The 288,358-nt window shown below is 35.0% G+C and overlaps 1 pseudogene; it reads right to left on the bottom strand.

Annotated features, from left to right (window-relative positions):
• Positions 1-283,894: 283,894 nt before the first annotated feature.
• LOC149252876 (purine permease 3 pseudogene) lies at positions 283,895-285,384 on the bottom strand (annotated as a pseudogene).
• Positions 285,385-288,358: the final 2,974 nt, after the last annotated feature.

The following is a 288,358-nucleotide window of genomic DNA, read 5'->3' as shown; positions in this document are numbered from 1 at the left end:
GTCAAATAATCAATGCATACAATTATGTACCTTTTCTTCCCTAATGGTGGATCAATGGGCCAAATAATAATAATAATAATAATAATAATAATAATAATAATAATAATATCACTAGGCTTAATAATATATTTAATAATAATATTAATGATGTTAGTGACTCTGTTTTCAATTCCGATAGTTGTCATAATAATAGGATTGGTAATAAGACTCTAAGTTTGGATAATATTGGTTGTTCTAATTTTTTTCCTCTTCTAGTAATAGGGTTGTCAATCTCTTTATATTTTCTTTTGATCCCCTTGCCTTTAGTCTTTTGGAGAAAGGTTTAAATTTTTCTCTTGCTCCTAGAAAGATCCCGGTCGATGATATCATCTGTGACATTAAAAATGGTATTAGAGACTCACCGGACGTCACTAAAGATATCATTCGTCAACACTGTGTGGTTGTCCTTAGAAAGGTAAAGCCCTCCAAGAATAACATCAACAAAACTGAGTTTGATGTTCTCAAATCGTTAAACGATAATAAGAATATTGTTGTTCTCAAAGCCGACAAAGGTGGTGCTATGGTTATCATTCATAAAGATTATTACTGTTGGAAGATGTTGTACCACCTCCATAATAGCAGGAGCTACATGAAACTCAACAAGGATCCTCTGAAGAATATTTCCAAAAGTGATCCAAATGGATCCAAGAACACTCTCTAAGTCCGGAAAACTCGAAAAATCATGCCAAAGACCAAAGAAAACCACATGAGAAAACCTTTTAGAATGCGGAAAAACACTATTGGGAGGCAAAAAATAGAGAAAACAGTGAAAATATAGAGTATCGGAGGTAGAACAAGGTAACACATAGTAGTCGTTAGATCTAGCCAATCAACGGTCTAGATCTGAGCGGCGATGGCAATCGGCGGTGGCCTTCGGCAGATATCAGTGGATTCCACATAAGACTTGCGACGGTGATCGACAGAGACCTCATAGGAGATGCGATGGTGACTGGCAAGGTCAACGAGTATTGTCGATCAAGCACGCAAATTGACGGCCCACGTTGCATCACAAAATCACAATCGGCAAATACAAAGGAGCGAGGGTTTATGTACATATGTACATATGCATATATGCGATCCGATGGACCAAACCCGATAACATTATAAGCCATAATATATGGATCTTGAGATCCATCAAACACCATTTTTAATGTATTTTCGCAGTTTCGTTTGTTAAACGAAATGCAAAGGAGAAAGCGTCGATGCGATAAGTCGGACCCGAAAGGGTACCTTAAGGTTATTACGTATAGGTTTAAGTCCAGAGGAGAGCCATTTCTAATGCATTTTCGTAGTTTTTAATGTATTTCCAAAATACAAAGGGACGGGCCATTTCGATATGCGATGGCAACTTATAAGCGGACCCGATAGGAGAATAAGGTGGATTTAAGGTCTTTTGAAGTTCGATACATAGAGTTTTGGTGGATTTTCTCAGTTTCAAATACATTTCACTGTGCTAAACAGACTTTGGTTATTTCAGGAGTTCCAGAGGCCCAAGGCACTCTTACGTTACAGAATAGGTAGCCACCTCCCCTTTAGGCATTATGCAATGATTGTATAACACTGGAAGAGGGATTCAAAGCGAACAGAGGCTAGGGAGACTGAGAACCAAGAACTTGAAACGAACAGGTAGTGCAATTTTGGCTTTAAAAGCCACAGACAGAGAGAAAAGAGGGGAGGCAATATTGCAAGCAAATGCCAAGATAGAGTTAGCACAGAGACAGAGAGCATTGAGAGAGTCTGTGTACTCAGAGAGTCTTGAAAGGTTCAAGCAAAGCTCTTGTTGTTGCATCTGTTGTGTGTGAGGCTCAAATTGAGCTCACTGTTGTAAAAACTCTGCTTGAAGACATAATAGGGAGGCCACCACTGAAGGCTGGGCCAGGAGATGTATCCAAGGAGTATTGGGTGAACTCCTTATTAAATTTTTTGTGTTATGTGTTGTCTATTATGTTTTGTTTACTACTTCATTGTCTGTGTATTCCAAAATCTTATTGATCCATCGCATAAAATAACATAGGCACATCCAAGCACATGAGTCTGTAATACCTTATTAATTGTCTTAGATCTCATTATTAGATCAAGTGGAACCTAAGCTTTAGGTTTACTAAGGTTAGACAAGCTTGTGTTGGATTGGCGAATGATAACTAGGTCAAAGCTCAAATTACGAGAAGGAGAACTGGTTGAAACTAACCCAGAAATTGGTAGAGTCTATCCTAGGAGGAAAATGGCAAAAGAAAATCCCTTGGAATTAGACTCTTAGTTCATGGACAGTTTCATGACCATGAGAGCCATGGTAGAAGAAATGTATAGAGAATTTAAGAAAGGTCGAAGTGAAGATTCTTCAACTTCCAAGCAAGACAAAGGAATATAAGAATCTCTTATAGATGCCCATTCTAAAGGTAAAGGGAAAGGAAAAGACTCTCCTCTATCCACACCTCCTGATAGCCCTGAAAATAAAAAGATGAGAACATCTTTGATTAAATTAGATGTTAAATTTGATTTTCCAATATATGATGGAGAATTAGATGCAGAGAAGCTAGATAACTGGATCAGTCAGATTGATGTGTATTGTAGGGTGCAGAATATTGATTTAGACAGGAGTAAAATTCAGCTGGCCAACCTACGCCATGGAGGAACTGCCTTGGTATGGTGGGAAGGCAGGACACAAGCTCACTTGAAGAAGCATGTTAAAATTCTTTCTGTCTGGAGTGAATTTGTTTCTGCAATTAAAAAACAATTATATCCACTAGCTTATATACAGCAAGCTATGATGAGTTGGCAAACTCTTCACCAATTAAAAGGGAAAAGTGTACAAAGCTACACCCAAGAATTTATAAAAGGAGCTTTGATTCTAGGCATTTCCTTAGACTCACCTGAAACTTTGCTGAAGTATATAGGTGGTCTACATAGCTATTTTAGGCACACCATTCTCATGTTTAACCCTACTAGCATAGATGAGGTATCTATTCAGGCTACACATCTAGAGGCTAGAGGCAAGAATGTGAACCCAGAGATTGGGGGATCATCAAAACCCACTGCAAGCAAGAACAAGGAAAAAAGGAAGCAGAAATGGAAAGAGAGGAAGGAAAATGTTGTACAAAAGGCCAAACCTTCATGCACTCACTGCAAGAAGGATGGACATGATGATGAACATTGTTGGTCTTTGCATCTGGAGCTGAAACCCAAGAAGTTCGATGGCAAGAAGAAGAAGACTGTTGTGGCTATAGAAAAATATTTGAGGTTAGACTCAGGTGATGAAACAACAATCACAGCCACAGGTATAAAAGGTAAAAATTCTGAAGCATATACTAGTAATTCTTCCCAAACTATTGATAGTGAAGAAAATAAGAGGAAAAGACATGAGATTTTTCACATTAGAGTTATTTCCAAGCATCAAAAGATTGATACTTTGTTTGATAGTGGCTCACAAGTAAACTTAATTTCTAAAGCAATTGTAAAGAAATTGGGACTACTAACCACACCTCACAAGAAGCCATATCCATTAGGTTGGGTATGTGATAAGAAAAACTACAAGTGACTAGACAATGTAAACTTAGGTTTTCTTTTGGGTCAGCATTTGTAGATGAGGTCGAGTTAGATATCATTCCCTTGGATATATGTGGAATTGTTCTAGGAAGTCCTTAATTGTATGATAGAGAAGCCATTTTCTATAGAGCTGAAAATAAGTATCAACTCGTTAAAGATGGAATCGAATATATTGTAAGAGCTCATAAACTCAAGAATAATTATACTCTCATAAACTCAGGGCAAATGAAAAGAATTGTAAATTCATGCAAGCAATTTTTACTGATGGTTGTAAAGGAAAAGAAACCTAATAAAACCAATGTATTTGAAAGTTGTGATGCTAAACAACAAGCTGATTTAGAAAAAATTGTTTCAGAATATGATATCTTATTTCAAGAACCAAAAGGTATGCCACTCAAAAGGGAAATTGTACATGATATTAATTTGTAGCAAGATGCTCCATTTCCTAACATCAGAATGTACAGGTTATCCGATTTAGAGAATGTAGAAATCAAGAAGTAGGTACAAGAGCTGCTTGAGAAAGGGTTCATAAGACCAAGCACATCACCATGCAGATCTCCAATCGTGTTGGTGAGGAAGAAAGATGATTTGTGGAGGATGTGCATTGATTACCGAGCATGAATAAAATAATGATCAAGAATCGTTATCCCCTTCCTTGCATTTGATGATCTATTGGATCAGTTGAAGGAAGTTGTTTACTTTTCCAAGTTGGACCTATGTAGTGGTTACCATCAGGTCAGAGTAGTAGAGCAAGATGCATGGAAGATTGCTTTCAAAGCAAATCAAGGGCTGTATGAATGGCTAGTTATGCCTTTTGGCTTAACTAAGGATCCTGCCACTTTCATGAGAGTTATGAATGATGTACTCAGGCCTTTTATTGATGATTTTGTAATTGTATATCTCGATGACATTATTGTATTCAACAAAACATGGGAATAACATTTAAATCATGTAAAGCAGACTCTAGATGTGTTGAATTAAGAAAATATCTATGTTAAATGATCAAAATGTGAATTTGGTAAAACATATTTGAATTATTTGGGTCATATTGTAGGGGGTGATGAATTTAAGATAGATCCCTCTAAGGTTGTAGTCATTGTAAACTGGCCTACACCCAAGTCTGCTACAGAAGTTAGAAACTTCCTAGGAGCAGCACAGTATTGGAGAAAGTTTATTGCTAACTTTTCCTTAATTGCAGCTCCCTTACATGATTTAATAGGATTGAACAAGGTGTTTCAGTGGGGAGGCAAACAACAGAAAGCCTTCGACACCTTAAAAGAAAAAATTAGTACAACACCAGTACTAGCATTACCAAATCTTCAACAACCATTTGATATCGAAATAGATGCCCATGACTATGCCATGGGAGCAATGTTGATACAACATGGTAAAACCATATGCTACCATTATAAAACTTTTAATTCTGCAGTAGTTAATTATCCTACATATGATAAAGAATTGTATGCATTAGTCAGGAGTGTGAAGAAGTGGAAACATTACTTAATGGGCAGAGAAACAATTATACATACTGATCATCAGCCACTTCAATACTTGCACTCAAAACTAAATTGCAGCAATCAAGATACTATAGGTGGATGGGTTTCCTACAGCAGTTTCATTTAATCATCAGATATAAAAAGGGCATACACAATAAAGTTACAGATATGTTGTCCAGACCAATCATAAATGCATCTACTATACTTAAGCATAACTCAGTAATGCATGAAATCTATATTGAACAATATGCTCAAGATATAGACTTTAAAGATGTATATGCAGCTTTAAATAATGGAAAAAAGGTAGAAGAATTGGATTACTATGTTAAGGACCAACTCTTGTATCATTTGGGAAAGCTATGCATTCCACAAACAGAAAGAGCTAACATAATTAGGGAGGCACATACCTCTCTGATATCAGGTCACTTTGGGGTAAGTAAAGCAGTTGCATAGCTACAAAGATACTGCTATTGGCCAAGAATGCACTCCACTAACAGTCCCTTCCTGTCCTTGGGAAAGTGTTTCCATGGACTTTGTTGGGGGATTGCTAAAATATAGAAAGGCACATGACTATTTATATGTTATTATGGATAGGTTCAGCAAAATGTGTATTTTAATACCTTGTAATAAACAGATTACAACTGAAAAAACAATGAATTTGTTCTTTCAACATGTCTAGGTGCATTTTGGGTTACCCACTTCCATAGTATCTGATCGAGACTCCAGATTTGTTGGGAAGTTCTAGTCAAGTCTATGGGAATTAATGGACACAAAAATGAAGAAAATCACAGCCTTTCATCCACAAATAGATGGCCAAACAGAAGTAGTCAACAGGACAGTGATCCAATTGCTCAGGGGTTATTGCAACAAGCATCCCAAGCTTTGGGATGAACAATTTTATTATGTGTAGCATGCTTACAACCATGCTAAACATTCTTCTACACAGAGATCTCCTTTTGAGACCTGTTTTGATTTTATACCAAGGTCTCCCTTGGATTTTGTCTTTGAAAAAGACATAGCAGTTGTTGGACACAGTGATGTGGACAAAGCAACCAGGTTCGTCAAACAGATCCAAGAAATTCACCAGGGAGTGAAAGAAAAGCTGGAAAGGAGCCAAGCCAAGTACAAGGCAAGGCATGATAAACACCGGGTGGAGCACAGCTTCCAAGTTGGTGATCAAGTCTAGCTGTATATCAGCAAGGACAGAATGCAAGGTGAAGGAAAGAAGCTAAAGCCAATAAGGTATGGGCCTTTTAAGGTACTTGAGAAAATTGGTGAGAACACTTTCCACCTTGATTTGCCAGCATACATTCACATCTATTCTGTGGTAAATGCAGAAAATTTAAGACTGTTTGAACCTTCATTAATTGAAGATCCTAAAGAGAAAAGTCAATTGCCTTCCATTGATGATCTGTTGCCTGAATACCTCAATGAGTTGCAAGAAGATACATTTCTGGATAGGAAGGTGAGGACTACGCACAGAGGGGATGAGGAGTACCTTAGAACTGAACTCAAAGGTTCCAAACCTAGTAGCGCCAAATGGATAGAGATTGGGCAAGTGAGGCGGCTGTATCCTCACTTAAGCGATGCTTGAAAACCAACTTTTGGTGGTTCAAAAGCATTTTTCAGTGGGAAGGAGTGATCCAAATGGATCCAATAACACTCTCTAAGTCTTGAAAACTCAAAAAATCATGCCAAAGACCAAAGAAAACTGCATGAGAAAACCTTTCAGAATGTGGAAAAACACTATTGGGAGGCAAAAACTAGAGAAAATAGTGAAAAGATAGAGTATCGAAGGCGGAACAAGGTAATGCATAGTAGCAGTCAGATCTAGCCGATCAACGATCCAAATCTGAGTGGTGGATTGCAATTAGTGGTGGCCTTTGGCGGAATCCACATAAGACTTGCGATGGAAATCAACGAAGACCTCATAGGAGATGCAATGGCGACTGGTGGGGTCAATGAGGACTGTCGATCAAGCATGGAGATCGACGACCCACGTTGCATCTCCAAATTGCAATCGGCAAATACAAAGGAGTGAGGGTTTATGTACATATGCTTATATGCAATCCGATGGACCGGAGCCAATAACATTATAAGCCATAATATATGGATCTTGAGATCTGTCAAACACCACTTTTAATGTATTTTTGCAGTTTCGTTTGTTAAATGAAATGCGAAGGAGAAAGCGTTGATGTGATAAGCTGAACCTGAAAGGGTATCTTAAGGCTATTACATATAGTTTCAAGTCCGGAGGAGAGCCATTTCTAATGCATTTTTGCAGTTTTTAATGTATTTCCAAAATACAAAGGGACGGGCCATTTCGATATGCGATGGTGACTTACAGGCGGACCCAATAGGAGAATAAGGTGGATTTAAGGACTTTTGAAGTCCGATACATAGATTTTTGGTGGATTTTCTCAGTTTCAAATACATTTCACTGTGTTAAATAGAGAGTGGCTATTTCAGGAGTTCCAGAGGCTCGAGGCACTCTTACGTTACAGAATAGGTGGCCACCTCCCCTTTAGGCATTATGCAATGATTGTATAATGCTAGAAGATGGATTTGAAGTGAAAAGAGGCCAGGGAGACTGAGAGTCGAGAACCTGAAACAAACAGGAAGTGTAGTTTTGGCTTTAAAAGCCACAGATAAAGAGCAAAGAGGGGAGGCAGTATTGCAAGCAAATGCCGAGACAGAGTTAGCACAGAGACAAAGAGCATTGAGAGAGTCTGTGTACTCAGAGAGCCTTGAGAGGTTCAAGCAAAGCTCTTGTTGCTACATCTGTTGTGTGTGAGGCTCAAATTGAGCTCACTGTTGTAAAAAATCTGCTTGAAGACATAATAGAGAGGCCACCACTGAAGGCTAGACCAAGAGATGTAGCCCGGGAGTGTTAGGTGAACTCCTTATTAAATTTGTTGTGTTATGTGTTGTCTATTATGTTTTGTTTACTACTTCATTGTCTATGCATTTCGCAATCTTATCCATCCATTGCATAAAATAACATAGGCACACCCAAGCACATGAGTTTGTAATACCTTATTAATTGTCTTAGATCTCATTATCAGATCAAAAAGTGTGTCACTTGCTATAAAGGCTAGTAGCTCAGTCAACACGTTCAGTCATAATCTTATTGAAAGTTGCCCTCTTACCCCCAAAATCTATGGTCTGCCAAAGATTCATAAGGAATGGGCCCTTCTAAGACCCATTGTCAACACAATAGGAGGGCCAACTTATCTTCTTGCTAAATATTTAGCCCAGAAGCTTAAGCCCCTTGTTGGCCATACATAATCCTTCGTCAAGGACTCTGCATCGTTTGTTAATGATTTAAATAGTTTCAAGCTTGATCCAGATGATAAGCTTGTGAGCTTCGATGTGGTATCTCCCTACACTAATATCCTTATCAAAAAAGCCATAGAAGTCATCAAGCATATCACAGATCCTAATACGACTTATTTAGTTGGTATTTGTCTTACTTCTACTTTATTTTCATTTGATGGGGAATTCTATGAGCAAACTTGCGGTGTCGCCATGGGTTCCCCCCTCTCCCCTGTGGTAGCTATTCTATTCATGGATGATTTTGAATCAAAGGCGTTAGACTCTTCTCATCTTCTGCCTAAGTTATGGAAGAGGTTTTTGGATGACACTTGTGTCATCTGGTCCCATGTTAAAGAAAAGTTGGAACTGTTTTTCCTCCATATTAACAATCAATCTAGTTCTATAAAGTTCACCATGGAATTTGAATGTAATGGTAGTCTTCCCTTCCTTGATGTCCTCCTGTCAAGGAATGATGATGGCTCTTTCTCTCATTAGGTATATCGTAAGAAAACTCATACGGAACAATATCTTCATGCTAATTTTCATCATTTCCCAGCTCAAAAGCTTGTTGTTCTCAACACCTTAGCGACTAGAGCTTTAAGAGTTTCTGATGAGAACCATCTCAAGGAAGAGAAATCACATCTCCTACGTGTTTTCTTTCATAATGGGTATAGCAGACACCAATGTACTAAGGCTTTCCTCAGAGCTGAAAAAGGTCCTAGTGTTAAGAAAGATACCAAGGATCAATTTTCTGGTGTTCATATTCCTTTTATCCAAGGGACCACTAACAAGATTACAAGGATCCTAAGGAAGCATAAGGTGGCTTCAACCTTTCGGCTTTTAAATACCATCCGGAGCTCCCTTAGATCTGTAAAAGACCTAGTGGACCCCAAGAATATGAAGGGTGTTTATGTTATCCCATGCTCTTGTGGGACTCCCTACATTGGTGAGACTAGTCGCTCGATTAATTAAAGGATTCATGAGCATGCTATTGACATCAAGCATGGCAGGACCCACTCCTCTGCTTTGGCGGAGCATGCAGATAAATCTAAGCATCACATCTGCATTGAGGAGGCCCAAGTCATTTCTAAGGTTAGTCATTTCCATCATCGTAAATTGAGGGAGGCCCTAGAAATTGAGAAAAGACCCAATAATTTGAATAGAGATGATGGTTGGAATATAAGTAGAAGTTGGGTCCCTATCTTGTCCTCCTAGTTTTTTAGGCTTCTTTTTGGGATTTATTTTGTTTGTTTGTTTATCTATGTAGGTATTGGCATCCTTTTTATAGTATTTGTTGTTGATTTATTCTTCATTAGAGTTTATTTTCTTGATCCTTCATGTTTTTTTTATGTATTTTATCATCTTATTCGTTCTTAACTCCTTTTAGTATTTTTGTTATTCGTTTAATGGGCCTAAGCCCCATATTTTATTGTTGACCCCGTTTTATTTATTGATTTTTTTTTTCTTTGGATATATGTGTGTGTGTGTGTTTTTATGTTTCTATTTATTTATTTTTATATCTATATATATAGATATATATATATATATATATATATATATATATATATATATATATATATATATATATATATATATATATATATATATATATATATATATATATATATTGACTTGTGTATATTTTTCTTTTATTTTATTTATTTTTCCATTATTAATTTTTAATTTACTTTATTTTATTTCCATTAGTTATTTTATTTATCAAATAATCTTGTCTCGATTAGGGTCTTCCCTCGTTTTTATAATTTTTGAATCCCCTCCTTTAAAGTTTGACTTTGATTATTTATTTATTTATTTATTTTAAATATTATTTCTCAAAAACTAGTTGTTTAATATAGCAGTTACTTATTAATATTTGTTTTTAATAAATTAATAAACTAATATCACAGTTTAAATATTCTTTTTCAAGAACTAGTAATATTTGGTTTTAATAAATTAATTTAAATATTGTTTTTCAAAAACTAGCCGTTTAATATAGCCGTTACATATTAATATTTTAATAAATTAATATACTCATATCATTATTTAAAGATTATCTTTCAAAAACTAGTAATATTTGGTTTTAATAAATTAATTTAAATATTATTTTTCAAAAACTAGCCATTTAATATATACATTACCTATTAATATTTTTAATAAATTAATGAAATAATATCATTATTTAAATATATTTTTTCAAAAACTAGCCGTTTAATATAGCTGTTAATAATATTTGTTTTTAATATATTAGTAAATTAATATTATAATTTAAACATTATTGTTCAATTATAGCCATTACTTGAAATTATGTCTCTACATTGCTCTCTATTTAAGCCTTTGCCATGGTCTGCCTCTTCATCTGGTCCTCATGATGAACCACACTTGTTGGTTCGAAACGCGTCGGACAAAAAATTTTCTCATGTGATTTCTACCCAAAGACTTTGTTTAATTCATTATGGATCATAGAAGCTTGAATACAGAAATACAATAGTTATATATTACTTTCAAGGGATAGTTTAATGAGTGGCTTTTCATTATTAAGTACTTTTCTTATTGGGAAGTCACAAGGTCAAATCTCTTTGATGCGCTTGAGCTTAGGCTTTTGATGAATCTGTGTCGACCATTCAATGACCCCAGCCATGATTTCCTTTATATATATATATATATATATATATATATAGATGATCATATAATCAATTCATATAGCCATTTAATTTTTTATATTAATTATTCTCTTTATTATTATTACTAGCATAGATCCATTTTAACTTTAAATCTATCAAGCATCAAGAGGGATCAAATATCTTTTCACTTTAAAAAAAGTTTGCATGTCAAGAAATTTGATCCTTCTTGGCAGATCTCGAATTAAGATGGATTTATGTTGGTTTAATTATTAATTATAATTATAATTATAAATATTAATTTTATGTTTTTTATTTTATTTTTACCAAGTCAAAATGTTAAAGATTACAACATCTCTACCACACTGGGCTCAAATGTTACATAGGAGTTAAGCTTACTTATGAACCTCAAATATAAAGGAATTTTTTAATAAAAATTGAATTGGGTGAGGCAGATTTTATAAAATATAATAGCCACAGGATGGGAGAGAATATTAATTATACTAACTAAAATGTAATGTTATTACATTTTACTCAATATTTCCCCTCACCCGTGTTAATTTTATAGTTGAGTTTGAACCTTCCATGACTAGAAAAACATTATATGCCTCTACGGCTTGAGCTCAAATCCTTTGAATTTGTTATTATCTTTTATTACCTTAATGAAATATCCATAATTTTAATTTAATTATCAATAATTATTAGGTGGATTGTATGGATTTAACTTTCATGGAATATTTTAACATATTCTTAGTATTATTTACATATCAATGGTTGAGATTTACCTCAAAAGTAATTATGTATTTTCTACCCTTTTAATTAAGTTGATAAATTTAAAAAAAATGTTATATGAACAAGTGTCATATCAAATGAATTATGTTTTATGAGCATGTGGTCTTTATAAGTAGTGGTATTTGCCCATGATATTGTAACAAGTCATATTTAGATAGGAATATTGTAAAATGAGAGTGAATTTGCATTGTTAAGAATTTTGTTACATGCTTTTTCAAATGTATATATATGTAATTTATTTATTAATTCTTTTTATAATTGATAATAATAATAATTTAAGTTAAAGTTATTATGATTTTTTTAAATTTAGCAATGTGACATGTATCATTAAGTATCTTGATGCTGATCATGGATTGATGCCTATTGGGGTTTATCAATCATTTAATTTAATGGTTGAGCTAGTTATTATTATTTGATTTAATGTTTTATATTACACATCACTACAACATCTCCCCCATATTTGTGATACTCTGTAATTTATATGATTATTATGATGATGGGGGTAGTTAACATATATTGAAATCAACTTCTGATTAATATAATTATATAATTTTCATAATTAAATAACGATTATCATTCATTGAGATAAAATTTGGTTGAAATTTATAGTTTAGGTAATTATTTGGAATTCTTTAGCATTTTAGTTTAAAAAACATTAAGAAAACCATTCCAAGATCCTTGTAAATTTGTGTCTTTAAAAGGTGAAGAAGGTTTGTAGTGTGACAAATCTTTTTAAAATGAGATTTAATATAGATGTTTTCATCTTCAATGTCTTAGTATTGTAAAGATGAAAAACTATTTTATCCATGATGTTTTGGGAACTATTTCAAACAAAATTTGATTATAGAACTCATGAAAATTTGTTTTTATTTTAATAACGCATATTTTCTTTTTTATTCTAGTCATAATAGAGAGATAATTCCAATATTCTATGTTATAGTTGATCACCTCCATATGATATCTTAATTTTATGTGCCACTAGTGTTTTTCCTTAAATTTTGATGTAAAATATGTTTAATGTTATCCATATTCTATGAAATGATCTCTTCCTTTATTCAACAATTATTTAACCAAGACTAGACATCCTTGTGTTATCTTGGATTTCGTTAAAGGTGGTTGTGGCCAATGTGTGAAGCAATTTTAGAAATCCTCTTTTTTTCCCATAAAATTTAACTTGTTCTTATGCGTTAGGTATTTGATCATAGCCATGCTCTTAATGGAGGAAAGACTCACTCATAAGGAATATTTCTTTTAATCTTGAGATTATAGATTATAAATTTATTTTGGATCTGTTATATCTTTCTCCAAGATTCTCTGAATATATTTCATCCCCAAACTTCACATCTATATAAAAAATATGAGTAACATGAGTCTTAAAGAGGATATTTTTTAATCCCATTTCTAAATATTTTTTAATTTACAATTATTTTCAAGTTTGTAATAGAAAAAAAATATGAAAGACAAAGTAAAGAAAGTGAGATGCAACTCTCAAATGAGGCACTACTCATGCTAGAGAGGTTTCCCACACACTTTTTCTCACATTCAACATGGCGACATTTGAACACATAATTGAATTACAAGGTAGTTTAGTAGTTTGAACAAATTCCTGAATAATAGGATATGAAATTTAAATAAGAGAATCAATCTCAATGAAAACATAACAAAACCTAAATAATTTTCCAAATTTTCTCTATTATTATGTCAACATGCCCCCTTAGTGGAGAAATGGATTAATTATTTAGCTTGGATCACATTCATCTGAAGTCTTGTTTTTCCTTTCTTTTAGTGTTACATGATGGCACACCCTAAACCTTGTGATATGGATTATCCTAATATGGAAGTGCATGCTTACTCAGTGCATTTTTCCAATCACTGCTTCTAGTGTCAAGCATCTGAGTACACAATTATTTCCACACAAACAAGGTTTTATCTACTTCAATATGCTCCTTGTGAGTCACCCCATCAGGGTCCATTCTCCTGGTTGTTGAGGATGTATAATATGATTTGTTTTCTCATCCATAGGTTACTTTAGATATTTGAGATGAGAAAATTTTAGATGATGATTGCCTTGGATAAGAATTGTTAGCTCCCCTAAACAAACTCTAATGTCCTTTCTATCTCTACTACACTTTTAATCATGTGTTTCCTTGGTCATCATCTAGATATTCAAAAATAGGTTATTGACCGAATTTGTTATGCCCTTCCTCGTGATTAAATAACATCTCTTCAATTACAAGATCATGTCAAGCAAACTATAGTTCCTGATACTCATGGTCATCAATGAAACCATTTTGTTTATCAAAGAATTCTTCTAACACAAAAATACTATTTGACCCAAAAACACTTGCAAATGGACTCTTGAAAAATGGATCATCTAAAGGGTCAATGTCAAATATACTTGAGAAAATATTTATCCTACTCATGGAACCAAATGGGTTTGAAAGGAACACATATCCCAATATCCTATTCGAGACAACCTTTTACCACACTATCAAAATGAATTCAATACCACTTGAATTTAACACCACTTGAATGATTCCAAATAAAGCATGGAAATTTATTTCCAAACTAAAATTTCCAAGAAATTTAATTATGATGGGGATTAGTCCAAAGTGAATTTAATAATCCACCTTTTCAAGTCAAACTTTCAAATCTTTAACAACAACCAATATTTTTATTCACCTGAGTTCCACTAACATGAACACTGACATCAATTTATTTTATGCAAATTACCATCACTATTTAGCTTGTCGAGTGCAAAGCTCCAATGATTTGCAACCAATCTAAAATTTCCCTTAATAAAATATGTAACACACACGGGCTTCATACTTCTGATTGTGACACATACATTGATGAAATAGTTATATTTAACATAGCAAGAGTAATTTTCATGCTTGAAGATTATGATATCAATTTGCACACTCCAATAGCAAATAAGAGAACGACCCACTTTTTGTACTTGTTGAAATTATATAGCACGTGTAGTAGAATATAATTTTATGATCTAATAATTACTTCTTAATGTTTTTGAAATGATTTTTCTCATGGCACTAATATCATTGAACAATTATATACAAAAATATCAATAGTGAGTGTAGTGGAAATGATAAAGATCACTGAAATAAAACCATGCACAATAGAAACAATTTTTTACAATATTTTCTTGAAGAGAAATTGTCTTTCAATATAATGATTTACAAATCAAAAATTTGTCTAGAAATATATGCTAATAATACAAGTCAAATACTAATCAAACTTGTTCGAACTGTTGTGTAGTCAATGATGGTCAAACCAATAAAAATTAGAAGTCAAGGCATTCAATGATGGTCAAAGTTGTCCATGCATTCGATAATTTATTCAATCCCTCACATGTGTGGTTGTGGTCAAATTCAAACTATGCTCAACTATCTCCACATGTGGTTGAGGTCAAATAAGTCAAACAATGGCTATAAGGATCACACGTGCAATCTAGTTAAACTTGATAAAGTTGTGGTCAACTCAGTTGGTCAAATCAGTCAACCTCCTCACATGTGTGGTGTCTTAAAGAAAGATAAAAATGATAAAGATAATTTGTAGTAACATATTTCTCTTTGGCCAAATTTCTCCTGCACTAGAAAAGATTCAATTAGTTTGATATGTTGATGATTTCCTCTCACGTGCTTATCTATTTATATAAAACTCTAATGTTGAGTGGAGACTCATCAAGGTGCACCTCAACACCATAAATGTCTTCACTAATGGAGCCTACATCATAGCTCAACATTAGACTCCAATCAATAAATAATTCAAACCTTCTCTATAAAAAATAGATCACCCCATCCTAGAGTACAATGTGAGCATCATGGGCTAATTTCCCCTAGACAAATCAGCATGGTACCATGGGAGAAATTTTACTTCCCCCGGGACATTCAATACTGTCCAAATCAGCATGGACCCATGGGTGAATGTATCACTCTCCCCTAGTTAAATTAGCATGAAACCATGGGAGAATGTTTTCCCAGTGCTATTAAACCATCAACACTCCCTCTCAATGAGGGAGACAATTTTCATCATGCCAAGATTACCTTAGAAGTATAAAAAATCCCCCCTAGGCAGAGGCTTTGTGATAATTTCAACAATTTGTTCATTTGTGGATATGTATTGGAGCTTCATTTCTCCCTTCTACGCCATATCTCAGATGAAGTGATATTTTATCTCATTGTTCTTCAACCTATCATGAAATATTGTATTCTTCAAAATATTTACACAAATTTGATTATCATAATATATTAAGGTCTTCTCTAGCACCTGATCAAATATCCCTACAAGAAAATTTGGAAGTCACACTAATTCCTGACTTGTGGCACTAGCTGTGATATACTCTTCTTTTACTTTATTGAGTGCAAAAGAAGTTTGATTCCTGCTAAACAAGGATATCATAATTGATCCCAAGTTGAAGTAGCATCTCAAGGTGATATTTATATCCATTTCATTCCCAACCCATTTACAATTAACATACCTCTATAGCCTCACTTCACCATATGAGACATATCTCAAACCATATCCAACTGTACCATGTAGGTACATCAACATGTGCTTCACTGCAACCCAATATGCATGCTTAGACTCAACCATATACTAGCTCAGGGCATTCACAACAAAGAAAATATTTTTCTTGCTATTAGCCAAGCACATCAAGAATACAATCAACTACCTATACATAGTGGGATCCACCTAATCTGAATTTAAAGCATAATCACTTGGATAATTTAGATTGGTAAGCATAGATGTAGCCATAGACTTGAAATCCATCATACCAAATTTCCTCAAGATCTGAGCTATGTTATTCCCTTGCCCAAGGAAGATCTCCCCAAGTCTCTAGCACACCTCCAATCCTAAGGAACAATGCATCAAGCCAAGATCCTTCATATAAAACTACAAATCCAAGTCCCTCTTACACCAAAAAATGAGACTCTTTTCCCTAGTGAGGAATAGATCATCAACATACAACACCAAGATCAAAGGATCACAATCAACAACCATGAGGTAAAGGTTAGGATTTGCATTACTCTTGGTGAAGCCAAGACTCGACAAGTTTCCATCAATTTTGGAATACCATGCCTTGGGTTCCTACTCGAGTCTATATAAATCCTTCTTCAATTTGCAAACATGTAACTCCTTCCCATGTATCAAAAATCCCTAAGGTTTCTCTATGTACACCTCCTTCTCAATTGTACCATTGAGGATAATGATCATTACATCTATTTTTTGTAACCTCCAACCCATAATTGAAGCAAGAGAAGAAATAGTCCTGATGGAAGTGTACTTGATAACTGGAAAAATTGTCACCTCATATTCCTCTCCCTCTTTCCAAGAGAACCATCTCACCACAAACCTCACTTTTTACTTCTTGATGTTGCCATATGGTACATGCTTGATCTTATAAATCCACTTGTAATTCACTATTGACTTCCCCTCTAGTATCAATTATCTCCCACACATCCTTCCTCATAATGGACTAATATTCCTCCATCATGGCATCCTTCCAAAGTTGTCAGATTTCTACATACTCCTCATAACTGAAAGGCTCAAAATCAATGATGTGGCTCATCAATGGCATATAACACGAGATTTTTTTTTTGTTTTTTACTCTCCCTAAAGGTACAGTTGGTATCTACATGTCTCTCTACATATTGCAAAGTGTCATGAGGTTAGGTCAACCTCTTCCTAGTCTTTGTAACATCTCTAACAATTCACTAGCTTTGTTGGCTCTACTGACTCCTCCTGATAGTCTGAAGGATGAACTATAACAAACCTAGGTTAAATTTTCATGTAATAAATGTAATAAAGGAAAAATAAGGCCAAGGTCATGGGACATGTATTCTAAGTTGAATGTTAGGAAAAACACTATAGTGGGCACCAATTTTTGTATATTTATGGCTATGAAAATTGGGAAAGGCATTGGCAAAGGTAAAGAGACAATAATTGGCATTTATTTATGAAAATGAAGGAAAATAAAAGAAAAGGAAGGTGAAGAGACACAAATTTTCATGCAAGGGAAATTAGAATAAAGATGAAAGAAAATGAAGAAAAAGTAGACAACAATAATAACACAACATCATAGACATAGTTGACAACCTTTTTTGTCAATTTTGGCTTGGATCAGTTTTGAGAGAGAGAGAGGGAGCTCTGAGAGGAGAAATAAAGCAAGCAACAAAGACAAACAAAGGAAACCAAAGTAAGGAAAAGGACAAGTAAAAGAAAGTGAAGGAAAACAAGGAGAAGGTTGGATCAACAACTTCAGCAAGGGAATTTTGCAGGTAATAGGTTGCACGTGTATTTTCCCAGGTAAGTTGAGAATCCATAGTACATGAATTTGTTTATTTGGTTCATTTGCTATAATTGGCATGGGTTTTTCCTAGTTTGACAGTGGTTTAAGGCTTTCCTTACCATTTTTTGGATAGCCATGGTGTGATGGGATTCATTCTCGGTTGAACTTTGGATTGTTGGAAGGTTTTGGAACCAGGTGAGGTGGTCTCAATCAAATTCCCAAGGGTTAGGGGTGGAGATGATTTTCTCTAAGAAGCCCTTGACAGGTGGGCAGAGACACTGAGATTTCTCAATGTATGGTAAAGAAAATTTGAGGCATCCAAACTCAGTTTAGTTTTGTGATTTTGGGACTACTTTAGGTGAGATGACAATAGCTTAAGGGTGGAGGTGGTTTAATCTATGAATTCATTGGTTGTTATGTCTTTATTTATCCCATCAGATCCCACATTCATGCTTGGAATATGTCATGGGGGTGATTGGCTGAAAGAAATATTTCGCTCATCCCAATCTATGGTCATATGGTATGTGGAAGTCCTCGACTTGGATGGATTTTTCATAAGTTAATAGAAGCTCTTTTCCTATTGTGATCTATCAGCACTTGTACTTGTTATTGTGTTGATTTGATGGTTTTTTTTCATGGTTAATATTACGGTTATGTGCTAGCTATATGCGTGGATCTATGATGTGTTATAGCTATGGCTCGTGTTCATGTTTGATAAGTATTTGAATGGTTGATAAATGAAAGGGATAACAAGTGTTGTTGTAACTACTTGTGAGGGAATTAAACCTTCTTGGTGACTCTTAGATAAAGTTAAAATATTTATAATTAAATATTCATTCATGACCTGTAGCTTACATGTCTACCATATGTTTAATGAAATGTATTTCATGTTCTAGATTGTATAGGTCAAGGTCTTTCTTCAAGTTTTAATGTTTGGCATTGTCATCACTTTAATTATAATTCTAGAAAATTACAGGAAGTTCTGGGCAATGGTCTAGAGGCTAGCCTAATAAAATAGCTTAGATATCAGAAACACATGAAAAGAACTAGAGGATTTGGTTCATAATCACATGGAAGTAGGATTTTGCATGCGGTATGGGGCCTCATAAACACACTCTTTCCTTGTTGTGCATGTGCTTGGGTTTAGGCTTGTGAAAATGCATGTCTAGCTTAGAATTTGGTCATCAAAGGTTGTGGAATAACTTTTGGGTGTCTAGTACCCTTGAGGATTATCATAATTTTTTTAATTGTAGGCCACACTTCCATAATTGGAGCTTCGAGGTTGGGTCATGTCATAGTAGCACTCAATCTCTCATTTACCAGAGTAGCTTGTAAAAGTGGGTGAATATTGGGTGGGGTGTTACAAAGTGGCATCAGAGTGGGTTTCATTCTCTTTGGGTGATATTTGATACCACATATTGGTATCAAAGCTTACATGTTCAAACAATTGGATTGGATGGGCTAGATATGGTTGTAATGCATGCATGTGAGTTATATGCATGAATTGCAATAGCCATAGTTGTTATGTATATAGTCGATGTTACAATTGACTTTTCATGCATGATGTCAATAGGTTGATAATTTGGTTTCATTATATATATATATATATCGTGCTAATTTGGATTGATTTGTGCAGACAAGATAGCCTCCCCTGAACTTCACTAAGGTATCATTTTCATTATGTCTATAGTTTGTTTATCTAACATGGTATGTTTGTAGGAAGAAGAATATCATAGATGATGAGAATAATTGTGGATTACATCTCATGTGACTCTCCTTATAGATCAGCTAAGAAGTAAGGAGATGAGTAGTCTCTTGATATAATATATACACTAAAATGTTTGAAGGAAGAAATCAAAAGTTGCAAGGAAAATAATGACAAGATAATTGAGTCATAGGAAAGGATTTCCAGAGCTGAGGAAAAGCAAGTTGAGGTTAATGCAGTGATCCTTTAGAGCTTATTAGATTTGTAGAGACAAGTACAACCACTAATCAATCATGGATAAGAGGAAAGGACTAATGGGGCATATGGCAGAAAGTCTTGATCACGATATAGGTTGGACAAGGCTGACACAATCAGAGGTGGAATATGGTTGGATACACCTAATTGAGGTAGTTCTTATGGGTTCTATTCTAGTTCTAGTCTATAGAGACATCATTTTCATCACCTCCATCACCCTTATAGGAGGAGTGAGAGGGGATACTTTCTAGATGAGTTCAATAAATCCTAGCCTCCTACATTTGATGGAGATATGAAGAGACCAAAAGATGCAGAAGCATGGCTACTTGGGATGAAGAAGTTCTTCAAATTGCATGATTATACAAAGAATATGAAAGTCAAGATAACTATTTTCAGTCTCAAGGGGAAAGAAAATATTTGGTGGGAAGACATGAAGCGTGTTAGAGGCATCAAGGTAGAAGCATTGGGTTGGCATGAGTTTAAAATACTCTTAAGAAAGAAGTAATTTTTTGAGAGATACTATGATGAAAAGGCTAAGGAATTCTATGAGTTAAAGATGTGATCTATGACAGATGAAGAGTATACAACCAAGTTTCTAAAATTGTTGAGATATGTTCCTTACCTTAAGGATGAGAAGACAAATGTTCAAAGTTTCGTCATTGGTGTTGGTGAAAAATTGTAAGAGATAAAGACCCTAGGTTCAATTGTAGGGGCCAACGAAAGGTCCATTTTTGTCCAGTGTAACGTCAACATTTTCAACTTACTCTGAAGAAGTAAGGTGTCTCACCCGAGGTATCCCAAGACTTGAGTAGGATAGGGACTAGAACCAAACATCGAGGGGTGTTATGCAACAATTATCATCCACATATATTTAGGGAATCACATTATCAGACATGCAGGCGCAAAGTATGACTTGCAACACATCCAAAGAGATAGGTAACACTCACATTCATGCATAAGAAAATTTTAAAAGGACCATATAAACCAACACATTCATAAGCATAGAAAAGTCCCACAACTTCTTTCCATTAAACATAAAGGATCATTACATCTTGGCACTCTGGCCCTTCAGGTAGAATTAGAAGAATCATCATACAATTTGGCTCAGAAAGAGAAGAACTAAGAACAAAATGAATTTCAATAAACCCAATGACAACATCTCGGAATATGATCTTCACCTCCTCTCTGTTGTCTTCTCCTTTGTTTCTTATAAACTTTGCTCACCTGAATTTCTAGTCATTCCCTCAAATACTACACACTTTCCTGTTTAACAACTTTTGTAATTTTGCAGAAACAACTCTATCTCTCCTCGATAACGTTTGTGAACACTGCTACACTTTCATTTTCCCATACTTTCCACTTTCCAACTTCAATGTCTAACAAATCTTGGAAAATTTTCTCTCTTTTCCTCTATGGTTTCTTGCAAAACTACCTTTCAGTCAGACGTGGTCAAAATGTGTCGAAATTCCATCCTCGAAAATGAATGAGCCAACAGGACCCAACCACAATCAATTGACTCATCCCTGATTCAATCCTTGGTTGATGTTGTTTCTTCTTGTTGTTGTTGTGGGGCTCTTGCGTGTGTTTCTTCTTGCTGAACTTTTCCTTCGCATGTTTCAAGTTATACTTCAAACAAAGGATCCAAATCTAGGATAGATTGGATGTCTTTAGTCTTGAATTGGGTGTATTCAAAGATTGTCGACTACTAGGAATCCAACAAAGTAGAAAATTTCTCAAGAAATGCTATGGTAAGTTCAAATATCAGTTGTGCGGGACGGTTAGTCATGATGGAATTCTATTGCGTCTTCGTTTAACTGCTAAGCTGCCACAATTTCTGAAAATGGTTTTGTACTGGGGGTTTGAGGTCACACAGTAAAGCCTTGGTGGCTCTAGAGTCATGTTCAATTAGTATCATACTTAGTATAAAAAGTATTGTCATGTGTTTTCTTTCGGCACTTGGAGGTGGTTTGGAATGAAGGTGACATAGTGGTTCCCATAGAAGATAACCCCACCAAAATTTGGATGTCACTAGCATGTATTAGTTACTCTTAGTCGAGCCATAGGGATCCTGTAACACGCTCCTCCAACATTTACCCAATTTAACTAGTCTGCTTAGGGTGAACATGTGATGAGAGGCTACTACTATGTGATTAAAATATCCATGTTTAGTTAAGGAAGTGGAATTGACAAAACCAAACCAATCTGACCTTCCACACATGCCATAGGAACTTCAGGAGCCAACCAACCCTTCCAAGTGACCAAACCTGGAGAAAACTTGACATTTCCTTGATATGGACCCCCAACCACTCGCATGACAAGCCATGCATGCGACTGAGGACTTCCAATCACTCCCAAAACAAGGAATGCCAACGACTAGATGTTTTTAGCCAGTTCTAAGCCAGAAACCCTGGATCATGTGTCACTTTTTCAGCGCCAAGACTCAGGCGACTTCCCAGAACTTCATGAAACTTTAAGAAATGATAAATAAGATTGGAATAAGGCTACTAATGCAACCATTGGTACAAGTACATGATCTGACCCCTACTAGCCATGACAAACATTTCATCAAACATGTCACACATATGTAATCTACAGGTCATAACAACATATCAGAGAATAAGGGTCTCATACTTATCTGAGATTCGTAAAGAAACATTGTTTCTCTATCAAAATATTTAAATTATCATTTATTAGGTCATATATTCATTGTAAATTCATTTTCAAATCAAAACATGATGAGAGCCATACATCATAAAACATACTCATAACCAGCATATAACCAAGAGAAATAACAAGGGTATAACAAATATAAGAATCATATATAAACCAATATATTTACACATGAAATAACAAGGGGAAATATATCTTATTAATTAATGCATAAGCAAATCAAGTCTAGGAATTCCACGAACCACCCGACCATAGATTGGATGAACCAAATCTTTCTTTAGCTAATCACCCTTTTTCCATATTCCAAGCATGAATATGGGACTCACAAAAAAACCAATCCAATTTTCCTTAGGGTTTATTGCAATCCCCACCGGATCACTAGGACCTGTTGTAGCTTCTACAACACCCTCAAACATTTTGGCTTACACTCAATTTCAAAGCCTTCCTTGGTCTTGCACATTATTTTCATAAACACTGAAACTCATTTCATGTACTTTCTTAAAGTATTTTTCTCCCCCTTATCAGTTGGGTAAATTGTCGCATTTTTGCATGAATGACTACCACACAATGTGTAGATATTTTTTTTGGTGGTTTCAAGGGACTATCTTTTTGTATATGATTTATTCTAACCATGTAAAAATTTTTCATACTCATTCGAGGAGTTTAAAGCACTTTCACATAGGTGTCGTCACAGTCGTCGCAAAGTGTATCTTATGTGTCACACTTGTCGTAATTGGTCATAAAGTTGTCGCAAGGAGGGAAATGCATTGTTCATGTGTCTTGGGTGATATATTTTGTTTTTTCATCAAGAATTCTATGTGTGAGATCACAGTCAAAGTCTTATCGTTGTTCACATCAGTCTAACTGGTCTTACACTTAGCCATTTATGAGAAGTATTCTTGACCAAGAAACTTGGATTCACCTAACCTCCGTGAATTGCACACTGTGAAGTTTTAGTCCTCTAGTTGTGACGTTTCCCCTTGGCACTACACAATGTGCAGTTCTTGTCTCCCAGGATTGCTTCACTATGCATTTTCTATGTTGAAGCTCTGGCCTTCACTACGAACTATGCAATAGCAAGCCTCAGACTCATTCCTAGATCCTCTAAACTGCATAGTTGCACAATATCCCAACCTCCTGAAACTTCACAATGTCCTCTCAACACCTATCCCCTCATCCTATCCCACTGACTCTCAGAAATACTCATTTTCTTCCCTCAGTCCTATTAGAACTATGCACTACGTAGTCTTAGGGCTCAAGCCTCAACCCTGGATGCTTTAAATGCATAGTGCACAATCATTGAGCCCTCTCTCCTAGCCTGTCACCTAGTTCTAACTTAGTTAATGGATCAAAATGCATTATCTTAGACTAGGTCATTTTCACACTAATGTAGTCTCGTCATGAGGGAATTGTAGATGCAGGTACTCTATAATACCATGGAAAGATGATGAAGAAGGAAATGAATGATGGAAGGATGATGAAAGACACACTTGTAGCTGAAAACACAAGCCAATCAATCAAGAAAAGTGAAGAGACACTAGTTTGTGACCACCATTCAAGACTTGAGATCATTAAAGATTCCTTATCACCAAACCATGCAGAGGTGAAAAGAAAAGAATTCTCAAAAATACATTTAGCACTCAACAACAATAGTGTATTGACATTTCTACATCATCAAGTAGTCCATGTAAACGGTGTCATGTCATGTTATGTCATGAGTGGTAACATGTCATACCTTGTGGCCAATGATGTAACATATGTTTCAAAAATGTATTGTAAAGCGAAAGTCCAAAGGACATGTGTGGAATATGAAGAGTCATGTAAAGTTGAAAAGTCATAAGAAGTCAAACAGTCTGAGGATAGATGAAGAGTCACAAGGAAGGTGAAGCATCATCTACTCATTGCTATGTATACTCCCTCATTGTAATAACAAAGGACTTTTCACCTTAGCTCCTCCTACAAAGCATTAGAGAGATAGGCAAGTTCTATTGGGGAGAAAGGAGTGGCTCTAATGCTCCACTACTAGAACTAGTGATGTTCATTGTCTACATGTGTCTTGGAATTTTTACTTAACAATAGAAGCCTTCATGTCTAGCACATTATTCATGCATGGACTATGAATTTTTGTAAGATTATTCTACAGATGCTTGTACTTCATGTTTGCTTGCACATGTGCTAAGAGAGTTGAACTATTTTAGTTTTTTTAGTACTTATCTTATTGAGAATGTGCTCTAATGATTGTTATTATTGTCCCATCCTTTTGGACTACTCTGAAGGATATTAAACAAATTTTTCCTATTTTTTCGTTGTAATGACTATCACATACTTTGTGAACTATTCCAGTAGATGTTAGACATATCCTTCTAGTTCATGTGTGTCTATTATTGGGTGGTACTACTACCTCTCTCTTAGAGGCTCACTTTCCTCCCCTAGAAGAACCTTGACACATTTACAACTAAACACTCATGAGGCACACCTTCTTCCTTTCCGAAGGAACCATTGCATCCCTCTCTCTTGCAGCCATGGAAAATATTTAAGAGTGATCCAAGATCTTTTACTTATAGATGCATCAGAATTACATGTAGCAAAGCTTATTAACCATGGAGCTTAAAATCACATAAAACAATGCGGAAATAACAATATAAGCATGAAACCATGACACAAATATTTGATTACATAGTTCATCCAAATTTGGACTGCGTCCCCAAGCCCTGCTCAATAGTGGGGAGGCCTTCATTAATTAAGTGGCATAAAAAGATATAAAAGTAAAAGTGACATTTATTTACAATCCTTATACCTCCAAAATGGATGATGGATGAATAATGGAGAGCCCAACTTCAGAAATAGATAGTACCATTGAAATCCTAGAGAAAAATCATGCAGAATCGCCTATCCGAACACCCAATTCAGATAAATGAAGCTTCTGCGCCCTCTCAAAACCTCCCTGTTTCTCAAGGCAAGGTTTCGTCCTGCTGCTAGGTTGAGATAATGTTGTACACAATGGTTTCTAAACTTCTATGCTAGTATCCCCATTTTTATTGTGCAGACAATCCATTATATATGTTGGTTTCTAACTCCTTAACCCCGATAGTTCCAAAAAATGACAAGTATAGCAGGCAGACGGTTTCCATACCAAGAAGCTCAGACCTAGAATAGTATGTAGGTAATAACCTATTTAAACATAGAAAAACCTTCATAACCTCTTAAAAACACATTACCTTAACTTGACAACTTTAACAAAAAGAATTGACGTTTAAATTGATGGACAGACCCATGCCTTTACATTAGGAAATGCATGAAAGTCGATCAAATGATGATTGATCTATGATACTAGGTGAACCTGATAGCAATTATCAACTGCAATAAATAATATATATCGGATCTGATAGAATCATCACAAATCACAGACAACAAAGCAAGGGGTGTCTTACGGTTTATGACCATGTTGTGTGAGATATGCGTTTGTGATATCACAATTGCAACCTAGACTACCGAGGCACAACTGTAATGCCTTCCCTTTGCGGTGTACGATTGTGATCATTGCATCGAACTCTGGATTTCCTCTGAGGTTGATTCTTTACCGCCGACTCGTCTCCGGTATGTGACTACAATATCACAAATTGCAACCCGGTAGTGTTGGAGCCAATTTCCTTAATTATTGACCTCTTCCTTCTATAGTCTGTGAAATGTGGAGCTAATGGCAGCCTCCCTCTTGGCGCTTCCCCATTCTCTGAGAGTTTTGCCACGTTATCTTCTCCTGCCACCTATCCAAGTCAAACCTAAACTTTGACTTTCTCTAACTTCTTCATATGAGCTCATATTTGAGTGTCATTCACATCATTAGAATCAGGATGATGAGTACTTATATCGAATGCTATGTTTATCCAGATTCTACCACTATGAGTTTTGAGCCTTTTTACCACACCACTGGTACTTTTTAAAGATCCACTTGGATCAATCCTCTCCACTAAGAGATTTTGGACTACCAAAATCCTTCTCAGTCAATTGGAAAGTGAGGAAATTTCTCCCTCAATTTTTCTTTCTCCATCCATCAAAATTTACTCAGATGCATTCCTTTGAATCCAACACGAATGTACTCCACATCTCCCCATCGTGAAGTTCTAGTTTTCTTGTTGAATATGATATCTTTGGGAAACTTGTCTAGATACTCTGGTAAAAAATCATCCACTGTATGAAACTGTGCAACCTCTTCGGTATCCATAACCATTGAAGGTTCATAAAGCTTCAGGTTCTCAACATTCACTATTGAGTACATTTGCATATAAGAGGGAAAGTCAAGATGAAAAGCATGGTCTCCAATCTTTGCCAATATGATGAAGGGACCATATCGAATGGGTCTCAATGTATTCCCTTTTCCCTTCATTCTATCCTTATTGATGTGGAGCCATACCTTGTCCCCAACTTTAAACTGATGGTCAACTTGATACTTATCATGCTGAGCTTTATATTGAACCTGACTCTTCTCCAACTACTCATGTACTACCTGATGAATGACTTGTATCTGCTTAATAAACTTCTGTGCTTTTTCCCTATCATCTTTTCCATTTCCATCCTCATATTTACCAAAGACCATGTCTAAGGGATCCCTTGGTAGATAACCAAAACATGTCTCGAATGGTGAGCTTTGTGTGGATGAATGTGTTGCTCGATTGTATGCATGCTACACACAAGGAAGTTGTTCATTCCACAACTTGGGATGTTTTCCACAATAGCCTCGTAACAAGTGTACCACAGTGCAGTTAACAACCTCTATCTTCCCATCGGTCTGTTGATGAAATGTCATACTTATTTTCAGCTTAGTGTTCATCATTCTCCACAAGTTGGTCCAGAAATCTCTAAGAAATTGAGAGTCTCACTGTGACAAAATAGATGTGGGCAACCCAAAATGGACCCAGACATGCTGAAAGAAAAGATAAGCAGTTTTCTTAGCAATGACTTGCTTTTTACAAGGCATTAAAATACACATTTTACTAAAATGATCAATGATGACATACAAATAGTCATGACCTTTCCTAGACATAGGAAAACCACCTACAAAATCCATGGACACACTTTCCCATGGTTGACTCAGAATAGGAAGTGGTGTGTAGAGCCCAAGTTTTCTATTAGAGGGCTTTGAAACAGAACACAACACACAACCCTTTACAAAATGAGTCACAATGTTTTTCATATGAGGCCAAAAACAAAACCTCTGTAAATGACATAAAGTTTTTTCAACCCCAAAATGACCAGACACAAGAGATGTATGAGCCGCTCAAATTACACGTACCCTTTCATCAATGGGTATACACAGTTTTCCTATGTGATACAATAGTTTTCCCTAAAAATAATAATTCTCCGCCTATGATGCACAAGTAATTTATGCATAAATTTATTTAAAATCATTATCGCTAGCATATTGTTCGGCATAACTTTCTAATGATAAAGAAGCATTTTTCAAAACTACAGATGCAGAAATAGGCGGGCGAGAAAGCATATATGTTACTTTGTTGCTGCTACCTTTCTTGTATTTTATTACCAAATGAAACTGTTTGAGGAATCCCATCCATCTGAAATGGTGGGCTTGTTGAAGCTTGGTCTATGCGTGAAGGTATTGCAAGGGCTGATAATCCATATGGACGATGGTCTCCTTGTCGATCAGGTAGTCTTTCCACTTCTTTACACTCTGAACCAAGGCATACAACTCCCTGTCATATGTTGGATAATTCACAACACCCTGGGGGAAAGTCTCTGAATGGTAACATACAGGCTTCCTTTTTTGCATCAATACAACCCCCATGCCATATCCACTGGAATTTATCTCAATCCCAAAATGTTGTTGAAGGTCTAGTAAGGATAGCACTGGTGTTGTGTTGATCTTCTCTTTCAGCATGTCGAAGGATTTCTACTACTTTCTTACCCATTGAAAGGCCTGATTCACACTTGTCAATGTGTGTAAGGGGGTTGTGATAACAAAGAAGTTTGCAATTAACCTTCTACAATACTGTACCATAGCCAAAAAGCTTCGGATCTCTGTAACATTTGTGGGCTCAGGCCACTTCATAATCACATCTACTTTAGAGGGATATATTTTCAATTACACATTACCGACTATGTGACCTAAATAAACTAGAGAGGTCTTCCCAAACTCACACTTTGATAGTTTCACATACAATTTTTAATTTTTTAGAACATCGAGCACTTTCTTCACATGAAATACATGTTCATCCCATGTCATCCTATAAACAAGAATATCGTCCAAATATACAAGCACAAAATTATCAAGAAAATGCATAAAAATATCATTCATTACCCTCATAAACGTGGTCAAAGCATTGCATAGTCCAAATGGAATCACCATCCATTCGAACAACCCCTGCTTGGTTTACAATGTAGTCTTGCAAATGTCTTATTCTGCAACTCTAACCTGGCGATATCCACTACACAAATCCAGTTTTTTAAAATAGACAACATTTTTCAACTGATCTAATAATTCATCAATGCGAGGGAGAGGGTATTGATTCTTCAATGTAATTTTTTTAGTGACCTATAGTCTATGCACATTCCCCATGTGTCATCCTTCTTTGGCACCAACATCATCAGTGAGCCGCACTGAGAAGAACTCAATCTAATGACCTCTTGATTTAGCAATTTCTGCACCTATTTCTTGATCTCTTCCATCTTGATAGAAGCCATCCTATACATGCCAATACTCGGTAAAGGATAATCCTGTTGTAAATGGATCTCATGTTGGATTTCCTGTTTTTGGGGAAATCCTCTCGGTTCCTAAAACAATCCATAATAGTCATAAATAATTTCTAACAATTCTTTCTTATGATTAGGATCACAACCTTTGAAAGCATCAACCATCTCAACCTATTTCACTCTCACCACCATGAGCATGCACCCTTTTCTAGAATTAACCAGTCATTTAATCTATCCTACACTTACAAGCCTAGCACCAACTTTTGTATGATGAAATCTCACTATATATTCTACCCCATCCTTCACAAGGTGGTATTTATTTTCATGTTGAAAGAAGACTACTTTTCTGTCATATAGATATGAACTTCCCAAGATCATTCCACAGATATCCAAAGGTACAACATCTAACTCTACCTCATAAAATAATTTGGAAGCAATAAAAAATCTGGCCCTACAGTGCTTGGTTACTTGTAACTTTTCGTTATCTCTTACCGAACCAAATAGGTATGGACTGGGATGAGGCTTAGTTTCGAGGCCTAACTTTAAACTAACAACTCTAGGATTAAGTTTACTTGGGAACCTAAATTGAACAGAGTTTCCACCTTTATGTGTTTTATAATAACCCTAATGTGAACTAATTCAATTCTCTTTCATTCATTACTTACAGGCTCATTCAAAGAACTAGTAATTGCAATTGAATCAAAATTATTATTAACAAAAAGAGTACCTATTTTGCCCAGGTTTGCGAAAAATGTCTTGTCACTGGAGTCTGATCGAAGGTCATGTTGTGTTGTTTCCACTATATTTTGCTTCCCCTTTCCATTGAATCTCTTTGGTATCAACTCCAGATGTAGCTTCCAACAGTGGTCCTCATCATGACCTTCTCTCTTCCAATGCGTGCGAGATGGTGTTTCTCTATTCTCTTTCTTGGCTGCGATGGTCTTCTTATCCTTCCCCCTGCCTTTCTTCTGGAATTTACCATGTTGAGGCTTGAACGATGTTTTCTTGGCTTGATCATCTCTGTAATTATTTCCTCGGCTTTCAAGATAAATGGAATTTACGCTGGCCACATCAATCATAGTAGGCTTGAACAATAACAATGAGTGTCTTATGTAACTATGTAAGACACCAACATACTTAGTTATAGTCTTGGGAAAATCTAATGACATGCCTAAATTCAATGCTTGTTAATAAAATTCTTCAGTGAAGCTTTGAAAATTTTGGCCTTTACTTGGCATTAGATATTTCCATTCCATTAGTGCCTTTTTTTGATAACCCAAAGGGTAAAATTGGTCTTTCAATGCATAAATAAAATTGGACCGAGAGGAAAGAAGGTTACCTAATTTTTTTTTGCCCTTCTGCAAATTTCTCTCCCACCAAATGAGAGCAGTGCCACTCAGCCGAAGAGATGCTAACTAGACCTTTGCCTCCTCTTCTCCGATCTGCTAAATCAACCATTAAACCTCTATATGTCGTATCCAATTGTTAAGTTTTTCTGCACTACACTCTCCATTATACATGGGCAAGTCAAACTTTAATATAGCTTCAAGAATGGTTTCTTAGATGTAGGTTTGGAATCTCGATTATAGTGATGAGAACTATCACTTGAAGAAGGAGAGGGTGGAGGATCTTCTCCACCACCTTCATGATTTACCGATCTATTGCCATCGAAATCTTTCTTCTCGTGCCTAATTTCCTTCTCATACTCTGAAAACAACTTGTCCACATTCTCTACCATATTGTAGAATACCTTGCAGTAATTATGTTCCTCTTCCCAACGAGCTTCTTCATCAACCATGTTTCTTATTTGTTGTGCACGTCCTGCTTTGGGATCAAAGTACTTAAGCTTTCCTTCACCTTTTTTTAGCTTGTTCCGAGTTAGCATATACTCATGAAATTCGCATCGCCAAATACCTTCTCTAATACGAAACTTGATCCAAGATATTTTACTTATAGATGCATCAGAATTACATGTAACAAAGCTTATTAACCATGGAACTTAAAAGCACATAAAATAATGAGGAAATAACAAGATGGGCATGAAACCATGACACAAATATTTGATTACAGAGTTCATCCAATTTGGACTACATCTCTGAGCCCTAATCAATAGCGGGGAGGCCTTCATTCATTAAGTGGCATAAAAACAGATAAAAGTACAAGCAACATCCATTTACAATCCTTATACCTCCAAGTTGGAGGATGGATGAAGAATGGAGAGCTCAACTTCAGAAACATATAGTACAACTGAAATCATGGCAAAAAAAAGTGTAGAATCACCTATCCGAACACCCAATTCAGAGAAATGAAGCTTTTTCATCCTCTTAGAACCTCCCTGCTACTCAAGGCAAGGTTTGGGCTTGCTTCCAGGTTGGGTTACTATTGTACACAATAGTTTCTGAACTTCTATGCCAATCTCCCCTTTTTATTGTGTAGATAATCCATTATATATGATGGTGTCTAACTCCTCAACCCTGGCAGTCTCAACAAATGACAAGTATAGCAGGTAGGTGGTTTCCATACCAAGAATCTCAGACCTAGAATAGTCTATGGGTAATAACCTATTTAAACATAGAAAAACCTTCATAACCTCTTAACCGCATATTACATTAACCCGACAACTTTAACATTGATAGTCAACGTTTAAATTGGTGGACAGACTCGTTCCTTTACATTAAGCAATGCGCAAAAGGAGATAAAACGATGAGCAATTTGTGATAATAGGAGGACCCGACGACAATTATCAATTGCAATACATAATATATATTAGATAAGATAGAATCATCACAAATCACAATCGGTGGAGCCAGGGGTGTCTTAAGGTTTATGAACACGGCGTGTGCGATATGCAATTGCGATATCCAAATCGCAACCCTGATTACCAGCAGTTAATTCTATAACTTCCCTTTGTGATGTGTGATTGCAATCATCACATCGCACTTCAGCTTTGCTCTGGGGCTGATTATTTACCACTAACCTGGCTCTGATCTGTGATTATGATATTCCAAATCGCAACACAGTAGTGTTGGGGCCAATTTCCTCAACCGCGGACCTCTTCCTTTTGTGATTTGCGAAACGCAGGGCCAATGGCAGTTCCCATTCACTAAGAGCTCTGCGACATCATCTTCTCCTACGACCTGTCCAAGTCAAACCTAAACTTTGACTTTCTCTAAGTTCTTCACATGAGCTTAGATTTGAGTGTCGTTTGCATTGTTAGAATAAGGATGATGAGTACTTCAATCCGATGCTAATTTTATCTAGATTCTACCACTTTGAATTTTGAGCCTTTTTACCATGTCACTGGTACTTTTTAAAGATCCACCTAGATCAAAGAGCTTGGAAGCCAAGCCTTTATTGTTGATCAATGGTTGTCATTGATGTCAACCCAAGCAGCACTAAGGGCTACCCTGATCTTGCATGGGAATTTTGACTTGAAAACTTACTCTATTATGAGTCAAGGATCTTCCAGATGTATTCTGCTCGTTGAGATGTTTTTGTTGATATATGGCACACCAAGTAATTCTTCATGGTTTGAGAGATATTCATGTTTGAAGTTAGTAACCCCGGTTAGTGGGCTAAAACCCTATGGAGTGTGGCATGGCACTCATAATTGGTTGTCGTCATTGAATATTCAATAATTAAAAATAAAAAATTGCTCCTAAAATCCCTCCAATTTTCACTTGTTGAGGACCCTCTCAACTCAAGACATTCATATAAATAATGACCCTCATATCCTCCTCTAGTGGGGATTTTGGGTCTTCATACATGTCATCGTGGAATTGTTGCTATAACTTTGTTTGTGTGAAGCTTCAGAAGCTAAAATTAAAACCCATTTGAACCGAAATCTTGATGAACCTCATGACCGAATTTAAAATCTTGGTTCGCTATATTTTCGGATATATGATTTGATGAATTTAGGGTTTTATTAGACTCCTGAATTCCATGTAAAACAAGCGACGTTGGGAAAATCGCCATAAATTTCTCTCTGAGAATTGGATTCAAATTTCATAAGTAGTAACAAAAAGCAAATGGAATTTAGTTTGTTGAGTAGCATTTTGAGGACCTAAGGTCGCAATAGTGACATGTGTCACTTTGTACAATTTCGCTCTACGTAATTAGTCTATAATCAGGACATCATGGGAGATTGGGCATAACTCTTTCTTGAAGATCCAAAGGACATGGACATCATGGGAGATTGGGCATAACTCTTTCTTGAAGATCCAAAGGACAAAATTTCAGACCCTGGAGATCCGAAATTACGTAGATACAATAGATTCAATATCGAGCTCCTAAAGGGAAAGAAAAAACATGCATTCAAGGTTCACTACAGTAAGGAACACACATCAACAGTCAAGGGTAAGTATCCTACAACAGGTATGTATGATTAATGTTTACATTTGAATTTTTAGTATCATCTCTAACATATGTTTTTGCATGACAATGTAAGTATATACAATGTCTCGGTTATATCTCTATGTCTCTATATGTCACAATTAGTTTTTCAGATGTCCTATTCTCGATACTACACATTTTATGCTACATATTCTTGATGCTACACCATTTTTCTAAATCTATATGATGTTGTAAGTTCATGTTACTTGTATTGTTATAGTTGATGGAATGGTCTATGTTGTTGTACCTAGAACTTGGGTCCATCACAAGTCTAGGGTCCATCATCAGTTTTTATTGTATATCTTTAGGTCAATTTTAGATATAGTCTTGCATAGAGTCCAGGCCTATATCAAGGGTGGGAGTCTTTGTCTATACCAAAGGACAAAATTTTAGACCCTGGAGATCCGAAATTACATAGATACAATAGATTCAATATAGAGATCCTAAAAGGCAAGAAAAGACATGCATTCGAGGATCACTGCAGTAAGGACCACACATCAACGGTCAAGGGTAAGCATCCTACAACAAGGTATGTATGATTAATGTTTACATTTGAATTTTGAGTATCATATCTAACATATGTTTTTTGCATGACAAAGTAAGTATATATAGTGTCTCGATTATATCTCTATGTCTCTATATGTCACAATTAGTTTTTCGGATGTCCTATTATTGATACTACACATTTTATGCTACATATTATTAATGCTACACCAGTTTTCTAAATCTATATGATGTTGTAAGTTCATGTTACTTGTATTGTCATAGTTGATGGAATGGTCTCTGTCATTGTACTTAGAACTTGAGTCCCTCACAAGTCTAGGGTTTGTCATCAATGTTTATTGTATATATCTTTAGGTCAATTTTGGATATAGTTTTACATAGAGTCCAGGCCTATATCAAGAGTGGGAGTCTTTGTTTGCTGCTACAACAAGTCAACAACAAAAGTGACAAGCACACTTCAGGTACACATTGTAATTTTAATTTTTGTTTATTCATTATTATGCACTTACATGTGTTTTGTAGTCAGAGGTAAGTTCAAGGGTATTTTATTTTGTTTTGGGATTAGTTTTGCCAGGAAAATTTTGCATGCAAGTAGAAGAAGATTTAAGTACAACTTCAAGCAAGAATTGAAGAATAGAAGTACCAAATCAAAGGAAACATTGTAGTGGGACATCCTTTGAAGACATGAAAACAACCCGTATATTGTTAAGAAGTATCAAGGCAAAGAGTCATCGTTGTAAAGTTGTAAAAGAGTCATTTGTAAAAGTCATCATTGTAAAATTGTAAAAGAGTCATTTGTAAAAGTGTCATCATTGTAAATATTGTAAAAGAGTCATTTGTGAAAGATTCATTCTGCCTAGAGTCGAAGAGGCAGTGCTGGGAGGTATATGAGTCACTGCTGGGATGTTGTCATGGTTGGGTTGTAGGTCATAAAGTGATTGGGTATTTGGTAAAGTACACAAAAATCATTGTACATCTTATTGTATCGTGGATTGTTGTCCCTGTTTTGGGAATCCATAGCCTTGTCTTATTTTAGTCATTATAGGGTGGCAGAGAGGTGCTAGGTAGGTGTATGAATTCGCCTACAGGTTTGGGTCTATGAACACTTCAGGGTGGTAGGGTGGTGCTAGGGCGAGTTGTGATTCGCTAAGGTGTTGGGGCATCCATTTAGTTGATTACTAAAGAAACCAGGGCATTGGGGCATCCTTCCAGTGGGAGTTGGAGAAGAATGATTTTCTAGGATTCTAGGAAGTTGTTGCTTTCATTTTAGTTGGGGCTGAAGATTAGAGAATTTATTAGAAAAGTGTTCAGTGGTTTTTGACCCGAAGGGGGTTTTCCAACTAAAATTATTGTGTCTACTATGTTCTTTTATTTACTGTTATTACTACATAAACATGAATAATAATTGAATATTAGCTAATGCTCTGAAAATATTTAAAAGTGCTAATTGCTAAGGAACACTTATTCACCCCCTCTCTTAGTATTTTCAACACTTATACTGTATGGGACTCTTACACGAAACGGTGTGAGGTCTAATTTGGATTTCATATTGGGGAGATCCCATGAATGTTGGTGGTTCCAACACCATCAACATTTTTGGTTCTAGAAGGAGGGCCGCCAAATGTTTAAGGCTCATAACCCCACCAACCCCAATCTTACTTCCTCTAGTCAAGGTAGTAACATTCCTAGCAACTACCCTATGCACATTCCTGAAGTTGGTAATTCTTTTGAGCTTGGAGCTACAGAACCTTATGAAGAGTCTTACGATTAGATCTGGGCCACCTGCCCCATCACCCAATTCTTTTTTAGAGTTATTGGATCGATGTCTAGAATAGAAACTCTTCCATATTTTCCGAAGAAGAAGCAAACCACCCCTACTAGGATAGTGGTGTCAAAAGTTGAAGAGTTGGTTCTTACCACCCTTGAATAGTCAGCAGACTCTAAATAAAATGTAGAAAAGCTAGAAAAAACTCCAACCTTCAACGATGGTGATGGTGATAATGTAGTGCGCTTAGATGATGCTTTCCATGAGTTGGGGGGAGAAGAATAAGAAGAAGAAGAAGGCTAGTCAAATTATGAAGAAGAAGGCAAATAAAAAAATGAAGAAATGGTAGAAAAATATTTGGATTGGATGTCTCGGGGCCAACTTGCTTTACCAGGTGTGTTACACAATATTCTAAGGCATCCAACAAATATCTTAACAAAGTACAACCCTGATAAAATAGTAAAGGCAAGGATCATTTAGACAACTTCTACCTACATATGAAAACACTTGAGGTATGTTATGATGATGTTGCATGTAGAATTTTTCTGTGTACCTTAGATGGCAGAGAAATTGTACGGTATCATAGTCTTCCTCTGAATTCCATCTAGAACTAAAGGGGGTTTAAGAAAATTTTCCTTGAGAAATTTGTTGATGATAAGACCCCTGCCATGTTGTTGAAAGAACTCGGAAATTTCAAGATGGAGCATAAGGAAAAAGTGAAAGATTTCAATCAAAGGTTTAACCATATTCTCAATAAGTTCCCAACAAACCCTAAACATCATGACTCCATCACCATCGATTATTACACTTCTTCCCTAGCAAATAGCATTCTGTAGTTTGTAAAGAGAACCGTGAAACAAACTTTAACATAAACATATGAAGAGGAAATCGCAATTGAGCTGTACATGAACATAGATCATGCACAGAGTTGTACATGCACTTAGAGAGCACACCCCGGATGAGCATGCATCAGCTGCACACTTTGAGGAATGGGTGATTGTGTCATATGTACGAAGACATCCAACCGCCTTGGATGATGCTATAGAGGATTATCCCAAAGCCACAAGCTCGAGTGTTAAGTTCTTGATAGCAAAAAACGAGCGCATGACTAAGGAGTTGTAATCAACCAAGTAGAGAGAGGAGCAATCAACATGATTTGCCAGAGCAGAGATGAAGGACATACTTGCTAAAGTATCGACTCTTGAAACAATCATGGAGAGACTATATGACAGGTTCATCCCCGTGCACAAGGAAGTTGTCGACCTACATGGTCATCAACAACACTGCACCAAGATAGTGTGAACGCTCAGAGATATACATACCTCAATTGATCATGTATAGACATGAACAATGAGGTACAGGGGAGCCTCAATTCACTTGCACAAGATGATGAACCCACAGGTAGAGTTGGACAAAGCACGGATCCAGAGTCTGATCCAGAATTATGAGGAACTCCCACCGCTCATTACTAGTGTGGAGGCTTCGTATGGACGGTTTTACAGGAGTTTGGATGTTGCAGTGAGAAAGTATGGCACCCCGTCGATTGGTACGCTCACCAAGGCCCAAGAGAAGAACTAAGTCAGACTGGATCTCGATGCGTACTTTGATCAGTTGATTCTCACGGCCACCAGCGCATATTTGCATGTTAGCACATATAACATGCAGTCGTACATCATTGGTCTGACCTTGCTCAGGTGTAAGTTGTGCATGTTATAGGACGACTTGGACATAGGTTCCAAATTAGTATACCTAAAAGCAATGGAGGCAAGAGTTCGTTTCCATATAGACATCATCAAAGAGTATGTGGACACCATTGCGCACTACCAAGCATGGCATTAGTTCGTCGTTGAAGATCACGGAGAGGAGGTTGATGAGCTGGTATTTCCACAGTCGTCTAATTCTTAGTGTTGTCTTGTCTGGCTGACTCAAGCCAATTTTTTCCCACATGGGTATATGTGGAAAATGTATCATTTTTGTAAAGATTATGTAAATTGAAATTCCAAGTGTCAAGGGTCACCCCACTCTTTGTTATAAATAGAACCTCATAACTCATAAAACATGCTTTTGGGAGCTAAGCTTTTGCTAGGAATTACTTAGAGAGGGCTTGGAGAGTATTATGATGAGCCTTGGCTTCTCCATAATGCAGAGAAAGTATGTCTCTTTGGAGGATCAGGTGGTGTTGACTGTAACATTCCACTATTGGGACTAGTGGATGTCATGGTTGTATGTATGGATGGAACTTTCACTTTATATAATATAATAGAGTCAACATGTTTCATGCATTTGTTTTTATTGTAGTTCGACTATTCTGGTTACTTTAGTAATGTATATCATTTTACTTACGCATTGATGTATGGACTATTCTGTATGTGATTATATGAATCTTATTGTAGCATGTTGTTGGTATAACTAATCACTTTAGATTGTCGACTATTTGACTTTCCCGTTTGTGATGCCATTCATCTCATGTGTTCCTTTTAGGTTGCATACTATTACAGGCTTCTAAGGCACACACTTATTTTCCTTACAAGGATATCTTACTTACCTCTGCGCGCTATTGTAGTCAAGGCATAGCTTTACTACCCACTGTTGGGACTCCTACTCCAAACGGTTTATGGTCTAGTTGGGACTTCTCACCAGGGAGATCCCCTTACATGTTGATGGGTTCAGTACTGTCAACATGTATGGTGCTAGAAGGAGGGCCAGATGAAAAGCTGAGTCACCAAAGTCTATTTTGAATCTTCACACATCTATTATTTCTTAGTTTACACTTTGTCCTCCGAGATGTATATCTTATGGAGATGACTTTGAAATCTTAGAGGAGTTCTGGAATCTCTTGTCACAGAACACATATTGAGGTGAAGGCAGAATGACTTCGTAGAGGCATAGTCTTTCCCTTGCCAATATATGTGACAACCTCGAAACCTGTGAGTATTATGTGATCTGCACGATGTTCACATTCACGCTTCATGGGCACCCATTGCAATGGCTTGTCACACTGCCTGAAAAATATATTCACTCATTTGGTCACTTTTTTATAGGTTTATTTGATTCTTTCCATAAATTTGACCGTCAATTACTTATTAAAAAAGTTATCGAATTATGGAAATCCCCTCATGAATCCTTGGCTCAATTCTGGGATCGCTTTCGTAATCTCACATTTCAGTTCCTAGAAGATGAATTTGATTTGAAATTTCTCAATAAAATATTTCAATATCTTCTTCATGTTTATGAAAATGGACAAGTGCTAGAATCATTTCAATCAACCCCAGCATACCTCAGTGTTAGAGCCTATAAATCCAAGGTGGACAGGGTTGTTGTCACAAGTGACTACCCGTCCTCATCTCATCAAACATCTCTGGCCCCACCGTGTAAGGCAAGACAACTATTGAACTATCACATCCTCCCACCCCACATTCTCTTGATCTTTGCACAAATTTGGCTAGCAAGACTATTGGTTGTCACATGGAATTGTTTCCTCAACCTCCATTCCCACATTCTGTTGATCCTCTGGATTGTACCTTTTTGTGTTCTCCTGTTCCGAACTCCACACTTATTGTTCATGAGGATTAATTTGTTGACAGAATTGGTGTGGAGAAACGAACATGCACTATCATTTATGATGAGTATGTGTAGGAATATAAAGAAGAACTCGTGGTGAAGGATGACCTCCTTCTATCCACACCTCATCCACTTTTCCCTGAAATATTTGGTGATTATTCTATCATTGATCTTTTGTGTGAGAATACATTCCTGGGTGCATCTAATTCCAATCATTCATAGAATACATTGGATGTCAGTCTGTCATTGCATAGTGGAGAGAACACATTTGTGTTGGCAAATCCACTCAATATTTCATTTGTCATCTTCAGAAAAGAAGAGGGTGAAAATTCCTAGTTCTCATGAACCTCTTTGTACAATCCATTAGATCATGAGGATGTTGATGAACATATCGAATTTTCTAATCATGGTTGTTGTGATCCATTTTATCCTTCACCGATCACGATGTTGCTTAATTCACTTTCAATCTTTCTAAGCCACCCGTCTACGATGATCTACATGTTGATGAAGTATAAGCCCCACAAGTTGTCGAGGCACTTCAGCCCGAGCTAATGGTTATGTCAGGTCCTCAATGTCTTGAAGTCAATTCCACTCCAGATCAGAAATCTATTGAAACACCCAATGCTCCTCATCACTCTCCTATTTACATTGAAGATCAATCTAGTTCACAGAATTCACATCCTCCACCTGAATCACATGATCCCATCACTCATGCTTTGAAGGAAACATACACAATGAGAACTCTTTCTAAACGTAAGTTAGCTTTCTTTCTCATGCTTTCTTGTTTGTCATGATCAAAAGATTGTGCATGTTTCTCCTCTGTGAACAGTGTGATGCATGACCATGATATGCACATAGACTGCTTGTCTTGCGCATTTATTATTTTCTTTTCTGAGGATATTTTGAACTTGGAGCGTGTTGGTATTCACTGTTATATCTTTCTTGTTTGCTGGTTCACACATTTATCATTTTTTTAGACCACGACTTCACCAACATGGGTTAACAATGCACTAATGGCTGCATTGGAAATATCACTTCACTTGAGCCGGCCCATGCACTATTTAGTTTAGGAGTAGGAGTAGTGTTTTCTTTCTTGTTTTTATTTATTTTCATGCTTTGTTTGTTTACTTTGTTCATGTTGTGTGCTTGCTTTTCTTTCTTTCTTTCTTTCATTTACTTCTGTCCTTTGCCTTCTATTTGTTTGCTTGTTTTTCACCCATTGGTTAGGTTCGCATGAAACCGTGTGTGTCTCTCGAGACAAGCAAGGTAAAGTACAAGAGGAATTGTACAACTATCAACACTTGGTTATCTATTGTCCTCTCTCTTTACGAAATAATTTGTTGTCTCCAGTCGATGATACCCTGATGGAAATTATGTTATGCTCAGAGTGACTCTTGGTGAAAACACAATGCTTGCACAAGTACCACCTACTCTAATCAGTTCTTTTAGGTTAACCCTTGTCATCTCAGTCAAGTAGAGTAAGGTGAGGGGGAAAACCTTAACAAGTATTATCATAGGTATATATAAAATAATTCACTCAAGGAACAACCTCTTCTACTCTCAATAACTCTGGATCCCTCTTCCGCCTCTAAAATAAATAAGCGCCTATGCAAAGTTCTTTGAAAAAGGAAAAAAAAAATGAAAAATGAGAAAATGAATAAGGCGTAAGAAGAGAAAGGCTTCTAGCACAGAGAGGTGATGCAAGTAACTCCACCGGGGTACTGACCAAGCTTTCTGGTAGTGGAGCGATGCTTGTGTCCCTGCATGACTCTATCGAGGTACTATCCAGGCCTGCTGGCAGCGAAGAAACACCAGAGATGAAACAAAGACTCTGACATATTTATTACTTGTGCACTAATATACCCCTCATCCCTAATCAAAACAACTGAATTGACTTTGCATGGCTTGGAATGTGTGTTGATTAATCAAGAGAATGGTAAGGGACTATATCTTTAACTCAAGCTTAGTGTTGAAGCCATTATGATCAAAGAATCGAACAATACTTCCAGAGGAGTTAAACTTGATTTTGACAAACAAGGTCCATATAGAGAGCTAGAGTTCTACCAATGTGTTGCCAATGTCGTAGTGGCTACAACTACCCTCCAAAATTTTTCCTTCGCTTTGTTTTGGAGCCTCCCTCCTTGAAATCATTGCAGCTATCCTGCACTAATCAGGTACTTGTTTTTATTTGATTTCATCTATCATTTAACAACTTGTGTTCACTCACTCATCCTGTCATTCAACCACAAGCACACCTAGGACTTGGTTCCCATCCGGTCGATCATTTGTCAGGAAAAATTGTGCAAACCTGGAGGAAAGCTTGTCTTCCCCTTAGGAATTATGCAGAGCAACCTAGTAGCTGCCCTACACTCAACAATTGCATAGAGCATGCCAGCCAACCTTGCTCTAGAAATTGTGTAGAGTACACCAACCAACACTGCTCTCCAGAAATGCATAGTTGCATTCAACTGACAATGCTCTACAGAATTGCATAGAGCAGGCCAGGCTAGTTGCACTACCCTCTAGGAATGCACAGAATTAGCCCAGCTGCACTGCTCTCCAAAAACGCACAGAGTAGCTCATGCAGTTGCATTATTCTCTGGAACTGCGTAGAATTGGCCAGATGCACTTCTCTCCAAAAATGTGCACAGTAGCCAAAGATCACTTCTTTGGAAAAATGCGCAAAGCTACTCAGCCAGCCAGGGCCACACAACCTAGAAACAACGCATAATTTTTCCCTCAGTTGTTGTTCGTCGCATGTGCTAGTAGGTTGCATGGTTCCCTCCAGCATTGCACAATCCTTCTTTTCTTGTTAGATAACTTTTCACGAAAAGGAGAAAAAGAAAAAAGTGAAAAAGTGTCCCTAGATTTTAGAGATCTATTTTTAGCAGTAAGAGTTACATGCAAAATTATTTCTAGAAACTCCCTGCTAGGTGTTGCTTTTTCCTAGATTTGGGATATACACATCATAAACCCTAATTTCACAAAATATACTTAAATTATGCCTTAGATCTCATTCTTCACATTTGATCTTAGAGCTATGGCATTCCCAAGGCATCTAGGAACCTTCAGCATCATCGGCACAACTTTTCTGGGTAAGTCTTGCTTTTCTTTCATTTTGTCGCTTTTTAGTTTCTAGCTTGTATAAGTGTTCTTTCCTTGATTTTATTGAATGACCACTGGAATTTCAATGTATTTTAGCTTGTAGAAGTGTTGTTTCAAGTTTTGCATTACCTTTCCTTAGTGTCGCATGTATAACACTACTTTTGCACTCACAATTTTCATTTCGGCGACATGCTCCATAAGCTTGGTTTTTCCATTTGATTGATTTATGCACTTGATTGAAATGCATGCATGTCTATTTCACTTAGATCTAGACCAGCTTCACACACGCACTTAGTCCTTCATGTTTTCAGGTTTTCATTAGGCAGATTCGGGCTGGCTTGGCCTGGATCTTGTCTCTCCCAATATGCTCTGCACATTCCTAGCAGTCAAGGCTTTACCTTGCCACTGGGAATTACACAGAGGCTACCCACATTGTCTCCCACCTATGATCTACACAATGCTAGGAGGCAGTGCCTTGCCCTGCCCACTAGAATTGTGTAATGTATAGTTTCAGCTGGCAACCAAACCTGACAATTCTACGCATTGCATAGTTTCAGTCAGTAGTCATCCTCACTAGATTGGGCATTGAGAAATTCTAGCTAGTAGTCAACCTCATCGACAACTCGGACTACACAATGCATAGTTCCAACTGACAGTCTCCCAGTGTCCCAAAGTCAAGGTTGTGCAATTTTTCCGAGCAGTCACTACTTTTTTTCCTGAATGTTTCTCGAGTTGTTTGAGGTTTCTAGCTGACATTGTCTCACCATGAGTGCCTTCTCTATCTCTAGGTAGCACAAATTTTTGAGTAGCTTCTTAGTAGTACAGGTATCATGTTCTCCAAGAGATCTGGATCAAAAGACACAATTGAAAGAAGTATTGGGGATGTGGTTAAACATGGGTATATGATCTTTTCCATGTACACAGAAAGACGCATGTTCATTGAGAAAGAAATCAAGATCACATGGCAATACATCAACACTATTTTCTCAGGTAGCTTTGAGGAGAATCTAGAGGATCAATAGGTCTATGTGAACATCCATAAGTCATGATTGTAGAAGGTTACATGCATGTTTCTTGTGCTCCCATGCACATATGTGATCCACTGGATTGTCTCACACACTGATATTGAGATAATGATATTGAGTAATGTCAGTGGAACAAGGCTTGCTTCCTTTAGGATGGAATATTATCAGCAAATGTATCATTTTCCACTACCAGTAAGCAGGATGGATGCATCGTTCTACACTCCCAACAACAACACGAACACAAGAGACATATTGAAGAATTGGGTAAGGGATCCAACAAAGTTTAGGATGGCACACAACTAGATATATAGGACGAAGACACTCAAGAAGGCATACCAGTTCTTGGTCACCTTCGCATGTGGCTTGTATGGCCAAGGGAGTACATAGACCTTCCCATAAAGTTGGGCTTCTATGTTGGACCAGCTGGAAAGTGAAGTAAAATTGTTCAACTAGTCTCACATGTTAGCTCTCCAGTTGAAATTACATGTATCCAATGCCCGGATACTGCCCAAGGAGCAACAAGCAATATTCTTCATGTCTTCCTACCTACTCGATACAATTTGTGCCCGTCAACAATTTCCTGGCATGGGTTGGGCATGGACACCTTCAAAGAGTGTTGTGAACGTATATTGCAAGTTACTCTTGAACTACAGTTATCGAGGAGTCATGGCGAGAGTATCTGACCATTTCATCGCCCCATTGTACACAATGATCATTAAACAAGATCCACCCTGCATGTCCCAGGAAGCAATGGAGGTGTTACTAAACATTGCAGATTGGTACGCCTCACCCAAGGGCACCTTCATTAGGATTTACAGTGTGGAGAAAGCTCTGCATGTGTTGCCAAGGTTTTCTATGGACAAGTTGGTCATGTAGAAGGTCGCATACCACATCTCGACAGGGCTATCAGTTGGATTTCATAGGAAGAAGAAGGCACCATGGCCTACGCTTCTTGTGTGAATTGGCTTATACGCAATCGAGAGTTTGAAAGAAGTAGATACTGAGGTGGTAGACTTCAGGAAGTTTAAGTTCGACACTAAGAGTTTCAACCCATACAATCCACATGGTTTATGTAGGGACCACTGTGTGAGAGTGTACTATTATTGGATCCACAGGGCATGGCATTGGCTAGAGGAATGCCCATGGAGATAATGTAATAACACCTCTAGGCTTAATTAACCGATCAACATTGCAGTAGAGTGGCTAGCAGTGCTCAAGGAAGCAGCACCATAGGGGGCAGCAACAAAAACAACAACCAGAAGAAAACCTATGTAAGACAAAGGCTAAAGGAAGATTTTTGAAAGCACTAAGACAGAGCAAAGCTACAAGTTTAAGGAAGTCCCACTTGTAGAAAACTTAACTTTGGATATAGATGCAAATAGGTGATAGCACGACATGAGGATAGTGCAAAGAAAGAGAGAGAAGCAAAGACTAGAAGATGTTGAGATGATGTTGCAGGAAGTCCACCAAAAGCTCAAAGAAGAACAAGAGTTGTGCAGAAGAGAAAAGGAAGTGCAACATGAATAGGAACAAGAATAGGAACAAGAGGAAGTACAACGCACATAGATAGTGTACATTGTGTCAATACAAGTTGAAGACTCTGAAGCAGTAGTAGATGAGGAATAGGGTGAACAGACACAGGAATAGGAACTTGCTCCATAGGATGAACCAATAATAGAACAAATGGACATGGATATGGAGCAGCCGGAAAAGGATCAAGATACTGACCTCATGCTAAGAGAAACCGAGGTCACTCCATAGGCCTTACCAACTCCAACAACAAAGCAAGTCCCAAGTGAACAAGGGGATACCATTCTCCTTTAGGACCATCCGAGAATAGAGGTGTACAACATAGCCTTTGATGAGTCACAACACAGAGTTGTACAAGCATGTAGAGCGCGCACCCTGGATGAGCATGCATCACCTTCGCACTTTGCAGAATGGGTGATTGTGTCAGATTTATGAAGACATCCAACCACCTTGGATGATGCTACAAAGACTTATGTTGTAATCACGAGCTGGAGTGTTAAGTTCTTGATAGCATAAAACAAGCACATGGCTAAGGAGTTGCAAGCATCCAGGCAGAGAGAGGAGCAATCAACAGGATCCACCAAAGCATATATGAAGAAGGTCATACTTGCTGAAGTATCGACTCTTGAAACAATCATGCGAAGACTGTATCACATGTTTGTCACCGTGCATAAGGCAGTTGTCCATCTACATGGTCATGATCACCGTTGCACCAAGATAGTGCGAACACTCACAGATATACATACTTGTAACAAACTAAATTTATATAAAAATAAACACAAATAATGTAAAAGACAACAAATTAGATCAATGATTAATTAGTTAGTAATTAATGAAAAGGTATGACCCTAAAGGACGTAACCGTTAGTGAAAGGGTACTTACCTGGATATATCTATATCTATATCTATATCTATATCTATATCTATATATATATATATATATATATATATATATACAACCCTCATTCTCATTTGTGTCATCCTACATCAATTCTTTTATACAATATACAATTACAATTATTATCCTACAATGGATGCCTTTGTCTACGAAGTATTTTGAATATTTGTGTTGTGTATACGACTTTTTTCCATTACATTGATATCAGAGCCACGTTGGCTCATCACCAGGCCTTTGGCTATCAACTTCGTCAACATTATTGTCGTCAAAACTCAAGTGTTTCACTACAACTCGAAGGTTCTCCATTCTTCCAATTTTTCTACTAGGCCTTGGGCCATAATAATAATAATAATAATAAAATAGGAATTATATAAAAACATTATAGATAAAAAAAAGTCAATATAAAAATTAAAAAAAAATTATTACAAAAATAAAATAATATATATATAGATAGATAGGTATAATAAAATTAAAAATATTTATTAAAAAAAAAAGAGACTTACTCCTTAGTCACTCGATCCGTTTTTCGTTGACCTTCCATTGCACAAACTGTGGTTGTCCAACAAAACCCCCGTCACATCTCGGGTTCCTGTCGACCAATGGTTCAAGCTGCCTCTCGGCTCCCTATCCCTACTTGAGCCGTCATTGACCCATAATATCCACCACTGCCAATAGACTGGTGCCACCCTTCCTCATCCACCGCTAATCCCTGTCATGTCCGTTGTAACTTATTGCCAGCTACCTGCGCATTGTATCCAACCACTGTGAATACAGAGTTGGATACAACGCCTCAGCCTTAGCTTGCCACAAATTTTCAAGACAACCTCAACTCTGTTGTCTTCCCGAACGACTGCCTGTCCATCTACTACTCATAAACACTCAACCATACTCCACTGCCACCATCAAACCATCGCTACACGTCCATGCCAACATTACCACTAGACTCCTTGCACCTGTTTACACTCACACCGCCTTCACTGCGCATATGTATGGTTCTATCCGTACAGTCGCAAATTTCGAGAATTAAGAAGTTTGAAAAAAAAGAGGCATCACTTGTCTGCATTGTTCGACCACGACATCACGTTCTTCCATCTAATGTCATTTTGTACAGTCGCCCATGCGTTCTTACAATACTATTGCTCAGTTTAATTAAATATTTATACAAATCATAAACTAAGGTTCCAATAAGACTCTTCATGACTTTTTATATAAAGGTTTTAAAAATAAAAAGGGCATAGGGATAAAGTTAAAATTTTATTAAAAGTTTGAGAGACAACCTCAGGTATTCATGAATTATTAAAACTAATAAAATTAAAAGGGATACTTTTCAAAGTTCAAGTTGATTAAAAGGTTCTGAAGTTCTAAAGTTACAAAATAAAGGTATTACTACTTTTATAAAAAGTTAAGAAAAAGGGGGGCTATATGATAAAAATAAAAAGAATAAAAATTAATTTAATTAATTAAAATTACTTAATTAATTAGATTAAGAAAAAATATTAATTAAATTATTAAAAAGAAGAATAAGAAGAAGGAAATTATATAATACCTTAAGTCATCTTGATAAAACAAATGGGATCAGTCATTGAAAAAAATGATCAAGCTCAATTCTAAAACGACAAAGGAAAAAAGGTTTTCCTATAATGGTCTTTTAGTTAGAGACCACAGAGTAATTACATTAAAAGGAAGTATCCAAGGAAGAGAATTTAATCTCACCATCAACCCAAGCAACGATAAAAATTATATCAACATCAACTTAGCAAATCAACTATTAATTCTAAAGCCAAGCATTGGTGTAAGGAAAAATATTTTTGACCAAAAGGAGTATAAAATTAGTGATCTACAAGTGACAATAGGTCATTATGAATACATATCTCAATTTCATGGTATAATCACAGATAAAAAGACTGACATCATACTCGGTCAACCCTCATTTAAGGATTTGGGTACATTCATGTTAAACATAGAGAAACAAGTTTTGACATTTCCTTATAAAGGGAAGATGGTCATGTTTCGAGACATAACAAGTAAATAAAAATCAATAAAATATTCATTAGAATACCTTAAGGATATCTTAGACTTGATGTTTCAAGATAATGAAAAATCTATATCAAAGAAGTAAAAGGAGCTTCAAGAAGTCATCTGCAACAAAAACAAAGAAATTTCGCGCCTCAGAGATCACTAAGAAAAGCTACTCGAACATGTCAAGAAATATAAAGCATCAGAGAAGGAACTCAAGGAGAGTTTATTAGAACAAAAAGAAGAAAATTTACATTTAAAGAACCTTAAGAAAACATTAGTAGAAAAAATCAAGTGTTTAAAAGACGAGAAGCGTGAAGACCAAATAAAGTTGACTTAGAGAATAAGCAATGCTTACATATCAAAAATCATAATCAAAATATTCTCAAACAGATTAAAAAACTTAAGGACGAAAAGAAATCATTGACAAATAGGCTCAAAGAATGTGTCGTAAAGGAAGCATGAAAATCTCCAGATGTAGTAGTCCAAACTGAAGAAAAAACATCAAGACCACTAATCTCACAGTTCATGCAAATCCAAACCATATTGAAGTAAAAATGTACTTAGAGGTTGTCGTTCAAATAGAGGACACCCCAAATAAATATTCAGTAGTTATGTCAACGACAACAATGCCTAATGGAAATCAAGAAACTTCCATAAAAACGTTTAAGGAAGTTCAAACAAGAAAGATTCCTTATCTACATCTAGATCATAAGAGTAGATGCCTTAATAAATCTACAAACCTATCATGAAGATCATAAACAACAAACTTATGTTCCAAAGAATACTAAAGTGAGCTCAATCCATTCATACGATAACTACTCACCACACAACTCAAAGGGTCAAAAGATTTCCCAGAAGATTAATCTAGGATGGTCTGATCCATTTTCAGTACGACAATTCTATCTATCGCTTAGAACATTGTATCATCTTGTATCAACAAAGATGAAAGCTCAGAAATAAGAAGATATGCCAGTTAAAAGAAGAGAACCAATCCTTCATCAGTAAGCTTTGAGGACAAAACTTTTTGAAGGGGAAGGAAATGTAACAAATTGAATTTATATAAAAATAAGCACAAATAATGTAAAGGACAAAAAATAATATCTATGATTACTTAGTTAGCAATTAATGAAAAGGTATGTCCCTAAAGGACATAACCATTAGTAAAAGGGTACTTACCTGGCTATATATATATATATATATATATATATATATATATATATATATATATATATATATAGGACCCTCATTCTCATTTATATCATTGTAAATCAATTCTTTTATACAATATACAATTACAATTACCATCTTACAATTGATGTCTTTTTCTACGAAGTATTTTAAATATTTCCGCTACGTATACAACTTTTGGTCCTTACAATACTGCAGTTGATCATGTACAGACATGGACAATGAGGTACAAGGGAGCCCCACTTCACTTGCACAAGATGATGAAGCCACAGGTAGAGTTGGACAAAGTACGCATCTAGAGTCTGATTCAAAACTATGAGGAACTCCCACCACTCATCACCAGTGTGGAGGCTTCATATACATAGTTGTATAGGAGTTTGGATGTCGTGGTGAGAAAGTATGGCACCTCGTCGATTGGTACGCTCACCGAGGCCAAAGAGAAGAACCAAGTCAGATTGGAGCTCGATGTGTACTTTGATCAGTTGATGCTCATGGCCACCAACACAGATTTGCAAGAAAACGTAGATAACATGCAGATGTGCATCGAAGGTCTGACCTTGCTCAGGAATAAGCTGTGCATGTTACAAGATGAGTTGGAGGAAGGTTCCAAATCAGTATACCCGGAAACAATGGAGGAAAAAGTTCATTTCCAGATAGACATCATCAAAGAGTACATAGACACCATTGCAAACTACCAAGCATGGTATCAGTTCATCACTGAGGATCACATAGAGGAGGTTGATGAGTTGGTCCTTCCTCAACCACCCAAGTCTTAGTGCTGTCTTGTCTAGCTGACTCAAGCCAATTTCGTCCCACATGGGTATATGTGGAAAATGTATTATTTTTGTAAACTTGATGTAAAGTGAAATTCCAAGTGTCATTAGTTGAATACAAACAATCATATGTAATGTAAATAATTATGTAATGAAGTTGAAGAGTCACAAGGGTAGTCCAAGAGTCACAAAGGGGAATTTCAAGGGTCACCCCACCCTTTGTTATAAATATAACCTGATAACTCATAGAACAGGATTTTGGGAGCCAATATTTTGCTAGGCATTGCTTAAAGAGGGCTTGGAGAGTACTGTGATGAGCCTTGGCTTCTCCACAGTGCAGAGTGAGTACGTCTCTTTGGAGGAGTAGGCAATGTTGACCGTAATGTTATACACTATTGGGGTTAGTGGATGTCATGGTTGTATGTATGGATGGAACTTTCACTTTATATAATATAACAGAGCCAACACATTTCATGCATATGTTTTTATTATAGTCCGACTATCCTGGTTACTTTAGCAATGTATGTAGTTTTACTTACACAGTGATGTATGGACTATTCTGTATGTGATTGTATGAACCTTAATGAAGCATGTTGTTGGTTTAACTCGTCAATTTGGATTATCGACTATTCTTCTTTCTAGTTTAGGATTCCATTCAGCTCGTGTGTTCCTTTCAAGCTACGTACTATTATAGGCTTCTAAGGGATGTACTTCTTTTCCCCCTTCATGTGTTATAACCTCCCCATGCATCTCTCTTAACTTGCTGCAAGGTCACACACTTGCTTCCGACAAGGATTTATTACTTACCTCGACGCACTATCACAGTCAAGGCATAGTTTTATTACCCACTGTTGGGACTCCTAATCCAATGGGTCTGAGATCTAATTGGGACTTCTTACCGGGGAGACCCCCTGACATGTTGATAGGTCCAATGCTGTCAACAGGTACATTAAAGGAAGAAAGAACCAGGTTGCAGATTCTCTCAGTAGGAGAGTGCAGATGAATCATATTCCAATTGTGAGCTCGTTTGGGACAAATTATAGGAGTAGATCTTACATGTAGTGCAACATGATGAGAAGTACCAAAAACTGAAGTAAAGATTACAACAACAGAGTTAAGGTGATAGGGATGAGGAGTATCACCTCACATTAGATGGCTTGGTCAGATTGAAGAGAAAGATTTATGTGTGGGATCGTAGTGATTTGAAGAAGTTTATTTTGAGAGAATTTCATGTCAAGCCATATTCAGGCCACCCAAGATACAAGAAGACTTTGAAAACTATGAAGAAGTTCTACTATTGGCCAAATTTGAAGAAAGAGGTGGTAGATTTTATTGCAAGGTGCTTGGACTATCAGTGGGTGAAAGTTAAATGCAAGCATCTAGTTAGTTTATTACAACCTATTCTGATTCCAAAATGGAAATAGGAGGTCATTTCCATGGACTTCATTACATAATTTCCTAGGACATTAAGGCAACATGATTCCATTATGGTTGTGGTTGATAGGTTGATCAACGTAGCACACTCCATTGCAGTGAAGTCTACTAATTCATCTAGTGAGGTAGCTAAGATCTTTATCAGGGAGATAGTGAGGTTGCAAGGAGTTCCCAAGAATATTATATCAGATAAATATTCCAAGTTCACTTCTAGGTTTTGGAAGGAGTTATTTGTAGGCTTGGGGACATAATTAGCTTTCGGTACAACTTATCTTCCATAGAAAAATGGAAAAACAAAGAAGGTTAATAGGATCCTTGAGGATACGTTAATGATGTATTTCATGCATCAACATAGGAAGTGGGAGGAGTATCATCCAATGATAGAGTTTTCTTACAACAATGGGTATCAAGAATCATTAAAGATGAGTCCATTTTAGGCTCTCTATGGGAAAAGTTGTAATACTCCTATCAGCTAGGGTGATCTAGTGAACATGGTGTTTATTGGACTAGATATATTGGAAAAGATGGAGTAGGAGATGCAGGTTATTAACAGGAAGTTGAAGTGGAAAAGGATAGCCAGAAGAGCTAGGAGGATGGATCAACATAAAACATTCAAGGAGTTTCAGGTTGGGTAGCATGTGTACTTGCACATTTAGCACAAGAGGTGATTCTTGAGGATTGGGTCATGTGCCAAGTTGGCATCTCAATATTGTGGGCCTTTTGAGATCCATGAGAGGATTGGACCAATGGCCTACATACTTGTTTTTCTGCTATCGATCAAATTCCATGATGTTTTCCATGTTTCATTTCTTAAGAGATATGTGCAGAATATTGATCATGTGATTGATTGATCTGTATTGCAGGTGGAACCAGAGGGAGAGTTCCAGCCAGAGCCATCATGCATATTGCAGCATAAACAACTCATTGCTCTCGAACCGAGAAATAGAGGAAGCTAAAGTGAAGTGGAATCACTTTGGCCTCAATGAGGCTACACAGGAGATGGCTGATAAGATGCAAGAATTATATCCTTGTTTAATTGTTGGTTGAAGAAAATGAGTTTTTGCTATATATGTATGTATGTCTGTAAATACTGCATTGAGCTGTGTTTATAAGGATCTAATAAGGAGTATGTTTTGTTGGCCATAATTCACTTATGGTTTATCTTTGGCTATGTATGTATGTCAATGTAAATGTGTTTTATTATGAAGCTCCAATAAGTGATATGCTTGTCATGTTTTCAGCAGTTGTCATTGAAAATACTGCATCAGGTTGTGTTTATAAGGATCCAATAAGAAACATGGTTTTTTGGTCATAAGTGTTATCATATAGTGAGGATGATGTTCCCGCAAGGACGGGTTGTAGCAGCCCCAGGTTGATTCTATATGTAAATAAATTAAACCAAGGTCATGGGACACCTATTTCAAGCTAAATGGAGGGGGAACATTACATTGAGATTCACTTGTGGTTTATAATTCACTATGGAAATTGGAATTGGCATTGGTAAAGGTAAAAGGCAATAAATGGAAATTTAATATAAGAAATAAAGGAAAATAGGAGAAAATTAAGATGAAGAGACAAGAATATGCATGCAAGGGAAAACGAAAGAAAAAGGAATGGAAAGGGAAACAAAAGGAAAGGAAGAAAATTCTATGTTTTTCCTAAATTCGGGTGGACCTCTATTTTGGATAAAAATTGAGGTGGGCCTATATTTTGGATACAAATATTCTTGTTTGTGTGGTGGTGGGATAGGTCACTAGGGATTTCAGAACCCATTGGAATTGTGTTCTCTTATTTGATACTTGCTCTTCCTAAATTTATAATCTTGTGGTGGCCTTATCCTCTACTTCTTTTGTGGGTGATGTTCTTCCACTTATGATCTATTTTGGGAGTTTGGTTAGTGTTTCATAGCTACATTATGCTCTCTACTTTTCAACCTATCACCTAGACTATGGGCTTTGTTTATAGTAGAAGAAAATTTTGCAAGGGTATTCCCCTAGTTCTTAAAATCGTTCCTCCTAGAACCATCCAATGTAGGCTTACTTAGAATAGAAAGGATGAATTAAGGGAAACCTTAATATTCCAATTCAATTTCTTTGAGAATACAGAAAACAACAATGAGGATATTGAAAAGAAAATCAAATGACAAAGACATCATCTATTTAAGGAGCAAGAGAATAGAGATGCAAAAAATACCTAGTTCCTTCTTGGAGAATAGTTATCTTTCCAAAAATTATAAAGCCTCACCCTCCATTCCTTTCCTAATGGAAGAGGAATGAAGAAAACATCTCTAGAGAACAATTACAATAAGAAAGCTTAAAGCAAAGATGGATTTTCTACATAAATTCTTATGATCATGTACGACTATAAACATTTTCACAATCTTTATACATACATTTTCATAATTATTTAGAAAATTAAACCTTCATCATAAATAGTTATAATCATCTAACATTATACAAATATAAAAAAATAACTATCAATAAGAAAACAAAAAATTAATTTCATTTTCAATTTAAAAAAAAATAAAAAATTACTAAAGTATATGTTATCATTTCTATGATTCTAATCTTTTCAAGTCGCTAAAAAATGTGCTTCTCTTTCCTCTAATTTTTCAAATGGAAAATTACACAATTCCCTGTTTATACTCCCTTTCATATCACACTAATACCAAAATAAACTAAAAAGGTATATAATAATAAATGATCAAATATCAGAAAATATGATTTGAATAATGATTATCTGCATATAAAAGTAGTGAAGTATCAAATGATGTTGAATGTAACTATTTGTGTGAGCCCTTTCAATTATATTTTTAAATAATTTTAATTTTTTTGTTGGAAATTTTAATTCTAACTAATTGTTAGGTGTTGTATTTATTTATCTAAGTGTTACAATTGATTAGAGTTTATTTTAATTAGGTTGAGATTTAGTTTAGTTTTACTGTAGTCATTTGTTGTTGATGTTTAGTGTGTAATTTATTTAACTATCAATAATATTGAGACAAGTAGATATCTGCTTTAAGTTTTTCATTCCTTAACATGATATCAGAGCTCAATCTATGTAAGACTCCTTGAGGGAGAAACAAAAAGGGTGAACAAGCATATGTGGAAAAAAAATTCTCCACTGCTTGAAGAAATGTTGTGAAGAAGGTTGGGTGAGTGAGCGATTATGCTGTTGAAAGAAATAATAATAACAATAATAAATCGTGAAGGGACACCATTTCCCACTTAAAAAAAGAAAAAAATTGGAGTGTTTAGCGCATTGGACACAAAGGGCAAAATTGCAATACAATGCCACCTATCTCTGTCGAAAAGTGCAATGAGGAAAAAATGCAATGCCGCCAATCTCCGTCGAGAAGCACAGTGAAAAGTCAAACCATTGAATTACAGGCATGACATCATCTTCGAGCACAAGAAGAAGGTCACATTTTATTATTCCCTGCCTACGGCAAAGTAGGGACTATAACGATTGATAGATGGTTGACCTTTAATTAATCAGTTCTTTGACCAATAATTTTAGTGCCTTACGAAGTTTTAACCAAACTTTCACGTCGTAATTTGGCATCCCTCATATTTTAACCAAAGTCTCCAATTCGACCTCTTATTGGAAACTCCACATGTCCCGAGACAACTTTACATATCCAATTTGTTTTTATCCAAAGTCAGAGAAAACTTTACATATCCAAAAAAAATTATCCAAAGTCCTAAACAACTTTACATATCCAAAAAAATTATCCAAAGTCTAAGGCAACTAATATCTAAAAGAACTTATCCAAAGTATGAAAGGAAGGTACTTTTCATAATAAAATGCCAATTTTTCACGACACTTGTTGCACTTCTCATTATTTATCATCCACACACTTGTTGCACTTCTCATTATTTGTCATCCACACACTTGTTGCACTTCTCATTATTTATCATCCACACATCTTAGTTTCAAGTTTTTTTTTTTTTTTTTTTTAATATCACATTGCCCTCTTTCGCTTTTTCTTCCTGTAGAAATAATTCATTCCTCTTCTTCTTCCTTTGAATGATCTGTGAATTCCCACTTCCTCTTAATGATCTGTGAATTCATTCAGCGAAATGAAGCGGAATGAATTAATTCAATTAATTCATTCAGGGAAATGAATTACTTCATTCACAGGGAGAATATTGTTGCAATCGCTGGCCAGGAGTTCAATTTCCAAAGGGTGAATCTTTGAGAAAGCAATACCTAGCCAAAAGTTGTACAGGAGTTGCCACCAAAAACATGGCTAATTGCCAAAGGGTGAATCTTTCATAAAGCAATAGCTGGCCAAAATTTGTAGCAAAAGATGCCATAGAAAAGCTGGACATAGGCTACAATGTTGCAAAAAGCAAACTAACTAGAGGTGCAAAGCTGCAATCTTGCAGAAAAGCTAGCGAGAGGCGCAAAGATGCATTCTTGTAGAAAGCAATATCTGTAAGAAATATATGTAATAGCTGCCACAAAAGATATGGACAAAGGTTGCAATCTTGCAGAAAACAATAGCTACAAGAAGCTGCCACAGAAAATATGGACAAAGGTTGCAATCTTGCAGAAAACAATAGCTGCATGAAGCTCCCACAAAAAAAAAGAAGTTAGACAGAAGTTGCAATCTTACAGAAAAAAGGGCTAGAATTTTTGGGTAATTTGACAAATTTGAGAATTTCATTTTAAATAAATGTTATACTTCTACGTAAAACTGTATTTTATACAATAATATTGAATTTTCATGAAAGCTGTATTTTCTACAATAATATTGAATTTTCATGAAAATTTGATTTAGAGATTTCTAGATTTGTGATTAGATATTTTTCTTATATTTGTAGTTTGATAAATTTTCCAGGAATCCAATAACATTAAAAGCAACCCTAGTTTTAAATGTCTTTAGTTCAAACTTGCAGAAAAAAGTTGAAACTTGTAGAAAACAATCACAAAATTAATGATGGGGAGATGGATTTTGGAGATTCTGAGAAAAAAAATGAGGGCAGATGGAATTGCATTTAGAATTTTTTGGTTTTAAAATTTTTCCTTACCTTGGAGGCATCCTTTCTAGTTGCTGCAGCACTTCAAGGGATTGAAGCCTCTGGAATTTCCTACGTCTCTGGAATCTTCCAGAATCTTCAAGTTCCTTTATCTTGAATCATCACCAGAGCCATTCATGAGAACAATGGGCCCTAATTATTCATTATGTATTTCATTGTTGTGTATATAAATGAGAGTCCTTGTGATAGCTGCAACACCTTGATCACTAGAAGGGGAATGAGCCTATACTCGCAGAGTCCCAGGGCCAACAGAGTTGTTGTTTTGCTTTACAAATCTTGGCCCCCATTATCTATGCAATGGTCATATGCTTTCCTTCACTGATTTCCACTACAACAATTACCTTCATGGACATGGACCATCATGGGAACTTAAAAATAAAGGCTTGTGATAATGTTCTATATCCCTGGGACTCTTACCTCCAGAAAGCTTGCTACTCCTAGTCCCATAGCTTGTTACTCCTGGTCCCAACGAGTTGTTGCTATGAAAATCCTTGTCCTCATTATCTTCTTTGCAATGGTCAGATGCTTTCCACTGCTACAATGACCATGCCCAACATGGAACCTTATACAAAGATATACTTCTCTCATCATTGTCATCAAATGTGCCATAAATTTTCAAGGTAACGAATTAGGCAACATTCGCCTGCACCAGAATATTTAAAACCATGCCCAACATGGAACTTTATGCCCAACATAGAACCTTATACAAAGATATACTTCTCCCATCGTTGTCATCATACGTGCCAATTTAAATTTCCAAGGTAAGGAATTAGGCAACATTCGCCTGCACCAGAATATTTAAAATACCGTTTATCTTCAAGACATACCCAACTTTCTTTCTCATTTTCCAGTGATGAAGCGAAACTGCTGGAAACTTTGCAACGCAAAGATGATTGGGATTGTTAAGGCTTTATATATGGAAGCCGGAGTAAACAGAAAGCAGGAACTCCACCAATGTCATAGACAAAAGATCATCATGAAAAAATGCTAAGAGATCAACATAATCTATTACAAATCAAGCCAAAATTATGTAGATTAATCTATTTCAAATCAAGTCAAAATTATTTGAATCCACGGGGCTTAATTTGGCTCAGAGCCCTGCCGTGTCTAATTTTCTCAAAATTGTATTAATTGATTATATCAAACATATCTTCAGTGTCATGTAGAGCATGATAGCACACAGTGGCTAGAGTGGCATACCATAGTCATTTCCATATTCACACATCCCATTGACAGGAATGGTAGCTCACTAAATAAACACGTGGTTTCTTTTTCTATTTTTCACTAAACGCGTGGTTTCTTTTTCTATTTTCACTGAATGCGTGGTTATATTTTCAGAGTTTGATGAACACGTGGTTTCCTTTTCTATTTTCACTAAACCGGGGTATATCTGTAGAGTTTTAGAAACACTAGTTCATCTGCATAATCAAGGCAAGGAATAAATATTTGACGACTTACATGCCCTATTATGCTCTATTATTTTATTTTAGCAATGGAAACACTGATTTAGTTTAATGATTTGTTATGAATAATTCTCATTTGGATGAAGACTTCCGCATTTGAGCAATGGAAATATTGAATTAGTTTTGTATATCCAAGTATATTTATATTTGACATATTTGATTGGGTGTGATGCTCTGATCTGGTTTGATTGAATGGACTTAAGGTACCACTCACTATACTGGGCGTCCATTTTGAGAAGGAATTAATGTTTTAGCGTACTCGATGAATTGTTGGTAGACCCACTAGTATCACCTGAATCCCCTGAATGGTGCTATTAAAGAATGGTTCACATGCCAAAACTGCTCTCATATTAAAGAATGACTCACATGCAAAAACTGCTCTCATACCTGAAACCGGTGCATTATGGATTTATAGTAATATATTTTTTAAAAACAAAATTATTATAGTTTTTTAAACATTTAATTGTATATTTATTATTATATGCTAATTAATATTATGAAAAACTGCTCTCATGCCGAAAACGGTCCATGTGGATTTATAATAATATATCTTTTAAAAACAAAATTATTATAGTTTTTTAAACATTTAATTCTATATTTATTATTATATGCTAATTAATATTGTGAAATTATAATGAAAATGAACTATACAAACAACTAAATAGATTCCTGGCATCAATTCTTGTATGACTTTTTACATTGAGTGAAGTGCACGAAGCCTTGCAAGAGGAATTGCAATTGATGAGAGAGAAAAAGATTTTTTAAACATTTAATTCTATATTTATTATTATATGCTAATTAATATTATGAGATTATAATGAAAATGTGGTATAAGTTTGTGCTGTCTATTATCTACACTCATATATTTCAATTGTAGTTTTAGAAATTCATGATGGTAAAAGTTTCAGAAATTCATGATGTATTCATGATGTTATTAGCAGAATTGTTGCAAAATTGTTGTTTGTGTTGTCCATTACCTATTTACCCATATAAACTCTCCGCCTTCACCGTCCTCACTTGACTATGTTTAAGTTTACAATTGAAACAAATTACTACAAAACAAATTAATATATACATAGCTTACTTTACATACCTTACCCATATAAACTCTCTCTCTCACTTGACTATGTTTAAGTTTGCAATTGAAACAAATTACTACGAAACAAATTAATATGTAAATAGCTTACCCATATAAACTCGGCGATTCCTATTTCCAACACTATAGAAAATTTATTGCGCCTGACATGCGTCGGAGATAGCCCCTTATAACGCCGTTTTTTTTTTTTTTTTCCTACAGTCATCTGGGCGCGTGTTATATCTGCCTATCTCCAACGCATGTTAGGGCGTAATAAATTTTCTATAGTGTTGGAAATAGGAATCGCCTATAAACTCTCCGTCTTCACTTGACATGTATAAGATTGCAATTAAAACAAATTACCGGAAGAGACTACCGGCTACATGCAGCGCTTGTTTATAAAGGGAAGCACAGATCATGACAAGTCAACCTAAGGTATTTTTAAAGTTGGCCATCGTATTTTCATGAAGCGCCAGGTGACGACCCATAAAAATAAAAACCAGCACATTTCATTTAGAAGGAAAAGTGGAAAGGTCTCCATTCTTTATTAAAAAAGTCGAATGTCCATTAAAAAAACTACCGAAGGTAATTCATTGTCCATTATTTTTCTTAAGAGCAAAGAGCAAGCACATTTTTCATGTTCATTTTTTTTAAAAAGACCTCATATAATATAGAAAGGGCATCAATTTCCTCTTTCAAGGGACAAAGATTATTTGTTTTATTTGGAAATGAGTTTTTTTTTTTGGTTTTAAGTTTCGAAGCCCTTTTATTTGAAGGGCGTAGTTCCTTTTTAAAAGGAAAGTACAAAGTTTATTTGTTTTCTTCATATTTGGAAATTTCTAAAAGAAATTTTTAAAGAATAAAAAAGGTTTTATTTAAGGAGTTTGTAAAAAATAAAAGACGTTGTAAAAAGTTTTTATGGGTTTTGGGAAAGTATGTTTAGAAATTTTGTTTTTTTGAGAAATTTCAATAAAGATAGAGTAAGAGTTGACAACCAAATTTATTAGGCATTTTTATTGTAGAAAGATAGTATGTTTGTGAGTCATTTTTTTTGTTGAACTACATTTTTTCAGTGCTAAACAAATGGGAAAATCCAAGAGGTTGAGAAGGTCAACGTGACAACATGAAATTGTAGAGATCTTTTTCAAATATTTGAAAATGGAAAGGCAAAAGAATGTTTAGCGTTAAAATGCATAAAATAATGTGTTGATAACAACACTCTTCTCCTCATTGCAAATGCAAAGACAATCAAAGAAGCTTGGGACAACCTAGAGAAGATTTTTTGTGAAAGGTTGAGTAACCAATTTGAAAATGAAGAGTTTGGTGAATCCTATTGTGCTCAGCCACAAGTGGATGATGATTGCAAAGAATTTGCAGAAGCAGGGGAGAAGAGGCACATGGATGCTAATGAATCCTACTATACACAAATGCAAGTGGATGAAGATTTGGTGAATCCAACAACAAATTTTGTTGATGACCATGAAGTTGCCATTGAAGAAGCCAATGATATGATGAATCCAGCGATTCAATTTGTTGATGTTAAATTTGATGAAGACTTGTCGCCTAAAGATGAATGGTTGCAGATGATGCAACAAAAACATGATATTTACATGATGCTATTAAGTGCGAGAATCCCATTTGAGTTTGCAAACCGAGTGGAATAAAACCTCTTTGAAGCAGCTAAAGAAACAAAGATAGAGAAGGTACCACAACAGGAAAAAAACTCTCATTACAAAGTAGAAGGAGCATGACCAATGTAGTTCTCTGTATTTTTTTGAACTTACTATTGATTTCCAATGCGCAGGTAAATAAGTTGATTATGAACCAGAGTTAAATTTCCTTGAATCATGACTAGCAACACCGTGTATAGATGAGTTCAGGTTAAAAGTTGCAGCAATGAACCTTGAACACAACTTGAATGATGAAAACAGCTAGGACCTCAGTCACCGGAAGCGTAACCGCCAAGATCACAGCGCTCAACAGAGAGCTCGCCATGAACGTCACGCCGAAGACGCCAGTGAAATAAAACTGCCCCACGACTGCGCCCCATAGAACAACCATGAAGCAATTATTCTTCCCGAGACGAAATCCCTTGGCGTCACTGTTGAAGGTCTGGAAGCCTCCGTTAATGAGCATGCCCACTATACAGAAAACAGTGGCGGAATGACCATCCCTCGGGGTGCTCTAGCCAATAAGAGAACCGCCATTTTGGGTTTTATTGCAGAAGCTTGGGCAAGTTTTTTCATTATTGGAAAAAATTGTAAGTGTGGCCTCAATTTTGGTCTACATTGTGCCCAGTCCACCACCGGCTTCCAGCTTCTCCTGCTTCTGTAAGTGTACTCTAACGCCCTGCGAAAGACCATTGACGATGTCAATACTATCATGGAATCTGGAGTTAGTTTTAAGGGTTTATAGAAGGAGAATATCCAAGATGGGTAGATCTCCTTGCTACTCAAAAGAAGCGCTCAACTGCGGGGCCTGGACTGCCAAGAAGATATGATTCTGCCTGAATACATTTCACGACGATGTTGGATGGAGAAATTTCCCATAAAAACAGGTGAATCTCAACAGATCTGTATTAATGCCAACATAAATATTTATTGATAGACTAACAATGCGGCGAGAATATGTTTTGCAGGTCTCAATCAGTGTGAATAAAGTTGCAGATTACTTTGGGTGCACTATATTCATGCAACATTAAACGCAGAAACATTTCCCTCAATGAGGAGGAGCTTATTATTCGGCTACATTGTCACCGCTTCAAAACATGTAATATTCAAGAAATTACAAATGATTCAATTCATGGTGTGACCTATTTGTAAACTATTCCATTCCTGAAAATGACTTTGAGCACATCAACTTTGGTATGACAGATGCTAATTTTGTTGAAACAGAAGAGGAACAACAGTCCGATCATTTTACAGGAAATATAGCCACAATAGACGAGATTTTCATTGACGCCGGCGACCTCGACCAAAATGACATACGTCGGCTCACAAAAGGTTCCATGAAGGGATTTTTTTTCCCTTGCAGCAATTGGTGTATAAGATACATAAATTTTATAAAATGAAAATATATTTTGCACCCATTTAAAACATGTCAAAACTTGAATCATCATTTCTAAAGGGAAAGTATGTTTTGAGTGTAGGGTAGTTTGCAACCTGAAAACATGTCCAAACTTACACCGTTTAAGTAATTTGCTTTCCTTCATTATTGTGCCTTTTAACCTTGTTGATATTTGTGCTGAAAGGTTAACATTAAGAAAGAAAATATATTCTGAATGTATATTTAAAAATTAATGTGCACTAATTTAAAAATGCATTTCTTTTTAGCTATCATGTTTTTAACCTTATTGATTTTTGTATAAGAAGGTTAACTTTGTGAATGGGGCTAGTATTGTTAGGTATAATCTTTTGACTATTTTTATATTTTATATATTAAGTTTAAATAGAAAATAAATTCACATATCAATTTAATAAGAAGTGCTAATTAATTATAGTTTAGTTTTTATTAATTATAGTTAATTATAGTCAATGGTAATCAATCAATACTTGTTATAGTTTAGTTTTTATTAGTTGTAGTTAATTATGGTCAATGGTCATTAAGTATAGTTTGATCATATTTAATAATAGTCAATTATGGTTTACTAATCTTACCGAGATATGTTGGTGGTTAATTAGCACAATCACATTAATAAAGTGGTTGATATATACCCATTAGTGTCATTTTCTACTTTTCATATGGCAATTGACATATAGAAAATGACATTTGTGAAAGTATATCAAACGCTTTATTAATGTGGTTATACTAGTTGATACTTGTGCAAAAAAACATTGTGAATGAATATATTTAAAATTAAAGCACTACATTTGAAAAAACATATAACATTTTTTATTATTTTATGTTTTTTTTTGTTACCATATTTTTAACCTTAATGATTTTACAAAAAAGTTTACTTTATGAGTGACACAGATAACTTTCTATATATTAAGTTCGAAATTAATAGGATAGAAGTTGACATATGAATTTGGATATATTACTATCTCAAGGATATAAATTAAATCACATAGATAAATATCAAAACGCTTGCCTCATAACACTTACCTCATGATACATCTCACGTTGTTAAAATAAATAAATAAAATCATAAACCCTAACTAAATTATAACTTTATTATTATTATTATTATTCTTATTATTAATTATAAAATGAATTAATATGTAAGTTAAATATATATATTTAAAAAAGCATAGAACAAGATTTTTTATTATGGAGATTTACCTCCATTTTACCATGGATATTTCTAATTTGTAAATAAACTTTGTTACAATATCATAGCTTATCAATACCACATGCCTAAAAAACTATAACTCACTCCACATAACACTTGTCCTATGACATTTTGTTTTAATTAATCAATTTAATTAAAAGAGTGAAAAGATGATAACGAATTTGGCCATAAATTTTAGAAATTAATTCGTGTATACTATTATAAATATTCATGAATATTCTATGGATATTAAATCTCTACTATTCACACCTAATGGTTATTGATAATTAAATTAGAACCATCAAAGCCTTGTTCCAAAATAAACATGCCTATAGGTGTAATTAATGCTTATAAATTATGAAGTGTGTATTATAAATTCAAATATTTTTTCAAAAATATTTTTTAGATAATTAAAATTTTAATATTATAGGAAAAATATTTACAATAATAGTGATAATGATGTTCTCTTATAAGGTTTTTTTAGTTTAGTTTTTTATATAGACTATGTAGTTAACTTTTTAGAATGTTTTTGAATAAAAAATAATATAAAAAACTTGTAACATTTTGTTATAAATAGGTTGATTTATATTGATTTCATGTAAATTACACTAATCCATATAACATTACGAAAACCTCTTATTATATAAAATGACTTCAAGTTTTTGTGTTGGTGAGTCTTCCTCAAACAAATTCCTTGTGCCAATAACAAGCATTGTCAACATACATAAACACAAACAAGATTAAAGTGAACTTTTATATCATCATAACTATTATTTTTTTAAATGAAAGAATCTTGTCAAATATTTCTTGTTAAATTAGAACGGAATAATAAAATTATATAAACACAAACAAGATTAAAGGGAACTTTTACAATATCATAAGTTTTTTTAAAATACAAGGATTTTGTCAAAATATTTCCTCCTAAATTAGCAAGAAGAATAAAATTGAGTTCGCTAAAGGAAATTAAAATTGAAAAATGAAAATTTATATAAAAAAAATATATGAAAAATCATCAAAAAAACATATATTATTTAGATATAAAAGTTGGGAATAAGATAGATATTTATCTGATGAGAATTTTTTAGAATTCTTGATTTTTGAGATGAAATATCATATTTATTTGTTGTTTTTACCTTTGCCTTCGTTCAACTAGTGGTACTATAAATTCATCAAATTTTCAAGGTATTCTTTTGACATTTAGAATCTTCTTAGTTATAATGTATCAACATTTTTTTTTCAAATGTTGTTTTTCAAAAATTTCGCAAGTTTTGAAAATATCTATTGTTTAATGATGTGTTTTCTTATTTTCAAGATGAGTTGTTTTAGAATGTAAGGCTTCTAAATTATCCACATTGGTAGCCATAGTCTTGACATTTTAAATCCATATCAAGCTTCACCATTAAGAGAGAAAGAATAAGATAATGGATTTGATGAATAAATAACGAAAATGTATCATTGGGATAAAAGATACTTACATTTACCTAGTAAACCACGAAATTGTAAAATATTAAAAAGAGTTTTCTAGTTAATATTAAAATGACAATGTTAAAATTATCATTAAAACTAAAGTTATGATACTTTAGTAAAGATAATTAAAGAATTATTAATGTATTAAATGACATACTATATGTTGCATTAATAGTAAATATTATGTTATATCCTTTAATATGTTAGTAAATGTATTATTATATCATTTATTGTGTTATATTTTATGGGTATATTATATTAGATGATGGTGGCCATTTTAAGAATGAAAGGCTCGGGGATATGTTTGGAGGCTTCTAATGAAGGTAATGGGTCATCCTAGGGTTTTTGCATCATTTATTTTCTAGGTATTTAAACTCTAGAGTTTTGGCCTACTCTATCATTAAAGCCATGGCTCACAATCTAGACACGGTAGTCAATGGGAAGGATGACTCATGGAATTTGTTATTCATCTTTTATATGCATAATTAGTTGGTTAAAATCTAGAGAAAAACAAAAGCTTTTAAGGAGGACCTAGTCTATTAGGTGATGCCTTGAATTCCTAGACATATAGTGACAGATGACAAGCCAATGATCAAGCTAGACATTCTTGATCAATGATAGAGATCATGAGATAAGGTCATCTCACTCCAACCATAAAGGAAATGAAACAAGGATTTATGTACTACAAGTGCTCGAGCCTTTAATATCTATAATTTTGAGTATAGATCATATTGTGAAGTTTAAAGTCCTTAACTCTAGTCAAGTTGTGGAAAGAGTGAGAGAGGTGTTATTAGGGATGGAGCTAAGGTCAAATCATGAAGTGTGCATCTTAGAGACAAATTCAATCCAATATGCATTAATACTTAGAAAAGGAAAAAAATGTATTATATATAGAAAGGATGAGGTGAAACTAGTGCTCAAACTTGATGTATTATGGATAGGGTCGAAGTCTTGATGAACCAACCCTTGATCAACAAGATTATTGAGAAACTGGTAAAAGAAGACTCTCTAATACTTTGGTTTGAAAGAAATATTGTTAAAGATTCTTGGATATTCCCCCTAATATAAGTTGATGGTCAAGGGATGGATAACCTTCAAATTCAATAGAGAATAGGATAATACTATAATATTTAAAAATGCCTAGATGTAGGGGCCTTCCACTTCGGTATTGCACAGTTGGAAGCCGGGCTTTGACCCCCATTGTGAATTAATGAGTATCAAAGATGTTTGGATGCTTCTCCTTTGGATAACACTAGAATTATGGAATGAAGTGGTTTTAAAACTAATTGGAGGTAACATTAGGTGTTTAATTATGGTTGAGGAAAATCTCTAGGAATCCTTTGACAAATGAATGGAGAAAGTGCTCATTAAATTTGATATTATAGATAGGTTGTCAACATAAATTGAATTTTTTAGAGGGGAAACATTACTAATTTAATCATTATACTACTAGAATTGATTCATTAGTTAATGTATCATTGGGAAGACCCTTTGTGGAGGGAGTGTAGCATCTGAAGACCTTAAATGTAGCCTAAGAAGAAGTTGTGGATTAGAAAATGAGATGTCATCAATGATTAGACTCCATTGGATCAAGAAGAACCAAAAGGAAGAATGTCACCCATTGAGGGGGTTGACATCAACCTAGCTCTCCCTAAGTAGAGACAAGAATTCTAACCTAAAAAGAGTGAGTCCCATAAGGAGTCTACTTCAATTGCTGCATATAAAGGCAAGGAGTATCTTTCTTTGGATTCACAAGCTCTATTTTTTTTAATGAAGAGTCCTTATAGCCTAAAGGAGAGGTTTGGGAGGGGAAGCTTCAAATAGTTTTTATACCAAGTGGTCTTTCATTAATGGAATTTAGAGAATTGTCGATTTTTTAATGTGGTTTAAAATGCATCTCTAGAGTTTCAATAAGGGTGGCCATTCAATAATGTTACGGAAGTTGTGGATATTTAAAAAATTAGTTTCTTTATCTCCTACATAATTTTTCTTGTAGGAAATATAGCTTGGAAAATGAAAGAGGAAGGATCAAGGGTGCTTTAGGTTTCATGCATTATAAACTGGATCCAACGGGGACAAAATAATATATCTCCAAAAAAAATAAAAATTGAAGGCCTAAAGGGAGTTAAAGGTACGAAAATAATTGACCATGCAAAGGATACATAGAGTGAAAAAACCTAGGAATTTTTCTACATCATTCTTTCTTTGTCCTTTAATATTAGCAGGTTAGGGGGGTTCCCTACTGAATTTATCCCTCATAATGTTTCTTTCTATGCATAGGTTGGATGTGATTATGTTTCAAGAGGAAATGTGTGAGGGGAATAAATTAATTGAGTTTATTTCCTCCATCTTGAAGGAGAAAACATTTGGTTGTATGAATGCACAAGGATTCTCTAATCATTTAGTAACTAGTTAGAATGATAGATTTGAGGCTACTAATTTTATCTGTATCATTTATAGAATTATGGTTGAAGGAAGGGCTAAGGGCGTAGATGAGCTATTTAAACTTGTGAACTTATATGATCCATATAAAAACTGGGTACATTCTAGAAAAAAATAAAATATCAATGAATCTTGAGTTTTTTATCATAGGAGTTGACTTAAATCTTACTCTGAATTCCGGAGAATACTAGGGTGAGGATGGTAGATCAGATCCACTAGAAAAAAAATTCACTCATGTATTTGATGACTTAATATTCATGGATTTTGAACTAATTAAGGTTTTTTCAACTTGGTGAAATTCCAAATGTAGCAAGTTTGATGTTCTAGAGAAATTGAATCATTTTCTTATTTCTAAGAAGACCCTTGAGGAGATTTGTAGATAGAAATAATTTGGTAGGTTTCGTTGGGAACCATAACCATCTACCTACCCTTTTGTAATTTGAGGTGGAGAATATAAATACCTCATTTCCATTTATGTTTAATCACTCTTCGCTCTTGGAGTAAATCTTTAGACATCTAACTCTAAGCAATTGGATAAAGTATAAAATTTTCAGTAGTAAATCTGCAATGCTTCAATTATCTAACAATTTGATTAGAGTTAAGAAGGTGGCTGCAATTTGGGAAAAGGTAGAAGCAAAAGAATACCAAGAAGACTTATAGGTTGTGGATGCTGTTAGGGTCCTATAATTTATAGTATCAATGATCATTCAGTATTTTCTTTTAGTATTTCAAATTGTAAATAATATAGCTTTCTGCAAATTATTTCCAAAAAACAGAGAGATAGAAAAGTGAAAATAAAAAATGAAATGAGGGTATAAATACAAAAGAAAAAGAAAAAAGTGATAAATGAACCCCATAAAAAATAAATAAACCTGAAAGTGATGCTATTTTAAGTGCCACTATTAGCCTCCTGGATTTGTAAAAGAATAAATAGATTAAATTGTGCGCACCTTGTTTAAAATGACACAATCATTTTTTGCTTGAAGCATACTATTTAATCATGCTCAATTCGTCTTTAATTTATGTCAATTAGGTTAGAAGGAACAAATTAACCAAAGAGTTTAATCTTGGTTAAGATTAGATGGGTAGAAATATGTGAATAATGTTAATCCAATTGTTTAATCTGGATTAATTTAGCTGATTAGATTAGTCTAGTGTTTGAAATAAATAGCCTTTGTCTTTGAGAATAAGAATTGAAAGGGTTTGCATACCCAAATGCACCCACATTCGCTTTTTTAGCATTAGAATAGGCAAATGAGGATTTTTATGTAATATCTCTCAAGTACTCATTTATCCAAAGTTTTCACTTTGGGTTATGTATTATGTGCCGAAACATTTGGCAGGCCCTCATGTGTTAACTCCCCCTGCACTTCACCATCATCCAATCACTCAACACCAACATCCAACGATCCTGGACGTTTTTCGGACCCCCGCAAATGAGCCAAGTTAACGACGGGGAGGGGCAAGGGTCCAAAAAGCAGTTTACTGCCCCCCGACATGGCCCCACTAGGTGAGTTCGGACCCCCACCCCCATAAACTTGATACCACCGCACCCCCCGGTGAAAGTGGTTTTTCCTTCCTGCATATCGTGAATTCCTGCCAACGGTAGCCTCCACGTCCTATCACAACCACCACTCCCATCGCACCACCTCACACATGTCCTGTAATTTTCATCAATGATCCCACTCCACTTTTTCCCTAATCCCCAGCTGCCACATCTAAGATCGTTTCAGCCTCCATTAATATCCTAACCGTTTACCCGCACCATTATAGGGAGTTTAATGCTTAAAGAGACTGTTTATCTAATGGTTAAGACCAGTTTCATTGCTGATAAATACAAAATTTCACACTTCGATCATATTTTATTTCTATCTCTTGTTCAATAGAATTCCTCCCCTTTCCGCAACATTCCTACTGCACGTCATTCATTAATCGCCAGTGATCTTCCCCTCTTAATTTCCCAAATTACTAGACGCACTACGATTTCTATTATTACAGTCTTTGATTCTCATCCTACAAATCACCATGGCACCTAAAACTGCCCCTGTGATCAATCCAATGCTTAATCCCCCTATTGATTTAGACCATATCCCACTTGCAGACCGAGATTATAAAATCATGGAAACTTAGTGCGAATTTGACTTGTTTGAACTGCGTTGTTGGTTCCGAGATAACTTCCTTGACTAATCCAACGAGATACATCTCTGGCAATCTAGACTCCCTCTACTTTCTGTTCCTCAATCCTATCATTTCCCTGAGTTTTTCCTGAGATTCCAAGCCTCTTACCTTGCGAGAAAGAGGGCCATGATTTCCCCAAATGGTGAAATTCTCTTCACCATCATAACCAATAGCATTAATCAAATTCTCCAGTTTCCCTACTACGAATCCCTTTCCCCTTTCTCCATTGAAGCTCTTAGAGAAATCTACCAGAAGTTAACCTTTCCCCACAGAGAAGTTATCTTTGAAATTTTCCTCACTGAAGATTCCCAACTCCCTAAGAAAAATCCCCCATATCCCTCTTCTATGTTCCCTCAAAGCACAAGACACATTATTTCTATTTTGTCTTCCATTCTTGGTTACTACTCAGATGAGTGGGTAGATGAACCTATTCTAAGTTTTCAATCCACTCTTTCTTCAGAAGAAGGACCATCAGTCACCTTTGACTATGGTCACTTATTATCAAATATAATTCATGAACAATTAATTCAGTTTTTGACTAAAGAAATGTTCAGGTACTCATCCATTCTTATGCACATGTTTATATTTTTCCAAGAAGATAAGTTTCCATTCGAAGTGCAAAAACTAGATCAGAAAGGACAACCACAGTTAGCTGTTTTATGGACTTCTTTAGTCAGATAACAGTCACAGGAGTATAGCTTTTCAGAGTTTCTAGATCAATTTGTATTTCCAGCAAATTGTGTGTTGAGTGGCTAGCAAGTTCCAAGGATCAGTGAAGAAATTAAAAAGGTTCTGCAACTTAATGAACATGTTAAAATAGGGGATTAGTACCTTTACCAATCATTTATAGAGATTAGAGTGTGTGGTTCCAAGCTTCCATCATACAAACTACCCAAATACTTGCCCATGAGGATATTTACCTTCGAATACATCAGGCAGATAATTCATTCTGAAAATATTCACTTTGTGGTAGCCAAGAAAAATCCTAGTTCAGGATTAAGACACAAGTAGGACCATTCATCTACAACACTAGAGCAACAGGAGAGGAAATAGACCTCCTGCTAAAACAAATGAACTTCCCTCTCAGATTCACTTGGTATTATGACCCCCTTGGAGTAATTTCCAAGTTGAGAGTAGAACATAAAACTACACCATATGTGTAAACATAGAGGCCTAAAGTTGAAAAGTATATGAACCGGCACACTTGGGTGGAAAATATGTTACAGGAGCTCAAGGAGTAGCTACTTTCAAGGACAACTTCAGAGACTCCACTACCCAAAGAGAAATTAGAAAAGAGAGCAAGGGAGGATGATTCCCCAGTCACCGAAGTATCAGCTAAGGAATTTAAAATATATACTAAGAAGATTAAAGCTGGCTCCGGTTCTAAAATAGAATTTCCATCACTGGATGACACACAAGGCACTATTGTGCTCTCAGGTTTGAAGACTTTCAAGCTGGACAATGGAACTACAAAATCTCCATCATCTTCCTCAGTTACAAAGGATATTCCAGCTATTATCCCTCAAACACCTGAAACTTCTACAAAGTAGAAACGATTGGATATTTTTCAGAGATACAAGGAAATCAAGCAAAGGAATGAGGCCATTCATGAGCACATATCGACTCAATTTAGAAAACAATCCTCTTCCATTTAGCACAGAGTCATTTCAGCATATGATGCAGAGAAGGGAAGAATGCATATGGAATTCTTGCAAGCCCAGGTCCCTCAACCAAAGTGAGTAGAAGACTTCAAACAAACCACTTTTTAATTTGAGGCAAAGGATGTCTATCCTTTGGATCAAATAGATATGCATAGATAGGAAGGTGAGATGGTATATTCGACTTTCACACTGACTGCTATCACTCCCTCAAAGCAATAGCTTACTCTAAATAATGTGCAATCTCAACTCAAATTGGAGAAAGTATCCTCATTGGCCAAAGAAACTAGAATCAAATATTTGGAGGAAATAATAGTCAAAGTAGGCCTCGATTTGGAAAATGCAAAAGCTACAAAAGAAATAATCAGAATGATGAATGATGATATTGCAACATTGAAGATGTTAGCAACCGAAGAGCCCCAGGCTAAAGAAATTGGAGAGACAGAGTTACAAAAGGAAGAAATGCTAACGATGCTAGTAGAGCAAGTTGCTCAGATTAAAGAAATGAAAGCAGAAATGGATAAGTTAATAAAGGAAAAGTGGCAGAATTCACAGCTTGTTGTGGTTCCTCTTGATGTAGTTCCTATTGAATCTCTGCTTCAGACAGGAGTATCCACAACAACTTCTACAACGGGAATGTTTTCCTCAACAGTGATTTGCACCTCAGTGGTGGATGACATAATTAAATTGGCTTAATTTATGGAAAATATGACAGTACAGGGAGAAGAGCTCAAGAAACTGAAACAAGAGATAAAATTTTTGCAAGAGAAGAGTACAAGGTATGAAAATTCTTACTTGACAGAAACACATAAAACTCACACCTTGTCCCAAAGATTACAGAAAATGGAAGAAGACTGTGCCATGGGAAAAACATTGGCACATGTGAAGGAAAACATCTAGAAAACAATTAATGAAGACATGGGAGAAATTTGGCCTTCCATCCAAATAATTTTTGAATAGAAGGAACTTTTTGAAAGGTCAACTGAAGCCATTGAGCAGGTTAGAAAGAAGCTAGGAGACAAACCAAATGAAGCTACTGAGCTGATAAAATTTCTAAATTCCAAGAACAGTCAAGAGCTAGAAGAATTAGAGATTGAAGACAAAACTGAGACAATTTTGGAAGTCAAGAAGGTGCTAACTAAAAGGAACCTGATGAGATAGCTAGAGGAGAAAGGGAAAAACATGAACACATGCATACAAAGATTCTTTGCCAAGTTGGAGCCTCTCTACAAGAAGGGACTTCCAAACCTGTTAGTTATAAATGACAAACTCAGTACATGGCCAGATTATAGTGCACAGATTATGAATAAGGCGAGAGACAGCTCGAAAGTTATAACCGGAAGACTCAACATGACAGGAAGGGCATTTCTAGAAGCACTATCATTTGATCTCGACATCCAATATGCAATTGCGAATTTGTTCATCACCCGGACAACATTTTCCATGTACCGAAGTTGATGAAGTGTACATAAAATTAATGAAGATGCATATCTCAAGTGAACGATGCTAGGATAAACTCCTGTGAATTACTAGAGTAAAAGGTAAATTTATCAGCATGTCTCAACATCACAGCGCATCTAGTTTTTCAACACCAGACAACTAAATATTCCTTCATTTCGGTGCCACCACTTTAGACAGTTCAATTTTCCTCATTTCATTGTAATAAGTTAGCTTAATTCAGTCCTATCATTTTGTAGATACATCCTTGTCATCTTGACAGGATATTTTTGTAATTTAGTTATAAATACTTCAATTGTTGAAGTAGTATAGGTTGGTTTTTGTACGAAGAAACACTATTGTATATCTTTTGCTGAAGCATCAGCTGATTTTCCAAAGTAATACAGAAGCTCTTTCACAGGATTCATGTGTCAAATTGGTGGTGAAGTACATCTATCTATTATATGTGTTTATATCTCTCTGTTTATAGCACATGATTGTTTTCTAAAATCTAAATTATTCAATAGATAAATAAAGGGCAGAATTTGTTTAAATCTACACTCTGCACCTAGCTACGAATAATTTTTATCTTTTCTTATGATCTTTGAATATAGAATGCAGGTAACAATTCTCTATATTTTAAAGTGAACCTTTCTATGTTCTTCTTCTCCATTTCACATAATTTAAAGAATCCAGTCGGTTTGGCTACCTTGCCTTGTGAGATCTATCTATAGATACTCTAGTTAATCAGTATTTTATGTATTAGAATCCATAACCCAATGGAAATCTAAGTTATCAACCAACCATTCAAATACAAATCAAACCCCAAACTTCATAACTATCCTAATATTTGATTAAACAAAGCTAAATCTTACAAAGTGAGCCCTCTCTAAAGGGCTAGATCCCAACTTCCAAAGTTGGTTTGTAGTTACCTTGGTGATTTTCTTCTGAAACCTCAGAAAATTACTGAGTGTTAACATTCTGGCGACCATACTGGGGAATTAAAATAATCCTTTATTCCATCATCATAAGATTATTTCCCTAGTTTCTATATCCTTATTTCATGAAATTTAATGATTAACTCATTGGAAATAAAGGATTAGGGGTTATTTTTCTTTTAAAAACAAAAACAAAAAACATGGCTCCAAAGAGAGTTTATACTTGATTCAATCCTGATCCAGACTGACTGGAATTTCTAGACAACCTCAAAAGAATACTCAGAAGGAGAAGTTTAGATGAAAGCCAGGGAAGCAATAGCCCCCTTTCAAGGGTTAATTCTTTGCCTGAGAATCTTGACTCTATTCACGATATTCAGTCTGACCTTCCTTTCGAGCATAGTCTTTTCAGGAGTAAGTCTGAATCTTTTGTTCATCAGACTGTAGTTGGTGAAGCCATTCTTCAACCATATAAACCAATAAGACCATCTGTTGAACGTGATTTGGATCAACAAGCCCTTTAGGAGTTTAACAAACTCCAAGATATTGTTTCAGCCCTTGATTAAGCTATACATCAAGATTAGATATAACAGTTCATTGAGATCTCTGCTCTCACTATTGCTGCAACTACTTCATCCTCTTAATCAGTTCATCCGACATTAGTTGGCACTTCCTCTTATATAACTTCAACTACTCATCTAGTAGTATCTCAAGTAGTCACCCAATTAATTCCCACAAATCCTATATCTGCTTCTCCCTTAAGACCAAATATCATGGCTGCTCGCTATGCACCTCTGGTTCTACCTGCACAATTGCATAATATGCCCCAAGACTACCAGACTAGGATACCCCAGTTTGATGGTACTATTCCTATGACTGCACAACAGCACATTGACAAGATGAATGACTTCTTTGATCTTCATGAAGTAGATGAGAATGATGTAAAACTAAGGCTTTTTTCTTAGAGCTTAGGTGGAGAAGTCAGAAAGTGGTTCAAAGACCTAGCAGTTGGTAGTATAACTAACCTTGCTGCTTTTCACCAATCTTTCCTAACTAGGTGGGAAATCAAAAAGCGTCCCCTGCAGATCCTTAATGATTTTAAAAAACTTAAGCGAGGTTCCAATGAAACTGTAGAGGAGTATTGTAACATATTCAATAGGGTTTATAATGCAATTCCCATTGCCATTAAACCACCCCTGGGATTGGCCCTAATATATTTACCAGAAGGTTTCGATGTTGATATGGCCTATCAACTAAGAGAAAGAGATCCCTCCACCTTAGATGATATGCAAGAAAACACACTTAAAGTAGAGGCTAATTTATTAGCCAAGAAAGCTAAGTTAAAGTCTAAAAAAATAGTAATGATAAAAGAGGAACCTTCATATTCCATTTCTATTGATTATAAATTAGATAGTCTACTAAGAATAGTAGAAAAATGATGGACAATATCAATATAGTTGATAGGAATCCTCAAAGAGAAAATCAATTTGGGCACATAAGAAATCCAAACTACCAAAGAAATAAACCCTTGAATAAACAAAGAGACCAAAAGGGTCCAGACCAGTAGGTAATACCTCCTTTTCAGGAAAATTATACATATGAGGAGGCTGAAGTAGCTGATGATACAGAGAATACTCAAATAAATCTATTAGGAGTAAATGATAATGACTATATTTTTCTTACTGAGGAAGATCAAGACCTTTTCCTGTTATCCCAAAATGAAATAGAACCTGAAGAAACAGAGGATTACAAGAAAGGCTTTGAGAATGCTATTATGGAAGTTCATAAACAATACAACCTCAGGAGTAGAAAAGTACCTGATACTCCTCCAAAGAAACCAACTGAAACACCTGCCAAAAAGAATGTTGAGATCCTTGAAAGAATCCTGATGTTATAATCCCGAAAAAACCTGACACCGCATCCAAAACAATTCAAACAAATGATCCCTCTACCAGCCAACCAAGAGATATACCCCAAAGAGATGTGGCTGATAAACTAGAAGCTGTCAATTCAAATAAAACACAAACATCATTTAATATAGAAAACAAATTGGAAAAACTCAAAATCCTTATTCCTTTGACATAATTGATGAGTAAAACTCCTTATAGATCCCAAGTAATGAAAGCATTGAGCATAGGAGAAGGCACTGATATAATTAATGTATCATATGATCAACCCAAATTACTATTTGGCCCTGAAGTTGATGGCAAACTTCAAGAGGGATATGTTCCTCCCTTTTATGTTAGTCTAACTATTCATGACAAAATATTACACAATGCTATTCTTGACTCAGGGGATTCACTCAACCTTATGCCGAAAGTAATTATGGAGAAATTGGGGTTAGATATTACCATAAGGTATAAATACCTGTATTCATTTGATTCTAGTCAAGTTAAGTGCCTTGGACTTATAAAATATTTGTGTGTAAATTTAGTCCAAATCCTTGCCAAAAGTGTACTTATGGATATAGTTGTTGTTGATATTCCACCCAAATATGGAATGTTGCTTTCCTATTCATGGGGAGCCAAACTCCAATGAAATTTACAGATGGATATGTCTTATGCAACAATCCATGTCTTTGGTCAGAACATAAGACTCTATATAGAGAAACTAATGAAATTCATGGTCACCACTCAAGATAGGCCTAAAAGTTATCCTATATATTCTGTTCATTCTGATTTGGACTCTTTTATTTTTTACAATGATGTAAGCACACAGGAACAAATTCAAAGCCATAGTACTGATTTTTGTCTCAATGCTGATGGTCAAACCTTAATCATTGACCAGGATAATTCAGAGGAAGTTTTGTGGAATTTGGGTTTTGATGGATCAGTGAGTAAAGAAGGAGTTGGTGTCGACGTGTGGGGTTCTAATTCATATACTCATCACTCAAAAGGTCACTCTTATAAATTAAATTTTCAATGTTCCAATAATGTTGAAAAGTACAAAGCCTTTCTCTTAAGATTACAAGTCTTGAAGAAACTTGGTGCAAAACAAATTGCCATTCATGGAGATTCTCAGCCAATACTGTACCATAGCCAAAACGCTTCGGATCTCTGTAACATTTGTGGGCTCAGGCCACTTCATAATCACATCTACTTTAGAGGGATATATTTTCAATTACCCATTACCGACTATGTGACCTAAATAAACTAGAGAGGTCTTCCCAAACTCACACTTTGATAGTTTCACATACAATTTTTAATTTTTTAGAACATCAAGCACTTTCTTCACATGAAATACATGTTCATCCCATGTCATCCTTTAAACAAGAATATCGTCCAAATATACAAGCACAAAATTATCAAAAAAATGCCTAAAAAGATCATTCATTATCCTCATAAATGTGGTCAAAGCATTGCACAGTCCAAATGGAATCACCATCCATTCAAACAACCCCTGCTTGGTTTACAATGTAGTCTTGCAAATGTCTTATTCTGCAACTCTAACTTGGCGATATCCACTACACAAATCTAGTTTTTTAAAATAGACAACATTTTTCAACTGATCTAATAATTCATCAATGCGAGGGAGAGGGTATTGATTCTTCAATGTAATTTTTTTTAGTGCCATGTAGTCTACGCACATTCCCCATGTGTCATCTTTCTTTGGCACCAACATCATCGGTGAGCCGCACTGAGAAGAACTCAATCTGATGACCTCTTGATTTAGCAAATCCTGCACCTATTTCTTGATCTCTTCCATCTTGATAGAAGCCATCCTATACATGCCAATACTCGGTAAAGGATAATCCTGTTGTAAATGAATCTCATGTTGGATTTCCTATTTTTGGGGAAATCCTCTCGGTTTCTAAAACAATCCATAATAGTCATAAATAATTTCTAACAATTCTTTCTTATGATCAGGATCACAACCTTTGAAAGCATCAACCATCCCAACCTATTTCACTCTCACCACCATGAGCATGCACCCTTTCCTAGAATTAACCAGTCATTTAATCTATCCTACACTTCAAGGCTAGCACCGACTTTTGTATGATGAAATCTCACTATATATTCTACCCCATCCTTCATGAGGTGGTATTTATTTTCATGTTGAAAGAAGACTACCTTTCTGTCATATAGATATGAACTTCCCAAGATGATTCCACAGATATCCAAAAGTACAACATCTAACTCTACCTCATAAACTAATTTGGAAGCAATAACAAATCTGGCCCTACAGTGCTTGGTTACTTGTAACTTTTCGTTATCTCTTACCCAAACAAATAGGTATGGACTGGGATGAGGCTTAGTTTCGAGTCCTAACTTTAAACTAACAACTCTAGGATTAAGTTTACTTGGGAACCTAAATTGAACAGAGTTTCCACCTTTGTGTGTTTATAATAACCCTAATGTGAACTAATTCAATTCTCTTTCATTCATTACTTACAGGCTCATTCAAAGAACTAGTACTTGCAATTGAATCAAAATTATTATTAATAGAAAGAGTACCTATTTCGCCCACATTTGCGAAAAATGTCTTGTCACCGGAGTTTGATTGAAGGTCATGTTGTGTTGTTTCCACTGTATTTTGCTTCCCCTTTCCATTGAATCTCTTTGGTATCAACTCCAGATGTAGCTTCCAACAGTGGTCCTCATCATGACCTTCTCTCTTCCAATGCATGCAAGATGGTGTTTCTCCGTTCTCTTTCTTGGTTGCGATGGTCTTCTTATCCTTCCCCCTGGCTTTCTTCTGGAATTTACCATGTTGAGGCTTGAACGATGTTTTCTTGGCTTGATCATCTCTGTCATTCTTTCCTCGGCTTTCAAGATAAATGGAATTTACGATGGCCACATCAATCATAGTAGGCTTGAACAATAACAATGAGTGTCTTATGTAACTATGTAACACACCAACATACTTAGTTATAGTCTTGGGCAAATCTAATGACATGCCTAAATTCAATGCTTGTTTCTAAAATTGTTTAGTGAAGCTTCGAAAATTTTGGCCTTTACTTGGCATTAGATATTTCCATTCCATTAGTGCCTTTTTTAATAACCCAAAGGGTAAAATTGGTCTTTCAATGCAGGAATAAAATGGGACCGAGAGGAAAGAAGGTTAAATGACTTTTTGTTGCCCTTCTACAACTTTCTCTCCCACCAAACGAGAGCAGTGCCACTCAGCTGAAGTGATGCTAACTAGACCTTTGCCTCCTCTTCTTCGATCTGCTAAATCAACCATTAAACCTCTATATGTCATATCCAATTGTTAAGTTTTTCTGCACTACACTCTCCATTATACATGGGCAAGTCAAACTTTAATCTAGCTTCAAGAATGGTTTCTTAGATGTAGGTTTGGAATCTCGATTATAGTGATGAGAAATATCACTTGAAGAAGGAGAGGGTGGAGGATCTTCTCCACCACCTTCATGATTTACCGATCTATTGCCATCGAAATCTTTCTTCGCGTGCCTAATTTCCTTCTCATACCCTGAAAACAACTTGTCCACATTCTCTACCATATTGTAGAATAGCTTGCAATAATTATGTTCCTCTTCCCAACAAGCTTCTTCATCAACCATGTTTCTTATTTGTTGTGCACGTCCTGCTTTGGGATCAAAGTACTTAAGCTTTCCTTCACCTTTTTGTAGCTTGTTCCAAGTTAGCATATACTCATGAAATTCGCATCGACAAATACCTTCTCTAATACGAAACTTGATCCAAGATATTTTACTTATAGATGCGTCATAATTACATGTAACAAAGCTTATTAACCATGGAACTTAAAAGCACATAAAATAATGAGGAAATAACAAGATGGGCATGAAATCATGACACAAATATTTGATTACAAAGTTCATCCAATTTGGACTACATCTCTGAGCCCTACTCAATAGTGGGGAGGCCTTCATTCATTAAGTGGCATAAAAAGAGATAAAAGTACAAGCAACATTCACTTACAATCCTTATACCTCCAAGTTGGAGGATGGATGAAGAATGAAGAGCTCAACTTCAGAAACATATAGTACAACTGAAATCATGGCAAAAGAAAGTGTAGAATCGCCTATTCGAACACCCAATTCAAAGAAATGAACCTTTTGCGTCCTCTTAGAACCTCCCTGCTACTCAAGGCAAGGTTCTGGCTTGCTTCCAGGTTGGGTTACTATTGTACACAATAGTTTCTGAACTTCTATGCAAATCTCCCCCTTTTATTGTGTAGATAATCCATTATATATGATGGTGGCTAACTCCTCAACCCTGGCAGTTTCAACAAATGTCAAGTATAGCAGGTAGGTGGTTTCCATACCAAGAATCTTGGACCTAGAATAGTCTGTGGGTAATAACCTATTTAAACATAGAAAAAACTTCATAACCTCTTAACCGCATATTACATTAACCTGGCAACTTTAACATAGATAGTGAACGTTTAAATCGGTGGACATACTCGTTCCTTTACATTAAGCGATGCGAAAAAGCAGATAAAACGATGAGAAATTTGTGATAATAGGAGGACCCGACGACAATTATCAACTGCAATACATAATATATATCGGATCCGATAGAATCATCGCAAATCGCAATCGATGGAGCCAGGGGTGTCTTATGGTTTATGAACACGACGTGTGCGATATGCGATTGCGATATCCAAATCGAAACCCTGATTACCAGCAGTTAATTCTATAACTTCCCTTTGTGATGTGTGATTGCAATCATCACATCGCACTTCGGCTTTGCTCTGGGGCTGATTATTTACCACTAACCTGGCTCTGATCTGTGATTGCGATATTGCAAATCGCAACCCAGTAGTGTTGGGGCCGATTTCCTTAACCGCGGACCTCTTCCTTTTGTGATTTGCGAAATGCAGGGCCAATGGCAGCCTGCCACTTGGTGCTTTCCCATTCACTAAGAGCTCTGCCACATCATCTTCTCCTATGACCTGTCTAAGTCAAACCTAAACTTTGACTTTCTCTAAGTTCTTCACATGAGCTCAGATTTGAGTGTCGTTTGCATCGTTAGAATAAGGATGATGAGCACTTCAATCCGATGCTAATTTTATCTAGATTCTACCACTTTGAATTTTGAGCCTTTTTACCATGCCACTGGTAATTTTTAAAGATCCACCTAGATCAAAGAGCTTGGAAGCCAAGCCTTTATTGTTGATCACTGGTTGTCATTGATGTCAACCCAAGCAGCACCAAGGGCTACCCTAATCTTGCATGGGAATTTTGACTTGACAACTTACTCTATTATGAGTCAAGGATCTTCCAGATGTATTCTACCCGTTGAGATGTTTCCATTGATATATGGCACACCAAGTAATTCTTCATGGTTTGAGAGATATTTATGTTTGAAGTTAGTAACCCCGGTTAGTGGGCTAAAACCATATGGAGTGTGGCATGGCACTCATAATTGGTTGTGGTCATTGAATATTCAATAATTAATAATAAAAAAATTCTCCTAAAATCCCTCCAATTTTCACTTGTTGAGGACCCTCTCAACTCAAGACATTCATAAAAATAATGACCCTCATATCCTCCTCTAGTGGGGATTTTGTGTCTTCAAACATGTCATCGTGGAATTGTTGCTATAACTTTGTTTGTGTGAAGCTTTAGAAGATGAAATTAAAACCCATTTGAACCGAAATATTGATGAACCTCATGACCAAATTTAAAATCTTGGTTCGCTATATTTTCGAATATATGATTTGATGAATTTAGGGTTTTATTAGACTCCCGAATTCCATGTAAAACAGGTGACGTTGGGAAAATTGCCATAACTTTCTCTCTGAGAATTGGATTCAAATTTCATAAGTAGTAACAGAAAGCAAATGGAATTTAGTTTGTTGAGTAGCATTTTGAGGACCTAAGGTCGCAACAGTGACATGTGTCACTTTGTACAAGTTCGCTCTACGTAACTAGTCTATAATCAGGACATCATGGGAAATTGGGCATAACTCTTTCTTGAAGATCCAAAGGACAAAATTTCAAACCCTGGAGATCCGAAATTACACAGATACAATAGATTCAATATCGAGCTCCTAAAGGGAAAGAAAAAACATGCATTCAAGGTTCACTATAGTAAGGACCACACATCAACAGTCAAGGGTAAGTATCCTACAACAAGGTATGTATGATTAATGTTTACATTTGAATTTTTAGTATCATCTCTAACATATGTTTTTGCATGACAACGTAAGTATATACAATGTCTCGGTTATATCTCTATGTCTCTATATGTCACAATTAGTTTTTCAGATGTCCTATTCTCGATACTACACATTTTATGCTACATATTCTTGATGCTACACCAATTTTCTAAATCTATATGATGTTGTAAGTTCATGTTACTTGTATTGTTATAGTTGATGGAATGGTCTATGTTGTTGTACCTAGAACTTGGGTCCATCACAAGTCTAGGGTCTGTCATCAGTTTTTATTGTATATCCTTAGGTCAATTTTGGATATAGTCTTGCATAGAGTCCAGGCCTATATCAAGGGTGGGAGTCTTTGTCTATACAAAAGGACAAAATTTTAGACCCTGGAGATCTGAAATTACATAGATACAATAGATTCAATATAGAGCTCCTAAAAGGCAAGAAAAAACATGCATTCGAGGATCACTGCAGTAAGGACCACACATCAACAGTCAAGGGTAAGCATCCTACAACAAGATATGTATGATTAATGTTTACATTTGAATTTTGAGTATCATATCTAACATATGTTTTTTGCATGACAACGTAAGTATATATAGTGTCTCGGTTATATCTTTACGTCTCTATATGTCACAATTAGTTTTTCGGATGTCCTATTATTGATACTACACATTTTATGCTACATATTCTTAATGCTACACCAATTTTCTAAATCTATATGATGTTGTAAGTTCATGTTACTTGTATTGTCATAGTTGATGGAATGGTCTCTATCATTGTACTTAGAACTTGAGTCCATCACAAGTCTAGGGTTTGTCATCAGTGTTTATTGTATATATCTTTAGGTCAATTTTGGATATAGTTTTACATAGAGTCCAGGCCTATATCAAGAGTGGGAGTCTTTGTTTGCTGCTACAACAAGTCAACAACAAAAGTGACAAGCACACTTCAGGTACACATTGTAATTTTAATTTTTGTTTATTCATTATTATGCACTTACCTATGTTTTGTAGTCAAAGGTAAGTTCAAGGGTATTTTGTTTTGTTTTGGGATTAGTTTTGCCAGGAAAATTTTGCATGCAAGTAGAAGAAGATTTAAGTACAACTTCAAGCAAGAATTCAAGATTAGAAGTATCAAATCAAAGGAAGCATTGTAGTGGGACATCCTTTGAAGACATGAAAACCACCCGTATATTGTTAAGAAGTATCAAGGCAAAGAGTCATCATTGTAAAGTTGTAAAAGAGTCATTTGTAAAAGTCATCATTGTAAAATTGTAAAAGAGTAATTTGTAAAAGTGTCATCATTGTAAATATTGTAAAAGAGTCATTTGTGAAAGATTCATTCTGCCTAGAGTCGAAGAGGCAGTGCTGGGAGGTATACGAGTCACTGTTGGGATGTTGTCATAGTTGGGTTGCAGGTCATAAAGTGATTGGGTATTTGGTAAAGTACACAAAAATCATTGTACATCTTATTGTATTGTGGATTGTTGTCCCTGTTTTGGGAATCCATAGCCTTGTCTTATTTTAGTCATTATAGGGTGGCAGAGAGGTGCTAGGTAGGTGTATGAAGTCGCCTACAGGTTTGGGCCTATGAACACTTCAGGGTGGTAGGGTGGTGCTAGGGTGAGTTGTGGCTCGCTAAGGTGTTGGGGCATCCATTTAGTTGATTACTAAAGAAACCAGGGCACTGGGGCATCCTTCCAGTGGGAGCTGGAGAAGAATGATTTTCTAGGATTCTAGGAAGTTGTTGCTTTCATTTCAGTTGGGGCTGAAGATTAAAGAATTTATTAGAAAAGTGTTCAGTGGTTTTTGACCCAAGGGGGTTTTCCAACTAAAATTATTGTGTCTAATATGTTCTTTTATTTACTGTTATTACTGCATAAACATGAATAATAATTGAATATTAGCTAATGCTCTGAAAATATTTAAAAGTGCTAATTGCTAAGGAACACTTATTCACCCCATCTCTCAGTATTTTCAACATTTATATTGTATGGGACTCTTACACGAAACGGTGTGAGGTCTAATTTGGATTTCATATTGGGGAGATCCCCTGAATGTTGGTGGGTCTAACACCATCAACATTTTTGGTTCTATAAGGAGGGTCGTCAAACGTTTATGGCTCATAACCCCACCAACCCCGATCTTACTTCCTCTAGTCAAGGTAGTAACATTCCTAGCAACTATCCTATGCACATTCCTGAAGTTGGTAATTCTTCTGAGCTTGAAGCTACACAACCTTATGAAGACTCTTACGATTAGATCTGGGCCACCTGCCCCATCACCCAATTCTTTTTTAGAGTTATTGGATTGATGTCTAGAATAGAAACTCTTCCATATTTTCTGAAGAAGAACCAAACCACCCCCACTAGGATAGTGGTGTCAAAAGTTGAAGAGTTGTTTCCTACCACCCTTGAATAGTTAGCAGACTCTAAAGAAAATGTAGAAAAACTAGAAAAAACACCAACCTTCAACGATGGTGATGGTGATAATGTAGTGCTCTTAGACGATGCTTTCCATGAGTTGGGGGGAGAAGAATAAGAAAAAGAAGAAAGCTAGTCAAATTATGAAGAAGAAGGCAAATAAAAAAATGAAGAAATGGTAGAAAAATATTTGGATTGGATGTCTCGGGGCCAACTTGCATTACCAGGTGTGTTACACAATATTCCAAGGCATCCAACAAATCTCTTAACAAAGTAAAACCCTGATAAAATAGTAAAGGCAAGGATCATTTAGACAACTTCTACCTACATATGAAAACACTTGAGGTATGCTATGATGATGTTGCATGTAGAATTTTTCTGTGTACCTTAGATGGCAGAGAAATTGTATGGTATCATAGTCTTCCTCTGAATTCCATCTAGAACTGAAGGGGGTTTAAGAAAATTTTCCTTAAGAAATTTGTTGATGATAAGACCCCTGCCATGTTGTTGAAAGAACTCAGAAATTTCAAGATGGAGCACAAGGAAAAAGTGAAAGATTTCAATCAAAGGTTTAACCATATTCTCAATAAGTTCCCAACAAACCCTAAACATCATGACTCTATCACCATCGATTATTACACTTCTTCCCTACCAAATAGCATTCTGTAGTTTGTAAAGAGAACCGTGAAACAAACTTTAACATAAACTTATGAAGAGGAAATTGCAATTGAGCTGTACATGCACATAGATCACGCACAGAGTTGTACATGCACTTAGAGAGCGCACCTCGAATGAGCATGCATCAGCTGCACAATTTGAGGAATGGGTGATTGTGTCATATGTACGAAGACATCCAACCGCCTTGGATGATGCTATAGAGGCTTATCCCAAAGCCAGAAGCTCGAGTGTTAAGTTCTTGATAGCAAAAAACGAGCGCATGACTAAGGAGTTGTAATCAACCAAGTAGAGAGAGGAGCAATCAACATGATTTGCCAGAGCAGAGATGAATGACATACTTGCTAAAGTATCGACTCTTGAAACAATCATGCAGAAACTATATGACAGGTTCATCACCGTGCACAAGGAAGTTGTCGACCTACATGGTCATCAACAGCACTGCACCAAGATAGTGTGAACGCTCACCGATATACATACCTCAATTGATCATGTATAGACATGGAAAATGAGGTACAGGGGAGCCTCAATTCACTTGCACAATATGATGAACCCACAGGTAGAGTTGGACAAAGCACAGATCCAGAGTTTGATCCAGAATTATGAGGAACTCCCACCACTCATTACCAGTGTGGAGGCTTTGTATGGATGGTTTTACAGGAGTTTGGATGTTGTAGTGAGAATGTATGGCACCCCGTCGATTGGTACACTCACCGAGGCCCAAGAGAAGAACCAAGTCAGACTGGAGCTCAATGCGTACTTTGATCAGCTGATTCTCATGGCCACTAGCACATATTTGGATGTCAGCACATATAACATGTAGTCATACATCATTGGTCTGACCTTGCTCATGTCTAAGTTGTGCATGTTATAGGACGACTTGGACATAGGTTCCAAATTAGTATACCTGAAATCAATGGAGGCAAGAGTTCGTTTCCATATAGACATCATCAAAGAGTATGTGGACACCATTGTGCACTACCAAGCATGGCATTAGTTCGTCGTTGAGGATCACGGAGAGGAGGTTGATGAGCTGGTATTTCGACAGCCGTTTGAGTCTTAGTGTTGTCTTGTCTGGCTGACTCAAGCCAATTTCGTCCCACATGGGTATATGTGGAAAATGTATCATTTTTGTAAAGATTATGTAAATTGAAATTCCAAGTGTCATTAGTGGAATACAAACAGTCATATGTAATCTAAAGAGTTATGTAACGAAGATGAAGAGTCATGAGGGTAGTCCAAGAGTCACAAAGGGGAATGTCAAGGGTCACCCCACTCTTTGTTATAAATAGAACCTCATAACTCATAGAACATGCTTTTGGGAGCTAAACTTTTGCTAGGCATTACTTAGAGAGGGCTTGGAGAGTATTATGATGAGCCTTGACTTCTCCATAATGCAGAGAAGGTATGTCTCTTTGGAGGATCAAGTGGTGTTGACTGTAACATTCCACTATTGGGACTAGTGGTTGTCATGGTTGTATGTATGGATGGAACTTTCACTTTATATAATATAATAGAGTCAACATGTTTCATGCATTTGTTTTTATTGTAGTTTGACTATTCTGGTTACTTTAGTAATGTATATCATTTTACTTACGCATTGATGTATGGACTATTCTGTATGTGATTATATGAATCTTATTGAAGCATGTTGTTAGTATAACTAATCACTTTAGATTGTCGACTATTCGGCTTTCCCATTTGTGATGCCATTCATCTCATGTGTTCCTTTTAGGTTGCGTACTATTACAGGCTTCTAAGGCACACACTTATTTTCCTTACAAGGATATCTTGCTTACCTTTGCGCGCTATTGTAGTCAAGGCATAGCTTTACTACCCACTGTTGGGACTCCTACTCCAAACGGTTTATGGTCTAGTTGGGACTTCTCACCAGGGAGATCCCCTTACATGTTGACGGGTTCAGTACTGTCAACATGTATGGCGCTAGAAGGAGGGCCAGATGACAAGCTGAGTCGCCAAAGTCTATTTTGAATCTTCACACATCTATTGTTTCTTAGTTTACACTTTGTCCTCTGAGATGTATATCTTATGGAGATGACTTTGAAATCTTAGAGGAGTTTTGGAATCTCTTGTCACAGAACACATATTGAGGTGAAGGCAGAATGACTTGGTAGAGGCATAGTCTTTCCCTTGCCAATATATGTGACAACCTCAAAATTTGTGAGGATTATGTGATCTGCACGATGTTCACATTCACACTTCATGGGCACCCATTGCAATGGCTTGTCACATTGCCTAAAAAATATATTCACTCATTTCGTCACCTTGTTATAGGTTTATTTGATTCTTTCCATAAGTTTGACCGTCAATTACTTATTAAAAAAATTATCGAATTACGGAAATCCCCTCATGAATCCTTGGTTCAATTCTGGGATCGCTTTCGTAATCTCACATTTCAGTTCCTAGAAGATGAATTTGATTTGAAATTTCTCAATAAAATATTTCAATATCTTCTTCACGTTTATGAAAATGGACAAGTGTTAGAATCATTTGAGTCAACCCCAGCTTACCTCAGTGTTAGAGCCTATAAATCCAAGGTGGACACGGTTGTTGTCACAAGTGACTACCCGTCCTCATCTCATCAAACATCTCTGGCCCCACAGTCTGAGGCAGAACAACTATTGAACTGTCACATCCTCCCACCCCACATTCTCTTGATCTTTGCACAAATTTGGCTAGCAAGACTATTGGTTGTCACATGGAATTGTTTCCTCAACCTCCATTCCCACATTCTGTCGATCCTCTGGATTGTACCTTTTTGTGTTCTCCTGTTCCGAACTCCACACTTGTTGTTCATGAGGATTAAGTTGTTGACGGAATTGGTGTGGAGAAACGAACATGCACAATCATTTATGATGAGTATGTGTGGGAATATAAAGAAGAACTCGTGGTGAAAGATGACCTCCTTCTATCCACACCTCATCCACTTTTCCCTGAAATTTTTGGTGATTATTCTATCATTGATCTTCTGTGTGAGAATACATTCCTGGGTGCATCTAATTCCAATCATTCATAGAATACATTGGATGTTAGTCTGTCATTGCATAGCAGAGAGAACACATCTGTGTTGGCAAATCCACTCAATATTTCATTTGTCATCTTCGGAAAAGAAGAGGGTGAAAATTCCTAGTTCTCATGAACCCCTTTGTACAATCCATTAGATCATGAGGATGTTGATGAACATATCGAATTTTCTAATCGTGGTTGTTGTGATCTCTTTTATCCTTCATCGATCACGATGTCGCTTCATTCACTTTCAATCTTTCTAAGCCACCTGTCTACGATGATCTACATGTTGATGAAGTATAAGCCCCACAAGTTGTCGAGGCACTTCAGCCCAAGCTAATGGTTATGTCAGGTCCTCGCTGTCTTGAAGTCAATTCCACTCCAGATCAGAAATCTATTGAAACACCCAAGGCTCCTCATCACTCTCCTATTTACATTGAAGATCAATCTAGTTCATAGAATTCACATCCTCCACCTGAATCACATGATCCCATCACTCATGCATTGGAGGAATCATACACAATGAGCACTCTTTCTAAACGTAAGTTAGCTTTCTTTCTCATGCTTTCTTGTTTGTCATGATCAAAGGATTGTGCATGTTTGTGCTTTGTGAACAGTGTGATGCATGACCATGATATGCCCATAGACTGCTTGTCTTGCGCATTTATTATTTTCTTTTCTGAGGATATTTTTAAACTTGGAGCATGTTGGTATTCATTGTTATATCTTTCTTGTTTACTGGTTCACACATTTATCATTCTTGTAGACCACGACTTCACCAACATGGGTTAACAATGCACTAATGGCTGCATTGGAAATATCACTTCACTTGAGCCGGCCCATGCACTATTTAGTTTAGGAGTAGGAGTAGTGTTTTCTTTCTTGTTTTTCTTTATTTTCATGCTTTGTTTGTTTACTTTGTTCATGTTGTGTGCTTGCTTTTCTTTCTTTCTTTCTTTCATTTACTTCTTTCCTTTGCCTTTTGTTTGTTTGCTTGTTTTTCACCCATTGGTTAGGTTCGCATGAAACCGTGTGTGTCTCTCAAGACAAGCAAGGTAAAGTACAAGAGGACTTGTACAACTATCAACACTTGGTTATCTATTGTCCTCTCTCTTTACGAAATAATTTGTTGTCTCCAGTCGATGATACCGTGATGGAAATTATGTTATGCTCAGAGTGACTCTTGGTGAAAACACAATGCTTGCACTAGTACCACCTACTCTAATAAGTTCTTTTAGGTTAACCCTTGTCATCTCAGTCAAGTAGAGTAAGGTGAGGGGGAAAACCTTAACAAGTATTATCATAGGTATATATAAAATAATTCACTCAAGGAACGACCTCTTCTACTCTCAATAAGTCTGGATCCCTCTTCCGCCTCTAAAATAAATAAGCGCCTGTGCAAAGTTCTTTGAAAAAGGAAAAAAAAAATGAAAAGTGAGAAAACGAATAAGGCATAAGAAGAGAAAGGCTTCTAGCACAGAGAGGTGATGCAAGTAACTCCACCGGGGTACTGACCAAGCTTTCTGGTAGTGGAGCGATGCTTGTGTCCCTGCATGACTCTGTCGAGGTACTATCTAGGTCTGCTGGCAGCGGAGAAACACCAGAGATGAAACAAAGACTCTGACATATTTATTACTTGTGCACTAATATACCCCTCATCCCTAATCGAAACAACTAAATTAACTTTGCATGGCTTGGAATGTGTGTTGATTAATCAAGAGAATGGTAAGGGACTATATCTTTAACTCAAGCTTAGTGTTGAAGCCATTATGATCAAAGAATCGAACAATACTTCCAGAGGAGTTAAACTTGATTTTCACAAACAAGGTCCATATAGAGAACTAGAGTTCTACCAATGTGTTGCCAATGTTGTAGTGGCTACAACTACCCTCCAAAATTTTTCCTTCGCTTCGTTTTGGAGCCTCCCTCCTTGAAATCATCGCAACTATCCTACACTAATCAGGTACTTGTTTTTATTTGATTTCATCTATCATTTAACAACTTGTGTTCACTCACTCGTCCTGTCAGTCAACCAAAATCACACCTAGCACTTTGTTCACATCCGGTTGATCATTTGTCAGGAAAAACTGTGCATACCTGGAGGAAAGCTTGTCTTCCCCTTAGGAATTATGCAGAGCAGCCTAGTAGCTGCCCTGCACTCAACAATTGCATAGAGCATGCCAGCCAACCTTGCTCTAGAAATTGCGTAGAGCACACCAACCAACACTGCTCTCCAGAAATGCATAGTTGCATTCAACTGAAAATGCTCTATAGAAATGTGTAGAGTAGGCCAGGCTAGTTGCACTTCCCTCTAGAAATGCACAGAATTAGCCCAGCTGCACTGCTCTCAAAAAACGCACAGAGGAGCTCATGTAGTTGCATTATTCTCTGGAACTGTGTAGAATTGGCCACATGCACTTCTCTCCAAAAATGTGCACAGTAGCCCAACATCACTTCTTTGGAAAATTGCGCAGAGCTACTCAGCCAGCCAGGGCCACACAACCTAGAAACAACACATAAGTTTTCCCTCAGTTGTTGTTCGTCGCATGTGCCAGTAGGTTGCATGGTTCCCTCCAGCATTGCACAATCCTTCTTTTCTTGTTAGATAACTTTTTACAAAAAAGTGAAAAAGCGTCCCTAGATTTTAGAGATCTATTTTTAGCAGTAAGAGTTACATGCAAAATTATTTCTAGAAACTCCCTGCGAGGTGTTGCTTTTTCCTAGATTTGGGATATACACATCATAAACCCTAATTTCACGAAATATACTTAAATTATGCCTTAGATCTCATTCTTCACATTTGATCTTAGAGCTATGGCATTCCCAAGGCATCTAGGAACCTTCAGCATCATCAGCACAACTTTTCTGGGTAAGTCTTGCTTTTCATTCCTTTTGTCGCTTTTTAGTTTCTAGCTTGTATAAGTGTTCTTTCCTTGATTGTATTGAATGACCACTGGAATTCAATGTATTTTAGCTTGTAGAAGTGTTGTTTCAAGTTTTGCATTACCTTTCCTTAGTGTCGCATGTATAACACTACTTTTGCACTCACAATTTTCATTTCGGCGACACCCTCCATAAGCTTGGTTTTTCCATTTGATTGATTTATGCACTTGCTTGAATTGCATGCATGTCTATTTCACTTAGATCTGGACCAGCTTCACACACGCACTTAGTCCTTCATGTTTTCAGGTTTTCATTGGGCAGATTTGGGCTGGCTTGGCCTGGATCTTGTCTCTCCCAATATGCTATGCACATTCCTAGCAGTCAAGGATTTACCTTGCCACCGGGAATTACACAGAGGCTACCCACATTGTCTCCCACCTATGATCTACACAATGCTAGGAGGTAGTGCCTTGCCCTGCCCACTGGAATTGTGCAATGTATAGTTTCAGCTGGCAACCAAACCTGACAATTCTACGCATTGCGCAGTTTCAGTCAGTAGTCATCCTCACTAGATTGGGCATTGAGAAATTCTAGCCAGTAGTCAACCTCATCGACAGCTGGGACTACACAATGCACAGCTCCAGCTGACAGTCTCCCAGTGTCCCAAAGTCAAGGTTGTGCAATTTTGCCGAGCAGTCACTAGTTTTTTGCCTAAATGTTTCTCGAGTTGTTTGAGGTTTCTAGCTGACATTGTCTCGCCATGAGTGTCTTCTCTATCTCTAGGTACCACAAATTTTTGAGTAGCTTCTTAGTAGTACAGGTATCATGTTCTCCAAGAGATCTGGATCAAAAGACAATTGAAAGAAGTATTGGGGATGTGGTTGAACATGGGTATCTGATCTTGTCCATGTACACAGAGAGACGCATGTTCATTGAGAAAGAAATCAAGATCACATGGCAAGACATCAACACTATTTTCTCAGGTAGCTTTGAGGAGAATCTAGAGGATCAATAGGGCTATGTGAACATCCATAAGTCATGATTGTAGAAGGTTACATGCATGTTTCCTGTGCTCCCATGCACATATGTGATCCACTGGATTGTCTCACACACTGATCTTGAGATAATGATATTGAGTAGTGTTAGTGGAATAAGGCTTGCTTCCTTTAGGATGGAATATTATCAGGAAATGTATCATTTTCCACTACCAGTAAGCAGGATGGATGCACCATTCTACACTCCGAACAGCAACACGAATACAAGAGACATATTGAAGCATTGGGTAAGGGATCCAACAAAGTTTAGGATGGCACACAACTAGATATATAGGACGAAGACACTCAAGAAGGAATACCAGTTCTTGGTCACCTTTGCATGTGGCTTGTATGGCCAAGGTTGTACATAGACCTTCCCATAAAGTTGGGCTTCTATGTTGGACCAGCCGGCAAGTGAAGTAAAATTGTTCAACTAGTCTCACATGTTAGCTCTCCAGTTGAAATTACATGTATCCAATGCCCGGATACTGCCCAAGGAGCAACAAGAAATATTCTTCATGTCTTCCTACCTGCTCGATACAATTTGTGCCCGTCAACAATTTCTTGGCATGGGTTGGGCATGGACACCTTCAAAGAGTGTTGTGAACGTATATTGCAAGTTACTCTTGAACTACAGTTATCGAGGAGTCATGGCGAGAGTATCTGACCATTTCATCGCCCCATTGTACACAATGATCATTAAACAAGATCCACCCTGCATGTCCCAGGAAGCAATGGAGGTGTTACTGAACATTGTAGATTGGTACGCCTCACCCAAGGGCACCTTCATTAGGATTTATAGTGTGGAGAAAGCTCGTCATGTGTTGCCAAGGTTTTCCATGGACAAGTTGGTCATGTAGGAGGTCGCATACCACATCTCGACAGGGCTATCAGTTGGATTTCATAGGAAGAAGAAGGCACCATGGCCTACTCTTCTTGTGTGAATTGGCTTGTACGCAATCGGGAGTTTGAAAGAAGTAGATACTGAGGTGGTAGACTTCAGGAAGTTTAAGTTCGACACTAAGAGTTTCAACCCATACAATCCACATGGTTTATGTAGGGACCACTGTGTGAGAGTGTACTATTATTGGATCCACAGGGCATGGAATTGGCTAGAGGAATGCCCATGGAGATAATGTAATAACTCCTCTAGGCTTAATGAACTGATCAACATTGCAGTAGAGTGGCTAGCAGTGCTTAAGGAAGCAGCACCATAGGGGGCAGCAACAAAAACAACAACCAGAAGCAAACCTATGTAAGACAAAGGCTAAAGGAATATTTTTGAAAGCACTGAGACAGAGCAAAGCTACAAGTTTAAGGAAGTCCCACTTGTGGAAAACTTAACTTTGGATATAGATGCAAATAAGTGATAGCACGGCATGAGGATAGTGCAAAGAAAGAGAGAGAAGCAAAGACTGGAAGATGTTGAGATGATGTTGCAGGAAGTCCAGCAGAAGCTCAAAGAAGAACAAGAGTTGTGTAGAAGAGAAAAGGAAGTGCAACATGAACAGGAACAAGAATAGGAACAAGAGGAAGTACAAGGCACATAGATAGTGTAAATTGTGTCGATACAAGCTGAAGACTCTGAAGCAGTAGTAGATGAGGAATAGGGTGAGCAGACGTAGGAATAGGAACTTGCTCCATAGGATGAAACAATAATAGAACAAATGGACATGGATATGGAGCAGCCGGAACAGGATCAAGATACTGACCTCATGCTAAGAGAAACCAAGGTCACTCCATAGGCCTTACCAACTCCAACAACAAAGCAAGTCTCGAGTGAACAAGGGGATACCATTCTCCTTTAGGACCATCCGAGAATAGAGGTGTACAACATAGCCTTTGATGAGTCACAACACAGAGTTGTACAAGCATGTAGAGCACGCACCCCGGATGAGCATGCATCACCTTCGCACTTTGCAGAATGGGTGATTGTGTCAAATTTATGAAGACATCCAACCACCTTCGATGATGCTACAAAGACTTATGTTGTAATCACGAGCTGGAGTGTTAAGTTCTTGATAGCATAAAACAAGCACATGGCTAAGGAGTTGCAAGCATCCAGGCAGAGAGAGGAGCAATCAACAGGATCCACCAAAGCAGATATGAAGAAGGTCATACTTGCTGAAGTATCGACTCTTGAAACAATCATGCGAAGACTGTATCACATGTTTGTCACCGTGCATAAGGCAGTTGTCCATCTACATGGTCATGATCACCGTTGCACCAAGATAGTGCGAACACTCACAGATATACATACTTGTAACAAACTAAATTTATATAAAAATAAACACAAATAATGTAAAAGACAACAAATTAGATCAATGATTAATTAGTTAGTAATTAATGAAAAGGTATGACCCTAAAGGACATAACTGTTAGTGAAAGGTACTTACCTGGCTATATATATATATATATATATATATATATATATATATATATATATATATATATATATATATGGAACCCTCATTCTCATTTGTGTCATCCTACATCAATTGTTTTATACAATATACAATTACAATTACTATCCTATAATGGATGCCTTTGTCTACGAAGTATTTTGAATATTTGTGTTGTGTATACGACTTTTTTTCATTACATTGATATGAGAGCCACGTTGGCTGATCACCAAGCCTTTGGCCATCAACTTCGTCAACATTATTGTCGACAAAACTCAAGTGTTTCACTACAACTCGAAGGTTCTCCATTCTTCCAGTTTTTCTACTAGGCCTTGGGCCATAATAATAATAATAATAATAATAATAATAATAAAATAGGAATTATATTAAAAACATTATAGATAAGAAAAGTCAATATAAAAATTAAAAAAAATTATTACAAAAATAAAATTATATATATATATATAGGTATAATAAAATTAAAAGTATTTATTTAAAAAAAAAGACTTACTCCTTAGTCACTCGATCCGTTTTTCGTTGACCTTCCATTGCACAAACTGTGGTTGTCCAACAAAACCCCCGTCACATCTGGGGTTCCTGTAGACCGATGGTTCAAGTTGCCTCTCGGCTCCCTATCCCTACTTGAGCCGTCATTGACCCATAATATCCACCACTGCCAATAGACTGGTGCCACCCTTCCTCATCCAACCATGTCCGTTGTAACTTATTGCCAGCTACCTGCGCATTGTATGCAACCATTGTGAATACAGAGTTGGATACAACGCCTCAGCCTTAGCTTGCCACAAATTTTCAAGACAACCTCAACTCTGTTGTCTTCCCGAACGACTGCCTGTCCATCTACTACTCATAAACACTCAACCATACTCCACTGCCACCATCAAACCATCGCTACACGTCCATGCCAGCATTACCACTAGACTCGCACCTGTTTACATTCACACCACCTTCACTGCGCATATATATGGTTCTATCCGTACAGTCGCAAATTTCGAGAATTAAGAAGTTTGAAAAAAAAGGGGCATCACTTGTCTGCATGGTTCGACCACGACATCACGTCCTTCCATCTAACGTCATTTTGTACAGTCGCCCATGCGTTATTACAATACTATTGCTCAGTTTAATTAAATATTTATACAAATCATAAACTAAGGTTCCAATAAGACCCTTCATGACTTTTTATATAAAGGTTTTAAAAATAAAAAGGGCATAGGGATAAAGTTAAAATTTTATTAAAAGTTTAAGAGCCAACCTTAGGTATTTATGAATTATTAAAACTATTAAAATTAAAAGGGATACTTTTCAACGTTCAAGTTGATTAAAAGGTTCTAAAGTTCTAAAGTTACAAAATAAAGGTATTATTACTTTTATAAAAAGTTAAGAAAAAGGGGGACTATATGATACAAAGAAAAATAATAAAAATTAATTTAATTAATTAAAATTACTTAATTAATTAAATTAGGAAAAAATATTAATTAAATTATTAAAAAGAAGAATAAGAAGGAGGAAATTATATAATACCTTAAGTCATCCCGATAAAATAAATGGGATCCATCATTGAAAAGAATGATCAAGCTCAATTCTAAAATGACAAAGGAAGAAAGGTTTTCCTATAATGGTCTTTCAGTTAGAGACCACATAGTAATTACATTAAAAGGAAGTATCCAAGGAAGAGAATTTAATCTCGCCATCAACTCAAGCAACGATAAAAATTATATCAACATCAACTTAGCAAATCAGCTATTAATTCCAGAGCCAAGCATTGGTGTAAGGAAAAATATTTTTGACCAAAAGGAGTATAAAATTAGTGATCTACAAGTGACAATAGGTCATTATGAATACATATCTCAATTTCATGGTATAATCACGGATAAAAAGACTGACATCATACTCGGCGATCCCTCATTTAAGGATTTGGGCACATTCATGTTAAACATAGAGAAACAAGTTTTAACATTTCCTTATAAAGGGAAGATGGTCATGTTTCGAGACATAACAAGTAAATAAAAATCAATAAAATATTCATTAGAATACCTTAAGGATATCTTGGACTTGATGTTTCAAGATAATGAAAAATCTATATCAAAGAAGTAAAAGGAGCTTCAAGAAGTCATCTGCAGCAAAAACAAAGAAATTTCGCGCCTCAGAGATCACTAAGAAAAGCTACTTGAACAAGTCAAGAAATATAAAGCATCAAAGAAGGAACTCAAGGAGTGTTTATTAGAACAATAAGAAGAAAATTTACATTTAAAGAACCTTAAGAAAGCATTAGTAGAAAAATCAAGTGTTTAAAAGACGAGAAGTGTGAAGACCAAATAAAGTTGACTCAGAGAATGAGGAATGCTTACATATCAAAAATCATAATCAAAATATTCTCAAACAGATTAAAAAACTTAAGGACGAAAAGAAATCATTGACAAATAGGCTCAAAGAATGTGTCGTAAAGGAAGCATGAAAATCTCCAGATGTAGTAGTCCAAACTGAAGAAAAAACATCAAGACCACTAATCTCGCAGTTCATGCAAATCCAAACCATATTGAAGTAAAAACGTACTTAGAGGTTGTCGTTCAAATAGAGGACACCCCAAATAAATATTTAGTAGTTAAGTCAACAACAACAATGCCTGATGGAAATCAAGAAACTTCAATAAAAACGTTTAAGGAAGTTCAAACAAGAAAGATTCCTTATCTACATCTAGATCATAAGAGTAGATGCCTTAATAAATCTACAAACCTATCATGTAGATAATAAACAACAAACTTATGTTCCAAAGAATACTAAAGTGAGCTCAATCCATTCATACGATAACTACTCACCGCACAACTCAAAGGGTCAAAAGATTTCCCAGAAGATTAATCTAGGATGGTTTGATCCATTTCCAGTATGACAATTCTATCTATCGCTTAGAACATCATAGCATCTTGTATCAACAAAGATGAAAGCTTAGAAATAAGAAGATATGCGAGTTAAACGAAGAGAACCAATCCTTCATCAGTAAGGTTTGAGGACAAAACTTTTTGAAGGGGAAGGAAACGTAACAAACCGAATTTATATAAAAATAAACACACATAATGTAAAGGACAAAAAATAATATCTATGATTACTTAGTTAGCAATTAATGATAAGGTATGTTCCTAAAGGACATAACCATTAGTAAAAGGGTACTTATATATATATATATATATATATATATATATATATATATATATATATATATATATATATATATATATATATATATATATCTATATATATATATATATATATATATATATATAGGACCCTCATTCTCATTTATATCATTGTACATCAATTTTTTTATACAATATAGAATTACAATTACCATCCTACAATTGATGTCTTTGTCTACGAAGTATTTTAAATATTTCCGCTACGTATACAACTTTTGGTCCTTACAATACTGCAGTTGATCATGTACAGACATGGACAATGAGGTACAAGGGAGCCCCACTTCACTTGCACAAGATGATGAAGCCACAAGTAGAGTTGGACAAAGTAGGCATCTAAAGTCTGATTCAAAACTATGAGGAACTCCCGCCACTCATCACCAGTGTGGAGGCTTCATATACACAGTTGTATAGGAGTTTGGATGTTGTGGTGAGAAAGTATGGCACCCCATCGATTGGTACACTCACCGAGGCCAAAGAGAAGAACCAAGTCAGATTGGAGCTTGATGTGTACTTTGATCAATTGATGCTCATGGCCACCAACACAGATTTGCAAGACAACGTAGATAACATGCAGATGTGCATCGACGGTCTGACCTTTCTTAGGAATAAGCTGTGCATGTTACAAGATGAGTTGGAGGAAGGTTCCAAATCAGTATACCCAAAAACAATGGAGGCAAAAGTTCATTTACAAATAGACATCATCAAAGAGTATGCGGACACCATTGCACACTACCAAGCATGGCATCAGTTCGTCACTGAGGATCACATAGAGGAGGTTGATGAGTTGGTCTTTCCTCAACCACCCAAGTCTTAGTGTTGTCTTGTCTAGCTGACTCAAGCCAATTTTGTCCCACTTGGGTATATGTGGAAAATGTATTATTTTTGTAAACATGATGTAAAGTAAAATTCCAAGTGTCATTAGTGGAATACAAACAATCATATGTAATGTAAATAATTATGTAATGAAGTTGAAGAGTCACAAGGGTAGTCCAAGAGTCACAAAGGGGAATTTCAAGGGTCACTCCACCCTTTGTTATAAATATAACCTCATAACTCATAGAACAGGATTATGGGAGCCAATATTTTGCTAGGCATTGCTTAAAGAGGGCTTGGAGAGTACTGTGACGAGCCTTGGCTTCTCCACAGTGCAGAGTGAGTACGTCTCTTTGGAGGAGCAGGCAATGTTGACCGCAATGTTATACACTATTGGGGTTAGTGGATGTCATGGTTGTATGTATGGATGGAACTTTCACTTTATATAATATAACAGAGCCAACACATTTCATGCATATGTTTTTATTATAGTTCGACTATCCTGGTTACTTTAGCAATGTATGTAGTTTTACTTACACAGTGATGTATGGACTATTCCGTATGTGATTGTATGAACCTTAATGAAGCATGTTGTTGGTTTAACTCGTCAATTTGGATTATCGACTATTCTTCTTTCTAGTTTAGGATGTCATTCAGCTTGTGTGTTCCTTTCAAGCTACGTACTATTATAGGCTTCTAAGGGATACACTTCTTTTCCCTCTTCATGTGTTATAACCTCCCCATGCATCTCTCTTAACTTGCTGCAAGGTCACACACTTGCTTCCGACAAGGATTTATTACTTACCTCTACGCACTATCACAGTCAAGGCATAGTTTTATTACCCACTATTGGGACTCCTACTCCAATGGGTCTAAGGTCTAATTAGGACTTCTTACTGGGGAGACCCCCTGACATGTTGACAGGTCCAATGCCGTCAACAGGTACATTAAAGGAAAAAAGAACCAGGTTGCAGATTCTCTCAGTAGGAGAGTGCAGATGAATCATATTCCAATTGTGAGCTCATTTGGGACAAATTATAGGAGTAGATCTTACATGTAGTGCAACATGATGAGAAGTACCAAAAACTGAAGCAAAGATTACAACAACAGAGTTGAGGTGATAGGGATGAGGAGTATCACCTCACATTAGATGGCTTGGTCAGATTCAAGAGAAAGATTTATGTGTGGGATCATAGCGATTTGAAGAAGTTTATTTTGAGAGAATTTCATGTCAAGCCATATTTAGGCCACCCAGGATACAAGAAGACTTTGAAAACTATGAAGAAGTTCTACTATTGGCCAAATTTTAAGAAAGAGGTGGTAGATTTTATTGCAAGGTGCTTGGACTATCAGCAGGTGAAAGTTAAATGCAAGCATCTAGTTAGTTTATTACAACCTATTCTGATTCCAAAATGGAAATAGGAGGTCATTTCCATGGACTTCATTACATAATTTCCTAGGACATCAAGGCAACATGATTCCATTATGGTTGTGGTTGATAGGTTGATCAACGTAGCACACTTCATTGCAGTGAAGTCTACTAATTCATCTAGTGAGGTAGATAACATCTTTATCAGGGAGATAGTGAGGTTGCAAGGAGTTCCCAAGAAGATTATATCAGATAAATATTCCAAGTTCACTTCTAGGTTTTGGAAGGAGTTGTTTGTAGGCTTGGGGACATAATTAGCTTTCGATACAACTTATCATCCATAGACAAATGGAAAAACAAAGAAGGTTAATAGGATCCTTGAGGATACGTTAATGATGTATTTCATGCATCAACATAGGAAGTGGGAGGAGTACCATCCAATGATAGAGTTTTCTTACAACAATGGGTATCAAGAATCATTAAAGATGAGTTCATTTTAGGCTCTCTATGGGAAAAGTTGTAATACTCCTATCAGCTAGGGTGATCTAGTGAACATGGTGTTTATTGGACTGGATATGTTGGAAAAGATGGAGCAGGAGATGCAAGTTATTAACAGGAAGTTGAAGTGGAAAAGGATAGCCAGAAGAGCTAGGAGGATGGATCAACATAAAACATTCAAGGAGTTTTAGGTTGGGTATCATGTGTACTTGCACATTTAGCGCAAGAGGTGATCCTTGAGGATTGGGTCATGTGCCAAGTTGGCATCTCAATATTGCGGGCCTTTTGAGATCCATGAGAGGATTGGACCAATGGCCTACATACTTGTTTTTCTGCTATCGATCAAATTCCATGATGTTTTCCATGTTTCATTGCTTAAGAGATATGTGCAGGATATTGATCACGTGATTGATTGATCTGTATTGCAGGTGGAACCAAAGGGAGAGTTCCAGCCAGAGCCATCATGCATATTGCAGCATAAACAACTCATTGCTCTGGAACCGAGAAATAGAGCAAGCTAAAGTGAAGTGGAATCACTTTGGCCTCAATGAAGCTACACGGGAGATGGCTGACAAGATGCAAGCATTATATCCTTGTTTAGTTGTTAGTTGAAGAAAATGAGTTTTTGGTATATATGTATGTATATATGTATGTCTGTAAATACTACATTGAGATGTGTTTATAAGGATCTAATAAGGAGTATGTTTTGTTGGCCATAATTCACTTATGGTTTATCATTGGCTATGTATGTATGTCATTGTAAATGTTGCATTGAGTTTTATTATGAAGCTCCAGTAAGTGATATGTTTGTCATGTTTTCAGCAGTTGTCATTGAAAATACTGCATCGAGTTGTGCTTATAAGGATCTAATAAGAAACATGTTTTTTTGGTCATAAGTATTATCATATAGTGAGGATGATGTTCCCGCAAGGGCGGGTTGTAACATCCCCAGGTTGATTCTATATGTAAATAAATTAAACCAAGGTCATGGGACACCTATTTCAAGCTAAATGGAGGGGGAACATTACATTGAGATTCACTTGTGGTTTATCATTCACTATGGAAATTGGCATTGGCATTGGTAAAGGTAAAAGGCAATAAATGGAAATTTAATATAAGAAATAAAGGAAAATAGGAGAAAATTAAGATGAAGAGACAAGAATATGCATGCAAGGGAAAACGAAAGAAAAAGGAAAGGAAAGGGAAACAAAAGGAAAGGAAGAAAATTCTATGTTTTTCCTAAATTCGGGTGGACCTCTATTTTCGATAAAAATTGAGGTGGGCCTCTACTTTGGATACAAATATTCTTGTTTGTGTGGTGGTGGGATAGGTCACTAGGGATTTCAGAACCCATTGCAATTGTGTTCTCTTATTTGATACTTGCTCTTCCTAAATTTATAATCTTGTGGTGGCCTTATCCTCTACTTCTTTTGTGGGTGATGTTCTTCCACTTATGATCTATTTGGGGAGTTTGGTTAGTATTTCATAGCTACATTATGCTCTCTACTTTTCAACCTATCACCTAGACTATGGGCTTTGTTTATAGTAGAAGAAAATTTTGCAAGGGTATTCCCCTAGTTCTTAAAATCGTTCCTCCTAGAACCACCTAATGTAGGCTTACTTAGAATAGAAAGCATGAATTAAGGGAAACCTTAATATTCCAATTCAATTTCTTTGAGAATACAGAAAACAATAGTGAGGATATTGAGAAGAAAATCAAATGACAAATACATCATCTATTTAAGGAGCAAGAGAATAGAGATGCAAAAAATACCTAGTTCCTTCCTAGAGAATAAATATCTTTCCAAAAATTATAAAGCCTCACCCTACATTCCTTTCCTAATGGAAGAGGAATGAAGAAAAAGTCTCTATAGAAAAATTACAATAAGAAAGCTTAAAGCAAAGATGGATTTTCTACATAAATTCTTATGATCATGTAAGACTATAAACATTCTCACAGTCTTTATACATACATTTTCATAATTATTTAGAAAATTAAACCTTCATCATAAATAGTTATAATCATCTAACATTCTACAAATATAAAAAAATAACTATCAATAAGAAAACAAAAAATTAATTTCATTTTCAATTTAAGAAAAATAAAAAAAAATTACTAAAATATATGTTATCATTTCTATGATTCTAATCTTTTCAAGTCGCTCAAAAATGTGCTTCTCTTTCCTCTAATTTTTCAAATGGAAAATTACACAATTCCCTGTTTATACTCCCTTTCATATCACACTAATACCAAAATAAACTAAAAAGGAATATAATAATAAATGATCAAATATCAGAAAATATGATTTGAATAATGATTATCTGCATATAAAACTAGTGAAGTATCAAATGATGTTGAATGTAACTATTTGAGTGAGCCCTTTCAATTATATTTTTAAATAATTTTAATTTTTTGTTGGAAATTTTAATTCTAACTAATTGTTAGGTGTTGTATTTATTTATCTAAGTGTTACAATTGATTAGAGTTTATTTTAATTAGGTTGAGATTTAGTTTAATTTTACTGTAGTCATTTGTTGTTGATGTTTAGTGTGTAATTTATTTAACTATCGATAATATTGAGACGAGTAGATATCTTCTTTAAGTTTTTCATTCATTAACATGATATCAGAGCTCAATCTATGTAAGACTCCTTGAGGGAGCAACAAAAAGGGTGAACAAGCATATGTGGGAAAAAAATTCTCCACTGCTTGAAGAAATGTTGTGAAGAAGGTTGGGTGAGTGAGCGATTACGCTGTTGAAAGAAATAATAATAATAATAATAAATCGTGAAGGGACACCATTTCCCACTTAAAAAAAGAAAAAAATTGGAGTGTTTAGCACATTGGACACAAAGGACAAAACTGCAATACAACGCCACCTATCTCCGTCGAAAAGTGCACTGAGGAAAAAATGCAATGCCGCCAATCTCCGTCGAGAAGCACAGTGAAAAGTCAAAACATTGAATTACAGGCATGGCATCATCTTGGAGCACAAGAAGAAGGTCACATTTTATTATTCCCTGCCTACGGCAAAGTAGGGACTATAGCGATTGATAGATGGTTGACCTTTAATTAGTCAGTTCTTTGACCAATAATTTTAGTGCCTTACGAAATTTTAACCAAACTTTCGCGTCGTAATTTGGCATCCCTCATATTTTAACCAAAGTCTCCAATTCGACCTCTTATTGGAAACTCCACATGTACCGAGACAACTTTACATATCCAATTTGTCTTAATCCAAAGTCAAAGAAAACTTTACCTATCCAAAAAAATTTATCCAAAGTCCTAAACAACTTTACATATCCAAAAAAATTATCCAAAGTCTAAGGCAACTGATATTTAAAAGAACTTATCCAAAGTATGAAAGGAAGGTACTTTTCATTATCAAATGCCAATTTTTCACGACACTTGTTGCACTTCTCATTATTTATCATCCACACATCTTAGTTTCAAGGTTTTTTTTTTTTTTTTTTTTTTTTTTTTTTTTTATCACATTGCCCTCTTTCGCTTTTTCTTCCTGTAGAAATAATTCATTCCTCTTCTTCTTCCTTTGAATGATCTGTGAATTCCCACTTCCTCTTAATGATCTGTGAATTCATTCAACGAAATGAAGTGGAATGAATTAATTCAATTAATTGATTCAGGGAAATGAATTACTTCATTCACAGGGAGAATATTGTTGCAATAGTTGGCCAGGAGTTCAATTTCCAAAGGGTGAATCTTTGAGAAAGCAATACCTGGCCAAAATTTGTAAAGGAGTTTCCACAGAAAACATGGCTAATTGCCAAAGGGTGAATCTTTCATAAAGCAATAGCTGGCCAAAGGTTGTAGCAGAAGCTGCCATAGAAAAGTTGGACATAGGCTACAATCTTTCAGAAAGTAAACTGACCAGAGGCGTAAAGCTGCAATCTTGCAGAAAAGCTGGCGAGAGGTGCAAAGATGCATTCTTGTAGAAAGCAATATCTGTAAGAAATATATGTAATAGCTGCCAAAAAAGATATGGACAAAGGTTGCAATCTTGCAGAAAACAATAGCTACAGGAAGCTGCCACAAAAAATATGGACAAAGGTTGTAATCTTGCAGAAAACAATAGCTACATGAAGCTGCCACAAAAAAAAAAGTTAGACAGAAGTTGTAATCTTACAGAAAAAATGGCTAGAATTTTTGGTTAATTTGACAAATTTGAGAATTTCATTTTAAATAAATGTTATACTTCTACGTAAAACTATATTTTCTACAATAATATTGAATTTTCATGAAAGCTGTATTCTCTACAATAATATTGAATTTTCATGAAAATTTGATGTAGAGATTTCTAGATTTGAGATTAGATATTTTTCTTATATTTGCAGTTTGATAAACTTTCCAGGAATCCAATAACATTAAAATAAACCCTAGTTTTAGATGTCTTCAGTTGAAACTTGCAGAAAAAAGTTGAAACTTGTAGAAAACAATCACAAAATTAATGATGGGGAGATGGATTTTGGAGATTCTGAGAAAAAAAATGAGGGCAGATGGAATTGCATTTAGAATTTTCTGGTTTTAAAATTTTTCCTTACCTTGGAGGCATCCTTTCTAGTTGCTGCAGCACTTCAAGGGATTGAAGCCTCTGGAATTTCCTAGGTCTCTAGAATCTTCGAGAATCTTCAAGTTCCTTTATCTTGAATCATCACCAGAGCCATTCATGAGCACAATGGGCCCTAATTATTCATTATGTATTTCATTGTTTTGTATATAAATGAGAGTCCCTGTGATAGATGCAACACCTTGATCACTAGAAGCAGAATGAGCCTATACTCGCAGAGTCCCGGGGCCAACAGAGTTGTTGTTTTTCTTTACAAATCTTGGCCCCCATTATCTATGCAATGGTCATATGCTTTCCTTCACTGATTTCCACTACAACAATTACCTTCATTGACATGGACCATCAAGGGAACTTAAAAATAAATGCTTCTGATAATGCTCTATATCCCTGGGACTCTTACCTCCAGAAAGCTTGTTACTCCTAGTCCCATAACTTGTTACTCCTGGTCCCAACAAGTTGTTGCTATGAAAATCCTTGTCCTCATTATCTTCTTTTCAGTGGTCAGATGCTTTCCACTGCTACAATGACCATGCCCAACATGGAACCTTATACAAAGATATACTTCTCTCATCGTTGTCATCAAATGTGCCATAAATTTTCAAGGTAACGAATTAGGCAACATTCGCCTGCACCTGAATATTTAAAACCATGCCCAACATGGAACTTTATGCCCAACATAGAACCTTATACAAAGATATACTTCTCCCATCGTTGAACCTTATACAAAGATATACTTCTCCCATCATTGTCATCATATGTGCCAATTTAAATTTCCAAGGTAAGGAATTAGGCAAAATTTGCCTGCACCAGAATATTTAAAATACTCTCTATCTTCAAGACATACCCAACTTTCTTTCTCATTTTCCAGTGATGAAGCGAAACTGCTGGAAAATTTGCAGCACGAAGATGACTGGGATTGTTAAGGCTTTATATATGGAAGCCGGAGCAAACAGAAAGCAGGAACTCCACCAAACTCATAGACAAAGATCAACATGGAAAAATGCTAAGAGATCAACATAATCTATTTCAAATCAAGCCAAAATTATGCAGATTAATCTATTTCAAATCAAGCCAAAATTATTCGAATCCATGGGGCTTAATTTGGCTCAGAGCCCTGCAGTGTCTAATTTGTCTCAGAACCATATTAATTGATTATATCAAACATATCTTCAGTGTCATGTAGAGCACGATAGCACACAGTGGCTAGAGTGGCATAGTATAGTCATTTCCATATTCACACATCCCATTGACAGGAATGGTAGCTCACTAAATAAACACGTCGTTTCTTTTTCTATTTTTCACTAAACGCGTGGTTTCTTTTTCTATTTTCACTGAACGCGTGGTTATATTTTTAGAGTTTGATGAACACGTGGTTTCCTTTTCTATTTTCACTAAACCGGGGTATATCTGCAGAGTTTTAGAAACACTAGTTCATTTACATAATCAAGGAGAGGAATAAATATTTGACAGCATACATGCCCTATTATGCTCTATTATTTTATTTTAGCAATGGAAACACTAATTTAGTTTAATGATTTGTTATGAATAATTCTCATTTGGATGAAGAATTTCGCATTTGAGCAATGAAAATATTGAATTAGTTTTGTATATCCAAGTATATTTATATTTGACATATTTGATTGTGTGTGATGCTCTGATCTGGTTTGATTGAATGGACTTAAGGTACCACTCACTATACTGGGCGTCCATTTTGAGAAAGAATTAATTTTTTATCGTACTCGATGAATTGTTGGTAGACCCTTAATGAATTGTTGGTAGACCCACTAGTATCACCTAAATCCTTTGAATGGTGCTATTAAAGAATGGCTCACATGCAAAAACTGCCCTCAAAAAGAATAACTCACATGCAAAAACTGCTCCCATACCTGAAACCGATGCATTATGGATTTATAGTAATATATTTAAAAAAACAAAATTATTATAATTTTGTAAACATTTAATTGTATATTTATTATTATATGCTAATTAATATTATGAAATTATAATGAAAATGAACTATACAAACAACTAAATAGATTCTTGGCATCAATTCTTGTATGACTCTTTACATTAAGTGGAGGAAGCCTCGCAAGAGGAATTACAATTGATGAGAGAGATAAAGGTTTTTTAAACATTTAATTCTATATTTATTATTATATGCTAATTAATATTATGAGATTATAATGAAAATGTAGTATAAGTTTGTGCTATCTATTATCTACATTCATATATTTCAATTGTAGTTTTAGAAATTCATGATGGTAAAAGTTTCAGAAATTCATGATGTATTCGTGATGTTATTAGCAGAATTGTTGCAAAATTGTTGTTTATGTTGCACATTACCTATTTACACATATAAACTCTCCGTCTTCACCGTCCTCACTTGACTATGTTTAAGTTTACAATTGAAACAAATTACTACAAAACAAATTAATATATACATAGCTTACATTACATACCTTACCCATATAAACTCTCTCTCTCACTTGACTATGTTGAAGTTTGCAATTCAAATTACTACAAAACAAATTAATATATATAGCTTACCCATATAAAGTCTCTCTTCTCACTTGACTATGTTTAAATTTGCAATTGAAACAAATTACTACGAAACAAGTTAATATGTAAATAGCTTACCTATATAAACTCTCCGTCTTCACTTGACTATGTATAAGATTGCAATTAAAACAAATTATCGAAAGGGACTACCGGCTACATGCAACGCTTGTTTATAAAAGGAAGCACAGATCACGACAAGTCAACCTAAGGTATTTTTAAAGTTCGCCATCGTATTTTCATGAAGCGCCAGGTCACGACCCATAAAAATAAGAACCAGCCCATTTCATTTAGAAGGAAAAGTGGAAAGGTCTCCATTCTTTATTAAAAAATTCGAATGTCCATTAAAAAAACTACCGAAGGTAATTCATTGTCCATTATTTTTGTTAAGAGCAAAGAGCAAGCACATTTTTTATGTTCATTTTTTTTAAAAGACCTCATATAATTTAGAAAGGGCATCAATTTCCTTTTTCAAGGGACAAAGATTATTTGTTTTATTTGGAAATGAGTTTTTTTAGGTTTAAGTTTCGAAGCCCTTTTATTTGAAGGGCGTAGTTCCATTTTAAAACGAAAGTACAAAGTTTATTTGTTTTCTTCATATTTGGAAATTTCTAAAAGAACTTTTTAAAGAATAAAAAAGGTTTTATTTAAGGAGTTTGTAAAAAATAAAAGACGTTGTAAAAAGGTTTTATGGGTTTTGCGAAAGTATTTTTAGAAATGTTGTTTTTTGAGAAATTTCAATAAAGATAGAGTAAGAGTTGAAAACCAAATTTATTAGGCATTTTTATTGTAGGAAGCTAGTATGTTTGCGAGTCGTTTTGCTTGTTGAACTACATTTTTCAGTGCTAAATAAATGGGAAAATCCAAGAGGTTGAGAAGGTTAACGCAACAACATGAAATTGTAGAGATCTTTTTCAAATATTTGGAAATGAAAAGGCAAAAGAATGTTTAGCGTTAAAATGCATAAAAGAATGTGTTGATGACAACATTCTTCTCCTCATTCTAAATGTAAAGACAATCAAAGAAGCTTGGGACAACCTGGAGAAGATTTTTTGTGAAAGGTTGAGTAATCAATTTGAAAATGAAGAGTTTGGTGAATCCTATTGTGCTCAACCACAAGTGGATGACGATTGCAAAGAATTTGCAGAAGCAACAGAGAAGAGGCACGTAGATGCTCATGAATCCCACTATACACAAATGCAAGTGGATGAAGATTTGGTGAATCCAACAACAAATTTTGTTGATGACCATGAAGTTGCCATTGAAGAAAGCCAATGATATGATGAATCCAACAATTCAATTAACTGATGTTAAGTTTGATGAAGACTTGTCGCCTAATGATGAATGGTTGCAGATGATGCAACAAAAACATGATATTCGCATGATGCTATTAAGTGCGAGAATCCCACTTGAGTTTGCAAACAGAGTGGAATAAAACCTCTTTGAAGCAGCTAAAGAAACAAAGATAAAGAAGGTAGCACAACAAGAGAAAACACTCATTACAAGCAGAAGGAGCATGACCAATGTGGTTCTGCATATTTTTTTAAACTTACTATTGATTTCCAGTGTGCAGGTAAATATCTTTTAAACTTATTATTGATTTCCAATATGCAGGTAAATAAGTCGATTATGAACCAGAGTTAAATTTTCTTGAATCATAGCTAGCAACACCGTGTATAGATGATGTCAGCTTAAAAGTTGCAGCAATGAACCTTGAACACAACTTGAATGATGAAAACAGCTAGGACCTCAGTCACCAGAAGCGTAACTGCCAGGATCACAGTGCTCAACAGAGAGCTCGCCATGAACGTCATGCCGAAGACACGAGTGAGATAAAACTGCCCCACCACTGCGCCCCATAGAACAACCATGAAGTAATTATTCTTCCCGAGACGAAATCCCTCGACATCATTGTTGGAGGCCTGGAAACCTCCGTTAATGAGCATGCCCACTATACAGAAAACAGTGGCGGAATGACCATGCGTCGGGGTGCTCTAGCGAAGAAGAGAACCGCCGTTTTGGGTTTTATTGCAGAAGCTTGGGCAAGTTTTTTCATTATTGTAAAAAATTGTAAGTGTGGCCTCAATTTTGGTCTACATTGTGCCCAGTTTACCACCGGCTTCCAGCGTCTCCTGCTTCGGTAAATGTACTCAACGCCCTGCGAAAGACCATGGACGATGCCAATACTATCATGGACTCTGGAGTTGGTTTCAATGTTAGAAAACTAATAAACTTAAACAGCGATTCTGCATGCGGAAAGAACTGAAAAGAATCATTGAAACTTAATTCCCAGGGATACGAATTACCTCCAGCCATTGGTGAAACTGTTGATGCAATTTCCTTCTGAAACACCACGCTCCAGCTGCGCATGCAAAAAGGAAAGAAGACAGCTAATCTGAAGGCACTTCCAAGCTCTGATATCTCGGCTAGATGGTGTAGAACTGAAGGGGATTGAGATATGAGCTTGGGGACCAAACATATGAACATATAGCTAAGCTTCCATCAAGCTTCTAAAGGCTATGTGTTAGAAAAACCACAAATCAAGGTAGAGATCAGATCAAAGTGATGGACCACTTTAGTAGCTCCCAATTATAAATTTAGTAATTGCAGTTGATTTTCTTAACTTAAGGAAACTACTGCAGTTGGTTTCCATAAGTTAAGAAAAGCTGCAATTCCATAAATCAAGGTAGCTTTTGTGTAAAATCAATGGAGCTTAACATTCTCCCACTTGGTCCATACTTCCAAACTTAATGTCTCAACTTAAAAACCATTGATAATCTGTATTAAGTAATAGATACATGAATCATGGCGATAAGTCCTCTTATGACGAGTATTATCTTCCATGTATTACTATGCATTTATTCTTATTATAATTTATGTGGCAACAATTTCTTAATGAATAAACCTTATGTTTATTCTTGGTCCTTCTTAAATGAATTTTCTCAAATCAACTTAAAGTGCACATAAATATGAGAAAAAACATCACAATAATTAAGAATTTCATTAAAATATCATTGTCCATACAATGAAAAACTTCATAATGGAACCAAGTCCCATATTCAATACATGATCCTTGAATTTAAACGGTGGCATGCCCTTAGTCAAAGGATCAACGATCATTAACTCAGTGCTAACGTGCTCAATGACCACTTTCTTTTCTTTAACACGTTCCCTTATAGCTAAATACTTAATGTCGATGTGTTTATTTCGACTCCCATTTTTTTAGCTATAAAAACAGTAGCTGAATTATCACAATATATTCTTAATGGCTTAGAGATAGAATCCATAATTCTAAGCCCAGAAATGAAATTCCTAAGCCATACACCATGAAAAGTAGCCTCAAAACAGGAGACGAACTCGGCTTCCATAGTGGAAGTGGTAATCAAGGTCTTCTTGGCAAATGTATCCTGATGTTGATTTGCGTGAATCAACACATTCAGCAAAGTTAGAATCTGAGTAGCCAGTTACTTCCAAGTTGTCCATCCGTCTATACATATGCATGTAGTCTTTGGTCCCTTGAAGGTACCTCATTAATTTCTTTGCAGCTCTCCAGTGGTCTAAACCTGGATCACTCTGACATCGTCCCAACATTCCCAATGGGAGCTACACTTGGTGAACAATCCTTCATCCGAAATCTCTCTAAAATTTTATTAATATAGGTTTCCTGTGACAGACCCAAGATGCCTCGAAATCTGTCTCTATGGATCTTAATGCCAATGACATAAGATGCCTCACCCATATCCTTCATATCAAAACTTTTAGAGAGGAATTGTTTCACTTCATGTAGCAAACCCTTATCATTGGTTGCTAGCAAAAAGGTCATCCACATATAAAACAAGAAAACAAATTTTACTCCCACTAACCTTCAGGTATATACATTGATCCATATTGTTTTCTACAAAACCAAAAGAAGAAATTACATTAAGGAATTTCAAATACCATTGGCGGGATGCTTGTTTTAAACCATATAATGACTTCTTGAGTTTGCAAACCAATTGCTCACCATGACTAGAGGAGAATCAATGAAGATGTGTTATTAATGAAGAAGTGTTGTCAATCATTAATGACGAAGTGTTATTAATGAAGAAGTGTTAATAACCATCGTCTTTTAGTGCCAGTGTGAACATGCATTGAATCATATGTGACATTGTTTTGTAAATTAATGCAGTAAAGACCATTAGACAAAATACCGTTCCCAACATAATCAGATTTATAGAATAGACTGAAAGATTCTTTTCTGAAAAGTTTAAGGAATATCCAAAAGGTACAAGCCTTGAAACTGAGATCAAGTTTCTAGAAAAACTTGGAACATAAAAGGTCTTTTCTAACTCCAAAACAAAACCACTACTTAAAGCTAAATAACATGTTCCTGTAGCTTCCACATGCACTAGCTTCCTTAGGTTCTACAAACCCTGCAAGGAATTCGAAATGTGAATTGTTGATCCAGAATCAATCCACCATGTGTTAATATTAACATTAACCATATTAGATTCATAACAAACAAACGGGACTACTTCCTCAAGTTCGGGAATGTCAGAACAAATTTCAGAGAAATTTGCAGGTTGTACTACTGCATCAAAATAAAGAATCACATGCTTATGTTGAGGCTTAATAAACTTTCATGTTTTACCAATGTAAAACATGCTAAAAAGAATTGAATCAAATGACATGAAAATTGCATGTGGGCTAAATTTTCAATTCAAACAGATTCAATAAAACTTTATGAACTTTCATGTTTTACCAATGTAAAACATGCTAAAAAGAATTGAATCAAATGACATGAAAATTGCCTGTGGGCTAAATTTTCAATTCAAATAGATTCAATAAAACTTTATGAACTTTCATGTTTTACTAATGTAAAACATGCTAAAAAGAATTGAATCAAATGACATGAAAATTGCCTGTGGGCTAAATTTTCAATTCAAACAGATTCAATAAAACTTTATGATAAAACTTATTAATTCATAACTCCTGTGGGTAGGTTATGAAATTTTATCCTAATTAATCACATAAATATAATAAAAATTCCTGTGGGATAAAATTTATTATATTCAGTGTAATTAATTACAATTTAATGTCTAAATAATCTTTATGTGATCTTGCCAATCAATATATAATTTTATTTAATTAAAGATGTTGTGGCTATTCTCTAATTAATTAAAATCATATGGATCACTAGACATTATTTTGTTGCATAAACAAAACTTAACCAGAGAGAAAAATAATGTTTACTGAAAGGAGTAAGTCAAAATGACATTTTAATAAACTCCATATAACTGTAATATTTTTCCAGCAAAATCAAATTTACATTCCTTAGTATAACTGTCCCATAATTTATTTAAGACTAATTCTTAAATTAATTACAAAATGGGCTCTAAACAATTTGGAAATAAAACTGCAAATTTGAAATATTCAAAGACTAAACTATTTCAAATATTCAAATATTGAAATATTCAAATATTTAAGAATGCATAGACTATTTCTTTTAATTTGCAAACAAAAACTGCAAATTCGAAATATTCAAAACAAAAAACTAAACTCTTATATAGGCTAAAATTGGGGGTAATTTTAACCGTCGGAGTTTGAACATGTGTCAAGTGATGAATCGAAGGTTCTGAACCATATCATAGCCATATCGCAACGACCTTATTAATATCGTAACCATATATTATACGATAAACAAACTTTAATGCCAATCATTAATTATATGATATATATAATGCGTTGCAAAATGCAAGAGGAACATCGGTCGGAGGATTCGACCCGTCGACCTCCTTTCACCACATATGGCAATGCCAATACATCATACGACGGGCTTCATTGCGGCTGCTAGATTCTCAGGAACGGCGACATAGCCGTCAATAAAACGCTGGAGATCTTCCCCATCACAGCCTTAGCCTCTCCCTTTAGAAAATTCTAATGGGCAAAAATAGCTTAAATCTGATAGAATTCAGAGAATCCTGTTTCTAAAATGAAGAAACTAGTACTTAAGTTAATGAACCAGAGGCCAAAAAAAAAATTCAAACGAAAAACACAAACCCTCAAGTTCATTTGAGTAGCCCGCCTCGAAACTCCTCAAAAACACACAGGCCAACAACCGAATACATATGCAGAGCTCTAAAGTGTTTGTAAACCAGAAAGGACGAAAATATAAATTCTGGCCTATAGATATGCATGCAAACAACTAAAAATCAAACAAATTACTCACAAACATCGGGAAAACGAAATTAACCCATTAATGAAACAACTGCAACATTATGTTTTGCATCGGGTTAAATCGGAGGGCTCATCCATGAGCTCAGAACATGTCGATGAATTTGATCAACAAAAACGCGTTGATTCGTAGTGAAAAATTATACCCAAATAAAAAATTAATTTGACTTAACATACGTCCATGTATTCTAAACAGAAGTATCGCACTGCAGAGTAAACACGCAGAATCACGAAATAAATCATGTGTTCAATATAGTCTAGCTTTCGCTCTAAAGCTTCTGCATCTAGCCTTAGATCTGATAAATAAGTAGAATTCAGGGAATTGAATTTCATGGCTTGAATATTACATTTAAAAGAATCAGATGCAGAGCTTATCTAATTTGTAACACGTTCTAGAAATTAAATGCCAGCAATAAAGAGGAATATTAAACAAATTTCTCACCAAAGGCTCCTTTGGAGACAAGGTGACACTGGATTCAATCCAGATTTTGAATGCAGTTCCGGCTTTGGACAGTCGAGCATGGCGCTCCAACCGAAACCCCGCTATTTATAACCATAGAATCCAAAATTCCAGTCATTTCTTCTTTCAAATCAGGCAAAATAATAGAGCAAACGCCGTGACAAAAAAAAGCGCTGATCCTTTTGGAATCCTAACTAAAAGGAAGGGTCAACCATGCTTAACAGGTCACCGAAAGTGATTCGATCACTACCCGCCTTATTCGAATTCAAATCTCGGGTATAAAGCATAATTTCGGTCTCACACAGCCACTAAAATCGCATGAATAATCAATCGGTCTTCCAAAAACATTTCGCCCTATAGCCAAATGCGAGATATATCCAATGCAATTCCATGCGTATGGCAGACCATATCTCGTCAGCATGCTTTGACTACTCTGACAAAATAGACTGATTGTTTCCCAAAATTCATGGCTGATAGGCACGTTCTCTTTATGATGTATGTGCATATCAATATAAGAAAATTGTGTGAAGAAAGTGAAGGTTCGAAACTAACTCCACCATTAAAACAATAAGGGGAGAAGAAGAACAGCAGTGGAGAAAGCATCGAAGCAGCAGAAACAACACCAGCAAAACGACTCTACTGCAAAGTGTGGGAATAAATTCAAGAGAAATTTCTGTGTCGTTCGGAGAGGACGAGGATCGGCTTTCAAGTTTAATCGCTCGATGACCCAAATTTAAAACTTAAAATGCATAAAAGAAATGTAAAGTGCGCACTTAAAGAATGTGGAGTTCGGCGCACTTAAAGACCCAATAAATTTGGCCAACACACAGCAAGGCAGAGGTAAAAGGGCTCCGATACCAACTGTTAGAAAACTAATAAACTTAAACAACGATTCTGCATGCGGAAAGAACTGAAAAGAATCACTGAAACTTAATGCCCAGGGATACGAATTACCTCCAGCCATTGGTGAAACTGTTGATGCAATTTCCTTCTGAAACACCACGCTCCAGCTACGCATGCAAAAAGGAAAGAAGACAGCTAATTTGAAGGCACTTCCAAGCTCTGATATCTCAGCTAGATGGTGTAGAACTGAAGGGGATTGAGATATGAGCTTGGGGACCAAACAGATGAACATATAGCTAAGCTTCCATCAAGCTTCTAAAAGCTATGTGTTAGAAAAACCACAAATCAAGGTAGAGATCAGATCAAAGTGATGGACCACTTTAGTAGCTCCCAATTATAAATTTAGTAATTGCAGTTGATTTTCTTAACTTAAGGAAACTACTGCAGTTGGTTTCCATAAGTTAAGAAAAGCTGCAATTCCATAAATCAAGGTAGCTTTTGTGTAAAATCAATGGAGCTTAACATTCAAAGGTTTATAGAAGAAGAATATCCAAGATGGGTAGATTACCTTGCTACCCAAAAGAAGCGTTCAACTGCGGGGCCTGGACTGCCAAGAAGATATGATTTTGCCTGAATACATTTCACAACGATGCTGAGTGGATAAATCTTCCCATCAAAACAAGTGAATCTCATCATATCTGTGTTAATGCCAACATAAATATTTATTGATAGTGTAACAATGCGGCGAGAATATGTTTTGTAGGTCTCAAGTAGTGTGAATAAAGTTGCAGATTACTTTGAAGTTGAAGTTTACTTTGGGTTCACTATATTCGTGCAACATTAAACGTAGAAACATTTCCCCATTGAGGAAGAGCTTATTATTTGGCTACATTGTCACCAATTCCAAACATATAATATTCAAGAAATTACACATGATTCAATTCATGGTGTGACCTATTTGTAAACTATTACATCCCTGAAAATGACTTTGAGCACATCAAATTTGGTATGACAGATGCTAATTTTGTTGAAACAGAAGTGGAACAACAGTCCGATCATTTTACAGAAAATATAGTCACAATGGACGAGTTTTTCATTGACGCAGGCGACCTCGACCAAAATGACATAGGTCGGCTCACAAAAGGTTCCATGAATTAGAGCAATTGGTGTATGAGATAAATAAAGTTTATAAAATGAAAATATATTTTGCACCAATTTAAAACATGTCAAAACTTGAATCATCATTTCTAAAGGGAAAGTATGTTTTGAGTGTAGGGTAGTTTGCAGCCTCAAAACATGTCCAAACTTACACCATTTCAGTAATTTGCTTTGGTTCATTATTGTGCCCGTTAACCTTGTTGATATTTGTCCGGAAAGGTTAACATTAAGAAAGAAAATATATTCTGAATGTATATTTAAAAATTAATGTGCATTTAAAAATGCATTTCTTTTTAGCTATCATGTTTTTAACCTTATTGATTTTTGTATAAGAAGATTAACTTTGTGAATGGCACTAGTACCATCAGCATACTTTTTTAACTATTTATATATTTTATATATTTTATATGTTAAGTTCAAAATTAATAGAAAAAGTTGATATATTAATTTAGATAGAAGTGTTCATTAATTATAATTATTTTTTGTTAATTATAGTCAATGGTAATCAATCATAACTTGTTATAGTTTAGTTTTTATTAGTTGTAGTTAATTATGGTCAATGGTCATTAAGTATAGCTTGATCATATTTAATCATAGTCAATTATGGTTTACTAATCTTACTCAGACATGTTGGTCATTAATTAGCACAATCACATTAATAAAGTGGTTGATGTACACCCATTAGTGTCATTTTCTACTTTTCATATGGCAATTTACATATGGAAAATGACATTTGTGAAAGTATATCAACCACTTTATTAATGTGGTTGTGCTAGTTGATACTTGTGCAAAAAAATATTATGAATGAATATATTTAAAATTAAAGTACTACATTTGAAAAAACATATAACATTTTTTATCATTTTATGTTATTTTGACCTTATTGATTTTACAAAAAAGTTGACTTTGGGAGTGATATATTAAGTTCGAAATTAATAGGATAGAAGTTGACATATGAATTTGGATATATTACTATCTCAACCATATAGATTAAATCATGCAGATAGACATCAATACAAAATAAGCATCAAAACTCTTGCATCATAACACTTACTTCATGATACATCTCACATTGTTAAAATAAATAAATAAATCATAAAACCTAACTAAATTATAGCTTTATTATTATTATTATTATTATTAATTATAAAATGAAATATGTAAGTTAAATATATATATTTTAAAAAAATAGAACAAGATTTTTTGTTATGAATATTTACTTCCATTTTACCATGGATATTTCTAATTTGTAAATAAACTTTGTTACAATATCATAGCTTATCAATACCACATGCCTAAAAAGCCATAACTCACTCCACATGACACTTATGCGTATGACATTTTGTTTTAATTAATCAATTTAATTAAAAGAGTGAAAAGATCATAACGACTTTGGCCATAAATTTTAGAAATTAATTCGTGTATACTATTATAAATATTCATGAATATTCTATGGAGATTACATATCTACCATTCACGCCTAATACTTATTGATAATTAAATTAGAACCCTCAAAGCCTTATTCCAAAATAAACATGCCTATAAATGTAATTTATGCTTATAAAGTATGAAGTGTGTATTATAATTCAAATATTTTTTAGTTAATTGAAATTTTAATATTATAGGAAAAATATTTACAATAATTATGATAATGATTTTCTCTTATAAGTTTTTTTTTTTTGTTTAGTTTTTTATATAGATTATGTAGTTAACTTTTTAGAATGTTTTTGAATAAAAAATAATATAGAAAACTTGTAACATTTTATTATAGATAGGTTGATTTACATTGATTGCATGTACACTACACTAATCCATATAACATTACCACAACCCCTTATTATATAAAATGGCTTCAAGTCTTTGTGTTTGTGAGCCTTTCTCAAACAAATTCCTTGTGCCAATAACAAGCATTGTCAACATACATAAACACAAACAAGATTAAAAGTAAAACTTTATATCATCATAACTATTATTTTTTTAAAATACAAGAATCTTGTCAAATATTTCTTGCTAAATTAGAAAGGAATAATAAAATTATATAAACACAAACAAGATTAAAGTGAACTTTTACATCATCATAATTTTTTTTTTTAAATACAAGGATCTTGTCAAAATATTTCTTGCTAAATTAGAAAGAAGAATAAAATTGAGTTCACTAAATAAAATTTAAATTGAAAAATGAAAATTGATATAAAAAAGAATATATGAAAAATTATCAGCAAAAACATATATTATTTAGATATAAAAGTTGAGAATAAGATAGCTATCTATTTGATGAGAAGTCTTTAGAATTCTTGATTTTTGAAATGAAATATCATATTTATTGGTTGTTTTTACCTTTATCTTCATTTAACTAGTGGTACTCTAAATTCATCAAATTTTCAAGGCATTTTTTAGACATTTAGAATCTTCTTAGTCATAATGTATCAACAATTTTTTTTTCAAATGTTGTTTTTCCAAAATTTCACAAGTTTTGAAAATATTTATTGTTTAATGATGTATTTTCTTATTTTCAAGGTGAGTTGTTTTAGAATATAAGGCTTCTAAATTATCCACATTGGTAGCCATAGTCGTGATATTTCAAATTCGTATCTATCTTCATCATTAAGAGAGTTAAATAATAAGATAATGGATTTGATAAATAAATAAGGAAAATGTATCATTGGGATAAAAGATACTTACATTTACCAAGTAAACCAAGAAATTGTAAAATACTAAAAAGAGTTGTCTCGTTAATAATAAAATGACAATGTTAAAATTATCATTAAAACTAAAGTTATGATACTTTAGTAAAGATAATTAAAGAATTATTAATGTATTAAATGATATACTATATGTTGCATTAATAGTAAATATTATGTTATATCATTTAATGTGTTAGTAAATATATTATTATAACATTTATTGTGTTATCATTTATGCGTATATTATATTAGATGATGGTGGCCATTTTAAGAATTAAAGACTTGGGGGATATGTTTGGAGGCTTTTAATGAAGGTAATGGGTCATCCTAGGGTTTTTGTATCATTTTCTAGGGATTTAAACTCTAGAGTTTTTTCCTACTCTATCATCAAAGCCATGGCTCACAATATAGACATGATTGTCAATGGGAAGGATGGCTCATGGAATTCTTTATTCATCTTTTAGATGCATAATTGGTTGGTTAAAATCTAGAGAAACACATAATATTTTAAGGAGGACCTAATCTATTAGGTGATGCCTTGAATTCCTAGACATATAGTGCAAGATGGCAAGTCAATGATCAAGCTAGACATTCTATTGATCAATGATAGGGATCATGAGATAAGGTCATCTCACTCCAACCATAAAGGAAATGAAGCAAGGATTGATGTACTACAAGTGTTCGAGCCTTTGATATCTATAATTTTGGGTATAGATCATATTGTAAAGTTTAAAGTCCTTAACTCTAGTCAAGTTGTGGAAAGAGTGAGAGAGGTGTTATTAGGGATGGAGCTAAGGTTAAATCATGAAGTCTGCATCTTAGAGACAAAGTCAATCCAATATGAGTTAACACTTAGAAAAGGAAAAAAATGTATTTTATATAGAAAGGATGAGGTGAAACTAGTGCTCAAACTTGATGTATTGTGGATAGGGTCGAAGTCTTGATGAACCAACCCTTGATCAACAAGATTATTGAGAAACTGGTAAAAGAAGACTCTCTGATACTTTGGTTTGAAATAAAGATTGTTAAAGATTCTTGGATATCCCCCCTAATATAATCTAATGGTCAAGGGATGGTTATCCTTAAAATTCAATAGAACATAGGATAATACTATAATCTTTAAAAATGACTAGTTGTAGGGACCTTCCACTTTGGTACTGTATTGTTGGAAGCTAGGGTTTGACCCCCATTGTGAAATAATGAGTATCCAACATGTCTGGATGCGTCTCCTTGGGATAGCACTAGAATTATGGAATGAAGTGGTTTTAAAACTAATTGGAGGTAACATTAGGTGTTTAATTATGGTTGAGGAAAATCTCTAGGAATCCTTTGACAAATGAATGGAGAAAGTGCTCATTAAATTTGATATTATAGATAGCTTTTCAACGTAAATTGAAATTTTTAGAGAGGAAACATTACTAATTTAATCATTATACTACTAGAATTGATTCATTAGTTAATGTATCATTGGGAAGACCCTTTGTGGAGGGAGTGTAGCATCTGAAGACGTTAAATGTAGCCTAAGAAGAAGTGGTGGATTAGAAAATGAGATGTCATCAATGATTAGACTCCATTGGATCATGAAGAACCAAAAGGAAGAATGTCACCCGTTGAGGGGGTTGACATAAACCTAGCTCTCCCTAAGTAGAGACAAGAATTCTAACCTAAAAAGAGGGAGTCCTATAAGGAGTCTACTTCAATTGGTGCATATAAAGGAAAGGAGTATCTTTCTTTCGATTCACAAGCTCTATTTTTTTTAATGAAGAGTCCTTATAGCCTAAAGGAGAGGTTTGGGAGGGGAAGCTTCAAATAGTTTTTATACCAAGTGGTCTTTCATTAATGGAATTTAGAGAATTATCGATTTTTTAATGTGGTTTAGATTGCATCTCTAGAGTTTCAATAAGGGTGGCCACTCAATAATGTTACAGAAGTTGTGGATATTTAAAAAATTAGCTTTTTTATCTCCTACATAATTTTTCTTGTAGGAAATATAGCTTGGAAAATGAAATAGGACGGATCAAGGGTGCTTTAGGTTTGATGCATTATAAACTGGATCCAATGGGGACAAAAGAATATATCTCCAAAAAAATAAAAATTGAAGGCCTAAAGGGAGTGAAAGGTACGAAAATAATTGACCATGCAAAGGATACATAGAATGAAAAAACCTAGGAATGTTTCTACATCATGATTTCTTTGTCATTTAACATTAGCAGGTTAGGGGGGTTCCCTACTGAATTTATCCCTCATAATGTTTCTTTCTATGCATAGGTTGGATGTGATTATGTTTCAAGAGGAAATGCATGAGGGGAATAAATAAATTGAGTTTCTTTGCTCTATCTTGAAGGAGAAAAAAATTTGTGGTATGAATGCACAAGGATTCTCTAATCTTCTAGTAACTAGTTATAATGATAGATTTAAGGCTACTAATTTTATCTATCTCATTTCTAGAATTATGGTTGAAGGAAGGGCTAAGGACATAGATGAGATAATTAAACTTGTGAACTTGTAGGCTCCATATAAAAACTAGTTACATTCTAGAACAATTTAAAATATCAATGAACCTTGAGTTTTTTTTATCATAGGAGAACTTTGACTTAAATCTTACTCTGAATTCCAGAGAATACTAGGGTGAGGATGGTAGATCAGATCCACTAGAAAAAAAATTCACTCATGTATTTGGTGACTTAATATTCATGGATTTTGAACTAATTAAGGCTTTTTCAACTTGGTGAAATTCCAAAAGTAGCAAGGTTGGTGTTCTGGAGAAATTGAATCATTTTCTTATTTCTAAGAAGGCCCTTGAGGAGATTTGTAGATAGAAATAACCTGGTAGGTTTTGTTGGGAACCATAACCATCTACCTACCCTTTTTTAATTTGAGGTGAAGAATATAAATGCCTCATTTCCATTTATGTTTAATCACTCTTGGCTCTTGGAGTAAATATTTAGACATCTAATTCTAAGCAATTGGATAAAGTATAGAATTTTCACTAGTAAATCTGCAATGTTTCAATTATCTAACAACTTGATTAGAGTTAAGAAGGTGGTTGCAATTTGGGCAAAGGTAGAAGCAAAAGAATACCAAGAAGACTTAAAGGTTGTGGATGCTATTAGAGTCCTATAATTTGTAGTATCAATGATCATTGAGTATTTTCTTTTAGTATTTCAAATTGTAAATAATATAGCTCTTTTCAAATTATTTCCAAAAATAAAGAGATAGAAAAGTGAAAATAAAAAATTAAAAGAGGGTATAAATACAAAAGAAAAAGATAAAAAAGAAAAAAAATGATAAATGAACCCCATAAAAAATAAATAAACCTGAAAGTGATGCTAGTTTAAGTGCCACTACTAGCCTCCTGGATTTGTAAAAGAATAAATAGATTAAATTGTGTGCACCTTGTTTAAAATGCCACAATCATTTTTTGCTTGAATTATACTGTTTAATCATGCTCAAGTCGTCCTTAATTTACGTCAATTAGGTTAGAACGAATAAATTAACCAAAGATTTTAATCTTGGTTAAGATTAGATAGGTAGAAATATGTGAATAATGTTAATCCAATTGTTTAATTTGGATTCATTTAGCTGATTAGATTAGTCTAATGTTTGAAATTAAAAGCCTTTGTCTTTGAGAATAATAATTGAAAGGTTTGCATACCCAAATGCACCCACATTCGCCTTTTTAGCATTAGAATCAGCGAATGAGGATTTTTATGTAATATGTCTCAAGTACTCATTTATCCAAAGTTTTCACTTTGGTTTATGTATTATGTGCCGAAAAATTTGGCAAGCCCTCATGTGCTAACTCCCTGCACTTCACCATCATCCAATCACTCAATGCCAACATCCAATGATCTTGGACGTTTTTCAGGCCCCTGCAAAGCAACCAAGTTAACGACGGGGAGGGGGGAGGGTCCAAAAAGTGGTTTAGCACCCCCCGACATGGCCCCACTAGGTGAGTTCAAACACCCCCCCCCCTTCCATAAACCCAATACCACCGCACCCCCCTATGAAAGTGGTTTTTCCTTTTTGCATATTGCGAATTCCCGCCAACGGTAGTCTCCACGTCCTATCACAACTGCCACTCCCATCACACCACCTCACACATGTCCTGTAATTCTCGTCAATGATCCCACTCCACTTTTTCCCCAATCCCCAGCTACCACATCTAAGATCATTTCATCCTCCATATATCCTAACTGTTTACCCACATCATTACAGGCAATTTAATGCTTAAAGAGACTATTTATCTAATGGTTAAGACAAATTTCACTGCTGATAAATACAGAATTTCACACTTTGATCATACTTTCTTTCTATCTCTTGTTCAATAGAATTCCCTCCCCTTTCCGCAACATTCCTACTACACATCATTCATTAATCGCCAGTGATCTTCCACTCTTAATTTCCCAAATTACTGGATGCACTACGATTTCTGTTATTACAGTCTTTGATTCTCATCCTACAAATCACCATGGCACCTAAAACTTCCCCTGTGATCAATCCAATTCTTAATCCCCCTATTGATTTAGACCATATACCACTTGCAGACCAAGATTATAAAATCATGGAAACTCAGTGCGAATTCGACTTGTTCGAACAACGGTTTTGTTTTCGAGATAACTTCCTCGACTAATCCAACAAGATACATCTTTGGCAATCTAGACTCCCTCTGCTTTTTTTTCCTTAATACTATCATTTCCTTGAGTGTTTCCTGAGATCCCAAGCCTCTTACCTTGCAATAAAGAGGGCCATAATTTCCCCAAATGGTGAAATTCTCTTCACCATCATAACCGATAGCATTAATCAAATTCTCCAAGTTCCCTACTATGATTCCCTTTCCCCTTTCTCCATTGAAGCTCTAAGAGAAATCTACCAAAAGTTAACTTTTCCCCAGAGAGAAGTTATCTTTGAAATTTTCCTCCTTGAAGATTCCCAACTCCCTAAGAAAAATCCCCCATATCCCTCTTCTATGTTCCCTCAAAGAACAAGACAAATTATTTTTGTTTTGTCTTCCATTCTTGGTTACTACTCAGATGAGTGGGTAGATGAGCCTATTCTAGGTTTTCAATCCACTCTTTCTTCAGAAGAAGGACCATCAATCACCTTTGACTATGGTCACTTATTATCAAATATTATTCATGAACAATTAATTTAGTTTTTGACTAAAGGAATGTTCAGGTACTCATGCATTCTTATGCACATGTTTATGTTTTTCCAAGAAGATAAGTTTCCATTCTAATTGCAAAAACTGGATCAGTAAGGAGAGCCACAGTCAGTTGTTTTCTGGACTTCTTTAGTCAACTAACAATCACATGAGTATAACTTTTCATAGTTTCTAGATCAATTTGTATTTCCAGCAACTTGTGTGTTGAGTGGCTAGCAGGTTCCAAGGATCAGTGAAGAAATTCAAAAGGTTCTGCAACTCAATGAACAGGTTTAGATAGGGGATTGGTACCATTACCAATCATTTACAGAGATTAGAGTGTGTGGTTATGAGCTTCCATCATACAAACTACCCAAATACTTTCCCATGAGGCTATTTACCTTGGAATATATTAGGCAGATAATTCATTCTGACAATATTCACTTTGTGGCAGCCAAGAAAAATCCTAGTTCAGGATTAAGACACAGGTAGGACCATTCATCTACAACACTAAAGTAGTAGGAGAGGAAACAGACCTCCTGCTGAAACAAATGAACTTCCCTCTCAGTTTCACTTGGTATTATGACCCCTTTGGGGTAATTTCCAAGTTGAGAGTAGAACAAAAAACTACACCATATGTGCAAACGTAGAGGCCTAAAATTGAAAAGTATATTAATCGGAACACTTGGGTGGAAAATACGTTACAGGAGCCCAAGGAGCAGGTACTTTCAATGACAACTTCAGAGACTCCACTACCCAAAGAGGAATTAGAAAAGAGAGGAAGGGAGGATGATTCCCCAGTCACAAAAGTATTAGCTAAGGAATTTAAAATATACACTAAGAAGATTAAAGCTCGTTCTGGTTCGAAAATAAAATTTCCATCACTAGATGACACACTAGGCACTATTGTGCTCTCAGGTTTGAAGACCTTCAATTTGGACAAGAGAACTACAAAATTTCCATCATCTTCCTCAGTTACAAAGGATATTCCAGCTACTGCCCCTCAAACACCTAAAACTTCTGCAAAGCAAAAACGGTTGGACATTTTTTAGAGATACAAGGAAATCAAGCAAAGGAATGAGGCCATTCATGAGAACATATCGACTCAGTTCAAAAAACAATCCTCTTCCATTCAGCACAGAGTGATTTTAGCATATGATGCAGAGAAGGGAAGAATGCATATGGAATTCTTGCAGGCCCAGGTCCCTCAAGCAAAGTCAGTAGCAGACTTCAAACAAACCACTTTTTAATTTGAGGCAAAGGATGTCTATCCCTTGGATCAAATAGATATGCATAGACAGGAAGGTGAGATGGTATATTCGACTTTCACACTGACTGCTATCACTCCCTCAAAACTATAGCTTACTCTAAATAATGTGCAATCTCAACTCAAATTGGAGAAAGTATCCCCATTGGCCAAAGAAACTAGAATCAAATATTTGGAGGAAATAATAGTCAAAGTAGGCCTTGATCTAGAAAATAAAAAAGCTAGAAAAGAAATAATCAAAAAGATGAATGATGATATTGCATCATTGAAGATGCTAGCAACCGAAGAGCCCCATGATAAATAAATTGGAGAGACAGAGTTACAAAAGGAAGAAATGCTAAAGATGCTAGTAGAGCAAGTTGCCCAGATTAAAGAAATGGAAGCAGAAATGGATAAGTTAATAAAGGAAAAGGAGCATAATTCACAGCTTGTTGTGGTTCCTCTTGATGCAGTTCCTATTGCATCTCTGCTTCAAACATGAGTCTCTACAAAAACTTCTACGGTGGGAATGTTTTCCTCAACAGTGATTCACACCTCAGTGGTGGATGACTTAATTAAATTGGCTTAATCTATGGAAAATATGACAATACAGGGAGAAGAGCTCAAGAAAATGAAACAAGAGATGAAATTTTTGCAAGAGAAGAGTACAAGGTATGAAAATTCTTACTTAACAGAAACACATAAAACTCACACCTTGTCCCAAAGATTACAAAAAATGGAAGAAGACTATGCCATGGGAAAAACATTGGCACAGGTGAAGGAAAACATCTAGAAAACAATTAATGAAGACATGGGAGAAATTTGGCCTTCCATCCAAATCATTTTTTAACAGAAGGAACTTTTTGAAAGGTCAACTGAAGCCATTGAGTAGGTTAGAAATAATCTAGGAGACAAACCAAATGAAGCTACTGAGTTGATAAAATTTCTAAATTCCAAGAACAGTCAAGAGCTAGAAGAATTAGAGATTGAAGACAGAACTGAAACAATTTTGGAAGTTAGGAAGGTGCTGACTAAAAGGAACCTGATGAGACAGCTGGAGGAGAAAGGGAAAAACATGAACACAAGCATACAAAGATTCTTTGCCAAGTTGGAGCCTCTCTAAAAGAAGGGACTTCCAAACCTATTAGTTATAAATGAAAAACTCAGTACATGGCCAGATTACAGTGCAAAGATTATGAATAAGGCGAGAGACAGCTCGAAAGTTACAGCCGGAAGACTCAACATGATAGGAAGGGCGTTTCTGGAAGCACTATCATTTGATCTCGACATCCAGTATGCAATTCCAAATTTGTTCATCACCCGGCCGACATTTTCCAAGTATACCGAAGTTGATGAAGTGTACAGAAAATTAATGAAGATGAATATCCCAAGCGAACAATGCTAGGATAAACTCTGTGAATTACTAGAGTAAATGGTAAATTTAGCAACACAGCTCAGCATCACAACGCATCTAGTTTTTCAGCACCAGACAACCAATTATTCCTTCATTTCAGTGCCACCACTTCAGATAGTTCAATTTTCCTCATTTCATTGTAATAAGTTAGCTTAATTCATCCTATCATTTTGTAGATACATCCTTGTCATCTTGACAGGATATTTTTGTAATTTAGCTATAAATACTTCAATTGTTGAAGTAGTACAGGTTGGTTTTTGTACGAAGAAACACTATTGTATATCTTTTGTTGAAGCATCAGTTGATTTTCCAAAGTAATACAGAAGCTCTTTCACAGGATTCATGTGTCAAATTGGTGGTGAAGTACATCTATCTATTATATGTGTTTATATCTCTCTGTTTATAGCACATGATTGTTTTCTAAAATCTAAATTATTCAATAGATAAATAAAGGGCAGAATTTGTTTAAATCTACACTCTGCACCTAGCTACGAATAATTTTTATGTTTTCTTCTGATCTTTGAATATAGAATTCAGGTAACAATTCTCTATATTTTAAAGTGAACCTTGCTCTGTTCTTCTTCTCCATTTCACATAATTTAAAGAATCCTGTCGGTTTGGCTACCTTGCCTTGTGAGATCTATCTATAGATACTCTAGTTAATCAGTATTTTATGTATTAGACTCCATAGCCCAATGGAAATCTAAGTTATCAACCAACCATTCAAATACAAATCAAACCCCAAACTTCATAACTAGCCTAATATTTGATTAAACAAAGCTAAATCTTACAAAGAGAGCCCTCTCTAAAGGGCTAGATCCTAGCTTCCAAAGTTGATTTGTGGATACCTTGGTGATTTTCTTCTGCAACCTCAAAAAATTATTAAGTGCTAACATTCTGGAGACCATATCGGGGAATTAAAATAATCCTTTATTCCATCATCATAAGATTATTTCCCTAGTTTCTATATCCTTATTTCATGAAATTTAATGATTAACTCATTGGAAATAAAGGATTAGAGGTTGTACAAAAAATATGGCTCCAAAAAGAGTTTATACTCGATTCAATCCTGATCTAGACCCACCTAAATTTCTAGAAAACCTCGAAAGAATACTCAGAAGGAGAAGTTTAGCTGAAAGCCAGGGAAGCAATAGCCCTCTTTCAAGGGCCAATTGTTTGCCTGAGAACCTTGATACTATTCATGATATTCAGTCTGACCTTCCTTTCGAGTTTAGTCTTTTCAGGACTAAGTCTGAATCTTTTGTTGATCAGACTGTAGTTGGTGAAGCCATTTTTCAAACATATAAACCAATAAGACCATCCGTTGAACCTGATTTGGATCAACAAGTCCTTCAGGAATTTAACAAACTGCAAGATCTTGTTTCAGCCCTTGATTAGGCTATACATCAAGATTAGATATAACAGTTTGTTGAGCTCTTTGCTCTCACTATTGCTGCAACTACTTCATCCTCTCAATCAGTTCATCTGACATTAGTTGGCCCTTCCTCTTCTATAATTTCAACTACTCATCCAGTAGTATCTCAAGTAGTCACCCAATTAATTCCCACAAATCCTATATCTGCTCCTCCCTTAAGACCAAATATCATGGCTGCTCGCTATGCACCTCTGGTTCTACCTACACAATTGCATAATATGCCCCAAGACTATCAAACTAGGATACCCCAGTTTGATGGTACTATTCCTGTGACTGCACAACAACACATTGACAAGATGAATGACTTCTTTGATCTTCACAAAGTAGATGAGAATGATGTAAAACTAAGGCTTTTTTCTTAGAGCTTAGGTGGAGAAGTCAGAAAGTGGTTCAAAGACCTAGTAGTTGGTAGTATAACTAACCTTGCTGCTTTTCACCAATCTTTCCTAACTAGGTGGGAAATCAAAAAGAGTCCTCTGCAGATCCTTAATGATTATAAAAATCTTAAGAGAGGTCCCAATGAAACTGTAGAGGAGTATTATGACAAATTCAATAGGGTTTATAATGCAATTCCCATTGCCATTAAACCACCCCTGGGCTTGGCCTTGATATATTTACCAGAAGGTTTTGATGTTGATATGGCCTATCAACTAAGAGAAAGAGATCCCTCCACCTTAGAGGATATGCAAGAAAACACAGCTAAAGTAGAGGCTAATTTATTAGCCAAGAAAGCTAAGTTAAAGGCTAAAAAAAGAGTAATGATAAAAGAGGAACCTTCATCTTCTATTTCTACTGATTATAAATTAGATAGTCTACTAAGAACAGTAGAAAAAATGATGGACAAAATCAATATAGCTGATAGGAATCCTCAAAGAGAAAATCAAATTGGGCACATAAGAAATCCAAACTACTAAAGAAATCAATCCTTGAATAAACGAAGAGACCAAAAGGGTCCAGACCAGCAAGCAATACCTCCTTTTCAGGAAAATCATACATATGAGGAAGTTGAAGTAGCTGATGATACATATAGTACTCAAATAAATTTACTAGGAATAAATGATAATGACTATATTTTTCTTACTGAGGAAGATCAAGAACCTTTCCTTTTATCCCAAAATGAAATAGAACCTAAAGAAATAGAGGATTACAAGAAAGGCTTTGAGAATGGTATTACAGAAGTTCACAAACAATACAACTTGAGGAGTAGAAAAGTACCTGATACTCCTCCAAAGAAACTAACTGAAACACCTACCAAAAAGAATGTTGAGATCCTTACTCGAAAGAATCCTGATGTTATAATCCCAAAAAAACCTGACACCGCATCCAAAACAATTCAAACAAATGATCCCTCTACCAGCCAACCAAGAGATATACCCCAAAGACATGTGGCGGTAAACTGAACCTGTCAATTCAAATAAAACACAAACATCATTTAATATAGAAAACAAATTGGAAAAACTCAAAATCGTTATTCCTTTGACAGAATTGATGAGTAAAACTCCTTATAAATCCCAAGTAATGAAGGAAATGAGCATAGGAGAAGGCACTGATACAATTAATGTATCATATGATCAACCCGAATTACTATTTGGCCCTGAAGTTGATGTCAAAATTCAAGAGGGAGATGTTCCTCCCTTTTATGTTAGTCTAACTATTCATGACAAAATATTACACAATGCTATTCTTGACTCAGGGGATTCACTCAACCTTATGCCAAAAGTAATTATGGAGAAATTGGGGTTAAATATTACCATAAGGTATTAAGACCTGTATTCATTTGATTCTAGTCAAGTTAAGTGCCTTGGATTTATAAAATATTTGTGTGTAAAGTTAGTCCAAATCCTTGCCAAAAGTGTACGTATGGATATAGTTGTTGTCGATATTCCACCCAAATATGGAATGTTCCTTTCCTATTCATAGGGAGCCAAACTCCAAGGAACTTTATAGATGGATATGTCTTATGCAAAAATCCATGTCTTTGGTCAAAACAGAAGACTCTATAGAGAGAAACTCATGAAATTCATGGTCACCACTCAAGATAGGCCTAAAAATTATCCTATATATTCTGTTCATTATGATTTGGACTCTTTTATTTTTTACAATGATGTAAGCACACAGGAACAAATTCAAAGCCATAGTACTGATTTTTGTCTCAATGCTGATGGTCAAACCTTAATCATTGACCAGGATAATTCAGAAGAAAGTTTGTGGAATTTTGGTTTTGATGGATCAGTGAGTAAAGAAGGAGTTGGTGCCGATGTATGGGTTTCTAATTCATATACTCATCACTCAGAAGGTCACTCTTACAAATTAAATTTTCAGTGTTCCAATAATGTTGCAGAGTACGAAGCCTTACTCTTAGGATTACAACTCTTGAAGAAACTTGGTGCAAAATGAATTGCCATTCATGGAGATTCTAAGTTAGTGATAAAAAAAATCAAAGGAGAATACTCTGCAAAACATCCTAGGATGAGAGCCTATAGAAATGTTGTGTTAGACTTTCTTGATTCTTTCACTAAATATAGTTTGTCTACAGTTTCAAGAGATCAAAATATATTGCTTGATGGTCTTGCTACTTCGGCAAGTACTTGTAAATTACCATTTCGTCCCACTCATCCATATACAGTCGAAGTAAAGAATAGACCTACTGTACCTGATAACATTAGATACTGGCAGGTTTTTGGAGATGATGCTCAGATTCAAAACTTTTTGTAGTCTAAAGATGAATTTGAAGATATTAATATATATGTAGAGTTTGATATAAAAGATAATGTACAATCTAGTGTAAATAAATTAGAATTACGTGAAATAGATGAAGAAAAACAAGAAACAAATATTTTACAACTGAAAGACAACATCCTGCCTAGAGGGCTTATTCCTTTAGAAGATTTATTTGATTTCAATGATGTAGCTAAGAAGCCCAAAATTGAACCCACTGGAGCTGGGGTTGAGGAACATAATATTGGGACTGAACTTCAACCCAAAATGATCAAACTATCTAAATCCTTACCTCTAGCTGAAAAGTTGAACTACATTAAATTTTTCAAAGAATACATTGATGTTTTTGCCTAGAGTTATGAGGACCTCAAATCCTATGACACCAGTATCATACAACACAAAATTCCACTGAAATAAGATCATAAACCCTTTAAACAAAAATTAAGGAGGATTAATCCCATGCTTATGCCTCTGGTTGAAAAAGAGGTAAAAAGAATGTATGATGCAAAAATCATAGTACCTTTGAGATATTCCAAATGGGTGTCCAACATGGTGCCCACTCAAAAGAAGACTAGTGAAATCAGACTGTAACAACCCAAATGAAAATTCCATGTAAAAATATATAAATACCACGAATGATGGGACACATATTTCAAGTTGAATGGAGGGCAGGACATCCTAGTGGGTGTCCATTTGGTTGTTTATGGCTAAGGAAATTGGAAAAGGAAATGGCTAAGGCATTAAAGAGGAAAGCAGGCATTTTGGCACATTTATTTATGAAAATAATGGAAATTAGGAGAAAAAGGAGGTGAAAGGTCACAAGTCGCATGTGAGGAGGAAAATGAAGAAAAATAATGGAAATTAGGAGAAAAAGGAATTGAAAGGTGACAAGTTGCATGTGAGGAGGAAAATGAAGAAAATATAGGCCTCATTAATTAAAAGGCTTCTGAGGCTTAGTTGGAAAGCTCTTGGCTCAAGCCTCTTCCTTTTAGAGTGAAGAATTGGTCAGTTTAGTTTTGAAGCTATCTCATTATTCTCTCTCTCTCTCTCATACTCTTGGACACTTAGAGTTTTCTTGGAGCACTTTGGCATTGGAGCAATAAAGGCAAAGGAAGAGTAGGAAAGTGTAAGAAGGCATCGACATCAACAACTACATCAGATTTTCTTACAGGCACCGAGTTGCATGTATGATTTCTTCACTAGTTTTGGCATGCATGGCATATGCATGTGGTTTATTGGTTATGATCTGTCATTGGCATGGAGGATGGTCGAGATTGACAGTGGATTGCCTAGCCTTGCCATTTCCTAGATAGCCATGGTGATTGTGGGTTTACTTTCATTTCTTTGTTTTGGTTGGTTCTCATTTTTCCATAGCTTGGGTTGAGTTACTAGTCCTGGAAGCCCTAGTTGAACAGAAACTCTAGAAGCCCTGTAACAACTTGGGTTGAATTACTAGTCTTGGAAGCCCTAGTTGAAGAAATGCTGTGGAAGCCCTTGGCCGGTTGAGTTACTAGTCCTGAAAGTCTTGGTTGGACAAATGCGCTAGAAGCCCTATATAAGTTGTGGGTTGAGTTACTAGTTCTGGAAGCCTTGGTTGGACAAACAATCTGGAAGCCCTAGAAGGCCTAGATGGAGACCAATTTGATGATGGTTTTTTGTGATGTCCGATCGTGAGGTGGAATCACTGTTTGATGGGTTGAGGTGGGTGGCCTCTTGAAGCCCTAGATGATTTTTTATTGATGTGTTCTATGAGATCCCACATTCATGCTTGGAATATGGAATGGGGGTGATTGGTTGAAGAGATACTTGGCTCAGCCAATCTATGGTCGGGTGGAAAGTGTTAGTCCCATCTTCGGTTGGTTCATTGCACTTATTAGTGAAAAAAAATTCATTCCCTTGATTTTCATGTGCAAATGATGTATATATGGAGTTTGATGGCTGATATTTTTATTGTATTTTTGTTCCTATTATGTTGTTTATATGCACATTTACATCAGAGGTTTTTACAGAGTGGTATCAGAGCATGGTTCAAACACTTGGACTGGATGGTCTCTATCATAGGTGAAATGAAGAACAAAGGTTAAAGTTTAGACCTTTCTGTCATATCTTTTATAACTTTTCTTCTGTGGAATATTAGAAGTCGAAAATTTGTCCATACTGAAGCTAAATCCACTGATAATGTGCTAAAAATTTCAGATATTGGTTCACACTACTTTAGGAATTATGTTCTAAGGAAGATGACCTTCCTGAATGCACCTTTAAATAGGGGGCATTGGCATTTCTGAAATAACTTTTCTTCTCTAGGCTTTTAGACACTGAAAAATCGTCCATATTGAGGAGAAATACCAATTATTATGTGGTAGAAATTTCAGATATTGGGTCACAATATTTTAGGAGATATGAGCAGAGGGAGTCGAGCCTTCTGAATGCTCCAAAAATCAAGTCTCAAACAGGTCACATTGACATTTTTGTTATAACTTTTATTCTAGCCACTCTAAGGAGTTGAATTTTTGTCCACAATGAGAGACAATCCCACTTATATTGTGATAAAAAATTCAGACATTTATTAGCTATCTTTTAGGAGAAATGACCAGTGTAAATTGAGCTTTGTGGATCCTCCTAGAATTTTGCACCAAATGGCATTGTGTTGGTATTTTGTTATAACTATTCATCTATGAAATCACAGGAGCTGAAATTTGAACCATAGTCAGGAATAATTCCACTGATCATATGGTTCAGTTTCCATAACTTGTACCACTACAATTTAGGATATATGTATTGAATCATTCGCTATATTAGTTTGCATGCAAAGTGTTTGATGAAATGCTTAAATGGTTCAATGATTAATTGCATACAAACTATTTGATAAAATTCCCCAATGGGTATGTTGTTTGTGGTTGGGGATAGCATTGATGTGTAATAGTATTATGGAATATGATATATGCTTACTTGTATGCAAATAGTTCTCTATATTAGTTTTAATGTAAAGTGTTTGGAGAAATTCTTACATGCAAATGTAATAGTATAGTAGTTGTTTGAAGAAAATGTAGAAGTATGGTAAATTTTTGAAGAAAATGCTAATTTTTTAGATGGGATAGTATTGTGGTATAATAATATGGATTTAGTTGATCTATGCCTATTTTCATGAAAAAAATTTGAACAGTTGCATGTAGGGAATTTGAAAGGTTGCATGCAAGGAATTTGAAAAGTTGCATGTAAGGAAATGGAAAAGTGGCATGTTTTTAGTTATGATGTTACAAGTGGAATAAGTGCAATATTTTTTACTTAGTCTCATACAAATCTATGAGAAAAAAAAATCAATTTCTTTTCAAATGTGGTTAAATTTACTAGAGCTTTGGAGATCGCATTTCCATAATTGGACATTGGAGATTGAGCCATTAGAGAGCTTTGGAGATCGCATTTCCATAATTGGACATTGGAGATTGGGCCATTAGAGTAGCTCCCTCCTTCTACCTTAGTTTGGATCATGGATAGTAAGGGGGTATGCTTATAGGTTCTTAGTATTGGTGAAATTTGATTTCAAATTAATAGACATGATGTCTTGATTTTTTGAACATGTGACTGACTGTGTATGAATTATATGTTGCTTACATGTTGATTTCATGATACCTACTTACATCCTTGCATGTTAGCTTACATTTTTTTGAATATTTTGATTACATGTATCGGTCTTGTAGGTTGATTACAAGAATTGATCACTTATGTTTGACTACATGCATTTCTGCATAGGTGTAGTTGATTTGGCATTGCATATGCATATTGTTGGTCGCATGTGGAAATGTGTATAATGGAGTAATGGTTGTTGTCATGCACAAGGTCATGGTTTGTGTAGTTGATATGGTCATGCATTGATGACTAGACTCTAGCTAGAATGATGTGTATATGGTTTGGTCTCATTTTTTATGTGTGTATATGCAGTGGTTATGCACATATGGTCTTGGTTATGATTATGCATGTCTAGTAGGTAAAACATGCCTTGTGAAGTCATTGTATGAAATTTAGGTCATCATGATGCTAATGTGTTGGCTAACATAAGGTAAGAGATGCACATCATTATAATGAGGTTGAAACAATGGACTTTGGGGTAAGAGTAGATCGTCATACAAGTATTGTATGTTCGACATGCAGGTATGCAAGTTAAGGATTTTATATGCTTTAGGTTTATATGCATTAGGTTTATGTACATGTCTTTTGATGTTATGGTTACATTCATGATAGATGTTGGTTGATTAGTGTAGTTATATGCACATGTGTTGGATAGTCAAGAATGATAGTAACTTGTAGTTGTATGCATTTTTATTGTTGTTTTATATTAGATAACATGATGATTATGCTATATGTTGCTGATGAGTATGTTATAGGTTAACTTGTTGATTGTTATATGACAATTGGATTGATGATTTGGTTTTATGTTGTTGATGAGCATGATATATAACTTATTGTTGTTATATGCTATTAACTTGATGATTAGGGTTATTTCATTGAGACATTGATGTTATAATTTGGATTGGTCATATGTGTGATGGTTATGTTCATTGCCTTGAAGATCTTGATGTTATATGTATTATGTTAACCTGGTTTGACCTATGCAGATGGTTATGGTTGCGATACTCAGGTATGCGCTGACATATTTTGATACAATGTCGTACTAATCTAGACTGATCATACATATGTGATTATTATGCATGACTGACAAATGCTCATGAGCTTGTAATATGAACATGTTAGTTAGTTATTGCTATGGATATCATGATCTTATTAGTGCTTGAGCTGATGTGTTGTAAATTTATATCATGCTAACTAGATTGATTGTGCAGACAAGATCACCACCCCTAAGATACATTAAGGTATCAGTTTCTTATGTCATATATTTGGTGCTTGACTGTTGTTATGTCATCTAGTTGATTTATTTAACATGGTATGCTTGCGAGTTGGTTGAATGTTTGATGAATTGAATAATATGAGTATGTGTTCCAATGATCTTATTTTAAGATGATTGTACTAAAATATATGTGTTGAGATAGTTGATAGGTACTTGAGTATAGTAGGTGATAGTTGTAGTAATATCACTGATGACTATGAGTTGATTATGGATTATTACATGATTGTTAGTCTTGGTAACAGTTGATTTCAAATTAATAGATATGATTGTCTTGATATTTGGAACATGTGGTTGACATGTGTGAGTAGTTGCAGGGTAACATGCTTGGTATTAGCATGACAAGGTAATAGTTGATGTGTCTATATAACTAACAGTTGGGTGGTGTGACAACATATAGTAAGCCTCGATTCGAACAAGGTAAAGGGGTAAAAGAAAGGAATTGGGCAAGAATTCCTTTGGCTACGTTTGGAAATCGTAATTTCAAATGAATGAGTGATTTTCACACAGGAAGTCTTCTTAACCTTGATTTTGTCTGACATTATGTGGATATGTGCTATATTCATGAACATGCACTTGATATGTATATTAGCTAGTCTTTAGCTACAGGTGGATCTGTTAAAGGATTGGAGTCCCTTGAGAGATGGCGTGGATGTGTTCAATTGCAAGAAGCGTGCTTGGCATAATTAGATGAGGTAACTAGTGTATTATTATGCTTAATTATACATTGACAATTATGTGTTTATGGCAACATGATGCAGGGAGTTGCATGGCAAGACAAGTTACCATGAAATCTTGAAGATGGTTTAAGTTGATCTTTCCTTTGGAACCATGGGGATTGAGTCATGGTGTCAGTCTTGTGCTTTTGGTCTTTTGAGATTGATTTGTGGTTTTTTTTTATGTCTAGTGCAAGGCATTGCCACTTTGTTGTAGTGTCATATCATTATGGGCTTTCGTGGTCTTCTTCTTGGTTTTTTCTTGTATTCTCTTTTATTTTTTTGAGTCTTGGGAATTAGTTGGGAAACATGAAAGTTAATGGAGCTTGGGGATAGTTGTGCCATACCTAATAGGTAATGCAAGTAATGCAAGGCTCAGACGAAAGTGTATGAATAAACGCAACAAAAGGTAAGACCGTGACAATCAGATTAGATTGGTTTGGTCCATTGGTGTAAATGGACAGTGGAAGTATAGTCATGAGAAAGGTAACCAGAAAAGGTAAAGTAAATGGATCTGAGGCATCATATGCCTTGGCTATGTTGGGAATTATTGTTCTCAATATCATGCATGTTGTGCATGAATAAAGGAAGTCCCCTTAACCTTGACCTTATAACCGGTAATTATTTTATGATCATGATTCTGTTGTTGTTTATATATGTATACACATATGTATGTCGTTGTCTGACAAGGTAATGATTGTTTTATGCTAATGATTATATATGTATGTATGTATGTATTTATGTTATTCTCTGATAGGGATTGTCAGGGATCATTCTTGTGAAGGGATAATTTCTTACACAACTAAATGGCATGAAGAGGTTCCTAGCTCATGAGGAATCAAGTGGGAAGAGTAGTGATGCCAAATATACGAGGTCAGTGTCATGTGGTTATGAGTTGATATTATGTGATTATAGTATGTCTATGTTATGGACAGGTTATACCAAGGGATACATCAGCAAAGTGAAAGCAGTGTGGTTTGTGGAATGCTAGGATAAGCATGGATAAGACACTAGAAACAAAGTTTCTTGGTAGAGGTAGAGTGGTTTCGGATTTGTGGCATTATTGTTGTACACATACTCTATATGTTGTACATGTTGCATCTATGATGTGTGATCATGTGATGTTGTGTATACATAGTGTGTGTACATGTTGTTTATGCATTGTTATGTACAAGATGATACAGATAGTGTTGTATGAATGTTACACATTCAATACCGGGTATAGATGGTGCTATGTACATGTTGGATATGCAGTATAGTGTACATATTGTACTATGTGCATGATGGATATGTGGTGTTGTGTGGATATGGTGCTATGTGCATGTTGGATATGTAGTGTTGTGTATAAATGATGCTATGTACGTGTTGGATATGCAGTGTTATGTACAAGTGGTGTTGAATGCATGTGGTACATTAGTACTATGTACACATGTTGTGGTGTGCATGATTGTACAAGTGGTGCTGTGTGCGTGTGGTGTTGTGTACATATTTTACAAGTGGCACTGTGTTCATGTGGTGCTATGTACATGTTGTGCATGTGGCATTGTGTACATGTGGTGTCGCATACATGTCGTGCAAGTGGTACTATGTACATGTGGTATTGTGTACACATTATAAATCTGGTACAATGTACATGTGGCATTGTGTACATGTTTTGTAGGTTGTGCCATGTACATCTGATGCTGTTCACATGTTGTGCAAGTGGTGCGGTGTATAGGTGGTACTATGTACATGTTGTACATATGGTACTAGTGTACATGTGGTATTGTGTGCATGTCGTCGATGTTGTGTTATGGGCATGAGGTATTATTTATATGCATCATGTAGTCATGGTATTGTAACGTGTGTACTCATTGTGTAGTACTCTATGTAGGTACATGCATTAGGTGGTATTTCACATCGAGTATAGATAGATGCATTGTATTGTATACACTCGGTGTAGGTGTATGTGTTGCATGTCAAGTGTAGATGCATGTATTGCATGGTGTGGTATGTCATGTGGTTGTATGTGTGTGATGCACACTATGCGTATGTGCACCTGGTAGAGGAGAAGGCACATGGTGTTTTTTGGGTGTGGCAACTGATTCAGTGTCTATACAAAAGAACAAATGCAGAAGTAAGGATCGATGAAGGATAAGTATCAGTATATTATTTCAGTTTTACTATGCATGTGAATTATGATTATGATTTAGTGTTTATGATTCTGGTTTATGATGGTTACATGTGATTTATGATTTTGATCTATGATGGTTGTGTTTTGAGCTAACCTGATGTGATATTTTTATACATGTTGATTTGGTCAAAGATGCTAGATTGACTTCTTATGACAGGAAGCGAACAAGATTCCAAGTGTACCTTATTGACGAATTACCAATGAGGTATGATTTGAAGTTATTTCAATTTATTTTGAATCTAATGGAAGTTATGTTCTTGGTACAGGAAGCATGAACATGCCCAGTTGGGTGGTTGAAATTGACTGCAAGAATTAGCAACAACAACAAAAGAAATTGGAACATGCAACAACATGTTGGTAAAGTATTCAAGAGCAGGGCCATTGTGGGACACTGGTACCCAATAGTGTCCATTGATTGCCATGAGCATGCTATGATCGGTATGATGGTTTTAAGGAAAGGATATGCCTTGGTTGTTGTATCTTTCAATGTGAGGAAGCCTTGCCAAGGGATGGATTGCCCAAGATGGGGGTGCCAGCGAAACCTGGAAGGTGAGTGACTGCATAGAAGGGGTGACCGGATTCCCGAGGGAGTGTGTAGCAGAGAAGGGAAGGTCATAGATGGATTTGTTTTGGTCATTAACATTGCCAGATGGAATCAAATGCACATTGGGAGTGCGCCTTGAAACAATGAGTCGGTAACTATTCGCTGGGAGGACAAGTGGCGCAGGATTATAGTACTAGACATTGGATGCAGATTTGACTTTGCAGTGGATTCTGGACTTCCTAGGAAGGAGGTGAATCCCGGTATTACTTTGAGGGTGGAGGTGTGAGTCTCTAGATTCCCTTGTTGATTGATATGGGCATCATATCATTTATTTGTTAGTTAAGAAAATGTGTATATGTGTATATGTGTATATCATTGTAAATACCATAATGAGTTGTGTTATAGAGCTCCAATATGCGGTATCGTTTTTCTTTGGTCATGTTGTCATGATGTTTCTCTTTTGAGCAGGTCCTTCATTGTAAATATTACAATGAGCTATGTTATAAAGCTCCATGGGTAGCATGTTTTGTTTTCAGCACTCATGCTGGTTATAGGTGTCATTGAACACTAAGGACGGTGTTCCCCTAAGGCGGAGGGTTCTGTAACAGCCCTAATGAAAATTCCATGTAAAAATATATAAGTACTACGAATGATGGGACACATATTCCAAGCTGAATGGTGGGCATGATATCCTAGTGGGTGTTCATTTGGTTGTTTATGGCTAAGGAAATTGGCTAAGGCAATGGCTAAGGCATTAAAGAGGAAAAAAGGCATTTTGGCACATTTATTTATGAAAATAATGGAAATTAGGAGAAAAAGGAGGTGAAAGGTCACAGGATGCATGTGAGGAGGAAAATGAAGAAAAATAATGGAAATTAGGAGAAAAAGTAATTGAAAGGTCACAACTTGCATGTGAGGAGGAAAATGAAGGAAAATAATGGAAAATGAAGAAAATATAGGACTCATTAATAAAAAGGCTTCTTAGGATCAGTTGGGAAGCTCTTAGCTCAAGCTTCTTCCTTTTAGAGTGAAGACTTGGTCAGTTTAGTTTTGGAGCTCTCTCATTATTCTCTCTCTCTCTCATACTCTTGGACACTTAGAGTTTTCTTGGAGCACTTTGGCATTAGAGCAAGAAAGGAAAAGGAAGAGTAGATAAGTGTAAGAAGGCATCAGCATCAACAGCTACATCAGATTTTCTTGCAGGTACCGAGTTGCATATATGATTTCTTCACTAGTTTTGGCATGCATGCCACATGCATGTGGTTTCTTGGTTATGATCGATCATTGGCATGGAGTATGGAAGGGATTGACAGTGGATTGCCTAGCCTTGTCATTTCCTAGATAGCCATGGTGACTATGGGTTTACTTTCATTGCTTTATTTTGGTTGGTTCTCATTTTTCCATAGCTTGGGTTGAGTTACTAGTCCTGGAAGCCCTAGTTGAACAAACGCTCCAGAAGCCCTGTAATAGCTTGGGTTGAGTTACTAGTCCTGGAAGCCCTGGTTGGACAAACTCTCTGGAAGCCCTTGGCCGGTTGAGTTACTAGTCCTGGAAGCCTTGGTTGGACAAACGCTCTGGAAGCCTTGTATAAGTTGTGGGTTGAGTTACTAGTTCTGGAAACCTTGGTTGGACAAATGCTCTGCAAGCCCTAGAAGGCTTGGATGGAGACCAATCCAATGATGGTTTTTGGTGATGTCCAACTGTGAGGTGGAATCACTATTTGATGGGTTGAGGTGGGTGGCCTCTGGAAGCCCTAAATGAGTTTTGATTGATGTGTTCTATGAGATCCCACATTCATTCTTGGTATATGGCACGTGGGTGATTGGCTGAAGAGAGACTTGGTTCAGCTAATCTATGGTCGGGTGGAACGTGGTAGTCCCATCTTCGGTTGGTTCATTGCATTTATTAATGAAAAAAATTCATTCCCTTGATTTTCTTGTGCAAATGTACTGATGTATTTATGGATTTTGATGGCTAATATGTTTATTGTATTTATGTTCCTATTATGTTGTTTATATGCACACTTACCCCAGAGGTTGTTATACAAACTCTACATTGATATCCATAATTTAAACCTCTTTAAAAGACAATTATCCTCTGCCTAAAATGGACCACATCCTACAGAAGGTAGTTGGATCTAGCAAGATTTCCTTGTTAGATGGCTTTTCTGGTTATGACCAGGAATTAGTACATCCTAATGATCAAGAGAAAACAATGTTTACTACACCTTGGGGCACTTTCATGTATGTGAAAATGCATTTTGGTTTAATGAATGTTGGAGCAACGTTTCAGAGGGCCATGGATTTTGCTTTTGATGATGAAATGGGTCATTTCATAGTTATATATCTGGACGACATTACTTTTTTTTCGAAAATAGATGAGGAACACTTAAATCACCTGAGAAGAGTTTTTGAAAAATGTCAAAGATTTGGCATTTCCCTCAACCCTAAGAAAACTTTATTTGGTTTGCAAGAAGGAAAAATGTTGGGACACATTATTTTGAAAGAAGGAATCAAGATAGATCCCAGTAGAATAGAAGCTATATTGAAAATTAATCCCCAGAGTAATATAAAAGAAGTTCAATATTTTATTGGACAAATAAATTTTTTAAGGAGATTCATTCCAAATTTAGCTGAACTTTTAAAGAATATCACCAATATGCTAAAGAAGGATACTGAGGTGAAATGGAACATGGAAGCTAGACAATCATTTAACAATGTAAAGCAAGCTTTAACTCAGGAACTTGTGTTAATTAGTCCAAATTTTACTAAATATTTTCTTATTTTTTCATTCCCCTTAGGACATACCATTACTGCAGTTCTCCTACAAAAGAATGATGAAGGCCATGAACAACCCATTTCTTTTTTCAGCAAAGCCTTGAGAGATGTAGCCTTGAAGTATGACATTATGGAAAAACAAGTCTTTGCCTTGGTAAAGGCCATAAAATACTTTAGAGTGTATATTCTCCATTCACACATCATTTCTTTTGTTCCAAGTGCAATAGTTAAAGATATACTGACTCAAAACGATCCAGATGGGAAAATGGGTAAGTGGATTGTCGTTATACTAGAATATGATATTGAAATCTGACCCACTAAACTCATCAAAGGACAAGGGTTAGCAAAATTAATGGAAAAATCTAACTTACATGCTTTAGATATAAATTTTCTGGAAATATTTAATGAACTAGATGAGCTGGCAACTCCAATGGTAGCAGAATCTTTTGCTACCTCTCCCTGGTATGCAGACATTATTTATGTGCTACATAATTTACAAGCTCCTCCTGGTTTAACTAAAACAAAGGCTAGATTTATTAAACTTAAATTTGTTAAGTTTTGTATTTTGAATGAAAATATGTTCTAGAAAGATGCTGGTGGTGTTTTACTAAATTATTTATTGGAAAATGAAGCAGATAAAGTCATGCAAGAGTTCCATGAAGGAGACTGCAGTGGACACTTGTATTGGAAAACTACTATAAATAAGATTTTAAGGGTGGGTTTTTACTAGCCCACCCTATTTTCTGATATCCAAAAGAAGGTTGCTTCATGCCACAAGTGCCAAATCTTCAAAGGTAAAAATAAGTTGTTGCCTTTACCCTTGAGGCCTATATCTGCTGAAACTCTTTTCCAACTATGGGGCTTTGACTTTATAGGAGAAATTCACCTTGCCTCATCCGCCCAACATAAGTGGATTCTGACATCCACTGATTACTTTACCAAATGGATAGAAGGCATACCTTCCAGACAAGCTTCTAACACAGTCATCATAAAGTTCCTAGAAAACAACATCCTTGCTAGATTTGGTTGCCCTAGGAAGATTATTACTAACAATGCTACAACTTTCAGGTCAAAAAAGATGATAGATTTTTACAATAAATATCAGATAAAATTGGGACATTCTACAACCTATTACCCTCAAGGAAATGGACTAGCAGAATCCTCCAATAAAATCTTGGTTAACATCATAAAAAAATTGTTGCAGGACAATAAAAAATCATGGCACATCAAGCTAGTTAATGCATTGTGGGCAGACATGCTTACTACCAAAAAGTCAATAGGCATGTCTCCATATCAGCTAGTGTATGGGATAGATGTTTTTTTTCCAACTTCGTTGGGAATTCTTGTTTTAAAAATGATGCAAGAGTTGGAGGTGGAACCAAATGATTTACAGAGGAGAATAAACCAGACCATCCATTTGCATCAAACCAGAGAAGCAGTTCATAATAGAACTCAAGTGATCCAAGACAGCATCAAGAAAACATTTGACCGAAGGACAAAAGATGATGATTTTCAGATTGGTAATCATGTTTTGAAATGGTATTCCAGAAGGGAAGAAAAAAGAAAGCATGGTAAGTTTGACAACTTATGTATGGGACCTTACATTATTGATTCTTACCGAGGTAATAATGCCTTTCTTATGAAAAATACAGATGGGATAGAAATACCTGGAGGACCTGTCAATGGAAGGACACTCAAACATTATGTTTTTTAGGTCTAACAAAGTTTTTTATCACAATCATTGTGGATACAATTCACTTTTTTGTTTTCATGAGAGGGTAGCTTATATCTCAAAGTTGAAGCCTGTGGAGAAGGCCCTGAGTTTTGAGACATTTTTCCACCATAAATATAGAAAACAAAAAAAATCAGATGCAGTAAATACTGAAGAGAAGGACTCAAGGCTACTAGTTTATGATGTTCTTGACACTTCACCAAGAAGTTCCATCCCCAGATGGAGCCACTGTTAGGGTCCTATAATTTATAGGATCAATGATCATTGAGTATTTTCTTTCAGTATTTCAGATTGTAAATAATATAGCTTTCTACAAATGATTTCCAAAAAAAGAGATAGAAAAGTGAAAATAAAAAATGAAAAGAGGGTATAAATACAAAAGCAAAAGAAAATAAAGAAAATAAATGATAAATGAACCCCATAAAAAATAAATAAACCTAAAAGTGATGCTAGTTTAAGTGCCACTACTAGCCTTTTGGCTTTGTAAAGGAATAAATAGATGAAATTGTGTGCAGCTTGTTTAAAATGCCACAATCCTTTTTTTCTTGAAGCATACTGTTTAATCATGCTCAAGTTGTCTTCAATTTATGTCAATTAGGTTAGAAGGAATAACTTAACCAAACAGTTTAATCTTGGTTAAGATTAGATAGGTAGAAATAGGTGAATAATGTTAATCCAATTGTTTAATCTAGATTAATTTAGCTTATTAGATTAGTCTAGTGTTTGAAATAAGAAGCCTTTGGCTCTAAGAATAAGAATTGAAAGGGTTTGCATACCTAAATGCACCCACATTCTCTTTTTTAGCATTAGAATAGGCAAATGAGGAGTTTTATGTAATATGTCTCAAGTACTCATTTATCCAAAGTTTTCACTTTGGGTTATGTATTATGTGCTGAAATATTTGGCAAACCCTCATCTGTTAACGTCCCCTGTACTTCACCACCATTCGATCACTTAACACCAAAATCTGACGGCCCACAATGTTTTTTGAACCCCCCGAAGCAACAAAGTTTAACGACATGGGGGGTCCAAAAAGCGGTTTACCGCCCCTGATGTGGTGCCACCAAGTGAGTTCGGACCCCCCCCCCAATAAACCCGATACCACCGCACCCCCCCTTCGAAAGTGGTTTTTCCTTCCCACCTATCGCGAATCCCCACCAATGGTAGCCTCCACGTCCTATCACAACCGCCACTCCCGTCACACCACCTCACCCATGTCCTATCATTCCCTTCAGCGATCCCGCTCCACTCTTTCCCCAATCCCCAGCTGCCACATCTAAGACCATTTCAGCCTCCATTGTTATCTTAACCATTTACCCGCGCCATTACAGAGATTTTAATGCTTAAAGAGGCCATTTATCTAATGGTTAAGATGAGTTTCACTGCTGATAAATACATAATTTCACACTCTAATCACACTTTCTTTCTATCACTTGTTCAATAGAATTCCCTCCCCTTTCTGTAACATTCCTAATGCACACCATTCATTAGTTGCCAGTGGTCTTCCACTCTTAATTTCCCAAATTACTGGACGCACAACAATTTCTATTATTGGAGTCTTTGATTCTCATCCTCCAAATCACCATGGCACCTAAAACGAGCCCTGTGATCAATCTGATGCTTAAGCCCCCTATTGATTTAGACCATATACCATTTGTAGACCAAGATTATAAAATCACGGAAACTCAGTTCAAATTCAACTTGTTCGAACCGAGTTGTTGGTTCCGAGAAAACTTCCTCGAACAATTTGATGAGATACATCTCTGGCAATCTAGACTCCCTCTATTCGTTGTTCCTCAATATTATCATTTCCCTAAGTTTTTCTTTAGATTCTAAGCCTCTTACCTTGCAAGAAAGAGGGCCATAATTTCCTCAAATTGTGAAATTATCCTCACCATCATAACCAATAACATTAATCAAATGTTGTAGGTTCCCCACTGCGATTCCCTTTCCCATTTCTCCATTGAAGCTCTCAGATAAATCTATTAGAAGTTAAATTTTCCCTAGAGAGCAATTATCTTTGAAATTTTCCTCCCTGAAGATTCCTAACTCCCTAAGAAAAATACCCCATATCCCTCTTCTATGTTCCCTCAAATAACAAGACATATTATTTCTGTTTTGTCTTCCATCCTTGGTTACTACTCAAATGAGTGGGTAGATGAGCCTATGCTAGGTTTTTTGTCCACTCTTGCTTCAGAAGAAGGAGCATCAGTCACCTTAGATTATATGGTCACTTCTTATAAAATATAATCCATGAACAATTCCTTCAGTTTTTTACTGAAGGAATGTTCAAGTACTCATCCATTCTTATGTACATGTTTATATTTTTCCAAGAAGATAAGTTTCCATTCTCAGTGCAAAAAATGGATCAGCAAGGAGAGCCATAGTCAGTTGTTTTCTGGACTTCTTTAGTCAAAAAACAATCATAGGAGTACAAATTTTCAGAGTTTATAGATCAATTTGTATTTCCAGCCACTTGTGTGTTGAGTGGCCAGCAAGTTCCAAGGACTAGTGAATAAATTCAGAAGGTTCTGCAGCTCAATGACAAGATTAAAACAAGGGATTGGTACCTTTACCAATCATTTACAGAGATTAGAGTGTATGGTTCAAAGCTGCCACCATACAAACTGCCCAAATACTTACCCATGAGGATATTTTCCTTGGAATATATCAGGCAAATAATTCATTATGACAATATTCACTTTGTGGCAGCCAAGAAAAAATCCCAGTTCAGGATTAAGACACAAGTTGGACCATTCATCTGCAACACTAGAGCAGCAGGAGAGGAAGCAGACCTCCTACTGAAACAAATGAACTTCCCTCTCAGTTTCACTTGGTCTTATGACCCCTTTGGGGTAATTTCCAAGTTGAGAGTAGAAAAAAAAACTACACCATATGTGCACACACAGAGGCCTGAAATTGAAAAGTATATGAACCAACACACTTGGGTGGAAAATACATTGCAGGAGGCTAAGGAGAAGGTACTTTCAAGGACATCTTCAGAGACTCCACTACCCAAAGAGAAATAAAAAAAGAGAGGAAGTGAGGATGATTCCCTAGTCACCAAAGTATCAGCTAAGGAATTTAAAATATATACTAAGAAGCTTAAAGGTGGCTCCGGTTCTAGAATATAATTTCCATCACTAGATGACACACAATGCATGATTGTGATTTTAGGTTTGAAGAAATTTAAGATGGATAATGGAACTATAGAATTTCCATCATCTTCCTTAGTTACAAAGGATATTCCAGCTACTATCCCTTAAACACCTGAAACTTCTACAGAGAAGAAACAATTGGACATTTTTCAGAGATACAAGGAAATCAAGCAAAGGAATGAGGCCATTCATGAAAACATATCAGCATGGTTCAAAAAACAATTATCTTCCATTCAGCACAAACTCATTTCAGCGTATGATACAGAGAAGGGAAGAATTCATATGGCATTCTTGCTAGCCCAGGTCCCTCAGCCAAAGTTAGTAGCAGACTTCAAACAGACCAAATTTGGAGTTGAGGCAAAGGATGTCCATCCTTTGGATCAAATAGATATGCATAGACAAGAAGATGAGATGGTATATTCAACTTTCAAACAGACTGCTATCACTGCCTCAAAACTACAAATTACTCTAAATAATGTGCATTCTCAACTCAAATTGGAGAAAGTCTCCTCATTGGCCAAAGATACTAGAATCAAATACTTGGAGGAAATGATAGTCAAAGCAAGCCTTGATCCAGAAAATGCAAAAGCTACAGAAGAAATAATCAGAAAGAAGAATGTTGATATTGCAGCATTGAAGAAGCAATTGAAGCTGCCAGCAACCGAAGACCCCCAAGCTAAAGAACTTGGAGAGATAGAGTTACAAAAGGAAGAAATGCTAAAGATGCTAGTGGAGCAAGCTGCCTAGATTAAAGAAATGGAAGTAGAAATGGATAAGTTAATAAAGGAAAAGGAGAAGAATTCACAACTTGTTGTGGTTCCTCTTGATGTAGTTCCTATTGCATCTCTACCTCAGATAGGAGTCTCTACAGAAGCTTCTATAGCCGGAACGTCTTCCTCAACAGCGCTTCCCACCTTAGAGGTGGATGACTCAGTTAAATTGGCTTAATCTATGGAAAATATGACAATATAGGGAGAAGAGCTGAAGAAATTGAAACATGAGATAAACGTTTTGCAGGAGCAGAGTACAAGGTATGAAAATTCTTACTTGACAGAAACACAGAAAACTCACACCTTGTACCAAAGATTACAAAAAATGGAAGAATATTGTGCCATGGGAAAAACATTTTCACAGGTGAAGGAAAACATCTGGAAAGTAATTAATGAATACATGGGAGAAATTTGGCCTTCCATCAAAATAACTTTGAACAGAAATATATTGAATACATATTATGTCAGTATACTAATGGTGATCCTCATTGGGAAAACTTGCAAAATGAGGACCACCACACAAGCAATGAAATATTTATCCTACAAGTATAATAGGGATTTGTATTAGGGCCCTAACCATGGTGTAAGGACAACCACTAGCATATTAGGGACAACCACATAACATAGATGAATTAATATAATGATTAAAGAATTAAAATATACCAAGTTAGGATGCTTTTACAACCCTAAACTAAAGTATTAATCTCTTAATCTATCTATATATTGTGCTTACCCAATGACGACAACCACTAGTATACCAACACATTATGTATTCAATATATGTACTAGTATATATACCGACATTATATCTATGTGTGTGTGTGTGTGTGCGTGTGTGTGTACCGACACATATAACTAGTATATATGCCAACACACACACATATAAGTATTTATACTGACATATTATTCGTATATATTCTAGCATATATATTGATACTTATACCTAGTATATATACCAACACACATATATTGAATACATATTATCTATGTATACTAGTGGTGGTCCTCATTGGGAAAGTTTGGAAAATGAGGATATCTAGCCTTTAAGTGGAATATGGTTGCTCCTAAAATGCCTTGTATTGTAAAAATGGGTCTCAAGGCCTTGCCAATGGGCATGGGAGGAAAATAAGGCCCTTAGGCTCTAGATGAAGTCTCTAGGGACCAAGGGACATGAATAAATCCTCAAACCACAAAACGTATCTTGTATAGGATATGATCATTCTTAATGTTGGTATGGGAATTGATATGGGGTTTTGTGCACTAGAGATAATCTAAATCTTTGTGAACTAGGGTTGAGTTTGTGACCATGGCCGGGGAAGAAATTGAGGGACACTAACTTTAGTTTCTTGAGCTAAAGGGCCATGATCAGGGCCATGAACACAACATGGATTCTTTAAAATGTATCATTGTCATACAAGATTGATATGGACATGATAAGGAGTTTTTTCACAATAGGGACATGGGTATTGGGGCATTAAGCAGATAAGGGCCTTATCATCCTTGGGTTCCCACTATACAATGGTTTTGTTTTATTATGAATTGGTTAGTTTTTTTACTTATTATGTGTAGTTTTTATAACCCATAGATCTAAAATTTAAATTAAAGGTTTAAAAATATTATAAATGTAATAAACTAGATTAAAGAGATAAGTAAGATGAGATATGTGAAATATACCCTTGTATTATGATAATTAGGGGAGGTGTTGGGAACATAGTTTTCATAAGTAGGCCCCCCTACATAGTTTTCATAAGTAGGCACCCCTACCTAGTTTGTGTTGCAAATTCATTTATTTATTAGTTAGATTACGTAATTAGATATATTTTTATTTTTATTCTATAGATCAATATTTTAAATCATTATCATTTTAGTTCTTGAACTTTCATATGTCCATTGAAAAAGTGTGGATTCCCTATAGAGGCTAGGCACTCAAGGTTGAAGAACGAAAGTGATTTTCAAGGAATTGAAAAAAAATTTGATGCCTTTAATGCAAAACCAAGTATTGTGATCAAAGCTCATAAAATTCTCTTGTAAACATAATCCTAGTGATCCAACAAACTTGTAGCATTTTACTTTCTTCCTAATTGAATTTTATCTTTTAAGTGTAAATAACTTAGGCACTGAAGGTTGAAGAATGAAAGAGATTCTTAAGGAATCATACAACCATTTAATGCCTTTGATTCTAATCAAAGGACTATGATTAGAGTTCAAAAAGCGCACTTGAAAACATAAGCTCAGTGATCCAAAAAAAAATTGTAGCCCTGTAATTTTCATTTTGATAGAATTTTATTGCCAATGCATTCCTTAGAGCATTAGGTTGTAAAAGTTCTTTCATAGCTTGAGAATCATTTATGTATTAGTTTGACACATACAATGTTGGTGTTTATAAGTTTGTGACCACATATTGACAATTGAATGTAACATAATTTAAACAATTAAATTGCTTGACAACAACCATCTTAAACTAAAGGAGGTCGTATTCAATCAATTTTGAGCAACCTCCTCAAATCAAAAGAGGGTTACTATAATGTAAGGTTCCTCAAATTTCATGTGGATAAACTCTTGGAAATCTAGGAACACTCTCCAAATTTAAGAGTATGAGGTGGAACAAAATCTCTTTTAATTAACCTTCTCAAACTAATGGAGGTTATATAGAATTAATTTTGAACAACCTCCTTAGATCAAATTTAAGGTTCCTCATATTTTCTGTAGATAAACTTTTGAAAATATAGGAACTTGTTCTAATTTAAGGATATAATCTTAACAGGAGGAAGGTGCCTGATAATAAATACTTTTTGATTGAAAAAGCTAGAAAAAGACTCATTTTTCCTAGCAATTTCAAAAATTCTCATCAAATTTAAGTAATCTTCTTAAATCTGAGGAAGGATTTTGTAGTATAATTAAGGTATAATATTAAAAATAATATCATAATGTAATAAATAAATATCATGTAATAATGATACTATAACTAATCAATATTACATATTAATGATTATATATAATTGTCATATGACTATTGTTATACCATACTTATTTATTACATTATGATCATAAATTTAATTACATATCTCAAGTATATTACATTTTTTAAAATAATAAAAAACTAGCTAATAGTCAAAGATATGTGCTTCCTTTTAAGAAGTCAAAGGTTCAACTCTAAACAGGGTTTTCCCATAAACAAGTGTCATACAACAATTTTGGTGTTTATTTATTACTCTTAAACTTAAATGATTTTAAGTGTTTGGTATTTACATATTTAAAATAATGAATAATATATGTATACATTTAAATATCAATGTTTTTCATGGATTTGTTTGAAATATAAAATACAATTGATGTATTTTCCATGATAAAAGTATTTCAATACCATGGAGTAATAAACTTAAGTGTTCCATGTTTACATATTTAAAATAATGATGATAAAATAGTTTCAATGCCATGGATTTATCAAATCTCGTGAAGTGCAAATTTCTTTTATAGTGCAATATAAACAAATTTATGGTTTAAATTGCATTTTTTAATGTATAAATGGATTCAACTCTTTGAAAATCTGCTTGAGCATTTGGATTGTGTAGAATAAGTAAACTTACCAAAAATATATCCAAAATGAGCCAAATTAATTGAAATATTTTATTTATAATCTAATTTATTATTATTTTTTAAATGCCACATAATAATTTTATATTAAGAATTAAACGAATTACACACCTCTTTTATTATTTTTATTAAATAACGCTTTTTTATTTATTTTTTACTTTCAATAAATATACTTGTTTTCCTTCTCTCTCATATATAGAGTTATAGTTAGTTAGCATGAATATTTAAATAGTTTATCTAAACCTTGTATCAAAATATTTTTAACAAATATAAAAATTATACATCTTCCATACTCAAAACTAGAAATATAATTTTTTCTATAATTTTAATTATTTTATTTTTAAAAATTGATATAGAATTTTGTTAATATTTTATCTATGGTTGAGAATGGGAGTGAAATATTTTTACATCTTCTGATTTGTAATGTCAACAACAAATCCCACAAACACAATGAGAGTAGAATTATAGATATTTTATGATGCATTTAATTTAAAGTAACCAAAAAAGATATATTCATTTTTGTTTTTAATTGTAGTAGACATTGTTTTTTTTTTATTTAGAAAATATTTTATTTTTATTTTAAAAGGGACACACATCAACTTGATACACATCTCCCTCATATTGGACTATAGCTCGGCACAACAATATTTTTTTTTAATTTTTATTACTTTTATCTTTTTTTTAATTGATATAAATTATGTTATTTCACATGAACATCCAAATATTTTGTTTATGGTTGAGAGTGAGAGTGAAATATTCTTACCACATCTTCTAAGTTGTAAAATCAACAACAAACTCAGCAAACACAATGAAAGTGAGATTATTGATATTTTAAAATGTTTTTAATTAAAACTAACCACTAACCAAATAGATATATTCTTTTTTGTTTTTAATTATGATTGACATTGTCTTTTTTTTTTCACTTTCTGGTTCACGGATACCCGGGTCAATGGGTAGCCACTACAACCAGGGTTGTTCAACACTGAGTGGACGCACCCGAAGGCATCAACACCCCTCGGCCTATTTACTGACCTAACCCCAAGAGCTTTCGGGATTCGACCCTGTGACCTCCCATTGGTGAGGCACTTGATTTGACCAATTGAGCTAACTCTTGGGGCTTTGTTGACATTGTTTTTTATTTAGAAAATATTTTATTTTTATTTTAAAAAAAGCATTAACATTTCTCTGGATGTAGAATGCCAAACAACACTAACTTAGAAAATATAAGAAATAACACTAAGTTTAAGTTATAAGAAATTGAAGAAAAAAACTACAAATTTTATGAAAAGTAATATTCAAAATAATATTACCATTTTAAATTGATAATTTTTTTATAAATTTTATAAATATATATTTTTTAAATAATTACAATATTAATAACAATTAATTTAATAAAAATATCTTTCAGATTAATCGCATCAATATTATTTAATTAATCTTAAAAACATACTTACTATATTATATTATGAATCACACGCAAAAACCTAATGAATATCGACATCCATTTTTGTAAACAAAATGGAAAGGTGGGCCCCAACGGAATTCTCGATTTCCCAGAGGTATTGAATGCCCTATAAGTAAACCTGAAAGAAACCCTATCCGTTGATTCAGTGTATGGGAACAGGAGCCCTGTCACGACCATAGCCTGGTAATTTGTAACCTTTGTTTCGCTCACTAAACAGTAAGGGAGCGGTCTATTCGGGGAGTATTCCATTCTTATCTCGAATCTGATTTTCGGTGTCCCACCGGATTCATGGTGGGAAAGTTTGGTTACCTTTCACTCTTACTCGTATGAATGACAAAGTGCGTCCTAAGCCTTACATGGTGATTTTATGATTTACTATTAACCATGTAAGTCTAAAAGACATTTCAGTGTCGCTGTTATCTAGAAAGACCTTTGTATATATAGGTTAAATCCGTAAAGATCTAGCTTTGGAGTTATACATAACACCAAAATATTATTTGTATTTGAAAATGTTTATGTCAAAATCAAGAGCCTTAAAATGTGATATTGTAACGTAATTTTCAAAGCGGGGAAATTATAATGTAGCAAAATTACGACACTGAACAAAGTTAAAGAAAAATATACTATATTATTAGTATTAAATAAAGTTAAATAACGATGAATACATTTTTAGTATTGATTAGCTTTGGTTTATATTAATCCCATATTTATTGAGTATGGAGAGAGTGGTATTTTATAATTGTAAATATTTTTTTAGGGTATAAAATTTGAAAAAATGTTAATTCGAAGAAATATTTGTATTTTAAAAGATTTGATCCCTCTTGTAATTTGATAAATCCCAGTTTAAGATGGATCTATGATCGATATATATATATATATATAGAGAGAGAGAGAGAGATACCATCTGTCAACTCTATACTAAGCATGGTAGGAATTACATATATATTTTATTTTACCAACACACTAATAAAATGTTTTAATAATAAGAAAAAAATTATTTTCATTTGCTTTATATGATATATATTTCATCTCTTTTTCTTAGTTATTTACATTGATTTTTTTAATTAATATTTTTAAATGTTACATGTCAACTCGAGAGAATTACGGATCTCACTTATACCTTAAATTTGAAATCACCTATGGATGCAATAAGAAATCTCATTTTCTCATGTAATAAGAGGTAAGCAAACTTGGGAAGCTCAACCCATGCACAAATACCTTGTAAAAATGATCTCATGAACAAGGAAATTCATTAAGAGTCATTGTAACAATCTCTGCATCATCAATGGTATCTCCAATGGCTTTAGGTTGATCTCTCAATTGGGGAACTGTCATGAAATATGTGGCAATTGAATCTAATCTGGATTTCATGATACCATGGAGTTGATGACTTAAGGTTAATTTTCTGCTTGTATTCTTACTATCAAATAATCCCACCAAGCCATTATACATTTCGTTGACATTATTCAACTCAGCAACATGTGGAATCAAGTGGTTGTTTATGGAATCTATCAAGATCCTCTTAGCCTTTGCTTCATTCTTCTTAAGCTTGGATTTCTCCTCAACGCTCTCTAGTTCTGAGACATTTTCCTTCACATGATTCAAAATCTCATTTTCATCCAAGATAAGAAGTATCCCAATCTTCCAAGATCTGAAATTTGTAGCTCCATCCAACCTGTCTTCTCCTCTGAGACTGGACACCATCCTGACAAGAGATCTGAAATTTGTACGAGTTTTTGAATATTGAAATCTGAGGTTGAAATCAATGGCTTCTCTTCAACAAAGCCCTAAAACCGTGTCGAAATTCTATAGCATATGCAACGAAATACAATTTTATGATTTGGTAATTACTTCCTAATGTTTTTCAAATATTATTTCTCATTTCAATAATATCATTTAATAACTACACTAAAAAACCTACTATAAATGCAATTATAAAGATCATAGAAAGACAAAGATGCACAATAGACATAATATTTTTCACCTAGGAAACCTAATCCGAGAGAAAACCCAACATATATATATTTAAAAAAAACATATAACAAGATTCTTAACCATGGACATTCAACCCACTTTATTATGGAGATTCTTAACTTGTAAATAAACTTTGTTAAGTTACCTTGAGCCAATATAATGACTTACTAATACCACATGCCCAATAAACCATAACCCATGTTTATATGACATATATTTGTGTAACATGTTTTTTTAATTAATCAATTTGATTAAAAAAGTAAAAAGGACATAACTATTTTGAAGATAAATCTCAATTTTTGATTTGTGAATACTACTAAGAATATTATAAATTAAATTCATACGATCTACCTAATAATTATTAATAATTAAATATCTTTCAAGTGTTTTTTAAAACCTTTACTTTATTTTTTTACTTATTTATTGAAATTTTGAAAACAATTTTTTCTGGGGGCTCATTTAATGTGATTTATTTAGGGTTTAGGTGTTTACATATTTGAGTTGTGGGTTGGAGTGGCTTCAATAGAAATCGTAAAGCTAGATTTTTGTTTTCATGAGCTAGCAAAGTAGCACTCTGTTGACAAGCATTCACAACTTGTCATGATAAGGAAGTTATTTAAAGCTACAATTAATACAAATCTTGTGAAATAATATTATTAGTCTTTGTTGGCAGGGATTCTAGCATTAGCTTCGTGGTCAAAGTGCATTGATTTTTCCTTTTTTTGATGTGTTTTTACAAGTTCAATCAAAGTTTCATGAAAATGCTGAATATTTCTATTTTTAGTAAATTCAAAAAGTAGTTTTCAAATCTTTTGGAAATCTTATTTCTAATTTTCAATTGGCTAAGTGAGCTCTAATGGGACATAATTCCCCTCTTGGAGAGCATATTATCTTCGGTATTCTATGACTATAAAATAATTAAAAGAAATGATTGGTCATTCAATCAGTGAGTGCTCTGACATTGACACCATTATACCTAATACTACTATACCTGACACTTCTACTTTGCTCAACGCAATATTGTATGTCTGTTATATGGTGTGCGGAATGTTGATACAATGTGCACTAAAAGGAAAGGAAGAAAATTCTATGCTTGTCTTAAATTCAGGTGGACCTCTATTTTGGATACAAATATTATTGTTTGTGTGGTGGTGGGATAGGTCACTAGGGATTTGAGAACCATTGGAATTGTGTTCTCTTATTTGATACTTTTTCTTCCTAAATTTATAATCGTGTGGTGGCCTTATCCTCTACTTCTTTTGTGGGTGATGTTCTTCCACTTCTGATCTATTTGGGGAGTTTAGTTAGTGTTTCATAGCTACATTATATTCTCTACTTTTCAACCTATCACCTAGACTATGGGCTTTGTTTATAGTAGAAGAAACTTTTAGAAGGGTATTCCCCTAGTACTTAAAACCATTCCTCCTAGAACCACCCGATGTAGGCTTACTTAGAATAGAAAGGATGAATTAAGGGAAACCTCAATATTCCAATTCAGTGTCTTTGAGAATACACAAAACAAGAGAGAGGATATTGAGAAGAAAATCAAATGGCAAAGACATCATCTTTTTAAGGAAGAGGAGAAGTGAGATGCAAAAAATACCTAGTTCCTTGTTGCAAAATACTTATCTTTCCCAAAATTATAAAGCCTGACGCTCCAATCCTTTCCTAATGGAGGAGGAAGGAAGAAAAAGTTCCTAGAGAAAAATTACAATTAGAAAATTTAAAGCAAAGATAAATTTTCTACATAAATTCTTACGATCACCCAAAACTATAAACATTTTTAAAGTCTTTATACATACATTTTCATAATTATTTAAAAAATTGAACCTGCATCATAAATCATCATAATCAACTATCAAATAAGAAAACAAAAAATTACTGCCATGTTCAATTTAAGAAAAAAAAAACATTACTAAAATATATGTTATCATTTCTATGATTTTAATCTTTTCAAAGTTGTTCAAAACGGTGCTTCTCTTTTCCCTAATTTTTCAAATGGAAAATTACAAAATTCTCTGTTTCTACTCTCTTTCATGTCACACTAAAATAAACTAAAAGAGTATATAATAATAAATTACTACATATCAGGAAAAAATTATTTGAATAATGATCATCCGCATAGAAAACTAGTGAAATATCAAATGATATTGATTGTAACGGTGTGAGTGAGCCTTTTCAATTATATTTTTAAATAATTTTAATCTATATTAGAAATTCAAATTTCAACTCATTGTTAGGTGTCGTATTTCTCTATTCAGGTGTTACTATATCAATTAGAGTTCAGTTCAATTCAACTGAGATGTACATCTTACTGCAGTCATTTATTTATTGTTAATGTTTCCTATGTAATAAATTTAAATGTTAATAATATTGACAAGCACAGGCATGAGGTCAACTTGGAGCAGAAGAAGGAGGTCATATTTTATTTATAAAGTCAAGCACACACCACGACAAGTTAACAGCATAAAAATAAAGACCAGCACATTTCATTTAGAAGGAAAAGTGGAAAGGTATCCATTCTTTATTAAAAAAAATCAAATGGTCCATAAAAAAACAACCAAAGGGAATTGGTGGTCCATTATCTGTTTTAAGAGCAAAGAGCAAGCACATTTTTTTTTTATGTTCAATATTTTTTAAAAAGACCTCGTATAATTTAGAAAGGGCAGCAATTTCCTTTTTCAAGGGACAAAAATTATTTGTTCAATTTTTTTTAAAAGACCTCGTATGATTTAGAACGGGCAGCAATTTCCTTTTTCAAGGGACAAAGATTATTTGTTTCATTTGGAAATGAGTTGTTTTTTGAAAAGTTTCAAAGCCTTTTTATTTTAAGCGGAAAGTTTTTTTTTTTTTTTTTTGCGAAGGTGGCAAAACCTATCAAACTCAGGTGTCAAATCAACAGAGAGGACAACCATCTCTGGCTGCTATCCGCGAATGTCAGTTTGACTCATCACCATTATCAAGGAAAACGTTTATTTCTTTTTTTCATATTTGGAAATTTCCCAAAAAAAAATTTTAAAGAATCAAAAAGGGTTTTATCTAAGGAGTTTTGCATAAGGAGTTTGTAAAAAACAAAAGGGCATTGTTGTAAAAAGTCTTTTTTATGGGTTTTGTGAAAGTATTTCTAGCATTTTTAGAAGTGTATTTTTTTTTAGAAATTTTGATAAAGATTGTATTGAAGAAGAATTTATTTGAGATTCTTGAGTCATTATTGTTGCATATCATCGTTCTGAGCTAGTATTTTTAGAAGTGTTTTTTTGTAAGAACTTTCAAGAAAGAATATATTGAAGGAGAATCTATTTGAGATTCTTGAGTGACCATTGTTGCATACCACCACCGTGAGCCAAAGCCAAAGCTAGAGTCAGAGTTGAGAATCAAATTTGTTAGGCATTTTTATTGCAGGAAGTTAGTATGTTTGCAAGTCGTTTTGCTTGTTGAGTCACATTCTGTCAGCGATGAACAAATGGGAAAATCGAAGAGGTTGAGAAGGTCAAAGCAATAGCAGGAAATGGTCGAGATCTTTTTCAAAGATTTGGAAATCAAAAGGCAAAAGAATTCCTTCACATTAAAATGCAGAAAAGAATATATTGATGACAACATTCTTCCGCTCATTGCAGATGCAAATACAACCAAAGAGGCTTGGGACACCCTTGAGAGGAATTTTGGTGAAAGGGAAAGTAATCATTTTGAAAATGAAGAGCTTGGTGAATCCTATTTTGCTCAGCCACAAGTGGATGATGATTGTAAAGAATTTGCAGAAGTAGCAGAGAAGGATCGCATAAATGCTCATTAATCCCACTATGCACAACTGTAAGTGGATGAAGATTTGGTGAATCCAACAATGTATTTTTCTGATGACAATGAAGCTACCACTGAAGTCACACATGCTATGATGAATCCAACAATTCAATTTGTTGATGTTAAGTTTGATGAAGACTTGTCGCCTAATGATGAATGGTTGTGGATGATACAACAAAAACATGATATTTACATGATGCTATTAGGTGTGAGAATCCCATTTGGGTCTGCAAACCGAGTGGAAGAAAACCTATTTAAAGTAGCTAAAGAAATAGAGGCAAGGAAGGTAGCACAATAGGTGAAATCTCTCATTGCAGAGCAGAAGGAACATGACCAATGTGGTTCTGTAGATGTTTTTAGACTTGCCATTGATTTCCAACATGCAGGTAAATAGGTCGATTATGAAGAGTTAAATTTCCTTGAAGTGTGGCTTGCAACACCATGTATAGATGAGGTCAGCCTAGACGTTGCAATAATGAACCTTGAAGACAACTTAGATGATGAAAACATTAATGAAATTTTCAGGTATTGGAGTCCTGAAGAAATAATTTGTTTATTATAAATTTATTTTGCAACAAAATATTGATGATGAAAAGCGCACTACAGTAGATGATATGTGGCAATAGTCCACATACAAGCCAATTTCTAAAGAAGTCTAGGACATGCTTAGAAAACCAAGAAAAATCAAAGACTTGCACCAACAAATGAAGAAACTAAGGTTTGAAGGATACAACAAAAAGAAAAAGCTAAAGCAATTTAGAGAATACAGGATATGGAAGAAAAGAAAGAAAAAGGAAATCCATCTATGTAATTTTTTTTATATTACAATCCTAGCTAAGACTTAGAACAACAAGCATCTTATTTAAATTTTTATGTGATTGTAATTAAGGGGGAGTATTGGAAAATCTAATTCCAACCAACTGCTAGGTGTCGTACATGTCCATCCAAGTGTCACAATCAGTTAGAGTTCAGTCCAGTTCAGTTGAAATGTAGTTTAGCATCACTATAATCATTTATTATTGATGTTTCCTATACAGTATATTTAAGTATTAACTATTGATACTAATGAAAAGAGTAGATCTATGCGGCAAGTTTTTCATTCCTTAACACTTTTTTCAACTTTATAGTTATATCATATATATATAAACCTTATAAACATTGATATCCATTCTCTTATTTTCATTAAAAAATTATATAATTCAACTTATAATCTACGTTGATAGTAGCACAATCAAACAACTAAATATATACCTATAGTTCGTAAATTATGAAGCATATTTAACTCTCCATACTAAGCGATTAAGCAATTCATGCCACATGTGAAGCTTGGTAATATAAAATTGTGTGGAGGTGCACTTTGTAATCTAAAGTGTGCAAATGATGGTTTGTGTAGAGGTGCGGAAGATGGGTTGTGAGGAGAATAGTTATATATGTGATGTGAGGCCCAGCTCTGTTGAATGAATCATGGTGTTAAAAAATTTAAAATAATTTGGATTTTTATTTAGTGCATTTATAACACACCCTTCACATTTATGGGATATTAAATAATATTTTTTTATTTTACTATATATTAGTTAATAGTTTAATTTTTTTTTCTAAACTTCTTTCTCGATATATTTTTTATAAAAATATAGAAAATATTTTACTTTCCTTAGTTACTCATTTTCTTATTTCTCAATACCTAAACTCTGTATACCTCACATCTCTTGCATCCCTCTATACTTATATTGATTTTATTTTTCATAATTTCAAACCTTATTTATAAAATAAATATGATATATTATTTATCAACCTAATAAATCTCCATAGAATCAACCAAATTTCTTACATTATTCTAAATTTTTTTAGTAAATTGATGAACATATTGTCACTTCATTCTAACTTTAGTTATGGGAACCTAAAGCTACACCATTCACATGTTGCACATGCAGTTTAGCACACCAATAAAACACAAACTAGAAAGCCCACCAATACATACACTTAGTCCCTATACCACAGAACATAGTCCTAATGCATACTAGCACAACACACAAAGCTATCTCTTTCATGCAAACACTTAGAATATTGCCAAGATCCATCTTCAAACCTGGACCAAACAATTCTTTCCCAAACCGTTTGGATGCTATGCCCAAGTTATTTTCATTGAATTTAATTGGACAATCCCAAAATCATATGTTTCCAAACTCTAAAAACCAATTGTGATAGTTCACGTCTAAAAATCGGTGGCCAACCAACCTATATATTTATGGTAACATTTTCAGCTTACATCATCTATGCTTTATGTGCATCAATGAACAGAAACTATAACGTCAATGACAATTTGTTATAATGTTTACCTCGTTTATTAGTCCATGCCATCTGGCAATGGCCAGGGACTATAGTAATCCAAATGGGCTGATATCGCATTAATTTGAAGTGCTATTACGATGATTATGGTGATTAGACCAAAGTTTTCAAATGCGTCGTGCGAGGATAAGAAAAGTATTCTGGTTTGCCATCTTATTTGTCCTCTTCCCGAGGTGGAAGAGCCTGGAGCATAGGCTATTTTGCTTAGCCGTGTTTATTATTGGTGACTGTCAGACGATTTCATATATTAATGTTAACATTACTTAACATTAGTTTGAATTATTTGCAATTTGAATTATTTGCAGTTTTAGTTTGAGCATATTGGCAGGCAGGTGTTCTGCATGCAGGTGCTGCAGCTGTCCATGCATGGCAGAGGTCTCATGTTTCACTGGCCTCACTTGGTTGTTAATACCCTGGACCTGACCTGCTTAGGAGCCGAATTAACATGAATCGCAAAGCGACTAGGTCGATGGCTGGAACTGAAACCGGATCTGGGACTTGAACTAGAAGAGATGCTGAGGGGACTGGATCTTTCGAACGAATGGTCGGTATGGCTCCTGCCTTTGCCTCTACTGTTGATGCTTAAACCTTTGAGCTCTCGACTTGGAAAGGATGTCGGTGGATAAGCTAGAAGGTATGTTGGGCAAGACGTCTAATCTACTGGAAGGTATGCTAAGCAAGATGGTACTGCGTAAACTTCATCAACGACAAAACCAATCAGATCAACTTATTCATCGCCGGGATCAATTTCTTAATCTGGACCAGGAACTTCTTCTGAGTATGGATTTGGATCTGCACCGGGATCGCTTATACTGGTGCTTCCTTAGCTACTGCTGCTACCCTTGCCTCTCTGGCCGCTTTTACCACTGGATCCTCTACATATGAATTAGGAACTAGAGGCTCTGGCTTTCTAACTGTCTCTACCTTCAATCAACCTTCCTGCTACCTGCTTCACTCAACCCGCCTATCTCACATACCCATCCATCATCTATCCCAGCCAATCATACCTAACATGCTGACCTAACCTACCTCACCATCAAGCATACCTCCCATATCTTCATTCCTATGCTCTCATCCTCACTACCTCAGTGTCAGACCTCACATGTAGTCATTTCCACCATCTATTCATCATTACTAGCCTACCTCACCTACCTTTATGCCTAACCTACCTGCATCACTCAAACTGACATTGGCGAAGGTGCAATAGTGATGACAGTGTTGTGGTGCAGCATGATTATGATGAAAAGAGATCTTAGTCATAGGCCAAAATCCCCTTTCTTAAATAAATCTCAGCACTTGACCTATGGTTAATACCCCACAAGGCCCTATCGGAAGCTTTCCTTAGGCTATAAGCCTTTTATAACCATGGACTTACATTATTATTCCAGCCATCCCTTTATCGGTGCTTTTCATACTATCGGAAGCCACCACCCATCCACTTTATTAAATATTGGCGTTAAGCTTTTAAAGCCCGCGGCCACACATATAATAATCCATTATAAACGCCCCTTTCCAAAACCCGCGCCCACATATATACGTTAATACACGGGAAAACACCATAAGTCCCACTCCAATTCAAATGCCCAGATTTCAAATCTTATATATCCACCTTTATAAATATTGGCGGTTCCGTTTATCGGCGCTATAAACAATAGCCTCACCTCCTTTCTTCCGATGCGACGGACCCGACGCCCTTTACGATCCGGCCTATAATGATTTCGGATCCGTCATTTCGGCAGGTTCGTATCGGCGGGTTTGTAATACAAAGGGTCTGCGGACCCGACGATCCTTTAAGCTACCTCTATAATATTTCGGATCTGATTATTGATCGTACAGTCCTAAGCCCTTGCGGACCCGACGCCTTTTAGGTTGCACTATATAACATTTCGGCTCCGGGATATCGGAGCTCTCCCCCTTCGTCGTACCAAAGGCTCTTTTCAGACCCGACGCTCTTTATATCCTGCTTTATAATGGTTTCGGCTCCGGACTGTCGGAGCTGACACTTCGGCAGTCTCAAGGCCTATCCTCCGATGCGATAATAGTGTCGGACCCGATATAATAACTGGCCAATTTAATAAGTTTTCAATTCCGGAACAGTGTTCCGCTTAAGGGAAATTTACGAATTCTCTGTGTAAACAAAGTTATTCGTAGAACTCTGTAAATGCCTTAAGGAGCCTGTATACGCTATAATAAAAAGGAAATGACAGATAAGTCTGATCTTCAGCTCCTTCGCCACGCTCTCCCCTTCTGGCTTAAACTCTTCGCTCTCCGTTAATCTCTGTCCCTCTCGCAGGGTTTAATGGTTCAATGCACTCCACTTAGATTCTTCTGAATCTCTGCAAGTCCTCTTCCAAGGTAATTCTGTCTTCCACTTGGGTTTAATGCCACTGTGATTCCTTCCAATCGCTTCGTTCCCTGTGTCCTACAGAATTCTGTCTGCAACATCTGCAGAGCCTACGAATTCATAACAATTCATTCATCCATGAATTATTCTATAACATAATTGACACAAAACAACTCAACATATATATTAAAATAAAAGCAGGGTTACATCCAAGACTCCTCGGTCTCGCTCACACACATGCACAGGCACGCAGGCCTAATATTCAATGCCTCCCTTTCTCATAGGCCTGATTCTCAACACTAATGGCCTCCTCTTTCACAGGCCCGATTATCAATTCTAGTGGCCTCCTGTTGCCCGTAGGCTTACATACATATTTATAATAATCATTGGATCGGATCCTTGAGGTCCGATCAAAAGCCTAAGCTTCTACATGCATGCATCCATGACAAAAACCTCTTGAGGCTTTATTCTATCTTTAGTTTGTTTTAAAACAGAAAAGCCTCCTTATCCCTTAACGGACCACATTCATTGCTTTTATGCCTAAAAGCTCTCCCTAGTTTCTATGTTCTCATTTATTTATTTTTTTGAGAAAATATAATTAATCACACTTAAATATTACTTTGACTTAGAACTTAGGAAACTAATTCCTAAAATGCATGAACCCCTATGTCTATTATTTACAATGATTTCCCTTGGGTTGAATGCTTCAGCATCAGATTAGCAGGTTCTGCAGCAGTTTCTTCCACAACAGTAATCGTAATCAGTTAACTCGCAGCAAATTCGCCTGATCTGGATCTAAGGGTTGAGAGTAGAGTGGAGGATTTGGAGGAACCTTCTTCTCAGAAGAACAAGCGGCTTCGCACAGAATTTGGGTGGTAAGATCCAGAGTCAAGAGCGAAACAACCCAGGTCGTACGTTAAGGTCCCTGAGCAGTCGTAGCAAGCCAGCAGCTAGAGACAGATGCCCCAAACTTTGAGCGATAGGAATGGGGACGGGCTTCACATAGAGCTGTTGGACGGGACGGGCGTTCGAAACAACCACTTGCTGGAGTCATGCGGGCGGGTAGGCACTATTGAGATTGTTGGGGGGGACAGGCTTCACCGGATACAATTTCTTAATTAAGACAGTACCCTACAACCCCAGCTTATAACAACTCTAGGGGAAGCAAGGGTTCAAGGCCTAAGTCGCTCTTCCACTTAACGTCTCAAAGTTCACGATACCGCGACAATAGGTTTTTAGAAGCTGGCTATAGAGGGTGGTTGCATTGATTGACAAGGTGCACATAAAAGAATAGGAAAGCCCTTCCCTAATTATAGGAAAGCGCCCTCCAGGTCCTTCTATCTAGCCCGAGGAGAAAACCAAATTTGATTGCCATGAAGGGAATAGCAAAAATAGAAATGGCAGTGACATTTGTTTGAGGAGCTATGACAAATGTTGGGCCATTACTTAGGGTAGCAATCTGTTTGGGGAGCTATGGCATCTATTGGGCCATCACCTAAGGTAGCAAGAAGAGCAATGTTGCTGCCATCTGTTCCTTTTTGCCTAACTCTATGATGCAACCGGACTCAGGCTTTATATCACTAACTCGAAGCTTTCCTCTTTGTCCTTCAATTACTGTGTTCTTTGTATCTTCTTTAATGGATTTTGTATACAGTTCAACAATTACCAAGGATTCCTGTCATCTGCCATCTCTGTTAACTGGGCCTCTTGGAGATTGAGCCATCAGGGGAAACTTCTCTTCCTTTTGTTCCCAATCTGGTCTGGAGAACAGATTGTCAATTAACATAACTTCAACTAACACTATCGTTAACCTGGTCACTAGGAATACAATTGATTGGAACCACATAGAATTTTTCTAGAACTATGAAAAACTTAGGAATACAGTGCCTCCCATCCCAAGCAGCTGGGGAAGACAGTTCGAGCCTACCTCCCAACATATTGATAAAACATAACTCATACACCAGCCCAAGAGCTAGAAGTTGCGCTGCCACCTGCTCTATTTCTATTCATGCTACTCTGTTTCTATTCATATTTATGTTCTTCTGTTCTATCAACCTAGAAATGCCTTCTAATTTGTGGAGATCAATCCCTTATGATCTCTAGGAACACCAGCCAGTTTTTTTGTTTTTTACTTCAATGGGATGCCTGTAGAAGTTGATGCTTAGTATGGATGCTTCAAATTCTGTATACTGTTCTTCTTGTTTGGTGTTATCTTGATTATGAGAATTTTTTAATGGACATACACAAAGTGCTAGGGAGGGTAGCTCACAGCTGCGTTTACAGAAGCAGGCTGAGTTGATTGTGTTGCCACCCTAACCTGCCATGAACATGTTTCAAGTAAAGCAATGCATGAAGATGTTTTATTAAAAGCATTACTGTTGAAATGATCCACAGCTAGTTTTTCCCCAATTACAGCTCTGATTACAACTGGAATCAATGGCCATGTAAATTCTTCTTTTAGTTCACTAATGTGTTTCATTATTCTAAGCACTAGATTTTCAAGCTTGAAACTTGCATCTCAGTATATTTGTAGTTAGTGTATGGCCTACTTATATCCACTAACTTGCTGCTGTTTCAAATGAATTTCAAGGCAGTGGATTCTTTAAATGTTATGGTTGTCCCTTCAAGCTTGCTAGCCATGGCTGCTTGATAGGTCTAATGTCTTAATTGTTAGCATTTATTTTGTTCAGAGCCATAGGAATACAGTGCCTCCCATCCCAAGCAGCTGGGGAAGACAGTTCGAGCCTACCTCCCAACATATTGATAAAGCATAACTCATACACTAGCCCAAGAGCCAGAAGCTGCGCTGCCACCTGCTCTGTTTCTATTCGTGCTGCTCTGAATCTGTTCATATTTATGTTCTTCTGTTCTATCAACCCAGAAATGCCTTCTAATCTATGGAGATCAATCCCTCATGATCTCTAGGAACACCAGCCAGTTTTTTTGTTTTTCACTTCAATGGGATGCCTGTAGGCGAGAATAGATATTGGATGGTTCAATGACTGGAATCAATGGCCATGTAAATTCTTCTTTTAGTTCACTAATCTGTTTCAGTATTCTGAGCACTAGATTTTCAAGCTCGAAACTTGCATCTCAGTATATTTGTAGTTAGTGTATGGCCTACTTATATCCACTAACTTGTTGCTGTTTCAAATGAATTTCAAGGCATTGGATTCTTTAAATGTTATGGATGTCCCTTCAAGCTTGCTAGCCATGGATTTCTTGGAATTTTGTTAGGGTATTCAAACATACAAGTGTGGCAATGATATTCTACAAAGACCTTATGGATTGTATTGGTCTGTGAGTTGATTCTGTTGCCACCCTAACTTGCCATGAACATGTTTCAAGTAAAGCAATGCATGAAGATGTTTTATTAAAAGCATCACTGTTGAAATGATCCACAGCTAGTTTTTCCCCAATTACAGCTCTGATTACAAGTAAAGCAATGCATGAAGATGTTTTATTAAAAGCATTACTATTGAAATGATCCACAACTAGCTTTTCCCCAATTCTCAGGCTGAACTTAATGCAGGGACTTGCTGCCTCGCAGCTTCCCTTGTTTGTTATAATGTTTAACTCTTTTGTTGGCCATTGCAACGGTAGGAATGTTGTTAGCAATAGCAATTTTATTTCTATTGCAGTAATATTGGTATAAGTAACTAACACAATGATATATAAATTAATTAAATGAATAATAAACCTCGAAAGACATTAATTCATAATAGGTATCAAGATATTTATTTTATGATAAATTTTACATTATTAAGATTATAAAAAAAATCATAAAATTAATTAAATTATAAATTTATTTTAAATTATTGTTATTGTGATTTATAAAAATAATTAATTATATTGATAGGTTTTTTACAGCCAGTACATGGTAGATGTGTAGGTGTAATATAAGTATGTAAACAATTTTAAATTTCCGCTCAATTGAAAAACAATAAAAAGTTAAAAGTGATATCGGGATGAGAGTAAACATATAAATATTGGCTCAATTAATAATAAAAAGTTGAAAATAATAAAGTTCAATTTGTTATTTTGATTTCCTTATTAACTTGTGAATAGGCTTTGTTACAATACCATGGGTTATGATACCACATGCCCAAAAACCATAATTTATTTCACAATCAAAATATTTTATAATATATGACCAAATTCTTAATCATGGATATTCACCCCACTTTACCATGGATATTATTAACTTGTACATAGGCTTTGTTACAATACTATGGATTATCAATACCACATTCCCAAAAAAACACAATTTATTTCACAATCAAAATATTTTATAACAATATGACAATATTCTTAACCATGGATATTCACCCTCACTTTACCATCATTACTAACTTGTGATTAAGATTTGTTACAACACCATGGGCCAATACCACAACTTATCAATACCACCTGCCCAATAACCATAACTTATTTCACAATCAAAATATTTTATAACAATATGGAAAGAATCTTAACCATGGATATTCACCCCCACTTTGTCATTGATGTTAGGATATTCCGACACATAGGAAATAGTTAAGTACAACTTGGTCTAGTGTAGAGTTAGGTATAGAGTTAGGTAAAGTGTGTTTCTTTACCGTTGTACATTTTGTAACTTACAATCCGACGGTCACGATATGTAGTGATCCGACGGTTCATTCTCTCCTCGGTATTACCGACACTTGATCCGTGGCTTGACACCCGATTGGTCCATGAATTCTATTTAAAGCGCATGGAGGGTCATTTTTACGGTAATCCGTGCATGAGAGAAACATATGTAAATTTTCATTCTTTTATTAATAAATTGCCTGAAGTGGCCGCGTTGGCTCAGGCCGTGGACTGTTTCCCTCTTTGAGGGTTTTAACCACGTCAAAATACTGGTGTATTGATCTGCGATCTGGTTGTGAGCAGTGTCCTTTTGGTGTTCTGTCTGAGGAACTTACCCTGTAAATTCCTACATGGTATCAACGCTATTTGAGGGCCGCGTCCGTTGGTGATCCAAATCTGAAGCCGGTAGAACTGCATTCGACTGCCGTTTCCTAGAGCTGCTATTTCTGACTGCTTTCGGGCCGAGAGGATTGCTCTGTTGTGTTCGTAGCATCTGTTCCAGTGAGGAACCCCTTTCGTTTCACACGGAAAGGTTTCCGGTAGCCCTAGCTGCGTCATTTTTAAGATCTGGAGGGAAAAAGAGCTTTCTCAAGGCAAGCACGCAACCCAAAGCACCCCCCCCCCCTCTCTCTCTCTCTCTCTCAAATTTTTTGTATAGATCAATTGGTTCAAAGCTATTTTAAGAGAGTAGAGGTCTTGGGTTCAAGTCTCCATTTTGTGGGGGTGGACTTTTTAATTTCCGCACATTGCCGCACTTCGTCGGCAACCTCAACAACTTTTTTTCAAAAAGCCATAACTTCTTCATCTGGAAGCCGTTTTCAGAGCCGTTTTTTTTAAACCAGCCTAATTTTTCGAGATCTATCCATTGGAACACTTATTTTCAGCATATTTAGCTTCAGTTTCCATTGAAATGGAAAGTCAATACCAAGTTACCCTTGACAGCACCAACTACTTCCAATGGTTGGCTTACATTGAGGATTTACTTAGAAGTGTTAGGATATTCCGACACATAGGAAATAGTTAAGTACAACTTGGTCTAGTGTAGAGTTAGGTATAGAGTTAGGTAAAGTGTGTTTCTTTACCGTTGTACATTTTGTAACTTACAATCCGATGGTCACGATATGTAGTGATCCGACGGTTCATTCTCTCCTCGGTATTACCGACACTTGATCCGTGGCTTGACACCCGATTGGTCCATGAATTCTATTTAAAGCGCATGGAGGGTCATTTGTAGGGTAATCCGTGCATGAGAGAAACATATGTAAATTTTCATTCTTTTATTAATAAATTGCCTGAAGTGGCCGCGTTGGCTCAGGCCGTGGACTGTTTCCCTCTTTGAGGGTTTTAACCACGTCAAAATACTGGTGTATTGATCTGCGATCTGGTTGTGAGCGGTGTCCTTTTGGTGTTCTGTCTGAGGAACTTACCCTGTAAATTCCTACTTTTGGTTCAGGACCTATTACATGGGCTTGTAAGAAACAAGCTGCCATTTCTCTTTCATCAGCAGAAGCAGAGTATCGTGGTGCCGTAGAAGCTAGTAAGGAAGCCTTGTGGCTTCGTCAGATCCTGTCAGAGTTTGGCTTTCAGCAGCAGCATCCGACTACACTTTGGTGTGATAATCAAAGTGCCATTCAGCTATGCAAAGATCGAGTCCAACATCAGCGCAGCAAACACATTGAACTGCACATGCACTTCATCAGAAAGCTCATTCACGACCATGTTCTTGAAGTGCAATATTGTTCAACAGATGATCAAGTTGCAGACATCTTCACAAAGGCTCTCACAGAGGCAAAGTTCACTAAACTTCGATTTATGGTTGGAGTTCAGGAAGTTGTCACTAAGGGGGGATAGGCTCTAGTGCCTCCTTCCTTCTCCTATTGTGTCATATTTGTAAATCCTTCAATCCTATCCCAAGTTGTTCTTAAGGGGGAATGTTAGGATATTTCGACACATAGGAAATAGTTAAGTACAACTTGGTCTAGTGTAGAGTTAGGTATAGAGTTAGGTAAAGTGTGTTTCTTTACCGTTGTACATTTTGTAACTTACAATCCGACGGTCACGATATGTAGTGATCTGACAGTTCATTCTCTCCTCGGTATTACCGACACTTGATCCGTGGCTTGACACCCGATTGGTCCATGAATTCTATTTAAAGCGCATGCAGGGTCATTTGTAGGGTAATCCATGCATGAAAGAAACATATGTAAATTTTCATTCTTTTATTAATAAATTGCCTGAAGTGGCCGCGTTGGCTCAGGCCGTGGACTGTTTCTCTCTTTGAGGGTTTTAACCATGTCAAAATACTGGTGTATTGATCTGCGATCTGGTTGTGAGCGGTGTCCTTTTGGTGTTCTGTCTGAGGAACTTACCCTGTAAATTCCTACAAGAAGTAAAGGTCTCTTCAGAATAGCCTCAGGCCAAGAAAAGAAACCGAAGGATGAAGATAAGGCTGCTAAATGGGAAAATAGGCAAGATCAAGAACGTGGATTGATAGGGATGTCTATTTCTCTAGATCTTAGATTCCATATTGCAGAAACTGATTCTCCTGATGAAGCAATGAAACAAATCAATAAAGTTTTTGGCATTAAAAATGAAATTAGAGCCCATCAACTTGAAAATGAGTTGCTTACATTGGACCCTAATAATTTTTCTTGCATTGAACATTTCTTGTCCAAGTTCAAGACCCTTAGATATCTTTTGGAAGGTGTTAAAGTTAAGAAAGAAGATATTAACCTTATCTATTTCATTCTTACAAAGTTGGGACCAGCGTACTCTGTGCTTGTTTCCATCTTCCATTCCACAAGAGAAGCCTTCATTTCTCAAGGAACAGACTATAAGTCCCCTTCCTTTGACTCTTTTTGTGATTCTTTAATAAGAGAACAAGAAAAACTCTTACACCTTGGTCTTCTTAATCTTGGAAACTCTTCCAAGAAAGAGTTAGCCGCCCAGCAACAACCAAATTCAAAGAATCCTAAGAAGTCATATCCTAAAAAGAATGGTCTCAAACCAAACAAGGGTCCTAAGCAATTTCAGCCCCAAAATGAAAAATCATTTCAACAAAATGATAAGACAAATAAAAACAAATGGAAGAAGACTGATAGACATTGCAATTTTTGTAATCGAGATGGGCACTTAGAATCAAAATTCTTTAAGAAGATGGAAGCCTTGGAAGCAGCAATGAAGAAGCATAACATCCATTTGGGGCAATCTTCAACTTCAACTTCATCTTCAAGAATGGCACTTTCTGCATGTGGTTGTCAAGCATCTCAGTCTGGCTATGCATTAAATGTATCTTCTTCTTCTCATTCTCATGAGTGGCTCATTGATTGTGGAGCTTCTTATCACATGGCCAAAAACAAAGCCAAGTTTTCTTCTTTAACTGATTGTAACACCAAAAATATATATGTTGGTGATGATAGATCTCTTAATGTTGTAGGGACTGGAATTGTTCAGTTTAATGATGTATTATGTGTTCCAACCTTATCCTGCAACCTTCTATCTGTATATCAGATAACTCATTCAGGTGAAGGTAAAATCGTTGAATTTTCACCTCATGATGTTGTAATCAAGGACTTAAGAGATCCTAAACAGATTTTGGCTACTGGCATCGCTGATGATTCTACAAGGTTGTATAAGTTTCACAACTTTGGGTCATCAAATCTTCCCTCAGTATTTGTTGCTCATAACGATGAAGTGATCAAACTTTGGCATGAGCCATTTGGTCACTTAAACTATCGCTCCCTTCAGCATCTATGTAAAGAAAATATGGTAACAGGTCTTCCTATGGTATCTTGCAGAGATGGTGTTTGTTCCGGATGTGTACTTGGAAAACATCATCAGGACAATTTTGAAAAACGTGCCACTTGGAACGCCTTAGCCCCTTTACAGCTTGTGCATAGTGATTTATGTGGTCCACTTCCAGTTGTGTCATTCTCTGGCTACAAGTATTTCTTAACTTTTATTGATGATTTCTCCAGACGCACTTGGGTATACTTCTTAAAACTCAAGAGTGAAGTATTTAACACTTTTTTTGCCTTCAAGGCCTTTGTTGAAAAACAATCTGGACATCAAATTCTTAAGTTAAGATCTGATAATGGCGGAGAATATGTTAAAAACACATTCATCAACTATTGCACTGAGAATGGAATTCAAATGCAACATACTGTTCCATATACTCCACAACAAAATGGTGTAGCTGAAAGGAAGAATCGCACCTTAAAGGAAATGGCTAATTGTATGCTACAATCTAAAGGACTTGGTCTTAGTTTTTGGGCAGAAGCAATTAACTGTGCAAATTACATAATAAATCGCACTCCTACTAAGGCTTTAAAGAATATCACTCCAAAAGAAGCATGGATCTCACTCAAACCAGATGTAAGTCACTTTCGTGTTTTTGGAAGTGAAGCGTGGGCCCATATTCCAGATGAAAAGCATAAAGCTTTAGAACCTAAGAGTGAAAAATGTACTTTTGTTGGATATTCTGAAGATGTCAAAGGCTATAGTCTTACTCCATTTAAGTCCAAAAATTTTATCATTAGAAGAGATGTAAAATTTGATGAAAATATATCGGCTTGCGAGCCTAGTTCGGCGGATGTGCCACCTCTCCCTATCTCTTCTACCTTTGAAAACATTTCTTCTTCAGATGATGAAAGTGAGGATGACAATCCTCCCCCACCATCTCAGGATCCTCCTTCAGCTCCTGAGCTTCCAAAATGGGTTCGTGCTACTCGAGATGCAGCAGGTGATCTTGCCGGTGATCCTACAGATCAGCGACGCACACGTTCTCAGTTCGAGAGAGCCTCTTCTTTACTGGCTCAAGCTCCAGTAAATTATGATCCTGACACCTTTGGAGAAGCTTCAGGCCATCCAGATTGGGAAGCAGCTATGAATGAAGAATATCATTGATTATTGGCAAACGATACATGGGATCTTGTTCCTCTACCAAAGGGACGAAAACTTGTTAGATGCAAATGGGTTTACAGAACCAAGTATGGACCAGATGGGAAAGTTGATAAACATAAAGCTCGTCTTGTTGCTAAAAGTTTTTCACAGGTTGAATGCATTGACTACACTGAAACCTTCTCCCTTGTTGCCAAAATGAACTCTATCAACCTTGTTCTTTCCCTTACTGCCTCTTTGAAATGGGAAGTCCATCAGATGGATGTTAAATCTGCCTTCTTGCATGGGGACTTGCATGAAGAAATCTATATGGAACAACCCATTGGCTTCATACAAACAGACTCCAGCCTTGTATGTCGACTTAAGAAATCCCTTTATGGTCTCAAGCAAGCTCCACGGGCTTGGTATGCCAAAATGGATAGCTTTCTTTTAGAATCTGGCTTTTCTAGGTGTCATTCTGACAATACTGTCTACACCAAGAAAGTGGGCAACTCTCTTATCATCCTTGTTCTTTATGTTGATGATCTTATCCTTATTGGTAGTGATCCCAACCTTATAAACCATGTGAAGTCTAGCCTTAAAAGGAAATTTGAAATGACAGACTTAGGACACTTACACTATTTTCTCGGTCTTCAAGTCTTGCAATCCAAGGAGGGTATTTCCCTTTCCCAGTCCAAGTATGCTTGTGATATTCTACGTCATTTTCACATGGAAGACTGTAAGCCAGCCCCTTCTCCCTTTCAGTTTGGAGTCAAACTTTCAGTCACTTGTACTTCTCCTGAAGTTGATGCTACCTTATACCGTCAACTTGTAGGAAAACGCTTGTATCTAACTCATACTCGTCCTGACCTTTCCTTTGTTGTTGGCCTTGTTGCTCGGTTCATGCAAAACCCCCGTGAAAGTCATTGGAAAGAAGCTAAAAGAATACTTCGTTATGTTCGAGGTACAGTTCAGTTTGGGATTCATTACAGTGCCAAAGCATCTCCCCTATTGGTTGGTTTCACTGATTCCGATTGGGCTGGTGACCCTGATGATCGGAAGTCTACTGCCGGTTATGTGTTCACTCTTGGTTCAGGACCTATTACATGGGCTTGTAAGAAACAAGTTGCCATTTCTCTTTCATCAGCAGAAGAAGAGTATCGTGGTGCCGTAGAAGCTAGTAAGGAAGCCTTGTGGCTTCGTCAGATCCTGTCAGAGTTTGGCTTTCAGCAGCAGCATCCGACTACACTTTGGTGTGATAATCAAAGTGCCATTCAGCTATGCAAAGATCGAGTCCAACATCAGCGCAGCAAACACATTGAACTGCACATGCACTTCATCAGAAAGCTCATTGACGACCATGTTCTTGAAGTGCAATATTGTTCAACAGATGATCAAGTTGCAGACATCTTCACAAAGGCTCTCACAGAGGTGAAGTTCACTAAACTTCGATTTATGGTTGGAGTTCAGGAAGTTGTCACTAAGGGGGGATAGGCTCTAGTGCCTCCTTCCTTCTCCTATTGTGTCATATTTGTAAATCCTTCAATCCTATCCCAAGTTGTTCTTAAGGGGGGATGTTAGGATATTCCGACACATAGGAAATAGTTAAGTACAACTTGGTCTAGTGTAGAGTTAGGTATAGAGTTAGGTAAAGTGTGTTTCTTTACCGTTGTACATTTTGTAACTTACAATCCGATGGTCACGATATGTAGTGATCCGACGGTTCATTCTCTCCTCGATATTACCGACACTTGATCCGTGGCTTGACACCCGATTGGTCCATGAATTCTATTTAAAGCGCACGGAGGGTCATTTGTAGGGTAATCCGTGCATGAGAGAAATATATGTAAATTTTCATTCTTTTATTAATAAATTGCCTGAAGTGGCCGCGTTGGCTCAGGCCGTGGACTATTTCCCTCTTTGAGGGTTTTAACCACATCAAAATACTGGTGTATTGATCTGTGATCTGGTTGTGAGCGGTGTCCTTTTGGTGTTCTATCTGAGGAACTTACCCTGTAAATTCCTACAATTGATATTATGAACTATGAATAGGATATGTTACAATAGCATGGGCCAATACCATGGCTTATCAATACCACATGCCCAAAGATCATAACTTATTTCACAATAAAAATATTTTATAAGAATATGACAAGATTCTTAAGCATTGATATTCACCCTCACTTTACCATGGATATTTACGTCCTAAGGCATTTCCCTCTGAGAAGAACTCCCCTAACTTCCAATCTACATTGGTTTTCATCATTGGACTAAATGTTAGAAGATTGAAGAAAATTGTATTGGCGGGTTGATATAATTTCAACCATTATACAGTTTGATACAGTTTCAACCGTTTCAAACTCAGAAAAACTTGTGTGGTCATTTCGTTGAGTATCTATATTTGTACCAAGGATTTTTACACATTATAATGGAGAAAGTGTTATGATTGAGCTCTAGAAAACTTGGAGTTCTAGCTATTATTTATTTTATACGTGAAACACTTTCTCTAGAAATGGAAGTCTGTGAATCCCAACAACCTAAATGTAGTGGAGGAGCAAATTGTTTTTTTGCTAGACCGCTCTAATTTTATGTCTGAGTGTAAAGACCTGCGGGCCTTGACGTGAATTTTGGATTGCCTCAAATATGAGGGTTTTGTTTCTCCATTCAGAACCTACAAACAACTTTTATCTCAGCTCCTTCATCAAGCCCTTAATGCCAATTCCATTGCCCAAACCTACAGTTTCGTGGATTATGCCAAATGCATTGTCGATTTAAGTTTTCATGCCCTCACGGAAGCATTGTTCGAATTAGGGTTTGACAAATCCTGTAATGAGAGTATGCTTTATGTTGTGGAAGAGAAGATTTGCAGCTCTATTTTCGATCAAGATCATCTTTTAGAGGTATTTAATTTACCCCACTAAGGTTCAAGGTTGAATTTTAAAGTTCAATAGATATATATCAGTTTGTCATTTACGCAATTCACATATATACGGTATTCATTCCCTTGAACATGTACTTGTAATGATATCACTATTTGGGGAATTTACGAATATTCTCCTTCATGACCCTAATCTATGATGACACGCAGAGATAAATGCATCTGGAATAAGATAACATTATACTATAATTCTTATTCCAATCTTCTTTCAATCACTCACTTTCTGTCATGAAGATGGATCCCCTTTGGGATTCAAAATGTAGAAAAGATGTATATAATACCGTGGATAATTCGAACCATATTTTTCCAAAAGAAGGCCACAAAAGCTTATAATCAAGATAATATTACTCACATTTTTCAATAACTATAACTTGGGAATAACACTTGTGGTTGAATGTTCTAAATCCAAAATCATTTTAAGGGGTACAAACCACTGGATTGACTGACATTTCTTCAATAGCTGTCACAATTTTATCCCCCCATGAACACAAAATATCATGGTTAAATGCACTGTAAATCCTCTACTGAATGTTACAGTATCAGTTGGATCTAACATGCCCTCAGCAGTGGATATGATATGCTCTTGAATATTTTGTTAATGAAAGGTATCTTTCTTCCTTGAATGTTCTTTATATCCTCACCCTTATGGTTTAAAATGTGCTTTAAATATCACTGTTAAATAACAAATTGTTGTATTCACATTGATTGCATTAACTTTGCAATGTTGTCAAAGGAATCACTATTTTCATTGATCATAGCTGCTCTAAGCTCACACGCATATCAAAACATTTCATACACTCCTAATTACTATTGCAAATACTGAAGAATTAATTGGTGATAATATGTTTTGAAATGTTGTTCCTTTCGTTATGATATGTTGAATGTTGGCAAGTGCATATTGGACATGGATATTTTATCGTGGCTCTGTTGACATTTAAACTTCAACTCATTAGAATACAATATACTAAAGGTCAACCTTAAATAGTGTAACTTTTCTATATCTCTGATATCCTAAAATACAATTACATTATTTGGTATGCAATCTCTTGTCATTTGGTCTCATAATGATGTTTATAGATCTGATGAATGAATAATATATGATCTTTACTTGCAAATATATCTTCTGATATATCTATCCATTGGATTTATGTGTCATTAATTTAATGTTTTTTCGTGGTGCAATTGAACACCTACATTATACCTTGTACACAATTTATTTGAGCAAGACCTTTTTTCTATTTTCCAAGCATTATCTTTAACCAGTATTGTTTCCTAATTGAATACCTTAAATCTTGTTCACATTTGGCCATTTTATCTACTATTAACACCTACACAAGCTTGTCCTTTACCTTGAGAGTGGGTATTATGAAGTTCCCTTTGTCAAAATAAGTCTTAGAGCTCCCCTTATGTATTCGATGACTTTGCCTTAAGTTGACCCTTAGGAACACCTTCCTCAAGTTAGGAACATTTCTTCCTTAACCTTAAAGTGAGAGGCAAGGCCACCAAGGTGATAGTGGGTGGGTTTCATGAGAGTTGCCTCTTGGATATACCATTGGGGTTAGGACTTCTCCTCTTATATGAGAGTTTGAGTTGTAATAGGGCTTATAAAATTTACTCAAAGTCAATCAAGATACATCACCGCCCTCAGATGATGAAGAAGTTCCTTCCCTTAGGGATTAGTATATGTCATCAGATAATGAGAAAAAATGACTAAATATGGGAGCTAGGATCTTGATAGAGATAAAGGGGAGAAGAAGCATGTGGAGAGGCCTCCAGCTCCAATAGATCCAAGACCATCATTTTGAAACACCATCAAATTTTGGGACAATATACAACATACCTTCTTGCTAGAAAAAAGGGAGTTCTATGATTGAAAATGCAACTTCAACGATAGGTATAGAAATAGATGATTCAAAGGTTAATAATATGCGACATATTGAGCCACATAATCTTGGTATTCTTAAAGAGTCAGAATGCCCAAATCCCAAAGATATCTCTAGAGAAGAAGACCAAATCATGTCCTAAAATGATCAACATCATTCCAGCAATATGAAGAGCACAAAGGGAGATAGTGTTACTAGGAAGTAGAATGAAGGAGCCCTAGTTGTGGAGTAGTAAGCCAAACAATTGGGTCAACACCCTAGGTAATTAACACAAAATATTCAGCAGGACATGAGAACAAAATGGAAAATCGATACATTGAAATTTGACTTCATGCATGAAGCCTTTAAGCAACTAATATACAAAAAAAAGGCAAGGTTCAAAGATGAAGTCATAAATACAAATGACTGAATAATACATTTTAGATGTTGATGATGCACATCCTTTATCCCTCAGAGTAGTGGGAATCAATATCACACATTTATCTTATGTGAATTTGAAAATGATGCATGTTGATGTCATGGGCAAGGACAATGATCGGTAATTTAAAAGAACAACTCAAGATCTAGAGTGCTAGGGTTGAGAGCAAGACAATGTTAATTATGAAAGCGACTACAATGAAGGATGAACTTATGATATTGATAATTTAGTATTTCAAGAATCTCATAATCATATGCATATTCTAGGATGTAGCAATAATTTTTAGTTGACAAGTTGATTAGGAGCTAAATGAGGTTTGGTGTTGACAGTCACAATGCTTGCAATGCATATAGTAGCAAGAATAGTATGTGCCAACTCTAGCCCACATTTATGCCCTAAATCAGTTATAAGTGGTCAAGCCACATGCATATATCAATTATAAATAACAAAGTGTATAGAGTGCACAAATCAAAACACAGACTTACAAGCATTAAATGCATTGGAAAATATGCAGGTCATGGGAAGAATTTTGGTTTCACTGCTTAACTATCCAAAATAAGTATAGATCTCATTCGAGTAACTCAGAGAAAAATTCATTAGAAGCATTGAATCAAGGAAATTTAATGCTAGCAAGATTCACGATGTTGATGAAGTAGCTCCTGATGACTATATAGTACTTCCTACTAAGAAATCTGAAAAGGTAAAAGTGTATTTGTTGAATTAACAAGTAAAAAGGTCAATGTAGAATTTAGATTAGTAAGTCTTAAACCAAAGTTGGGGAATATTTATTATACACATGAAAGGTTATTGGATAAGGTTTTCACCCAGCTTGGAAATTACAAGTCAAGCTAGACTAGTATAGTTATTAGTTAATTTCCAATATTAGTTATGTAAGATAAATGGAGAATCACAGAAGTTAAAATGCCAAAATCCATTAACACACTTATAAATAGATACATTTCATTGAAGTAAAGGGTTTTCTCCTTGGAAATGTAATCTATATTTATATGTTAATACGAGATGGTTGTTACCTAATGTGTAAGTACTCTTGCACACTATGATTGGTATAGACCATTCTATCCTATTTTTCTTAATGCTTGTAGGCATAGGGATTTCAGCTTGTAAGCTATTTTGATGCTTGTGATAATTGATGTATGCTCATACTTATATTTTTATTTGATAAAAATTGATATAAAACAAGTCGTCTCTAAACAACTCATACATTGTTCTTCGTTACTTAGAGCCTCTTTTATTTTGTATAGTATGCAGTCAGTGGATTGTTTCTTTTAGAATTTGTCTTTAATTTCATTTCATGTTAGCTTATTATTTGCTTCTAAATAAGATTTAGTTCCGCTAAAATTCATATTTCACACTTGAATTGCATTATTAGTTGTATTTCATTTTTGACTCATCAATCCTAGATTATGGTAGTTGGTCCATAACCAACAGGCTTGCCATTTCAATAGTTGGGCCTTTTGTCGAATAATCCTATGAAGTTGACAAGGAAATGTTCCCCACGTCAACAAGACCATAGAAGAAAATCACAGCCTTGAGATGTGAATCTTTTGAGATAATGGATAAGGTAAGCAATATTGCTTACAGAGTACATACCCCATGTTAAATGTGCATTTACTTAGCAATTAATGTATGTAATATAATATAAGTTTATTAATATCCACCAAATGACCAAACTAGGAAATGAGATTGCTTAGTACACGAGTGGCAATATAAAATGGGAGTTCTATATCAATGTTAAGGGTCAAACTCTGTCTCGGTACAATAAGCATAAATTCAATGAGACTACAGTGATCAAGGTTCAGTATAATCACAAGAAGGGTCTCTCTTTGTTTCAGTCTAATTGCAAAGATAATATTGTGATACTACAATGATGTATCCTCACTATCTCGATGTTATATCATAGCAAAGACCTTAGTACTCTGTCTCACAACAAAGGAGAGATTGGTGCCACTCAAGAAGAAGGTCAAAAGTGTGTGACTAGGTCTCAGGGTTATTGTATGAAGAAGGTCTTGTTGTGACCATGATTTGTGATCTCAGTTCAATGTCATTTGATAGCTACAATGATCTCATATGGTGCAAAATCTAAAGGAGACGAAACCTAGAGAGAGTGAATGAGAAGGTGAAAGAGGACTTGTGTCTTGGTCTTGTAGGGGCTAATATGTCAACGCTCTTGGTCTTGGTATTCTTCAATTGGAATCTCTATAAGAAGAATTTGTGCGGGTTTTCCTCTCAAAGAGAGATGCTTTAAAGAAGAATTTGTGCAGGTTTTCCTCTCAAAGAGAGAGGTTTTAAAGCACCATTTACCTTTTATTGTGTTCATCAGTTTCACATTAATAAAATTATGCAATCTTATCTTTTTCCACATGTTAGAATTTTGGTGATCTTCATTTAGTTATAATTTTAATGAGATTGATAGTGTTCATAATATTTTCGGGGCGCCTTCTCTATGATCGCTTCCTAGATGAAACAAAGTGCTTATTAAGTATAATGCTTCAGTGCCATGGTTATAGGTTCCTGAATTACTTTTCCCTATGAGTATATCCACTCCTATATGAGTGAGAGTAATTCCTTGTGAGTATATCCACTCCTATATTAGTGAAATGTATTATGCATTTCCATAAGTGCTAAGAATGAAGAGTAGACTCACAAAATAGTCATTCTGCAAGCATGGAACAATTTCAACCATTAGGTTTTCACTATTTCATTCATTTTACAGTTGAAATTGGGCACCATACTGTAATCAGTAATATGGCCTTGGAAGGGTATTAAAGGCGAAAAATTTGATCCCTAAACTATAATGTTGTTGACATATTCATTGATTTTTGAATGCTCCGATTCTAATTTTCAGGAATGGAAAACTGCAGAAAGTTTCTCAAGCTCTTCAAATTTTCTTCATAGAGTATTCAGGGGATAAGAAACTTCATCAAGATGATATTTCCAACACCATGGTATACATGTCTTTGCAAAAGATTGAGGAAGGTGTAGTTTGTGTAGATACTACCAAAAAGTAGATTGAAGACAACCCTTTGAAGGCCAAAGAAGTGAGAGATTTACACATAGGCTCTAAAATGTGGTTTGATTCTTTTCTATGATGCGATGGATGCGCTTGTGGAAAGTATCATTTTCAACATCAATGAGGATTCACATATACCACTCTTGGACAAGGAGAAATGTGTGCAGTGGTTTCTTTCTAAGTGGTTATTATGGAGACCTTTCCCCTGTTTATGTTTGAAGTTTTCCACTCGAAATACTTTCTTAGACATCCTGAATATATCTCTTTGGCTATGATCAACCAATGCCAATGTATTCATGTTCATGCAATTCTCTCAGCTATGAATCCTCTAGGATTAAGATCTTATGAATTTTAGGAGCAGATTGTACGAAACTATGGGATATCATGATAAGAAACTCTAATTTTTTTCCATCTTTGTTTATTTACTAAAATTATATTAAATTTCCATTAAGAAAATCGTATGGATAAGCACAATTTGGACTAGCTGAGAAAAAAAGTGTACAAACACTAGTCCTTATTTGAATTGAACTGATCAATGGAAATTTGAATAATCTAAAGAAAAACTAGTCTCTTTCTTCAATCTTTCCCGTCAATGGAAGGGTGCAAGATTGGTTGAAGTTCGATTGAAAAAAATTGTAGAACTATTAGTTTTATTTATTACTTTGACCATGTGCATGGGTGGAATACCTCGCTTCATTGAACCTGACATTCATAAAATTTCAAGCTTCAACACTACAACATAAAGGGAGACAGTCTCAAACAATGCTCTTAACAACATAATCAATCATAAATAAGCCATCTTACCTCTGCAAAGCTACTAATAGATCTGATTGTTGCCACACAAGTTGATGTTGAATCATTATCTCCCTAACATCATGAATAATCTCCACAAGCATAGAGTCCATCCTTGAAAAGATGAATGGCAGTTAGCACAAATGTGAAGGTTCTTGAATAGCCAACCATGAGAAGTATTAATAAGCCCAAATGTAATGGCAAACTTTTCACTGTGATGAGATAAAGCATCAAACAAAATAACAAAAAATGTGACATTGTTGGGTTTTATGCAAAAGTAGCGTCTGTTCAAATAGTTGAAGGGATTCCTTGCAAAATCCATGAATAACATATCCTACAATAATAAAACTCCAAGAGACAATATCATGTTTATACATTTTACGAAACATTTTATGTGCATCAATATCTACAAAAATAGGTCCATGGCATTATTAAGATACCCCTTACGTGCATATCCAACAAGTATTGGTCCCATTAAGGAATTTGAAGAAAAAGTTTCACGACCTCATCTACGTTCCCATCTTCTACATACCCTGATATCGTAGCATTCCAAGATACTACATTTGGTTTAGGAATTTTGTCAAACACTTGTTGTGGATTCTCTATGCAACCACATTTACCACACATATTTACAAGAAAAATCCCCACATTGGCTGATCTGAAAATCACCCTATGAGTGACCTCAGTTAAGATTTATTAAATGAAAGGTATTACAAACTCATGTGCTGGTGTGTGTTTTGTGTTATTGAAACAACGGATCGATCAGATTACCAATACACAAACATTTTGAATGGAAAGACAACAGAGAAATACAGTAAGCAACACAAAGACACAAACAATTTTAATAAGGAGTTCACCCTATTCTCCAGGGCTACGTCTCCGGTCCAGCTTCAGTGGTGGCATTATTTTATTGTCTTTGAGAAGAGAAATTACATTGCAGGGACTCGATATGAGTTCTCCTGAAGCAGACTTTGCTTGGCAGGGTGGGTCTTGGATTCCCCAAGCCACTTGGAGTACACCGAGTCTTTTTCTTCCTACCAGCTCTGTGACCCTCGGTCTATAGTGGAAAGAGCCAACTGTGATGCTCAATCCGGATAGATTCCTCTATGGGGAGGCTTTATTCTTCAAGCTCTTTGGTGCTCGATGCTATCTGTGGTCAGCTCGGCCCTCTGTCTCCTTTGCTTAGCTTTACTATTCTCTATGCTCAGTCCTCCACTCAGGGTTCACTGGTCACTGTCTCTCTGGGTCGCTTGGACTCTTCGATCTGAATCTCTCTTCTGATCTCCTATTCACTATCTCTGCTCATGGCTTTAGCCATTCGACCTCCGTGCCTGTTCGTTTCCTCTCCTTCCTACGTCAATTCACCTGTCGCATGTGTGCTTGGAATTCCCTATTCAGCGTCAGCATAACGCTCTGGAAGTAGCCACATGTCTCCCTCAGAACTGTGCTAGCCCGCTTGCCGATTCGTTGCTTTCTCCCCCGTGTCAATCAACGGATTCCAATTCCTCTTAAATCACAGCTTAATCCCCTATCAATTCCGCTCTGTCTATCGGGTGCAATCTCAGCCATCCTATCTGGGCTCCTCCAGATCGAACGTCATTCGCACGTCGAGCGCAGTTGACTTGCTCGACTGATAATGCACGATCACGGCGGTTTTTATCTCTCTTCCACTGCCACGCGTCGATCACTAAGGGTTCTCGCTCTGTTTTCTCCAAAACCGCTTACCGTTCAAGGGCGCCCCAATCAAACCGCTAGTTTCCACGATGTGGGTCCCACCATTGTATGATGGTGCTTTCTCTCTTTTCCGCCCACGCTCCTCTGGCTCCCAACGTGACCGAGTGCTTAAGCCCTACCATTTCAGCCCTGTTTGCCTAGCGAGCGTTAACGCACATCGAAAATCAGCTCCTTTTCCTGATTCGGGGCTCCCATGGGCTATTTTGACCTCCTGCATAGTCTCCATAGGCCTCGGTCAGCACGCTTTGACCGATGTCCTCGTTGTTCCATGCCGGCTACCATGGCCACTAGTTCTGGGGGTTTTTGATTACTGTTTTGGATTCTTCAAGGATTTGTTCAACCTATTTTAGTCACAGTTCTATGACAGTCATTTATGGATCCGATTCAGATCACAGCCTCCCAACTGAAAATCTTTTGGACCACCAAAAGTTGGTTTTTCTTCAAGCATCAACTAAGTGAGGAAAATGCTATCTCACTTGTCCAATATCAATCCACTTTGCACTGCTCGGCTTCGAACCTTTAAGCTCAATTCTGAGGTATTCCACCTGTCCACTGCGCGTCGTCCTTACCTTCCTGTCCAACACTATATCTTCCTGCAACTCATTAAGATATTTAGGTAGTAGGTCATCAACAGAAGGCAATTGACTCTGCTCTTCAGGGTCCTCAATCATTGAAGGTTCAAACAATCTCAAGCAATCTACATTCACGACTGAGTAGATGTGCATGTAAGCTGGCAGATCAAGGCGAAAAGCATTTTCACCAATCTTCTCAAGTGTCGTGAAGGGTCCATAGCTGATAAGTTTTAGCTTCTTACCTTCACCTTGCATCCTGTCCTTGCTGATATACAACAAGACTTGGTCTCCAACTTGAAAACTATGCTCCATCCGATGCTTATCATGCCTAGCCTTGTACTTGGCCTTGCTCTTTTCCAGCTATTCCTCAACTGCCTGGTGGATCTGCTAGATCTGTTCAATGAACCTAGTTTCTTTGTCCACATCATTGTGTCCATCAACCATGGTATCTTTACCAAAGACAAAATCCAAGGGAGACCTTGGTATGAAACCAAAGCATGTCTCAAAAGGAGATCTCTATGTAGAAGAGTGTTTGGCTCTATTGTAAGCATGCTGCACATAGCACAAGTGCTCATCCCAAAGCTTAGGATGTTTGCTGCAATATCCTCTCAGTAACTGGATCACTGTCCTGTTAACTACTTCTGTCTGGCCATCTGTTTGTGGATGAAAAGTTGTGCTTTTATTTAATTTGGTGTCCATTAGTTCCCACAGATTGGACCAAAACTTCCCCACAAATCGGGTGTCTCGATCAGATATAATAGAAGTGGGTAATCCAAAATGAACCCATACATGTTTAAAGAATAATTTTGCAGTTTGTTCAACTGTAATCTGTTTACTACAATGTATCAAAATACACATTTTGTTGAACCTATCCACAACATATTATAGATAATCATGACCTTTCCTAGATTTGGGTAGTCCTCCAACAAAATCCATGGAAATGCTCTCCCAAGGGTGAGAAGGAACTGGAAATGGAGTGTATAAGCCTAGTTTTATGTTGTTGGGCTTGCTTTTAGCACATATAGCACACCCCTTTACATATCTAGAAACTGTCTCACTCATTTTCACCCAATAACAGAACCTTTGCAGCTATGCGACTGTTTTACTTACCCTGAAGTGACCTGATATTAGAGAAGTGTGTGCTTCCCTAATTATCTTTGCTCTCTCAGTTTGTGGAATGCAGAGTTTCCCACAATGGTATAAGAGTCGGTCCTTCACATGATAGTCCAATTCTTCTACTCTTTTTCCTTGACTTAAAGTTGCATATACATCTTTAAAGTCCATATCCTGAGCTTACTGTTCTATGTAGCTTTCATGTAGCACAGAATTATGCTTAAGTATGGTAGATGCATTTATAATGGGTCTAGATAACATGTCTGCAACCTTTTTAAGTATGCCCCTTTTATATCTAATGAATAAATGAAACTGTTGTAGAAAACCCATCCATCTGTAATGTCTTGATTGTTGCAACTTAGTTTCAGAGTGTAGATATTGAAGTGGCTGATGATCAATATGTATTACTATTTCTTTGCCCATTAAATAATGTTTCCACTTTTTCACACTCTGAACTAATGCATACAATTCTTTATCATAGGTAGGATAGTTAACTACTGCATGATTAAAAGTCTCAGAATGATAATATATGAGTTTACCGTGCTGTGTCAACACTGCTCCCATGGCATAGTCACTGGGATCAGTTTGGATCTCAAATGGTCTTTGTAGATCTGGCAGTGCTAGTACAGGTGTTGTACTATTTTTTTATTTCAATGTGTCGAAGGCTTTCTGCTATTTGCCTCCCCACTGAAACACCTTGTTCAATCATGTCAAAGCATGTAAGGGAGCTGCAATTGAGGAGAAATTTGAAATGAACTTCCTCCAATATTGTGCTGCTCCTAAGAAGCTTCTCACTTCTGTAGCAAACTTGGGTTTAGGCCAGTTTACAATGACTGCCACTTTAGAGGGATCTATTTTCAATTCACCTCCCTCTACTATATGACCCAAATAATTTAGAGAGGTTTTGCCAAATTCACATTTGGAGAGTTTAACATGAAGTTTTTCTCTTTTCAAAACATCTAATGTTTGCTTAACATGCTTTAAATGTTCTTCCCACGTTTTACTAAAAATCAAAATGTCATCCAGATACACAATAACAAAATCACCAAGAAAAGTTCTGAGTACATCGTTCATTAATCTCATGAAAGTAGCAAGGGCATTGGTCAAGCCAAAAGGCATAACCAGCCATTCATACAATCCCTACTTTGTTTTGAAAGAAGTCTTCCATGCATCTTGCTCTGCAACTCTGACCTGATGGTATCCACTGTGTAAATCCAGCTTGGTGAAATAAACAACTTCCTTCAATTGATCTAAAAGATCATCTATGCGAGGAAGGGGATAACGATTTTTGATCATTATTTTATTCAGTGCTCGGTAGTCAATGCACATTCTCCATGAGCCATCTTTCTTTCTCACCAAAACAATTGGTGACCCACATGGTGGTGTGCTAGGCCTGATGAACCCTTTCTTGAGCAACTCCTGCACCTGCTTCTTGATTTCAGCATTCTCTAAAGAAAATAACCTGTACATCCCAATGTTAGGCAAAGGAACATCTTGCTGCAAAATAATATCATGTTCTATTCCCTTTTTAGGTGGCAGACCTTGAGGTTCTTGAAACAAGACAACATACTCTGAAACAATCTTTTCTATATCAGCTTGCTGATCAAAATTACAGCCCTCAAATACATTGCTTTTATCAGTTTTCTTTTCCTTTACAACCATTAGTAAGAAATGTTTCAATGAATTTATCATTCTTTTCATCTGTCCTGACTTTATGAGAGTATAATTATTCTTGAGCTTATGAGCTCTTACAAAGTATTTGATTGCATCTTTAACAAGTAGATACTTGTTCTCAGCTCTATAGAAAATAGCCTTTCTATCATACAAGTAAGGACTTCCTAAAACAATTCCACATATATCCAAAGGAATTACATTTAACTCAACCTCATCTACAAATGCTGACCCAAAAGAAAACTTGATTTTGCACTGTCTAGTCACTTGTAGTTGTGCTTTATCATTCAACCATCCTAATGGGTATGGTTTCTTATGAGGTGTAGTTTCTCATCTCAATTTCTTTACAATTACTTCAGAAATCAAATTTACTTGTGAGCCACTATCAAACAAAGTATCAATCTTTTGATATTTGGAAATGACTTGAATATGGAAAAGATCGCGCCTTTTTCTCTCATGTTCTTCATCAATAACATATTGAGCAGAATCACTAATAGATGCTTTAGAATTATTACCTTTTATAACTGTGGCTGCATTGATTGTTTCATCTCCTGAGTCTGACCCAAAATCCTTCTGAATAGCTGCAACAATCATCTTCTTCTTGCCCTCGGACTTCTTAGGACTCAGCTCTAGATGTAGAATCCAACAATGCTCATCATCATGCCCCTCCTTTTTACAGTGGGTGCATGAGGCTTTGCCTTTCTGTGCTGTGTTGGCCTTCCTTGCTTTCCACTTCTACTTTCTTTTCTCCCTGCTCTTGCTTACAGTGGGTTGGGATGGTCCCCCAACTTCTAGATTTCCATTCTTTCCTCTTGCTTCTAGATGAGTAGCTTGTACAGATACCTCATCTATACTAGTGGGATTAAACATGAAGATAGTGTGCCTCATGTAGCTGTGTAGATCCCCAATGTACTTCAAAAAAGTTTTTGGTGAGTCTAATGAGATACCCAACATCAATGCTCTCTTTCTGAACTCTTGAGTATACCCTTGTACACTTTTCCCTTTCAACTGCCGATGAGTTCACCAACTCATCATGGCTTGTTGCATGTAGGCTAATGGATAGAACTGCTTTCTGATGGTAGAAACAAAGTCAGTCCAGACAAAGATGGTCTTACCATACTTCTTCACATCAGCCTGGGTTCTGCCTTCCCACCAAACCAAGGCAATGCCCCTTAGGCAAAGGCTTGCCAACTGAATCTTACTCTTGTCTGAGTCTATATTTTGTACTCTGCAATACACATCAATTTGTCTTATCCAGTTGTCCAACTTTTTAGCATTCAACTCTCCATCATATATAGGCAAGTCAAATTTAACATCTAACTTAATCAAAGATGCTTTCTTATTATGAACAAGGCTACTAGGAGGTGTAGGGAAGCTTTCTTCCTTTCCCTTTCCTTTGGAGTGGTCATGGGAATGAGACTCATCTTCTTCTTTATCTTGCCTAGAGCCTAATGAATCTTCACTCTTTTGCTTTCTAAAGTCCCTATACATTTCTTCCACCATGGACTTTATAGCTAGGAAACTTTCTAGGAATTGAGAGTCTAGTCCTACAGAACCTTCTTCTGACATTGTCTTTCGAGAATAGACTCTTCCAATTTCAAGATTAGTTTCCACCAACTCTTCTTCTCCTAACTGGAGCTTTGATCTAGGGATCATTCACACCTAAACCAACACAAGCTTGTCTAACCTTACAACCTCTTCCTCTGATACCACTTGATCTGAAAATAACCCTATGAGTGACCTCAGTTAAGATTTATTAAATGAAAGGTATTACAGACTCATGTGCTGGTGTGTGTTCTGTGTTATTGAAACAACAGATCGATCAAATTGCCAATACACAAACATTTTGAATGGAAAGACAACAGAGAAATACAGTAAGAAACACAAAGACAGAAACAATTTTAATAAGGAGTTCACCCTATTCTCGAAGGATACATCTCCAGTCCAGCTTCAGTGGCGGCCTTATTTTATTATGTCTTTGAGTAGAGAAATTACATTGCAGGGACTCGATATGAGTTCTCTTGAAGCAGAGTTTGCCTGGCAGGGTGGTTCTTGGATTCCCCAAGCCACTTGGAGTACACAGACTCTTGTTCTTCCTACTAGCTCTGTGACCCTCAGTCTACAATGGAAAGAGCCAACTGTGATGCTCAATCCGGACAGATTCCTCTATGGGGAGGCCTGATTCTTCAAGCTCTTTAGTGCTCGATGATGCCTGTGGTCAGCTCGGCCCTCTGTCTCCTCTGCTTGGCTTTATTGCTCTTTGTGCTCAGTCCTCCTCTCAGGGTTCACTGGTCACTGTCTCTTTAGGTTGCTTGGACTCTTCGATATGAATCTCTGTTTTGATCTCGCATTCACTATCTCTGCTCATGGCTTTAGCCATTCGACCTCCGTGCCTGCTCGTTTCCTCTCCTTCCTACATCGATTCGCCTGTCGCCTGTGTGCTTGGAATTCCCTGTTCGGCGTCAGCATAACACTTCGGAAGTAGCCACGTGTCTCCATTGAAACTGCGCCAGCCCGCTTGGTGATTCGTTGCTTTCTCCCCGTGGCGGTCAACGGATTCCAAATCCTCTTAAATCGCGGCTTAATTTGCTGTCAATTCCGCTTTGTCTATCGGGCGCAATCTCAGCTGTCCGATCTGGGCTCCTCCAGATCTAACGTCATTCGCACGTCGAGCGCGGTTGACTTGCTCGACTGATAACGTGTGATCGCGGTGGTTTTTCTCTCTCCTCCACTGCCACGCGTCGATCACTGAGGGTGCTCGCTCTGTTTTCTCCAAAATCGCTTACCGTTCAAGGGCACCCCGATCAAACTGCCAGTTTCTAGGGTGTGGGTCCCACCTTCGTACGATGGCGCCTTTTCGCTTTATTCTGGCTCCCAACGTGACCGAGTGCTTAAGCCCTACCATTTCGGCCCTGTTTGCCCAACGATAGCACTAACACACATTGAAAATCAGCTCCTTTTCCCGTTCCAGGGATCCCAGGGGCTATTTTGACCTCCTGCGCAGTGTCCATGGGCCTCGGTCAGCGCACTTTAGCTGAGATCCTCGTTGTTCCAAGCCAGCTGCCATGGCCACTGGTTTAGGGTGTTTTCGATTGCTGTTTTGGATTCTTCAAGGATTTGTTTGAACTGTTTTAGTCACAGTTCTATGACAGTCGTTTATGGATCTGATTCGGATCATTGGAATTACATTATAGTCCATTGTAAATTATGTCATGGTGGACTCCTTTTCCAAGTCCCAGATCTACCAAATTAGCACATGCGGAGAAAACACTTGTGAATGTGAAATGGTTAGGTTGGGTACTTGTTTTTGGCATATCACAGTAAAAAGCCAGTGTCTCCTCATAAATCTATGCCTCGCATAATCGACCACCATTGTAAACAATCACACCACATTTGGTTTGGACATTTATTTAGGTAGCTAGGGTGCCCCTATCTCCAATCTCCCTATAGAGTACTCTAGTCACATCTTCTTTCTTCTATGATACAGGTTCTTATGCTACTACCTTATGACATTTCCTTTGCAACATCTAGTGCAATTGCTAGTATTAACTTGTAAATAGTGTTTGTTACAATACCATGGATTATCAATACCACATGCCCAAAAACCATAAGTTATTTCACAAACAAAATATTTTATAAAATATTTATATTTATTTCTATAGCATATTTTTATTGAATCTAAAAGGAAAAAGGTTACAATTATTTTTGAGATATATCTAAATCCTCCCTCTCAACTACTAAAAATATTCCCATAGAAATGAAATCAAAGTTTAATTTTTTTTTTTAAATGAGAATACTTTTATATATAAAGATGTGAAATTTATATAATATAAATAATATTATTAAGAACCATCATAGATCCATCTTAACTAAGGATCCTAGAAATGAGAGAAAGAAAAGTGACTGACAATAATAAAGGAAAGATAGTGCATGATTTTTCTTAGTTTTTCATTTTTGTTTTTTCTTTGAAATGATTGATCCTAAATATAGGTTTAATATTTTACAACCAATTGAGTTTTTGAAATTTAGATACTTTCTTAAACCCAATACAATGGGATCAAATTTAAGAGGGGGGGTGGGGAGCGGGGAGAGAGTGTGGGCGAGGGAGGAAGATTGTGACAAAGCTAGAGAGAGAGAGAGAGAGGTGGGGGGGAAGAGAGGGAGGAAATAACAAATTCATAAAGAGATATAGGTGGGGAGAGAGAGGGAGTGATAAGGGGGAGATGGAGAGAGTGTGAGGGAGAGGAGAGGAGGGAAGAGACATAAGAGGATAGGAGAGACATAGGGAGAGAAGGGGGAGAGAGAGGGGGAGACACAAAGAAGGAAGGAGAGAGAGAGAGAGGGAGGGAGGGAGGGGGGAGGGAGGGGGAGTTGGAGGGGAGAGAGAGAGCGAGTGGTGGGGGGAAGAGATAAAGGGAAGTGGGATACAAAGGGAGACAAAGGGAAAAAGAGAGAGAGGACTTAAGAGATAGAAGGAGAGAGAGAGATGGAGTTGGAGGGGGTGAGACAGGGAGGGAATAAAAGAGACATAGAGGGAGAAAGGTGGAAAGAGAGAGAGAGTGACACGGGAGAGATGGAGAGAGAGTGAGGGAAAGAGGAGAGCAGGAGGGAAGATAGAGAGAAGGGGAGACAAAGAGGGAGAGAAGGGGAAGAGAGAGAGAGAAGAGGAAGCGAGAGAGAGGGAGAGGAAGAGGGAGGGAGAGATACATAGATATGGAGATAGTGTGTGTATGTTTGGGAGGTTAGATAGACAGAGGGAACAAGAAAGAGACACATAGATAGAAATATAGATATTACATAGTATTATATAACCAACCTAGATCCATCTTAAGCTTAGATCCATCAAGTGTCGAGAGGGAGCAAATCTCTCGAGGTGCGAGCCTTTCCTCAAGATTTGCATTCAAAAAAGAGGTTTACTCCTCAAGAAATTTGATCGCTCTCGACACTTGATAGAGCCAAGGTTAAGATGAACCTAGCCTAATCTATAAGTCAAACATATATACATTAAAAAAAATATGTAATTTTTTTTTGATATTTTTTAAACTAAATTGGATAGAAAAAAAAAAAAAACATAATTATTTTATAGATGAATAATAATCCTCTATTCCTAATTATTATTATAAATCTTTTAAAATTATTCAATAAAAAATAAATTATTATCATTTACTTAATAATTTAATTAAAAAAATTATATTTATATTCCAAAAAAACACATTTATCTATCTAATAAATAATATTTTTTTTAAAGTCAATATCTCTCTTGAAAACAAACCTGATAAAACATATTTTGATATATCATAATAATTTTTTAGACGATGTCTCTCCTTAAACGTTGTATCCTTTAGAAAAAAAAATTATGAATTCGTTTCAATTTCGTTAATATTTGTTGGATGCATGGTTTTTTAACCACGTCTACCAAGCCATGTATTTGTTTATTGAAAATGAAACCAAACTATTTTCTGGAAATGAGGTTACTAAGCATAGGCTTGAACCTAATTGCAAATAATAAGTTAGAGATGAAGTTATAAGTAACATTATAACACAAAATCCACATGAAGTTTTCAGATGAGACTGTTATTTGCTTCTTTGGAATAAGGGTTAAGTGAGATGAATTAAGGGTACTAAGATTCTTTTACCACTTTTAGAAGGTCGCGTTTTATAAGGTCAAATAAAATTAGATAGAATTAAATAGAAAGGTCATCGTGCCATGGACATCTTCCAGTTTTCATTGAAAATAGGAGTGAAAAAGAATATCTTAATATACGTCTTTGGAAAGAAAATCATTCATTTCATGAATAAAAATGGGAAATATATTTATAACCTTCAAAATTTCTTCGATGGGAAACCTATGGGTTCTTTAAAAAAATTGATAAAGAAAGTCTTACTTATTGTTGCTTTCTATTGAAATTATGAGATTGAGACACCATCTATATTCTTATTTTCCCCGATCATGTTCATACCTTTTATGCAACTCGCATATTTGTAAAAAATAGTTGTATTATTATTTCATTTAGTGATGTAGATAGTTCTACTCTTTAAACAACATGTAGCTTCTTCCTTAGTCAAGAAATATTCTTCAAGGTGAAAAGAGTATTAAGAAAAGCCTCATTGTCTCTTTATAGTAGGCATGAGATTTTGCTCACCAAGATGGCATTGATCTCAATAGAAGGGTTTGAGATTTTTTTGATGAAGGACCTAACCCAAGATTTGGAAGCTTCCTTTACCCTCCCCATGTTATCCACAAATTGCTTCATATTAGATTATCTATTGTATTTGTTGGTATGAATTTAGGAGGAGGATACTAGGATTCAACAGTCCTCCTAGAATGGTTGTTGATGGTTATATTTTAGGGGATAAGGGATTTTTCGCTCCTTTTAGAGTTTTGATGAGATCTGGAAGATGATTTTAGGACCCTTTGCTTCCACCCATGAATTTATTTCCCAAGTCCCATCAAATAATTATTTTGAAATTAGGAAATAATTTAACCTTTTAGCTATATTATCATTTCCGCATTCTCCATTTCTCGAGGTGGGTACTAGCTTTATAAGAGCGAAGTCTACTTAATGTTGATCCACTAGAGAAAAATAGAAAAAACCCTCTCTTGGGTCCTTTCATGGATGGATCTCATAGACTTCCCTATGGGGACAGTGAAAATTAAATCTCCACTAAGAACCACACTAGATGTAGAGAGAAGGCTCGTCAAAAACAAGTTTTCCCAATATGGATTTCAATAAAAATATCAAACATAGGTATTGATGAATTGAAAAGAGGAAGGGATACTACATTCCTCTATATCGCTTGGGATACTAGAAGGAAGGGAAGAAATTGAAATTTTATTAATATTGGGTCTCCATTCCTTTAATAACACATTAAATATCCCATTAGAATCCACTAAGAAATATGGCATGTCCTTCAACCACAAAGAAAAATAGTCCCAATATTTTGTGCCAAAGCATAGTCTCCTAAAGGAAGATCGCATCTTGAGAGAATTATCTAGCCACTTGCATTGAAATAAATGCATACCATAGGTAAATCTGATAACAAAATTTCCAGGGTCCAAGTAATTGTAGATTGTATTCCACTCTACTTTCTTTTTCTTCTTGAACATTTTCTAGTGATAAATGTGCTTTTATATCCACCAAAGTAACTTCATATTTATTGAAAGATAAACCCCCCACCAAAACCCTATCTTTTTTAACCTGATGTCTTGAATGAAGATGATAATCTGACTTAGGGGAGATTTTTCCTAGCTACTTTCTCAAAAATATGGAGCTAGAATCTAAGAGGGAGAAGTGTATTTCACGTGGGAAGATGGTATTAAGAAAATTAAGATATCAACCATCTTCGAAGAAAAAGGGATAAGTGGAGGAATATCTAACTGTATTCTGGGGGAAGGGGGAGGAAGATCATAATCAATTCCTTAGGGAAGAGGGATGTAGCCATAGGCTTAGCAAGGAATGAAACCAAAGGAGAAGAAGAGTGAAAGTTAATTAAACTAACATTGACAAGAAAAAATAAAGGATAATTACTATGAAAATGTTTTGATGAGCCTTCAGTTCTCTCAGTTTGAGTCCCCACCTTCACCTACGAAGGAGATGACTTAACCTCTTGAAACCCCAAATTTCTATTAGATGCATCCCCTATTTTTAGATCTCGAATCCCATCCTTTGATTGAGAATATTTAGGTTTCCATTTTTTTTTAAAAGATAAACATATGACTATTCCTCCTTGAATTTAGGCTGAATATGACCAACTACATGGAAAATAAAACATTTGAAAGGGATGCACCAATAATCTATTTTTTTAATCCATGAGACATATTTACTGATAATTTCAATATGATCCAATAGAACTATCATTCTCTCAAAATTGACCCAAATCCTCAGCAAACTACAATCCAACTTAGTATACCAATCATTCTCCACTCTTATAAAACAACCTACCATGTTTCCAATAAATTCCAATCCTTCTACTGACCAAAATTGAATTGGGAGCTTGGGTAAAAGGGCCCATATTTGCATGGAGGAAAGCAATTCTTTCTGTGGGTCAACTATTATATCCCATATTCTAATAAAGAGATGAGTTGTGCCTCAAATATAGTTCAACTAAAATACAGAAGCTAGGTCCTCTAAGGATATAAACTTGAAAAACTTATAGTCCCACATCATAAAAAATAACTAGACAATACCCCACAACCGGAGCCTAATGTAGGGTTAGCCAATTTCTTAAGGATTGAAGACAAGTTAACTTCCCATAGAATCTACCCATTGTTACCTTATCCATCATCTCAAGAATGCTAGAGAGTGTGATTTCCTCTCCGAGTAGCATATTAATCTTCTCTTTTCTCCAGCTGTCATAACAATTTTTTAAATTTCCTTTAGAAGCCTCCGTCATTGGAAGAGGTGAGACATGAAAAAAAACCCTACCCTATGAAGGGAGAGGTGAGGCATGAACAAAAATCCTATCCTATGAAGGAACTATAGTGTTGGAAGGAGGAGTTATGGAGAGATCAGTGGAGGTAAGGGAGGCATAAGGAACTAATATAATGAGGGAGCGGGGTGGCATGAAGAGACTCTTCCATCCTACACAATAGAAGAACCCTTCATATTCGCTAACCCTGAAATGATTGGATAATTGTCCACTGATATAGAGAAGGACCCCAATTTTGTCAAAATCAAACTTGCTTGTTAGCCCTATAGTGAGCTACAAAATCTATGTCACAAGGGAATATGTCCACTAAATTGACAAAAACATCCTCATAATCAACCAAACTATACCCATAAACATGTATCTTTTGAAGTAGTGATTCCAAAATTTTAATTGAATATCAATAATTATTAGGTGGTTAGTAGGGATTTAACTTGCATGGAATGTTCTAGAATATTCAAGTAGTATACACAAATCAAAGGTTGATATTTATCTCCAAAGTAGTTATGTTGTTTTAATTAAATTTATTAATTTAAGAAAATGTCATATGAACGTCTCATATGAAGTGAGTTAGTCTATTTTGGGCATGTAATATCGATAAGTCAAATGTATATATGTTTAACTTGTATACCATCTTAGATCCTTGTTAACTCTACCAAGCTCGAAGTGGGACCAAATCTCTTTTCACTCTAAAAGATATTTGCACCTCAAGAGATTTGATCCCTCTTGGTATTTGGTAGATCAAGAGTTAAGATAGATCTAGGATGGTTTAATTATTAATTGTAATTATAGTTTTACAATTTTCTTTTTTTAAATGTAATTTGACTAAGACATTACAACATATTTTACATCTTGAGATAGAGAAAGCTTGTTAGCCCAATTAATTCTTTTTATAATTAATAAAAATACTTATTATTTAAAATAAAATTATAATTTACTTAGTTTTATGATTTTCTAAAAAAATATAAAATAAACATTTCTATATTTATTATAAATGAATACTTATCCTTATTTATCTATCATTTAAATTTATATATATTTACTAATATATTTCTATAAATAACATAAACAAAATCCTTAAATCGTCCATCCAAATGAATTCTTGTAACAGATAAAAGATGCCATATGCATCATAAAGACCAACTGATACTATAACCTTGATATATCTCTCGAAGGTGTTATCACAAAATCACTACTGAGGGCTGCAACCAAGAAAGATTTCATGTAACTCTTTCAACCTAACTTTGGATCAAAGATTAGCCTCTTTGATCAGAGAGGGCTCTCTCACAAACTCTTAATAAAAATCCTTCACTACAACAGATGGCTAACTCTTTACTCATTCATGAAAGCAAAAGCTGGTTGGATACATATCAAACTGGTCTTCATTGGGCTATGGAGTCTCATATACTAAGTAAACAAGAAAACATAGTCATTTCATGGAAGTCAAGGCTCTTTGCATTAAATGTCCAAACATATTCCCTAAAAACCACAGCTTGCCAAATACACAGGAAGTCAGAGCATAGGATATGAATTCTGAGTGATTGTACTATAACAAGGCTGTAAAAGAACATATAATATAAAACACCACCATTATATTTGAACACAATAATCCATCGAGAATATTGAGAAGAAATCAACACTGTTTTACTATTACTGTCACAAGTCTTACAATGGCCCAAATAACTCTGTTTTTGTATAGAATGTCCAACCTTTTTTACATCAGAGTCATTTCTATATATAGCAAACCAAAATACTACTACCTGAGACTCCTCAACAAGCATGAAGGGAGCTCGGAATTCTATCATTAATTATCTTATCTATATCTTAAACAAACTAATTAATTACAAAGGTATTGTGCTGCGAAAACAGAGGGTTCCATTCCCATTGAAACTTCAAGTCTATCTCCTCGTGTGCATTGATGCGTTCTTGAAATTTGACACCTGTAGCACTTCAATAATAGCCAAGCCAAGCTGGAAGAACATTCACTGAATGAGCAGCTTCGGATGCCTGATATATGGATGATTCATCAACTGATAAGAATCTGTGCCCTATGTTCACGGTCTCTGCCTCCCATTAGTGTTCATGCATTTAAGATTATGCTTCAAGCCATTTAATCCTCTAATAGTCACGTATGATGGAAGAAACCTTATGATCTGGCCATCTCATAAACTGAACAGGTGTACCACTCAACACCTCGGCAACCCTACCAGAACCCTAAAAATTCGGATATAAAGTGAAAACTTTAACAAAAGACAAAATTTCACCTTTTCCTTAAATACTTACACCTGGCACCTTTTTAAACATCTGAATGGCTTTATATAATCTCCATGCTAGCCTCGAGTCATCCCTTTAAGATTCGCTGACCTCAGCATCAATCTCAAATTTTTCATATAAACAGTCATCTACAGCAGTTTCGTAGCGCGCTACGAAACTGCTGTAGGTAATCAAAATTAAGCATATGAACCTTAAAGCAACAATGACTTAACTCTGTGATCTCTTCAGCTATTTTACACAGGTGTAAGGACTTCAAAAAGTTTCAAAATGATGACAGCCAAAATTTACCAAAATTTGGAAGGCAAATTTCCCCTTGGATCAATTAGCTAGTTTGCCTAGCTTCCTTTTCAAGCTGCTAACTTCTTCCTTTAACACCTTGTTTTCTGCTCTTAAGCTTGTATTCATTTGTTTCATGATTTTTGCCTGCTTCAGAGCTGGCACTGTCCACACATATGCATCAGATACTGAGTCAGTTTGGCTAATCAAACTTGTTCTGCCTTTCATTACAGCCTTTTTATAATTTGTATATCTTACTGCCCTTTCCTTAGAAACATTTTTAATCTGAGGTATTTCTTCCTTTGTTGCTCCAGCTTGTTTCTTGATAGCAATAACATTTCCACTTTGACTGATGATAACCTTATTATTCTTGTTCTTGCTTTTGGCTGCTTGAACTATTCCGGTGAAAACCTCAAGTACCTCTGTCCTAGGCACTTCTAATGGTGCCTTCTCTTTCTGCGCTTTCTCCACTTCTTTGATTTGCCTTCTTGTAACTGGTCTGCGTGGCTTAAAAGCATATTCTTTACTTGGCTCTTCAAATTTCAACCTTTTAGAAGCCCTTGATTTTTTAGAACTTTCAGGTGAGGACTGAGTGAGGTCAATATGCATTGGCTGCACCGAGTGATCTTGCTCAAATTCTAGTGGTTCAATTTGTACTGGCTGATCTTGCTCTAGTTCAATGGCTTCAAGTAAGTCATTTAAACTACCCTTTGAAATAGGACTTTCTTCCACAGTAACTGACTTTCCTTTCTCCTTGTTTAGTTGACCTCTGGTTCTCACCCTTGAAATCTTTTCAACTTCACTTGATTTAGCTTCATCCTTCTTTTTCTGAATCTTCTGCTTTGATGACTGAGGTGTTTCCTTAGATGATGACTTAGGAGTTTCCTTTTCTGATACTCTAGATGGCTTAGGGGTTTTCTTCACTGATGCTTCAGGTGTCTCTTTAGCTGCCACAGACTTCTCTGATTTCCTTGATTTAGTTTTAGGCTGCTTATGGTCTGTCACTTCTCTTCTAAGTTCAGCCAAAGTGGGTTCTTCACTCCTTTCTTCCCTTTCTCTCACAGGCAATGGAGTGAGGCCTGTTTTGCTTGGGAAGCCGGCCATAAACACAAATGAATCCCAATCTCTACCAATTTTTTATAAACTATCCAACACCAGCAACTTTACTAGACCATGATGAAAAAGGGATGTTTCACAACTATCTTTCTTTAACTGAATTTTATCACACATTTTGCTAATGCTCCTGAACAAATAGAAAGGTATGTCTATTGAAACCTTACCTGTGAAATGTAACAGAAGTTTGAAGTGGTAGGAGTAAACTTTATTGTACCTACCCTCGCATGTCAGGTATTTCTGGATGCATGTGAGGAGCATAGCATAATTCTCTTTTATATAATTCCTTGGCACCGCTTTGGTGAGGTCTTCATCTACATAAGGTTCCTTCAAAAACTCTTTACAGGGACTCATGTCGAACTTGAAGTTTTTGAACCATTCTTGGCCACCCCTCGGAATTTCAGTGACAGTGGAAATAACTTCAGGAGACACCGGAAACTCTAACATTGCCACCTTTGAATTCAGTCCAGTGAAATTTAATGCGAAAGCCTTCGTCACCTCTGCATGTCCTCCCTTCAATTTTTCGCAAAACCGCCAGCAGCCAGCATTTCGAAAGGCTCTTGCTACACCTTCATCCCTGAGAGTAACATTTAACCCCTCCGGCTCTGTCCTCACACACTTACCGGATCGGTGTTCCCTCCTTTCCATCTCTCTTTGAATATTTTCACACAGGAAACTAATGGTAGCTTGTAGCACGAAAACAAACTTCGACTTTGGAGTGCAGGCTCGCTTGCAATGGTCCCTTTAAATAAGAACTTGGGCTTCTCATACAGCAAACATGTTTACATATTATGAAAAACCCATTATGATATAACCATTCCTTGTAAAATCCCTTAAACTAACACTCAAATGCATGACTCTGGACCTTATGGCAGAATGATGGTTTATCATGACATGGAGAGGACGTAAACTGACAATCATGAACGGACCTATGACTCACTTCTCTCGGATTTGACATTCAAAGGAAGAGCGCTACAAAAAACCCTGAAACCCCGATTTCGTAGCGCGGGCAGTTCAAACTTAACAAGATGCACTACTAAATCGCTGACAAACAGAACGCTGCGAAAAAACGAAAACATCATTTCGCAGCTAAACTGACCAATCAAACCTGCGCTGCGAAACTGCGCAAAGTACTAATGACATGACATGCTTTAACTAACAATGATGGAGGGTGTCTAATGATTTTTCCTTTACACGAATTCACATCAATACCTTTTGAAATTCAAATTTCAAATTGACATACACCAATAAACCTATTCACAAGACTTAAAACCTTTATATGAAACTTATGGACAACCTTATATACATGAACTATAGTTCTAAGTGATAACAGAAGGAAAAATGATGGAGCTAATACTAAAATTGGATACTTATTTTTAATAATATGGACTAATTTTTTAGTGCATAAATCCCTGTCTAAAATTGCACAATTGAAATAAATAAATTGACATTATTTATTATTTAATAATTTGCATCATTTACATAATTTAATAATTTAAATGATTTGTATTATTCTATTAAACTCTCCACCCCTTTTGTTTCTATCTCTTGCCCTTTAGTTGCCACAATTATAAAAGTTTAAGACAAATTCATCTCCATAATTCCTTTGTTCCTAATAGGAAGCGTGTTCATAACTGCATCTGAAACGCACTATTGTCATTGGGAAACATACGATAAAACCATCAATAAATAGTGGCGTAGTAATATCTAAATAGTTTTTTTTACCATCTAACGTACTAATAATATCCAATATAGCTTAGCCATAATAACTTCTCAGCTCCTGGTTTATGGAGCTCCTGGGGGGTGGAGGAATTTTTTGGACTGTTAAAAGTGGTCAGGATTTGGGTTAAAAAAGGTCAAGGACACCTAAAATGATGAATTTTAACAGTTTTTATTTGGATTTACAAAATTCCCTAGTGGATTTTTTCAAAAAATGATCGGAATTTCCATAACTTTAAAGGCATAAAAGCATAATTGTTAGACTACGGCAAAAAAAATATCATATTTGGTTGCTTTGAATATTTCCATATTTTAAATTTCTTATTTAGTTGATATTACATGTAATTTGTTTGTTGATAAAAATTATATTGAATAAATGTGAAAAAAATAAATAGAAATTTCGAAATATAAAGTAATTAATATTGATTTTTTTTGTTAATGTAAAAAAAATTGTAAAAATATGTCAAAAATTTTCAACTATAATTATAAAATAAAAATTAAGATTAAAAAAATTAATCTACTAAAATTAGATAAAAAAATACTTATAGAAAAAGAAAAGGCAAACATATCTACAGCCATTGCCAATAATGTCCTAAATCTCTTTAATTTAAAAATATCAAATAATAAAATATATCAAACCAAATACTTCTATGTAACCCTCCATTTAATAAGGATTTGATTCCTTGATTCCTTTGAATACTTATGTATATTTAAAATCAATATATTCTGTAGTATATACTAATAGATAATTAATCTATTAAGGATTTGATTCCTTTGAATATTTAGGTATATTTAAAATCAATATATTCATCAGTATATACTAATGAAAATTAATCTATTAGGATTATAGATTTCTTTAAAAAAAATCTATTTTAATATTTTGTTATTTTTATTTTTAATATGTGAATTTAAAATTATCTTGCTATATTAGATTGTCTTCTCAAAATTGAACAACAGCTCCTTCAATGAGATTTCTAAAAAGTAATAATTCTATTTTTGATATAAATATAAATTAAAAAATACTTATAGAAAACGAAAGGGCAAACATATCTACAGCCATTGCCAATAATGTCCTAAATCTCTTTAATTTAAAAATATCAAATAATAAAATATATCCAACCAAATCCTTCTATGTAACCCTCCATTTAATAAGGATTCGATTCCTTGATTCCTTTGAATACTTAGATATATTTAAAATCAATATATTCTGTAGTATATACTAATGATAATTAATCTACTAAGGATTTGATTTCTTTGAGTACTTAGGTATATTTAAAATCAATATATTCATTAGTATATATTAATGAAAATTATTCTATTAGGATTATAAATTTCCAAAAAAAAATCTATTTTAATATTTTGTTATTTTTATTTTTAATATGTGAATTTAAAATTATCTTGCTATATTAGATTGTCTTCTCAAAATTGAACAACAGCCCCTTCAATGAGATTTCTAAAAAGTAATAATTCTATTTTTTATATGAATATAAATTTTAAGTCCCTTTAATGAGATTTCTAAAAATAATAATTCTATTTTTGATATGAATATAAATTTTAATGGTATTAGTGTAATATAGACATTAAAAAACAAATAAAAAATAAAAAATAAAAAAATAAATAACAAATTAAAAATAAATTGATAAAATTTGATACTTGGAAAAAAATTAAAATATTTTATAACAAATTTAAGAAATAAATAAAATGAAAAATATTTAAAATGTTTTTTTTTAAATATTTTCTATGGATCAATATTGTTTATTTTTTAATAGAAATTTTTAAGAATTATAAATTTATATTTTTTTTGATCTGTAGAGTTCAAATGTCCCGAGGAATTTTTTTAAGTGCTAAATCATTTTATTTATTCAAAAATACATTTTAAATGGATACAATAACCATATACTTTTTTATAAGTATATCATTAAGATGTACACTTAGAAATTAATAATAACAATAAATTAATATCTCTCTCTCTCTCTCTCTCTCTCTCTATATATATATATATATATATATATATAATATTTAAATTTTATTTAATTATAATTATATTAAAAACGTTTAATTGTGTAAATTTATATATATATATATATATATATAGATATTATGTGTATGTGAGAATTTCATATTCTATTGATTAGTCAAAAGATATTGCATATACAAACATATCATAGTTTTTTCCACTACAACTTCTTGTTATGGAAACTAGACCAATGGCTAAAAATAATAGTTTTGATCAAAACATATTATACGACTAGCAGTGTCCATATATTTTCCATTATATATCATTAATTTTAGGGTTTTTATTGGAATACTTAGTGTTAATCCTAGTAAAATTGTAGTCATATTACTCATAAATAGTATAGACTGAAAATATAAAAGGGATCAAAGAAGAGCCATCACCAACAATGAAGGAAGCCATACCACATCTCAAGTGGCGGTTCATAAATCTGTAGATCAAAGAAGGGCCATTACGAACAATGAAGGAAGTCATACCACATCTCAAGTGGGGGTTGATACATCTATAGGTGTTGTAGGAGTACTAGGAGAAGTTGGTCCTTTTTCTCTTGAGAGAAAGGCCTCGTCTCTAGCCAACCGAAGGGCCATGTCCCGATGTTCCATGGACATTTCATTATGCTCATTTTTGTGTTTCATCCAACTGCATAGATAATTCCTTCTTGGGCTCATCTCTCTCCAATATAGTTTTGCTAAGAATGGACTTTATTTTCCAATATAACTCCACTATCCATATATATTGAGTCTTCCTTCCTCCTGTGTGACCTAGATCTGGGAGCTATGCAAGTTTTGAGGTAATAATATTAATGTTTGTGTACACATCCCTATCATCGATGGCCTCTAAAGATGCATGGTCAATTTCTAATGCTATGTGGTCTTGGGTATATGAATGATATTATTGAGCTACAACATGCACTCCCGGACCTTGACACTACCCTCTATTGTATAAAAACAACCTTGATAGCTCCTCACCTTTTGTCAAGGCATGTTGGGCCAGGAGATGATAGAATATTGACTGAATAAGGGAGTGGAGATGTAGGAGGGACAAGGGTGATAGAGACAATAGAGTAGGGGTAGAGGCTAGCTAAAAGAGGTAGGATGAGCATGGATAGGGCACTAGTGAGAGTGAACCAATAGGGAGGTAGTAAAGTCTAGGAAAGCAAGGCCAATTGGAAGACAAGCATAGAGTATGGTCACACAAAATGAGCTCCCACCTATTGATCACCATATCTGTTTAGATTACCAGAATATAAAGAAACAATAGATCATATGGAATATAAAACACATATATCCAAGAATGAATGGGAAGTCAAATAAATCAATCATGTTTTAAGAAGCTTGAGAAAAAAACCTTATGCACCGTGCTATTGAGAGTGAATGCAAGGCGAACTTGGTCGGAAAAATGCACAACCAAAACATAGATTTCAAAACTCCTCATCCTATTGGTGCCGTCAATCCCGAATAACTGCTACCCATCTCAATAAAAAAAATAAAGCATAGGGTGGTTTTTCCAACTGTGACTAATGTGTAGAGCCTGAGAGACCTTAGAAAGGGGTGTATAGGGGAGGCCAAGTTAGGGGGCGCCTGGACCTGCCCCCCACTAAGGATAGGAAGCAATATTGTAGTGTAGAAGTAAGAGTTTCAGAGTAGCAAGTTGCCACTCTTTATGAAACAAAATGGGACTCTTTCTTCCATGTGACCATTTTACCATTTTTTCGCATCTTGAGAGACTTTAATTGCACTATAATGTCACAAATGGGATTGAATGTGTGGGATTTTGTTGGATTCATCTTGAGTTCATGTTGCAACTAGGTGGAATGGGGCGACGTTGGTAAGCCTATCCTGCCTCCTTGTAATCACTATTTGCACACTCAACCACCATACTAGTGTGATGGGGGTATTTACATTTTATATAATTATGAAACATATGTGGATGATTTTACATTTTTATATTTAATGTTTCATTTTACATTATATTTTTGTTATATTTCATTATTAACATACAAATTTCATGTTTAATAATTCATCAATATTTTATGTCATATCATTGTTTAAAGTTGCTTTACTATTCAATTCAATATATAAATATGTTATAGTGTCTATATTATAATCTTTTTTTGATAGACTACCACTATTCACCTCAGTATCAAGATATTCATATTTTCCCTTCTTTTCTGGCTTTTAAGAATTATTACGAGTTACAATTTCAACTCGTTCCATTTTTTTCCTCCTAGGATACATATATACATACATACATAATCATGATATTTCGGAGTGTATAATTATATAAAATATAAAAAATTAATAAATTTAGTGAATGAAAATATTTCTATATTTATAGAAATGTGAAATATAGATAAAATATAAATGGCTTCTATAATTTAAGGTCCATCTTATAATGATTTATATTTGCAACAATTATATTCCAAAATTTCATATTTAAATTTAATCAATAAAAATATAGATAATTATTACTTACAATAAATTCTTTTTGTGATCTCTCATTATATAATATACAATTCATCTAAGAGTGAGAAATGTATTTCATGGGGGAAGATGGTATCAAGGAAAAGGGGAGATGCAAAGGAATATCTAACTATATTCTAGGGGAAGAGGGATGAAGATCATAATCAATTCCTTAGTGGAGAGGGATGTAGGCATAGACTTAGCAGGGAATGAATCCAAAGGAGAAGAGGAGTGAAAGTTAATTAAACTAAGATTGACTAGAACAAAAAGGGATACTAGGGAACTTAGTAGGGAGGTGTATTGATGATCCATCATTACTCTCAGTTTGAGTCCCCACCTTCACCCATGAAGGAGATGACTTAACCGCGAGAAACCCCAAATTTGTATTAGATGTCTCCCCTACTTTTAGATCTCAAATCCTCTCCTTTGATTTATAATATTTAGGTTTTCAAACTTTTTTGAAAAGATAAACATAGGATTGTTCATGCTTGCATTGAAGTTGAATATGGCCAATTACATGGCAAATAAAAAAATTGAAACATATGCACCAATAATGTAATTTTTCAACCCATGAGTCACGTTGACTAATAATTTCAATATGATCCAATAGACCCTTCATTATCTCAAAATTGATCCAAATCCTCAACCAAATATAATCCAACTTAGTATGCCAATCATTCTTCACTCTTATAAAATGACCTATCATATTTCCAATAAATTCCAGTCCTTCCACTGACCAAAATTGAATTGGGAGCTTGGGTATAATCGCCCATATTTTCATGGAGGAAAGCAATTATGTGTTGGTCAAATCTTGTATCCCATATTCTAATAAGGAGATCATTTGTACCCAAACTCTAGTTCAACTAAAATACAGAAGCTAGGTCCTCTAAGGATCGAAACTTGAAAAATATATAGTCCCATGTCATAACAAAACAACTAGACAAAACCACACAATTGGAGCCCAATGTAGGGTTAGCCAATTTCTTAATGATTGAACACAAGTTAACTTCCCATAGAATCTAGCCACTGCTACCTTATCCATCATCTTAAGAATGCTAGAGAGTGTGATGTCCTCTCCCATTACCATATTAATCTTCTCTTTTCCAATGTTGACATATCAATTTTTTAAATTACCTCTAAAAACCTCTCTCACTCCTCTCCCATTACCATATTAATCTTCTCTTTTCTAAAGTTGACATATCAATTTTTTAAATTACCTCTAGAAACCTCCCTCACTGGGAGAGTTGAGGCATGAAAGAAAATACTATCCCATGAAGGAAGAGGTGAGGAATGAACAAAAACCCTATACTAAGAAGGAACTATAGTGTTGGAAGGAGTTAGAGAGAGATGAATGGAGGGAAATGAGGGAGGCATAAGGAACTAATATCTTGAGGGAGTGGGAATGGCATGAAGAGACCCTTCCATTCTACACAAGACAAGAACCCTTCATATTATCTAATCCCATAATGATTATATTATTGTCCATTGTTATAGAGAGAAGAACCCCAATTTTGTTGAAATTAATCCTACGTGTTAGACCTATAGTGAGCTAACAAAAACTATGATACAAGGGAATATTTCCACTAAAAGGACCACATCATCCTCAATAATTATTAAGTGGAATGTAGGGATTTAACCTGCATGGAATATTCTAGAATATTCATAGTAGTATAAACAAATCAAAAGTTGATATTTACCTCCAAAGTAGTTATGTCATTTTATTTAAATTTATTAATTTAAGAAAATGCCATATGAAATGAATTACAGTTTTTTGGGAACGTAATATTGATAAGCCATAGTATTGGTGTGTGGTATTGTAACAAATCCTATTTATAGATTAAAAATCTCCATGGTAAAGTAAGAGTAAATATCTATGGATAAGAATTTTTGTTCAATGTTTTTTCAAATGTATATATGTTTAACTTGTATACCAATTTAGATCCTTCTTAACTCCAAAAATATTTGTACTTCAAGAGATTTGATTCCTTTAAGTGTTTGGTAGATCAAGAGTTAAGATAGATATAAAATGGTTTAATTATTAATTATAATTATAATTTTACAATTTAATTTAATTTAATTTTTAATTTTTTAATTTTTTGATGTAATTTATCAAAACATTACAACATCTCTTATACAATAAAATGAAAAGCACTTATTAACTCAAATAATTATTTTTATAATTAATAACAATAATTATTATTTAAAATAAAATTATAATTTACTTGATTTTTTAACTTTTTAAAAATAATATAAAGTAAATATTTATTTATTTTGAATTGATACTTATCCTTATTTAACAACCATTTAAATTTATATGCTTATGCTAATATAATCCCATAAATGAACATACACCTTAAATCCTCCATCAAAATGACTTGCTGGGACAGATTAAAAATGCCATGTGCCATCATAAAGACCATCTGATAGTATAACCCTACAATATCTCTCGAAGGAAAAATTATAGAGATAATGCTAAACTTGGATACACTAATTCTTTAGTGCATAAATACATGTATAAAATAACACAACTTCATTATTAAATGTAATTGATATAGATAAATTAACATTACTTATTATTTAATAATTTATATTATTTACATAATTTAATAATTTATACATGATTTGTATTATTCGATAAAACTTTTTTATCTTTTTTGTTTCTATCTCCTTTTTTTTCAATGAGGAAAAACTATCCATTTTATATTATGTTTAAAAATAGTACATAATTATGATGGACTAATCATCCTCATAAACCCTGTGGTATCCACAACATGACTACATGGGGTAGAAAATATTCTACATACATACAACAGAATTGTAATCTACAATTTGCAGCAACTGTGGAACTATATTCTCTCTGGCATAATTGCAAATATATCACTGAATTTCAAAGAGATGCTATAAGCTCTAAGATGTGTCTCAGGACATTTACATATTCTGAAAATCACTACCATACAGTAGACATTCCTCGTGTGTTTTCTATACAGTAGCTGAAACAAAATTTGTACAAAATTTTAAACAAAAAGAAACAGGGATTTTTATGAACTTATCTGCATTGGAGTTCTGCCTTTTTATAAGGTCTTTAGTGTCCTATCCTGACAGCTTTAGACTTTCTACTTCTGTCTCATCTGCTCCCATTTTGATCATGATATACATATCTTCTTCTGTGGCTAGTAGTCCTTTCTTCGATAAATCATCCACAATTTTGTTATGTGTCCTGTTGATGTGCTAAATGGATGGGTTCTAAAAGGAATTCCATATGCTTTTTATCCGTCTCATCCAGCCTTGTAGGGAGACTTGTTGGATATTGTTCTTTCCATTAACATGATCTATTAAACATTTGGAATCCCCAAAAATGTTTACTTGAGGGATATCCAAAAACTTAATAAACCATAGTAAGCCCTATAGAGTGATGACAACTAAGCCGCTTTTATGCAGCAAAACTGCATCTTTACAAAATTTTGTGCGTGGACATATGGGTTATGGGCCCACATATATATCAGAAGTGTTCTAATTGGCAGATTTCACATAAACCCATAATCCGCAAAATCACAACAAACATAGGAATACAACGTAACCCAACCAATCACCCAACGAACGGTGAAGACCAAAACCCAAATAACTTTAACCCCCATTGATAACATATCGGTTCCAACCAAAATGTTAACTTGCATGCACTTTCCCATGCGATTACCATCCAATCAGTCAACAAATGAACGTTCATGATTAGCGGAACTCAACGAGGTTTTAAGCCCGTTGTATAAAACCTCATCGCATCCATTTTTGGAATTAACGGCCGCACTTGTTTGCACGCGATATGCATCCAATCAGCTACTCAACAGATGGTCCAATCCTTCGGAACCGTAAACTCAGTTTAATGATTTTCTCGGGTCCATTTTTAGAGTTAAACTTTAGCGCCTGTAGCCACACGATGACCGTTAGATCTATGGGTCTGTTGATCGGACGATCCAGATCTACTTCGGGGTTTCTATAGGAACTTGTCAGGTTTCCCACGTTTCGCCAATATTATCCGTCGATCTAGACGATCCGACGGTTTCCGCTGTGTTTATTCAATCTCCTCCATTGACCTAATCTTGTTCGCTTATTGGTGGAATTCACATTATAACACAGATCTGCCTTACTTTATCTAAGGCACTCACATTACTCCATATAACACTCACTCTATGATATCATATTATCATTGGATCGCCATCGATCCTTATAGTGATCGATGGTCGATCAATAAACCTGAACACGAGATTTAACTCTTTCAACGCATACATCTAAACCATAGGTAAACAATATACAAATTCAAAAAATCCAAATAACACACAATATTTCAATTATATATAGAAGAACATTACAGTCTAAGGCGTCTCAGCCTTAGTCACAAATTCTCCTGCGACTACATTGTATCCAATCTCTCTCTCATCACAACACGCAGTTACACAATTTATAGAAATAACTACAGAATCATGGATCATTCTAGATCCATGATCTTCTCCTAAAATCATTCAATCAAATCCCTAAATCTCTATATACGCATACATGGCAGATAATTGCATTTAATCAAGCCTTATCAATTCCATCATTTTAGCGTTGTTTAAACAGAATTTTCCCCGGTTTACAATGGTTGTCCACGTTTCCCCTTTCACAGCTTTGGATTCGAATTTTGATTAAGGGTGCTCAGATGCTCCTGCATCAGACTCTCGAGGTACAAAAATTTATGACCTCCTGGTCATATGCTTCTCCTTCATCCCTTAGCGATTCTACCCACATCATCTGTGGAATTGCCTTTATTCTCCTCCTATGAGCTGCAACAAAACCTCTGCAGTAACATGTCCTCCCCACTACACGATACCTCACCAAGCTTCTCTCCTCTGAGCTTAGCCTTTTAGAATTTCTCTGGTTTTCTCTTCTTTGGAACCATATGAGCACTCCATGCTCTAGGTTGCTGTAAGTTTCCTCACCTTCTTCTGTCGTTACCTGCACGACAATATAAAGACCATAAACTCTCCAACATTCAATATAACTGTACCTCCTCCTTTTGTTCGCAAGCTCCTTCTCGCAGGAAATATTTTCCTTGCTCTGATACCAAAAATGGATGATAGCTAAGCTGCTTTTACGCAACAAAGCTGCATCTTTATAAAATTTTCTGCATGGACCTGTGGGTTATGGGCCCACGTATATACCGAAAGCGTTCTAATTAGCGGATTTCACAATAAACCCATAATCCATGGAATCACAACAAACAATGGAATACAACGTAACCTGACCAATCACCCAACGAATGGTGAATACCGGAACCCAAATAAATTTAACCCATGTTGACAACATATCGGGTCCACCCAAAAAGTTAACTTGCGCACACTTTCCCACGCGATTACGTCCCATCAATCAACCAATGAATGGTCACGATCATCAGAACTCAACAAGGTTTTATGCATGTTGTATAAAACATCATCGTGTCAGTTTTTGGAATTAATGACCGCGCTTGTTTGCACGCGATATGCGTCCGATCAGCTATTCAATGGATGGTCTGATCCTTCGGAACCATAAACTTGGTTTAATGATTTTCTTGGGTCCATTTTATAGTTAAACTTGAGCGCTTGTAGCCACACGATGACCGTTAGATCTATGGGTCTGTTGATCGGATGATCCAGATCTATTGTGGGGTTTCTCCACGAACTTGTCAGGTTTCGCACGTTCCGCCAATATTATCTGTCGATCTAGACGATTTGACGGTTTCCGTTGTGTTTATTCAATCTCCTCCGTTGACCTAATCTCATTCGCTTATTGGTGGAATTCACATTATAACATAGATCTATCTTACTTTATCTAAGGCACTCACATTACTCCATACAACACTCACTCTATGACATCGTATTATCATTGGATCGCCATCGATCCTTATAGTGATTGATGGTCGATCAATAAACCTAAACATGGGATTTAACTTTTTCAATGCATACATCTAAACTATAGGTAAACAATATACAGATACACAAAATCCAAACAACACACAATATTTCAATTATATACAGAACAAGATTACAGTCTAAGGCGTCTCAGCTTTAGTCACAAATTCTCCTGCGACTACATTGTATACAATATCTCTCTCATCACAACATGCAGTTACACAATTTATAGAAATAACTACAGAATCATGGATCATTCTAGATCCATGATCTTCTTCTAAAATCGTTTAATCAAACCCCTAAATCTCTCTATACGCATACATGGAAGATAATTACATCTAATCAAGCCTTATCAATTCCATCATTTTAGCTTTGTTTAAACAGAATTTGCCCCGGTTTACAATGGTTGTCCACGTTTCCCCTTTCACAACTTTGGATTCCAATTTTGATTAAGGGTGCTCGGATGCTCCTCCATCATAGAGAAACAACTTTTGCCTTCATGCTTGTTCCTTATCCCCCATACTAGTGTATCTAGAACTCTTTCTCTTCTGACATCTTTAAGCAGAAACTGCTCCCACATCTTCCTTCTTGAGCTGCCCTGTCAAAAAACCCCATTGGGTAATTGTTGATCTGAAAGTTCCCCTTCTCTTTCTTTTTTTTTCCTTGCTATCTACATTCTGCTCTGATACAACCCACTGCTCTATGAGATCATATATTATGTTTTCCCCCCTTCTACTCGAACCAAAAATCAGTTGGTTCCTACCTTTCCAAATTTCCAGAAAAACTACCAAAGTGAACAACCTCCTACTTTTACTCTGATTGCTCCACCATTTTAATCACTCCTCTATTGCGTTAAACTGAATGAAAGGAATCTATATCTTACTCATGAAATGTTTCCAGATATTAATATATTTATGACAGTGTAAAAATAGGTGTTCAGTATCCTCTGAATTTTGCCTCCATAGATAGCATATCCTAGAACCATGGTGGTTCTTCTTTTGTAAGTTTGTCCATGTGAGATTCTTGTTATTCCACGTTAGCAAAAGGAAAATTACAATTTTTATTGGGACCAGAAGCTATAAAACCAACAATATTCTATATTCTGAATTTCTTTCAGGCATATATTGAGAAAACAGTCCGCCACTTCTAATTCTCCTGTAATATTCTTTTTTCCAGCCCATGCAACACAGATCCCTTTGTTGTCATAACATATCCTTGCCTCCTTTAAAGTTTTAACCAGCGTTCCATGGGGACTCACCCCCCCCCTAAGGGTCTATTTTCCTCGCTCCCCCACGCTCCGGGGACTTGGGGACGAGTAGGGGACATTTCCCCACGCCCCCAAAATGGAGGAAACTCAGGGGGACGTGCCAGGGAAACGTTTCCCTTCCCTGAGGGGGCGTTTCCGAAAAGGGGGATGTGGGGGGGCGTGGGGGGACAAGAGGGGACGTGGGGGGGCGTGGGGGGATGGGAGGGGACGAGGGGGGGCGAGAGTGGATGAGGGGGGACGTGGCACACCTTTAATGCATTAAAAACCATTTTAATTAACTAAATGCTGAACTTAATCTTTAATTAAGAGTTAATTAATGTTTAGGGTTTTGGAAAATCGTTGTTTCATGTTATAAAAACAGCACCCTGAACCATGAACAACACACTCACAGCCTTTGCAAGTTCGCTGAGCGCTCAACTCACAGCGTTGGATTTCACTGTTCGGATTTTAATAAACAGTGCCTGTATCATTATTGATTGTATTAGGAATTGTATATAAAAGGTAAATTACCTAAAAAAGTCAGTGAATTAATACAATTTGTTGAAAGTACAAGCTAGGAAAACCCAGACCTTGAATCAGTTCAATATGGGTTCTCCCCATTCATGGTGATAGTAGGTTTAGGAAGAGAGCCTACTGTCACATGTTCTGAAAAGTGGATCTGACTATTTTGTTTCCAGGAACCAATTAACCACAAGTATGGGTGAAAAATACAACTTGTAAAAACTTAAAAGACTGCCTCCTTGACTACCATGTGTTGTGTTGATGAGACCTGACTAAAATATAATATTGTTGATATAATAAGACTTGATTAAAATACATAATGTTAATATTCCACCAGCCACCCAACTACTTTCCTATATGATTTCTCAAAATTCTGCCTTGACGTCTAATTTTGATCCCATGAGAACTTAAAGGGTTCAAAATATACATTCGCTCAAAGAAAGAAACCAGCAGGATCTGTAAAATGGAAACTAACTAAGCAGTCTAACAACATGAAAATAAGAAAGTAACTTCCACTTACATGTCTATTATTTTTTGCATGAGATTGCCGATGGAAAAATCTATGGCACAAGGTTATGGATGTCACAATGGTTACCTGGGAACTGAATAAACAATAGACAGTCAGCCTATTACTATATTAGGCCTATGGTCTTTACCTGTGGAAAAAGCATCCAGGTTTCATTTAGTCCAAGTTCCAAAAATGATTTCTTTTAGACTTTTTCTCTAGGTTAGCGGTATCTAAAACAGAATTGTGAAGGTATATCAGACCTATGGGCTAGTCCTGTGGAAGCATTGCCAAATAGGCTATTCATATATTAATATTATCAGTTGAAAATCTACGGCCTACCTAACTAATATGTCAAGAACTTAGAAGTCCAGTTTCTCAAAATCATTATACATAATCCACTATAGTTCTGAGTTCTCTCTATGTTTAAGTTTTCTTCTAAGAAGGACAGTTCTCTCTTTGTTTAAGTTTTCTTCTAAAAAGGATTGTGTAAATTTTCAAATTCATTGCTTTCTTGCTCCAGGAATTCATATCAATGATCATGCTTTGCAGCTTTTCAATTAAAACCAAATTGTCATAGTGGACTCAATTAATAAATTATATTTTATATTTATAAATTTTTAAGACCCTGACGCTCCCCCACTTGTCCTAAAAATGGTAGGGAGCTTTTTCATAGGCCGCTCTCGCGCCCCCTCGCTCCCTCGCCCCCTCGTCTCGGAACCTTGGTGGAACATTGGTTTTAACAAACTATAGCCAATCCTGTTTATATTGATCAGCAAGATTCAATTGGGAGGAGTCAAGCCAAATTGGAATGCTGTCATTCCAAGCACTGATCATGTGACTGAGAACAAAAATGCCTCTTCTGTTCAGATGCTGAATCGATTCCACTGTCCCTAGTGGACTCTCACCTACTCCTATAATGCAATCTTTTCCCAGCAAAATTCTGTTGCTCGATACAAAGAACCATGAGATATTTTGAAATAGTATATTCTTGACCCTTCTAAAGTTGTTCCAAATCTGTGAGCCACCTTTTTCCCCTATCGCTCCTTGTCTTAACCAAAAGGAAAACTCCTTATTCTTCATGTATTTAGATCGAATCAACTTCCCCAATATGCCTTTAGTGTTGATACCTCTCCATAAAGATTTTAAAATAAGAGCCCATCCAAAAAAATTCAAATTTAAAACATCCCAACCTCCCAAAATTTTTGGTCTAGTGATCTTTTCCAGCATCACTAGATGGTATTTGCAGTTCCCATTTGCACGAAACCATATATAGCTTTTCATTACTCGATTCAAAAAGTTAACGATCATTTGAGGAATGCGAAAGAAATATGCCCAATAAATCCTCAACTAAATAAAAAGTGACAATGTGAAAATGATACGTCCTCCTTAGTCACCACAATTATAAAATTGTAGGATGACAAATTCATCTCCTTAATTCCTTTGTTCCTAATACAAAGCGTCTTCATAACTGCATTTGAAACGCATTATTCTCATGGGGAATTATACGGTAAAACCATCCAGAAGCAGTGGCGCAATAATATCTAAATTGTTTTTTCTCCAACACATTAATAATATCCAATACAGCCTAGCCATAATAACCTCTCGATCAAATAAATGTTGTTGGAGCTCAATGGATGTGAGCGAGGGTTGCACGGGTTATGTGAATTCAATAGTACGCCCACAACCCCTCTGATGGCATCTATGAGCCAAAAAAAAAAAAAAATGAATATCATATTTAGTTGTTGGCAATATTTTCAACGTATTCTTTCTTTCTTGTCGGAGTATTCTGTTATATGTCTTTCATGCTCTTTCTGTTATATGTCTTTTGTGCACAATCTGTTACATGCCTTCTCTTTTTTCGGGGATCCTTTTCTCATCCCATGCTCCTTGAATATGCTCTTTTGGCAATGCCGCTTCTCATGTAACTCTGATTATTATATGATCTTAATATAATATATTCTGCTTTTTCTCTCTGAAAAAAAATATTTTCAACTTTAGTGTGATTTGGCAATAGTTTCGTTGAGTTGGTTTTAGTCTGATTTTTAAGCTTGGTTTTTGTTTTGTTTTGTTTTTGTTTTTTTTTTAATATTTTTGGTTTAATTTTTCTAAAATATGGCAAGAATTGATTGAAATTACAAGTTTGATGGATAATTTTTGTAAAATGAAAGTGCCTTAGGGGGTTTTGAAGGCACTAAAACCATATATACAATCCAAAAACTAGTTTAAATAACACAAATCAAAATTTAGACATAGAAAAGTCCAAAAAATCGCACACAACTCCTATTTTCATATTTTGAAATTTGTTATTAAGTTGATATTATATATTTGATTTGTTTGTTATAAAATTATATTAGATAAATGTGAAAAAAGTAAATAGAGATTTAAATATGTAAAATAATTAATATTAAACTTTTATTAATTGATATAAAAGAGAGAGTAAAATATGTCAACATTTTTAGTCTATAATTATAAAATAAAAATTAAAGTTCAAAAAAAGTTAATTTACTAAAATTAAATAGAAAACATACCTACAGATATAATTAGCTTAAATTTATTTAATTTAAAAAATCTCAAATAATAAAATATACAGTATATATTAATAATTATTAATCGGTTAAAATTATAATTTTTTTATTTTTATTTTTTATTTTAATATTTTAAAGTATTAGTGTCAACTTGCACCACTCTGTACTTTCAAATTTAATGTTGGTCGATTGAACAATAGTCAACAGGCAAATTAATAATTATTTAATAATTAATAACAATTTAAGGTTAATAGTTAATAATAGTTAACAAAAAAAATTAGAAATTTAATTCATAAAAACACATTTTAACTGTTTTCCTTCTGTATCTTCATATCAAGAGAAACAGCGAAAAAGTGCATAAAAGCACTACCAAAATAAAGTAATACATGTAATTCTTTACAAACAAAACATATATCTCTCCCTAAATCAAAATAAAGTAATACATGTAATTCTTTACAAACAAAACATATATCTCTCCCTAAATCAAATTCACACCCACGTTTCCTTTGAATTCATCACACTTACTTTGTTCTCCCCGTATCTCAAATTCACATTCGAGTTTATTTTGAATTAATCACACTTACTTTGTCGCCAAACTAATGGTGCAATCCTAAAATTACTAAAAGCAGTCTTTGTTAGATTGTGTTTTATTGGCATGTCCCCTTTAAAGCTTTTATTTGATCATTTGCATGTAATATGAATTTTGGATGATGTAAGGAATAATGTTAATCTTGCAAAGATTTATTGAATCTTTTTGGGTGTTTTCTAGAGCTTGTAACGGTAAGTCGTTCCCATACGCTCTCCTGTGGATAAGAGTTCAGAGCTGCAACTTGTTTTCCCACAATGTGACAATGTAGAAATAGTCTGACTGTCGGCCATTTCTATATGGTCTAAAGCTCTAGCTGAAAATATGGAAGCAACATGTCCACCAGTTAACATAAAGAACTGAAAGCTAATACCGCAAATATAATAGAATCTTGCTTTTTAGTATTTCACTTTTTAAATTCGGTGGATATTTGCTTCTATTTCTTTTATATGGTAAAATAAATTAATTTATATATATAGATATAGATATAAATTAATTTTAATATTTAATATATAAATTATATATATATATATATATATAAATTTTAATATTTAATATATAAATGATTTTTTAATAGAATTGTAGTAAATAAAATAAGTGAGGTTTTGTTAATTGGGATTTTAAGATAAATATAGAGTTTAAAATGATAATCATATTATAAGATATTTATAATACTAAAATTTTATGATGAAAATTAAAATATCTAGATGAGTCATTGTATTTATTAAAAAAATTAGTCTTTATTTCTACTCAATGAAGTCTAAATCTTAAAGATTGAGACTCAAGCCACATGATGATGTGTCATTGGTATGGTATATAAAACATTAATTTATGTATATAGGATAATTAAATTGAAGAGTGTTTTAGTCACAACGTTGATTTTTCTTGTTTATCTAGGTGAAATAGCTATTTTCTGATTGATTTAGAGAGTTTTTCTATAGTTTCTTTTACTGTTGGTAAATTAGTGATAAATCTTGGTTTTTACAAAAGAGGTATGCTATATAAAACACTAACCTATGGAGATAGAATAATCAAATTGAAGAGCCTTTTAGTGATAGGAATGAACTTTCTTGTTGGTTTTTACATAATAGGTCTATTTATTACCTTGATTACAAAATGGATCTATTTCATAGTTGGATATAGAAATATTAACTATATGATTACCATCGTTAATGAACTTTCATAGTTTCACACTTGAATTTAGACAACTATGTTTAGACATTTCTTCAAAATATATCTCCTTAGATTATTATTTGTTGAAATGTTAAAATCACCCAAAATTTCGATATAAAAGTGAGTTTAAACTTGTTATTATTTATGAAGTCTTGTTTAGTGTAGTGAATCATATTGAAAATTGAAATTGATTGTTCTTCTTCAAAAACATTATGGTTAATAGACTTAACCAAATTGAATCAGAACTTTTCCAAAATAATTTAATATGAGTTACAAAATTCTTGAAATTACATAAATAATAAGTGTATATATTCAAATATTTAACACTATAAATTAACATAATTGATATTTTTTAAATAAAATATAAAACATGTACATTTATAATATGATCGGATAAAGTTCTATTTTATAATTAAATTCAATTATTTATATATATATATATATATATATATATTTATTTATTCTGTTTAAAAAAAAACATTTATCAAAAAATGAATGGTAATTTATGATTAAATTAATATATATATATATATATATAATTAATTTTAAAGAAAAATTTATTGAAGAAAATTAAGTTTACAAGATGGATTATTAAGTTGGCAGGGGAGGATTAGATTTGTGGAGTATTAGTCACTTGTGTTCTTGGAAAAAGAAATTTCTGTAAAATATTTATTGAATAAGTGTTACTTATAACACCATTCGTTTAATCTACTAACAATTTCATTTTGATTCTCTATGCAGCCTTCTAGACAATTCTATACTGCGTTGGTAAGCATGTTTGATGTCAACCAACTTTTCTCGTATCTATTTCAACTATCAGAAATTTTGCTTTATTTTTCATGCTTTGTAAAGTTGCTTTTTCTTTTAATCTGTGCAGGTATATGCAACTACCATGGAGATCTAAGTTTGCCAAAGCGTATACTATGGGTATATATTAGAATGCCAAGAAAACGAAATCTTCACTCAAGGTAAGATTTATGATAATATTTTTACATGTTTGTAATCTATTTGCAGAATTCTACCAAATTCTGGTACCGCCCAGCAATCTGATATAAAATTTTAAAGGATATATCGTTATATATATAATGATGCATTCCTGTTATTTTTAAAGGATATATCATTATATATAAGGACAACTGGGATCGTTCTGACCAACGTGAAAACACTAGACAAAGCCTATGAACATACCAGGGGGCATACACAATTCTACTGAGCTAGACAAGAATACAGATGCAAATATCAAGAAATTTTCAAAGAGCACAACTGCTTCGAGTTTACCTATTCGCAATGTTTCACCAGCTTGAGAGAGATCCATTGGAAGGAATCTTTAGTACATGTAAATACAAGTAGTATAGCATTACCTTCTCTTCGTTTTTATTTTTTTAAATCTGGTTTAGCTTTAAGAGGTTTGTAATTTTGAATAGTATGATTGTTCACTATCTATTATTTTGTTTATTTTTTAGACTAATTTATGTGTGATTTATATGCACCACTCATATAGCTGTAATATGTATCATATTGGGTAAAAAATTGTTATTCTATTTTATTTCAAAATTAATGAATAAGGGTTTATAAATGCTATAAGGTATATACATAAAGGTCAATGGATAAAGATGTATGAATGCTATATAATATTATAACATTATAAAATAAATATAATGATAAAACAATCCAATTTTTATGAATTTGAAATTATGCTTATGTCATTGTCATTATATGTTTTTTTTTAATATTAAAAAATTGTTAATTTTATATTACTATCAAGAATATGATAATAGAAATTATTTGTAGTGTTAAAACCTACCATGATTTTAATCAACTTCTGAAATGTTTCATCTCTAAGGTCCGCAAAATCTTTCCTAAGCGGCCATACCTCCGTGTGAGGCTCATGTCTTACCGCTTCATCCCATGAATCAGGTCGAAGTGGTCCAAACTATACAATAAAGCAGTCGTCCATAGGCAACGAAGTATTGCTCGCGAATCTTGTCTCTAGAAATCCTACGAATTCAAAAATCATACTCCGCAGTGTAGGTTTCCTACCATATTCAGCACGAAATCTAATTCGAATTTCCACTGCAAGGTAAATTATTGTGTTCATGCCAGAGTTTCAATATTTTCTTTCCCTTTCTAAGTTGTATAATTATTTGTTGGTGGGTTCAATTACTTCAAGTTAGATGCTTACAATGTTAGTCCGACCTCTAATTTTATTCAGAAAGAAACGCCATCAGTCGTAGTCACAGGGAGGAAAATTTTATCTTATACATTAATGTAAAATTTAGAATATTGAGAAATGAATTGCTTCACAGTTTTGAAATTATTGATTTTTTTTTCGAACCTCAGAAAGTGAGCGCGATTGCAATCAAGGACTCAGTAATAGGTGAACAATCCACCTGTCCAGTAGAACATGTTTAGGATGGGTTAGGGCTGCTATCTATATGGGTGGACTGCTTCCACGAATCTGCCTTAAGTTTTATATATATATATATATATATATATTTTGCTATTTTAAAATAGTTATAATAAAAATTATATATATTTTGCTATTTTAAAATAGTTATAATAAAAATTATATATATATATATATATATATATATATATATATATCGTGGGGTCGGGGGTGGCTGGTACAGAAATAAAAAAATGACCATACAATTTCTATTATAAATATTTTAAAATACAAACGGTGTTCATGGTGTATTCAGATCAAAATATTTGACCCAGTTAATTGTAGAATATAAGCTTTTCAATCATAGGTACATCAGCTATATTTCTTCATTAGAACTGACTATATGCTGCATATCATAAATTGTTTTAATAGGTGCAGCGAGGAACTATTGAGGTATTTTTTATTTTATATCTCTGAATGGATCATTTAATGAAAGTTGAATACCATACAACTAAGATCGATACATATCGTTTAAACTTCATACTTACATCTTATCAGGGTTTTAATCCATTGATATTCATGTTTGCGTTCATGTAGGAAGGTAGTGTGATTTATATTTGCTTGTTCCATTGCTCAGAGTATTCAATCTATTTTGAGATGCATGCAGCTAATGTATATGTAAAAACTAGTTTCTTATGCATTCAACATTCTTGTAAGGACTCTGGAATGGGAAAAGTTGAAGCCAAATATGCCATGGCTTGTGGACTCAACAGTTTGTGTACTCTTAAATTTAATAATATCCTTTAACAATAGACCTTAATGAATTGTGTTTAATATGTTAAATTTATTGGGACTGAAAAAATGTTGTCATTTTGCCTAAATAGTGTTCGTGACATTCCTGATTATTAGGCAAGAAAATCCCAATCGTTGACAAATACATCTCCATATTCTCGCTCAGTTGATAAAGAATCCTAAAGATCGTGAAGATAACAATGAGGATTATCAGGCAATCAAACCTAGTAGTACACTACATTATTGTGGATGGATCCCTATTGTAGCAACAGATTAAGTTGTATATGGATGGCTAGTGTATTCAAAATCCCGTTCATTCAATTAAATGGTCATGATACCATGTGACCACTGAGATGAGATATGCCAAATGGGAAAAAATGCTAAAATTGCAGGATCCTTAATTGCATGTGGCGAAGAAAAGATCGGTTATTCTGGAAAAATAATGTTTCGATTGCGTTATCACAAAGTGCTTATGACCAAAAGGTTTTTCCACGTGGCTTCAACAGATTCAAGAATTTATTTCACAGGATGGTTTTCCAATAAATTTATGTGCCTGGCGTCACGTACATTCATCTCAAAATGGTCAATGAACTCCTTTTTCCCACACTGTTGTTGATGGACCACTATTGTAGCAGCAATTTAAGCTGTATATGGATGGCTATTGTATTCAAAATCCCGTTCATTCACTTAAATGGTCATGATACCATGTAGGCGCTGAGATGGGATATGCCAAATGGACAAAAAAAATCCTATAATTGTTGGGTCGGATCCTTGATCGCATGTGACCAAGATAAGATCAGTTAACATGGAAAAATAATGTTTCGATTGCATTATCGCGAAGTGTGTGTGACCAAAAGGATTTTCCACGTAGTTAAATTTAAGTATAGAATTTATTTCTCTAAACTGTTTTCCAATAAATTTATGTGCTTGGTATCACTTACATTCATCTCAAAATTGTCAATGAACTCCTTTTTCTTTCTCACTTATATATATAACATATAAATATGATAGTTTCCTCTTCTTTTTCCAATAAATTTATGTGCTTGGTGTCACTTACATTCATCTCAAAATTGTCAATGAACTCCTTTTTCTTTCTCACTAATATATATAACAAATAAATATGATAGTTTCCTCTTCTTTTTCTTTCTTCCTTACCTATATAACATACAAATATGATAGTTTTCTTTATAGTGTGTAAGCAATGCCAAAATTGTGAATAAACATTTATTTCCAAGTTTATAAACAACTTATAAATATGATAGTTTCCATCCCATCACGGTAAAGGGAAACTTGAACTATAAAGGTTTAAGAAATATTTACGATTACTATTTATCATAATGAAATACGTTGATAATTTCTTTTTATTTCAATATTTATCTAAAAAATAATAGCAGAGAAATACAGATGTAGTTCTTATTTTCTATCCCCTCAGCTGCGTGAAAACGTGAAGCTAAGTTACATTTTTGTGAGAAATACTCCCGAAAAATTCACAATCTCAATTTTTTGGCCGAATCAAAATTTTCTTCGGCTGAATTTTCTATATTTATTCAGTCGAACTATTATACTAACATTTAGCCAAACAATTGGTCGTTTAGATTAACGCCAACTGTTATACATATTTTTTTCGGAGTTGAAAAGTACGCAAAAAAAATAGTTTGGCCGAACACATAATTTCGCTGTTGGGACAGGGTTCATGGGTCCAATTTTGACTAAGTTTTGTAAAATCCTCAGCATTTTAAGGAGCGGAGTGCGCAACGCACAGGTCATTAGGAGTCAAGTGGTTTTAAGAAAGTCAAAGCCTCAGGTCATTAGGAGTCAAGTGGTTTTAAGAAAGTCAAAGCCTTTTAGTTTTTGTATTGTTTTGAGCTCGCCCATGATTTGGAGACTATGGCATTGTAATAGGAAAAAGTATATAAAGGCATGTCTTAGCATGTCTAATGTAGTATGTTATGTTATGATACTTGTGTTTTGAATCTTTTATCTTCTGTATTCAGGCCAAGGAGAAGGCTTTTGTTGCTGTGTCCGCAAAGACCTTGGTAAGTCTGCAGTTGTGTGTGCACGCCCCTGTCGCTGAATGTACAGGGTCAAAAGTCTATATTATTGAAGAGTTGAAGTAATAAAAGAAGTTTTGGAAGCATATCCGTGTTCTATTATCTGTTTTAGAGTTTTTGTATTTATGCTTGAATATTTTTCATTGTAGTATATTTTCCATGTAATTGCATTGCGAAGACCTGGATAGTGTTATTTATGTTGAATAATACATGTTGAGGTGGTTACACATAGCTTATAAATATGTTAAGGACACTGTTCCGTGACTATGGTCATGAAGTTAATGGTTAGCGAAGGTCGGATTGAGCCCTAGATTAGAAGAAACCCTACAACCACACTTCATAACCCCTCCCGGTGCAGAAATCTAGTTCTAGCATCCCCCATATTACCTCAAGTGAGAGTGCGATCCACCCTGCATAGGTCATTATTGAAAGAGTGAGTAGTAAAGGGTTTTGTTGGTTAGTGCAGCCTAACTTTGAACCTGGATGAAGCCCTCGAAGCCAACAAATGGTTACGGATTTTCTATATTTATTCGACCGAACTATTATACTAAAATTCGGCTAAACAATTGGACATTTAGATTAATGCTAACTGTTAAATGGATTTTTTAATAGAGCTGAAAAATCGGCAAAAAAATTAGTTGGATCGAACACATAATTCATCGGAACTATATATTCGGCTGAACTAGTTTTTCGGTCGAAAAAACGTCTATATATATGAGGGCCCTGACATTGTTATATAATTATTTGCATTGTTAGTGTGTTATTTTCATTGTGCCGAGCACTGCTATTTTTGCGAGCCCATCGATTTGGTGGAGGAAATGATTGCGTATGTGCATGAATTGGTTTTTTTCAGTGTTTTTTTATGGTTTTTTGTGGTTTTACTAATTTTTGGTTGGTTTTTTTGTAGGGTTGGATGGTGCCAGAGGAATTTTTGTAGGATTTTTTTATCGAGTTTGGTTGGTTGTCACCAGGGTTGGTTACACCTCGTATGAACCAGTTATGTCTTCCTTTGCCTCTCTAAATTGTTGGTTGAATGTTTGAATGGTTGTTTAACAAGAAATTAGAACAAAATTTTATAAATTAAGGAAAATTTTGATACCACAAAGAATGTGTATGGTTATAATGTAAAAAATATTAGTATTATCACTTTTATATATTTTTAAGTGCGACACAAGTATGAAAAATATCGTTTCAAATGTTGGACTATCGGGCTAACACTTTTCTTTCCACTGGTGGTTAAAACTTGGAGCGTTCAACAGGAATAAAGTCCAACATATATTTAGATCAATCAACCATTCCATACATAATAAACTTAAACGATTCTGCCTAAATCAATGCACTAAATCAAAAGACGAGGAAACGAAGGTTGAAAATTAAAACTGAGAGTCAGAAATACCTTGCGAACTTGTGTTGCAGTCGCCGTAAGGTCAAGATTGGAAAGGAAATATTCACAGAATTGGAATAATCTACATCATGCATCATGAATTCTTTTCCTTTTTATCCTTTGTTTCTTCCATTACCTTCAAAATATGCCCCTTGTTCACAGATACCAAGAGATAGCTACTTCTCCTCTACTATCAATGAATGCGAAAAAGAAATCTTTGCTATCAATGAATGCAAAAATAAACCTGAGATCACGACTGCCGACTTTATCAGTGCCACCATTATGACTGCTAGCCTAGGAATGCAACAACCACCATTACCCATTACACTTTCTTTAATGTTGCACAACCTCTTACCACTTACCACCTGTGTACCCTAGACTCTAGAGTCTATACGTCTGTTAGAGAACTAGAATTTTGGGAAATGTCCGCTAGAGGAGCTGCCCTTCATAGAACATTTTATAATATTATTTACATTTTTAAGAAAACTATGTAAATCAAAATTAAAATAGTTTTTGACAGGTAAGTTTTGTCGAGCACTTCTCTGACGTGCTAGGGGGCTCTAAACATGCTGTGACGTGTTCAATTTTTATCCCTGTTCTCATTTCTCATGAGAGGTATCATGAGAGGTATCCAATTTCAACTGAGTGTCTATCTCTCTAGGCACAAAAACTTGAAGTCGATGGATTGATTTACTACTGCAACATGATGTTGCAGAAGAAATCAGGGACAAATCGTTTCCAAATTACGCTTGATATATTAGGCAGGTAGATTGTCTCTTCTCTCTGATTCGTCCACCTAATTCTCAGTGTGCTTCTCATTTTAAGTTTTCCCTCAGACCATGCACTTGAACATTGCTCAGCTTTTGGAATATCAATCCTCTGCACTTGAAACCTAATTGATGTGTTGCATCTTCCTAAGAGTTATTTGCGGCCTAAAATCTCCAATTTAGGAATGATTTCAAATATGTAAAGTAGAATATCACTCTTGGTAAAAATCGGTGAGGATTTTAACATGTAAAATAAAGTGTAAGTGATGTGAATAAAATTTATTTTGAAAGCTATGTTATCAAAATACTTATATATGTGTTTTATAGTATGACATTTGGTATTTAATGTGTAAAAATTTAATTTATAGATAAGTTGTTATTAAAATAATAATAAATTAAAAATAATTTATTGGTATAATTTTAGTATTAGAATTTAATAATTAGGGAAAATTTTTTATTTTTTTTAATGAGAATTTTTTTTGAAAATTGTATTTTAATTATGAATTGTTTTTATAATATTTATTTCATATGGGCATTGGGCTGGTCCATGATGCATATGATTGCAAATTATAAATTAGAAAGAAAAAAATGCGCACACACACACAAATACACTAAACAACTTAAATTTAATATAACAATTATTATTTCAAACCAAAATACAATTTTTCAATTTAGCACTCCTATCGGCGTCTCTTTGCACCTTCTGGGGAAATTGCTAGTTTTAGGATATTTGGGTAATTTTTCTTTCAGATTTTGTGCATTGTATTAATTAATTGCAAGCTTTCTATCATCAACTTAAAGATTACAAACCTTCAACGTTTATAAACTAACAATGTGTGTTATAGTTTCAGACACCTGTATAGTATATACACAAACAAATATTTATTTGGAATGATGGACTTCAATTTGTGCTAGAGTGGAATTGTCTCTTCTTTTTGTCAATCCTATATGAAAGTGTGTGTATTTAAACTTTTACCCAACTGCAAGTTGACTCTTGGATTTTGCATAGATTCCCATAACTGATGATAAATGGGACCAATACCATGACCTTGGAGAGCAATGAAAAACATGTACCATCATTTAGTTTACAACAATGCAGATCTATCTTAACCTCAAATTTATTATGCACCATGGGTATCAAACTGCATGAGGTGCTAATCTCAATGTTTTCAAATTCTCTTTGAGTGGTTAAATAATATTTATGTTAACCAATTTTTCTCTTATTTCTATTAGCATTACATGGTGCGAGCACACACACAAATGGTTGATGCATATCCCTTGTCAAATGCACCTCTTGGTAAAAGAAATGGACTTCTAAATTTTCAATTCTTGTAACTATGAATGCATTTCTATAGCGTTTTGGTTTTATAACTAGAAAATATGTTTGCATAGATTCAAATTTCCAGAAATAGAAGTTGTGTTTTCAATTTACTTTAAAAAAATTCCCAACTTAAGCTTAGTTAGCATTACTATGGATTAGACTATATTTAGTTACCTGCAAATCCATCTCGTAATAACATGGATTGCACACCATCAACCATTTACAAACATTGTCACCATATAATTATGGAATCTAAATTTTATGTTCATCATCATCATATATATATATATATATATATATATATAGATATATATATATGAATTTGAAAACTAAACTTATCTATGATGAACTAACAAAAATGGATCCTTGGAAGCATATTGCCTCTTTAGAGTTTATGAAGGACTCAATGAGAGGCCCTGGGGTTCGTTCCCACAACCGATGGCAGCACGCATCCATTGCTGCCCGCTTGCACTTGCCCCTGTAACCTGTGAACAAACCCTTGCTCCCCTCTGTGTTACTAAGCTCTGAGTAACTGTTTGACCATCCCTAGCAGTTGTGGTATACTTCTACCTCTCAGGGTTTCAGCCCTTCCCGGTTACTAACCTCCACAGTTTTCTGTTGTGTTTTTGTCCTCTTCTGGCAGCTGTCATAAACAATTCCCGACAGTCATGGATGAGCTGGGTGACTTTCCGGATCCTTCAGAGGATGTGCCCATATGGACACCCACCAGGACCACCGCTGTCGGTTTTTTCCCTTTCATGTCCGACCTTACCGATGAGATAGAAGCTCTCCCACCATTTTCTCGTCCTCGCATTCCATCAGTTTCTCTCCCTGAAGACACGCCCTCCCCCCCTGAGTTCATCTCTCAACCTCTCTCGCCGCGCTCTCTGGCTCTTATCGACCCTCCGCTTAAGCCTAACTTCCTGACTCTCGGAGGCGTTTCTGCCCATAACCCTCCTCTGGCGGTGACTAGCCCTATTCCCTCTGAAATACCCTAGGGTTTTGTGGTCCTTGGTCCTGTTCCATCTGCTCTATTGTTCTCTTTAGCTCCCTCTCGAGGGCATTTTACAGGCATTGGACCAATTTCTAGCATTTTTGCATCTATTCCATAGGAGGTGACTGAAAACCCTAGGGTTTCTCCTTCGTAGGGACCTTCCCAACCCTCCTCGACTCAGGAAGCGTCGACAGTAAGGGGTTCTGGACTTTCGAGAAAGAAAAGGGGTCTAAAGCTTTGGGCCTATGCGGTGCCCCTCAATTTTGCAGAAGACATTAAATTATTGGACGCCATGGACATAGCCGAGAAGGTGTTAGTCGGTCGGGTTCGCGACAGACACTATAGTGTGGCAAAATTACAGCAATGGGTCTCGGAGGTTTGGGGTGAAAACCTGAAGGATATCCTGAAGGTTCAAACCCTAGTCAAAGGATGGTTTGCTTTGCATTTTAGCTGTTTGGAGCACACCAACTAGGTGCTCTCCATGGTCTGGCACCTTGACCTAGCTCCCATTCTCCTCAGAAGATGGACTCCCCTTTTTGACCCGGAGTGGGAGAGGGTCGATGCAGGTCCTATATGGGTTCGCTTGCTTGGCTTACCCTTGCATTTTTGGATGGAAGATGTCTTCAAGCGCATTGGAAATGCCCTCGGTGTTTACCTCACATTTGACGATTCATACCAGACTTCGAGGAAATTGGCTTATGCCAGGATACTGGTTCATTTGGACCTCTCAGAGGGCTTGCTCGAGTACATAGACATCCATTGGAGGAACAACACCAGAAGACAACTTCTGGACTATGAGGGCATCCCATTTCGTTGCCAGAGGTGCCATAAGGTTGGGCATCTCTATAAAGACTGCCCCCTACTAGGCAAAAAGAAAAATCAGGCCTCAGCACCAGATATCGCCTCCCACCCGCATTCTCAAAAGGACGCTCAGCCTAGGAGATAGGCTCCTATGGCACCACAGCACCTGGTTGCTTCTAGGATTCAGGTCGGCAAGTAGAAGAACCCAACAGAAGAGATAGCGGCTCCTCCACAGCCGAAGAAGCGAGGGTGGCCTCCCAACCGTACTCAACCACCTTGAACATCTCGACCTCAGTTGCCATCCGAGGGCTTGCCCTCATTGGGTATGATTCCTCCCTCCATCCCTGTTTCCTCTTGCTTCTCATCTCATATTGATTGCATTTTATCCAGCTCTTTCTCTGAATTACATGTCATGAACCCATCATCTGAACATCTGGGTCTGGGTTTGGATTCCACCCCCCTTTCATTGCTTCGCTTACCTGCCATCTTTCATCCGCCCCCATTTTCTTGCCACCACCCTCCTCGACTTCTCCCTCTCACATCCTGTCCACTACTCCTTCCCTCCAGGTCCCCCCACCTGGGAGATACTTGACTCGCTCGAAAACAAAGAGACAAGCCCAGGACCATATTGGGCTTGAGATACTCCACTCTCCCCCTCCCCCTAAACTTCACAGGGGTCGACCTTCCAATCTTTCTAAAGCCCAAGGCACAACTGAAGATGAGATCGCTTTGGGGGTTCAATCTACCATCCCAGGGACGCTTAGAGCCAGAGAATCCCAGCCTGCCCCCCCTCCATGAAGATTTTCTCTTTCAATTGTAGAGGGCTGGCTAGGCCGGATAAAAAACTAGCTCTTCGACGTCTGTTAAAAAATGTTCCACTTGATGTTATTTTTCTGCAAGAAACCCTGGGACCTGTATTAGACATTTCACAGTCCCTCCAAAACATGCTTCCTGGTTGGATTTTTATTGGACTTGATGCTCATGGGAGGTTGGGAGGTTTAGCTTTGGGCTATAACTCCCATACCATAAAAATGCTCAATTGCTGGGGTGGTCTGGGCCATCTTGGAGTAGACATCAGATCTGCAGACCTGGGGATGAATTTTCGGATATTTAATGTCTACGGGCCATGCCAGAACAGACCAACATTTTGGCAGAATCTTCTGAGTTCTGATTTATTTTTGACTGACCACTTGATCCTGGGTGGGGACCTTAATTTTTCCATCGGACATTCTGAATCCTGGGGACACAGGGCACAACGAGACTCCCTTTTGGATTACTTTCTATCTAAATTGGACGCTCACCATCTGATTGATATCCCCTCTACAAAACCCCAAGCAACTTGGAGGAATAACAAGACTGGGGAAGACAGTCTGGCCCGCAGACTTGACCGCTTCCTTGTCAAAGAAAAGGTGTTGGACTTGGGTTTACAAATCAAACACTGGGTAGGTACAGGTGGGATCTCTGATCACCTACCCATTTACCTGGAAATTGAAGGAGGGCAAGCAAAACCTAAAGGACCCTTTAAGTTCTGTTCTGTCTGGCTCAAGGATGACTCCTATAAAAGATTGGTCACTGATTTCTGGAAAGCAAACCCCCCTGGGAGGAGAGAAGACAGTACTAGAAGATTTATACAAAATCTTACAATCCTTAAGAGGATGTCCAAACTTTGGGCACATAACAAAAGAATACAGGAGGAACAAACTCTCTGTAGGATTGAATCTGAAATTGCTGCATTTGAAAATGATCTTGGAGGAATATACACCTCAGACGATCATAAGGAAAGGATGGTTTCTCATTATGCTGAAAGGGAAAAAATACTCAAGGATAAGGAAGAAACCTGGCACCTAAGAAGCAGAGCCATCTGGATGCTTGAAGGGGACGAAAACACAAAATTCTATCACAAATTCACCAATGGAAGAAAGGCGATCAACACCATTTGGCAGCTACAGAATGAGCAGGGGCAGATTGTTAATACATTCCCGCAACTTGCTGATCTTGCCTCCTCTCACTTCAAAAGTACATACCGTGCCCCCAGGGAGATCAACTTGGCAGAGATTATCAGGGTTGCACAACTCTTTCCCAGATTTGTGGATCCTGTGGAAGGAGATGAATTAATAAAGGCAATCTCTCTGGAGGAATTGGAACACACCTTAAAGTGGTTCAAAAAGGATAAAAGTCTGGGGCCCGATGGCTGGTCGATTGAATTCTACTTGGCCTTCTTCGACATCATTGGGGAAGACCTGCTCAGAATTGTTGAGGACTCGAGAATCAGAGGATTTCTTGAAACCTCAATCACCTCTACTTTCATTGCACTCATACCGAAGAAAGACAACCCAGACTCATTTGAGGACTTTCGTCCCATATCTCTCTGCAACTGTATATATAAGATCATAGCTAAAATCATTGCAAACAGGATGAAACCAATTCTCTCTAATCATATCTCTCTGGAGCAATTCGCATTCCTACAGGACAGATAGATCCATGAAGTTGTAGGCACCGCTCAGGAAGTAATTCATACTCTACACTCAAGGCGTGGCAAAGGTATGATTATGAAGGTCGATTTATCAAAAGCTTTCGACAGAGTAAATTGGCTTTATATTAGAATGTTGTTAACCCATTTAGGTTTTCCTTACTTATTCATCAAATGGATCATGAGCTGCATTACTAATATCCCTTTCAGTGTTCTGGTGAATGGAAGTGCCTCTCCTTTTTTTACCTTTGAAAGGGGGCTGAGACAGCGATTTCCTCTCTCGCCTTTGCTCTTCTTGCTCATTATGGAAGGTCTCAACAATCTCATCAAAGAAGAGCATCAAAGGGGCAAACTAAAGGGTATAAAGATAACAGAAGGTTGCATCCTGACTCATCTTCTCTTTGTAGATGATATCCTGGTCTTCATCAATGGTAATATTGGGGACATTAGTATCATCAAAGAAAATTTCTCCCTTTTCCAAAAGGCAACATGTGTGATCATAAATGACAACAAGTCCACATTAATAGCAGTTGAATGTTCTCAGCATGATATCTATTTTGCTCTACAACGATTCCATTTTAGTCAGCTACAATTAGCTGATGGTTTAAAATATTTGGGGTACAAGTTGAAGCCACTTGGATACAAAATTGCTGACTGGACTTGGCTCATCTCCAAGATGGAGAAAAGACTTAACACATGGTACCTCAAATACCTTTCACGTGCAGGCCGACTCACTCTAATCAAAAGTGTCCTGGAGGCCACTCCTGTATATTGGATGTCCCTGGCTTGGATACCCAGAGGCATTCTCAATAGAATACAAGCCCTCTGCTGTAGGTTTCTTTGGCAAGGGAACAAACAGGGCAGGATTTTTGCTTGGGTCAGGTGGGAGGCTCTGAACCTACCAAAAAAATGGGGGGGTTGGGGCCTAAAAAAGTTAGAAGATTTCTCATTAGCACTTGCTACAAAACTTGGTTGGAAATTAGTATCAGCAGACAACCTTTGGACGAGGGTTACATATGCCAAATATATTGCTCCAATGCACATCATGGACTGGATTAGAAGAACTCACCTAAGTACCTCGGGCATCTCTATTATCTGGAAGGCAGTACTAAAGGCTTTGAACCCTATCAGAGAGGGCCTCACTTGGAGAATTCGATCTGGGCGCACTGTTCACATTGGCCTCGATCCGTGGGTGGGATGTGGGGACATGCACCGCCTACCTAGGGATCTCACACAGTATCTCCAGCAACATAACATCTCTTATATAGCACAAATTGCAGACCCAGAGAATACCTCCTTCCTTCAACAAGCCTAGAAATCTGCACATCATTTAAACATTCCTCCTATTTGGACACAGCACTGGGAGGAATACACTCAAGCCCTCACTGATGCCCACATCTGTATCCTTGAAGGTGATGATGAGATTATATGGGCTCTTTCAAAAAATGGAAGGTACACACCAAAAGAAGGATATCTGACATTGTCGGCACCAAGGAAGCCTCTGTTGCTTGTTGACTGGTGGAGACATCTCTGGAAACTCAAGGCTCCTCCCAGAACAAGACTCTTAATGTGGACCATCCTCCGGAACAAAATCCCAACTGGTGAAAACCTCCTCAAACGAGCACATTATGGTCCCCATTGGTGCAGCTTTTGCAAGCAAGAAAATGAATCCACTTCTCACCTTTTTTTGGAATGTACAACTATTTGTAACCTATGGAAACTTATCCTACAGCCCATTGCACCCTCTGCAAACTGGGCTGGAAATTCTATTCTTGCAGCCTGGCAGTCCTGGTATAACACTTCCTCATCTCAAAAGCTTCGGAACCTTCCCCTTCTGATCTGCTGGACAATCTGGATTGCCAGAAACTGCATTATTTTTCAGGATACAATGCCGAACTGGGTTGTGCTGGTGACTAAAGTCATGGTTGATTTCTCCCTCATTCCAGATGATCCTCCCCCCCATAATCCGCGCATTCCCTCTCCTATTCAAATAAACTACAACAAACCTTGGGCTTTCTTTGACGGTGCAGCTCAAGAGCAAGGCTGTGGAGGGGGGGCTATACTTCACATATCCCATCATCATTCTTATAGCATGCTCATAGGTTTCCGTAGATGCACAAACAATTCATTTGAGCTCCTTGCTACTAAACATCTCATACATTACGCCTTGGAGAAAAACTGCACAGATCTACAAATATTTGGGGACTGCACAGATCTACAAATATTTGGGGACTCTAAAATTATTTGTGACTGGCTGAACAGGAAATCTAGATGTTCTACATATGCATTAAATCACATCTTGGAAGAGACTTTGAGATTGATCTCATCTTTTGACACATTTACTTGCTCACATATTTACAGGGAGCAGAACGGAGCTGCCGACAGCCTATCCAAAGAGGTTGTGATCAGGGAGCTGGGCATCTGGTTGATTAGAGAACAGAATGGGGAAGCATTCTATCAGTATTATCATCGACCTTTTATGGATCTACAAGTTTAATTCATGATCTTGTTTTAGTTATCTTTTGATCAGGCACATGCCTTTTTTGTTTGTATATATTGACTCTGAACATGGTAACAGTCTGTTTATCATATGGCTTATAGTTTTTTGTTTATTATTGTTGCCCCCTGCATGGATCAAAGGCAACAATACTGTTTATACATGATATGATCATGCACTGCATATGCACCAACATCTACAGAATGTAATTTCCTCTTTTTAATGAAATTACGATTTTTCCTTATGTGAAAGAAAAGCAAAAATGGATCCTATCCTCCACCAGAGCTCACGATTTGACAGAGGAGAAATGCTTGGCTATGCATTTAAACAGTGATTTTATATAGACCTAGTACTAAAATTAATAAATTTCTAACATCATAATTTATAATTGCTTGAGGAAACTATCAATGACATGTATAAATTCCGAAGGAGAACATAGAAGATGATCCAGAAACTAGGCTAGATCTTTGTAATATTCCATTATTTAATTGCAATAGGTATTTATTTATTATCATTATTGCATAAATTAAGGCATTGATTTATTATTATTCCATTATTCAATCACAATGGGTATAAATATATTAAATTCATTTTATTGATTTTTTTTTTACAAGGACCGGAAAGCCAATTAAACATGGTTGAAAAATGGATTTTAGGAATAGAAGTTTCTTGTTATCCCAATACAGGGAAAGCAATGATTACTTATGTGCTGTGCAATATTGTGACGAACAAAGTCCTCCAAAGGAAAATGAATGTACCTGTAAGAACAACAAACAATGAAGCATATTATATTGCATTGATAGAAGGCTTATGAACAACTAGGGAGTATGGATCCAATGGAATTGTAGTCTTCACCAATTCCGAACTTCTGTGCAATTAGATGAAAGACATGTACCAAGTTAAAAATGAGAGGTTAAAACAACTTCAAGGAGAAGCACAAAATATTGTTAGTCAATTTCAATCATTTAGCATAAGACACTGTGAAAATGTTAATAGGATGTCTAGTAATCTATTCTATGGGGAAATTCCAATTCAAGATTTGTGTGTGAAAGATGAATTAGTGTTAAGAAGTTCTCCATCCATATTTATTGATGGAAATTATAAGATATCTTTAATATGTGTGTGTCTTTTAGTTATAAATGTGTTGTTTTTAATGACGACATGTGTTTTTCAATTCTACACCAAGTGTGCCCCTACTATGTAAGGACAACTTGGTGAATTTGACATGCTTTAGAAAATTTTGTATTTCATTTTCAGAAATGTGCGTGCTTCAATATTTGTGATTTTAGTCTTGAGTATATTTAAATGAAGAGCTTCAGATTGTTACATTAATTTTCTGAATTTTTTCAATGTTTTTAAATAGAAATTTTAATATCTTAAAATGCATGATGTAATTTCAAGGGTTACATCAATTAAATGCATGAGAAAACTTCAAGGGTAACATCAATTTTCTGAATTCTTAATCTTTTCAAATAGATGTTTCAATATTTTTAAATGCATGAGGTAACTTCAAGGGTTATAACAACTTTTTGAATTCTTGATCTTTTTAAATAATAGCAATTTTAAAAAGAATTGTAAATGCATGAGGTATCTTTTTAAATATCATGCATCTATATATCTATAGATATCCATATCATGGATGAGAGTTTACCACATGATTCTTTGAGGCGAGCATCAATAGAGTTTCATGCATTTACTAGAGGGGGAGGTCGAGGTCATGGATCAAAGAGAATATCAAATGAATTGGGGGAGGTCCATCATGATCATGGTATATATATGTTTATGTGCAAGTTTTTAAATGATATTTGAATATAATCATATGTACATGTATACATATGGAATTGATTTTTTATAAATTTAGCTTTAAATTAATTTGTAATAAATTTCATTTTTTTAGGAGCATCTCAAACTAGGTCGAAAGGAGTACCTACTCAATCAATGGAGGCTCATCGTTCACATCATGGTGTATATATATATATATATATATATATATATATATATATATATATATATATATATATATGAATTTACTTAAATGATAAATAGATAGAATCATATGTATGTACACATATATATTGAATTGATTTTCTATTTATTTTAGAAGCTTTGCTTACTATGTCATCGTGTGAGGGTGGCCAACATTCTCTTGATGGTCATTAGTCTCAAGGTGGTAAACATTCTCTGAGTAGTCATCAATATCAATCGAATCATCATGATCCTCATCATTTTGGTAAATTATATAAAAAAAATTATGTTAAAACAAATTTGTACATGTAAATGAATTGTATGTAGATATGCATGTACATGTCTATCTTTCATGTGTATGAATACATTCGTTGACGTTCTTTTATGTTTATGCAATTTTATATTGATGCAAAGGGTGAAAATGTTGCTCCAAGTAGATGTAAGCAAATCCGAGCAATTCAAGAGGAAGGCCATACACTAACTACCACTTATCCATCTGATATTATTGATTAGATTCCTTGGGAGACAAACCTCCAACAATGTACATTAAAAAGGTGCAAAAGTCATTATTCAAAATTAAGGAAAGGTCTTGGGAGTGTAGAACTCTTTGCAGAGAGTCGAGAAAGCTTAGAAATAGTTGTGCAATCTCTAAGCTCATTTCTTGATATTTAGGAGAAGCTTGGGCCAACCACGAATTGATTTATAGATATGATGAGGCGTAGAAGGGAAGCAATAATCGGTCCCGATAAATGGGTTGAGGTTAGTAAAACGGTTATAATAGAAAATGAAAAATATATGTTTAATTTCATAAAAGGGCTAGAAAAGAAGATGATAAAGGTGAAATATTTCAAGCACCCTAATATAGCCAACCATTTGCATGATAGGTTCCTTGCAGCATATGGAAAGTTTCCACAGAATGACGAGGTTCCAATTTATTTTGCAAAATTATTTTAGCAGAATTATTTTTGGGTATGAAAGCAAACTATAATGATCTTCCATTTGAATGTTATGGTACTGGGAGAGGTCGGTTATGTGATCATAAGGGTGCATTAAGTGATACTGAATTTCCTTGCCCTCCACCACCTTTGGTACACCAACCTCCTCATCTTCTAACTTTGCGGTTAGAGATGGATGCCACTTCTCAAATTGTTCGAGAAGCAAGGGATGCAGTTATAGACAACATCCATAGTACATTGACTGGAATTGATATCAGTCTAAATTGACAAAGAGCACGAACTAAAACACGTGCTAATTTTGTATATAAAACAAATGAGGAGATATATAACATGAATATTGAGTAGCTTAAAGCATATGAAAAGGGTTTTCGTAATGGTTGGCAAGGCCTAATTGTTCATGAGGAAGAGGGTGTGTGATTGATGTGTGTTAATGGTTAGGGTAGATATTTTAATGTATGTGTTAATGTCAATTCACATATATTTTGTTAATTTTTTCAGATATAATATAACACAAATGTATCATATGTTCACCATTTGTAGTTAACGTGTTTGTTGAACGAAAATTTTGATAATTTCACGGACGCAGGTTCAAGTTCCAATCAAGTTATTTTGAGAGATGTTAGTTTTTTTGAAGAGTTCATGTTGATATAGTTATTATTCTACTTTTATTATATCAGTATTGTGAGCACATACTTTTAAGAGAAAAGGTTATGTATATATAATTAAATGTTAACATATTCTAATGCCGTTCGATGTTTTCAACATAGCGTCACCCTCTTCCTCCCTACTAGGAGATGTGTGAAATAATCGATTGTCACAAGTATTGAATATTTCACTTATGTTTTGTTATAAATTGAAGTGCAAGTTTCATTAAAAATTGAGATAGATTTATCTTACAATTTTAAAATTTTAAAATTTTAGGTTTGTGGAGACGATTTCTAGAGACTTTAGTGATGGATTCGACAATGGGGATAGGATCATCCAAACAATTTGAAAAAGTCATGTAAGAATTTTTTAATATTGCGTGTTTATGCATTTTCATGTGAAATTTTTATTTTTTAATATATAAATGCACATGTATTGTAAAGGGAATCCAAGAGAGATAAATGCAAGGGGAACACCATGAGGTATTGCATGGAATTTGAAACTTTAGTCAGTTACAGGGATTGAATCTTCTAGACAATTTGAAAAATTTGATACTTGATTTTTTTAATATTGATCTAATTTATGCATTTTTATGTGAAATTTTAAAAATTTAACATTTATACATGCACATGTATTGTACATTTTATCCATGCAGGCTCAGTGCATGGCGAACACCACAAGCACATAATGGAGGGGGAGGTATGCCATGTAATTTGAACCATTTTATAATTTTGTTTTGATGATAACATTCTCATTTAATATAAAACATTAAAATTTAATTTTAAAGTATAGAATCTTATATATATATACAATTACACATCTTGTGTAGGGAACCCATGATTTAGATGAGATCACGAGGAGGTTGATAGATCATATATTTCAGCGAGATTCTTTAAATTGATGCAATTTTTTATTTGACAGTCTTTTCATGTTATATTTACTTTTATCATGATATAAATTTTGGACATATTTAAAGAAAAGCTCTTTATAATGAATTGATGCATATTTGACAACTTATTATTTTATATTTACTTTTATAATGATATAATTTTTGGACATATCTTAAATCTAGAACTCTTTATTATTATTTAATACATACTAATTTTGGAGTTCGTGTACATTTTTCATGGTACAATTTGCATAATGCATGGTTTGATGCTAAAAACTTGGTTTTACATATTCAAGTTCATGAATATGTAGCAATGAAATTAAATATTCATTTAGTTGGTACATTTTGCATAATCATTGCTATAATGTTAGTAGATGATTCTTAGGTTTTGTTTAAAATTGTTTTGTCACTTGTTATTTAAAATGAATCTATTAAATTGCAAATAAAAAAACATGGTACATTTTTCATTTAAATGAATCTTATAATTAGGGTAGATGTCTAAAATAATAATAAAAAAATGCATTATAGAATATGATATGTACATTTTTCATTCATGTATAGAAAGGCCACTGTGGATGTCAGTTGATAGTTAACTTTTAATATAAAGTTGTTCATGCACAAACATACTATAATATTTCATTATAAAACATGGTACAATTTGCATGATGCAGGGTTTGATGCTTAAAGGTTTTACATATTTAGCTTCATGAATATGTAGCAATGAAAGTAAATTTACATTTAGTTGGTACATTTTTCATGATCATTCTTATAAAGTTAGTAGATGATTCTTAGGTTTTTCTTAAATTTTTTCTGTCAATTTATTTAAAATGAATATAATAAAATTACAAATTACAAAACATGGTACATTTTTTGTTTGAATGAATCTTATAATTTGGTGTAGATGTGTAAAACAATCATAAATTAGAATTGCATTATAAAATATGGTATGTACATTTTGCAATCATGTATAGAAAGACTACTATGGATGTCGGTTGATAGTTAATTTTTAATATAAAGTTGTTTGAATGCAAAAACATACTAGATAAAATTGCATTATAAAACATGGCCTGCAATTTGCATGATGCATGGTTTGAATCTGTTAAAGGTTTTACATATTTAAGTTCATGAATATGTAGCAATGATAATAAATTTGCATTTAGTTGGTACATTTTTCATTCAATTATTCTTATAATGTTAGTAGATTATTCTTAGTTTTTTTTTTTTTTTCAAGCTATTTAAAATGAATCTATTAAAATTGAAAATTACAAAACATTGTACATTTTGCATTTGAATGAATCTTTTAATTCGGTGTAGATGTCTAAAACAACCATAAAAATTGCATTATAAAATATGGTATGTACATTTTTCATGCATGTATAGAAAGGCTATTATGGATGTCAGATGATAGTTAACTTTTAATATAAAGTTGTTGGAATGCACAAAGATACTAGATAAATTGCATTATAAAACATGGCCCACAATTCACATGATGCATGCATGGTTTGATGCTTTTAAAGGTTTTAAATATTCAAGTTGATGAATATGTAGCAATGAAAGTAAATTTTCATTTAGTTGGTAAATTTTTCTTCAATCATTCTTATAATGTTAGTAGATAATTCTTAGGTTTTTTTTAAAGTTGTTTTGTACATTTATTTAAAATGAATCTAGTAAAATTGCAAATTACAAAACATGGTACACTTTGCATTTGAATGTATCTTATAATTTGCTGTAGATGTCTAAAAAAAACATAAATTAAAATTGGCTTGTAAAATATGGTATGTACATTAAATTGCATTCATGTATAGAAAGGCTAATACATTTTTCATTCATGTATGAAATCATTTAAGACCAGAGAATGTATACATATAAATTACTTTTCGTTCATGCAAACATAATATTAGTAGCATCAAATCCTCAATACACCTACATACCAGGAAATATACATATAACTTTGTAACCCAATACAAGACCCAATGACCATCACTTTCACATCATCGCATTCTTAAGAATTTACAACTTAAGAGTGAACAAAGAGAAAGTCTAACAATGTACTTGAACTCTAAGTTCTCAAAGATCAATCCAAGGAGAAGAAATTGTTGGGAATTTCAATTAAAAAAAGTCTAATGGAATGCCATCCTGATTGATTTGTTCATGGTCATATTTTGACATTCTCCATTTTTTAACTTTTAATTGGTTTTTTTATTGAACTTCCATCAAATTTATCCGCACTACACACACCAAGTGACTATATTGTCAACATATGACATTAGATTTATAGCCTTGAAAGTAAACATTACTCTCAATTTTATGAGTTTATTGGAAAAACTAACCTTTTAGTATAATAGACCCTCTTTCATATATAAAATTGTTATCATTATAGTTTTCTAATAACCTGATCTTTCTTTCAGTGCACCACATCAAATAATACTTTATATTTTCTATGATTTTAATGGGTGGAACTACAACAAAAACATCTCTTGCACAATAAAACAACTGTAAATTCAAATCATAATTAACGTGAAATTAACTTTATCAAAATGTACTTGATTTTATAATCTATTTCTATGTCTTTATATTTTAACTATTATCTAGATACTTATACACAATTATTTTAAAAACATAAAACATATATATATATATATATATATATATATATATATATATATATATATATATATATATATATATATATATATATATATATATATATATATATATATATATATATATATATATATATATATATCCTTTGAAAGCAATTGAAATGTTACCTTCTCTAAGAAGATCAAAAACTCGATCACCTTCATATGATACTATAGTCTCCTTTGATTCCATCTTTTCAAAGATTGCAATTGACATTTTCCCCTTTCTATTTAATTTTGTATGTTGCCAATCTTTTACATGCATATTGTTTTCACAAACATCATTGATTTGTGTGTCCTCTATGCAAACAGGACAAAAACAAGAATATTTTATTTTATCAAATGAAAATGCATTTCGGTAATCCTTGGTTTTAATTGAATTCAATTTTTGAGTCCATTTTACTTTTTCAACTTCATATGTAATTGATCTATCTACATCTTGGACTCCCGTATGCCAAAAGAACCTATAGTAAATTGAAACAAGAATTTAAATATGTTATTTAAAATATAATTTATATATCAAAGATAATCATTGTGACATTGTTTATTCTATATAATTTATAAATGTTTAAAATTAGAAAATTGATAAAAATTATCATATATTAAAACTATATACAAGTTGATTTGTATATATGTACATACCTTTGTCCCTCCCTTGATGGGTTAGTATGATGGCTTAGTGAAGCATTACACCATTCAATAACTTATTCAACTGAGACAAGTTAGTTTGCAGAGTGTTCCATTTGATATCTTCGAAGTGCATGTTTTATGCATGCCCTTGCACCATCATGTTCTCCTTTTCCATGACCAGTCTCAAAGAAATTCCAACAATGTTTAATGTGGGTTTTCTTATGAAGGCGACACAGCCAAAAGAATGATATGAATATTTGAATTTACCTGCGCATCCATCTGGCCATATCAATTTTTCATTGAATTTTATTCCATGACCTTTCAATGAGTCATAAATCTTATCAAAACAATGTTGTGCAAACTGTGTATCATGTGTATGATCATCACTAATATAAAAGTGATATTATTTAATAACATGTCGATTCTCACTGGTGCTTTCTATATGATCAAAACTTTGTTTAGCATGTCTATATATAATATGGACAAGTATAGAGACTTGGTCAAAATGATAATATTCACTCTATATTTAATTTTGTTCAACAAATGAGTAATTCTCTGCAAAATCAACTATTGACAAAATGGTCCCTAGTGGAAACAATTCACAGGATTTTTTGAATTTCAGGTCTTGCCATCGAGCTCTATGCGAATGCTTGATGTACTTATAAATTTTGTCTCAACTTTTTTCAAAAACTCTATCACAAAAATTTATTCTTCTTGTAAATTAGTCCTTTTAGCAATTGTACTATTATTTGAACTAATCAATGTGTGGATATATTCATATCTCTTCCATTTCACTTTTAGGTTAGACAATGATTGATCATTTATATCAATAGAATATTTGTTTTGAAATAAGCTCAAATTTCCACAATGATCACAATTTTTACCACCAACATGTTTCTTTTGGTTTATTTTTTCATGACTTTCTCTTGCACATATAATTTCAGATATGAAACCATCGATAGTGGAAGGAGGAGGTGAATTTTTCCAAAATGTTTTACCAAAATTTATGAAGGTGTCATAATATAATTGAAATTCCACATGATAACGACAACAACAAGTGTCGCGTACAGTGATATGTTTAACATCCCGTGGGTTTTATTGCACAAAAGTACTGACTGAGATATTAATTCCACGATTCTCTTCTATGAACTTATTAAACAACTCTATCTTAGTTGTGTCCAATATATGTTTTGCATGTTATTCATACTGATTTCATGCTATTATTTGTTGCATCACATCCCTTTCCTTTGGTGAAACACATGAATCTTTTCATCCAATATTCATATATTGTTTTCTTAACATATTCTCCAAGTCTATATTTGTATGGTTGCCTACAAATAATTATCCAACAAGCAAGCTCATCATTTACATCTATTTGCAATAAAAATTTCCTATGTTTGTGTAATGTTTTTTGTGATGTCCCTAATTGTTTTGCCATAGCTTTTACCAAACGATTTTCTTTAGTACTTGATGAAGCCACTGCCATTTGTATTTCTCCACACACATCTATATCACTTTTCTTTCTAGATCTTCCAAATGATTTTAGAGAACTAATTATATTTTGAATCACATTTTCCTTCACCTTTTTATCTTTCGTTGATTTTCGAATACCCAATAAAGTTGTAGCTTCTTTTAATTTCTTTGATGTTAAGAGACCTCTCAAAATTTTAGTTTGGACTATCCCATTTTCATCTTTGAAGAACTTATCAATAATGAGCTTAACATGATAGCGTATAACATGGTCAACATTTTTATCTCCATATGTGTGAGTGTCAACATTTTCTAACATCTCATCATCGATATTGATTTCGTCTGTACATATGAAAATTAAATGTAAATGGGTATAAATATTTGTTAAATAATTAAATTAAAAAAAAAAAGTTTGAATGAAATTTAAATTAATAAATATGTATAATTTCAATAATACATATGAAATACATATACATACGTGATGGTGATTCAACTTCTTCACTTGAATCTCTTTCAACATCTTCAACACATCATCATTCATTGGTTCATTATCTTTTTCAATTTGTCTTTCAACATTTTCAGTCTCATCATTAATGTTATGAGGAATATCTCTATTTTTTTACATTGCAAAATATTTTTCAAATTAGTTCATCAAATAAAAATTAAATTTCACAATACACTAGTTAAATTTTAAATATCATTTATAATATTTACATTTACATAAATACTTCAACTTCTAGTTTAGATTGATTTTCCCTTTCAACATTTAAGCGTTCTTTCTTCTTTATTTTGTAATAGTTTTTGGAGTATTCTGTATGAGCCTCAATGTCTCCTATTCAATCATATTTTCTCTTTAAATTTCTTTGATTTCCCATGATAATTCAATCTATGTATATTTTTAAAATCTAACAAAAAGATCCAATTTTAAAATCCCGCAAAACAAAATCACTTTCAAAATTTAGACCAAGAAACTCACTTAAAAATTCAGCAAAAGAGACTAACTTTAAAAAAAATCACTTTAAAAATTTAGCCAAAATTATTTAGTTAAAAAAAAGCTCACTTTAAAAATTCAACCAAAAAAACTCATATTACAAATTTAGACCAAAAGACATACTTTAAAAATTAAGCCCAAAAAAGTCACTTTAAAAATTCAGCCCAAAAGGCTTACTCTAAAAATTAAGCCATAAAAAATCACTTTCAAAATTATGCCCAAAAGACATTCTTTAAAAATTAAGCCCAAAACACTCTAAAAATTCATCCCAAAAAAATCCTTTAAAAATTTAGCCCATAAGATTTAGTTTAAAAGTTCACTCCAAATCAGGAAAGAGTGCAAAAAAAATGTTTCAGCTCCATTTATTTATATCATTCTGGCGAAACATTTTTTGCGGAAGGTCACATCGTTTCATTTTTACGGCCGATGGAAAATATTGACACATTTTCTGCCGAAATTTGAAAAACTTCTAGCTGAACAAATTTTTTGTTTATTTTAACAGGCGTTGATGACAAACACAAGTTCGACCCAATGTGTTTGTAGTTCGGCTGATTTACTTTAACCTGCAACAACTCAACTCTCGTCAACTTTCTCCAACTTTGGAATCGTTAAAATCCATCAAATCTGGTGAATTTACTTTTGGAACCAATACTAGCATTTACATAATTGAATCCACTTTTAATAGATATAAATTTTATGGAATTTCATAGATATTTGCTAATTTTAATTAATTTTCTAATAAAATGTGTGCACAAAATTTCTAATGGTCATTATGATTCAGTGAAATTGAAATTTTGTATCTTCCAAAATACATTGTGAAAAAATATGAAAAATTTACAGTTCATTACATTGGTTTGTCTTATGTAATGGGTAGTTTTTAGATTTTTAGTTTATAACTAATATGTTGAGAAATTTGACTCTATGCTAAACATCTTCAAAATTTGTAGTTTTCTCATATTGGTTCAATTGAAAAAAAATTATTAATTATGATGTGCATCAGTTAGTTTCGTAAATATAACGATATAAAGTAGAGTCTGTCTAGACTGTTGCAACACATTTTGCTTTAAAAAACGCCAAGTTAACAAATAATACACTAGTGCCAAAAAACATGAATTTGTATGAATACATTGATTTTTAAAGAACACACATTCAAACAATTGCTAAGTTGACATATCAAATGTGAATAAAAAAATTCCAAAAGACAGCCAATAGAAAGCTAATAAAATTTCTGACAAGTTTTTTTTATATTGAAAAATGAAATTCTAAATAGAAAGATTGCTTTGGCTTGCCTAAAGTTCAAGAACTTCTACAAATATTTTTTTCTCAAAAAAGGGCAAAAAGTGCAACTAACTTCACATTCTGACATAGGGAAATTGTTGGGTTGTGTTATATTCATTCCATGACTAACCCACGTAGCTAACGGGGGGTTAGAGTGGGGGAGGTCATAGGGGGTTTGAGGGGTACCTGTAACCCTAATTTATGGGGTCTGGGGCAGCGCCACAGAAAATTTTGATTTTGGACCCTATGTTAGGTTGGGTGGACCCAACTATGGTTTTGTGCATGATTTTTGTATATGTTTTTTGGACGTTATGGTTTTCGGTCCATGATTTTGGACGCAATGGTTTTCGGTCCATGGTATTGGATGCTTTGGCATGTATAAATATGTATTGTAACATTGAAAGGAACATAATGAAAAATCAAGCTAGTAGCCCTGATTTTTGGATCCAGGGGAAAATCTCTATGTATATGTCTTTTATGTGTTATGCTCTCGCATTGTTTATTTTCTGTGTTTTAGAATTCGTATGCAGGTAATTTTTGTACAGGGTTAAAACCTACATTTGGTATCAGAGCAGTTTTGGCTTCAAGGGGACACCTTTGTTGCTGAGGGGTTTCGCTTAGGCCTATGGTAGACCTTGTTCAGTGGGAGATCTATGAGATCGATTCTAGTGGTGAAAGAAGATGGCGAGCAGTGGAAAGATAGAGATCGAGAAATTTAATGGTCAGAGTTTTGAGTAGTGGAAACTCAAGATGGAGGATCTGTTGGTGGATAAAGATCAGTGGATCATGGTAGATCCGGGTACTAAACCAACAGGAGTGTTTGATGAAGAATGGAAGAAGTTGGATCGAAGGCAAAGAGAAAAATATGATTGTGTGTCTCAGATTCAGTATTGCTGAATGTATCAGGGGAAGCTACGACGAAGGCTTTGTGGGAGAAGTTAGGGACTTTGTACCAATCTAAGTCTCTGGTGAATAAACTGTTCCTGCGGGAAAAGCTATATAACCTGAGGATGAAAGATGGAGACTCGGTGACAGAGCATGTGAATGCATTTAATACTGTGTTAACTCAGTTAGCATCTGTTGATATTAAAATTTCAGATGAAGATAAGTGCATCAGTTTGTTGTGCTCTCTGAAAATTCATGGGAAATTCTGGTTATTGCAATAGGTAGCAATGCAACTGCCTTGTAGTTTGATGAAATAGTCTCATCCTTGCTGACGGAGGAGACGAGACTGAAAAATATGGAGAGCCAGAATAGTGATGCCTTGTATGTACGAGGACGGTCCTAGAACAGAAACAAAAATAAGTCATCAAGTGGGAGATCTAAATCTATAGGGAGATCTAGATCTCTAGGAAAACCTGTAAAGGTGGTGTTCTGGAAATGCGGAAAGGAAGGGAACTTCACAAGGGACTGTAAATCTAAAGCCCCTGGTAAAGGAAAGGAATCTGATGATGCTCCTTATGTAGAGGCAAAAACCGCCTCAGATGAAGGTGGGGATGTGTACTTGGCTTCTTCAAGTACACATGTAGATCATGAGGCATGGTTGATTGACTCAGATGCATCCTTTCACTTCATTCCCCATAGAGAGTGGTTTAGCGAGTATGAGAAATACGATGGTGGTGATGTCTTCTTGGGGGATGATAGGAAGGCTAGAATTGTTGGTTGCGGAAAAGTAAAGTTGAATTTGCAAGGTGGAAGGGTTAGAACACTTCCAGGTGTTCTACATATTCCTGCATTGGCTAGAAATATGATTTTTGTAAGCAAGTTGGATGATGCAGGTGTAAAGACAGTGTTCGAGAAAGATACCTGCAAGATGGTTTGGGGAGAACTGGTATTGATGCGGGGAGTTTGGATTGGAACTTTGTACAAGCTGCAAGGTAGCATTGTTGTTAATGGGTGCAACAATTCTGTGGTTCTTGAAAGTGGAGTTGAAAATCTAGTGGTCTCTGGAGAGAAGACCATGCTGTGGCATCAAAGGCTTTGACATATTGGAGAGAAGGGCCTTCGAATACTTCATGGTAAAGGTATGGTAGAAGGTATGAGTAATATCTCTCTGGATTTTGATTTCTGTTAAAATTGTGTATACGGGAAGTAGAATCGTGTGTGTTTCCCCTCTAGCGTTAAGAGGGCAAAATAGATATTAGAGCTTGTGCATAGTGATGTGTTCGGACCTGTGAAGGTTCAATCACTAGGTAAGTCTGTGTACTATGTATCATTTATAGATGACTTCTCAAGGAATACATGGATATATTTCCTTAAGAAGAAATCTGAGGTCTTTGATAGTTTTAAAGAATTTAAGGCTCTCGTGGAAAGTCAAACAGAGAAAAAGATAAAGGTGATGAGGACAGATAATGGTGGAGAGTTTTGTAGCAAGGAATTTGAAGAATTTTGTAGGAAGTGTGGTATATGACAGCAGAAGACTACTCCATATACACCTCAGCAAATTGGAGTTGCAGAAAGAATGAACAAGACGTTGATGGAAAGGGTAAGAAGCATGCTCAGTGGTGCCGAGTTAGGATAGGAATTCTGGGCAGAGGCGGTGGACACTACATGTTACCTGGTCAACAAGTCACGTTGATCAGTGTTGGAGGATAAGACCCCACAAGAGGTAAGGATTGGTATGAAACCCTCTCTTTAACATCTAAGGGTATTTGGATGTGATGCATGTTCCAAAGGAGAAATGAACCAAGTTGGATAGTAAATATGAAAAGTGCATCTTTATTGTGTCTAAGGATGGTTTAAAGGGTTATAAGCTTTGGAATCCAGTAACAAGGAAGGTTGTGTACAGCCGAGATGTGGTGTTCAGAGAGGTGAAAGATGTTATTAAACATGAAGTCCAACCATAGGAACCTAAGAAGATAGAGTTTGAGCTAAAGGAGGAAGAATCAAATTCTACAGCAGAGGAGGAATCAGAAGATGAAGAGCCACGAACTCCGGCTATGAGAAGATCAGTTCGAGAAAGAAGGCAGCTAGAAAGGTATAGTCCATCTACTTTCTGTTCAAAATTTTCTTCGTCTGTTACTGATGATGATCCTAGAGATGTGAAGGAAGCAGTGGATTCAGAGGATGGAAAACTCTAGAAAGAGGCCATGGTTGATGAAATGGCATCTTTGCACAAAAATGAGGCTTGGGATCTGGTGGAGTTGCCAGCTGGAAGGAAACCCATTGGCAGCAAATGGGTGTTCAAAAAGAAGACAAATGCAGAAGGAAAAGTGGAGAAATACAAAGCTCGGTTGGTAGCAAAAGGTTATTCCCAGGTGCTTGGAATTGATTTTGGTGACATTTTTTCTCCTGTTGCTAAGGTAACTTCTATTAGATCACTTTTATCTGTTGCTGCTGCTTTTGATTTTGAGGTAGAACAAATGGATGTGAAGACAACATTTCTTCATGGGGATCTGGAACCTGAAGGCTTTGTGGTGAAGGGTAAGAAAGAACTGGTATGCAAGTTAAAGAAGTCTCTGTATGGGTTAAAACAGTCACCAAGGATGTGGTATCAAAAATTTGATACATTTATATGGGGATTTGGCTTCACCAAAAGCAAAGTAGATCACTGTGTGTATTTTAAATTAATTGGTGACCGTGTTATTTATCTGGTCTTGTATGTGGATGATATGTTGCTGGTTGGAAATGACAAAGAAATTATAAAGAATTTGAAGACCCAATTTTCCTCCAAATTCGACATGAAAGATATTGGAAAAGAGATCGAGTAAAGAGGAAGCTCTAGTTAAACCAGATGAAGTATGTCGAGACAATACTACAGAGGTTTAATATGCAGGATAGTAAACCAGTGAAGGTTCCTATTCCTGTTGGTGTGAGGTTATCTGCTGAATAGTGTCCCGAGACACAAGAAGAGGAAGAGGACATGTCCCATGTTACATATGTAAGTGCAGTCAGTAGCCTGATGTATGCAATGGTCTGTACTAGACCAGACATTGCACATGCAGTGGGAGTATTGAGTAGGTTTATGTCAAAACCAAGAAAGGAGCATTGGACAATAGTGAAGCGGGTTTTTAGGTATTTGCATGGCACTAGTGATTATGGTTTGTGCTACCAAGGAAGACCATGATTGGACAAAGTGTTGGATATTCATGGCTTTGTTGATGCAGACTGGGCTAGAGATCTGGATCAGAGAAGATCTACAAGTGGGTATGTGTTTAACCTATTTGGAGGTGCAGTCAGTTGGATGACTAAGAAACAATCTGTAGTGGCACTATCAACTATAGAGGCAGAATACATCACGGCCACTCATGCAAGCAAGGAAGAAATTTGGTTGCAAAGATTGTGTTAAAGTATGGGGTTAGTACAAGAAGCTATAAGGATAGAATGTGATAGCCAAAGTGCAATTTTCTTGGCAATGAACCCCACATATCATTCAAAGACAAAGCACATTGATGTTCAGTATCAGTTTGTGAGGGATATGATAGAAGACAAAAAGGTGTTGCTGGTAAAGGTGGACACTTTGAAAAATACTACAGATGCATTGAAAAAATCTGTGAGCTCTGGGAAGTTCTCTCGGTGTAGAGAAACAATGGGCGTTGTAGGGCTGGATAAATGTCTAAGCTCTCTTGTGGCCCCCTTTGGAAAGAAAACATGTGGGAGAATGTTGGGTTGTGTTATATTCTTTCCATGACCAGCCCACGTAGTTAACCAGGGGTTAGAGGGGGGGAGGTCACAGGGGGTTTGAGGGGTACCCATAACCCCACTTTATGGGGTCCGAGTAGCACCTCGAAAATTTTTGGTTTTGGACCCTATGTTAGGTTGGGCAGACCCACCTATGGTTTTGTGCATGATTTTCGCACATGTTTTTTTGGATGCGATGGTTTTTGGTCAATGGTTTTGGACGCAATGGTTTTCGGTCCATGGTATTGGATGCTTCGACATGTATAAATATGTATTGTAACATTGAAAGGAACATAATGAGAAATCAAGCTAGTAGTCCCAGTTTTGGGATCCAGGGGAAAATCTCTGTGTATATGTGTTTTATGTGTTATGCTCTCGCATTGTTTATTTTCTGTGTTTTAGAATTCGTATGCAGGTAATTTTTGGACAGGTTTGAAACCTACAGAAACTAGGTGCGTAGAGGTTTGAAAAATAATTATTAATATCATTATTATAATAGGTTAGAAATTGCTTTCTATTTAAATATTCGCAAAATTACAGACATAATTCTTATATTTTCTGTATAGATTTTTTATATTATTCCTATGTAGTATAAAAAAGATATGAGAATAATAAAGAGTAGAAAATAGAGATTTGTTTTTATTATAAAGATGTAATTGACTTCCATCATCATTTAGTTGATTATAATATAGAGTACATGATAAATATATTAGTTTTCATTATCAAAATATAAATTGAATTGATTTCAATGATTACTAAGTTGATTTTACACTGTAAGGCATTCTTATGGGAAGAACTTCCGTAGCTACCACTATGTATGACTTTGAAACATGAAATTCATTGTTATATGATTGAACGATCATCTACTATTAGATTGATTTTCCTAGAAAACTACAAAAGCTCCATCACATTTAACTATTTCAAGTGACTGATCCTACGGTTTTTGAGATAGTTGGATGTTGCCAACATGATCCTAGGCTTTCTGAGAATTGGATCCCACCAACAATCTCACATAATGGACTAGAGACAAGATCAAAACCCCCTGCAATGGAACCAACTTGGAGCTTGATGGTGTGACCTGCAATAATGAGAGGGTTTTTAGGCTTAGCTTCGCGGGATTTAACCTTGACAGAAAAATCTCTCCTTTCATTTCAAGTTGCATTTGCAATCCCTTGACTTGTCATCAAACCGTTTAACTGGTGAGTTAAGTAGACTTTTTAATTTGTCTCACTCGCATCCTTATCATTATATAGCATAGAATCCCTTTAACACTCAACAACATTCGTCCTCTTCTATGTTTCATAATCTTTGTATACCATTTCATTTTTTTTTTGCTTGTGGAATCCATTCTTTAATTGTATAGCCCTTTTTTCTCCTTTGTTGTGATTGAATTCCATGGCTTTTATGAATGCATCAATGTTGTACATCCAATGCACGAGTTCCCATGCATAGAGGGAATCCTACCTAAATAAGCTGTGATTTTTCTACACTCCTTGGCTCTGAATTGGGTGAACATTGTGGATGCAAAGGGTGCCATGATGAATGAGTTATTTTAGTGCAATTGGAAGCTGAGGAAAGGGAAAATCCCAAGAAGGGCCTAGTTTGAATTTATGGAGATGGCTTGGATTTGTTCTTTAATAGGGAAGATGAGATCTTGACATTCAAGTGCATGTCGAGGCTTAGGAAAAGGCCATGTCTACTGGGTTGGCTCCGCAAGGGTCATATTGAGGAGTTTCTCAATGCAAGGGTAATTTTATTTATTCAGATATTTGTCTAGAATTTCATGTGTTTTACTTATTTCTTTTTCTCTGCTTGAATTTTAGCCGTAAAATGCATCTTTTCATTTCTTCTGCCAAAAAATTTAAAGTAAATTTTTGTATTAAGGAATTTATCCCTTTTGTGTATGTCCATAATTTTAAAGTGTGTTGCTTAATGATTATGCCTTTTCATTAATTTTGAAGAGCGCCAAAGATTTGTGAAGGACTACCTAAAATCATCTAGTAATTTATCTCATTCTTTCACTTATTTTATTTGTAGTTTATTGCTTCCCATCATTTGACTCCAAATGACCTCTTTGAGAGTTACATGAATATAAATATAGATTTTCACTAAGGTTTTGTTTATTTATTTTCACACTGTAAAGAGATCAAAAGGTAGCTTCTTACATGTTAAATCCTTCATATCTGAAGTTTCCTTCATTTTTATCCTCTTTTATTTTGTATTTTGTATTTTGAGTCATCTTATTATAAGAACTTCTAGAATCAAAGACCATTATTCCAAATCCTAGTGTTTAATCCCTCTCTGAGCTGTCTTCCTCATTTGAGAACTATGAGTAGACTTCCTCACCTGAGAAACTTATGCTTTGTTATAAGGACAATGAAAATTCCGAGTAGAATCATGACAATGGGTTCTCCATGTTCAAAACTGAGTCTAGTGTTGTAGGTAGCAACACTAACATTGGTGAGTACCCAAATAGTTACTCTAACATTGATAATCTTCTCAATGAATTTTATGATGACCTAAGTGGTTACTCTGAATTCGATCATCTGCTCGAATAATTGGAACATGAAAGGCCTATAGCTCCCAGCCTAATTACCTAGAAGTTCGCGAATGATGATGACATCGACGACCTATTGCATGAAAAAATCATTCCTATCATGTTCGACACCTACACTCACCCAAGGGAGTACTTATCACAGATTGGTTGTTATGAAGAAACACAACAAAATTACTTCGAGCAATTACATGATGATGGCTTTGGTAGATTGGATGAAGCACACTCTCTTGAATGGACCATATTAGGGGCCCTATCTTTGAAACTGGAACAAATTTTGTAACAGATTATTACTATAGAGGATCCTCTCTACTCATAATGTACATTATATCATGAGGGTATCTGTGGAGTTTTTCTACAAACTAACATAAAGGTCTTGAATAGCTAGTTGGAAGGCCATGTGCTAGGTCCTCTACTTAGTGTATTCGAATTTTAGTTATGGTTTTGTTTGAATTTTAATTCATGCCATGTCATATAAAGATAAATAACGAGATTTATGAGCCTTTGGATGAAAATCCATGAATTTACATGTTACCTTTTCTAATGTTTTCTTATGGGATTTGTTCATGCAATTGGTTTGGTTCTAATTTTACTAATCAATCATAAAAACATGCAATTTCTAGAATTTTTTTGTCTTGAATTTGTATAATGTCTGGAGTTTATTTAAATAATTAGTTCTTATTGAAAAATGTGATTCTGATGAATGATTATGGATAATGTGTCACATACAACTTTCCAGTCATTAAATAAAACTCATGTCTATAAAGTATGATCATCGAGTTAGCAAGATTTACAATGAATTATGACTGTTAATCAATTCTCTACTCTAATGTATATTTGTTATAGATTAAGGAATCATAGATATCAACGAATTGTAAATCATTTTGGAGAAATGTATTGAAAAATGGCGCCATTATTTCTTACTAAGAACTTTGTTCTTTTCGCCAGAAAGTAAGTTTTACCATTAATTGTGAGTGTTATATTGTCTGAAAAAATGGTTAGCATTTTTCTTCCCATTAAAGCGATTGCAAGACCACAATTAAACACAAGAGAAAAACAAGAAAAATGTGTGATTATCTTTTTATCTTCTCTTTTTTCGATAAATGACTTAGTTTCAGTTTTGAGACTCATAATTCAGACTTGTTGAGTTTGACAAACATGCTCTGACCTGTGAGTTTGTGATTTTGTAGCTTGATTGGAAGCACTCTCAAGGATAATTTGCACTCAATTTTTTCCCTATCAAATACTAATAATTTTAGATTTTTTATTTTTATTTTATAGTTTGTGAAGTGTGTATATATTGGAATGATTTTTTTTTTTTTTAAATTTTATCTTCTAAGATTTATTCCTACTTTCAAGTTTATTTCAGCCTTTAGTTATAGCTGAGCTCAATCGAGTTATTCTTAAGCCCAAGTCACGTGACTTTGATAGTGATACGTAAAAACGATGAGAATAGTGTAAATAGATCTCATTTTCTAGAAAATTTCCAAAATTGTAACAAATATCACAAGTATCCATACCTACATAAAGCTTAACAATTTACTTATGATTTCCTACCACTTATGCATTTGTAGGTCATATATTTCTTACAACCTCAGTGGGGCTTCTATTGAATGCTTACACTGTTGTATATCGTATAAACTGCTTCAACCCAAAAACTATTTGAGAGTTTTTTGCCTTGATAATGCTCTTTTCCATCTCAACAATAGTCCTATTTTCCTCTCTATAGTGCCATTACATTGTGTTAGTCCCTTCAATGTTGCAATACTTGTAGAAGAAATTAGAGTTTATTTTCCCAAACTCTAGTTTCTAAGAGCCTTAATCTTGTTATCAATTTTCCTTTCAAGTTTCAAACATTCCTCTGTATTCCTTCTATGTTATAAAATATAATGGCTTGTACTTAAGAAATCACAACCAAATTTTTATTGGATGGGCGTCGATGGATGTCATAAAATAATTTTGAGTTTCCAATGACTAAACATGCATGTTTTTTGTTCATCCAACTTTTTTTGTCAAATTTATCCTTATGTTTCTTGTCTAAAATATGAAATTCATAATAAGTCATGTTGAATTGGAGGAAAAACATGAACCATATTAAATTTCTTGAAATGATCCAAATTCTATACTTAAGATATCCATAGCTTTAATGCCATAGTTGATTTTTGGAGTCATTTTCAGCCACCGATGCTTCTTGTCCTATTGTTGTAATTGTATACATGTAAATATCTCCAACAACTATTGCAACCACTTTGTATTTGTCCCTCTTGAAACAATTTCCATCAAATTTAATGTTGGAATGACGCTTTAGTATTCATTGTCTATAGTTTCTTCTTTAGGCCCAGTACATACATAATCCACATCTTTAACACCTTCATTACACACTTTCATTGGGTTTGTTCCTTAAACTTTGACCATGTAAATATTGAACAAACATGTCATAATTCTTCTTGGTTTTGGTTTGTCTTCATAGGTGGCACCATACAAAAAGGTTCATCATCTGGATTTTGAGAGTGAGAGTCCAAAAATTGCAGCAGTAAATATATTGAGAAAAGACTTGATTAAATTAGCCACCTCCAAACTCATGCATTTGTGGGATAATACGTTTTAGTGCTTGCTAAAGAACAAACATGCATCACAATGAGTGGTTGAGAAGTCACCAAAATGGGAAGCAACCATTATCTGCGACATCAGAGTTATCAAAGTCCTTGCAAATGGATCAAAATTCCTACAAGTAAAGGCAATCTTTGGGGTTTAATAATATGCTCTAATTTTATGCATAACAATAGAATTTTTTTGTTGAGTCAATACTTAAACACCACCATCATTTTTCTTTGATATTAGCTTCTACTTTTACTTTTGTAAGGCTACATTGTAGGTTGTCCTATTATAAATCATACTTATACACAATGTTATTGTTTCTTACCCTTCTTCTTTCAGAAAAGAAAGAGAGAAATTATTGCTTTCTCTATCACAATGCTTTGTAGGGATTTTAAGCATTCAAATTTAACATGTTCAATTAGCCATATCATCCAAAAATAAATTTAAATAATACATCTAGAAGAGAAATTTGAGCCTTGAGATTGGCAAACTCAAAAGCACTAACAGAATAGACTATGATAAGTTGAAAATTTGTAAATATATGGTTTCTACATCCCAAACTATGGTAAGAATGTAAATATTTGATGTAAACATAAATTCAGTTCAAGCCTTGAAGCTAGTCTGCTCAAAACTAAAATAAATTCTTATGGCACTGGAAAGTCTATTATAAAGTCTATATAACTGCCATAAATCCCTGTCTGCAAAATCACAAATTTAGACATAAAATCACCTTAGGTTAAATGTACAAATATAATTGAGCTAAACAACAATAAATATGAAAAACTTAAGTTTCTTATTTATTTTAAACTTCAAACTCTAAAGGATATTTCAATAGCAATGGATGTGTACAATTCCATGCATATGATGTTTTAGTTCATGAAAAAATCACTCAGCATGGATGTTGCCAGTTCAAACACATGGAATTTGACACCAAAAGGAGGCTTATCAAAGATGGGCTCTAAAAGAATCTGTGCTAAACTTATTTCCTTATAAAATGAGTTAACACAAATAGTATATGTTAAGGTGGTTCATATACAACATCTGATAATGAAGCCTTTTTCATTGCATGTCTATGTAATTCAACTAGACTCGTCCATGTGTCTTGAACAAATATGTTTATTTGATTCAACAAGAAAGTTATCACACTTTTTAGTGTTTTTGTTTGATTGATACACCATTATTTGAAGGCATTGCTAGATGCAAAGATAATTAAAAGTCTCCACTTGAAGTTCAAAGCATGACCACCACCCTTCAACTTTCCTATTAAGAGGACCATTTAACCAGTTTGTTGTTGCAATACAACCTCAAGTTTGAACATGATCAACACCATCACATTTACTAATATAAATGGAAAGAACTATTTAACTACTTTGTTTTTAGCATGGCCACACTCTCAAATTGACTATTATAAATAGAAGGGACCTGTTAACCACTTTGTTGGTGTAGTATAACATCAAGTCCAAACATTCAACCACTTTATTGTTGTAGTACATTGTAGCACGGTCCTTGCCTTTTGTTTATATTTTTTCGTCTTTCAACAGTTGTCAAAGAAGAATTAATTAGTGCTATGTGCTATCACCTTACGATGCTTCCTTTACAACATTTGGTGCAATTCCTAGTCATTTTTATTTTTAATATGTGAATTTAAACTTATCTTGCCATATTACATTGTCTTCTCGAAATTGAACATCATCCCTTTCAATGAGGTTTTTAAAAAGTAATAATTCTCTTTGTGATATGAATAAAATTTTTAATTCTATTATTATAATAAAAGGATTAAAAAAATCTAATAAATAACATATTTATAGAAAATAAATTGATAAAATCTGATAGAGTAGAAAAAAAAAAATTTATAATAAATTTAATGAAATTAATAAAACAAAAAATACTTAAAACGTGGTTTGTTTGTGGACATTTGTTTTTGGTCAATTTTGCCTAAATTTTAGTAGAGATTTTAAAGAATTATAAGTTTAAGTTTTTTGATCTGCAGAGCTCATGTCCCTTAGGGATTTTTTTAAGGTGTCAAATTTCTTTATGTATTCAAAAGTGCATTTCAAACAACAAGAAATTGAGTGGATACAATAACAGTTAGGTGGATACAATAACCATATACTTCTTTATTAGTATATCATTAAGATGTACACATTGAAAATAATAATAACAATAGATTTTAAATAGAATTATCAATACAATTATATATTTTTATTTAACATTTATTATTAAAAAATATAAATTGTGTGTGTGTAATATTGAAATATTATTTAGTAATAATTATATTAAAATCATTTAAAAGTTTAAATTTAATTATTAACAAATATATATACATTATTTGTGCGTGAGAATTTCATATTCTCTTGATTAATCAAAAGATATTTCATATAGAAACATATCGTAGTTTCTTCCACTACAGTTTGTTGGTAGGGAAACTAGACCAATGGCAAAAAATAGTACTTTTGTTCAAAAGGAACTATATGACTCAAAATATCCATATCTCTGCCATCACATAGAATTAATTTTAGGGTCTATATTGGAATACTTAGTGTTAATCCTAGTAAAATTGTAACAAGGTTAGTCATAAATAGTATAGACTTAAAATATAAATGGGATCAAAGAAGATCCATCACTAGCAAGGAAGGAAGCCATATCACATATCAAGTGGAGGTTGAAACATCTATAGGTGTTTCAGGACTATTAGGAGAAGTTGGTCATTTTTCTCTTGAGAGAATGGCCTCGACTCTAGCCAACCAAAGCGCCATTTCCCAGTGTTCTAGGGGCATTTCACTATGCTCATTTTTGTGTTTCATCCAATTGCATAGATAATTCCTTCTTGGACTCATCTCTTTCCAGTAAAGTTTGGTTAAGAAGGGCCTTGATGTTCCAATATAGGCCCACTATTCATATATATTCATTTTTCCTTCCTCTTGTGTGAATCAAATCTAGGAGCTACGCAACTCTTGAGGTAAGAATATTAGTGTTTATGTAGTCATCCTTGTTATATGGAATTTTCATCTATCGATAAACACATTTTCCCTAAGTGGGTAGCTACACTTAGAACAATAGAAAGAAAGTAGTTTAACATTTTCCTATAGTAGATAAATGAGATGAAGGAACTCACTTGTATTCTTTCACTTCCTTGACCTCCTTTTAATCACTCTCGTCGCTCCCACTTGAACTGAATCTGCTCAATTGGTACCTGTGTAAACATAAACAGAAGCAACAATGATCAAAGTATACATGATATATCTACTATAAACTAATGGAATCAAAGACATTGAAACACATAATCATCATAGATATGGGCAAGAATATGAGAAAAGGAATAAACACTTTATTAGTGTAGAAGGAAGAGTTTCAACAAATACAGTTCGATCCTAGGCCACTCCTCCAGCTTTAGTCCAATCCTCGTCACACCAAAATCACACCAATCCAGCAGCATGATATTACTTGATATGAACTCAAATCTCAAACCAACGGTATTTCCTTACAAACTTCACATTCTAGCCCCCCTGGTCACTATGACGAGTGCTCAATTTATAGGGAAATGGAGGTGGTTTTGTCGTAAATGAGGGTATTGAATGGCCTTCCAAACCTGGAGTTAGTTTCCATGGAGCAAGGGATGAGAGGATAGGAGGTTAATTGATCCGTAGCCTATCCAATTTCAAGCTCATAGGAGGAGATAAGAGATGGGATCCTTCTAGAATGATCTAGAATCAAGGAATATTCCCTAAACCTTATGCAAATTTTTCTCAATCTCACCTAGTGCAGGCAAAATAGGGCCTAAGTGCACTACAATGTAGGCCTGAATGGGCTTGATTGCTCTACAATGTAGTTACCCCTGACCATAGTTGTGCTGGTGTCGAGGCATTTTAGCAAGGCTTCAGGATATGAAACTTTCATGGATGGAAGCATTCAATGAGATGACTTGTCTAGGGAATGTAACAATTGAATTAGGGTTTGATGAGCCCTAATTATACTGATATGAATTTTGGGAGTGATGTGCCCAAATAGATCTGTAACAGTTTCCCCCTAAATCATGAAGTTGAAAATGATAATGTCGAGTGATATGCTTTACGATGTGACAGAGAGGATCTGAAGCGGACGGTGACCTATATCAATTACAATACATAATATCATGATATTTTGAACTTTTCATGAATTGTTGAGGGAAGGCATACCCATACTCAGCATATAAACTTTCATTACATGTACATAAATCAGATAGTTGTCTACAGATATAGCCCCATGATAGGATGACCATCTGTGTAAAACCATTATATAGGTGATTTAGTATTCTCCTAAAATCGCAACCCGAATGGATGAAACTACATCCGAGGTCTTCTATCTCGTCCAATCGTTCCCTCATGTATGAGTCTAACCATGTGAATGTGTGATCTGAGGTTGAACATAAGTAGACACCATCTGATTACCAACCAATGATTTAACTCGTTAACAGACGTGAGAGAGATCATTGTATGATAACGATTCTCAAGGTACTGTAGTGCATTCTGCATGGTGTGAATAAATTTTTTGATTTCGAACACCATACAAAGTCTTTCGGTCGAAGGCCAATGATGTCAACCTATCGTCGGAAGCAAGAAACTTGCCATTGATGTATACAAGCCTCAAGGTACTGGAAGGGTGTTTCTAATTCAAATTCTTGGATAATGTGTTGATGTCAACAAGAAGCGACTCATCACAGGAGGGCCTTCATGTATCCGCCATCAACGACACGAAACGAGTGTAATGATTTTGAAGATAGAATTTGATTGGCGACACAAGGTTCAGGAATGGAGGTCATGAAAATGAAGGTTTATGAGTATTGTAAAGGATGAAGTTTATTGAGTGACTTCTCTTAAACATGTCGGTGACACTGAATGAATTGGCAGCATTGACCCAAAACCAAAGTGATGGATTGTGTGATAGACCATAGGTATGATAACCATCAAGCAAATAACCCAACCCAAATAGTCACAGAGATGAAGTGAAATTGTCATGTTCAAGAGCGACTTGCTACCATAAAGTGATTTATCCCTTTTTCCATTTCCCCTAGTCATTGCTGACCAATACCTCTTTATTTTTTTAAACAAGCTTGAGGAGGGTAACATATGCTTGTAGTATAATTCCACCCTTCAGGGGAATCCATCACTATGTGATGTTTTAACGAGCCTAGAAAAAGTGAAACTCGGTCTTGTCATGATGGAAAAGTTTGTCACTATTTGATGTTTTAACGAGTTTAACGACAATGAGAACTTGGTATTTTTCATGTTTAGAGAGTTTGAAAAGGGACAAAAATAAAACTCCACAAGTTATTTTTCGTAAATTTGTCTCTCAAGTCTGAAAATGTGTAAAATAATACAAGAGAGGACCTATTGACCATGTTCGATCAACGTATTCCTTTTTCGTAAGTAATCTATCTCAGTCCGAAAAAGGGTTAAGCTTATACTGAGTAGATGTCGTTTCCAATCCGTTTACGAGATGAAAAGGACAAGTGCTCGACAATCTTTTCATGCTTCAAGAGTCTGAAAAGAGCTTAAAGAGGACTTTACTTAGAGGAACAAGTGGTGTCTAGGGTAGCAACTAGTTCTGGTGATGTTGGAACTTCTCAAAACATGTTAATTTATGTGAAGAGGCTAGCTAATAAGACCACTCATTGAAACTGTTCCTTAAAAAGGGTAAAACAAACAAGTGAAAGTGTATGATCAACCAAGTGGATAGTGATGATGGAAGGAGAAAAACCAAGGCTCATTTGATGGACGAGGCTGAAATAATGGCAATCACAAGGGTTAAAATGGAGATGGGTTCATTTTTACACAAGCTCGAACCATAGGGAACTATGCTTGGATTCAGTTTCATGTTTATACAAGCTTGAAATGAAAAACTATGCTTGGATTCATTTTCTTGTTTACACAAGCTTGAAATGAAAAACTATGCTTGAGATTGGTTTACATGCCCCCAACATGATGACTCGATTCTAGCTGCATGCTCCCCAAGCTTCATTACATTAACCTAAGTAGACTACTTGTGGTTATCAGGTGAATGGAATGAAGGTTCATTTACGATATCAACTGAAAGACTCGACTGGGATTTTATGAGATCTAATCAAAGACTCGAATTGGAACTTTGCTCCAGGGGACCTTGTTTCATTTTTTAATGACCTTGACACAAGACAAGGAACTTTTCTTAGATTCCTTGTTTCATTTTCTAACGAGCTTAACACAAGAGAAGGAACTATGCTATGGGACCTGTTTCATTTTTTAATGAGGTTGACAGAGTAAAAGACCTATCCTCATATTCCTTGTTTAATTTTTTAACGAGCTTGACACAAGACAAGGAACTATGTTCATATTCCTTGTTTCATTTTTTAATGAGGTTGACACAAGACAAGGAACTATCCTCATGATTCCTTGATCATGACCCATAAGGGGTCATGACTTCCAAGAGGTTCTCATCAGATGGGAGAACAATGCGCTGGAAGGAATACGTAGCAAGGAATCCATTAGAGAGATCTGGTTCCAATGTCCCCAGTACATAATGCACAACATCGGAATTGATTGTCAGTTGATGTAGGCATGGAACGGGTTGCCGCATAATTGACCCGTGGCGGGGAAGATACCATTGGGACAAAAGGACCATTTAGGAAGATGGTTGATTGGAAGCCATATTTGGACAGGGAAATGAAAGTTGGTCAACAGTGACAATTTTGCCTTCATGCCGGAAACACATCACTCGAAAGAGTGTTGAAACAATAGCTCCCATGTCATAAAAGTAGTCGTGCCCCAGAAGTAACTTGTAATCTAAAGGGCCTGGGACTACCATCACATTGAGATAATCAATTTTTCCTCCCAAAGTAATCGACAACTGAGGAAGGATCCCTAATGGTTGGATAGTTCCTCTGTTAAAAGCCAACAGATTCTGGGTAATAGGCACAAGTGGCGACAAACCGACCGCCTGCCAAGCAGTAGAGGAAAGGATACTCACAGATGCACCTTCATCTATAATAATTCCAGATACAATCATATTATAAACCTGTACTATGATCTGAAAAGGCACATAAGAAGGAAGACGACATCCTGCCAGTCGATTCCAATCAAAGGAAGTGACCAGACTACTTGGAGGGGGTATCATAAGAATGAGAGAATTACCCCCTTGAGTTACGAGAATGGGAGGATTTTCCTCCTGTCTTGATGGAACATGAGGGTTTCCTCCAAGCTCATTGGAATCTGAAGAAACAAAAAGAACCTGAGTGGTATCATTCTCACTCTTTATGGGAAATGTACGATTAATTGAAAGTGAAATCAGGTCAATTGTTTCCTCGACCTGTGATTGGTCAGGTATAGACTCATGGGATTGACATTCAGAGAGAGTGGGTTTCATCGATGGTTTATTTGGGTCAGTCCCTTCATCAACTAGTGAAGGATTAAGGGAGAGTCTCCTATAATCAGATGGAAGTCGATGCAGATAAGCAAGACGGTTATCCAACACTTTTTGGGATTCATCCATATAAGGAAAAAGGTGAATGGGGTGATTCCATTTGCATAACCTACAGGGAAACTTAACTTTACCCTTCTTTCCATGAACTTTACTACCACTAGTTGATGGTGTGTCACCAACATGATCTCTAGAAGTTAATGACATAGGATGATGCGAATGAGAATACCATTCTTCTATGATCTGAGGTATACTAGAATAGTTTCGAAGGAGATGGTCTCCTATACAAAGTTTTCAAGGATATCAAAATTTGTGAGGCTTATCAGACGGTTTCTCATTAGAAGTTGCATTCGAAGCAATGGTTGCTTAGTTGGCCCCCTGCTAAATTTTCTTCTTCTTCTTCTTCTTCACTTTCTTCTTCTTCTTATCCACCTGGTTACTAGTGTCAATACATTCACTAGGCGAAGAGGAAGAAGGGGAGGAAGAAACAACCGATGAAGAAGGTAAATGGTCAACTTTAGGATCAATTGGAGGCTGATTTTTTCCGGGTGGAGGAGTACTCGATTGTGGAGAAATCATGACATTTTGAACCAAAGAAGTTGAAAACAACCATATTGGCAAGCTAATGGTAAATCCCGGAAGGGATAATGTAGCCATATATGGAGCACCAATATTTCCGAAAGGAGGAAAAGAACTAGGATTCCCATCAAAAGGAATTCCTTGATCGGTGGACTCTAGAGTTGTTGCCATATGTCTCAACCTAAGATCAACTAAGGAGTGACGTGGAGAATGTTATCCATGGTCGATTATTTTTATTTTAATCAAAATAACATAATAAAACAAAAGAGAGATAATCTAGGTAAAAGGATTACCAAGTAATTGTGAACTGCAATATACTACCTCAATAAACCAAGGACTTAACATACGTGAAGGAAATCTCCCCGAATGTTGTTTTCAGTGTATCACAGTATACAAGGCAGCTCACTCGGTTACCTATGGATGGATAGAAACCTAATGTAGTCTTCCCAAATTGTTAAGAAACCAGCTCACAAAAAGATAAAGAGATAGATCAACGTCTTAGAATTCAGCCTCTTCGAGGGGGCAACCTCCTTTACATTACACAAATGAACAATTCTTGGATGATTCAAATGAAGAAACCTCCTTTCTATATATAGGAGTCTAAGGGGACACAATATAACCAAGCCGACCTAACAATAATAATATAAAGGCACAAAAATAACAATAGTGGGATTCTATGGGGCACAATAATAACAATATGGGGACAATAGGGGCACAACAATAACAATAAGGGATACAATGACAATAGTAATGGGGGAATCACTATTATTATAGGGACCTAACATGCCCCACTCCTTCAAAAAAATGTTGTCCTCAACACTTGATTAGTTTGGGTGCTTCTGTATAAAATTATCATCCTCCCATGTGGAATCTTCAACGGGTATGTTCTTCCACTTGATGAGATACTCTGAAATTGATCGATTCTGTAGCTGTCGAGTTCTTGTTTCTTTGATTGCTTCAGGTTCCAATATGATTTTTCCTTCCTCATCAAGTTCTAGCAATATTTTTTGAACTGGAATCTTGTCACCTATAACCTTCTTTAAGCATGAAACATGGAAAATTGGGTGCACTCGGGAAGCTACAGGAAGTTCCAATTTGTATGGCATAGTACCTATCTTTTGCAACACCTTGTACGGACCATAATACTTTGATGATAATTTATTATCCTTCTTAGCCTGCTTTAGGGACATTTGTTTATATGTTTGTAGTCGTAGGAATACCTAATCACCTACATCAAAACTTCTTTCGCTGCAATGTTGATCTACCTGTTGTTTCATTCTATTCTGCGCCAAGGTAAGGTTATCCTTTAAGAGTTGGAGAACTTGTTGCTGATGCTCGATGTGATATTCCACTACTTGAACCTTAGAATTTTCTCTTAAATATGATAAGATGGATGGTGGATGATATCCATAAAGTTCCATAAATGGGGTCATTTTTGTTACAGTATGGAAGGAAGTGTAATACCACCATTCAGCCAGAGGCAACCATTTCACCCATTGTGCCTGTTTATCATATACAAAGAAACGAAGATATCCTTCCAAACATTTGTTTACTATTTCAGTTTTCCCATCAGATTGAGGATGATAAGATGAGCTATGAGCTAACTGAGTCCCAAGGCAAGAAAATAATTATGTCCAAATATTTCTAGTGAAAATGGGATCTCTGTCGCTTACAATAATCTTTGGGTTTCCATGTAGCTTTTGAATTGTTTCCATAAATGCAGTAGAAATTGTACTCGCATTAAATGGATGAGATAATGCAGAAAAGTGTGCATACTTGGTAAGTCTGTGAACTACCACCATGATAACACTCTTTCCTTCATACTTGGGTAAACCTGTGATAAAATCCATTGAAACCTCCTCCCAATGTTGGCTTCAATTGGATAAGGGTTGTAATAGTCCTGGGGTCTTAATAGTCCTCGGGTCTTAATTGTTTCAACTATATTTTGTTGGCAAACCAAACATTCTGCCACAAACTTTTGAATATCTGATTTAAGACCATCCCAAAAAATCCTTCCTAACCCTGTGGTAGGTTTTTAGAAATCCTGAATGCCCTCCTAAGGAAGAGGTGTGCAATTCCCTAAGAATCTTTTGTTTGAGTTGGGAATTCTTACGTAGATATAACCGATCCTTATACCATAACAAATAATTTTTCCAGCTAAATGTATCAGATGTACTGGGATCTTGTTGTATCTTTTGAATGAGTGCCCACACTTCCTCTTCATTCTTCCATTCATCCCTTGCTTCATTTATCCAATTTGGTTGGATAACAGAAACGGCGTAAAGAAATGCTTACACATCCTCATCCTTTCTTGAGAGTGCATCTGCCAAAACATTTTTCTTCCCTTCTTTGTAGATGATTTCAAAGTCATAGCCCAACATCTTTGTGACCCTTTTTTGCTGCTCTTCTGAAGATAATATTTTCTCCAAAAAGTATTTAAGACTATCATGATCTGTTTTTACCTTTAAGTGTCTTCCCATTAGGTAGGATCACCATTTCTTAAGTGCATGTAGTATTTCCAGCATTTCCTTCTCATAAATAGCTTTGTGTAAATAATTTCCTTTGATTAGAAAACTTTAGAAAGCAATGGGTCTTTGTTCTTGCATTAAAACATCACCAATTCCATTTCCTGAGGCATCACATTCCACAATAAAGGTTTTTGTGAAGTCCAACGTAGCTAAGACTCGTGCTCGACACATTGCCTCTTTAGGATGTTCAAAGGCCTTTGTTTCTTCTGGAGTCCATGAGAATGAATCTTTCTTCAATAATGTTGTTAGAGGTGTTGCTATGCTCCCATAATTCTTAACAAACTTGCAATAATACCCTGTCAACCCGAGAAATCCTTGTAGATCCTTTATGGATGTGGGTATTTTCCATTCCTTAATTGTTTTAATTTTGCTAGGGTCTACCTTAACAGCTTCATGAGATACAATATGACCTAGATATTCCACCTCTTTTACTCCAAAGAAACATTTGGACCTTTTTGCATATAATTGTTTTTCCTCCAACAGTTTGAGCACCATGTCAACATTATTGGACATGACCCTTCCAAGACTTGCTGTAGATTAGTGTATCATCAAAAAATACTAACACAAATTTTCTAAGGAAGGGTTTGAAAATGGAATTCATCAAACCTTGAAATGTAGAAGGTGCATTAGTAAGGCCTAAAGGCATGACCAAAAATTCATAATGCCCCTCATGAGTTCTTAATGTTGCTTTTGGAATGTCTTTAGTCTTCATTCTGATTTGATGATATCCTGAATGAAGATCCAACTTGGTGAAGTAAATTGATCCATGCAATTCATCCAATAATTCATCAATGATAGGAATGGGAAATTTATCTTTAATAGTGAGCTTCTTGAGCTCCCTGTAATCTAGACACATGCACCATGATCCATCCTTCTTGTGAACCAATACTACTGGAGCAGAGAAAGAACTTTGACTAGGTTGAATTATACCAGCCTCTAGCATTTCTGCAACCATATGTTCAATTTCACTCTTTTGGACATAGGTATATTTGTAAGGCCTGATGTTTTGAGGAACACTCCTGGAATCAAATTGATAGCATGATCATGATCACAAATAGGTGGGAGGCCTTTGGGAGTCTCAAATACCTTGGAATTATTGTCCAAGACTTTTTGGATATCTGGAGAAATGGATGATTTCGATGTGGGAACCTCTAGTGAACATAATTGTGCAATTATGCCTCGTTTTTCTTTCATTAGAAGATTTTTCATTCCATTAGAGCTGATTATCTTTCTTGGTTTCCCTATGATACCCCTTAATTCAATTTCCTTTCCTTCTGAAGAGAATTTCATGAAAAGTTCTTGAAAATTAAAATCTATTGTACCCAAGGATTGCAGCCATTGGACTCCTAGTACAACATCAGAACTACCCATTGGAATGGAAAGCATTGAACTATTCAATACATATTCTCCCATGGATAGATTGATATTATGGAACTTTCCTAAGCAATTTATGGTTCCACCACTTGCAACCATCACTTGACACTCTGGTGTTGGATATAGGAAGCAATTCAATTCTTTGGCTATCTTATAATGAATAAAATTATGGGTACTTCCCGAATCAATCAACACTATTACCTTTTTCTTCTTGATATTCCCTCTATCTTGATAGTTTGAGGAGTGGTAATTCTAGACAATGCATTACAAGATATGGTTGGATTCATTTCTTCCTTTTCTAAGGTTTTTTCCTGGTGTATATCCTCTTCTTTTGACGTTTGTTGTTCCTTTTCTTCCTCCTCTTCATAATCTATGTAAAATAATTTCTTCTCGGCACACTTATGACCTTTAGTGTATTTGCTATCACAACTGTAACAAAGCCCTTTTGCTATTTTTTCTTCCAATTTTTGTGGTGTCAACCTTGTAGGTTGTGGATGGCTAGGCGAAGCAACACTTCCATCTTTATGATTGTGAGTGGTAGGCTTCCTTGTTGCCACAATTTTGCTTTCCATTTTTCTTGCCAACCTGAATGCCTTCTCCAATGAATCTGGTTCCCAAAGGTGAACCTCATGTTGGATGTTATCTTTTAAAGTCCCTATGAACATATCAATCCTATGCTCCTCCGGAATAACTTTTACCCTTATATTCAATTTTTGGAAGTCCTCAATGTGCTCCATCATTGAACCCTTTTGTTTGAGATTCATCAATTGGCTAAAAAAAGTGTTGCTTTTTGTATCCTCATAATGTGCTATCATTTCATCCGTAAAAATAGCCCAAGTGACAATTTGTTTACGAGAGAAAAGCCATCGATACCATATAAACTGATTTGGTTCCAAAAATAAAGTTGCAATGCGTACCATTTGTGTGTTTTTCACATTATGGAGATCGAAAAATTGCTCCATCTATAGTATCCATGTTTTGGGATCCTTGCCATCAAACTTACTCATATCGATCTTTGGAACATGGTGGTTCTTCGATCCAACATTAGAGTCAATGAAATCATGATTAACATTTATTTTGTTCTCGTCATGAGTTTCCTTTACTATCCTTTTGCCATTAGTAAGCATTTCTTGTAGAAACTTTGTCAAATCTGTCTTCAAATCTTCCATTCCTATCTTCAAATCTGTCTTCAAATCATCCATCTTAGTTTCCATGCCATCCATCTTAGCTTCCACGTCGTCCATTTTAGCTTCCACGCCATTCATCTTAGCTTCTACGCCTTTCTTTAAACCATCCATCTTAGCTTCCACGCCTTTCTTTAAACCATCCTTCTTAGCTTCTACGTCTTCCTTTAAATCATCCATCTTAGCTTCTGTTACTTTTTGTGTGAGTGACATTTGTTGTACTTGGTCTTGTAATTTTGATATATCATGTTGCATTTCTTCCTCTTCTTCACGAGTCATGCTAGAGCTTTCAGGCTGCTTACTAGGTGTTTCCATTTTCTTTCTTTAGGCCATCAATTACTGATAATAATGCTTCACTATGCCCTTTGAATTCCTTCAAACTAATTTTTCAAACCAAGCTTATGCAAAAATTGAAAAAAAAACTACACACCTTTTTTTTCACTTTGTAGGAGCCTGATATTGAATCTAATGTATTTTTGTGATTTTAGCTCTTCCAGTTCCGAAATTTCCACCTATCGTAGCCCTTTGTGTCCTCTTTCCAATGCCACCAATCTGATTGAAATTAAATTCTCTAAGAAATATTTATGAACAATCTCCCAAGATGACCTCATTATATACCTTTTCAAAAGAACAAACTTGTATGAAGTTCCACGTGTCACTGTTTTGACCTTTGGATCTAAAAAATATATACAAGAAACTACATTCCATCTTCTTTCTGTAACTTCTTACGAAATTTCAATATGATGCTCAAAGAGACAGTTATGACGATTTTCCACGGTGACCTATTTGGAATGTAATTTGGGGGTCTGCAAAAACCCTAACTTCCTCAGACTATATGTCTGAAAATATAGCGAGACAGGATCTAAAATTTGGAGCCGAGGTTTCAACCAATTTTTTCTCAAATGGGTTTTTTTGTTTAGATTCTAAAAATTTGTAGCAAAAGAGTTATAGCGAAAATCCCACGATGACATGTTTTAGCTTAAATTCTGGAGCTTGCAAAAACCCTAACTTCCTCAAGTCATATCTCCAAAAATATAGCGAGGCAAGCTCTGAAATTTAGACCCGAGGTTCAACATGATTTCGTCTCAAATGGGTTTTTTTTGCTTCTGAACATCGTAGAAAAAAAGTTATAGCTCTACAGTGTAATTACCCCTGACCAAGGTTGCACTGGTGTCCGAAGGAGGCATTTCAGGAAGGCTTCAGGCTAGGAAACTTTCATGAATGGAAGCATTCAATGAGATGACTTTTCTATGGCATGTAACAACTAAATTAGGGTTTGATGAGCCCTAACTATATTGATCTAAATGTTGGGAGTGATGTGCCCAAATAGACCAGTAATAATCCCTATAATCGATGGCCTCTAAAGATGCATGGTCAACTTCTAAATCTATGTGGTCTTGGGTATGGGCATGATATTACTAAGCTATTACAAGTACTACTTGACCTTAACATTACCCTCTATTGTATAGGAGAAACCGAGCTGACTCTTGACCATTTGTCAAGGCATGATGGGTCAGGAGATGATAGAATATTGACTGAATTAGTGATTGTCCATGTAGGAAGGACAAGGGAGATATAGAGAATAAAGCAGGGTAGAGGCTAGCTAAAAGAGGCAGGATGAACATGGATAGCGCATTGGTGAGAGTAAACCAATAGGGAGGTAGTACAGTCTAGGAAATCAAGGCTAATTGGAAGACAAGCATAGAGTACAACCGCACAAAGCGAGGTCCCACATATTGATCACCAACATGTGTGTTTAGAGTACTGAAAAATAAATAAGTAATAGACCATACGGAATATAAAGTACATATATCCAAGAATGAGTGGGAAGTCAAATAAATTAATTGTGTTTTAAGACGTATGAAATAAATACCTTATGCACTATGCTATTAAGAGTGAATGTAGGGTGAACTTGGTCATAAAAATGCACATCCAAAAAATAGATTCCAGAGCTCCTTGTCCTATTTGTTTCATCAACCCCAAATAACTGCCACCAAAATCAATCAAGAAAACTAAATCATAGGGTAGTTTTTGCAGTTGATACCAATGTGTAAACCTTAAGAGACCTCAAAAAGGGGTGGATAGGGAGGGCAGGTTAGGGGGCTCTGGACCTACCCCCCACTAAGGATAGGAAACAATATTGTAGTGCAAAAGTAAGACTTTCTTAGTATAAAGTTTCCACTCTTTGTGAACCAAAATGGGAATATTTCTTCCATGTGTGAGCCTTTAACCAATTTTACAGATCGCGAGAGACTTTGATTGTACTATCATGTCACAAAGTGGATTGAATGTGTGAGGTTTGGATGGATTCACGTTGAATTCATGTTATAGCTAGGTGGAGTGGGGTGGCAACGATAAGCCTATCCTCCCTCCTTTTAACCATTATTTGCACACTTGACCACCATACTAGACTAATGGGGTATTTATGTTTTATATAATTATGAAACATATGTGGATGATTTTCCATTTTTATATTAAGTGTTTTATTTACATTATATTTTTGTTATATTTCATTATTAACATAAAGATTGCATATTTAATAATTCATCAATACTTTTATCTTATATTATTGCTTAAAGTTGCTTTAAAATTTAATTCAATATAGAAATATGTTATAGTGTCTATATTATAATTTTGTTTTTAATAGACTACCACTATTCACCTCAATATCAAGATATTTATACTTTTCTATCCCTCCACACTTATAAGAATTATTACTAGTTACAATTTTCAACTCTTTCAAAAAAAATTGCCACATCGGCTAACATGTCTTTGAAAAATAAAATCAGAGTGGAGAGAAAATTAATGTATTAATGCCCCTAATTACCAATTAAGTTATTATCCCTTGATGATTTTGTTATCAAAATCACAAAAAAAAAATCAACTAAAATTTTATATATATATATATATATATATATATATATATATTCATGATATTTCAGAACTTATAATTAATAAAAATATAGAAAATTGATAAATTTAGTTAATAAAAATATATCTATATTTATAAAAATGTGAAATATAGATCAAATATAAATAACATTGATAAATTAAGATCCATTTTATAATGATTTATATGTGCAAAAATTATATTTCAAAATTTCATATTTAAATTTAATCAATAAACATATAAATAAATAATACTTGCACTTTTTTTTTCTCATTATATAATATACAATTAATGTGCGTATATCATATTAAAAAATTAAATGATGAGAATTATAAAAATATTTAGAAAAAATTCCAAGTGCATATATAAGCTTAATTATATATATTATCTTGTTTTAACAAAATTAAAAATAAAAATACTATTATATATAATTGTGAAATTTATATAAATATAAATAATATATTAAGAATTAGAATAAATTTATTTTATCTTTATATTTATTAAGTATTAGAATGCTTGATAAATCTGAAATTAAAATAAAAAGTATAATAACTATAATTATATTTAATTGTTTGCAAAAAAAATTGAATTTAAGCTAAGTAAAACTTTGTATTTTATTTTTATTATAATTATATTAAACCATTAAGATATATATATTTATTTGTTCACAAATTGTTTTAGAATTTAAACAAATTTAAACTTGGTATATTATATATATATATATATATATATATATATATTTATTTATTTTATTTTATTTTATGTTATGTTACGTTATGGTAAAGGTGCAATTTTATGGATGGGAGATGATGGATTGTGGATCGTGGTTATGTGAATGGTGAAGAAAAATTTATGGTTAGTTTTTTAATCATGGAGAATATTAGTTATAAATATGATGAGAGATCTTTAGGAGAGAAGACCATTCCCATACACATGAGAGACCATGATAAATAACACTTCATAATATTCTTAGTATTTAATGATTTGTTTTGAGAAGGTGCAATTTTATGGATGAGAGATGAAATGTGGATGGTGGTTATGTGAATCACGAAGAAATAGTTATGGTTTCTTTTTTAATCAAGGACTATATTAGTTATAAATGTTTTATAATTAATTTAGGGGTCGGTTTTGTGAATGAGAATGTTTATGAAAGTCATAAGGTAATTTATAAAATTTACATTTTTCTTGTACGTTTGGTAGAAATTTTTATTTATTTATTTTCAAAAAGAAAGTTACATCTATAAAATACGTTTGAGCATCAGTCTTGCAGCTGCTTCCTCTCGGTTGACGAGCAGAGGATGAACCCCTTCCACCTCAATTCCCTGATTGTCGACTACGACCTCACACCCCATTTTCGGACGAGCTAACACCAAGGGATGGGCGAGCCATTTTAATTATCAACCAAACACCAGAACCAAAAATTGACAACTGAATAGAATGAGCCATAGTATAGAACCAGATTAGCTTCTTGCCAGTAGGGTGATTATTGAAATTATGAGAACTTGACACAATAACATGAAATAGAATCAAGAGGAAAACAATGTTAGGCTCATGTCTTTCATACAAACTAAGGTAAAATAGGACGACCACCTTCGATACTCAAGACTATATACGAGCACCCCATTCTCATTTAAGTCCATAGGCAGATAAATTCCAAAATTAGCTTATCACCTTAGGAGAAAAGTTCCACAGATCTGCTCCCCGTCCCAATAACAATGAGGTCCACGCCGTGGATGTAATAAATCAGATGCAAGGAATTGAAGCTCATTCCCATGCTCAGGGCCAACGATCCAACGATATAACCAACATTGACAAACATAAATTCCTCTAACATAAGACTACAAACCATAAATAGACCATACATTCCCATTCGCGACAATAGAATGCTAAAGAAAACAGATATCGGCATATAAACAATTGACATTATAGATGATGAAACCAAAAAAACTTTCCCATTCTCCACACAATGAGTTCCATTTCTCACAAGAGTCGAATGGAAAAGATTATCATTAAAATTTCAAGAGACATTATAATAATGAGCAAGACGCGATCGAGGAGGGGAGAAAAGGATTAGAACATACTTGACTGCAAACACCATGAACTAGAGAGGACCAGTCGCGTCCTGAGAGGAGAACTGCCTAACCTTTCTTCCAGATAATAGATTGATAACCGAGATCCTATGCTTACCTCCAGGAGCCAAACCCCAACGCAAGACATATGGATGCATGGGTCACTGAGCCCTACCCACCTCCAGTTTAAGAGCCTCGTGGCTCATCACTTCATGATTAACTTGGCCCATGCATGCAACCACCTCACTTACCTGAACACGCATGTGAAGGAAAGAGTCTATCCACTCTCCATCTCTTTCAACGATCATTTCACACATGATGAGAATCCAGAGAGGGACAATTAGCTGTCTCGCACCCTGATCGAGGGTAAAATTTGCATTTTTTGTTTCCTTTAAAATTGAGAATTTTGATTTTGACTTATATAGTATGGAGTTTATTCCACTCCTTATGGTTATTAATTTTTTTCATGCTTTTTAGTATAAATTGTTTTTATGCATGTCCTCTATGGATTCATGTAAGTTTTTGTGAATTTCTTGAGATTGTTGGGTGTTGTCTAGAAAGGAAGATCTACTTTGTCTAGAAAGGAAGCTCTATTTTTTTTTTTTCCTTCAATAATATTATTTTTCACTCTTTTGTTGCATAGCAAGGACGTTTTCTTACACCACTTTTGTTCTTTGCCTGAGACACAATCCCCTTTATTAGCCCTAGCTCTTGGTTTGTCTTAAATTGAGGGGGACCTCTATTGCGAAAGAAAATATTCTTATTTCTGTAATGGTGGGATAGGTCACTAGGGATTTGAAAACTCATTAGAATTGTGTTCTATTACTTGCTACTTGACATTACTAACTTTAGAATTATGTGGTGGTTGTATCCCTGCTTCTTTTCTAGGTGGTTTTCTTCCACTTCCTATGTATATTGGGAGTTTGTTTAGTGTTTCATAGCTACATTATGCTCTCTATTATTCAACCTATTATCTATACTATGGGCTTTGTTTACAGTAAAAGAATTTTTTTTCAAGGGTATTACCCTAGTTCTTAAAACCTCTCCTCCTACTAAGACTCAATGCCAGCTTACTTAGGATAGAAATGATGCATCAAGGAAAACATAAATATTTTTACTCAATTTATTTGAGAAAAAAAAAGAGGATTAGGGATATGGAGAATGAAATAAAATGGAAAAGACATAATTTATATAAGGAGCATAAGAAGGAAAATGCACAAATTTCCATATTCGATAGACTACATGTCATGGATAGAAAATTTGACATTCTATATAAGAAAATTCTTAACATTAAAAGTTTGGTGATTATTTCAATGAACATCAGTTGTTCCACCCTGGAGAATAGTTATCTTTCCCAGAAATATGAAGTCTCTCCCTTCAATCCTATCCTAATGGATTATTAGGAAGAAGTCTAAAGAGAAAAATTACAAAAAAAACACTTAAAATAAAGATGGACTTCTTACATAAATTCTCATAATCGTTTAAAAAAATGAAAATTATCATAATCCTCTCTATAAATTCTCATAATTATCTTAAAAATGAACCTCCATAAATTTTCATAATTATCTAACTTTCTATAAAATATAAAACTATAACTAACCAATAAAAGAAAGCAAAACAATCACTTTAATTTTCAACTTAACTAGGAAAAAGGGAAAACAACAAAAACATCACTACAATGATAGGTTATAACTTCTATAATTCTAATTTTCCTGTAGAAAAACGTTGATTCTCTTTCCTTTAATTTTCCGAATAGCAAAACATACATTTCCCTCGCTATACTCTGTTTCATATCATTCTAGCATACTCCTAAAGCGGGGGAAATGAAAAGCTGAAGTGAATGGTAATAATATGTTGTTTAAAGATAAGAGAGTTTTTTTAATGAGTTCTTGAGTAAGTAATGGAAGATCTATTGAGTAAGTAAGGGAAGATCTATTGAATAGGGTTTATGAATAATGTAATAATATGATATTTCATATGGTCAAGCACACGTCTACATATTTTAGACAATGTGCAGATAAGGTTTTTTTAGTGGGTTGAATGGCATGAGTGTTGGTATCGTTGGTGGTAAAAATGCTTAATATTCCAAAATTTAGACTACTATAAGGTACCTGCTAAATAGGACATTGCTATAGATGTATTGTCTCCAACCATTAGAAAGGCAAACACCCTCTTACGTGCTTCAACCCTCTATACTTGATGATGAAAGGTGATCTTATCCTGGCATAAATTTATGGGGGACGCTTTGCATGGAAACCAGATGTTTCCAAAGACCACTGTTGTAATTGTGAATGAAATTTATGCTATACACGTGTGAAAAAACGCTGAAGACAGTTCCCAATATGTCTCAGTTTTCGTGGCCTTCGACAGTGAGAGCTAAGTTTGAATTGAGACTAATTGACTAGACAGGTAAGGGGAGTCACAAAGTTCATAACCATTTCGAACGGAGCCTCAGACGCATAGAGTCAATATCATATTTTTGTGATTTCTCATTTAAAGAGTTGGGAACTAGAAGGGCTGGTTGGATTTTTGTCTTTGACTTATAACTTGACTTACTTTTCAAAAATCAAAGTAATTTAATGGTATAGTAATATGGAATATTTAACTTTCGTTTTTTTCTATTTTATATCTATATATATAATTTTTGTAATAAGTATATTATATATTTTATATTTTTAATCCAGTTTTGAAATTATAAATTTAAATTAATTTTTAAATTTTTAAATTTTTATGATTAAATTATATTTTTTATTATTAAATTTTATTGGTTATTTTAGAGATACACATATATGATTAGTTAAATTATATTTTTAAAAATGATAGTCTAAAGGTTTTTTGGATATATTTTTCTGTCGATTTTAACTAAACTTTTGGTAAATATTTGTTAAAATCACAAGTTTAAGTCGTATAGTTTTCAGAGTGCTAATGTCCCTACAATTTTTTGAGAGGGTAATAAATTCAAAAACGCATTCTTAAATAACAAAAAAACACAATCCTATCCAAAATTGTATCACTAAATTCCTACCAAAAACACCGAAAAAAAATAAAATTAAACAACACCTTTTTGAATCTTCATAACAATGGCAATGATAACCAACACTGATGTAATAGATTTAATTTCCAAACCATTGAGCCTTACACTTTTATATACCATGGAAGCATGTGATGAGTTACCTGTCTTGGTTTTATGTCGATTTGTAATAATTTCGTTAAATTTTTTTATATTTTTAAATCAAAAAGGTAAATATTGTATGCATGGAGGAAATATATCATACCAAAAATTGTTTGTTTTTATATCTATGCGTCACAAGTTTTTGCATGCAATTTTAAATCAGTTTTGGAAGATGAATCGAAACTAAATTTCAGTAATATATCAAATTAGTTGTGTATGAAAAGTAGTAAATATATTATTATTGGAATGACTTTATTATTTATGAGGGTTTCACTCAGTTTTGGAAGATGAATCGAAACTAAATTTCAGTAATATATCAAATTAGTTGTGTATGAAAAGTAGTAAATATATTATTATTGGCATGACTTTATTATTTATGAGGGTTTTTGTAGTGACTCATTTCAAATTAAAAGGAGTAGAGGGATATTAGCATACAAACGAGACATGCATATGATATCTACATATGCATACATCGTCTGCACTACATTAGTATGCATACTAGCTAATTCTGAGAATGTCTAAGGTAATGAATTAATTATCAAAGTATTAAGTAGACACCAACGTATTTGTGGAGTACTTATTATACCACCATCTTAATATTACTAGTGCATTATGGAAAATATATAATTACAACGAATTTTATTGACTAAAAAAAGAATATATGTTGTATGTTATATATCAAATAAAATGAGCTATCTATATAAACCTTTAATGTTCTAAATTAAATTGTTAAACCTTGAAAAGAGAATGTATTAACTATAAAAAAGAACTATAAAGAAGCTAACCATATAAATTTCAATTGAATATTAGAAGGGTATAATTGAAACAAAATATTAAATTATAATTTATTTTTATATATAAAAGGAAAATTACTTAAACCTCGTTAATGTTCACATTAAAGAAAATATTAATATATGAGTGTCAAGGAATAAAAATATGACCAGGTCTCTTTCGCTATTGTGAGGAGCCACACAATGGAAAGAAGACAAGAATCCATGCATAATTATCGAGTCAGTGGGGGATGAAAAGGAGGTAATGTTTTTATATAAGCTGGGATGAAAGGAAATTGGGGGAAAAATACAAGGAATTTTTATAGAGGGAAACAAAAGTAATGTTTATAAAGGGAGACAAAAGGAAATTTTTCATAGTGAGATAAGGGAGGAATTTACCACAGAGAGACACTGAGGAAGAGCTTCAATGTTCTTGAAGCTTTTCGGCATGGGGCTAGAGTGCTTCAATTGTGAAGTATTTTGGAACTAGGTACCTAGGTTATGCCTAGTTTGGCATGGAGGATTTGGTCATTTGGGTAACAAGTTAAAATTGGAGCTATGACAACTCGAGATCGACTTCAACCATCGAAGCCAAGTATGTATATATGTATTAAATTGATAAACTCTGTTTAAAATATTGTTTTCTGAATTTTGAACATCAATTTGTTTTTGAACTTGGTTAATTTCCCTAACCGGGGCCTCACAATTTCTTTGCTTCTCTAGATGTGTGCATTAGTTAGCTTGGAGGGTAGAGTGGGATTATTGGAAGATGAATATATTAAATTTAAAAATAGATTATTTTCGTTTTATGAAATCTTTGTTTTATTGTTCAAATTTCAAAATTAATTTATTAAAATAAATTTGTGAGTAGTAAGGTATTTAGGTTTTGATGTAGTTAAGGCTTTGATCATTCTATATCTCAACATTTTTAAAGTTCATCTGTGGCTCGTGGCATATAAATTAAGATAGTGTAATGGGGTTTTCACCAAGTTTTGACACTAGCATGCATCATTTCCTCAACCCTCAACTTCTATTTGGTATGCTAAGTCACATGCATTAAGCAACACACACTTTGTTTTCATCTCGAGAGATACTTTTCTACAACATGGGGTTTTGTTAGGGGACCATACAATGTGTGTTCATATTGGGGGATATATATTGAAGATTAAATGACATAATATTTAAAATACAATAGGGGGTAAAGGGTTTTCATATGTTGTGTATAAAAAATGGAGTTCAAAGTTAATGAAACAATATAAAGGAGCATAAAAAATGTGAATGAAAAAATTGATACCTACAATATATAATGAAAATAGGGGTTTTTTAAGTTGGGAAGTGTATTGGATTTGTATTGGTAAGTAGTTAAATAAAGTGATTTTTGGAGGTATTTTCCAATATGTAGTCAAATTAAGGGTATTTTTTAGTATGCTACAAACGCACTTGTTATGTTAGAGGTTCATTGAGTGAAGCCCCCATGTCCTACAATCGACAAATAACATTGAATGCATCCACACACAAGGTGAATATAAACAACAATAGGAAGAAGAAGGAGCATAGGGTGTGAATTCAAGGAGTAAATAAAGGAAAAATGGAAAAATAAAAGAACACAATTCACTTGTATGAATTTGTTTTTCAGCTTATGACCTATGTTTCCAATGATGACACTATAAATTAGGATATCCAACAAGAAAGCTTGCAGATCACTTATTGTTATATCTACAGTGCTTATTTAGTCAAATCCAAATTCCATATTTGATGACATCACTGCATTTTGTCAAATAAGGGCATTGGCCTTATTAGTACATTGATTTTCCCATTGACCAATATTAGTTTAACATTGAACAATGAAATTTATAAAGTTTAACTTATATATATATATATATATATATATATATATATTCAAATATTTAATTGAACCATAACTTGAAGGTCTTATAGCAGTGTTTGGAGAATATAATGCCATGTGGATAATTGTCTCACATATTTTATCCCATAATTTTTGGATATTGTTGTAATATTTATGCATGTTTTTAAAATATTTGTGTAGCTATTTTTTGTTCTTAGGATTTGCAAAAGAACCATCTAAAATTAAAATCTTTAAAAATAGTTCATATTTAAGTAAATATAACATATTTACCATCATTTCCCACCATAATTAAATAAAAATAAGATATGAATAAGATGTAAATAAATATACTTACCAAGAGTTACTTCCACCATTTTTTATGTTGGAGTAAAATTGTAAATGGTAGACAACTCGATTTATTAGTTCCTTCTAGTGCAATACTACAGGATTTGATTTTCTTATTAACCATTATTAATTTAGCATTAACAATGCAAGATGTAATGTTTTATGTAAAAACAATTAAAGCATAATTTCTTAAATGGAAAACACATATAATCAAAATGTAAAATGTTTAAACTAATAGAAAAAATTTATAATGTTTTATGTAAAACAAATTAGAGCATAATTTCTTGAATGGCAGGCACATAATCTAAATGTAAAATGTTTAAACTAATGGAGAAAGATAATGCGTGTTTCCTTAAAAAAAAATGATTAAATGCTAACAAGAAAAATATAATGGAGACACATTTAATATAACAAGAAACATTTTCTCTGATAAAAAGAAGTGAAAATTTTGATAAGTTAGAATTCTCATCACTTTTTGATGATATGAATAAAGTTAAAACTAGGTGCAAAATCCTTAAAAACATAATTCCATTCTAATTAATTTTTATTTCGCTATAAATTTTATCATGATTAAAATTGAAATCAATTTTTTATTTAAAAAAGTTATTTTATTATAAAATTATGTAAATCATATTAATTAATATGGATGTGAATTTATTATTTATATATTGAAAAATTATTATCTTATTACAAAATTATATTACTCTCGTCTCTGGTTTTTTTAATATTTATAAGGTTTACATGTATTTTAAATATAAAAATTGAAAAAGATCCTATGAAATATAATAGTATTCCTAATTTAAATTTTATTTTTATATTATTGATTTTCATACTTAAAAGAATGATAGTTATAATTATAACCATTTTTATAATTCTAACAATTGTTTAGTTGATTTTGAATAAAAAATTGTAAAAAAAAATACATTACAATTTTCAAAATGTAAAAATGTTTAAACTACTTAAAAAAAAATGAAGTGTGTTTTTAAAAAAAAAATGACTAGATAATGATGAGAACATAAATTATATAATTGAGAGCAAAACCAACTGTACCAAATTTAGTATAATACATCTATATAACCAAAAGTATATTTTCCATTAAAAGAAATTACCAATAAAAAGAATTGAGAATTTTGATTAATTTAGAATTCTCATCAATTTTTGGTTAGATAAATAAATTTAAATTTAAAAAGATTATATAAAATATAGTCACATTCATAATTTAAATTTTATTATTATATTATTGATATATATATATATATATATAGATATATAATTCAAATTTATTATTCAAGTTAAATCAGTAAAAATATGTAATTTTAATTAATTAAAGTATAAGTGAGCAGAAAGGCTTATTCTACAGTGCAGTGTGCAGGCCTATGCTTTTTTAGGCTAGACACGTCTAATTAAAATAAAAAATAAAATATTCTCTAAATAGAAAAGAAATGTCCACAAAAAATATGTTAGACATGTTTAATTAGTTGTATCAAAAATACAATTTAAACAATGAAAAATTACACCTTTTGTTTACATTCTAAATAAATTTGCACCTCAAAAAATTTGATTTTTTCTACTCAAATTAGATATGTGCTTAAAATAAATCTATATTAGTTATATTAAAACAAATATTACTACCCCACTCCAAAACTACAATTATCCATTCTCATTGGTCGCAAAATAATGTTATTTCATAGTCACTATGGGCTGCTATTTCACATATTCTGTGCTTTCTGGCCGCATCTTACGGGTACATTTTATTATCAAAATTTAATAAATAGAGATCTAAAAGTGCCCAGAAAATTCATTAAGCAGACATCTGGAAAATAGGGTAAAGAGAAGAGACAACTACATTTTATTTCGAAACTTAATAAGCAAAAATCTTAAAAGTTTCCAGAAAAATTAGGAAATAGAAATCTTAAAAATTGTTAGAGTCGAAAATAGGGCAAGGAGAAGATAATTTATAGTCTCTTAAAACCCCTGAATTATTTAATACCCATCAGTGTTTTTTGGAAGAACTTTATTTCTATTCTTATTTTACTGTAATTTACTCATCACCTTTTTGGAAGAACTTTATTTCTATTCTTATTTTACTGTAATTTAAATGGATGTGGAAAAGATGTTATCACCCTCTCTTAATTCATACCCCACTTTTAACTCATGAAAAATTATCTCTGTGTTACCATGTTCGTTACCATGTTCTCCCAAAGAAGAGCAATTTTATTATTCCCTATTACACATATAAAGCGGGCGCGAAATGAGCAAGCGGATGAACTATCAAAGAAGGGTATGCAGTCTCCATATGGTAAGTGGCATCTGAGTATCTCTGTAGCATCCTTTACATACATCATTCAGCCCTTCTCAATACCGGATATTTAAAGTGAACAAAAATCTGGTATGCTTCATGCACCTATTTTCTGGATAAAAAGTCCTTTGGCCATGTGTTACCATAATTTTGGAATTGTTGGAATATTTCCTAAAGATGATATGATTTCTATACAGACCACATACTTGAATATGAGCAAAAAAATGTAAATACTGAAAATATTTTTTGATTAAAAGACTATCCCTGAGATATCATCTCCCTATTATATGTATATACAATTTTTTTTAGATTATAATATAATACTAAATTATATTATAATCTAAAAAAATAATACAGCTTTTTCTTCTTAAAAAAAAGGAACAATTTTTTATAAGGCTGATACCATTAAAAATAGGCGTGCTGGGATCAAAAAGCTATTAAGGCCAGCTGAGGGCCCGCCCGCACATAGAAGACGCATATGCTTAGCTGGCCAAATGCACAATGAATGCCATTGACGAAGAAGAGGCTAAATTTACAAGGAATGTTAAAGAGGATGTGAATTAGGGGATTCTTAGGATGGTTAAATTTTTGCTTATAAAATTTCAAATGGGTTATTTTTCTACTCAGAATACTTTTTAAGATTTTATGTTATCTATTTTATTTATCTATTTATAATTCGCATAAAATTTGACAAAAAAGATATTTAATTTAATTTTAGATTATAAATAAGAAAATCATGATATAAAAAAATAAAGTTCTCATATATTTTAGTATGTGTATAAATCTATTTTTATTTGAGATAATCTTTTGAGTATCTCTTGAGTTGTAAATATCATTTAGAGAGAAAGTAATGATCCATTTTATTCTATTTTATAGTGAATATTTTCTTTTCTTTGGTAGGTAAGCACCCACAGGGGATTTGAACCATTGACGTATCGCAAAGAGTCTCTTAACAATGCACCCATCCACCATCAATCCAAAGTTCCGTGGGTGAATATTTTCATTCTATATAACTATTTTTCTTTTTTTACTATACTTCCACATAAAGTTGTAATTAATTTTAGTTTAAATTATAAATAAGCAAATCATAATATATAAGTGTAAAGTTTTCTTACATCTTACTTTCTCATTCAAACCTAAGTACCAACATAATTCCATCTTAATCTCAAATCTATCAATAAGCTAAAAAGCCAAATCTCTTGAATATATATCTATATATATATATGCTAACTCCATGTTAAGGAAGGAACTAATTGCAAATCTTTTTTATTTTAACCAACACATCAATAAATTGTTTTATATAATCTATACATAATTGACATTCAAACATTTTAATTGGTGTGGCTACTAAAATAATTTGTTTATAATCCACATTATTCATATTAAAGTGTTTATCAAAGCAATCTCTCCATTGTTTTTTTTAAATTAATATTCTTTTAAATGTTACATTAGAAATCCTATAATAAGAAACTGAAATATCAATAGAATAAGAATTGTTTCATATATATAGATATATAAATTCATAAAATTGTTTTACATGAATATTAAAATATTTTATTTATGAATTATATATATAAAAAATTAAAATGTTTATAAAATATTTTGAAATAGTGAAAAAATAACATGTCTTATTTTTTAAATCTCAATAATATTCCATATATAATTTATATATCCTCTTTAATGTGATATTTCTATATATAATATATATTTTACACTCTTTAAGAATGTGGTGTTCTTAAACTAGCTTTAAATTCTAGCCAAAACCACTTAAGGCTCAAGCGAGGCTGGTATACCAGGGCCTGGTTAAACTATTGGGAGATCTACGAGAATGTTGCATTGCAAAACATTAATAACATTAAAAATATTGCTACTTCTAAGTTCAAAGAAAAATGTGATGTGAGAAAGATTTAGCAGCTAAAAGAAAATTAAGATATTATAAGGAGGTCATCCACCCCACCCTAGAAGATCAAAAGTATCTCTCTGTTTTAACTAGCTCAAAGGAGAAAATTAATATAGCCAAAATTAGAACAAACTCTCATGAGCTCCATAGTGAAACGCGTCGTTGGACAATTCCTAAAACACCGTGGATATCTAGGATGAAAATCACTTCCTCTTAGAGTGCCCCGCTTACAACCACATTAGATCTTAGTTTCAAAATCTCTGTTGCAAAACTGACCTTTCTAGCCTTTTAGGATGTAAAAATTACAGTGAGCTCAGAAGGCTTCTCTCCAAGCTTTTTAAGTATGAGAATAAAATCTTAAATTAAACTAAATAATTTGCTTCTTTAGGTCCGATAGACCAAAATTTGGTCTTAATGGATGTTAACCATCATCATCATAATATATAATTGATACTGGTAAATAAAAAATATTGGATAAACATTATGCAATATTTATAAACATTATGTACCCATGGGAGCATAGTAATTAAAACCATAGTAAAAATAATGAATTTATATATATATATATATATATATATATATATATATATATATTTTGTTGTATATTTATATATATACTTTTATATACTTATACAGATTTATATATTTTTCTGAAAGGCAGGATTTATTTACTATACTGTTGAGCCATAAATGTGTGAAATAGTAAATGCCAATCACAAAATAATATACTTGTTTTGATATGCTGAGCATATACTACCCACACATTTATGAATCAATAGCATAATAAATAAGGCATGCCCCGGGAGTATATAATTTAAATAACCCGAACCCATTATCAAGTATAGAATTTAAATAACCTGAACGGGTGAGCAAGCTAGCGAAGGTCTTGCATCGACAATGGTTTTGAGAGTGGCAGGTAGTGAGCAAGTATGGAATTAAATAACCTGAACCGGTGAGCAAGCGAGCGAAGGTCTTGCATCCACAATGGTTTCCCGAGAGTGGCAGGTTAAGTCAACGAAGTAGGTAAAAAAAATACAAGTGCAGGCATTTCAGTGCCACGGCCGGTCCATCTAACACTCAGTCATAAATGTGTTTTGATACACAGGTGGCTGTTTCCCATAGGTTCTCGACAGACAACGAAGGTCGATGGAGAGCCTTCCCTTGAATAACGCCTTCGGCGTAACTAATATTAAAATCAAATAAAAATGTATACTAGTAATAAATAATCAAATATCAGAAAAAAATGAGTGGAATAATGATTATCTGCATACAAAACTAGTGATATAATGATATTGATTGTAACTGATTGAGTGGTCCTTTCGATTATATTTCGAAATCATTTTAATCTTTTTTTTAATATATATACATCTATATATATATAACCGATCATGAACCTTTATAGCGATTCTCTTACTTTTTATTAAAAAAATATTATAATTAATTGCAATACGAAATCAAAATAATTAATTGCAGTTATAATCACATAGCATTCATGTAAAAATGGGTAACTAAAAATAAAATTTAACGTTATGTAAACTTTCATTTCGCTGATTCTAAGAGATGAGAGATCACAGCTCCACAAAATAACCCTATAATCACATATCATTCATGCAAAAATGGGTAACTAAAAATAGCAAACTTTCATTACGCTGATTCTCAGAGATGAGAGATCATAGCTCCACAAAATAACCCTCTCCCATCTATGGATGCTTTCAAACAAAGACTTTAATTAAAACGAGAGATTAAAAAAAGCTGAAATATTATTGCAATTCGATGCAGGGAGATTCCTACAACCATGGATATTATGGAGCTTACCAGAGTCGGCGGTGGCTAATTCTTCAACATCATTAATAGATTGGGCTTCTCACAGATCAGTAATGGACTGATGTGCATGTACATGTACAGCTCCGTGTGCGCATTCTAGCTTATTCTGTTGCTCAGGCAACTTAGGAGACCCCAGTTTCAAGTAGCAAAGGTATTCCCCATAGAGATACGATGCGAGTCCCCACAAGGCCAGCACCAGCGACATGCCCTTCTCCGCACTGAATTTCTCATTGAACAACAACACAGCGAGGACCTCAGTCCCCGGAATTGTAACGGCAATGATGACCCCACTCAACAGAGAACTCGCCATGAACGTCACGCCGAAGACCCCAATGAAATAAAACTGCCCCATCACTGCGGCCCATAGAACATCCATGCAGTAATTAACCTTCCCTAGACGAAATCGCTCGGCCTCACTGGGGAGGGCCTGGAATTCTCCATTAACGAGCATGCCCACTGTACAGAAAAACAGTGGCCGAAATAGACATGATGACTTGCATCTCCATAACAAGGGTATACGTCATTGGGCTCTTTGTTGTCTTGTAGGTGAGCTCAATCAAGGGAATAATCAGACCATAGAGGGCAGCTGCACCCAGCGTGAAGATAAACCCGAGCACGTACTGCCGACGCGTTACTCCTTCAGGCATGTCGCTGCTTGTATGGAAGGCAAGCAAAACAGAACCCGCGGTAAGCAAAACCACGGAATTTACAGAAAATGGGCTGAACTTTTGCCGAACTAACAGCAACGCGAAAATAGCGTTGAAGCCGAGCTGGGTGGCGAGCAAGACAGTGGCAGTCGAAGCGGGCAGAAATGAGAGGCCATATACGTATAGATAATTGTCGGCGCCCGTGAGAATCCCGATTCCACAGGAAGCCAGGAAGAGCTTCGGGGTGATGCCATTCTCTCTGTTCGGGTGCCTTCTATACGAAAAGTAGAGAGGCGGGAGGAGAAGAGGCCATGCCACAGTCCCTAGCCAAGAAGAGAACCACCGTTTCGATCCACCGTGTAGGAAATAAATTCTTGTCAACAAAGGCCCCGGAGTTGAACCCATGGCCAAGATCAAGATGTTGAGGAACAGGAGGATTCGATACCTTAACCCTTTCTTTCTGTTGGTCACCGGAGATTGCATTCCTTCGACGCCTGTGTCAGCTGGTGCTTCCATGTTCTCGGTTTCAGACACACCATACCCAGACATATTGAATGGCCGATAGGTAAACCTGAAAGAAACCCTATCGGGTGACTCTGTATTTGTAACCTTTCATTCGCTCGCTAACCGGTAGGGGAGCAGTCTATTCGGAGAGTATACATCCTTCCCAACGAAATGTAATGCCAAAAATGTTCTATTCTTATCAGGAATCTGGTTTCGGTGTCCCACCGGCTTCCCTGGCGGGTAAGTTTTGGTTACCTTTCACTCTTCCGAAGTCTGAAATGGCAAAGTGCGTCCTAAGCTTTATCGTGATTTTAAGATTAAGTTTTAACCAAGTCAGTCTAAAAGACATTTAAAGTGTCACTCTTATCTAGATAGAGGTTGGTTATATATATAGGTTGTATTCCTAAAAAATCTAGCCTTGGAGTTATACATAACTCCAAAATATTTATTTGGATTTGAAAAAGTTTATGTCAAAATCAAGAACCCTAAAATGTGATATGAAATTTTTATAAAGTAGGTTTGAAAGCACCTTACCTTAATGGAGGAGGAAAATGCAAGGAACGAAAATTACAAAAATTAATAAAGTAAAAATTAAATAAGGATAAATAGGAGTATTTATGGACATAGATTCATATTAATTCAAGATTAAGTATTGATAGGATTAAAGATTTAGAGGTATAAATATATTTTAGATTGTAAAATTTGAAGAAATGTTTGTAATGTAAGAGATTTGATTCTTTTTCAAGTTTTATAAACTGGAACTTAAGATTATGATTTTATATATATATATATATATATATATTTTTCAAGTTTTATAAACTAGAACTTAAGATTATGATTTTATATATATATATATATATATATATATATATATATATATATATATCGTTGATGATTCTACCTTATATAGTCCCACATCCACACCTCTTATTTCGTCATTTGATCTTTATGTGAAAGAATTGTTAAATACAAAACAAAGGTTGGAGGTTTTAGAAGTCAAATAAGGGGAAAGAGATCATAAAATTCATATAATAACAACTGACAACAAGGCTTCAGCAGAAAGAAATAAAGTTTTAAAAGAACAAGTGACATTGCTACAAGAAGCTCTCCTAATAGGGAAGACAGAATGAAAACACATGAAGGAAAGAACAAGTGACATTGCTACAAGAAGCTCTCCTAATAGGGAAGACAGAATGGAAACACATGAAGGAATGACAATGCATGAATTTGGATGTGCAAAACATAAAGAAATCTGTAGTGGAAAGTACAGAGGTGGTGAATGTGAAACCATTGGTTTCCTAAATAGACAACCATGAAGGGAAAGTAAGAGAAGAAAGGAAAGGAGATTCCACAAAAGTTTCCAAAACTTAAGCTCAACTTATTAACAATTCTAATAATAAGAAAAGAGAAACAAACATTCGGGTTGACAACATGCAAAATAGAGAAACCAAGGAAAGACAAAATAGAGCAACAAACATAACTATTAAAGGAGCGAAAGACCACGGGAAAATGAATGTACTCTTGACCTTGCAAGGGACTTCTTGAAAGACAAGTTGTTCTAGCTAGGACAAATATTCCAAACAGACACCTTTAGCTTTACCAATAACACATAGGCACTTCAGCCTTTCTTACACAACGCATAGGCGCTTCAGCCTTACACACAGAGTGCACATGCACTTTCACCTTTTACATAGGAACGTTGCTCTCGGGGTCTCTTACCTTTGCGTAGGCATTCTCAACCTCTCTATGTAGAACATGCTCTTACTCAGCCTAACACAATAGTGCACACACTCAGAGCTTTTTCCTTAGATAACTAGCAGCAATGCTACTTCCCCCGATTGCTCATTCAATCTCTTGGTTTTTGTTCCTCTGCTGCCTCCCCGATAGATGCTACACCTTTGTCCTACATTCAACACTATGCAAGTGTACCTTGGCATGAGGTTGGAAGTTTTAGAAGCTAAAGAAGGGGAAAGAGATCATAAAATTCATATAATAATAGCTGACAAGAAGGCTTTAGCAGAAAGCAATAAAGTTTTCAAAGAACAAGCGACATTGCTACAGGAAGCTCTCCTAATAGGGAAGACAGAATGGCAATGCATGAAGAAATGACAACGCATGAATGTGGATGTGCAAAACATAAAGAAATCTGTAGTGGAAAGTACAGAGGTGGTGAATGTGAAACCATCCTAGGCTAAATACAAATTGGTTGTCCAAATAAACAACCATGAAGAGAAAGCAAGAGAAGAAAGGAAAGGAGATTCCACAAAAGTTTCCAAAACTTGGGCTCAACTTATTAACAATTCTACTAATAAGAAAAGAGAAACAAACATTCAGGTTGACAACATGCAAGATAGAGAAACCAAGGAAAGAAAAAATAGAGCAACAAACATAACTATTAAAGGAGAGAAAGATCATGGGAAAAATGAATGTACTCTTGACCTTGCAAGGGACTTCTTGAAAGACAAGTTGTTATGGCTAGGACAAATATTCCAAGCAAACACCTTCAGCTTTACCAACAACACACGGGCACTTCAACCTTTCTTACACAACACATAGGCACTTCAGCCTTACACACAGAGTGCACATGCACTTTCACCTTTTACACAAAAATGTTTCTCTTGGGGTCTCTTACCTTTGCGTAGGCATTCTCAAGCTCTCTATGTAGAACATGCTCTTACTTAGCCTAATACAATAGTGCACACACTAAAAGCTTTTTCCTTAGATAACTAGCAGCAATGCTACTTTCCCCGATTGCTCATTCAAACTCTTTTTTTTTGTTCCTTTGCTACCTCCTCGATAGATGCTACACCTTTGTCCTACATTCAACACTATGCAATTGTACCTTGGCATGAGGTTGGAAGTTTTAGAAGCTAAAGAGGGGGAAAGAGATCATAAAATTCATATAATAATAGTTGACAACAAGGCTTTAGTAGAAAGTAATAAAGTTTTGAAAGAACAAGCGACATTGCTACAGGAAGCTCTCCTAATAGGGAAGACAGATTGGCAACGCATGAATGTGGATGTGCAAAACATAAAGAAATATGTAGTGGAAAGTACAGAGGTGGTGAACATGCTCTTACTAAGCCTAACACAATAGTGCAAACACTCAG

The sequence above is a fragment of the Pinus tabuliformis genome, chromosome 7 (genome assembly GCF_031772625.1).
Source record: "Pinus tabuliformis cultivar Carrire ecotype Pingquan chromosome 7, CPIR1, whole genome shotgun sequence".
Lineage (NCBI taxonomy): Eukaryota > Viridiplantae > Streptophyta > Pinopsida > Pinales > Pinaceae > Pinus > Pinus tabuliformis.
This window is presented reverse-complemented; position numbering and strand designations above follow the sequence as displayed.